This window comes from Macaca nemestrina, chromosome 10 (assembly GCF_043159975.1).
Source record: "Macaca nemestrina isolate mMacNem1 chromosome 10, mMacNem.hap1, whole genome shotgun sequence".
Lineage (NCBI taxonomy): Eukaryota > Metazoa > Chordata > Mammalia > Primates > Cercopithecidae > Macaca > Macaca nemestrina.
The window spans coordinates 129199105-129441940 of record NC_092134.1 but is presented as its reverse complement, the minus strand read 5'-3'; the positions used below and the strand labels follow the sequence as shown (position 1 = coordinate 129441940).

Here is a 242836-nt window from a genome sequence, read left to right as displayed (position 1 = left end):
TCACCTGAGGTCGGGGGTTCGAGACCAGCCTAACCAACATAGAGAAACCCTGCTTCCACTAAAAACTACAAAAAAGTAACTGGGCGTGGTGGCGCATGCCTGTAATCCCAGCTACTCGGGAGGCTGAGACAGGAGAATTGCTTGAACCCGGGAGACAGAAGTTGCAGTGAGCCGAGATCGTGCCATTACACTCCAGCCTGGGCAACAAGAGTGAAACTCCATCTCAAAAAACAAACAAACAAAAATTAGTCAGGTGGGGAGGCACATGCTTGTAGTCCCAGCTACTCAGGAGGCTGAGGCAGGAGGATCACTTGAGCCCAGGAAGTCAAGGCGGCAGTGAGCTGTGATTGTGCCACTGCACTCCAGGCTGGGCAACACAGTGAAACCCCGTCTAAAATATCAAAGGATTTGAACTTTTTTCAAGGCAAGCAATGGAGGAGCCATTGAAAAATTTTTAAACAGGAAAGATCAGATTCACACTTTTCCATATAAAGAATGGTTAGGTGGGGCAGGCATAAAGCAAGACAGGAAACAATTATATGAGTTAGAGAACCAAATGGAAATGAGAAGACAGATACAAGATGTTGAAAAGCTAGAATCAAAAGGACCTTGCAAACAATTAGACATGAGCTGTTAAGGGGAAAAGCAGTGTCAAGGGTAACTCCCAGATTTCTGAGCAAATGAGCAGATGGTGGTGCTGCTTAGTTTGCAGAGAGAAAAGGTAAGAAGTTGAATTTTAAGCATGTCAAGTTCAAGGGGTCTATGGAACCTCAAGAGGAGTAAGCTATTGCATTTATCAATGTCCAAAGGTCAGAGACAGTGTCTGGGCAAGAAACAAGGATTTTGGATTCATTCACCATATTTAATTGTAGTTATGAATGGTTGATGTGACCACAGGAAAGTGAGGCAAAATAATGTTGGCAATCAAGGGAACTGTGAGGTTTAAAGAAACTCATAGGCTGGGCGCGGTGGCTCATCCCTGTAATCCCAGCACTTTGGGAGACCAAAGCGAGTGGATCATCTGAGGTCAGGAGTTCGAGACCAGCCTGGCCAACATGGTAAAACCCTGTCTCTACTAAAAATACAAAAATTAGCTGGGCATGGTGGCGCATGCCTGTAATCCCAGCTACTCAGAAAGCTGAGGCAGGAGAATCACTTGAACCCAGGAGGCGGAGGCTGCAATGAGCCGAGACTGCACCATTGCACTACAGCCTGGGCAAAAAGAGCAAAACTCCGTCTAAAAAAAAGAAAGAAAGGCTCATAGGGAGACTGAGGAGAAACTAGAGAAGTAGAAAGGAAAGCAGTGAAAATGGCTGTTACAGAAAGAGAGCCAAGAAAGAGTTTCAAGCAGGGCAAGAGTGTGTTTCTGGTGGGTTAATACCTCAGGGAAGTCCCGTAAGATAAAGATGAAAATGTATTTCTTTGATTTAGCAATAAATTGACTGGGGAGAGAGTGGTTTTGCTGAAGGCAGTCTTGCAAAGGCAAGATTGCAATGAGCCGAAAAAGGAGTCAGAAGGAATAAAATGGAAACTGTGAAATATAAACCACTCTTTCAAGAAGATTGTTCAGAGAAGGAGAAAAGTCAGATAATCTTGTTAGAGGCAGATGTAGAATATTTAAACCCTACAAAAATCCTAATGACCTGCCAAGCAGTCTAAGGTTTTGTTTTGTTTTAATAAAACAATTCATAACAAATAGGGATTAGACAAATGAGAAATGAGAATTTCTTAGTTGTAATCTCAGGAGAGATTTTTGCTACTTACAGCCCAAACTTTATTTTCAATATTAGATGGAACACACATTTACAGCTCTTCTTAGGGTATTTTGACAAGTCTTTTAATAACTGTGAAGTAAAATATTAATAATAATACAATTGTCATTTCTAACCTCAGGTGTATTTATCTTTTAAAAGGCTGAAAAGGGCCGGGCGCGGTGGCTCAAGCCTGTAATCCCAGCACTTTGGGAGGCCGAGACAGGCGGATCACGAGGTCAGGAGATGGAGACCATCCTGGCTAACACGGTGAAACCCTGTCTCTACTAAAATATACAAAAAACTAGCCCGGCGAGGTGGTGGGCGCCTGTAGTCCCAGCTACTCGGGAGGCTGAGGCAGGAGAATGGCGTAAACCCAGGAGGCGGAGCTTGCAGTGAGCTGAGATTGCGCCACTGCACTCTAGCCTGGGCGACAGAGCGAGACTCCGTCTCAAAAAAAAAAAAAAAAAGGCTGAAAAGTACTTTCATAATTTAAAAAAAATGGTGGTAGTAGGGAAAAAGTAAATAAAAGGCTAAAAATATTTATTGGCAGTTGCTTATAATTTTTCTCAATTGTTGATTCACAACTCACCAAAAATTTAAATTTAAGTGACAAATACCTTTTTTTATTCTTGAGTCTCACTCTGTCACCCAGCCTAGAGTGCAATGGGGCCATCTTGGCTTACTGCAACGTCCACCTGCCAGGCCCAAGCAATCTTGCCGCCTCAGCCTCCCAAGTAGTTAGAACTACAGGCATGCGCCACCACACCTGGCTACTTTTTGTATTTTTAGTAGAGACTGGGTTTCGCCATGTTGCCCAGGCTGGTCTCAAACTCCTGGGCTCAAGTGATCCGCCCACCTCCGCCTCCCAAAGTGCTGGGATGGCAGGTTTGAGCCACCATGCCTGTTCCCGTCTAATATTTTATTCTGCCTCAACAATTATCCTAAGGATTATGTCCAACTCTCACAAACTACAGAATGAAATTAAATCTAATTCAATTTAGCAAGTAAAAGTCTTACAGCACCTTTACTAGAAAGTCTATGCAGAAAGGCCAGATGTGATGGCACATGTGTGTAGGCCTACCTACTCAGAAGGCTGAGGCAGGAGGACCACTTGAGGCCTGGAGTTCAAGACCAGGCTGGGCAACATAGTGAGACCGTCTCTCTACCAAAAAAAATTGTTTTTTTAATTAGCTAGGCATGGTGGCATGCACCTATAGACCCGGCTACTGAGGAGGCTGAAACAAGAGGATTGCTTGAGCCCAGTGGTTCCAGATTACAGTGAGCTAAGATTGTGCCATAGATTGTGCACTGTAGCCTGGGTGACAGAGAGAAACCCCATCTTTAAATAAATAAATAAATAAATCTGTGCAGGAATGGAAAAATTGAAGTATAGTAATAAAGATGCTGTAAAAGTCAAACAATTATGAACAATTTCTTTCTTTCTTCCTTTTTTTTTTTTTTTTTTGAGATGGAGTCTCACTCTGTTGCCCAGGCTGGAGTGCAATGGTGTGATCTCAGCTCACTGCAACCTCTGCCTCCCAGATTCAAGTGATTCTCCTCCCGAGTAGCTGGGATTACAGGCATGTGCCACCACACCCAGCTAATTTTTGTATTTTTAGTAGAGACAGGGTTTCACCATGTTGGCCAAGCTGGTCTCGAACTCCTGACCTCAGGCAATCTACCCGGCTCAGCCTCCCAAAGTGCTGGGATTACAGGCATGAGCCCCTGCACCTGGCCGTATGAACTATTTCTTTAGGTGAGTTTTGCTTCTTTTTATCTGACCCTGAAGAAAATAATTGGAATGAATACAGTAATTCCCTTCCCCTTCCCCTTTCCCTTTCTTTTCGACAGAGTCTCACTCTGTCACCCAGGTGGGAACGCAGTGGCACATTCATGGCTCACTGCAGCCTCAACCTTCTGGACTCAAGTGGTCCTCCTGCCTCAGCCTCCTGAGTAGCTGGGACTACAGGCATGTGCCACCACGCCCAGCTAAATTTTTTCTTTTTTTTTTTGTAGAGGCAGAGTGTTGCTTTGTTGCCCAGGCTGGTCTCGAACTCCTGGACTCAAGCAATCCTCCTGCCTCGGCCTCCCAAAGTATTGAGACTACAGGCATGAGCCACTGTGCTTGGCCTCCTTTTTTTCTGATATAAATAATCTGTTTTTAAAAATTGCTGTTTTTGCAGGCCAGAGATTTTTTTTATGTTTTTTTTTTCATTTTCTGAGTAAACATATGTCTCAGTGTACTAAGTTTTTAAATTCACAGTGGCTTTCTGGACTAATAGTAACAACATTCAGTCACAATATTCATGTTTATAAATGTAAACATTTACCTTCGGAACAGTCTTTAACCAGTAACTGAACCTCTTGTTCAATGTTGGTTAAACAGCAAGATGGGATATTCTGACCAAAAAGCAAAAAAACAATTTTAATTAAAAATACTTCTGGCCAGGCGCGGTGGCTCAAGCCTGTAATCCCAGCACTTTGGGAGGCCGAGACGGGCGGATCACGAGGTCAGGAGTTCGAGACCATCCTGGCTAACACGGTGAAACCCCGTCTCTACTAAAAAATACAAAAAACTAGCCCGGCGAGGTGGCGGGCGCCTGTAGTCCCGGCTACTCGGGAGGCTGAGGCAGGAGAATGGCGTAAAAACCCGGGAGGCAGAGCTTGCAGTGAGCTGAGATCCGGCCACTGCACTCCAGCCTGGGCGACACAGCGAGACTCCGTCTCAAAAAAAAAAAACAAAAAACAAAAAAAACTTTTAAAGTGTATGTAGTCAATTTTCTATTGTCTTGACACAAAAGATCTATTCCTCTAGTTTAGGTAACTGAGTTTTAAGAATATTGCAGCTGGGCACAGTGACTCACGCCTGTAATCCCAGCACTCTGGGAGGCCGAGGCGGGCAGATCACGAGGTCAGGAGTTTGAGACTAGCCCGGCCAACATGGTGAAACACCATCTCTACTAAAAATACAAAAATTAACCGGGCGTAGTGGCAGATGCCTGTAATCCCAGCTACTCAAGAGGCTGAGGCAGGATAACTGCTTGAACCCGGGAAGCGGAGGTTGCAGATAGCCAAGATCGCATCACTGTACTCCGGCCTGGGTGACAGAGCAAGGCTCTGTCTCGGAAAAAAAAAAAAAAAAAAATCTCAAACCACTATAGTGGTTAACTATATTTCTAGTTACTATAAAGAAACTAGAAATGTAATGGATTTGAAATCCGATAAACTATCACCACATCAAATCAAATACACAACAGGCAGCTCTTTTGTACAAGGAATATTCTGGGCTTTTAACTCTCACAACCCCCAAGAGTTAGGTATTATTATTTTGTATTTTATAGTGGAGGAAACTGAGGCTGAGAAAAGTTAAAGAGTTTGCTCAAAGACAAATAACTACTAGCAAGTTAGGACTCGAACCCAAGTTTTCCCAAAAGGAGCTTTTGTTGAGAAGATAAACAAAAATACGAATATAAGTTACCACAAATAAAAATTACCACAAACTTAGTTAAAAATAATATTATAAGAAATGCCACTATCTTAGAATGCACTTCTGTGATTACTGGTAAAACTTATCATTCAGATATGAGCTACAAAAGTTAGAAGAAAGGAGAACCTGCTGACCTGGGGCAGAAGATTCAGCCGGTGACAAATTCCAGCTCCACCATACACTGGCTGTGTGGCTTGAGGGAAACATAGTCTCCTCATCTGCAAAATGAAGATAACATCAACCTTCCAGCATTACTGTGAGGGTTAGATGAAATACCAAGTAAAGCTCCAAGTAGAGGGCCTAGCACACATAGTAAATACTGCATACTGACTCCTTCTTTCTTAGGAAAGGCTTTCCATGGGTCTAAGACCTTGAACAATAGATTGAGTTGGGATATTAAATTGGGAAGCTCATTTCAGGAAGAAAAAAGCAGCACAAGACAGAGATACAGCAGGAAAAATTGTGTTGAAAATAGTTTACCTGATGCAGAACATTTAAATTTAATAGTATATAATAAGCCTGGAAAGCAGTTTGGGCCAAATTACATCAGGCCTCAGTCAAAGAATTTAGACTTTATGTTATAAGTAGCAGGGAATGATGGAGAGCTTGGTTCCTTTGTGTACATTATGCTTTATTGACCTAATGTTTTATTATAAAGCAATACATGTTCCTTGTAGAAAGTCTGTAAATTGGCCAGGCGCAGTGGCTCATGCCTGTAATCCCAGCACTTTGGGAGGCTGAGGTGGGCGGATCACGAGGTCAGGAGATCAAGACCATCCTGGCTAACATAGTGGAAACCCGTGTCTATTAAAAATACAAAAACTAAGCCAGGCGTGGTGGCGGGCGCCTGTAGTCCCAGCTACTCTGGAGGCTGAGGCAGGAGAATGGGAGGCGGAGCTTGCAGTGAGCCGAGATGGCGCCACTGCACTCCAGCCTGGGCGACATAGCGAGACTCCGTGTCAAAAAAAGTAAATAAACAAAAATAAAAATAAATAAATAAATAAATAAATAAAAATTTAGCTGGGAGTGGTGGCGCAGGCCAAGATTGTGCCACTGCACTCCAGCCTGGGCAACAGAGCAAGAGACTCTGTTTCAAAAAAAAAAACAAAAACAAAGGAAAAGTCTGTAAATTACAGAGAAGTAGAGATGTGTAAAGAAAAATATACAAAACACCTTATTCAACAGTTACCTTGAGAGATAAATATTTTTATTGTTTTATCCTTTGGTGGAATTTTTTTTCTTTTTTCAGTAGCTTTACTGAGGCATAATTGATAGATAGAAGGTATACGATACGAATTCTAATTCAAGGTATACTATACGAACATTTGATATACATATACATTGTGAAATGATTACCACAATCAAATTAATTAACACATCCTTCCCCACCCATAGCTACTATTTTCCTTTGGTACTATTTTGATTGAGTTGTTTTTTTTCCCACATACACTTGTTATTTTAATACTAATAATAAAATGTATAAGTACATGGAAAACATTAAACACATTTACATAACTATTCTTTTTATGAGAAGATTTGCCTCTTAAAAAAGGATTTGCATATTTCAGATGGTCAGATGGCCAGTGAGAGTTCCCCAAAGCTAGAACCACACATTTTATAAGGTACAATGGTTGCTAATCTTTATATGCATCTTGTCCTATCATTTCAACATATAGTTGTAACACATTTTTCTTTTGCTTTTAATATAGCTAAGTTATTTAATTTCTTTAAAAAATATTGCTACCATAACACTCTCCAGAGATTACCTCTGGGGACATTTGGGTGTATCTTTTCCAGTTTAAAGGTTTGAACTTGAAGATAGATGGAATAAAAGTGGGACTTTGGGTGGCTTACTCTGAGCAAAGCAAATTAGAAAGATGCAAGGAAGATTATAGAACAAGGAAGACCATATTGGGCTGTGGTAGCAATTCAGGTGTAGGTCAAAAACGAGCAAGACTGGTACAGTCACAATGGACATGGAAAGAAAGCAACAAACACAAGGAACAATACAGAGGGAGAACTGACAGCACTTGGCGACTCACGAGCTATGGAAGGTGAAGGAGATGAGTAATGAAAGATGATGCTATGGTGTCACCTTTGGCAATTTACATAAACTTCAATTTCCTCATCTATAAAATGGGGTTAATAATTGTACCTTCCTCATAGGGTTGTTGGGAGGATTAAATGGATGACATCTAAAATGCTTAGCACAAGAACAGGAATGCATTCTTAACCAATAGTAGCTGTCATAGTTTTTATAGATGTTGAATCTACCGTGGCTGGGTTTAAGAATAATGAAATTCTTAAAAGAAACAGGAAAGTCAGGAGAAAGGTCTGATTGAGGTAGAGAGGTAGAGTGGAGCTATATTTTAGACATGTCAAAGTTAGGCTTATGGTGGACAGTCGATTGAAAATGTTCAGCAAGAAGCCACCACTGGCAGTGATGTTTGACAGTGGATACATTTTAGGAAGGCTTCATGTTCATGAGAAGCAGACACCTGGAGGGTGGATACCACTGCACCATGTCCACATGTCTGCCCGTAACCTCCACTTAACGAGCAGAAATTACCTGATCTAACAAGCAATCTCTACATATCGTTGACGTCCTGGCTGAGTGGCTCTGTCCAGGTAGGACAGACACCCAAGTAATGAAGCACTTAAGTTTTGGAACCAGACAGATCTGTTTGAATCCCAACTCTCCCACTTACTGTTGTCTAATTGCAGGAAAAATAATTTTCTTTTTTTTTTTTTTTTTTTTTTGAGACGGAGTCTCGCTCTGTCGCCCAGGCTGGAGTGCAGTGGCCAGATCTCAGCTCACTGCAAGCTCCGCCTCCCGGGTTCACGCCATTCTCCTGCCTCAGCCTCCCGAGTAGCTGGGACCACAGGCGCCGCCACCTCGCCCGGCTAATTTTTTGTGTTTTTAGTAGAGACGGGGTTTCACCGTGTTAGCCAGGATGGTCTTGATCTCCTGACCTTGTGATCCGCCCGTCTTGGCCTCCCAAAGTGCTGGGATTACAGGCTTGAGCCACCGCGCCCGGCCCAGGAAAAATAATTTTCTTAACTTCACATTTTCTTGTTTACAAAACGGAGTAATAAAAATTTCTGCCTCATAGCATTAATGGGAGAATTAAATGAGACTATGTAAAATAAGGCCGGGCGTGGTGGCTCATGCCTGTAATCCCAGCACTTTGGGAGGCCAAGGCGGGTGGATCCCTTCAGGTCAAGAGTTCACGACCAGCCTGGCCAACATAGTGAAACCCTGTCTCTACTAAAACTACAAAAAAAATTAGCCAAGTGTAGTGGCGGTCACCTGTAACCCCAGCTACTTGGGAGGCTGAAGCAGGAGAATCGCTTGAACCCCAAAGACAGAGGTTGCAGTGAGCCGAGATCATGCCATTGCACTCTAGCCTGCGGAACAGAGCAAGACTCACACAGAGTGAGACTCCATCTCAAAAATAAAATAAACCTTTAATAAAACATAAGATGTGGGCCAGGCACAGTGGCTCATACCTGTAATCCCAGCACTTTGGGAGGCTGAGACAGGCGGATCACCTGAGGTCAGGAGTTCAAGACCAGCCTGGCCAACATGGTGAAACCTCGTCTCTACTAAAAATACAAAAAAAAATTGCCAGGCGTGGTAGTGGGTGCCTGTAATCCCTGCTGCTCAGAAGGCTGAGGCAGGAGAATCGCTTGAACCCAAGAGGCGGAGGTTGCAGTAAGCAGAGAATGCACCATTGCACTCCAGCCTGGGCGACAAGAATGAAACTCCATCTCAAAAAAAATAAAATAAAATAAAAATTAAACCTAAGATGTGATATAAATACCAAGTTATTTTGTTTTGTTTGTTTTAAACAGGGTCTCACTCTGTTTCCCAGGCTGGAATGCAGTGGCACTATCACGGTTCACTGCAGCCTCAACCTCTCCCAGGCTCTCCTCCACCTCAGCCTCCTGAAGTAGCTGGGACCACAAGCGCTTACCACTAAAAAATTGTTAATTGTTGTACTTTTTGTAGAGATGGGGTTTTTGTCATATTGCCCAGGCTAGTCTCGAACTCCTGGGCTCAATGAGTCTGCCCGCCTCAGTCTCCCAAAGTGCTCAGCCACTGCACCTGGCCATAAATACCAAGTATTGCTATTAATCATGTCTCTTCTTGAGGCTAATAGTTCATTTCTATTTCCTCTCCATTCTTTATGGTGTCAAACACGAGAGGCACTCTCTGCTAACTGCTGGTCACTGTGCCTCCACAACTCTGGTTTTCAGCCTCTCCCCATGGCTCAGTCCCTTTTGGAACTTTGTAACCCATGGTTGTGTGAAATTCCAGAAGGCCAAACAGCATCTTTGGAGGAAGATGGTCTGTCAGTCTTTGTTTGGAGAGACCTTCTGTATTAGTTTTCTATCACTGCCTAAACAAATTACCCCAAACTTAGTGACTGAAAACAACACAAATGTATTGTCTCACAGTTCCGTAATTCAGAAGTCAAAAATGGTCTCCCTAATAAAATCAAGGTGTCAGCAGGGCTGCATTCTTTTCTGGAGGCTCTAGGGGATAATCCGTTCCCTCGTCCTTTTAAGTTTCTAGAGGCCATTTGCATTCCTTGGCTCATGGCCTTCTTCCTCCATCTTCAAAACCTGCAACCGCGGCTTGAGTTCTTTTCACCTTATCAACCATCTCTCTGGTTGACTTCTGCCTCCTGCACCTTCTATTAAGGACCCTTGTGATTACACTGGGTCCACCTGGATAGCCCAGAATGCTCTCCCTGTGTTAAGATCTGCAAACTAGCAACCTTAATTCCCTTTGCAACTTTATCTCACTTGCCATGTAACATAACAGAGGACAGGTTTTGAGGATTATGATGTGAACATTTTGGGGGACCATCATTTTGCCTACCATACCCTCCACAAAGAAAACTCCAGGGAGCTTTGCCCCTGCTTTGTCTCTCTGTCTTGCAGGACCTAACTGATCCTCTAAATCATGAACCGTCTATCACAATATGATAATTGTAATAATCACAATCGGGAGGCCTTTCATGATAATATTTTTCTTCTGGTCTAAATCTGATTCTGTTCCGTGCTTAAAGATTTATTTGTAGCTAAATACAATGACTGTTAACTAAAAATTCTTAAAGAAATAATGATCTTGGCCGGGTATGCTGGCTCACGCCTATAATCCTAGTACTTTGGGAGGCCGAGGTGGGTGGATCATGAGTTCAGGAGTTTAAGACCAGCCTGGCCAACATGGTGAAACTCTCTTTCTACTAAAAATACAAAAATTAGCCGGGTGTGGTGGCAGTCACCTGTAATCCCAGCTACTTGGGAGGCTGAGGCAGAGAAAAAAAGAAATAATGATCCCAGGAAATCCTTTCCAGTATGGGGGAAAAGAAGGTTTATCATCAACCATTCACTTTTATAAATGATATGAATGTCCATTTCTTTTTTTCTTCAAGTCAGAGTCTCACTCTTCTGTCACCCAGGCTAGAGTGCAGTGGCCCAAGCACAGCTCACAGTAGCCTCAATGTCCCATGCTCTAGCAATCCTCCTACTTTAGCCTCCCCAGTAGCTGGGACTACAGGCATATACCACCATGTCCAGCTAATTTTCTTATTTATTTATTATTTTTTTTTTTTTAAAGAGAGGGTCTTACTATGTTGCCCAGGCTAGTCTCAAACTTCTGGGCTCAAGTGATCCTCCTGCCTCAGCCTCCCAAAGTGCCAGGATTACAGGCATGAGCCACCACACCTGACTGAATGTGTATTTTATTTCTGAAACGAAACCACACCACATGATTGTTACCAATATGTTTCTGTGTTTTTTAGCTGGGTATACCTGTAATACCTGTAGTCCCAGCTATTCAGGAGGCTGAGATGGGAGGATCACTTGAGCCCAGGAGTTTGAGGCTGCAACGAGCGATGATTGTGCCACTGACTGCATGACAGAGTGAGACCCTGTCTAAAAGAAAAAAAAAAAAGTTTCTACTTTTTTTAACAGAACCCCAACAGTGGTGTTTTCATTTTAGATCCGATTGATGATTAATGGACAGCAGAGCATGTCTTAAGAAAGACAGGTGAAAAATATCAGGTTGCAAAGCAAAGCATGTAAATATACCAAAGCCAGAATTTTTTTATTTTTTTAAGGGGTAAAAGGCCATGAGTACTATTTTAGGAGTACCAAAAGTTCAAACGTTGTAGTTGGAAATGGATAAAACCTCAATGCCTTTGAATTTTACACTGAAATTTAGTATTTCTATCTTTTAAGTTCTTTTATCTCAAGGTATATAAATGTGCTGAAAATAAATATGTCAAAATCTTGAGTTGTGTTGTTGTTTTTTTTTTTTTTTTGAGACAGAGTTTCACTCTTGTTGCCCAGGCTGGAGTGCAATGGCATGATCTCGGCTCACCACAACCTCCACCCTCCGGGTTCAAGCAATTCTCCTGCCTCAGCCTCCTAAATAGCTGGGATTACAGGTGCCCGCCACCACGCCTGGCTAATTTTGTATTTTTAGTAGAGACAGGGTTTCTCCGTGTTGGTCAGGCTAGTCTCCAACTGCCAACCTCAAGTGATCTGCCCACCTTGGCCTCCCAAAGTGCTAGGATTACAGGCATGAGCCACCGTGTCCGGCAAGCATTAAAAATTTTGTTAAAAATTTCAGCATTAAAAAATTTGTTAATGGTTGAGCCTAATTTTCTAGTGGGTAGGTGGCTAGCTTTAGTACCTGATTGAAAGAAAACAGCTTGAAAAACAGGAGAGGCTAGCACTATATTGTTTTATGACTTTGGGCAGGAGACTCAAGAGAAGGAAAGTAGAGAGCTGAACAGGTATTGAGCATCTATTATTGCCAAGCACTGTGTTTGCATACATTATTTCACTGAGTTTTTACAACATTTCCTGTGGATCGCCATTGTTACACTTTAAAGATGAGGAAATTGAAGCTCTGAGATGTTAACAGACTCTCCCACAATCGCACAGCTAAAGGGTAACGGCACTGGGATTAGAGTCCAGTACTGCCTAACTGCAAAACCCATGCATAGGCCCTCCACCCCCCTCAGCTGCTCTTGCCTTGAGGGAGTTCAGTCAGATAATCTCTGATGCCCCTCAAGTTCTACCTGCATGGCCTTTGTGGTTGGGAGGAGAAAGGGGAATCAGGGCAGGGTCTCCGGCACTATGCTAGGCGGTCTTCTCCTGAGTGGGAAAGCACTGAAACCATGTGTCCTGTCGGAGCTGTACTGACTCCCCGTCCCCTGAAAGGAGGCTGCTGCTACTGGCAACACCGCAACAGACGATGGGACTCCCAGGCCCACAGCCCTCAAAAGGAAGTGAGTCTTCTCATTCTCTTTTGCAGGGCCACTTTTTATACATTTGATTTCCAAAATCAAATCCATCAACATTTACTGTTGAGAATTTTATTGTGCCCAACACTGAGTTAAATGGTATTGTGAGGCTCTATACACGACAGCAAGGAAGTATAAGATATGGTCTGTATTCTCAGCAACTTACAACTAGCTGGGAGACCACAACACACAAAGCAATTTTTAAAGGACACTATAATGCAGGACTGAATTGTGTAGTCCAGATAATATGTACTACCGGAGTGCAGAGAAATGGGAGTTCAGTGGAGGCTACAGTACCCGTGAGAACTGGAGCAGGGACAGTGTTATTCACCTTGCATTCTTGACTAGTCTTTCTTGGCCTTCTCTGTAATTGTGAAATCCTGGTATGACTCTTTTGCATAGTTCAAACATTCTCTGCTTTGCAGGCTGCAGTGATGTCCTTCATATCACGTCATCTGAATGCCACTTCATCTTTATTGGCATGTATTGCATGGGAGGAATAAAACCCCAATGGTATGCAAACACCGTCATGGAGACTTGCTTCAAGCCATGGGAAGTTTCATGCAAAACCAGTTTCTCTGTAGGGCAAATGTTGTGTAAAAGTGCAAGAAGTTTGAGAAACCAGTTAAAGACAAAGCCTGTCACAGCAAGAATGAGATTTGAATGGGGACACTTTCCTGTCTGTGTCAGGGATGGTCTGATGGCCTACTTCCAGCCCCTCACCTCTGCAGCCCCTGTGCTTAAGCACTTCTCTGACAACATGGCCCAGAGACCAAAGGATCTCGTCCAAGGTAGCAGGAACTTCTTATTCCCAAACCCTCTGCCCACTCTCATAGGCCACTCTTTTAATAAGAGGCTGCAGACCCAAAAAATTATTGTAGAATGTTGGATCTAATAGATTTAATAGTCACTACATATTTACTGCATGTTCTGAAACAAGGCTGGATTGAGGAATGTTTTCATTTTAGTTGAAGACACAAAATGAATATACAGGAAACAGCAGCTAAGTGTACCTGACAGATTAATGGCATCAAGTGCTAAGCCAAGGGTAATTGGTTCAGAAAAATGAGACATTGATAAGTACAGAAGTAATGAGGGAAAGTGTCACCAAGCCAAGGTTTAGGAGATACCTTAAAGAATGGAAAGAATCTGGATTGGCAGGAAAGAGAAATTATGACATTCTAGAAATTATATAGCACCTAATATTTCCTGTGATGAATTATAAATTATAGTAGGAAACCATTATCAAAGGCAGGAAAAGTGGAAGATATATTCATGGAAAACCAAAGCAGTCAGCCTGTCTGGAGGAAGGGTGGCATAAGAATGTACATAGCAAAAATTAGTGGGAAGTAAGATCATCCGAATAAGATGAATTCATCAACATACTTAGGCTGGGCGTGGTGGCTCACACCTATAATCCCAGCCCTTCGGGAGGCTGAGGTGGGCGGATCGCTTGAGCCCAAAAATTCAAGACCAGCCTGAGAAACATGGTGAGACCCTTTCTCTACAAAAAAAGACAAAAAAAAAAAATGGCCGGGCGCGGTGGTTCAAGCCTGTAATCCCAGCACTTTGGGAGGCCAAGACGGGTAGATCACGAGGTCAGGAGATCGAGACCAGCCTGGCTAACACTGGGCAACCCCATCTCTACTAAAAATACAAAAAATTAGCCGGGGCGTGTTGACCGGCACCTGTCGTCCCAGCTGCTAGAGAGGCTGAGACAGGCAGGAGAATGGCGTGAACCCAGGAGGCAGAGCTTGCAGTGAGCCGAGATGGCACCACTGCACTCCAGCCTGGGCAACAGAGCCAGACTCTGTCTCAAAAAAAGAAAAAAAGAAACAAACAAAAACATTTAGCGGGGTGTGGAGATGTGTGCCTGTAGTCCCAGCTACTTGGGAGGCTGAGGTGGAAGGATAGCTTGAGCCTGGGAGGTCGAGGCTGCAGTGAGCTATGATCCCTGCACACTGGTGTTGGTGTCAGAGTGAGACGCTGTCTCACAGAAACAAACTTACCAAACATATATCAAGTGCTGATTATACTCGGTCTCTTGCTGCGTAATTATAATAGTTTAAACCTATTAAAGCTTACAATGTGCCTTGCACTGTGTTAAAGTGCTTTACATATATTATCTCATTTAATTGTCACTACAGACTTATGAGGTATATGCTACCTCATAGGTAGTGTATCCATTTTACAGATGAAAGTGATGAAACCCAGAGAGACTAAGGAACTTGCTTCAGGTCACATAGTTACTGGGTGAGAAAGCCTGGTATTGAACCAAGTAAGTCAGCCCAAACATAGGTTCTCAGCACAATGCTAAACTGCCTCCACACATATTACTACAATCTCATAAACTTCCCTATGACATAGGTATTACGACCCCAGTTTTGCAAGCCGGGATTCAAGGTTTCAAGAGTCAGTGAATTGCCCAAGGTCATTCTGCTGAGTACAGGGCTAGGATTTGAAAGCAGATCCACTAACTCCAAGTCCATTAAACTTCCCATTACAATATAGCCACCTGGCAGAAATATTTCCTCTAATATGGGATCAGATTAGAGGAAATTTTGACAACAAAGAAGAACAAGAAGTCTGTATGAATAGAGAAGAACTTCAGGGTTTTGAATAGACATGATTTGATTAATGAAGGTACTCTAGGTCTGGCCTCAGTCTTTCACAGGGAATTGAATCAGGGAAAGGCTAGACATGAACACTAGATGATATTAGAGGAAGTAAGGACCTAGAAATGGGCATAGGAGAGAAGGAAGGACAGAAACAAGATCAATATTTGAAGGAAAGCCTGATTGTTCTAGGGGCTGAACAGCTGAGAGTGATGAAAGAGGAGATCAAATCAAAGAGGAATTTGCTTCTCTATATCTAAATAACTTCATGGACTATTGACAGGGACTGACAGTTTATATGAGCTGCGGGTTTGTGGCAAAAAAAAAAAAAAAAGAAGGTTGTTTTTGGACATGTTGCAATCTGCTTGGCAGAACAATGACCTGCACATTCCAGAGCAAATGGCCAGTAGGCAGTCAGGTACATGGGACTGGAGCTCAGGTAGAGAGCAGAAGCTGTCAATCATATCTGACAAATAAGTTCTGCAAGGACCACTGAAGGGGCAGACAAGTCACATCCCAAGAAAATAGGGTTTTTTTAATAGTCACAATGAGCCAGGAGTCAGCAGAGAACCAAAATACACTATAATGAAAGAGATCAGGCCCAAGGGCAAGCCACAGGTCAAGATGAGTAGTTAGGGACAACGCAGAGATAAAAATTAAAGGAACACAGCAGCAAATCTGATCTCATCAATATCAAGGATAAATGACCACAGAATAATCTTCTGTCCTGTATTTTGGGGTATTCCCCTATTGCAGGAGCTAAATCCACTTAACTGGATGAAGCCCTCAGAATGACCCTGCAGAACAACCAGGAATCTTCCTAGCAGGGAGTACACAGTCTACATTAGCACAGGGAGAGAACAGAAGTTATCAAAAAGGGCCTCTCCACTGAATTGTACATGTAAAAATGGCTAAAATGGTAAATGACATTTATGTAGATTTTACCAAAATTTAAAAGGGAGTGTATCTCTTGAAAAGATAAACATCTATGGATTCCCCCAAAATCTCCAAAAGTTTACCTAATGACCATCTCCTGGACTTCCCCTGTTTGTCAAAGATATTGATTTCCTTGCTCAAGTTGGTGGCTATGGTGCTAAATGGATGAAGGTACTTATGAAACCATGGAGGCTGCAGCTACCTGGTGCCCTTGTCCCTTCCAGTCTAGGAAGAGAATGGGATAGTCAGTTGTGGTCAGTTTGCTGTGGAAACCCCTCTTCTGGCCTTTCTGCTCCCTCTGTCCTTTTTTCAGAACTTTGAGAACATGATACATTGGCCAAAGCCCCACCCTCTGTGACCTCTTCTGCTTGACACAATTAAGAAAATGAGCCATAGAACAACTCAGCCAACACCTGGAAGGGACTTACCTGAGACAGGAACCTGGAAGTCCTGTAACTTCAGTCCTTGCTCACTGCCATGTGCATATGCCCTTAGAATCCTAGGATCCTCCTTCTGACTTTACAGAGATCACCTCCAAACCTATACCCAATTCCTTTCCTGATCAATACATAACATGTTCTTAGTTCAGGGGGCCCTCACAAACCAGGGCAACCCAAAGGTGCTCAGCTCCTACACTCTTGGAAGTAGCAAGGTGGGGCTCCTCTTCATCTTGTAAGTGAGGAAACGGGGGCCCAGGATTGGTTCAATGGCTTGCTCATGGGCATATACCTGGCTAAATGCAGAAGGGGAAGGAGATGCAGGCCTTCTGATCCAGTCTCCAAACCTCTGTTAGCTAGACAAAGAGATCCCAGCTGAAATATTTGAAATGCTATTTTTACTGAAGCTTTGCTTTTCCCCAGATTTAGTCTCTTTTACTGCCTTTTTCTCAAAACATGTTTAAAATGCTTGGAAATACCAATTAGGGGTCTAAAATAGAATGATAACTGCACTGATCAATTGGGGAAGCTCACTGGTTACCCACAAAACCATCACAGACCGCCTATTATGCTGTGGCTAAAACTTGGACCCACGCCTTCCCGCGGCGTCGTACAGCAGAGCACTCTAGTCCCTCCTATCATTGCCCCATGTTGGCCTTGATGTCTGCCTCTGAAATCCTTGATTACCAATGTCAACAGGCAGTTGGCCAACTTAGGAGGGGCCCTCCAAGGCTATACCAAGATAGAAGAATGACAGTACAGCTCATCATAAACATATTTATCAGGCAAACTTCGGGAAAAACTGGTTTCTCAGGCTTGCCACCTGAAGCAAAATAGTTCCGTGTGAAGCTTGACATGGTGTATATCTGTGGGTCAGGTCAACACATACACAGAAAAAGCATCTTTTTTGTTTTCTCTTTGGAGATTATCCAAGCTATAAAGTTAACCAGAGAAATGAATGACCTGTTTTCATCAAGCCTATGTTTCTTTCCCATGGTCATTTTCTGGAAAGGCAAGAATTCAAGTTTAGAACTTCTAAGTCACAGACTCATATACTCATAAAATAGTAGCACTGTGTGGGACCTGGAAATTATCTAATCTAGAGTTTAATTTTGCAGATAAGAAAGCTGAAGTTTCCCGTTACTAAATGAATATTGTACTTCAATGCAGGCAGAGATTGCACTCATTTCTTTACAAGCTAAAATTACACTGTTGGCTCCCATGGCACTGGCAGTTAGCCTAAATAAAACCCATAATATTTTTCATATAAACTGCTCAGCTAGATTTTCCACATTCCAGGTTTATACAATCAACTTCTTAAAATTTTGTTCAGGAGTTTACATTTTCCCTTTCTAATTTTACTAGTTTAAACTCTATATGCCAGTCTATGATTTGAATGCTGGCCCTGTCTTAAGCTTTATAAGTATTTGAGAAAGGGAAAGATCATTTGCTAGTGTACACTTTACAGTGTACCTGTCATCTCTTATTTATTTATTTATTTATTATGTTTTGAGACAAGGTCTCACTGTCACCCAGGCTGGAGTGCAGTGGCACCATCACAGCTCGCCGTAGCTTCGACCTCCTGGGCTCAAACCATTCTCTTGTCTCACCCTCCCGAGCAGCTGGGACCACAGGCACATGCCACCATGCATGTAGAAAAATTTTAAACATTTCTAAAATGTTGCCCAGGCTGGTCTGAAACTCCTGGGCTCAGGTGATCCTCCCACCTCAGCCTCCCAAAGTGCTGGCATAACAGGCATGAGCCACAGGCTCCCCTGCAACTTCACTTCTTGCTCACTGCCCTGTGCATATGGCCTTAGAGTCCCAGGATCCTCCTTCTGACTTTATAGAGATCACTTCCAAGTCTATATCTAGTTCCTTACCTGATCAATATATAACATGTTCTTAGGTCAGGGGGCTTCCACAACGCAGGACAACCCAAAGGTGCTCCTGCACTTAGCTATTAGGACAATAGCTAAGTTGTCCTAAATAAAATGCTATTTATGAAAAGCATTAACTTAGGATTCCCCCACCTAGTTTTGTCCTGATTTAATTCCTCAAGGAGGTTTGGTAACTTTTCCTCCCTTCTTACATGAAAGAGCTCTAAAGGGGCCTTTCCTCTCTAAGGGAGAAGAAACTTCTCATAGCTTGTCTCCTACCAGAAGTAGGAGTGACTGGGGTAATGTGGTAAAAGGCTACTATCTAAACTCCAGAGTCAGAAGAATCCTTTCTTTTTTGCTTTTCTTTTTTCTTTTTTTCTTTTCTTTTTTTTTTTTTTTTTTTTTTTTTTTTTGAGACAGTCTTGCTGTGAGACCCAGGCTGGAATGCAAATGATGCTATCTCGGCACTCACTGCAACCTCGGCCTCCCAGGTTCAAGCAATTCTCCTGCCCCAAGCTCCTGAGTAGCTGGGACTACAGGCACACACCACCACGCCCAGCTAATTTTTGTGTATTTTTAGTAGAGACGGGGTTTCACCATATTGGCCAGGCTGGTCTCGAACTCACGACCTCAAGTGATGTGCCTGCCTCGACTTTCCAAAGTGCTGGGATTACAGGCGTGATCCACCATGCCCCGCCAAGAATCCTTTCTTATGTCCATGTTGATGAATAGGTTAGTAGTTTATCTTTCATCAGCTATGAAAATTGCAGGAGTCAAGAAATTTAGGAGTAGGGAGGAAAGAAAAGAAAGATTTCCTAATCTCTTCGTACTCAAAAGGATATCTGCTATATGAAAAAGGAGAGTTGAGTGAAATATCTGTGATTACTTTATATATTGTAAGTAGCCTAGAAACCTAAGAATTATCCCTGACTTCTTCCTTCCCTTCACCCCCCATATCTAATAATAAGAATAACTAACACTTATCAAGTACTTACTGTATGCCAGGTACTGTGCTGAGCATTTTATAAGCCTGATTAATAGAATCCGAAAAACAATTATGATTTTAAGATGAGAAGATTGGCACTTTTAAGAGATTACATTACTTGCTTGATTTCATATATCAAGGATGGATGGAGTCAGATTACCACCTAAATTATTGTGACTCCAGAGCCCAAAAGCTTACTCACAATAAATATTAGTCCAGGTCCTCTAGGAGAGCCATCAGACCGTGATATAGCTGTGTCCCTTATGAGACACAGAAGGAAGAATGAAAGGAAAAACAAAAGGGAGAAAGATGTTGGGTAGAAGGAAGGACAAAAGAAGGTTGGTGGGTTGTGGGGAAGGAAGGTTAAGTAGAAAGTTGGTGGGTTGTGTGGAAGGAAGGTTAGGTGGAGGGTTGTTGGGTTGTACAGAAGGAAGGTTAGGTGGAGGGTTGGTGGGTTGTGCAGAAGGAAGGTTAGGTGGAGGTTGGTGGGTTGTGCTGAAGAGAGGTTAGGAGGAGGGTTGCTGGGTTGTGTGGAAGGAAGGTTAGGTGGAGGGTTGGTGGGTTGTGTGGAAGGTTGGTGGGTTGTGTGGAAGGAAGGTTAGGAGGAAGATTGGTGGGTTGTGTGGAAGGAAGGTTAGGTGGAGGGTTGGTGGGTTGTGTGGAAGATTGGTGGGTTGTGTGGAAGGTTGGTGGGTTGTGTGGAAGGAAGGTTAGGTGGAGGGTTGGTGGGTTGTGTGAAAGGTTGGTGGGTTGTGTGGAAGGAAGGTTAGGTGGAGGGTTGGTGGGTTGTGTGGAAGGTTGGTGGGTTGTGTGGAAGGAAGGTTAGGTGGAAGGTTGGTGGGTTGTGTGGAAGGAAGGTTAAGTGGAAGGTTGGTGGGTTGTGTGGAAGGAAAGTTAAATGCAAGATTGGTGGGTTAGGTGGAAGGTTGGTGGGTTGTGTGAAAGGAAGGTTAGGTGGAAGTTTGGTGGGTTGTGTGGAAGGAAGGTTAGGTGGAAGTTTGGTGGGTTGTGTGGAAGGAAGGTTAGGTGGAAGTTTGGTGGGTTGTGTGGAAGGAAGGTTGGGAGGAAGTTTAGTGGGTTGTGTGGAAGATTGGTAGGTTGTGTGGAAGATTGGTGGGTTGTGTGGAAGGTTGGTGGGTTGTGTGGAAGGAAGGTTGGGAGGAAGTTTAGTGGGTTGTGTGGAAGGAAAGTTAAGTGGAAGGTTGGTGGGTTGTGTGGAAGATTGGTAGGTTGTGTGGAAGATTGGTGGGTTGTGTGGAAGGTTGGTGGGTTGTGTGGAAGGTTGGTGGGTTGTGTGGAAGGAAGTTTGGGTGGAGGAATCTTAGACTGCAGTGCAGTATTAAGAAAGTTCAGCAAGGACAATGTAACATCTTGGAACTAAAGTTGCCCATCAGAGGGGTCCCACATTCCCCAGAAATGGGCCTGCCTGAATATTCCTGTTGCACTCAGTCATGAAGTAGCCTTCAAGAAGCATGATCTGAGCAAGAAGCCTTGATGGATTTCAGAATGCAGAATTTGGGGCTATAAGTCAATTATGACTCTCTGTGAGGTGCACTTTCTTTGGTACCATCTTACATCAAACTGTCTCTTCAAGCAAATCTGCTAGCTTTGTCTTCAGCAAATGTCTCCATCTACTGCCCTAGTTCAAGCCTCTGTCACCATTCACCTAGACAATTCCAAAAAATGTTTTGTTTCCCTACTTCCAGTCCTAATACCCTTAAAATGATTTCCCACAATGCTACAAGGATGAATTTTATGATACATAAATGCAACTTTGTCATAACTCAGTTTAAGAATCTAGGTGGAGGCCAGGCAGGGTGGCTCATGCCTGTAATCCCAGCACTTTGGGAGGCTGAGGTGGGCGGACTGCCTGAGATCAGGAGTTCGAGACAGCCTGGCTAACCCCATGGTGAAACCCTGTCTCTAGTAAAAATACAAAAATTAGCCGGGCATGGTGGCACACGCCTGTAGTCCCAGCTACTCAGGAGGCTGAGGCAGGAGAATCGCTTCAATCTGGGAGGCGGAGTTTGCAATGCGCCAAGATTGCGCCACTGCACTCCAGCCTGGGTGACAGAGTGAAACTCCATCTCGAAAAAAAAGAAGAAGCTAGGTGGAGATGTCTTTTTGTCAATCTGATAACAGGTACGATGATCCTTTAGCATATGTATGACAAGAATCTTACCAGCTTTCATTAACAAAGCTAATTTCAAAATTGCCTCATATTCTTATTGGTAAGGTCATCATTATGATATTTATATAAGCAGCTATCCCAGTTACCATGTGTCATTTATCTGCTTAAAAGCCTACAAATATTTACTAGGATAACACCTAAGCTTTTGATCACAATAAACTAGGACTCCCAGCACCCAGCCACTTTCTACTTCTCCAGTATTATCCCTGCTGCTCCTTTCCTGGCATTTAGTACTCCAAAAACACAGTACCGAACTGTCTGTAGCTTCTGCTATGTTGTACACATCGTCTTCACGTCTTTGTTTATACTCTTCCCTCTACTGGGAATGCCATTGTCTATTTTCCTCCTCCCCTCCTTTCTGTGCCTATTTGAATCTCGTTTTAGACTCAGCTCAGCTACCAGCAGCCTTCCAAGACTCCAATATACCAATTCAAAGATCATTTAGTCCAAGCTCTGTCCCAATTCAGGAATCCTATGTAAAGCATTCAGGCAGAAGGTAATCCAAGGAAGAGCTCACAGTATCACAAGGCAACCAGCTATATCTTTGGACTGTGCTCATGGTCACATAAACCAATGACAGCCACTTCCCATTGTGTTTTATCAGGGAGTCTATCAGTTCCTGTTTCTCCATCTTTTCCGGGTGCAGTGGTTAGAATAATACTCACCTGCAGCTTTAAGATGACTGGAGAGTTAGAAGTTGGGAGGCTGACTGAGAAATTCTCTTAGCAAATCCTATAGAGGTGGACCAAGTGTGGTGGCTCATACCTGTAATCCCAGCACTTTGGGAGGCTGAGGCAGGTAGATCGCATGAGGTCAGGAGTTCAACACCAGCCTGGCCAAAAATGGTGAAACCTCGTCTCTACTAAAAAAAAAAAATACAAAAATTAGCTGGGTATGGTGGTGCATGCCTGTAATCCCAGCTACTTGGGAGGCTGAGGCACAAGAATCACTTGAAACTGGGAGATGGAGGTTGCAGTGAGTGGAGATTGCACCACTGCACTCCAGCCTAGGCAACAGAGCAAGACTGTCTCAAAAACAAACAAACAAAAAAATCCTATAGAGATGATCTCCTGCTTTGAACCTTCAGATCTTGGGTGGGAACAGAAGTGGGGAAGGTGAGGATGAGGAAGGATAGAGCTTGTCAACAAGCAATTGGTCAGGTCCTTCTGGTTGTAATGTCTGAACGTTCTAGCTTTTCATTTCTAAATTCCCTGCCTATGACTCACAGATGTTTCAAGGGACCTTTAGAATGCCTGTGGACTTTAATATGTGAGAGGCATGGTCAGAGGGAAGGTGTAGTAGATGATAAATCATGAAAGGGTGAAAGAGATAAATCACTAAAGAGACGGAATCTCCCCCTGTCGCCCAGGCTGGAGTGCAGTGGCGCGACCTCGGCTCACTGCAAGCTCCGCCTCCCGGGTACACACCATTCTCCTGCCTCAGCCTACCGAGTAGCTGGGACTACAGGTGCCCGCCACCATGCCCGGCTAAGTTTTTGTATTTTTAGTAGAGACGGGGTTTCACCATGTTAGCCAAGATGGTCTTAATCTCCTGACCTCATGATCCGCCCACCTCGGCCTCCCAAAGTGCTGGGATTATAGGCGTGAGCCACTGCGCCCAGCCGGAGAAGGCTTTTTCTAAGTATGAAAACTTGGCGGCCGGGCGCGGAGGCTCACGCCTGTAATCCCAGTACTTTGGGAGGCCGAGGCGGGCGGATCACAAGGTCAGCAGATCGAGACCACGGTGAAACCCCGTCTCTACTAAAAATACAAAAAATTAGCCGGGCGCGGTTGTGGGCGCCTGTAGTCCCAGCTACTCAGGAGGCTGAGGCAGGAGAATGGCGTGAACCCGGGAGGCGGAGCTTGCAGTGAGCCGAGATCGCGACACTGCACTCCAGCCTGGGCGACAGAGCGAGACTCCGTCTCAAAAAAAAAAAAAAGAAAGAAAACTTGGCAATATTTGTCTATAAAATCCGGAAGTTGTCATAAAGATTAATAAATATGACTATTTAAAAATGAGAACTTCTGAATTAAAAAATACAACTAACAGGCCGGGCGCGGTGGCTCAAGCCTGTAATCCCAGCACTTTGGGAGGCCGAGACGGGCGGATCACGAGGTCAGGAGATCGAGACCATCCTGGCTAACACGGTGAAACCCCGTCTCTACTAAAAAATACAAAAAACTAGCCGGGCGCGGTGGCGGGCGCCTGTAGTCCCAACTACTCGGGAGGCTGAGGCAGGAGAATGGCGTGAACCCGGGAGGCGGAGCTTGCAGTGAGCTGAGATCCGGCCACTGCACTCCAGCCTGGGCGACAGAGCGAGACTCCGTCTCAAAAAAAAAAAAAAAAAAAAAAAAAAAAAAAAAAAAATACAACTAACAAAGTCAAAGACAATTGACAATCTGGGAGAAAAGTGGGCAACACATACTATCTATATATGTTCTCATTCCTTTAGTATAGATGAAGCCTTCAGAAATCTGTAAGGTAGGCTGAGTGCAGTGGGTCATGCCTGTAATTCCAGCACTTAGGGAGGCCAAGGCGGGCGAATCAACTTGAGGGAGGCCGAGGCCGGTGAATCAACTTGAGGTCCGGAATTCAAGACCAGCCTGGCAAACATGGTGAAACCTGGTCTCTATTAAAAATACAAAAAGTAGTCAGGCGTGGTGATGGCGCACACCTGTAATCCCAGCTACCCTGGTGGCCAAGGCAGGAAAATCACTTGAGCCTGGGAGGCAGAGGTTGCAGTGAGCCAAGATCATGCCACTGCACTCCTGCCTGGGCCACAGAGCTAGACTCTGTCTGAAAAAAAAAGAAAGAAATATGTAAGGTAAAGCCAACTACCCATAAAAGAATAAGCAAAGGAGACCGGAAGCGGTGGCTCACACCTCTAATCCCAGCACTTTGGGAGGCCAAGGCAGGTGGATCATCTGAGTCAAGAGTTCAAGACCAGTCTGGTCAACATGGAGAAATCTTGTCTCTAGTAAAAACACAAAATTAGCCAGGCGTGGTGGTGCATACCTGTAATCCCAGCTACTCAGGAGACTGAGGCAGAAGAATCACCTGAACCCGGGAGGCAGAGGTTGCGGTGAGCTGAGGTTGTGCCATTGCACTCCAGCTTGGGCCACAAGAGCTGGACACTCCGTTTCAAAAAAAAAAAAAAAAAAGAATGAGCAGAGGACATGAACTGGTACTTCTCAAAAAAAGAAATATGAATGCACCCAATGCACACATAAAAAGAAAACTCAATTTCACTGCTAATTCAAATAATGCAAATTAAGATAGCAATAAGATGCAATTTTTAACCAAATTGGCAAAGCTTTAAAAGTTTAATAACAAAACATGTTGATTGGCAAGCAGGGAAACACACTACCAGTGGAGGTATACATATTTATAATACTTTTGGAGGAAAATTTGGCAATATTTCTTTTAAAAAAATCCTTTTGGCCGGGCGCAGTGGCTCAAGCCTGTAATCCCAGCACTTTGGGAGGCCGAGACGGGCGGATCACGAGGTCAGGAGATCGAGACCATCCCGGCCTACACGGTGAAACCCCGTCTCTACTAAAAAATACAAAAAAAAAAAAACTAGCCGGGCGAGGTGGCAGGCGCCTGTAGTCCCAGCTACTCGGGAGGCTGAGGCAGGAGAATGGCGTAAACCCAGGAGGCGGAGCTTGCAGTGAGCTGAGATCCGGTCACTGCACTCCAGCCTGGGCGACAGAGCGAGACTCCATCTCAAAAAAAAAAAAAAAAAAAAAATTCCTTTTAATTCTCAAAAAGGCAAGGTACTTCTATATAGAAGGGTACGCCCTTACAGATGGAAAAATGGTGAACCCACATTTGGACAAGGGAGGGGAGGGGTTCTTATCCCTAAGGCACTTGGCCCCTGCTGCTGTATCATTCCCCTATCGGCTAGGGTTAGACCGCACAGGCTAAACTAATTCTGATTGGCTAATTTAAACAGCATGACAGGGTGAGTGCTTTGGCGGGAGTCAGGGCAGAGCAGGTAGCAGGTAATCGGCATGAGTTAGGGTGGAGCAGGTGATCGGAATGAGTTAGGGTGGAGCAGGTGATCGGAATGAGTTAGGGTAGCGCAGGAGATTAGAATGATTTAGGGTGGAGTAGGTAATCGAAAAAGGTTGCTTTACAAGGAAGTTTAGTTTAAAATAGAAGGCAAAGAACTAAACAGCGCCTTTTTGTCTCTGTCTCTTCCTCTCTCTGCCTCTCTTTGATTCCCTCTTTTTCTGTCTCTTCCTTTCCCTCTTTGCCTCTCTGCCTCTCCTCTCTCTCCTTTAGGGTAGGGACCTGTGGGAGTGGAGCTACTCTCTCTTCCACTGAGAAGAAAGGAAAGGGGTTGTTTGTGTCAGGTTCAACCCTTGAAATTAGTGGAAGGCCCAACCCCTCAACACTAGGGATGTCTCACCTTGAAATTTGGTAATATTTCTAAAAAATGCAAGTGCAATATATACACTATGGAATATTATGCAGCCATAAAAAAGGATGAGTTCATGTCCTTTGTAGGGACATGGATGAAGCTGGAAACCATCATTCTGAGCAAACTGTCGCAAGGACAGAAAACCAAACACAGCATGTTCTCACTCATAGGTGGGAACTGAACAATGAGAACACTTGGACACAGGGTGGGAAGCATCACACACCGGGGCCTGTTGTGGGGTGGGGGGAAGGGGAAGGGATAGGATTAACAGATATACCTAATGTAAATGACGAGTTAATGGGTGCAGCACACCAACATGGCACATGTATACATATGTAACAAATCTGCATGTTGTGTACATGTACCCTAGAACTTAAAGTATAATAATAATAAAAAAAATTCAAGTGTAAATACTTTTAATCTAGAGGTTCCTCCTCTAGGAATCTGTTCTACAGATAAATTCACACAAGAACAGAAAGATGTATAATAAAGGTTGTATATTTCTGCATTAACTAGTAAAAATAAAAAGTAAAACAAAGTAAATTATGAAAGAAAGGAAAGAAAAGCAACAATGAAGGATGAAAATAGTGCTCTATACTGTGATATGGAATAATATCCAACATATAGTTAATTGAAAAAATGTAGAACAGTATGCATGATATAATACTATTTATATAAAAATGAAAGGGAGATACCTATACTCCTTGTAGTGCATAGAAAATTTTTAGACGGATATACAGTGGTTAACTCTGGAGAATGCATCAGAGAGATGGGGAAAATGTTTTTATTTTTTACCTTATGGCCTTTTTTTATTGTTTGGATGTTTTACTGCGGCCATGTATTACTTTTGAAACAAGCTACATTTTTAAAGCTACATTTTTAACTTTCACAAATGAAAAGATAATTCCATCTGGTTCAGGAAAGTGTCTATAGAGAACGTGGAAGGTGTTTTTCTCATTTTGCCACTTTTTTCTTTTTTTTTTTTTTTTTGAGAGCCTCTTACTCTGTCACCCAGGCTGGAGTGCAGTGGTGCTGTCATAGCTCACTGCAGCCTTGAACCCCTAAGCTCAAGTGATTCTCCCACCTCGGCCTCCCGAGTAGCTAGGACTACAGGCATACTCTACCACAGATGGCTAATTTTTAAGTTATTTTTTAAGAGACAGGGTTGCTATGTTGCCCAGACTGGTCTCGAAATCCTAGGCTCAAGCAACCCTCTTGTTTTGGCCTCTCAAAGTGTAGGGATTACAGGCTTGAACCACTGTGGCCAGCCCACCTTTCTTTACTTTACTTTTCTTTTTTTGTTTTGAGACAGAGTCTCACTCGGTTGCCCAGGCTGGAGTGCAGTGGCACAATCTCAACTCACTGTAATCTCTGCTTCCCAGGTTCAAGCCATTCTCCTGGCTCAGCCTCCCAAGTAGCTGGGATTACAGGCGTGCACTAGCACGCTGGCCTATATATATATATATATATATATATATATATATATATATATATATATATATATATATATATTTTTTTTTTTTTTTTTTTGCGACAGAGTCTCACTCTGTTACCCAGCCTGGAGTGCAGTGGCACGATCTTGGCTCACTGCAAGCTCCACCTCCCGGGTTCACACCATTCTCCTGTCAATCTCCCAAGTAGCTGGCACTACAGGCACACGCTGCCATGCCCAGCTAATTTTTTGTATGTTTTTTAGTGATCCGCCCACCTCAGCCTCCCAAAGGCCTGGCTAATTTTTAAATTTTTTTTTTTAATATTTAGTAGAGACAGGGTTTCACCATGTTGGCCAGGTTGGTCTCGAACTCCTGACCTCAAGTGATCCACGCTGCTCAGCCTCCCAAAGGGATGGGATTACAGGCACGAGCCACCACGCCCAAAGCCCACCTTTCTCAAATAATATTTATTCAACTCTTCAAATAAGTGATAGGAGTCTAAATTCAATCTCACTATCATTCTATTTGCCCACCCATCAGTTCTTGGTAATATGTGTTAATAGGCATGGCCTGGGAAAACAAAGTGCACTGATAATTTTTAGTCTAACTGCTGTGTATCCATTACAGGTATCGCTCATCTTGCAAAATGGATATCGTTCGGCAAGATTGAAAATAAAAGACTTCTGACTGGGAGCGGTGGCTCACACCTGTAATCCCAGCACTTTGGGAGCCGAGGCGGGCGATCACGAGGTCAGAAGATCTAGACCATCCTGGCTAACACGGTGAAACCCCATCTCTACTAAAATACAAAAAAATTAGCCGGGCGTGGTGGCAGGAGCCGGTAGTCCCAGCTACTCGGGAGGCTGAGGCAGGAGAATGGCATGAACCCGGGAGGCGGAGCTTGCAGTGAGCCGAGATCGCGCCACTGCACTCCAGTCTGGGCAACAGAGCGAGACTGCGTCTCAAAAAAAAAAAAAAAAAAAAAGACTTCTCTAGAGTAAAATCTATGTCCTACTAACATTTCAGAAGTTAATGTTCTTTCCCAGATACAATAGATTGGATTAAAATTTTGATTGAAGAAGGGATTAAGATAATTTCTGGAACATATATTGGGCATTGCCATGTAGCTGCACTACGTATTTATGGGGACTTACCAACAGTTCTTTTGTCACTTGTTGCATGTATGTGACAGAAAGAACCTGGAGGGCAATGAAGTCAGGACACTTGACCTGTGGTCCTCCAGTCCCACCTCCATCTGACCAAGGGTGAGACACTTCTAAAGAGTTTTTGTTCAGTCATCAGATATCGGGAAGGGTTACTATATGGCAGGCCCTTACACTCAGTTATATTCAGTTCTGTATACCATACCACCATATAGCATATATTATGAGTGTGGTATAATCTAGTGTAATAAAATGTTAAAAAATAAAATAAACAAAATAATAAAATAAGAGGTATACAGAGCTGCCAACTGCATGTGAACAAGCCAGGTTCTCTCAGATTTGTCACTCTCCTGCTTAAACCTTCAGTAGCTCCCCAGTACCTTCAAATTAAGTCCACATCCTAAGCTTGGCATTCAAGGTGCTTCATCATCTATCACCTGTCCACTTCTTTGGCTTCAGCTCTTGACACTGCTCTCATCTCTTGAGATGCCTACATTACTCTCAAATCTAATTATTTGCAGTTCCCCCCACCCCCCCACCCCACCCTGTGTTGTTTCACTGAACTATGACTTTGCAAATGTTTCTTTTGCTGCCTGCTTAGAAAAACGTGTAGTCAGTGTTTGAGACCTGGCTCAGAAATCAGCCTTTCCGTAAAGGCTTGCCCTGGTTCCTCTCTATATTTTCTGAATACCTTTATTATCACACTTAATACACTATATTGAAGTTACTCGTTTACATTCTTAAGGAAGTATGGAAATGAAACGTAAAATAAATCCCCATTAGTGTGTAAGCTCCTTGAGGGCAGAGGCCCTATCTAGTTAATCTTTGCATTTCTAGTATATAGCACAGTGCCTGCTCAACACATTTTGTAAATGATAAAAGAATGAATTTGTTATACTATAGCTTGTATATAGTAGTATAACTACTATGTCTTTGTAGTTTGACATTTCTTAATATAGTGACAAATCCAGTAAAACCTGCATCTCTCCTAGATTCTATGTTATCTGTACCTCTGTCCTACAGGCACTACTCATAGCATTATAGTGAAGTTCCTGTAACAATTCGTTGATTTTAAAACATACTAAATCACCAAGCATATATCATTTATATCTTGACAGTGTACTTTAAAGCAGATGTTTCAGTTTTATTTCCTTCACATAGCTAGCATCTCTCCAGACAAGCTTAGATAGCAACCTGTTTTCTTTGGCAAATTGATTAATGGGGACATTACTCATATGCCTGGTTGTATGACATTTCCAATAACATTGTCATTTTGTTTATGGAGTGGTAGGTAAAAATATCCAGGAATTTACTACCAGTGGAGGAACCACCTGTTTGCTGGAAACATTAAAGAGGAAAAACTGGAGAGGCAGCTCTCTTGGAGAATGCTAAAAAGATCTAATTCCGTCACAAGCCTGCCTCACAGCAAACCAGCTCCCGGCGGCACCTGTGGAAACAGGAGAACAGCCTTGCCGTGCACCTTAGCACTTTGGCTGGGGACTGAGCTGCCCGGCGGGGACCTGCGAAACTGCAGAGGTAGCTCTTCTCATGCCTAAAGGGTAGCAGAGTAAAGGGGGTTGGGAAGAGCTGCCTAGCACCGTGTCAGTGGCAACGAGTGGATTTAGGAGTAGGAACAAGGGAGAAAAGCATGAATGAGTGGAGGGCTGGGAAGGGGCAGGACGTGGTGGAGGCACACTGGGGAGTGGGCAGGGACCCAACTGTATGGCAGCAAATTGGGCAGGTGTAATCAGCCTACACCTTCCACCTCACCTCAGAGACCTTACAGCATAGGGAGAGGAGGCGGTGACCATGAAGAGAAGGTATGATCTTGTCCTCTGGAAGCCATGGGCAGGAAGGTTACAAGCACGTATTTGGGCCTCACCTGCAGCAGCAAGAACAGAGCAGGTGAACGGGCACGTTCCATGCTGAGTGGGAGAGGAGGCTATCTAAGGGAAACACACTAAAGGCTTGAAGTTTTCCAAGACAAAACAAAGCCAACCGCGGAAACCTTTAAGGATTAGGGAAAAGGATGCTCCCCCCATCCGAGAATTTTCTGTCTTAAAAAACAAAACAACAGAAATAACAGAACACAACACAAGAACCACGTGCTAAAAGGGGAAGGGGGAAGCTGTGGCGGAGGAGCTAAGTCCAGGCTGATGACCCGGGTGCTGAACACCGCGGGAAAAGATCAAGGTTTCTTGTGCAATCCTTCCCTGCATTTGTGTCAGCCAGCACAAGGCCATCTTGAACTGGCAGCAGTCAATTCAAGAAGCTTATGTGAAAGGCAGCATTACTTAAGGCAAAATGACTTTCTCTCCTACTTCCAGAGAAATATCTAGAGGCCAGGGCTTCCATGTAAAGCAAATCTATAAAATTCACAATGATATGTATGTTCTTCTGGTAAAATGTGGAAGGAGGGTGTCGCTACTTTCGTGTTTTAAATCTCATTATTGCGAGGGCAGTGGGAGTGTCAGGAGAGGCCATAGCTCTAAACTCTCAGGACTTTAAAATTCCTATGCTATACTATAAAATAATCCCAGTAACAGAATAGTTGTATAAACTCCCAGTTCTAATAATACTATTTTATTGGGGAAACAAGGTGTTTGTCTAAAGATCTAATTTTTGAAAATTAAAGGAACGAAGAGCTTAGTCATTTGTGTGAAAAATATGTACATGCCTTCACCAAGTTCCTATATATCAGTGTGGTTATGTGTCCAAAAGCTTCCAGCAGAAGGCCCCAGAAAATATTGGGCGGCACCAAGTCCAAAACAGGAATGAAAACAGAATATTTATTTTGCTCAGATTAAAAACAAGCCCCACACAGGCTGGGCACAGTGGCTCATGCCTATAATCCTAGCACTTTGGTAGGTTGAGGTGGGTGGATCATCAGGTGAGGAGTTCGAGACCAGCCTGGCCAATATGGTGAAACTCCATCTCCAAAAATACAAAAATTAGCCAGGCAGGGTGGTGTGTGCCTGCAATCCCAGCTACTTGGAAGGCTGAGGCAGGAGAATCGCTTGAACTCAGAAGGCAGAGGTTACAGTGAATTGAGATCGCGCCACTGCACTCCAGCCTGCGTGACAGAGCGACACTCCATCTCCAAAACAACAACAACAACAAAAAAAAAACAAGCAAACAAATAAGCAAAAAACTATCATTCACACACAAACGGAAGAGCTTGCTGAGGCACCTTTGGTGACTGTCTCTTGAAAGGGGCGATGATGTCAGGAACTGTTCAGAAAAGGCCAGTTGGAACACTTTATGGGGGCTAGGTGTGGGGAAACATCTTTTTGAAACAGTGCCTTTCATCTCGAATAGGTAAAAGTTGAGAAATAGCATGATGTGAGTCTAGAAAAACCATAAACAGTAGATATAGAATCAACATGGGCTTGCTTATGAAATAAGGATGAAAGAATACTCTGAAACTTTTTCGAAATAAGCTTAGAATACATTTTTAAAGGACTATTTCATGGAGCAAGCAAAAAAAAAATCTTTTCTTTTTTTGATAATTTTATTCTTTCTATTTTTAAAAACCTTATAGCCTTCAGTTTCATCTCCAAAAAAAATTTTTTTTTTTTTTTTTTTTTGAGACAGAGTCTTACTCTGTCACCCAGGCTGGAGTGCAGTGGCATAATCTCGACTTACTAAAACCTCTGCCTTTCAGGCTCAAGCGATCCTCCCACCTCAGCCTCCAGAGTAGCTGGGACTATAGGAACATGCCACCAGGACTGGTTAATTTTTCCTATTAGAAAAAAATCTTGTTCAGGTGCAGTGGCTCACACCTGTAATCCCAGCACTTTGGGAGGTCGAGGCTGGTGGATCATGAGGTCAGGAGTTTGAGACCAGCCTGGCCAAGATGGTGAAACCCTGTCTCTACTAAAAATACAAAAAAATTAGCCAAGTGTAGTGGTGGGCACCTGTAATCCCAGCTACTTGGGAGGCTGAGGCAGGAGAATTGCTTGAACCCCGGATGCGGAGGTTGCAGTGAGCAGACACCACGCCACTTGAACTCCAGCCTGGGCGACAGAGCGAGACTCCACCTCAAAAAAAAAAAAAAAAAAAAAAGAAAGAGTCTTTACTGGGAGCCTGAGGTGAGAGGATCACTTGAGGCCAGGAGGTGGAGACCAGCCTGGGCAACATAGTGAAATTCCATTACCCAACCCCCACCTCCTCTACAACTTTTTTTCTTTTTTTTTTAAATGCTAGGCATATTAGCCCAGCTACTTGTGAGACTGAGGCAGGAGGATCACTGAGGATCACTGAAGCCCAAGAGTTTGAGGTTACAGTAAACTATGATTGTGCCACTGCACTCCAGCCTAAACACATCTAGACACATCACAGAGCCAAAAGTGGCTACTAAGCAAAATTACGCTATCAGACTTTTAGGGATGGCCGAGCGCAGTGGCTCATGCCTGTAATCCTAGCACTTTGGGAGGCCAAGGCGGGTGGATCACCTGCGGTCGGGAGTTCAAGACCAGCCTGACCAACATGGAGAAATCCCCGTCTCTACTAAAAATACAAAATTAGCCGGACATGGTGACGAATGCCTGTAATCCTAGCTACTCGGGAGGCTGAGGCAGGAGAATTGCTTGAACCTGGGAGGTGGAGGTTGCATTGAGCCGAGATGCCCCATTGCACTCCAGCCTGGGCAACAAAAGCAAAACTCTGGCCGAGCAAGGTGGCCACGCCTGTAATCCCAGCACTTTGGGAGTCCGAGGCGGGCGGATCACGAGGTCAGGAGATTGAGACCATCCTGGTTAACATGGTGAAACCCCGTCTCTACTAAAAATACAAAAAATTAGCCAGGCGTGGCGGTGGGCACCTGTAGTCCCAGCTACTCGGGAGGCTGAGGCAGGAGAATGGCGTGAACCTGGAAGGCGGAGCTTGCGTGAGCCGGGATCGCATCACTGCACTCCAGCCTGGGCCACAAAACAAGACTCCGTCTCAAAAAAAAAAAAAAAGCGAAACTCCGTCTCAAAAAAAATGTGTATATATATATATACACACAAAACATTAGCTACCACAACTATGCCCTCTAACAAAGAACTGTTGTTGGTGACAGAAATAGCATGTTAGACAGGTTAGATTCCAAGTGACAATACCTTCATTCCTACAAGAGATAATATTCACACAAACATTTTTGGAAACCATTAAGTGGTACTATTACTAAAAATTTTATAATTTATCGCAAAGTATTAGGTGTTATGTTGTTCATGTAACATTGAATTAACCAAAGAATGACATTAACTACCTTCAGATTTATACAAATGTTTTGAAGAACAATTCTTTGTACAAGCAGAAAGATTTAAAGATGCAGCCTATGATGGAAATCTTTTTATACAGATGAAGGAAGCCTTTGAAAGTTAAAGGAGGCTGGGCGTGGTGGCTCATGCCTGTAATCCCAACATTTTGGGAGGCCGAGGGGGGCAGATCACCTAAGGTCAAGAGTTCGAGACCAGTCTGGCCAACATGGCGAAACCCTGTTTCTATTAAAAATACAAAAATTAGCTGGGCATGGTGGTGGGCACCTGTAATCCCTGCTACTCGGGAGGCTGAGGCAGGAGAATCGTTTGAACCCGGGAGGTGGGGGGTTGCAGTGAGCTGAGATCACACCACTGTACTCCAGCCTGGGCAACAGAGTGAGACTCTGTCTCAAAAAAAAAAAAAAAAAAGTTAAAGGAATTGAAAATATGCCTTAAAATATGTAGATTATATAAATTAATCAAAAAATGAATAAAGATATGTGCCTACTATATGATCCCAAACAGAAAAATCAGAATATCCATAGTATTATAAAGCAAGCCAAAAGAAAAAGATATTTACGTCTAGCAATAGACAGTATGTAACTTAGAGTCAAGAAATATTGGGCCGGGTGTGGTGGCTCACACCTGTAATCCCAGCACTTTGGGAGGCCGAGGTGGGTGAATCACCTGAGGTCAGGAGTTCAAGAACAACCTGGTTGGCCAACATGGTGAAACCCTGTCTCTACTAAAAATACAAAAATTCGCCAGGTGTGGTGGCACACACCGGTAATCCCAGCTACTCAGGAGGCTGAGGCAGGAGAATTGCTTGAACCTGGGTGGCAGAGGTTGCAGTGAGCTGAGACCGTGCCACTGCACTCTAGCCTGGGGGACAGAGCAAGACTCTGTATCAAAAAAAAAAAAAAAAAAGAAAGAAAGAAAGAAAAAAAGAAAAAAGAAAATAAAAGAAATGTTGTTAGCACTTAAATCCCCATAAATATTTGTGGCTTTTTGAAAATATCTTTATGGTCATAAGTAGGTTTGATAGCATTTCAATAGTAAATTTGCTTGTATTTTTTTCTTAGAAATGGGGAAGATTGAAGCAAAAAATGGAACAGTTAAGGCTACTTATGAGGTAAGAAATGGTTCCCCTGCTACTCTTGTGAAGTTTCCAGGTACCAAAAGCATACCTCCTCCTAATGACCCAGGGTTCCAATCTTTTCTCCCTTAAAAATACAAGATTCAGAAAAGGAGCCATGTCGGATTTCCATTCAACAAAAATGCTGGGTTTACCAACTTTACACTGGAAACAACAAGCTCAAAAGTGGACTCTGAAACCTGCTTTTTTAAAAAAGGGTTTCAAGCGATAAGTGTTAACATGTGCCACAGCAAGTTTAGACATCTGCAAGTCTGATGCAGACATCTCCTGAGGGTTTACCCAACAGACACACACAGGGCCAGGCACCTTTTCTTCTTCAGCAGCAGAAGAAAAATGTGCTCTTTATTGCCAAAAATAAACACTTTTTAAAAGACTACTTCTGTTTATCAATAAATATCCCTTCCTTTCTGAAGTGGATCTCTGGTTTTCTCCAGGCTGCCTGATTAACTGCTGTGGGTATGTTCCTAACTGGAGACAGTGCCGAGGGGTCAGGGCCAGAGCCTTCATTAAGGAGTAATGAAATACTCCTCCTGTGTACGTGGGAGGTGCCCTTGTTCCTGCCGGCCGCTGCCACCACAACCGCCACCGCCACCACCACCGCCACCACCACCACCACCACCACCAAACTAAAGATCAGGCTCTTGGTGGTGAAGGGGTTCATAACTGCTGGGTAGAGAAAGGAATATTGTCTTAATTGGCGAGGAGGGGACAGCCAGAGTCTCATGCTATTCCCAGGTTACTTCTCAAATTAGGGACACCTGGGAATTTGAAGTGCTAGTGACCCTGGGGAAAGGACTGGAAGGATTTATAAGCCCCTTGAATGAATGCTGTGTCACTCAATCCTAACACCAGAAATCTAAGGTACAACTGAAAAGTACTCCTTTTGGACAGAAAGGAACAGAAGAGAGAATTCGTTTTGTTTTTTCAGGTTTTTTTGTTTCTTTGTTTGTTTTTTGTTTTTTTGAGATGGAGGCTCGCTCTGTCACCCAGGCTGGAGTGCAGTGGTGCAGTCTCGGCTCACTGCAAGCTCCGCCTCCCAGGTTCATGCCATTCTCCTGCCTCAGCCTCCTGAGTAGCTGGGACTACAGGCACCCGCCACCTCGCCCAGCTAATTTTTGTATTTTTAGTAGAGACAGGGTTTCACCGTGTTAGCCAGGATGCTCTTGATCTCCTGACCTCATGATCTGCCCACCTCGGCCTCCCAAAGTGCTGGGATTACAGGCGTGAACCACCGTGCCCGACCAAGAATTGTTAAAGAAGGTACCTGACTGTACTTTCTTCAGCTCTCTGCTACCTCCCCGACCCTAACCCCCACAGGTATCCAGTGTCTACTTGCTGCTCTTCAAATATTGAAAGCCCAACCACAGCAATCAGATCTACCCAGATCTTCCCTGTCTTATAATGTCTATCCTCCAAAACCATATATTCCTCTTTTCTCCCCCTCGTAAACCCTGTGTTAAATTAATATTTAGGGAGCAGGTAAGAGAAAAAAAAGCATATCCATACTAAAGTGTAAAAGACTAATAGGGATGCTTGGAAAGCCCTCTCTTACAAAGGGTTGCTCAGTTTTAAACAGTTGCTTATTGGCCAAATAAATACATTTTCTATTATTTCTTCAAATAAGGGCACATTTTATTCTTTCTCACTGGGTGAGGGATGTATATGGCTTAGAAACAGCAACAGTAGGCCAGGCACGGTGGCCTATAATTTCAGCGTTCAGAGGCCAAGGTGGGTGGATCACCTGAGGTTGGGAGTTCGCGACCAGGCTGGCCAACGTGGTGAAAGCCCGTCTCTACTAAAAATACAAAAATTAGCTGGGTGTGGTGATGCACATCTGTAATCCCAGCTACTCAGGAGGCTAAGGCAGGAGAATCGCTTGAACCTCGGAGGCGGAGGTTGCAGTGAGTCGAGATCACGCCACTGCACTCCGGCCTGGGCTGCAGAGTGAAGACTCTGTCTCAAAAAAAAAAAAGCAACAATATTTTAAGTAAAAAAGAGTGGATAGTACAGTATCAAGAACTACTGTTGTTGCGTTTGAAGGGAAGCTTTTAGTATGCTGGTGAAGGGGAAGAGGTGAAGGAAAGTTTGAGCTTAGAAGGTTTTAGTTCCTTGAGCTTCATTTTCTCTTCCTTATTTTTATGCTGATTGGGTCTTTTTTTTCCTTCTCTGTCAACAGACTGCTTCAGTACTTCTTGGCTTTATTTATTTATTTTGCTCCCGCTAACAAGCTGGAGGCTGAGTTATGTGCTCAGTCTGAAAATGTTCCTTTTGACTGTTGCCTCTGAACTTTCTAACCAATACAGAGAGTAAATAGGTACTGTGCTGTATGCAAATGTAGGCATATTTGTCTGTGTAGGCCAAAGGAGGGGAGGCATGTTGCAAAATGCCTTTAGAACAAAAACAAACTTTTCCAATAGAATATTTTATAGCCTTTTGAAAATAAGCTAAACTTTCAGAAAACGAAAAGTACAGAGGAATACTTATCTATAAAATAAATTGGAAAAAAAACACACACAAAACAAAACATGACTAATACTTCGACAGTGAGTTCACCTCAAGCATTTCATGAATTTCACATGACCCACCCACTTTTTCTCTGTACCTCTGAGGATTACCATATTAGCAGCAATAATACTCTGTTGTTCAAGTGCCAGATTTACATATCAACGTAGCCATGGCATTCCTGAATGTAGAATATTGTACTGCTCGCCTCGTTTGTGGTTTCTATAATAAGGTTAATTTTTGTTCCCTTACCCTCCTCACTTAATCTCATGCCACCCCCTACCTTTCTTCAATTAGTGGTTTGTTTTTCACTTCGAATAGTTTTTCTCCTTTCCTTTCTCAGTCTCTGTGTCAGGACTTGAACTATCCTCAAATTCACTGTAAAACCATGCTGCATTTAAAACTTCTTATCACTCAGCCACGGATGATCAATTCTTTGAAAAGACAAGCCAAGGACAGAGAAGTTAGGAATGGGCATTTCTAGGATGGCTCTAGGATAACTTCTTCCCCAAGTTTAGGATGTGTGGTAAGATGGGTTAGAAGTTATCACGGTAGATTTCATGGCCATCTTTGTCTTTTTTTTTTTTTTTTGAGACGGAGTCTCCCTCTGTCGCCCAGGCTGGAGTGCAGTGGTGCAATCTCGGCTCACTGCAAGTTCTGCCTCCCAGGTTCACGCCATTCTCCTGCCTCAGCCTCCCGAGTAGCTGGGACTACAGGCACCTGCCACCATGCCCGGCTAATTTTTTGTATTTTTAGTAGAGACGGGGTTTCACCGTGTTAGCCAGGATGGTCTTGATCTCCTGACTTCGTGATCCGCCTGCCTCAGCCTCCCAAAGTGCTGGGATTTCAGGCGTGAGCCACCACACCTGGCTCATCTTTGTCTTTTTCTTGGTAGGCTTTTTTAAAAAAAGTATTGCTATTTCTAGATTTTATTGGAGATGGGTCTAGCAAAAATTTCCAGAATTGCATCAGACATTTTTCATTTCCAATGGATGTTTGGAAAGGGTTGGGCAGTTTTAAAGTTTTCAGACTCAAACGTGTCAAACTGGCCAGGTGCAGTGGCTCATGCCTGTAATCCCAACATTTTGGGAGGCCGAGGTGGACAGATCACCTGAGGTCAGGAGATTGAGACCATCCTGGCCAACATGGTAAAACCCTGTCTCTACTAAAAATATAAAAATCACCTGGGCATGGTGGCACATGCCTGTAATCCCAGCTACTTGGGAGGCTGAGGTAGGAGGATTGCTTGAACCCGGGAGCTGGAGGTTGCAGTGAGCCAAGATCGTGCCACTGCACTTCAGCCTGGCAACAGAGCTAGATTCCATCTGAAAAAAAAAAAAAAAAAAAAAAGTGTCAAACAAAATGGAAAGTCAGCTGGAGCCTAACAAGCTATTTTAATGAGCATTCTTTCTCTGCGATGTTCCCCAGGGGATATGAGCCCAAGCAGACCCATGTGGCCCAGGGAGTAACACGATCATCTTGGCTCTGTTTAGACACCTGTGCCCAGCGGTAAGGGGACCAGGAGGGAGACAGATTGATGAAAGCATAGAGGCATGCAGACCCATTAGGAGTGGGTGTGCGCCATGCTACTTAGAAAGTTACTACAAGAAACTCCATAGCAGTGACAGAGGCTTGATGCAACATGGGCCAACAGTGCCTCTATGTGGGGTGTCTGAGAGTATATGAAATGTGTTTGTGAGTGTTGGGGAGGGAGTGAAGAGAAGAGAAATACATGTGTTTTTTAAAGGAATTGCATGCCTTGGAGGTTCCTTTTGAGAAGATGGTATAGGAAAAAAAGATTGAGAACCACGCATATAGAACACACCCAGGACGCTGAGAGCACATTCTTCCCCTAACCACTTAAAAAACACTTTGCTGTGTTTGCTCTTCTAATCAGTCTGATGCACAGCTTTCCCTGCCCACCATAAGTTTTGTACCCTCTTACCTTCGACTTATCAGCATATAGATATTAAACTTGATCTGTATTATTTGTCACCAGATGCTTTGTTTAGTAAATGATCTAAGTTTTCTGTATATCACCTCCTGGATTATAAAGTCCTTGAGGATTTACACTGTACTTTTAGAAGTTAATACACCTTCCGGGCGCAGTGGCTCACACCTGTAATCCCAGCACTTTGGGAGGCCAAGGCAGGCGGATCACGAGGTCAGGAGATAGAGACCATCCTGGCTAACACGGTGAAACCCAGTCTCTACTAAAAATACAAAAATTAGCTGGGTGTGGTGGCAGGCGCCTGTAGTCCCAGCTACTCGGGAGGCTGAGGCACGAGAATGGCATGAACCCAGGAGGCAGAGGCTATAGTGAGCCGAGATTGCACCACTGCACTCCAGCCTGGGTGACAGCGAGACTTTGTCTCAAAAAAAAAAAAAAAAAAAAAACAGTTACATGGGACATACTTTCCTAAAAGGGTATTTGCGGTTTATCTGAAATTCGAATGTCATTGGGTATTCTGTGTCTATATTGCTAAATCTGGGAACTCTACCTCAGTTGGATTTTGCAAGAGTTAACAAAGCACTTTATGAGTCTTTGAAAAGGTGTGAGCCAAAGGGCTCTTCAGGAGCAGCACTGACAAATATGCAATCTTTGTCAAGTTCTCAAGGGCCCTAGGTAAGCCAAAACAAAAACAACAGTAAAAACAAGCTCACTGCCGGGCACGGTGGCTCACGCCTGTAATCCCAGCACTTTGGGAGGCCGAGGCAGGCGGATCACAAGGTCAGAAGATCGAGACCACGGTGAAACCCCGTCTCTACTAAAACTATAAAAAATTAGCCAGGCGCGGTGGCAGATGCCTGTAGTCCCAGCTACTCAAGAGGCTGAGGGAGGAGAATGGCGTGAACCCGGGAGGCGGAGCTTGCAGTGAGCCGAGATCACGCCACTGCATTCCAGCCTGGGGGACAGAGTGAGACTCTGTCTCAAAAAAAAAAAAAAATACAAGCTCACTAACTTTATCAAATGAGGACACAGCCAGTTATTTTAAAAATAATTTTAATGAGATATAATCCACTCATTTAAAGTGGTTTAACTAAGGCCGGGCGCGGTGGCTCAAGCCTGTAATCCCAGCACTTTGGGAGGCCGAGACGGGTGGATCACTAGGTCAGGAGATCGAGACCATCCTGGCTAACACGGTGAAACCCCGTCTCTACTAAAAAATACAAAAAACTAGCCGGGTGAGGTGGCGGGCGCCTGTAGTCCCAGCTACTCAGGAGGCTGAGACAGGAGAATGGCCCGAACCCGGGAGGCGGAGCTTGCAGTGAGCTGAGATCCGGCCACTGCACTCCAGCCTGGGCGACAGAGCGAGACTCCGTCTCAAAAAAAAAAAAAAAAAAAAAAAAAAAAAGTGGTTTAACTACAGTTAAACTACAATTTAGTGGTTTTTTAATAATTCACAGGGTGTGCAACCATCACCAAAATCGATTTTAGATCATTTTTTTCTCTTTTTTTTTTTTTGAGTCAGAGTTTCACTCTTGTTGCTCAGGCTGGAGTGCAATGGCATGGTCACAGCTCACTGCAACCTCCACCTCCCGGGTTCAAGTGATTTGCCTTCCTCAGCGTCCAGAGTAGCTGGGATTACAGGTATGCACCACCAGGCTGGCCAGCTTTGTATTTTTAGTAGAGATGGGTTTCTCCTTGTTGGTCAGGCTGGTCTTGAACTCCTGACCTCAGGTGATCCGCCCACCTCGGCCTCCCAAAGTGCTGGAATTACAGGCATGAGCCACTGTGCCACGCTGAATTTTACATCATTTTCAGCACCTCAAAAAGAAACCCAGTACTCCTTAACTATCACTCTCCTTTCCAGGATCCCTCCATCCCTGCCATTCTTCAACCCTAGCCCTTGGCAACCACTAATGGATGTTTTGGTCTATTTAGATGTGCCTGTTCCAGACACTTCATTATAAATAGAATCATAACAATATGTGGCCTTTTGTGTCTGGCTTCTTTCACTTCACATAATGTTTTCAAGGTTCAGACACATTGTAGTGTGCATATGCTTTCATTCTTTTTCATTGCTGAATAATATTTCTTTCCTTTTTTTGAGACAGAGTCCTGCTCTGTTGCCCAGGCTGGAGTGCAATGATCACAGCTCACTTCAGCCTCCAACTCCAGGGCTCAAACTGTCCTCCCACCTGGGCCTCCTGAGTGGCTGGGACTACAAGCACCACCACCACACCCAACTAATTTAAAAAATTTTTTGTAACACACCCAACTAATTTTTAAATTTTTTTTGTTGAGACGAATCTTACTACATGGGTCTTCTTCTTCCTTCTTCTTTCTTCTTCCTCTTCCTTCCTTCTTTCTTTTTCTTCCTTCTTTCTTGTTCTTTCTTCTTCCTTGTTCTTCTCCTTCTCCTTCTTCCTTCTCCTCCTTTGTTCTTCTTCCTTCTTTCTTCATTCTTCTTCCTTCTTTCTTCTTCTTCTTCTTTTTTTTTTTTTTTTTGTCTGTGTCTGGTTGTATCGCCCAGGCTGGAGTGCAGTGGCACAATCTCCGCTCATTGCAGCCTCTGCCTCCCAGGCCCAAGTGATCCTCTCATGTCAGTCTTCCCAGTAACTGGGATTACAGGCATGTGCTACCACATCCGACTAATTTTTGTATTTTTTGGTAGAGACAGGTTTTGCTATGTTGCCCAGGCTGGTCTCGAACTCTTGGGTTAAAGCAGTCCTCCCGCCTTGGCCTCCCAAAGTGCTGGGATTACAGGCGTGACCCACCGCCCCTGGGCCAGTATTTCTTTATTTGTATAGTCCACACTGGTTTATCCATTCATTCAGTAATAGACATCTGCATTGTTTCCACTTTTTGACTATTATGAATAATGCTGCTAGGAAAGAACATTTATGTAGAAGTTTTTGTGTAGTCATTCGTTTTAATTTCCCTTGGGTATGGGCGTGGCCAATATTCTGAGGAACTGCCAAATTTCTTCCCAAAGTAGCTGCACTATTTTACATTCTTAGTTTTTCTTTTTCGTTTTTTTAAAATAAAGAATCTTTACGGTTTCCTCAGCGTCCCAGAGGAGGGCCTGCTTCCGGCACCCCACCTTCCGGGCTGCCTCCGCAGAGCTCCAAACTCGCCTCCCTGCCATTCCAGGCCCTGGCACTAAGGAGCCAAAACATCAGGTCAGGCGCACTTTGGGCCTCCAGCCCGGCCCCGCCTCCTCAGCGTTAGCTAGTAGGCAAAAGGAAAACAGCTGCCCATGAATGAGGCTATGTGGACATTGTAGTTTTTTTTCCAGTCAGCAGCGCAGAGACTGTGATAAGAAAAACCACAATTCCCAGAATGCCGCGGTGCTACGGCAGCCGAAGGGGCCATTCCGCGTGTGGCGCTCCCGCCCACTCTCCGGTCTCGGCGGCTCTCCAGAGCGTCTGTAAACACCCAGAGACTGTCATGGAGGGGGAGGAGGAGGCGGCGGCGGCGAAGGGAGGCGTTTGGGGCCGCCTCCAGGGTCCGCTCTGCCATTCCTGAACTGGGCCCTAGTCCCCGTGACTGTGGCATCAGGGAAGCGAACTGTTAGGCGAGAGGAGGAGGCAGCCAGAACCATATCCCCTTCTTCCTCGGGGCGGGGGCCGGGCCAGGCCGGCTGAGCCGGGGGAGGGCTCCGGGAGGGAGTGCCCGGTCAGGCCAGCCTGTCTGCCGAGATGGATGACAGTAAGGTAAGTCTTGTGGTTTGCACGCGCCGCCGCCTGCTTGTCGCTCAATGCTAGTCCCGCGGCTGAACCTCTGCTATGTAGTCCACGCCAACACCCAAGAGACACCTGCCTAAAACATACCTGCGCCTCTCCAGTCACTGCCCGATGGTACCCAGCCAGGAAATGAGGGAACACCGGGGCTGCTTTTTTCCAGGAAGGGCCCTCTCTGGAAATTTTTCACTCCCAGGGCAACCCTGTTTGCTAGCTTTCCAGGTAGTGCAACCCCTAGTCCTTAACTTGCCTGTCGAGATAAGTGAAGAAACGACTGTACTTTTTCTTCTTGCACTCTTTTGCTGCCTCCTACCTTCTCTCCAGTTTGGAGACTTTAGTGCACTCTGAACCAGTCTTATTCCCCTTGACGATTCCCCTTTCTTCTCTCAGGCTCCCTTACTCAATGCACCATTCATATAATCAGTTCACTCCCCCTCTGAGCTATTTTCCTGCGGTTGGTTGGAACACTGCTAAACTCCTGTTGCTATTTGGCCAGTCTGGAGTTTAACCTCGTCTAGAAAGCCTTCTCTAAAAAATAGTGATTTTTCTTTTGTTAACCTTAGTATCCCATCACCATCCAGTTTCCCTGTCCAAATCACTTACTTTATGATTGTAAGATAATAGATAACGTTCATTATTGGTTAATCCAAATAGTTTATGTATAGCCTTTCTGTCTTTATTTATTGAGACGGAGTTTTGCTCTGGTTGCCCAGGCTGGAGTGAAATGGCGCGATCTCGGCCCACCACAACCTCCGCCTCCGGAGCTCAAGCTTTTCTCCTGCCTCCCGGGTTCAAATGATTCTCCTGCCTCAGCCTCCCGAGTAGCTGGGATTACAGGCATGCACCACCACACCCGGCTAATTTTGTATTTTTAGTAGAGACAGAGTTTCTTCATGTTGGTCGGGCTGGTCTCGAACTCCCAACCTCAGGTGATCCGCCCGCCTTGGCCTCCCAAAGTGCTGGGATTACAGGCGTGAGCCACCGCGCCTGGCCACCTTTCTGTCTTTACCTCTACCCACATTAGTGTTGTTCAGTTTTATTTCCTGAAGATAGGGATGCTCAGGGATTTGCTTATTGATGTTTCAGGTTGCTTTGGAATTGGACTTTCTTATTTTAAGGAATCAGACTTCTAAAATCTGCCAGTTTTTAAAGTAAAAGCCATCCTTTGTGCTTCTCAGCGTCTTCTGTTTCACAGTCTCTGGCATACTCTTTATGATAGCTTGTCCTTTGGGTGTGTTTTTTTGCTGCTGCTGCAGTTTGTGTTTCACATATCCTCAGAGAGATTCAAAAAATTTCCAACTTCTCTGTGTTCCTTGTTTTATTCTTTCTTTCTTGTTTTCTCTTCCTCTTCATGTAGAAGGCTGTGAGGAAGTGACAGATGGAAGGGAAAACCCAGTGCAGTACTCTGGAATTGGGACTCACCTAGAGGAACGGATTGCTTGTGAAGTAGTAAATCCCACTTAATAGGAAGTGGTATTTCCAAGACAGAAGTGGGGCACGTTTCAGGAAGCTATCGGCTCTTACAGTGCTTAGTATGCTCAGTACACACATTAATTCCCTTGACAAGAATCTTGCCCTTGTTCGTTTACAACAGTGCCAACAGAATGCGGGATAACATTGTAGACTCTTCCAGTTTTGCCATAGTAACATTCGTGGGGTATGATATTGGGGAAGTGGTATTTCCAAGACAGAAGGGGAGCGTTCTGAAAGTTTTCCAGAAAAATCAGCAAGTAATTTTTTTTTTTTTTTTTTTGCTTTGAGTATTTCTTTGGGGAGGGGACATCACACTTCTTTTTTTTTGAGACAGAGTCTCGCTCTGTGGCCCAGGCTGGAGTGCAGTGACACGCTCTCAGCTCACTGCATCCTCCGCCTCCTGAGTTCAAGCAAATCTCCTGCCTCAGCCTCCTGAGTAGCTGGGACTGCAGGCGTGTGCCACCACACCCAGCTAAATTTTTATTTTTAGTAGAGACAGGGTTTCACCATGTTGGTAAGGCTGGTCTCAAACTCCTGAGGGACCTCATGTGATCCACCCACCTTGGCCTCCCGAAGTGCCAGGAATACAGGTATAAGCCACTGCGCCCGGCCAGGACATCACACTTCTACTCAATGAAGAGAAATGTTTTTATACCTTTCGTCTTTTTTACCCCTATTATGCCATGAATTCATAGGGAATAAGTTCCAGTAGCTCAGGCTCTTTTTCACTGGTGGAGCAGACTGGTGCTTCAATTGAACTCAGGTACCTTTCTTTTTTAGTTTACTTTTTTTTTTTTGAGATAGGGTTTTGCACTGTTGCCCAGGCTAGAGTGCGTTGCTGTGATCACAGCTCACTGCAGCCTTGAACTCCTGGGCTCAAAGCAGTCCTCCACCTCAGCCTCCCAAGTGACTGGGACTACAGGAATTCACATCCACGCCCAGCTAATTTTTTGCAGAGATGAGGGTCTCACTGGCTTCTTTTTCTGATCATTTTCCTTCACATGTTTCTGGAAGCTGTCAGCTCTTAAGAGTACTTAATATGCTCAATACACACATTAATTCTCTTGGCAAGAATCTTTTCTTTTTTTGTTTACAACAGTGCCAACAGAATGCTGGGTAACATTGTAGACTCTTCCAGTTTTGCCATAGTAAGATTTGTAGGGCATTCCTTTTTTTTTTTTTTTTTTTTTTGAGATGGAGTCTCTGTTCCCAGGCTGGAGTGCAGTGGCATGATCTTAGCTCACTGCAATCTCTGCCTCCTGGGTTCAAGCTATTCTCCTGCCCTAGCCTCGCTAGTAGGTGTGACTACAGGCATGGGCCACCATGCCCGGCTAATTTTTTTTTTGAGACAGGGTCTTGCTCTGTTGCCCAGGCTTGATGCAGTAGTGCAATCTTGGCTCACTGTAAACTCTGCCTCCAGGGTTCAAGTGATTCTCCTGCCTCAGCCTCCTGAGTAGCTGGGATTACAGGTGCATGCCACCACAACTGATTAATTTTTGTATTTTTATTAGAGACAGGGTTTTGCCATGTTGGCCAGGCTGGTCTCGAACTTGTGGCCTCAAGTGATCCACCCACCTTGGCCTCCCAAAGTGCTGAGATTACAGGCGTGAGCCATTGCACCTGGCCAACTTTTTGCATGTTGTAGCAGAGACGGGGTTTCATCATGTTGGCCAGGCTGGTCTGGAACTCCTCACTTCAGGTGATCTGTGTAGGCCATTCCTTATTAAACAGTGCCCATTCCATTGATGTCTACAATATCACCCTTCTTTTTTTTTTTTTTTTCTTTGAGACACAGTCTCGCTCTGTCACCAGGCTGGAGTGCAGTGGTACAATCTTGGCTCACTGCAACCTCTGACTCCCTGTTTCAAGCAATTCTCCTGCCTCAGCCTGCCGAGTAGCTGGGATTACAGGCATGTGCCACTATGCCCAGCTAATTTTTGTATTTTTAGTAGAGCTGGGACTTCACTATGTTGGCCAGGATGGTCTTGATCTCCTGACCTCGTGATCTACCCGTGTCGGCCTCCCAAAGTACTGGGATTACAGGTGTGAGCCACTGCGCCCGGCTACAATATCACCTTTCTTGTAGGTTTCCATGTATGTGGCCAAAGGAACAACTCCATGTGTTCTAAAAGGCCTGGAGAACATCTGTTGGTGCCTTTTCTCTTTCCCTTTGTGTTCATCATTTTGGTGAATTACTGGAAGATGGCAGTTCCAGCCAAAAGGCAGAAATAATATATCATAAAAGTCTTTGCTAGCTTGATCTTTCAGTGTTAATTTTGAAATTAAATCTTAATGCTGTGTCCATTATCTTGTCCAGAAAATAATACTAATGTTATGGGTGTTTAAGGATGGTAGAAGAATGTATTGTTCTTTATTTTTCCTAACTTGAGATTCAGAATGTATTCTTTCTGGTTTTCAGTTTTTTCCTTTTCAGACCTTTGCAACATTTAACAGCTTACTGAAGGTCTTCAATAATTTCAAATAAGTCCAAGAAAAATACATAGGATTCTGGGCTATTTTACTTAGCTGTAAGATCACATAAAGGTTATTTCTAAAACCAGCAATCTGGTGGGGTGAAGGAAGGTTCACAATGTTATTGTTTAGCCTAAGAGAGTGAAGTTAAAATTTGAGGGTAAGCTATCCGTGAATTACTTCCTAAAGGATACACAGGTAAGCACAATGAATTCGATTCTCACTCTTTATTAATTCATTGTTTTTATAAGTACTTAGAAACTAGCAGCTTTAAAAACTTTAGTGAGTATCAAAAAGAAAATTCATTTAAAATGTCTCTGGATGGAGAGTGCCTCTGGAGTACTCTACTTGCACTTCGAATTCATGTTGTAGTTGTAGATGAGTAATATTTACATGTCATGTACAATACTGGACTCTCCTTCAACAGTCAGGCACTGTGAAACTGTCCTTATGTAAGGCTTTGGCAGCTCCCAGCCCTGCCTTTTCTGTGCCCTAGTTATAATCCCACAAAATTGTACTGTCCTCCTAGTATATACAGACATACACACAAAACATACTTTTCCCTCACATTCTGTATGAGTCACAGTCTCTGGTTCCATTTTCCTCAGTGTAAGGGAAGATGAGGATTGGGGTTTGGAAGTGTGGTGGCTGTGCCAGTGAGAGCATAAAGGATGACAAACTGGCTGACAGCAAGACCAGGGCAACAGGAAGAGGACAGAGTAGGCAGGAACAGCAGTTATAGAGAGGTAGTATTTGACTGAGTAGGTCAGGAAACATGATGATGATGATGATGATGATGTGAGGACCTCCCTTTATAAAGATTTTGTATTCTGAGTTGTTTTTACCAGTGGTGATAAATGAATTTGCTGAGAGTTCTCCACACTCTGCCATCTAGCCGGCTGGAGTGAGAGCAGGACAAATTTGAATGGGGAACAGCTTTGCCTCCCAAGTTTCTAGCAGTGTGCCTAATACAGCATAAAGTACTCATTAATAGAGATTGAATTGAATTGGATCAGGGTGACATGAAGGAGATTGCCCTGATGTACTCAGGCTTTATTAATCAGTGTGCTCCAGCTGAGCAAACCAGCCAGCACGTCCTTACCATGGCAAATGAGAGAAATAAAGCAAGAGATAGATGGGGCATCTCAAAGTGGGGTTTAGGAAAGTGTGAAGTAGCAGAGCTCAATTGCTAACTGAGTAGATCTCCTACTAGGCTTGTTGGGAAGGAAAAAATCTTGGCTAATTTATTTACTTTTTTGAGCTTCCATATCCTTATCTGTTAAATGTGGCCAATAGGTGAGGTTTTGGTGAGGATTAGGGATGATACATTTAAAGCTCTAGTACAGACTCTAAAACATAGTAGGCTCTCAAAACACGTTACCATTATTATATTACCTAACAGTGATTCCTTGGGCCTTTGCACAGTGCAGTAGGTCCCTGAGATGCTCATTTTAGTAATTCCTAAGTATATGCTGTTGTATAAGATTTGTAGCACCTATACTACCCTTTGCTCCAGGCTGTGCCCCAGATGGGACAGGGGCAGTGGGGTGGGACATAAAATGAACTTAAGCTCTGTCATTAACTGTTAGATAGTGTGAGAAAGGCAGTCTCCTGAGGCCACCTCCATGTTTACCACTAGGAAAAAGTACTTGTTTTTATGAAAATCTCTTCTCCTTGGCCAGGTGCGGTGGCTCATGCCTGTAATTCCAGCACTTTGAGAGACTGAGGTGGGTGAATTGAGTTCAGGAGTTCAAGATCAGCATGGGCAACATGGTGAAACCCCATCTCTTCAAAAAATACAAAAATTATCCAGGTGTGGTATGCAGCTGTAATCCCAGCTACTCAGGAGGGAGGCTGAGGCACGAGAATTGCATAAACCCAGGAGGTGGAGGTTGCTGTGAGCCAAGATTGTGCCACTGCACTCCAGCCTGGGCAATAGAGCTGGACTCTGTCTCAAAAAAAAAAAAAAGAAAGTTTGTTCTCCCTTGACCTGCTACATTCAATTAGAAAATAGAAATGTGTTATTTTCAGAGGCTTTGATCATAGATAGAAAGTTCTCATTTTTATTTTATGTTGGACTTTATGTTTATTGAATGAACACAAGAATAAATTGAAATATCCTAAGGTGTCAAGATCCAGTTGAGGGACTGATGCAGGAGTGGGCTGGCTGATGGCTGCAGCGTGCCAATACGGGTTGCCATTTCCCTCCACACTTCTTTTCTACTTTGTGTTCTACGTGATTATCTGGAAATGAGGTTTCTTGCACTTTCCTTACCCTTTTAACCCCCTTCCTCTGCCAAAGTCTTCTGATTCTTTTCAGTTCTGAGTAGTGCTGGTTCTCAAAACAATTTTTAATTTGGCAAAAAAATCTCCTCGACATTCTCACATATATTCTTTGGCTCCTTAACCATCCTCCGGTGCAGTTGGAGCTACCTTCCTTGGGCCGTGCCTTATAGCCCAGACATTTTCTGCTTTTCCTGTCCTCTTACTCACATCAACACTTTCTAGAAGACCAAGACAAAAGAGCCATGTCATCTATTAAACAAATCTCTGACAGTAGACATTAATGTGCTTATGTGCTTTCTTTCTTTTCTTTTCTTTTTTTTTTTTGAAACGGTCTCACTCTGTCGCCCGGGATGGGCACAGTGGTGCAATCATGGTTCACCGCAGCCTCCACCTCCCTGGCTCAAGTGATCCTCCCACTTCAGCCTCTGGAATAGCTGGGACCACAGGCGCCTGCCACCACTCTTGATTAATTTAAAAAAATTTTTGGTAGAGACAGCCTGTGTTGTCCAGGCTGGTTTCAAACTCCCGAGCTCAAGCAATCTGCCCATCTCGTCCTCCCAAAGTGCTGAGATTACAGACGTGAGCCACCAGGCCCGGCTGCCTTTCTTTGTCTAGGTTACATGCACATTTCAACTTGAGTACCTCTACAGATAATTCAGAAACCAAGGAGTAATTTAAATACCACAGAAACTAGTTGAAATCTAAGTTTAAATAACCTTAATCTAAATTTAATCTAAGTTTAAATAACCTTATTTAGAATGTTTTATCCTCTAAGATTTTCAGGAAAGTTTATTTATTAATTCATCCAACATTTGTTGGACACCTAATATGTATGAGGCATTGTGCTAGGCATTGGAGTTGCAAAGATGATTAAGAGTTTGTAACTGTTCTCAGGGAACATTTTATTGGGTGAGGCAGACAGAAAAGTAATTACGATATGGTGAGGTAGAAAATGAGGGCAACAGAGGCAAAGTTCTTTTGGGGCACTAAGAGTGGATGCTTAACTGTCGAAGTATGTCAGACATGGGTTTACAGAGTAGGAATGAATCTTTAAAGAACTGGAGTCCCCTCCAAAACAGGAAAGATGGAATATCGTGTACTAAAGCATCTTGCACAGTACAGTAAGTATTTTGGTACAGCTAGAGAAGGATCGACAGGCTTTCTGTAAAGGGCCGTGCACACCATATGGTCTCTGTTGGAATTATTTCACTCTGCCATTGTATCATGAAAGCAACCATAAGCAGAATATAATGAATGGGCGTGGCTGTGTTCCAGTAAAACTTTATTTTCAAAAACTGGGCCGGGCACAGTGGCTCATGTACAGGCGTGAGCCAGCATTTGGGGAGGCCAAGGTGGGCAGATCACCAGAGGTCAGGAGTTCGAGACCAGCCTGACCAACATGGAGAAACCCCGTCTCTACTAAAACTGTAAAATTAGCCGGACGTGGTGGTGCATGCCTGTAATCCCAGCCACTCGGGAGGCTGAGGCAGGAGAATTGCTTGAACCCAGAAGGCGGAGGCTGCAGTGAGTCGAGATCGCACCATTGCACTCTAGCCTGGGCAACAAAAGCAAAACTCTGTCTCAAAAAAAAAGAAAAAAAAAACTGGCAGTAGGCTGTATTTGGGTTGCCAGCAGGGTGGTAATTTATTAACCCTGAACTACAGCATAAAGCACAAGTAGAGGTGTGGTCAGAGATGAGGATGAAAGATAAGCAGGGACCAAATTACAATATGCCTGGTAAACAAGGCTGAGAAATTTGGGTCAGTATTTTTCAGAGTTGAAGAGACCTGGTGAATCAGATTCTTTTGGGATAGGGTCTGGGAATTTTGTGAGTGGCTTCCCAGTTGAGTGGCTCTTATGTGTAATGAGGTTTGAAAACCAAGGCCATAGATGTTGGGGAGCCATTGAAGGGTTTTAAAGCAGAAGTGACAAAATCAGATTTGTGTTTTTGAAGAAAAATGCCAATGCCTATATGGAGAACAGATTAGGGTGAAAATGTAGGAACTGGGACAAGACCAGAGGCAGATGGTCCAATTATGAAAGAACATGGGTTTTAGCATATGACTTGAGTTCAAATCTCATTTTCACCCTTTCAAACTGTTGTGATTTTGGACAGATTATTTAATCTCTTCAGATACTACTTTCTTCAGATACAGATTGGGTGTGTTAACAAGGACCTTATTGAGTTATTGTGAGAATTAAATGTAGTATATGTATGATCCCATACCAAAAGAACTTAATACATACTGAGTTCAATAAATCCTGGTCTTTTTTGAATTCTCATCGGTCTGGTTAGATTGTGCAGAAGAAAGGCCTGAAGACCATATTAGAGACTTTACAGTGTAAGTTGCAGTTGATGCGGCGTGCTTAAAATTCCGAAAGGATAAAGAGTGGAGAGAATAGAGAGCTAAAGAGAGCCCTGGAAAACTCTAAAGTGATCAGAAGATTCCTGAAGAATAGGACTCAGCAAAATAAACTGAAAAGAGAGGTCAGTGACGTAAGAGAACCAGAAGACAGGGCTGTTGTGCCATCTAAGAGTGGAGAGACTTTTAAAAAGAGGACTTACCAGTTGCAGGGGATGGGGGAAGGGATGGGGTTGGGAGAGGAGAGGCAGAAGTTAACTCTCAGGCTAGAGATGCCTACTTGATCTTTCTCCTGTCGACTAGAAAAACTGGCAGAAAGGTAACAGCAGGAAGATGTGAGTAGACTTTGCTGCTTTCTGTAGATCTGGCAAATAAAAAAAGAGAAGAAGCCTAACCCACAGCTGTGGAGGAAGTTATGGGAGCCTTAACATCAAATGAAAATGCCACTGCTTGTTTTGTTTTTTCTTTAAAGTGGTAAAGAGCAGTGGCTAGCCACATTCATATTTATCTTATTTTTCTTTAATCCGTGGGAGATAACTTTTCTCTTTATGTTTTTAAGAGAAAGACAAAACAGGCCCTCCTGTTTTCCTTTTTGGCTGAGGCTCCTGGTACTTCTTCATCCAGATACAGTAGTTCTCTTAACTTTAACAACTGGAAACTTTTAGTAGTCGCCTTAATTAGAGCATCAGGATGTAAATAAGTGTAAAAAGGGTGATAAAAGAAGAGTTCTTAATTGGTTTTCAGATTTCACATCCCTGAGAGTGGGAAACTGGCATTTCCTTTTAACAGCTTTAAAGTTGTTGGTGGTAGTTGTATCAATTTGAAGCACTTTCAAAATATCGCTGATTTTTCTTTTTCATTTATTCATTAAATTATCAATCTTTTAATAAAAATATCTCTTAAATGCCTGGCTCTGTGCTGGACACTGTGGGATTGCAAAAGAGTAGAAAACATAGCTTCTGTGCTTGAGGAGCTCAGACTACTTGGGGAGATAGAAAAATGTGTGAGTCCACTAAAAAAACAATATAACAAAGCATATAAATTCAGTGTGATATTAACTCTGTGTTCCAGGACTTTGAAGAAAAATGACTTATGGATTGAGGGTGGTGGTCAGTGAGAGCTTCAGAGAAAGAGGGCTAGAGCTGATCTTAACAAAACAAGATTTGGCCTTTTGGATGGTGGGAGGATAGAGGGAAAATAGAAATGTAGGTATAGTTAGAAGTGCAGGGGATGGAGTTCAGGCTAGTGGTCTCTAGGGAGACTGGCTTGAGTTGATACAGAGGGTGCCTGCTAGAGAACTGGCTTTGTGCAGGAATCCTGGATGCAGTGGGCTGAATGGTGGCCCCTAAAACAGTATGTCCGTGTCTGAATCCCTGGAACCTGTGGTTATCACCTTATATGGTAAAACAGTGAATATTACCTTGGATGGCAAAAGATGTGATTAAGGATTTTGAGAGGAGGAGCTTATCCTCCATTATCTAGATGGGCCCTAAATCCAGTGACAAGTGTCCTTTTAAGACTTGAGGCAGAGGGAGCTTTGATGAACAGATGAGGAAGCAGTGTGACCACTGAGGCAGATTGGAGTGATGTGGCCACAAGTCAAGGAATGCTGGCAGCCACCAGAAGCTGGAGAGGCAAAGAATAGATTCTCCCCCATGGCCTGCAGAGGGAATGCAGCTCTGCCAGACTGCCCCAGTCTGGACTTCCAGAGCCAGAGAATAAATTTCTGGGTTTAAGCCACCACATTTGTGGTAATTTGTTACAGCAGCCCCAAGAAATGAGTATAATGGATATGATGACTTAGTAAGTAGTGCTGAGCCAGAGGTCTCTTCTTTTTTTTTTTTTTTTTTTTTTTTTTGAGACGGAGTCTCGCTCTGTCGCCCAGGCTGGAGTGCAGTGGCCAGATCTCAGCTCACTGCAAGCTCCGCCTCCCGGGTTCCCGCCATTCTCCTGCCTCAGCCTCCCGAGTAGCTGGGACCACAGGCGCCGCCACCTCGCCCGGCTAATTTTTTGTGTTTTTAGTAGAGACGGGGTTTCGCCGTGTTAGCCAGGATGGTCTCGATCTCCTGACCTTGTGATCCGCCCGTCTCGGCCTCCCAGAGTGCTGGGATTACAGGCTTGAGCCACCGCGCCCGGCCCAGAGGTCTCTTCTTGAACTTGAGGGTGACATGGCCAGGGCCATTAGAGAAAATTTGTTATTTCTATAATGATCAGGTATTACTTTTTTACAGTGAAGAAAAACACCCTTGAAAAGAAAGGTTAATCTGGCAGCTCTTGCAAAATGGATTGACTAGGGAAGTGGGGTGGAAAAGGGGAGATGGTGGGGAGATGCACTGGGCACCTATTGTAACAACCTGTGAGTAGTGCCCTGACTGGTGTTGGGGTGTCAGTGAAGCAGGATATTTCCTGGACCCTTTCGCAGGACTCACTACAGGAGTGCCTCATATACTCAACCCACCACTCTCAGCTCCTTGCAGTAGGGAGCATGTGAGCAAACGTGTGAGGGAACTGGCGTGAATGAGCACTGGAATCGGCCAGCTGCTTTGGTGCTGGCAGGAGTGAACTTTCTGCAGACCCAAAGACAGCATCCAGGTAGGGGTGCCTGAGACTTCTGAAGCCCCAGAGGGAGTGTTACAGTGCTCTTTGAGCTCTGCCATCCGTGGATGGCTCAACCATTAATAGCTCAGTGGACCCTTTGCCTTTTCTTGTGAGGCAACTGCCCTCCACCAGCAAGGGCAAAGGGCCAGTGTGACAGCCTTTTGTTTCTACACTTGTGGCTCCCAAACTCTTATCCATCGTCCAGGTAAATGAGGTCACACAAATGAATTGAAGGATGGTGAATGCGGGGGATTTTATTGCTGATGAAAGTGGTTCTCAGCAGGAGGGGGAACTGAAAAGGGGATGGGACTGGTAAGTAATCTTCCCTTGAAGTCCAGCTGTCTCCAGCCAGACTCTTCTCTGAAGTTACGCCATCAAGCCATTCCTCTGAAGTCAGGCTGCTGCTCTCTGACATCTAGTTGTAGTCTCGTCTACCGGCTGAGTTTGGGGGTTTTATAGGCACAGGATGGGGTGTGGCAGGGCCATGGGTGGCTTAGGAAAAGGCAACATTTGAGTGGGAAAACAGGGATGTAAGTTCTCATTTTGGGCCGTCATTTCAGGCTTTTCGGCTTGAGGATGGGTTTTGTTGGGGACCCACCCTTTTCTGTCTAGAATTTTCTGTCTCCTGTCCCTATCAGTAGGAATGGTGAAGAAGAGAGAAATCAGAGGTTTATAAAGGAATACAATGGCATCACTTTAGTGGGTGGGCATGGAGAATCACAGTAGTAGAGGGAAACTTCAATGAGGTGTAACATGAAAAAGTTTGTTAGTTAACCTCCTCAGCACACCCCTTAACTGAGTGCCTAATATCAAAGTGAGTTGCATTAAATGAATAACCATATATCATAAATACAACAGTGTATTTAATGCACCTGTCAGTGTTAGAGCTTTTTCAAGGAATTATATGATCAGGTGAATGCGTCCTGTCTGGGATGTGGATGGGAATAGGCATGTGTGATTACCTTCTGACAGGCTGCCATGATACAAATCTGGGGACTTGGGTTCTAGTCCCTGCTCTGATGGAAGTCTCTGGACTAAAATCTTGTCATCTATGAAATGAAGAGATCACATATCCATGTCTGTGTATACACATCCCTCCACCACCAGCATTCTTGTCTACATTGATATTCTGCTGTCTGCAGTGTTACTGTTTGTTTCATATCTGCTGCTTTTCACCAGTCTAAATGCATGAAGGTTAAGGGTCCTATTGCTTTATATTTATCCCTAAAGTTTTACAGTGTTTGGGACAAAGTGAGTATTTAATAAAGGTCATTGAATAAAGGAATTAATGTGCCCCTCTTTACCTGAAAAAGATGAGGGTAATACTGCTTACCTCATCTGAGGTAGTGTGAAATAACATGAGGTAGCGTGTAGGCCTCATTCAAGGCCTTGTTCATAATGAGCGCTTTATGACCACACACCCTGATTTAGCCCCGAATTTATGTTTTTATTCTGTTTGTCCTGAAAAATGGGAAGTAAATGGTCCAAGAATCTTTGGAATAGGATTAAATGTGGGTACTAGAGACTTCTTCATTTTAAGAAGCCCCAGTTAACTCCTAAAGAGCATGCAACCATAATTATGTATTCTGTTTCTGTGGAAGTTAAACTTGTTGACTGTGAATCCTAGGCCATCCATAATTTCCTCAGGCCTTTGCAGACTAGTTTCTATTTTGTCTTTTGCTGTAATGGTTAATTTTAGAATTATCAGCAATGATTAAATCCAGTTTTATCTTAATTCTCAACCTTAAAACTCATGAGTTAGAACCTTATGCTTGACCACTCCCCTCCAGAATACTCATTCTCCTCATAAGCTTCTGTATCTGTGCTACCTTGATTCTTCCCTTGCAGCTATTCTTTTTGCTTTTTCAGGTTCACTAGGCAACCATGTCTTTTTAAAAAATAATAGCTTTGTTGAAAGGTAATTCACAAACCATAAAATTCACCTTTTAATTTGTTCATCCTGTGATTTGTAGTATATTCACAGAGTTGTGCAATGATCATCACTATCTAATTCCAGAACAGTTCCATCACTCCAAGAAGAGACTCTTATAACAAACTGTGGTACATCCCTCCAGTGGAATACTATTTAGCAGTAAAAAGAAATGAGTTGCTAGGTGCACGTGTAGTTCCAGCTACTTGGGAGGCTGAGGCAGGAAGATAGCTTGAAAACAAGAGTCTGAGACCAGCCTGGGCAACATAGCAAGGCCCTGTTTCTTAGAAAAAAATAAAAATAAAGAAAAAAAGGAACAAGCTATCAAGCCACGAGAAGTCATGGAAGAGCCTTAAATGCATGTTGCTAAGTGAAAGGAGCCATTTTGGAAAAGGCAAAACTATAGAGATAGTAAAAAGTTCAGTGATTGTCAGGGTTTCAGGAGACGGAGGAAGAAGGAGGAATAGATGGAACACAGGAGATTTTCAGGGCAGTGAGACTATTCTGTATGATACTGCTTATCAAAATATATAGAATATACCACACCGAGAGTGAACCGTAATGTAAACTGTGGACTTCATTAATAGTACAATATGTGGCCTTTTGTATTTGTCTTCTTTCACCTAGCATAATGTTTTCAAGGCTATCATTGTTGTACCATGTGTCTGTACTTCATTCCATTTTATAGCTGAATAATGTTCCATTGTATGGATATACTACATTTTGTTATCTATTCATCAGTTGATGGACATTTGGGTTGTTTCTGCTTTTTAGGTATCATGAATAATGGTGCTGTGAACATTGATATACAAGTTCTAATGTGGACATATGTTTTCATTTCTTTTTGGAATATACCTAGGACTGGAATTGCTAGATTATAAACTTTATGTTTAACTTTTTGAGGAGCTGCCAGAATGTTTTCCAATGTGGCTGCACCATTTTACATTCCCACCAGCAGTGTATGAGGATTTCACTTTCTCCACATCTGCACCAGTACTTGTTATTGGTTGTCTTTTTTTTTTTTTTTTGAGACAGATTCTCACTTTGTTGCCAGGGTGTGGTGCAGTGGCGCAATCTCGGCTCACTGCAACCTCCGACTCCCGGGTTCAAGTGATTCTCCTGCCTCAGCCTCCCGAGTACCTGGGCCTACAGGTGTGCGCCACCATGCCCAGCTAATTGTTTTTTATTTTTAGTAGAGATGGGGTTTCACCATGTTGGCCAGGATACTCTCAATCTCTGGACATTGTGATCCACCCACCTCAGCCTCCCAAAGTGCTGGGATTACAGGTATGAACCACTGCACTCGGCTTGTTCAATTTTTCATTTTTGTATATGGTACAAGGTAGGGATCCAACTTAATTATTTTGCAAGTGGCTATCCACCTGTCCCAGCACCCTTTATTGAAGAGACTGTTCTTTCCCCCATTGAATTGCTTTGGCACCTTGTCAAAAATCAATTGACCATAAATGTAAGGATTTATTTCTGGATTCTCTGTGCTTTTCCATTGGTCTGTATGTCTGTCCTTGTGCCAGTATTGCACTGTCTTGATTACTGTAGCTTTCTAATAAATTCTGAAATCAGAAAGTGTGAGCCCTCCAGTTTATGTCTTTTTCAAGATTGTTTTGGTTGGGCCGGGCGCGGTGGCTCAAGCCTGTAATCCCAGCACTTTGGGAGGCCGAGACGGGCGGATCACAAGGTCAGGAGATCGAGACCATCCTGGCTAACACGGTGAAACCCCGTCTCTACTAAAAAATACAAAAAACTAGCCGGGCGAGGTGGCGGGCACCTGTAGTCCCAGCTACTCGGGAGGCTGAGGCAGGACAATGGCGTAAACCCGGGACACGGAGCTTGCAGTGAGCTGTGATCTGGCCACTGCACTCCAGCCTGGGCGACAGAGCGAGACTCTGTCTCAAAAAAAAAAAAAAAAAAAAAAGATTGTTTTGGTTATTCTGGGTCCCTTATATTTCCATGTGAATTTTAGGACTAGCCTGCCAATTTCAGCAAAAGGGTAGCTGAGATTTTGATAGGAATTTTGTTGAAACTGTAGATCAATTTGAAGAGTATTACTCTCTTAATAATAATAAATCTTCCAGCCCACTAACATGGGCTGCCTTTCCATTTATCAGATGTTTAATTTCTTTTAATGATATTTTGTGGTTTTTAGTGCACAGATTTTGCACGCTTTATGCTAAATTGATTCCTAAATATTGTATTCTTTTTAGGCTACTATAAGTGGAGGCATTTTCTTAATTTCATTTTCAGATTGTTCATTGATAGTGTGTAGAAACACAACTGATTTTTGTATAGTGATCATGTATCCTGGACCCTTGCTCTACTCATGTAGTAGCTCTAAAAGGTTTTTTCAGCGGGGCAAGAATTCTTTTGGATTAGATTTTCCATATTTAAAATCATGTCATCTTCAAGGACATAGTTTTACTTTTTCCTTTCCTTTCCTTTCCCTGAATGCTTTCTGTTTCTTTTTCTCAGTAGTACAGTGTTAAATAGAAGTGACACTGTCTTGAGAGAAGACAAGATTGTTGGCCGTATTCATGATCTTTGGGGGAAAGCATTCAGTGTTCCACCATTAGTAAGATGTTAGCTGTGGGTTTTTTGTAGATATCCATTATCAAATTGGGGAAATTCCCTCCTATTTCTAGGTTATTGAGTGTTTTTATCATGTGAAGGTGTTGAATTTCTGTCAAGTTCTTTTCTTTTCCTTTTTTTTGTCTATTGAGATAAACATGCAAGTTTTGTCCTTTTTTTCCTGTTGATACAGTGTATTATAGTAATTGATTTTTCAGATGTCAAACCAACCTTTATTCTTGAGATAAATCCCTTTTAGTCATGGTGTATAATCTTCTTTATATGTTGCTAGATTCAACCTTCTAGTATTTTATTGAGGTTTTTTTGCATATAAATTCACAAGGCCATAGTGTTCTGTAGTTTTCTTCTGATATCTTTGTTTGGTTTTGGTTTCAAGCACATATTATTGGCCTCATGGAATAAGTTGGAATAAGCTTTCTCCTATTCCACTTTTTGGAAGAGTTTGTGAGTGTTGATTATTTAAATATTTGGTAGAATTCATCAGTGAAGTCATGTGAACCTGGGCTTTTCTTTGATTACTAATCAAAGAAAATTTTTTATTACTAATTGTATCTTGTTATTTGCTATAGGTCTAATTCAGATTTTCTATTTCTTCTTGAGTCTGTTTTGCTGCTTTGTGTCTTTCTAGGAATTTGTCCATTTCATCTAGGTTATCTAGTTTTTTGGCATGCAATTTTTCCTAGTATCCTTTGTATCCCTTTTATTTCTGTAATGTTGGTAATGGTGTCTCTTTCGGTCCTCATTTTAGTATTTTTGAGTTTTCTCTTTCTCTAATGGTCAGTCTAGCTAAAGATTGGTAAATTTTGTTGATCCTTTTGAGGAACCATCTTTTGGTTTCATTGATTTTTCTCTGTTGTATTTCCATTCTCTATTTTATTCCGCTCTGCCTACTATTTATTATTACATTCCATCTACTTGCTTTATGTTTAATTTGCTCTTCTTTTGCTAGTTTCTTAAGGTGGAAGATTGTATTACTGATTTGAAACCTTTCTTCTTTAAAAAAAAAAAAAAAAAAAAGGTATGTTCAGCTCCCTCTGAGGAATGCTCCAGTTGTACCCCTTAAGTTTTAGTATGTTGTATTTCCTTTTTTTCATCTCAAAGTATTTTTCTAATTTCCCTTGTAATCACAATTGCCATCTATTTTCCTTAAAGTATTTTTCTAATTTCTCTCGTAATCACAATCCTCTTTGACACATTGGTTACTTAGGAATGTCTTTTGTTTTTTAACTGTCATTTATTAAATACTGATTACCAGGTACTAAGAATTATATGACACAGTTCCAGGTGCTTACTTTGAAAAAGTCATGACCTTTAGTTTTAGCTTGTCTTAAAAGAGAAAGTGTTTAAAACAGGGAGTTGGAAAATTGGGACCTTCAGTCTTGCTTGTAATCGGTAGACTTTAACACTTTTGACATATAATGAAGACAGACTTAGTATTTCAAAAACCTTACTGATGTCTAACATCTTTAATAGCCCACCTTTGTGAAAGAAGCTCTGTGTGAAGGGTAAGAAAAAATCACTGGCTAGCAGGTTTCTTTTCTAAGTGGTTGGAGGTCGGGAGACAGGTATTGTTTCCCCTCGGGCTCACTGTCTGCATCTCACAAATGTGCTCTAGGGTGGAAAAAGACATAAAATGGATAGTGGGTAAAGAGGTATACTGTTTTAAAGCCAGCTGTTTAAATTTGCACCTGACTCTATGTAAATAGAAATAAAATTAGAACAGGAAAAAAAAGCTGGATGTGTGGGGTTATTTTCATAGTTTTCTTTGGAGTTTATGTTGGTACATGAAAGTCAGTACTTTTGTTTGTGCATATTAATATGTTTCCTCACAGAAGTATCACAAAAGAGCAAGGGAACAATGTGGTTATCCTTGAGTTTTTGAAAACGTTATGAATTGTGAAGAATGGTCTTTTGGCCCAGGAATTAATTTAAGGAATTAGTGGGCTTGATTTCAGTTTTAGCTGCTGGTTCTTGGTTTCTAATTAACTTCCCCTATCTGTTCCTCAGTCTTTATGGCTTATGATATATATAAAGTTCAGTTGTTAAGGCAACTAGTACTAACCTACATTTGTATGATACTTTTTTCTCTTTTATTTTTTTATCTCCTCAAATTCCTTTTACCAAATAATTTTTTTCTTTACAAAGTAGTCTCATATACATTGTTATAGCTAAGATTTATAATAATCCTGTGATACACTTGACTCTCTTGGAACTTTAGGCATTAGCTGTTACAAAAAGCCAAAACATTCGGCTTATTAATGAGGAAAAGTTAAGCTAGAGAAGTGGTGATTATATGTTTTATTTATTTATTTATTTATTTATTTTTTTTTTTTTTTTTTTTTTTGAGACGGAGTCTGGCTCTGTCACCCAGGCTGGAGTGCAGTGGCGCGATCTCAGCTCACTGCAAGCTCCGCCTCCCGGGTTTACGCCATTCTCCTGCCTCAGCCTCCCGAGTAGCTGGGACTACAGGCGCCCGCCACCTCGCCCGGCTAGTTTTTTGTATTTTTTAGTAGGGACGGGGTTTCACCGTGTTAGCCAGGATGGTCTCGATCTCCTGACCTTGTGATCCGCCCGTCTCGGCCTCCCAAAGTGCTGGGATTACAGGCTTGAGCCACCGCGCCCGGCCGATTATATGTTTTAAATGTGACTTTATAGTAGATGACATAAAATACAGAAACCTTAGATTCATTTACTATGCCTTTCTAATAAAAAAAAATGGAAGAACACAGATCCAATTAAAATATTTTGCTACCATGAAAACTAAACAAAGGATTATAGCTTTTATTTTATATTTTTATGATTGGTAGATTTGTTTCAAAAATCAGTGAAGTCCATGAAGTACACTGTGTTCTCTTTCTGGCTTCTCAAAATCAGCTACTCCTGAATTAATTAAAAACAGCAATATATGAAGTATTGGATTATAGTGTTGTGTGATTAATGACTCATTTTACTACATAAAGAATAGATGTCATTATTCATTTATTTCACTGTAGACATGAGTTCTCGATGTAGTACATATAAGCTTTTCAAAAAGTGTATTCAGTAGTAAATACACTTTATTTTAACGCAGGGTGATTTCAAAATATTTTATTAAAATTATGCAATTGATGAGATATAAGGATAATTTTAAATTTAGTCCATTGTAATATTTGGATGCACTAGGTCATCCTGCAGTTGCTTTCAAATATTTGGCTCTGAAGAAAGTTTCATAGATAGATAGATAGATAGGTTTTTTGTTGTTGTTGTTGTTTTGAGACAGTCTCGCTCTGTCCCCCAGGCTGGAGTGCAGTGGCGAGATCTCCTCTCACTGCAAGCTCTGCCTCCCGGGTTTACGCCATTCTCCTGCCTCAGCCTCCCGAGTTGCTGGGACTATAGGTGCCCGCCACCACACCCGGCTAATTTTTTGTATTTTTAGTAGAGACGGGGTTTCACCATGTTAGCCAGGATGGTCTCGATCTCCTGACCTTGTGATCTGCCCGCCTCGGCCTGCCAAAGTGCTGGGATTACAGGCGTGAGCCACCGTGCCTGGCTGGTTTTTTTTTTTTTTTGAGTTGGGGTCTTGCTGTTGTCATCTAGCCTGGAGTGCAGTGGCCCAATCTTGGCCCACTGCCACCTCAGCCTCCCAGGTTCAAGCGATTCTTCTGCCTCAGCCTCCTCCCAAGTAACTGGGATTACAGGTGCCCACCACTATGCCCGGTTAAGTTTTATATTTTTAGTAGAGATGGGATTTCACCATACTGGCCAGGCTGGTCTCGAACTCCTGACCTCAGGTGATCCACCTGCCTCGTCCTCCCAAAGTGCTGGGATTACAGGTGTGAGTCACCATGCCCAGATAGATGTATATTGTTATAATGTAATAAAAACATGACGATTGGGCCAGGCCCGGTGGATCACCTGAGGTGGGCACCTGTAATCCCAGCTACTCAGGAGGCTGAGGCAGGAGAATTGCTTGAACCTGGGAGGAGGAGGTTGCAGTGAGCTGAGATGGCGCCATTGCACTCCAGCCTGGGCGACAAGAGCAAGACTCCATCTCAAAACAAACAAATAAAAAACATGACGATGATGCAGAAGAGAAAAGTTTTAAAAGACCAGATTTTGAAAACTTGAAACTAACTTGGAAGTAGTACTGAGGCACCTGGCTTTTTTTGTTTGTTTGTTTTTGTTTTTTGTTTTTTTTTTTTTTTTTGAGACGGAGTCTCGCTCTGTAGCCCAGGCTGGAGTGCAGTGGCCGGATCTCAGCTCACTGCAAGCTCCGCCTCCCGGGTTTACGCCATTCTCCTGCCTCAGCCTCCCGAGTAGCTGGGACTACAGGCGCCCGCCACCTCGCCCGGCTAGTTTTTTGTATTTTTAGTAGAGACGGGGTTTCACCATGTTAGCCAGGATGGTCTCGATCTCCTGACCTTGTGATCCGCCCGTCTTGGCCTCCCAAAGTGCTGGGATTACAGGCTTGAGCCACCGCGCCCGGCTTCTGCACCTGGCTTTTAAGATGGTGGTGGAAAGGACATATTTTGTTTTTCCCCAGAGCCTTGGAGTAATCTGCCTCATTTCAGAGCCACCCCACAAAATGCTAGATACAATGGTTGGCCATCATGATATGACAGAGTTTGGTAAATGTGGCTGATTCACATTTAAAGCTTGGTTTTCTTGACCTAACAGACTTAGTAATTATCTGATCTTTTTAGGGTGCTTAGCTTTGTGAATGTGATACTAATAGTATTTCAAACAAATCCAAGTTTTTGTATCCAAACAGATATTGACCCTTTGAGTTTTGCTACCTGGGAAGGCATCTACATTTATTCTAATAATTTGCCAGTGTTTGATTTTTGCATCTTCTCTTTTAGAATTGCCTTTAAAGCCTTAGCAATATTCCTGTCAGGACACTAAATGTGTAAAATTTTTATTCTTTGAGGGCAATTTTCAGAAAGAGCTAGACATCAGTCATTCAGAACCTTGTCAGATAAAGAAAGTGGATAATCAGATTGGGAATTTAAAGAATAGTGTATAGCTCTAACATATTGTTATGCCTTATAAAACTTATAAAAACTGGCTCCAATACTACTTTCCAAAAAATCTTTGAATTGTGGCATTATTGGAAAAAATGTACCCCCTTTCAAGGTGACTGCATTGAAGAACACTTAGTTGATGAAATGTACCCCCTTTCAATGTGACTGCATTGAAGAACACTTACTTGATGTGTAAGTTCAGGTTCAAGTGTTTAATAAGTCATCATCTTTACCACATAGTTGCATCTTGCATAAAAACTGGGGAATGTTTCAAAGCTAAACAACAAAGAAGATTAAATTACTTTGCCAGTCACCTAATAATTGTGCCTAGGCAGGTAACTGAGTAACAGGGATATTGAGAGGTTGCTTTATGACATCAGTGGGAGCAGGTAGAAATCTACTGAGACAGTTGAGACTTCTGTGTGTTCCTTTGGGCTCAACAAAGTTGAAGGAATTTATAGCCAAATTCCTTAGGATACATATTTATTTATATATATATAATTTTATACACATATTTTATATTTTATTATCTAATTTGAAAATCATAAAAATATAGGAAAAGCTATTTATAATTACACCTATCAGAGAAGTCTTCATTGACCTTGTTTACGTCCTTCTATGTATTGTTTTATAATGTTGAGATCATAATGAACTTACAGTTTCGAATGTTGAGTTCTTTAAATGTATTTTGTTGGAATTATTTTCTCAAGGCAATAAAAACTTCTTAATGAGTCCAGGCACAGTGGCTCACACCTGTAATCCCAGCACTTTGAGAGGCTGAGGCAGGAGGATCGCTTGAGGCCAGGAGTTTGAGACCAGCCTGGTCAACATAGCAAGACCCCAGCTCTACAAAACAATTTTTTTTTTTTTTAATTAGCCAGGCATTTAAAAAAACCTAGACCCAGCTACTAGGGAGGCTGAGGCAGAAGATCACTTGAGCTCAGGAATTCAAGACTGCAGTGAGCTATGATGGTGCCACTGTGCTCCAGCCTGGGTAACAGAGTGAGCGAGAACCTGTCTCAAAAAAACAAAAAACAAAAAAAGAGGGTGCCTGGACCATGGCTTACTCCTAGCACTTTGGGAGGCCAAGGCAAATAGATCACTTAAGCCCAGGAGTTGGAGACCAGCCTGGGCAACATGGGTGGAACCCCATCTCTAAAAACAACAACAAAAATACAAAAATTAGCTAGGCATGGTGGCTCACGCCTATAGTTATAGTGACCGGGGAGGCTGAGGTGGGAGGATCACCTGAGCCCTGGAGGTCGAGGCTGCAGTTAGCTGTGATTGTGCCACTGAACTCCAGGCTGAGTGACAGAGTGAGACCCTGTCTGGGGAAAAAAAAAAAAAAAAAAAAATTCATGAACAAAATATTTACTAGATATTTTTTAGTTTTTTATTATCCATCTCCGTATGGTTTATAAAGTTTACTGGTGAGCTATTTAAACTTCATTATCAAATAAATAATAAAAATGTACATTATTTCTTCTTTCACGTTCATGGTTTCAAAAGTGTCAGAAAATAAATTATGAGGCAAAGACCCAGAAGGCATTTGATGGGATTATGCTTTCTTAGTTCCATAGGCTTCACTCAAGTTTTGTTTGTAAATGTTCTCTTTGCTAATATGCAGCCATAGTCACTTTTCTGTACACAGAACTAAGGGAAAAATTATTTCTTCTCTCGCTTGCTGAAGGTGGTTGGAGGCAAAGTAAAGAAGCCCGGTAAACGTGGTCGGAAGCCAGCCAAAATTGACTTGAAAGCGAAACTTGAGAGGAGCCGCCAGAGTGCGAGAGAATGCCGAGCCCGAAAAAAGCTGAGATATCAGTATTTGGAAGAGTTGGTATCCAGTCGAGAAAGAGCTATATGTGCCCTCAGAGAGGAACTGGAAATGGTAAGAAATTGTCAATAAACACATGAAAAAATCACCCTAACAAATAAATAACACATTAAAATACGAAGATACCAGTTATCACCTGTCCAGTTGGCAAACATTGGAGAGACTATTAACCTGTTAGCCAGGATGGGGGCAAATAGGCATCTTCATACACTGCTGGTGGGAGCGGAGTGTACATGACTGTCACACTGAGGAACTGTTTATGAGAGAAGAAAATGGAAAATAACCCAGATGGACAACAATAAAGGACTGGTTAAATAAATGTTACTACATTCATATATTGGACTGCTTCGTAGCCAGTAAAAATCACAATGCACATCTATTTACTGATGTAGAAAGATACTCACAATATATTGGCAAGTGGACAAAGCAATATAACAATGTGTAACTGTGCATGGCATAACCATTCGTGTTTAAGTGACTTTATTTATTATTTTTTAAATTTTTATAGTTTACTTTTTTGAGACAGAGTCTCGCTCTGTTGCCCAGCCTGGGGTGCAGTGGCGCGATCTCGGCTCACCACAAGCTCCGCCTCCCAGGTTCACGTCATTCTCCTGCGTCAGCCTCCCAAGCAGCTGGGACTACAGGCGCCTGCCACCACGCCCAGCTAATTTTTTTTGTATTTTTAGTAGAGACGGGGTTTCACTGTGTTAGCCAGGATGGTCTCGATCTCCTGACCTCGTGATCCACCTGCGTTGGCCTCCCAAAGTGCTGGGATTACAGGCGTGAGTCACCGCACCTGGCCAAGTGACTTTATTTATTTTACATGTTTTATTCACTCATCCATTCAGATGTTGGACAGTGGCTGTAAAAATGTGAAAGAGAGTAGATAAAACAGAATTGAAACTCCATTATTGTGAGTTGAGGAAGGAAGTGACAGAAGAGAGAGATGATATTACCGTGATCATTATACAACTGAGACAGGCTTCCATAGGTTTTTAGAAAGTAAGACAACAAGGTTGGAACATGAAGAGAGGGACATGAACAGTGTTGTATATATTGTCCAGATATATACTATTCAGTAGATTTTTTTGATATGTTGAATATGTGACATGCTATCAATTATTTCTTACTTTCTGCAGTGTAAGCCACTTGAGGGCAGGATCTTTGGTCAGCTTTGTCTTTGTATACCCCCAAAGTCCCTAGCATGCACTCTGGTAGATAGTAGACGTTTAATGATTACTTGTTAAAGAGAGAAAGAAAATTACTGACATTTCTTTGTTTTGGGAGTAGAAATAATACTGTGACAAGTGTATATATATATAAAAGATGAATTCTAACTAGTGGCCCACTGTGGGGAGATGTCCTTTTAACCACAGGGGCCTTTTAAATCTGAGCAACACTCCAATACATCAAAGACGATTCAGCAGCTGTTTTTCCACCTCTTCTGAAAGATGGCAGATCTCATACATGTCTTAAGTTTATAAATAGGTAATACCATGGAAAGTGGGTTTCCCAGCAGCGAACATGACTTCTAGCCATGGGAGTTCTTATGTCTAGGATTTCTACCAGTGGTTCCTGAACTCTGAGGAGTAAAGGTTTATTTAAATATGTTTTACATATTTCAGTACAAGCAGTGGTGCATGGCAATGGACCAAGGAAAAATCCCTTCTGAAATAAAGGCCTTACTCACTGGAGAAGAGCAGAACAAATCTCAGCAGAACTCAAGCAGGCATACCAAGGCTGGGAAGACAGACGCTAATAGCAATTCCTGTAAGTACAATCAATGGGAGAGTTTATATTTAAGAGGGTATCTTGGCTGCACACAGTGGCTCATGCTTATAATCCTAGCACTTTGGGAGGCTGAGGTGGGCAGATCACTTGAGCCCAGGAGTTCAAGACCAGCCAGGGCAACATGGCAAAACGCCATCTCTACAAAAAAATACAAAAATTCACTGGACATGGTGGTGCACACCTGTAATCCCAGGTATTCGAGAGGCTGAGGTGGGAGGATCACCTGAGCCCAGGGAGGTTGAGACTGCGGTGAGCCATGATTGTGAGACCCTGTCTCAAAAGGAGGAAAAAAAGGGGTATCTCAAGGTAGGGTTTCTGTTGACCACTTTTCTTAGTATGTCTTTAAATAAAATGTTGATGCCATTTTTAATACACTAATAAGCAAGTGAAAGGGCATTAGATTCTGGCCAGGTGTGGTGACTTCTGCCTGTAGTCCCAGCACTTTGGGAGGCGGAGGCAGGCAGATCACTTGAGGCCAGGAGTTTGAGACCACCCTGGCCAGCATGGTGAACCCTATTTCTATTAAAAATACAAAACTTAAGCGTAGTGGTGTGTGCTTGTAATCGCAGCTACTCAGGAGTCTGAGGCACAAGAATTGCTTTAACCTGGGAAGTGGAGGTTGCAGTAAGCTAAGATCATGCCATTGTATTCCAGCCTGGGCAACAGAGCAAGACTTCGTCTCAAAAAAAAAAAAAAAAAAAAAAGAAATGGCATCAGATTCTAAATATTAAAATGCGTTTTACATGGAGTCTATAAAGAGCAACTGATAAATTTATCAAAATTTTATTATTAATAGACTTAGTCCATAAATGGGAGTGGCACTAATCTAGCTTTTTGTTAATAATACTACCTTTATTTGTATTTCGATTTACAGTTTACAAAGTACTTTCATTTATATTTATCTTAAATATTCCCTACAATGATTGTGTTAAGGAATTATACTTATTTTATAGATGAAAAAAATAGCAAAAGGCTGGGTAAGGTGCCCAAGGTCACACAGCTTTAATGGTAGAACCCGTCCTCACCTAGTCCAGGCTCCCTAGTGCAGTAGCCCATCACTGTAAGGATTGTTTTAATTGAAGTAAAATTCACTTAACATAAAAATTGAGAGCCATTTAGTACATTCACAATGTTGTACAACCATCCCGTCTATGTAGTTACAAAACATTTGATCACCTCAAAAGATAATCCTGAACCCATTAACCAGTTAATTCCCATTGCCCACTTCCGCCAAGCCCTTGCAACCATGAATCTGCTTTCTGTCTCTATGGATTTACCTATTCTATATATTAATATTTTATATACATGGAATCTATACAGTATGTGACTTTTTGTGTCTGGCTTCTGTCACCTAGTATAATGTTTTCTTTTTTTTTTTTTTTTTGAGACGGAGTCTCGCTCTGTCGCCCAGGCTGGAGTGCAGTGGCCGGATCTCAGCTCACTGCAAGCTCCGCCTCCCAGGTTTACGCCATTCTCCTGCCTCAGCCTCCCGAGTAGCTGGGACTGCAGGCGCCCGCCACCTCGCCCGGCTAGTTTTTTTATATTTTTTAGTAGAGACGGGGTTTCACGGGGTTAGCCAGGATGGTCTCGATCTCCTGACCTCATGATCCGCCCGTCTCGGCCTCCCAAAGTGCTGGGATTACAGGCTTGAGCCACCGCGCCCGGCCTAATGTTTTCAAGGTTCATTCACATTGTAGCGTGTATCACCAGTATTTAATTCCTGTTTATGGTCAAATAATCATATATATACAGTTGTTTATCCATTGATGGACATATGTTTTTACTTCTCGGATATTGTGAATAGTACTGCTCTGAACATGTGTGTACAGTATTTGTTTGCATACCTGTTTTGAATTCATTTGTATATACAACTAGGAGTCAAATTGCTGGGTCATATGGCAATTCTATGTTTAATTTTTTGAGGAATAGTCAAACTGTTTTCCATAGTACCTGAAACATTTTACATTCCCACCAGCAATGTATGTCTGTTCCAATTTGTCCACATCTCATCAATACTTATTTTCCATTTTTTAAAACTATAGCCATCCTAATGGGTATGGAGTGATATCTCATTGTGTTTTATTTGCATTTCCCTAATGTCTAATGATGTTGAACATATTTTCATGTGCTTGTTGGCCATTTGTATGTATTCTTTGGAGAAATGTCCAAGTCCCTTGCTAATCTTTAATTAGGTTTTGTCGTTGAGTGGTAACAGTTCTTTACTGTGGTTGCAAAACCTTTATCAGTTACATGATTTGCAGATATTTTTTCCCCTTCTCTAGGCTTCTTTTCACTTTGTTGATAGTGTTCTTTGATGCACAAAATATTTTAATTTTGTTGAAGTCCAATTTATCGATTTTTATTCTTTTGTTACTCATGCTTTTGGTGTCATATCTAAGACTCCATTGCCAAATCCACAGTTATGAAGATTTACCTGCCTCATGTTTTCTAAGAATTTTATGGTTTTTACTCTTTTATTTGGGTGGTTGATCCATTGTGAATTAATTCTTCTATATGGTGTAAGGTGGGAGTCCATGTGTTGCATGTGAGTATCTAGTTGTCCAAGCAACATTTGTTGAAGGAACTGGAGACTTTAAAATGAATATGTCCTATGTTGATTTCTTCATTATTGTTATTACTCTGGGAGCACTTTAAATAGCTATAAGGAAATGTTGCAAACCTTTTTTTTTAATTAATTTTTTTTTTTTTAGGTCAACCTCTGGGAGCACAGAACAACTTTTTTTTTTTTTTTGAGACGAAGTCTCGCTCTGTCACCCAGGCTGGAGTGCAGTGGCGCAATCTCGGCTTACTGAAACCTGTGCCTCCTGGGTTCAAGCGATTCTCCTGCCTCAGCCTCCCGAGTAGCTGGGGTTACAGGTACATGCCACTGCACCCAGCTAATTTTTTGTATTTTTAGTAGAGACGGGGTTTCACCGTGTTGGCCAGGCTGGTCTTGAACTCCTGACCTCAGGTAATTCACCTGCCTCGGCCTCCCAAAGGGCTAGGATTACAGGTGTAAGCCACCGCACCCGGCCAGAACAAACTTTTTATGTTTTAAATATTTTTTACAAAATTGAAGAAATTGGCTTTTTGATAACTTTTATTAGATGAGATAACATTTGTCTTCATGTAGGTTGACAACTGCACTAAAATCTCAGACTCCACCACTATACACTTTGCCCATAACCAAAAACCACTTCTACCCCAAAAGCTACTGAAATGTTTAAAAATTAGAAAAACAAAACATTTGCCTTCATCTAAATTAAATTAATGGAAAAAAGCCAAATCAGCTTTTTTTTAGTCTGTGTTTTTTAAAATTAACCTTACTGAAAATAAAATTTTGTGCATCTTAAAACAGATTAATTAAACTTTATTGACTTTTAAAGCATTCTTACATTGGTAACTTTTATTTTTCAGGGTGAAGATTATATAAAGATGAGTCAGTGATTGAAGCCAATATTCTGATTCCAATGGAAGATGGATGGGCAAGAGTGTACTTCTTGGCTCCATTTACTACCTACTGCTCAGTAGTCATCTCTGTAAATCTGCAGTTTCTACCAAAATGTGTGATCATAGATCTCAAAGGATCTGGCTTTAACTTTCAATACTTAGCAAATCTACAAACATTCAGACCTGTCTGGTCGGTGTTGCCACCCACGACATTTAACATGTTGTGATGCTTGAAAACACAGGAGTAGAGAAAACGGATGAAGATTGTATTTTTGCACCTTAACTCCACATTGCTTTATTGGTTAATTTATATTCTTTCCATGTAATTCATGTAATTGTATGTCTGTGTGTGTTTATATCACCACCTTTCATGTTTTTGATTGCCCTACAAAGAGAAACCAAATGAGCTGATTACTGACTGTAAGTTCTCAGCCTTTATGGACCTAATCTTATTTTTATTTACTTGAGTAATGTTTATTCTCTGCATGAACCATGACTTCTCCTGTGAGCCATTCCAGCATAAGCTGTGAATATGTATTAACAAATATATACATTTCTATTTTTATAATCCATAAGGATATGCCTGTTTTAAATAAAATACATACTAACAAAATCTATCAGGAAAACCCTGAAGACAGCTTCTAGTTAAAACCTTTGTTGCTGTCCTCTCAAACTATATTTATAAAAATTTGCTAGGGCCAAATCCATACTTGCAGAATAATTCATCAAATTTTATTTTTAAGTGAAAAGTAACCTTTCAGGCATTTCAGCAGCATACATTGACAACCTAGGGTATATATGTATGTATGTTTCTTATTGTATGTCTATATATGTATGTGGGGAGGACAGGAGTGAATGTTCACACACATTTTCTTGCGTACTCAACTGAATCAGAGAATGTTTCTGAAGAAAGTAGGATGAAATTAGCTGCTGAGATTGAGTTTCTGCCTTAAAATCTGTAACAAAAAAGGGGACAAATTGCTGGTAGATCTATTGACCATAGCCATCATCAGAACACTTAGTTTCTTCCCAGACATGAATTTCCTGACAGGCTCTGAGCCAGAAACACACTGTGGGCATGCATCTGGTTCAGCCCTGGCTATGCCTCCACTGTGGAGGGAAGCATTGGAACTGGAGTTGTGCACAGCATTGCAGCTAGTGGGCCTGGCTGGGGGTGCAGAAGAGCAGGGTAATTCTTTCCAGTTCCCCTTGCAGCTACACATCCTTTCTTCCTGACTACCAAATGGAGTGACGGTTGAAGAATCAAGCTCATAATATAATAAACCCAGACAGACCCAGAAATCTTTTAATTTCCCCAGCGAGATACTTTATCACTCTCTCTTCTCTTTCCCATGGTTAAAACAGGAGTTGTGTTCTCTGTCGCTGCTAAATTATTCTTCACTCGAGTGAAGCAAATACTTAGCTTCCAAATAAAATACGTTGTGTTCTGAACTGGCAGTTTAAGAGGAGATACTGTAGTCTAGATTGTCTTTGAGGTAGAACATGCGATGGACCACATAGTTTAAGATTACAAGGTACTTTCCCTCTTCTCTCAGGCCATGCATTTGAATAAAGTGCCTCCCTTTAGCCTGAGCTCCTAAAGACCTCTTGTACTTGGGTTGCAAACTCAGATCTCTAGTCTAGTCTAGTCTAGTCATGTGTGACTATGTACTGAGATACCACTAGCCCAGTTTGCTGGGTCTCTCTTATTTTTTGGAAGTTGGGGGTTTAATAATATTTAATGTCTTTTTAGGATCATAAACATAAATAGATTTGTTGATATTCAGGCCTTCAGAATGTAAGGGTTTTAAATTTAGCATTCAGATTGTAATTGGTATGTTTTTGCCATCTGGTCTACTCAATTGTATATGTTTATTCTGCAGAACAACCCAAGATTTACTTTATGTTGCTTTGTTCAGTACCTTTTGAATTCCTCCAGAAGAGTTGTTTTCAAAACAAACATTCCAAAATGAATGTGGCTCTTCAATGGAACGTCTCTATTGTGCTTGAAGTATTTCTTCTCTGGTTGTAATTCTAAATTACAGAGTCATTTGAGCTTCCTCCCCTCCCGCTAGTATCTTTACAGGAGCAGGGAAGAGCAGTGACTTTATCCTCAGGTAGAGGATGTGTAATTTTGGGTGAAGTTAAATTACAATTTATTTGAGGTTATTCCTAAACCTATTTATTTGGTATTTTGGAGGAGATCACACTAAGAGAACGTTGATTGCCTCGGCTATTGTGCTGGCTGGACACTTTGGTCACTTTTGAAGCATGTTAATAAATGTCACTGATTAAAACAGCTGGAGCATTTCCTTCCCATTCCAGTGAAGGAGCAGCAGAGTGAAATCCTGGCACCCCTCGCCTTCTTGTGATGACAAGAAGGCTGACAGTCACAGAGTCCAGGAGAAGGTGCTGCTCTCCTTGCTTTCTGAGTAAACAGAGTAATGTTTTCTTTTTCTTATTTTCCCAAGGAAAGAAAGGGGGAAAATATATTTGTATGTTTAGACCAGTCAAATTCTGTCATTATTTTATCTTCAACCTGCTGTATATTAGAGCAGCTGAATATAATATGGAATAAGCTTGACCAGGTCAAGTTTTAGGATATAGTTGAATTTCTTTAAAAAGTTTTCTATTTTATCTAAAATCTTTCTATTATATCTAAATCAGAATGATCGTCCTGCAGCAAATTCACATTACTGTTTGCTGGCTAATCGACAGTATTTATCAGCATCACTGTGTAGCATTCTATTTTAGCATCTTTGAATTATGATCATTTGATTTGGCTAATTACAAAAAGTACAGGTTTAAACTGGACTTACCTTGAGTTAAAGGCAAAGAAAATCTAAAAACATAAATGTTACGTTTCATAAGAAATCAGTTGCATATTATCCATTACATACTTAGTTTTTAAAAGAAGAGTCACCTTGAATTATTTTTTGAGTCACCTTGAATTATTTGATCTCTCAACCTGCTTTCTCATCTGTAAAAAAGGGGGGAGGATAACTTTCACAGGGTAATTGGTAGCCTAAATAGGAGTTACAGAAAACTGTTTGTTAAATAGGAAAGAACTACATTAAATTTAAATATTCACATTATGCCTGTGTTTGACTATTGTTAGGATTTAAATCACTAAAGATCAATATATTTAGTGAGTTGGACTCTATGTAGTACTGTAGATATCACATTTCCCAAGTCATCTTAGCTATATCATGTCTGTCCTTGGAATGGTATAGTTGGAGGCCCTTTTTAGCAATAATAGCCTTCTTTTGATTAGACTAACATTAAGAACAACTAATATTCCATCTGGCAATATCATCCTATAATTGTCCGCATAAAGCAGGCTTTCAGACTGCTTGGTAACTTGGCTCTCTTCTATTCCATCCATTTCACTTAACTACGAGGTGGTCATGAATCAGTGACTGGACTGCCTTGTAAGGTTGAGCTGATTTTGCACTGCACAAAAGTATGCAGTTAAGGAGGCGAATGGACCTAAAAATCTAGTTCACATTCCCCTCAACGAGCTATGTGTGGAGGAAGGGGCTCCTGCCTTCTCACTAAGGTGTACATGTGGCACAGGTCTCCCCAGAAGAGATGTCTTTTTCTAATTTGCCCAAAGGGGATACCTGTCTTAATTTATCCACCAGGGGGTGCCTTTTTAAAAATGTGCAGAGCCGTGGTGTGTTGCGGCTGGCTTTTGCTGGCTCCCCAGAGGAGAACCAATTGTGTGCATCTCTTCCCAACTTGATGTGCAGTGACATCAGGTTGGTAGCTTTTAATGGACAATGGTAGGAATATTTATATCGTAGAAATTAGAAATTGCTGCAGATTGTGGATCCCCCACCCCCTCAGTCAGTTTCTAACACACCACTGAAAAAGGCCCAATGTAGGCTAGCATTGCATTTCCCAGAGCAGGCACACTGGAGTTCCAAAATGTGTATGATTAAAGGACACATAGAGCTAGAAGAACTCTATATAAAGTTTTAGGCAGCTTGGAGATGTCCGTATCAAATTCAGATTGGTTCACAGACACATGGTCGTTCTGACTCAGAAACTGTTATGGGTCACAAAAGAATATGCAGTCCAACTCTAGAAATGACTAGGAAGTGAATCAGCTGAATTATTTTTGAGATGGAGTCTTGCTCTGTCACCCAGGCTGGAGTGCAGTGGTGCCATCTCAGCTTACTGTAGCCTCCACCTCCTGGGTTCAAATGATTCTCCTGCCTCAGCCTCCTGGGTAGCTGGGATTACAGGCATGTGCCCCCACGCCCAGCTAATTTTTTTGTCTTTTTAGTGGAGATGGAGTTTCACCATGCTGGACAGGCTGGTCTTGAACTCCTCACATCAGGCGATCCGCCTGCCTTGGCCTCCCAAAGTGTTGGGATTACAGGTGTGAGCCAACACGCCCAGCCGAATCAGCTGAAATCTTAAGCCTTAGGGTAAAAGCAGGCACAACCAATTCACCTACTGTGTTGTGATACAGTTCACCAGACACTCCTGGATTGAGGAGGGCTAGAGCTGGACAGTGAACTCTGGCTTACAGGCCATTTTGACTTTGCAGTAAGATAAATATTTGGGCAGGAAAATTTTCCCATGATCCAACAGAACCCAATCCAATCTTACCATGCCTCAGCAACCCTTTCCTGAGAAGGAAAGCAGTGCTTGGCAAGCACATTATAAACCTGAGCCCAGGTTTATCCTCTTGTGTAATCAAGTCTATGGGGTGGATGTGACAACACCTGTGCCTAAGCTAGGTGGGCTTGAATAGTCCAGAACGAAATAGGCCAAAGGCTGTCCCAAGCCAACTCTGAGTTTCAGATGTTACCACTTAAGTGGAACAGAGACCATGCTTGTCAGCATCACAAGAAAAGTTTCTACAAGACTTATGGCAATAAATAAATACCTCTAAACCTGCTCCTTCTCAAGCAAGGACAGGCCTCATCTGCCACAAAGGAAGAGAAAGAATATCAAAAAAGTAAGGAAGAAAGAAAACAAAAAGATAGCCAAGCCTTTTTTCAGAAGGAGGAAGATAGTTCATATAGGGGCTGTATTAGTCCATTCTCTCATTGCTATAAAGAAATACTTGAGACTGGGTAATTTATAAAGAAAAGAGGTTTGATTGGCTCACGTGGTTCTGCAGGCTGTACAGGAAGCATGACTGGGGAGGCCTCAGGAAACTTACAGTCATGATGGAAGACAAAGCAAGAGCAGGCATCTTGCATGGCAGGAGTGGGACCAGGGATGAGGGGGTACCACACAATTTTAAACAACCAGATCTTGTGAGCATTCACTATACAGTACCAAAGGGGGATGGTACTAAACCATTCATGGGAACTCCACCCTCATGATCCAGTCACTTCCCACCAGTCCCCACCTCCCAACACTGGGGATTACATTTTGATATGAGATTTGGTGGGGACCAGTTCCAAGCCATATCATTCTGCCCCTGGCCCCTGCAAATCTTATGTCCTTCTCACATTGCAAAGTACAATCATCCCCCTCTCAGTAGCCCCCCAAAGTCTCAAATAATTCCAGCATTAACTCAAAAGTCCACAGTCCAAAGTCTCATCTGAGACAACACAAGTCCCTTCCACTTATGAGCCTGTACGATCAAAAACAAGTTACTTCCAAGATACAAAAGAGGTACACGTATTGGGTAAATATTCCCACTCCAAAAGTGAGAAATCAACCAAAAGAAAGGGGCTACAGGCCCTATGCAAGTCTGAAACCCAGCAGGGCAGTCATTAACTCTTAAAGCTCCAAAATCACCTTTGACTCCATGTCTCACATCCAGGGCACACTGTTGCAAGGGGTGGGCTCCCAAAGCCTTGGGCAGCTCTGCCCCTGTGGTTCAGCCCCCATTGATGCCCTCATGGACTGGTGTTAAGTGCTAGTGGCTTTTCTAGGTGTATGGTGCAAGCTGTTGGTGGCTCTACCATTCCAGGGTATGGAGGATGGTGTCTCTCTTCTCACAGTTCCACCAGGCAGTGCCTCAGTGGGGACTCCCTGTGGGGGCTCCAGTCCCACACTTTGCCTCCTCAGTACCCTAGCAGGTTATCCATGAGGGCTCTGCCCCTGCAGCAGGCTTCTGCCTGCACATCCAGGCTTTGCCATACATCTTCTGAAATCTAGGCAGAGGCTCCCAAGTCTCAACTCTTGCACCCTGTGCACCTGCAGGCTTAACACCATGTGGAAGCTGCCAAGGCTTATGGCTTGCACCCTCTGAAGCACCAGCTTGAGCTGTATCCAGACACCTTTGAGCCACGGCTGGAGGTGGAGTGGCTGGGATGTAGGGAGCAGAGTCCTGAGGCTATTCAGGGCAACAGGGCCCTGGACCTGGCCCACGGAACCATTCAATCCTCCTAGGCCTCTGGGCCTGTGATGGGAGAGGCTGTCTATTAGATCTCTGAAATGTCTTGAGGGCTTAACCTGATTGTCTTGACTATCAGCAATTGGCTGCTTTTTACTAAGTAAATTTCCGCAGCGAGCTTGAATTTCTGCCCTGAAAATGGGCTTTGCTTTTCTGCTACATGGCCAGGCTACAAATTTTCCAAACTTTTATGCTTTGCTTCCCTTTTAAATATAAGTTCCAGTTTTATGTCATTTCTTTGCTCATGCACATGAGCATATGCTGTTAGAAGCAGCAAGGCTAAATCTTGAATGCTTTGCTGCTTAGGAATTTCTTCCACCAGAAGGCTGAGCATGGTGGCTCACGCCTGTAATCCCAGCACTTTTGGAGGCTGAGGTGGGCAGATCACGAGGTCAAGAGATTGAGACCATCCTGGCTAACATGGTGAAACCCCATCTCTAAAAAATAGAATAAATTGGCGGGCGCCTGTAGTTCCAGCTACTTGGGAGGCTGAGGCAGGAGAATGGCATGAATCCGGAAGGTGGAGCTTGCAGTGAGCCGATATCGTGCCACTGCACTCCAGCCTGGGTGACAGAGCGAGACTCTGTCTCAAAAAAAAAAAAAAAAAAAGCATTTTCTTCCACCAGATACCCTAAATCATCATCATCAAATTCAAAGTTCCACATATACCTAAGGCAGGGGCACAATGCCTCCGAATTCATTGCTAAAGCATAGGAAAAATGATCTTTGCTCCAGTTCTCAGTTAAGTTCCTCATCTCTGTCTGAGACGTCATCAGCCTGGCCATCTCTGTTCCATATCACTATCAGCATTTTGGTCACAACCATTTAACGAGTCTCTAGGAAGTTCTAAATCTTCTAATCTTTCTGTCTTCTTCTGAGCCCTCCACACTCTTCCAACATCTGCCTATTACCCAGTTTCAAAGCCGCTTCCGCATTTTCAGGTATCTTTATAGAAATACCCCACTTCTGGTACCAATTTTCTGTATTAGTCTGTTCTCACATTCCTATAAATAAATACCTGAGACTGGATAATTTATAAAGAAAAGAGGTGTAATTGGCTCTTGGTTCCATAGGCTGTATGGGAAGCATGGCAGCATCTGCTTTTGGGGAGGCCCCAGGAAAAAGTGGGAGCAGGCATCTTACATGGCAGGAGCAGGACCAAAGGGGTGGGGGAGATGCCACACACATTTTTAATAACCAGATCTTGTAAGAACTCACACTATACAGTACCAAAGGGCGGATGGTGCAACTCTGCCCTCATGATCCAGTCACCTCCCACCAGACACCATCTCCAACACTGGGGATTACAATTTCACATGAGATTTGGTGGGGACACAGATCCAAATCATATCAGGGGCCAAACCAAAGATGAAAGTCGGCAATGCCTGTTCCCTTGTTGGAGTAACCTCACCTTTTTACCACTCCAGATAAAAAAAGAAAAATCCATGTGCCCATGAGCCTTTTGAACCAGGCAGAGTAAGAAATCTACCTAGCAATAACCAATAAAATGTCTTTAAAGCTGACTGTAGTAGCAACAGTCCTCTTCCTGGAATAGTGGGGAGAAGGGAGTCTTTAGCACAAACCAGAAGAACCCAGACTAGTATAAGAAACAAACTGTAATAAATCTGGGCTCAGGAGATGATGACTCATTTTAGATGATAGAGGGGTACCCAGCTAGATACATTTGAAGTAGGAAATTGGGGAAGATGATTCCAAATACATGGGACTCATCACAGAGTTCCTTTATTTTTATTACTATTTTTGAGACAAGGTTTTGCTCTGTCACTCAGGCTGGAGTGCAGTGGCATGATCTCAGCTCACCACAACCTCTGCTTCCTGGGCTCAGGTGATTCTCCAACCTCTGCCTTCCAAGTAGCTGGGACTACAGGTGTGTGCCACCACACACCTAGCTAATTTTTTCTTTTTAATTTCTATTATGGATATGCTGGGAATAACTGGCTGATTTTTAAAAAAATTTTATAGAGATATTTTGCTATGTTGCCCAGGCTGGTCTTGAACTCCTGGCCTCAAGCAATCCTCCTGCCTCAGCCTCCCAAAGTGCTGGGATCACAGGTGTGAGCTACCATGCCCAACTTCCTTTAAATGATCAGTCTTAGTGAAATTAATACTTTCAGATCATTAGGCATATCATTATGTGACGACACAAAACATCAAGCTAAAATGTACTCATCCATTTGTTTTTTGTGTTTTTTTTTGTTTTTTTTTTGAGACAGAGTCTCGCTCTGTCGCCCAGGCTGGAGTGCTGTGGCCGGATCTCAGCTCACTGCAAGCTCCGCCTCCCGGGTTTACGCCATTCTCCTGCCTCAGCCTCCGAGTAGCTGGGATTACAGGCGCCCGCCACCTCGCCCGGCTAGTTTTTTGTATTTTTTAGTAGAGACGGGGTTTCACCGGGTTAGCCAGGATGGTCTCGATCTCCTGACCTTGTGATCCACCCGTCTCGGCCTCCCAAAGTGCTGGGATTACAGGCTTGAGCCACCGCGCCCGGCCCCTCATCCATTTGTTATTAGGTAAGATGAAAATAGAAGGCTCTACAAGTCTGATATGTGCCAATATCATTTTAAGTAAACATGACATTTTAGGAGCTTTTTTTTTTTTTTTTTTAGTAAAAAACGTAACCAGTTGTGTACTGATAGATGTTTAACAACTGACTCCTGGTTGGGGGGAGGCCTAATTTGTAGTATTTGCCAATTTCTGGGGTGGAAATATTCCCACCAGAGTTGGTTTCAAGCTACTGTGTTCTTAACCAGCTCTCAAAGGTTTCGAAAATTCAGGATGGCTCTTGCAAGTGTGTATGAGCCAATTGTACATCATGGGATAACCGACATGGTATAAGGATGGGATATCAGTTAGGAAGCTTTCAGCTGCAAGTAAAGAATCCACAACTAAAATTGACATAAATAATAAAGACCTATCTCACATAATAAGTCTGAGGACTACAGTGGCTCAACAATGTCATTAAACAGTTTACAAATGTCATGGCAAAGTCAGGAAGTTACCCTATATGGTCTAAAAAGGGGAGACATGAATGATCCACCCCTTGTTCAGCATATAATCAAGAAAAAACCCACAAAAATGGGCAACCAGCAGCCCTTGGGCTGCTCTGTCTATGGAGTAGCCATTCTTTTATTCTTTTTTTTTTTTTTTTTCCTGAGACAGAGTCTCACTCTGTTGCCCAGGCTGGAGTGCAGTGGCACAACCTCAGCTCACTGCAACCTCTGCCTCCTGGGTTCAAGTGATTCTCATGCCTCGGCCTCCCAAGTAGCTGGGATTACAAGTGCCCACCACCATGCCCAGTTAATTTTTGTATTTTTAGTAGAGCTGGGGTTTTACCATGTTGGCCAGGTTGGTCTTGAAATCCTGACCTCAAGGGATCCGCCCGCCTTGACCTCCCAAAGTGCTGGGATTATAGGCGTGAGCCTCTGTGCCCGGCTCATTCTTTTATTCTTTACTTTCCTAAATAAACTTGCTTTCACTTAAAAAAAAAAAAGTCATTAAAAACCCAGAATCGGCCGGCCGCGGTGGCTCATGCCTGTCATCCCAGCACTTTGGGAGGCCGAGGCAGGTGGATCACGAGGTCAGGAAATCGAGACCATCCTGGCTAACATGTGGAAACCCCGTCTCTACTAAAAATACAAAAAATTAGCCGGGCGTGGTGGTGCGGTGGTGCGTGCCTGTAGTCCCAGCTACTCAGGAGGCTGAGGCAGGAGAATCGCTTGAACCTGGGAGGCAGAGGTTGCAGTGAGCTGAGATCGCGCCCCTGCACTCCAGCCTGGGTGACAGAGCAAGATTCCATCTCAAAACAAAACAAAACAAAACAAAACAAACCCAGAATCTTTCCTTCCTTGTCCACCATCCTCTGCAGATTGGCTTTCACCCTCAGCTTACCCGCTCATGGTGGTAAGACGACTGCTCCAGGCATCACTCTCCAGGCATCACTCTCACAGCCATGGTCTAAGGAGGAAAAGGAGTTCTTTCTTGCTACTGTTAACGGTGGAGGGTCTCCAAGTTCTTGACGTTTTGAACAAAGAATTGGACAAAATGCACAAACAAAACAAGGAAGGAATGAAGGGTTTTACTGAACATGAAAGTACACTCCACAGTGTGGGAGCCAGCCTGTGCATAGGGGCTCAAAGACCCTGTTACCGAGTTTGTGTGAGTTTACAAAGTCATTTACTCAGTGTATGCCCTATGGAGAGGATATTTCCTGTCATAGCTGAAGTGTGAATCAGCCTTATGTTCCCTGCCTCCAGACCCTATTTTTCTGCCTCACTACTTCATCTTATCAGGGAGAAAAACCTTTCCCAGATGCCCTCTTAACAGACTTATCTTTACATCTCATTGGTCAGAAGTTTGGGCTATATGAGCACCAGTAAGCCAATCACTGATAAGAGGGAAAGGAATTGCCATGATTGGCTTAAACACAGTTAATCCCTTAAAACCATCACTTCATTGCTACTTCACACCTGAACAAAATTAGTGCTGTTAGTAAGGAAAGAGGTAGAGTGGCTGTTAGGAAGTACAACTAACAATGTCTACCACAACAAATGAATGCCGTTAACTATGGAATAAACCAGAGATCATCAGTAAATGACTGAGCTTTGGGAGAACTTCCTAAATTCCAATCAAGGTGACTTTGGTAGAATCTCAAGAAAGCACACCTAAATGTGATATAATTTATTAAGTACAAGCCAATTCTGCCCTTTTATGAGAATATATGACTAGATGGAGGATGATCAGAACAAATAAAATGGAAATCAAAAGAGTCAGAAGGTGATAGAGTTTATTCAGCATTCTTCAGAAAGAGACTATGAATATGGCATACAAAAGTCTAGTTGTCAAAGAGGTACATGCAAATATTGGGCTGGGATGGTTCGTTAGGTCCTTTCATGGCCTGAATGAAATAAATATATTTCAAAATACTTCAGTGCTATAGAGGCTGATTCTTCTTTTTTTTTCCTTTTGAGACAGGGTCTGGTCTGTTGCCTAGGCTGGAGTGCGGTGACATGATCTCAGCTCACTGCAACCTTTGCCTCCCAGGCTCAAGCGATCCTCCCACCCCAGCCTCCCAAGTAGCTGGGACTACAGGCATACTCCACCATACCCAACTAATTTTTTTGTATTTTTTGTAGAGATGGGGTCTTGCCATGTTGTCCAGGCTGGTCTCAAACTCCTGGGCTCAAGTGATCTGCCTGCTTTGGCTTCCCAAGGTGCTGGGATTACAGGTGTGATCCACAGTGAGCCACTGTACCTGGCCAGTTCTCACCACACCCGGCCAGGGTTTATGCTTTTTAAAAACTCAATAAACAAGTCTGGCATGGTGGCTCATGCCTATAATTCCAACACTTTGGGAGGCCGAGGCAGGTAGATCATGAGGTCAAGAGATCAAGACCATCCTGGCCAACATGGTGAAACTGTCTGTACTAAAAATACAAAAATTAGCAAGGCGTGGTGGCGGGTGCCTGTAGTCCCAGCTACTTGGGAGGCTGAAGAGGAGAATCGCTTGAACCAGGGAGGCGGAGGTTGCAGTGAGCTGAGATAGCCCCACTGCACTCCAGTCTGGGCGACAAAGCGAGAGTCCATCTCAAAAAACAACAACAAAAACTCAATAAACTTTACCTCTAGAGAGAGGTACTGGGAGAAAAGTCTAGGGTAAGAGACAGATTTAGTTTCCACCACATGTCATTTTGTAGTGGTAGACAGTCTCTAAAATGTCCCCCCGTGTACCTGCCTCTGATATTCATACCCTTGTTTGGCCCCTCCCCTTAAGTGTGGGCAAGAGCTGTTAACTTGCTTCTGACCAACAGAACACGGGAAAGGTGATGGAATGTCATTTCCATGCTTAGGCTACATAAGATAGCAACTTCTGTCTTGATAGCAGCCCCTCTCCTTTGATGCTTTATGAAGCAAGCTGCCATACTGGAGAGGGCCATGTGCAAGGAGTTGAGGGCCAACAACCAGCAAGGATTTGAGGCCCTTGATGAATTGAATTCTGATAACAACCACACGAGCTTGAAAGCAGATCCTATCTCAATTGAGCCTTCAGATGAGACCCCACCCTGGTTGACACCTTGATTGCAGCCTTGTGAATCAGAAGGTTCACTGTTAAGCAGTTAAGCTGTGTCCAGATTTCTCACCCACTGAAACTATGAGATAATATAGGTGTGTGGTTTTAAGCTGCCAAAAAAAAAAAAAAAAAGGCCCCAAAACAAAACAAGACAAATTAGCTGGGCATGGTGGTGTGCAACTGTAGTCCCAGCTATTATATTTCGAGGGCAGAGGCAGGAGGATCATTTGAACATGGGAGGTTGAGACTGCAGGGAGCCGAGATTGTGTCACTGCCCTCCAGCCAGTCTAGGTGACAAAGTGAGACCCTGTCTCCAAAAAATAAACAAACAAACAAACAAACAAAGGCTGCAGCATCAAATCTTGCCTGCTGGCCTGCACTACAGATTTCAACCTTGCCAGCAGCACCCATAAATTGCATGAACCAGTTCCTAAAAGTAACTGTCCATCCATCCATCATCTATGCATATTTCCTATTGGTTCCATTTCTCTGGAGAACCCTAATATGGGTAAGTACTGTTATTTCCTCCATTTTAATCATGGAGAAGGCGGGGTCTGAGAACAATTTCCTTAAAGAGCTGGTAAGCAGAACCTGGACTTGGACCCAGAAAGTTTGACTCCAGAGCCCTTGAAAATAACCATTATACTATTCTGTAACTAAGGACAACTGTGCTGGTTGGCTATCTCACTGGAGTTTTGTACCTATTTTTTTTTTTTTCTGATTTGTAAAGGGTCATTCAAGTGCAGTGCATCCGCCTAGAGAACCAGATAGCATGGAAGTGAAATGACCCTTGACTGATGGGCAGAGACCCATCCGTTCCTCTCAGCTGTTGTGCTGCCATCCTCCCCACCACGCAACTCTTCACAGCTACTATTTTGTTGTCCAGCAGTCTGTGCTATGGTCTTATTGTCCTTCCCGAGCAAGCATAGTCAGGGTCCTACTGGCCAAATGTACAGTAGTCTCTTAAAGGAGACTGTTCTTTGGAAGATACTGCAGGGAAGCAGAATAGAGAGGATGCATTCGGAATTCCCCTCAAGGAGTTTGAATCTCCTATATCTAGGGGTTGTGGGTAAACAACTGGAAATGCCTTCCTGACTGCCTGCTGGGAATCAGCCTATGTTTCAAGACCTCCAGACCTGCATCATAATCCTCAAACCAGATACATGTGAACTCCTCACTGCAGAGCCCAGCATTTGTTGGAGATCTTTCTTCTGTGGAACTAAACTCATACATTCTTCAAATTATTGGTGAATCCAAATTGCATAACCCTACATATAGAACTTAATTAGGGTGCACAGAGAGTCTGTAAAGCAATTCTTTTAAAGAGGCTTCTTCTGGCCAGGCCAGTGGCTCACACCTGTAATCTCAGCACTTTGGGAGGCCAAAGCAGGAGGATCATTGAGGCCAGGAGTTCAAGACTACCCTGGGTGGCAAAGCGAAATTCCATCTCTACTAAAAAATAAAAAATATATATATATAAAAGAGGCTTCTTCTGAGAAAGAAAATATAGAGCTCTTGAAGCATTCAATTGTGCAAAAAAGTTCAGAATGGCCCAGATTGTAGGGGCTGACTTTAAAATAAATTGAACTGCCTACTTACCAGCAGCATATGAACATTCACTTGTAGGGAAACTCTAGATACACTGCTATGAAAAAGTCCATGAATTCTCTGAGTCAGTGATGAAAAGAGCGGAAAAGGAAAAGACAGGGCCTGGCCAAGTGTGGGTGGCACTAATGCCAGCTTGGTGGTCTGATGGAGTTTTTTTGAAAATGATCACATTTGTAAAATGGGTTTAAAACAATATTTTGACTAGTGATTTCATGTCTGAAAAGGGTATTATTTTGGCATTTCCTCCAGTGTTTAAATGCTTTGTGTTTTGAACACACTGATTGATTACTTAATCTACAGCTGCTTCTGGGTGCTCAGCAATTTTCCCTGTCTTGTTGCTATGAGACGAGGACTTCCCTGAATTCGCCCGTGTGACAGGCATTGTGAAGAGGTAGTGGGCTCTGCCCACAAGTCACAGTGCCATCAAGCGGCCATTCTGGAAAACTGTTAGAGGAAGTCGGTTTGTTTCCAATGTTCTCTAATTACGGCACTCTAAGGTCATCATTTTCACAGATGAATTAGCAGGTTAAATGAACAGTGAAGGCTTATGTATTCCTTTCATACTCTCCTGCACACAGTTCGGATTTTAAAAATCGAATACATCCAGCCTGGCCAACATGGTGAAATCCCGTCTCTACTAAAAATACAAAAAAATTTGCAGGGCGTGGTAGCACGGGGCCTGTTAACCCAGCTACTCAGGAGGCTGAGGCAGGAGAATTGCTTGAACCTGGGAGATGGAGGTTGCAGTGAGCCAAGATGAGTGCAGTGGCAGATCTCAGCTGCAACCTTAGCCTCCTGGGTAGCTGGGACTACAGGCACGCGCACCACACGCGGCTAATCGTAGAGATGAGGGGTCTCATTATGTTGCCCAGGCTGGTCTCAAATTCCTGGGCTCAAGCGATCTGCCTCGCTGGCCTCCCAAAGTGCTGAGGAATAAATAAAACTAATGTATTAAAAAATAAATGAATCCGGCCGGGCATGGTGGCTGACGCCTGTAATCCCAGCACTTTGGGAGGCCAAGGAGTGTGGATCACGAGGTCAGGAATTCGAGACCAGCCTGGCCAATATGGTGAAACCCCGTCTCTATTAAAAATACAAAAATTAGCTGGGCGTGGTGACGCATGCCTGTAGTCCCAGCTGCTTGGGAGGCTGAGGCAGAAGAATTGCTTGAACCCAGGAGGTGGTGGTTGCAGTGAGCCAAGATTGCACCACTGCACTCCAGCCTGGGTGACAGAGTGAGACTCCGTCTCAAATAATCAATCAATCAATCAATCAATCAATCATGCCACAGCAAGCCAAACGGCAAAATTGAAAGAAAGTTGAACTAGTGGGTAGGAGACATTGTAGGTTAGCCCTAACTTCACCTCTCTTGGTCTCAATTTCCGCTTCTAACTAATGAAGGACTTGGGTTAGGTCTCCCAACGTCCCTTCTGCTCTAAAAGTGTCTAATCCCTTGCTTCTTTTACATATGGTTTTTAGAGGAGCACAACCTGGAAGCGGATCCTGATCAGGTCTTCCCAGCTGAGCTTGGTTATGTGGCTTTAAAGCGAGCTTGTGCAAATGGCAGCAAGGACGGAAGGGCAGAAGAGGGTCTGTGCCCACGGGGAGAGGTGAAATTGCCAGCAGTCTCTGGCAAACGACTCCACTCCCCACACGCTTGGTGGAGATGGGCCTCCACCGAGGATAAAATTGTCATTTCTGAGGGAGAAGTCTGGCCCAGGGTATCAGCTCCGGGCATGGGGGCTAATCCTGTGAAGAAAGGCTCACAGGCAAGTGCATCTGGGCAGGATGTGCTTATTGACTCAGCAGTAGGCTGGACGTTAATGTATTCAATGAAGATGAGAAGAAAGAGAGAATTCACATTCCACTCTAAGGATGCATCCCTGTCCCTTCCCTCCCCACCCACAGTTTATGAGACCCTGGAGCCAGGTAGGAGAACTGCCTCTACTCTGAAGCCTGCTTCCCACTGTTGCCTTGCATGGACTCCTGTTTGGAGGCCACATGAATCTGGGTCTGTGGTGCACCTCATTGTCTCCCTGTGGCTTAATTCTAGTTCTTGTGGAGTAAATGTGAGGTGTAGTGAAGGCTGTTCTTGTGTTGCGGGACTTACGCAAATTTTTATCAGTCTGTGCATTATGTGAAGCCTCCTCCAAATTCAGGATCAAGAGAGACACCAGGAATGCTGAGTATTAAGCTAAACAAAAATACGGTGAATTACCAACACCCTGAGAGACCATAGCTGAATTAATACAGGTCATGCGACTTTGGGGCTCTCTTGAATGTGACTTAATACTCTTAATTTGTCATTATTTGGGGGATTAAAAAATACCTTCTGGCCGGGACGGTGGCTCATGCTTGTAATCCCAGCACTTTGGGATGCTGAGGCGGGTGGAACACTTGAGGCCAGGAGTTTGAGACCAGCCTGGCCAACATGGGAAAACGCTATATCTACTAAAAATACAAAAATTAGCCGGGTGTGGTAGCTGTAGTCCCAGCTGCTTGGGAGGCTGAGGCATGAGAATCGCTTGAACCTGGGAGACAGAGGTTGCAGTGAGCTGAGATTGTGCCACTGCACCCCAGCCTGGGTAATGGAACGAGACTCTGTTTTAAATAGAAAAAAAAAAAAAAAAACTCTTTACAAAAGAGCTTGTATGACATTGTCTCACTGAACATCCATCTACTGTAGTAAACTCCCAGAACATTAGACACAATAGAGCTTAGAAATCACCTAGTGTCATTCTTTTCCATTTAAACTGAGACCTACAAATACATAAAAATAAAATGGAAACAAATTAAACTTTTCACACTGTAACTCTAAAACATAATATTTCACATAAAAAGACAAACAGCACAACTACGGCAGGGGTCTCCTATATTTTAACAAGTCTGAACCATGAAATTCAAGGGCTAAGTGAGGTAAATATCTGGCACATTTTGTTGTTTTAGAGCCATTTGATGATGGGATAAGAATGTGAGGGGGAGGGGAAAAGGGAGAAAGAAAAATATGATATATTATTTCTTTTCTTTTTTTTTTTTTTTTTTGAGACGGAGTCTTGCTCTGTCGCCCAGGCTGGAGTGCAGTGGCTGGATCTCAGCTCACTGCAAGCTCCGCCTCCCAGGTTCACGCCATTCTCCTGCCTCAGCCTCCCCAAGTAGCTGGGACTACAGGCGTCCGCCACCTCGCCCGGCTAGTTTTTTGTACTTTTTAGTAGAGACGGGGTTTCACTGTGTTAGCCAGGACGGTCTCGATCTCCTGACCTCGTGATCCACCCGCCTCGGCCTCCCAAAGTGCTGGGATTACAGGCTTGAGCCACCGCGCCCGGCCATGATATATTATTTCTATCTTTGGAATTTGTGATTGAACAAAGCCTCTCAACTTAAAAACATCAGCTCTGTAAATGTTTTGTAGATTAAATATTTTGTTATTCTTTGTCCCAAACATCAAAACGTAATCTTGTCTCATTCCCTTGTGTCCGGGAGGTAGGAAGGTACAGGTTTCCCTCCTTATCGCAAACATTCCGCAGCACAAGTCCAAGAACCTATCTACAGCCAAGGAACCGGCTCATTACATTTCAACTAGACCCTTTTTAAGAATCACCAATGAATCTTAAATTCAGCTGATTTTTTAAAATTGTAGATAAAAAAGAGGCCAGGCGCGGTGGCTCAGGCCTGCAATCCCAGCACTTTGGGAAGCCGAGGCAGGCAGATCTCCTAAGGTCAGGAGTTTGAGACCAGCCTGGCCAACATGGTGAAACCCCGTCTCTATTAAAAATACAAAAATTAGCTGGGTGTGGTGGCAGGTGCCTGTAATCCCAGCTACTTGGGAGGCTGAGGCGGGAGAATCACTTGAACTTGGGAGACAGAGGTTGCAGTGAGCCAAGATCACGCCATTGCACTCCAGCCTGGACAACAGAGTGAGACTCCGTCTCAAAAAATAAAAAATAAAAATAAAAAGAACAGCTAAATTCTCTTAGACCTTTGACTTCTACCAAGGCAGTGGTCAGGAAGCCCTTCAAGGCCTGAATGGGTTTGGCCCCTCGTGTTCTCTAGGGAGACATCCGAAATGTCAAGGAAAGAGCGACAGACAGACATGCGGTTAGAGGCCTGAGTTTGAATACCAGCTCTGTCACATTCCAACTTGGGCAGGTCACATAACTTTTGAGTTCCAGTTTGCTCGTCTATAAAAGGGATGATAATAAATATATCAGAGAATTGTTGAGAGGATAAAGGAGATAATGCATGTAAAATTGCTGAACAACTGGAGTTATTATTTGCAGCTCTTGTTAACTAGGGCGTGAAAATGCATACTAGTCTTGTCTCTAAACCCTTTATTGTTTAAATAAAAACATTTTTTAAATGTGCTGGCTGGTCCTCGATTTGAAATAATGGAGATCTGGGAACCAGAGGAAACACATTCCCTAGTTATCACAGGCAAAGAAGAGTTTGAGTTTGGCCAGGGTATGGTGCTGTGCCCTGGAGAGAGATGAGGGAGACCAGGCTCTGGCTAGAGAAATGGCCTCAAGTTTCTAGGAGAATGAGGAAGGCAGTCCTTGCCCTTGCTGTCCTGGTGTATAGGGGTAGGGCTGGGCAGCTGAAAGTCTCGGCCTGAATGGCAGAGCCTGTACAGAGAAATGCCATCTGTCATGTCTGTCTTTGGCATTTTTTAGATATGCTAGCAACAGCACCTGCGCATTTACTTGTATATAACTCAAAAATGGGAAGTAAATGTCCTAGACACAGCCTAGATGGGGCACAGATGTCAGGAAAACATTGCATTGACTTTGCATTTTTCAAGGCTTCATCAGCTGCTTAGAAGGATAAAAACAAGAGAAAGAGCAAGAGAAATTAGGCAACTCTATGCTTTTCCCCCCTAAGAATCTTGATTAAAATCCAACCACAGAAGACTTCCCAGCAAGTTCCAATATATGACGTGCTTTCCATAGCAGATCTGGCTAGTGGTTACTTGCAGGAAGGTAACGTGACAACCTATACACTATTAACTCATCATAAATGTTGCCTAGTGAAAGAAATATAAATCTGATAGGTGACATGAGGATTTCATTTGGAACTGAAGCCCATAGTTATAAAACTTCAGTAAGGAGGAGAAAAACAAAACAAAATAAAACTAGATTGAATCATTAATCAAAGACTGTGTGTATGGCTTAGGTTTATGTTTTTGAACCAACAGTAAATAAGTGTTAAGAAAGCATTTCTTTTTTATGCATGTAACTAATATATTAATAGTAAAAGGACCGTTGGCTGTAGCTCAAAGTGAATGCTTTCCCTAAAACATAAAAAGCAAGTAAAATAAAACCCACAAAAACTACAATAAACAAATGAACGCATTTTACAAAATAAAACATTTCCCTTGGAAAGTTGAGGGAAAACAAATATGTAAATAGCTTCTGTTTTTATAATTAAAGCTTTTTAATCTCTGGTGCATAACAATTGAAAGAATGAGAAATTAAACAAAAGTATTTGGTGGATTTGAGTTAATGGGCCAAGCAAGCTTTTTTTCCTTGGCTTCTCTGTCAAATGAGTCATAGATTGAGTCTTTGGTAATAGTTTTGGCCATGGAAGGGATTTCTGAAATGCCAACATAGTTTTTTTTGGCCATCCTTGAACTCGTTGTGATAGTATAGGCATTGCTTCGGTAACATTTCATAGAGGACATGCAAAAAGTCTCTTTCATCCCTCTCCGAAAATTGGCATTATAAATTGAATACAGAGTAGGTTTAGAGGCTGAAGAACTAAAGGATATCCATGTGATAGCTGTGAAAACAAGGGAACTTTTCTTATAGTCTTGTTCATGTGGGTGCCATAGCTGAGCTACATGAAAAGGCAGCCAGGAGAGCAAAAACAACAGATTTAAAATGAGGAACATCTTGATGGTTTTCACTTTTGTCCGAGGGACAATGTTCATTGTCCTCCTCACTGTTCGGCCATCTGTGCCTATTCTCCAAATATATTTTATGACCTTTTGGTAAAATAAAATTATGAGGGCAGATGGAATCACAAAGCCCACCAAGAAGTGGATGACAGTATAGGCAGTGCCTTCCCAAGAGGAAGGGAGGAAATAGTTACAATGACTGTCCCAGTTGGAGCCATAGAAAAAGAGCACAGGGGTCACAAAGGCTGCATCAAAGATCCACGATGCTGCGATCATTTTCTTGGCTTTTTCTCTGGACACCTTGAAGCTCAGAGGATAGACGATGGTGTAGAACCGGTCTATGCAGATGGAGAGGAGAACATAGATCTGGACACCTGGAGTGAGATACTGAAAATATCGCACAACCTTGCACATTGCACTACCAAGTGTCCACCTTCCAGTGGTGAACTGGAGCAGGACGAAAGGCGTGCTGGCAACGCTAATGAGAAGGTCAGCACATGCCATGGAGACCACAAAGTAGTTGGTGGTAGACTGAGTCCTCCTACTCCTGTGGATGACCAAACAAACCAGGGAATTGCCGAAGATAGAAAACAACCACAGAGTCCCAAAGAAGATGCTGGCTGTGGCCACTTCCCCGGGGTTCAGTCCATAGTGCAGATGTGTTTGGTTGCTCATCCAGCTGTGCTCCTCACCTAATTCCATCAGGTACTGGCTTGGCAGAGGTGTGGCTGCTGCAGTGCAGCTGCGGTTTTGGAGTGGTACCAGAAGTGTAGGAATAATCAACTGTGGCTTGCTGTTATCCATTCTGTGAGCAAAAACCATATTCACTTTTTTCCTCTTAATTCTGGATGGGGAAAAGAAGAATGAGGCCTCCTGTTAAAAAGGTGTCATACAGGTTGGTTATGATTATGAAGGTGAATGATCTTATTTGACATTTAGATTGGTTGTCATTTGTCTATGAGTAGGACTTGTGCATTGGCAGGAAAACATAACTACTATCCAGAAAAAGCTTGGCCCCCATTTTGTTTTCATTTTAGGAGCTGTTTCAGCAGATCCCAGCTCAGGCTCTCTCTGGCCTCACCTTCTCTTGAGCCTTAGTCATAATACCAAGCCCCACTCCTACACATATCCTTTTCCCTGTACTCATCAGAGATCACAGAGGATTAGGGAATCTCAAATCTGGCTCATACTAAGGGTGTTACCACCAACTGAAGATCTGCTGGCATTCTGGGCAAGTATGTGAGAAGTTCCTAATTGTCATGAGGTTGCAAGAGAGGAAAGTTTGGACAGATGAAAACACACAGATTTTGACTATGGAAGTAGCTAACAGCAGTCTGTGAATAGAGACTGGCTAGCTACTGGGAAGGGTGCTGTCCTTACTTAATGTAGATTTTCCATCATAGAAGGATCATGGTAACACATGGAGCAATCAACACTGCTACATGAGCCAGAAATAGCTCCTAATTTAATGACATGTGAAAATAGGCTGCTTTTTCTAGAAGACACAGTTCATGCACTAATAGCTTGCCACCTACTAGTGACATATATTTTGATGCTATTCTGTTGTTGTTGTTTCACAAAATATTGACTGAAGAACATACAAGATGTCCTCTAAGAAATGGAACCAGGTTACGGGAGACCTTGTGGCAGTCAGGTGATTAAAAACAACAACAAAAAAAAATGTAACTGTTAGCTAAGCATAGTGGCGAACACCTATAGTCCCAGCTACTCAGAAGGCTGAGGCAGGAGGATCACTTGGGCCCAGAAGTTTGAATCCAGCCTGGGCAACATAGCAAGACCCTATCTCAAAAAAAAAAAAGTAACTTAAAATTACTAAGCACTTTTTAAAAGCTTACAAAGCTTATAGTTCTTAGATATAAAAGAATATTTTAAAGTTTAGCCTTTATTTTATACTTTTTGTATTATTCAGTGAGAAAAAAAGTCACACTTTTTAAACAGGCAAAAAAGATTAACTAGTTGTGGGCCATTCAATTAAAACTGAAGTGATTTTGCTCACAGATTTTAAAGGTTCAATTTGGTCTGAATCCAGGAAACGAAAAGAGAAACAGTAGCAATGTAATCCATAATAACCATAACAATTATGGTGATTAACATAAGAGATAAGGATAAACATTAATATTTTCAAGAATGTGTCCACTAAAAGTAAAAGCCCATGTGGGGTTACAGCCACCATTTTGCTGAGATTCCATCTGGCCTGTGGCACAGGGGATGTGGCTCCAGCAACAGGCTTTTCTAGTGGTCACTAGTTTCTTTCTTGGTGGGCTCCTGTGTCTGCACCTCACAAAGAAACATTTCTCAAGTGACAGCCAGGATTAAATAATAGTTCATAACGAAACGACGATTCTTAATGACTAATTTTTTCTTTTTTTTTTCTTTTTTTTTTTTTTTGAGACAGAGTCTCACTCTGTCCCCTGGGCTGGTGTGCAGTGGCATGATCTCTGCTCAATGCAACCTCCACCTCCCAGGTTCGAGAGATTCTTGTGTCTCAGCCTCTCAAGTAGTTGGGACTACAGGTGTGCGCCACCATGCCTGGCTAATTTTTGTATTTTTAGTAGAGACCGGGTTTCCCCATGTTGGCCAGGCTGGTCTTGAACTTCTGACTTCAAGTGATTCGCCCGCCTCGGCCTCCCAAAGTGCTGGGATTACTGGTGTAGCAACTGCACCCGGCCCTTGTTTTTTCTTTTTCTTTTTTTTTTTTTTTTTTGAGGCGGAGTCTCGCTCTGTCGCCCAGGCTGGAGTGCAGTGGCGCCATCTCGGCTCACTGCAAGCTCGGCCTCCCGGGTTCCCGCCATTCTCCTGCCTCAGCCTCCCGAGTAGCTGGGACTACAGGCGCCGCCACCACGCCCGGCTAATTTTTTGTATTTTTAGTAGAGACGGGGTTTCACCGGGTTAGCCAGGATGGTCTCGATCTCCTGACCTCGTGATCCGCCCGTCTCGGCCTCCCAAAGTGCTGGGATTACAGGCTTGAGCCACCGCGGTTGTATTAATTTGTGATAGAGAAAGAAGTGTTACTACATATCATCTTCACCAAAAAGCCACATTCAATACAAGTCTGGTGCTCCAGGCAATATACTCAATGCTGTTCTGTTATCTTTAGGCTTTTTTGTCCATGAGGCAACCTTACTTAAGCAAGCTTAAGTAAGATAATTAAAATTTAAAAAAATTTTTTTAAATGTGTTTTTGCCACACAGAAAGCCAAAATAATTAAACATTCTGATTACTAAAAGATCTTTAAGAATGCTGGGAAAATGATAGCCAATGGTAAGAACAGCAACCATACTTTCCACATAAGAAATCAAGGCCAGGTGTGGTGGCTCTCGCCTGTAATCCCAGCACTTTGGGAGGCTGAGGTGGGCGGATCACAAGGTCAGAAGATCGAGACCAACCTGGCTAACACGTGAAACCCCATCTCTACTAAAAATACAAAAAATTAGCCAGGCGTGGTGGCAGGTGCCTGTAGTCCCAGCTACTCAGGAGGCTGAGGCAGGAGAATCGCTTGAACCCAGGAGATGGAGGTTGCAGTGAGCCAGGATCGCGCCATTGTACTCCAGGCTGGGCAATGGGGTGAGAGGCCATCCCCAAAAAAAAAAAAAAAAAAAAAATCAGGACATAAGATCTAAAATTAGCATTGTCCTAGAAAATCTGGACTGCATGACCCTTATATATATAAGATTGTAATCATCTTTTCGCCTTCATATGTGTAAAACCTATGAAACTTAAAAAAAAAAAATCTTTTAAGATTTAAAGTTTAAAAATAAACTAAAACAGACAAACAATTTCCCCAGACAGAACACTGTTCTAACTTTTCTGGGATGCCTGTGGCCTGAATAAAACAGGAGTCCACAGGCACTTTTCCTTAATGCTCACACTTGAAAACCTGTGACCTTCCTTCTGTTTCTTTCTTCCTCTAACAACAAAACTCTGTAAATGAAACTCAAGCTCACCGCTTTAACTAAAGCCTGGGGGCGGGAGGCCCATCCATCATTTGCTGCAGCTGCTTTACACCCATGAGTATGTCTGCCCATTTCCCCGGCCCGACCACTGGGAAGCAGAGGATCTCGATGCTCAGAAACAGGACGAGGGAGCCCGAGGAATTTGAGTCTAGGTTTCCTCTGCTGGTGGCATGAGTTCTCACTGCACCTAAAATTGCTGCCGTTCTGAATATTCATTCAACAAACCGAGAAACTGGGCTAGGTATAAAGAAAAGAAAGATACGTAGGGCCCATAAAACAAGCAGTGTGCCAAATTATAACTCAATTTGATAATAATTATAATTAACTGCTAAGAACAGAACTATGTACAAGGAGCTAAGTAAGATAAAAACAGGGATGCCTGGGTAAGGGGAAGAAAAGGAAAGGCTTCATAGAAGAGGTGAAGTTTGAGCTGGGAGCTTAGAGGATGAATAGGACTTCTTCAGGAAGACAAGTGAATAAAACATTCCAGGGGAGAGAGAGAGCATGTGGATTTCATTTTGGGGTCATTCTTCTGGGTTGATCTTTTTTGGAGCCCTTTTCCCCTCAGAAACATAGTTTCCTTCAGACCATGCCTCTCAGAGTACATAGTTTCTAAATGCCCTACAATCAAACTGACCTAAATTTTTCCTCTGGTTACAATGAGAGGTTATATTTTCTGCATTCATGGGCAGAAATGCGGTCAGACAGTGGGTAAGAACATTAGCATATCCAGAATGGTTGTGGTACCCTTGTTCATACAGCATCTTGTTAGTCCTTTACTGCAGCATTTTCCGTTTGTTTTGCTCTAACTTAGCCATACAGTACTTTGGAGTCTCCCAGGGAGCTTTAAAACATATTGATGCCTGGGTCCCAGCTTGAGGGATTTTAATTTAATTGCTCTGGAGTACAGCCTGTGTGTTGGATGTTTCAAAGTTCCCCAGGTGATCCTGATGTGTAGCCAAGATTAAGAATATCTGCTTTAGAAATACCTCGATGTTTCTGTCTTCTCCAATAAACTATGGACTCCAGTAGGGAGATGGGGATGCTATTCTTTTTCTCCGTGCTCTACAGCTTCCGCTGAAGTTCTTTACATTAATAATTGCTTATTAGATGTTTACTAAATTGGATCTGTAAGGACAGAGAGCTAAAATAAATGACTCTTACTCTATGTGCCTCTGCTAGGAGAATTAAATGCAGATAGAAAATCATTATATATTGTCAGGGAGCTGAAACAGTGGGGACCATGGTGATAGCGGAAAACATGACTCCTGATAAAAGCAGGGCAGGTGAAACTGAAGCTACCAGGTCAACTGCTGTATGAAACAGATATCTCATCTCAGGGAAAGCGAAGGCAATTTAGGTGTCCTCAGACAGGTTCTTGCGCTTTCCTCCCAGAAAAAAGGTCCATATTATAACTAAATTCTAGGGTCTCAAAGTTTCAAAAAGGCCTCCCCTGCTCCATTAATTTGGATAAAAATATATCTTCAAGGGGGTGTTTCTGAAATATAAGATCTGGTTAATTAGTAATTCTCTTCAGAGCTATCCATGTGAAGTAATTTTAGGACAAGAAAGCCTTCTTCACCTCTTTCCTGTTCAACCTATCCCTTCCCAGCCGGGTCTGAGACTACCATTTGGCATACTCCCTTGGCTGAGGTACTGAAGGCCCTTATTTATCTCTATCTGTATATGATCTAAAAGAGGAATCATTCATTTATCCTATTATCTACTTCTCATCCACGCAGGCTTCAAGATTAATACACGAGTGGGGAAAAAGGTAGATGGGTTGTCATAGTACAGAACTGGGGGCCAGGCATGGTGGCTCACACCTGTAACCCGGGTGGCCGAGGCAGGCGGATCACCTGAGGTCAGGAGTTCAAGACCAGCTTGGCCAACATGGCAAAACCCTGTCTACTAAAAATACATAAATTAGCCAGGCGTGGTAGCACGTGCCTGTAGTCCCAGCTACATGGGAGGCCGAGGCAGGAGAATTGCTTGAACCTGGGAGGCAGAGGTTGCAATGAGCCGAGACCATGCCACTGCACTCCAGCCTGGGCGAGAGTAAGACTCTGCATCTCAATTAAAAAAAAAAAAAAAAAAGAACTGGGGACTGGTTGGGTGGACCCCTGTAATGATGGGATCCTGGGGCGCCTGGGAGGAGAATGTACCCTATCACTTTGCTTTGTAATTTTTATTTTGCATGTTTGTCTCCCCCATTAGGTTATGAGTTCCTTGAGGATCGGGACTATGTCTTTACTTCTATATCCCTGGGGCACATAGCTATTAAAAAAAAGGTTTAATGAATATATGAATGGGTGGATATGTTAGTAAAAATTATCCAATACTTGAAAATAAGGCAAAAAAGGACATATTGTTTTAAGGTCATACAGGGACATTATTAAATGGACCTCTCCAAGGATTATTTAATTCTCTGGGAGAATGTACCTGTGCTTGACTTTGCTATTTAATATTTAACTAGAGCTCAGACACTGTGAAAATATTTATATGTTAACTTGTAGATTTCTTTCTAGCAGAAAAAAATAACCCCAATGGTTGTGGACTTACTGCCCTCTAGGACATTAGCCAGTTTAGTGTTTACCTAGCAATTTTATGCTGAAATTCTTTTTTAAAAATGCCTATAAAGATGCATTCTTCAAATGCTCTTGGAACCAGCTTTATTATCTCATTGGTTCCTTCGGTATTATGTTAATAAATCTTTAACATATGTTCATCCCATATTTGTATAAGTCATGATTCTAACTTTTTGAAAATCATACTTTGTTGGATGGAATGGATGGATGAATGACTGGAAGCTAAAAAGAGGGAGTGGAGGACCACAGAGAGGAATGGGGCATAGTCGACAAACTTTGCCTCACAATTCTGCATTAACTGTTGGATAGGTTTTTCAGTTAGTTGTTGGGGTATTTCTAGACTTAAAAATACCCTAACAACTAACTTTTTCTCCTCTTGTGATTACAAAGATTCACAAATATTCTCACAAGGTAGAAAGACCATTTTTATTTCTTGAGGTTTGTTTAAAAATTTAATGTCAAACAAGAATTTTTATAATGTTGATGTTTTACATGACTTGGTTGAAAAAAAAACACAATAGAAACATTTTTTGTAGAATGCTAAGTATCTGCTGGACCTATATGGATACATATGGCTATTTACTAATGAGCAGTAAGATTACAGTCATGACAGTAGTTATAGCATTCATACAACCAATAATTAATACTTGTTTTTGTGCTTACTATGTGCGGCACTTTATATGTGTAACCCTTCAAAGTAGGTAAAATTACTGGCCTTGTTTTACAAATGAAAAAAAAACTGAAGTTCTTCTCCAAAGTCATACAGCTGGAAAGTGGCCACTCCAAAGCCCTTGCTCTTAACTACCACCAGGGTTTCCTGATCAGTGAGACCACGGAGGGCTGAATTCAGAGAGTCAAACTGGATGTACATTGGTAAGTCTTTCTTGACTCTTCATTCAAACAGAGGAATACAAAGTTATTCCCTAGAGCCTATCCACAGATGCATCTGTTGAATATGCTAGCTCAGAAATATGTGACATAGTGAACAGTTTTAAAAAATGATCACTTCCACAATGTACCGCACAGAAGCTTAGCATCAAAAGTGCAGCAGACATGCTGGCCTGGAGAAATAACCTTTCTTCAGAAAAAAGAATGTGAGAGTATTGGAATTTCAACATGATGTATAATTAACTGTTGCCTTTTAAACAGAATGAAAGCAGAATTCTAGACTTCAATTTCAGTCGAAGTGAGGAAAAAATTTGATCAATTGTATTATCCCACTAGGAAATTATCTTATAAATTTTCGTTGTTTAAATTCAGGAAATACCATGGTACGGAGATTTTATCTTAAACCTTTCATTGTTGTCCAGGCTTGATTTGCTTACATGTGAAAATGGGAAATGCCTGTAACACTAGTGGGCTGGGACTGGCTTACATAGGGAGCCCTGAGCCAACTGTATATACATTTCTTCCCCACTTCAGGCTCAAAGACATCATGTTGATATCATGAATCAGCCATGGTAGGAGTATGGCAAACACCAAAAATTGAAGTTTTGTTTTCTTTTCCCCCCTCTGCAGAGCCAGTTGTTAAACATTTACCCGCACACCACTTCCAGTAGGGCAGGGCTTTCAGGGCAGCCTGTTCTAAGTCCTGAACTTACACACATTGCTGAACTTAAAAATGGCTCAGGAGGCCACACAAGCTCTTCTGAAGCTTCCTAAGTGGCTCTCTTGCTGTGTGGCCTTGAGATAAGACTCTGGTGTATGTGTGCTTGTGTGTGTTTTATAGAGATGAGGTCTTGCTATGTTGCCCAGGCTGGTCTTGAACTCCTGGGCTCAAGCAGTCCTCCTGCCTTGGCCTCCCAAAGCGCTGAGATTATGGGTGTGAACCACCATGCCCAGCTGAGATAAGACTCTGACATGAACAGTAAGTGGCTTATAAAACTACATAAGGCTAGGTAGCCACCAGCATGACTGTGGTGGGGTAACAGGAAAACCAGAGAGGGTGAGACATGTTCTTACAATGTCGACTCAGATGAGGTTGCTAGATAAAATACAGGATGCCCAGGTAAATGTGAATTTCAGATAAATAACAAATAATTTTTTAGTAAAAGTATGTCCCATGCAATATCTCATGCAACATTTTGCTGATGTCCTATATTTTTATTTGTTAAATCTGGCAAACCTACACCCAGAATGTAATCTTCTGCTAAAAAATCTATGTTTTAAATCTCACACAGTAGGCATACTGCAAAGCAGATATGTATGTAGGCTTTGAAGTCAGTTGCATCCTATTCCTGTCACTCATTCCCTAGCTGGGTGACCTTGGCCAAGTTACCTAACCCTCTTGAGCTCCAATTTTCTTATCTGTAAAATAAGGATAGTCAGTTCCTATCTCATTTGATTATTATAATTAGATGAGAGAATATACACAGAACTTAGATGAGTTAAAACATGTACATATGAGGCCGGGCGCGGTGGCTCAAGCCTGTAATCCCAGCACTTTGGGAGGCCGAGACGGGTGGATCACGAGGTCAGGAGATCGAGACCATCCTGGCTAACACGGTGAAACCCCGCCTCTACTAAAAAATACAAAAAACTAGCCGGGCGAGGTGGCGGGCGCCTGTAGTCCCAGCTACTCCGGAGGCTGAGGCAGGAGAATGGCGTGAACCTGGGAGGCGGAGCTTGCAGTGAGCTGAGATCTGGCCACTGCACTCCAGCCTGGGCGACAGAGCGAGACTCCGTCTCAAAAAAACAAAAAACAAAAAACAAAAAACAAAAAAAAAACATGTACATATGCCTGATATGAGGAAAACAACAGGTGTTATTTTTAGATATAGTTCTACAAAACACCTAGTTCTGTGTCTGGCATATAGCAACTGCTTCAAAAATTAATCTTTCAAACCATATGACAAACAAATTTTAGTAACCATATTACACATCACATACTATAGTAATAATACTAACATTGGTCACATAATCAAGGGTAAATTACTTTTGTGAAGGGGCCTGGGTACCTAATCATCAATTACAAGGGGAATTTTTAAGGGGAAAATCGTTGAGGCCCAAATAAATAAACACATTTTCTCCAAGTTGGGGATGATTTTATGTGACACGTTGGCCAGATCAAACTTTTTAAGATTTCCTACATCAAAATACATAATACAACTGGACTGAATATGCCTTTTCCAAAAGCCCATAGAATCCATTCTGCTTAAATTATTTCCATTAGAGGCTGGGCATAGTGGCTCACGCCTATAATGTCAGCACTTTGGGAGGCCAAGGAGGGCAGATCACCTGAGGTCAGGTGTTCAAGACCAGACAGGCTAACATGGTGAAACCCCATCTCTACTAAAAATACACACAAAAAAAAGCAATTAGCTGGGTGTGGCAGCTGGCGCCTGTAATCCCAGCTACTAGGGAGACTGAGGCAGGAGAATTGCTTGAACCTGGGAGGCAGAGGTTGCAGTGAGCTGAGATCGCACCACTGCACTCCAACCCAGACAAGAGTGAGACTCCACCTCAAAAAAAAAAAAATTATTTCCATTAGATATTTTGAATAACTGCAAAAGAACCTCACACTGCCAATGAAAACAGAGCTTCCACCACCTGAGACTCCTGGTGCCACAAGCTTATAGGCCTGGAATTTTCTCTACTGGTCTTTTTCCTTTCCTCCTCTTATACAATATATATATAAGTATTCCTCCATAATAATCCAGCTCTGTACCTTTCGAACTGTTTCCTAACTGGGATCAAGCAGTTTCTCAAGCTCAGACTGGGTGTATTTTCTTTTTGTTTGGAAACTGGATATGCTTTCATGGTGACATGATTTTTTTTTAAACAGAGCTGTTTTCAAAACAGCTTCTTCTAACTTCATAAAATAGCTTAAAACAACCATGAACATTCCTGGCTCAGAAATTCTGCCTATCTAGATTTAAGGGACTATTACTCTCCTATCACATTTGCCTCTTTCTTTATCCTTCACATGAATTCAAAAATATCACCCTCTCTCACAATTACAGCATCATCCTTTTTAAAGTCAAGATCCCTATTAAAATATAAATGTTTCTTAAAGACTGGTTGTACTTTTTTTTTTCGGTTTTACATTTTATCAGTAGAGTAGTGATCTCTGAGACCCATTCATTCTATCTCTGAAATCTACGATTAGTGAAAATGAGAACAGGGCCGGGCGCGGTGGCTCAAGCCTGTAATCCCAGCACTTTGGGAGGCCGAGACGGGCGGATCACGAGGTCAGGAGATCGAGACCATCTTGGCTAACACGGTGAAACCCCGTCTCTACTAAAAAATACAAAAAATTAGCTGGGCGAGGTGGCAGGCGCCTGTAGTCCCAGCTACTCGGGAGGCTGAGGCAGGAGAATGGCGTAAACCCGGGAGGCGGAGCTTGTAGTGAGCCAAGATCCGGCCACTGCACTCCAGCCTGGGCGACAGAGCAAGACTCCGTCTCAAAAAAAAAAAAAAAAAAGAAAAGAAAATGAGAACAGAAGAGATGCCAAAAGCAAAAGCCATGAGGACCATCAGTAACTGAGAGAATTAAGATGGGGTGTCATTATGAGAAGGGCTGGGTGAAGGGTGAAAAGTGAAGTTGAAGAAGATAAACTTCACCTCCTTGACAGTTTTGTGAAGGAATGGATAACCGCTGGGTAGATACCCTACCCAAATGAATATAACAGAAAGGAGCCTGAGTTTTACCCCACATGTTGTCCATAGGCTGCAGTCCTCCCCTAATTCTTTGCAAATAATGTTGCATGAAAAAAATGTTAGGTCATGTTGGCCTCTCTTTGGGGGTGATCACCCCCATGGATGTATAAAGAATACTATCTAATATTTCTCTTCCCAACTGCTGCTTAGTAGAATTCCTTGTATACAGCATACAGCTGCAGGTTTAATACTGAATTTCCCCACCTCCCTACATTCACACAAAATCTGTAAGGTAAGATAAAATGTAAAAGAAACAAGTGCAAAAAAATTTCGCCCTGGCCGGGTGTGGTAACTCATGCCTATAATCCCAGCACTTTGGGAGGCCAAGGTGGGTGAATCACTTGAGGTTAGGAGTTTGAGACCAGCCTGACCAACATGGTGAAACCCCACCTCTACTAAAAATACACAAATTAGCCAGACGTGGTGGTGGGTGCCTACAATCCCAATTATTTGGGTGGCTGAGGCAGGAGAATTGCTTGAACCCCGGAGGTAGAGGTTGCAGTGAGCCAAGATTACACTACTGCACTCCAGCCTGGGTAACAGAAAAGATTCCATCTCAAAAAAAAAAAAAAAAAAAAATTCACCCTAAGAAGTGACCATTTTGTTATGATGGCATATTCAATCATAACATCTATCCATTTTTTTAAAAAATCACTTAGTATGGCCAGAGTTGTGTTCATTGCTGGGGACACAGATGTTATAATAACCAGACAGACCAGATCCCTGTTTTTATGGAGCTTACTTTTAACATGGGAAACAAATAATAAACAGCTAAACAAATAAAAATGTCAGTAATTCAGAAATGATTAGTGCTATGTAGAAAAAGAAAGCAGAATGGGTGACCAAGAATTGGTGGGAAATGGAATGGCAGATGGCTGGTTAGCTGGTTACCCAATGACCATTCCCAACTCCTCCCTCTCCTGCCTTACTTACGAGGCTAAAAAGGTAAGATAATAATTTCCCCACCATCCCTTTCAGCTAGGTGTGGTCACATCAATATAATCGTCTTCTGGCCAGAGACAAGAGAAAGTCTCCCAGCAGGGGGTTGGGAGGTTCTCGGAAAAATGTTTCTTCCTTGAAAAAAGGAAAGAGGTGTGTGGTGAGTATTCTCATGGGCCTGGCTGCCTCTCTGCTTCTTACCACTGTAAACTGCCATATGAAGATGTCAGGGCACTGGGTGGTATCTTCTGAGGTCAGTGGAAGTCCTGAGACTCACCGAGACACAGTGCCCTGACACTGTGGTGCTGCTAGGACACTCACCTCCAGATTTACTAAATACAATCAATGTCTTTATGGCTTAAGCCACTTTGAGTTTTGTTACTCACCTCTGAAAGCACCCTGACTGAAACAGGGTCTGGTTTTAGATGGAGCGGTTAGAGAAAGGTTCTCTAAAGAATCTGCCCCTCATTGGGGCATCTGAAACCCCAATGACAGGAAGCCCGCCATGACATTCAAGCAGAAGAAGTGATGAATGCAAAGACCCTGGTGTAGGAATGAGCTTGTTAGGTGGCTGTAGCATATCAATGCCGAAGAAAATGATACCTGATATAACCGGAAAGGTGGGCAAGGGTAGGATTACACAGGGCATTGTAGGGCATGGTTTTATTATATTGAAAGAAAATCCATCGCAGGTTTCAGGCAAAGGAGTAAAATGAGTATGACATTTTTTTAACCCCCTCACTCAGATTTATGTTTTAAAAATACAACTTTAGTTGCTGTGTAGGTGGCCAAGAGTAGAAGCAGGGAGAATAGTTAACAGGCTATTTATTACACCCAGCACTTTGGGAGGCCGAGGCAGGTGGATCACTTGAGGTCAGGAGTTTGAGACCAGCCTGGGCAACATGGCAAAATCCTGTCTCTACTAAATATATAAAACTTAGCCCGACATGGTGGTGGGCACCTGTAATCCCAGTTACTTGAAAGGCTGAGGCAGGAGAATTGCTTGAACCCAGGAGGTGGAGGTTGCAGTGAGCTGAGATCGTACCTCTGCACTCCAGCCTCGGCGACAGCTAGACTTTGTCTCAAAAAAAAAAAAAAAAAAAAAAAAAAAAAAGTCTATTACAGCCTGGGAAACATAGTCAGACCCTATCTCTACCAAAACCAAAATAAATAAATAAATAAATAAAAATTAGCTGGATATGGTGGGAGGCTCCCAGCTACTTGGGAGGCTGAGGCAGGAGAACTGCCTGAGCCTAGGAGGTTGAGGCTGCAGTAAGCGAGGATCACACCACTGCACTCCAGCCTGGGTGACAGAGCGAGACTCTGTCTCTAAATAAATAAGATGCTATTACAATAATCTAAGTAAGTGATGATGGTGGCTTAGACCAGGGTGGTGGCAGTGTAGGTGGAGAAAAGTAGATGAACATTGAAAGTATTATGGAGACAGAAACAAGATTAGTTGATGTGTGATGGGGTTAGGGGATGGGGATGACTTCTAGTTTTGAGAGCCTGAGAGCAAGAGAGAAAAAGTTTAGGGAGCTTGAAATCAATAATACCGTTTTAGATAAGTTAAATTCCCACTAGATATCCATGTAGAGATATCAGCTGGCTACTGAATATGTACGTTTGGAAAAATGTCTTTTGAAAATCTGTGCCCATTTGAATCAATTCATTCATCACTCCATAAATATACACTAAGATCATACTATGCTCCAGAATGTGCTGTGTTAATAATTAGATACACAATGGTAAACAAAACTGTATCCCTACCTTCATGAAGACCACAGTGTAATTAGTTGTAGAGGGGTGGAGAGTAGTAAACAGCTAAGAAGAAATGAATGTATTAAGTTGTAGTAAGTCCAATGAAAGAGTAGGCTCCTATAAGAGAGCATGGTAAGGACCCTCCCCTGGGCTGGGGTCGGGGAGGCAATGGAAGCAGCAGCAGAGATGATGAAGAATGGCTCATCTAAGGTAGACTCGCCAGGACCCCTGCTGCTGACAGATGACAAGAGAGTCTAGCCAACTGCCGCCTTGGGTCCCAGTCACCTTCCAGGTCCTTAACAATGTTCTAGGCTCCTTGAGGCCTGGACTTAGGACTGTTGTGATAGTGTGTTGTCCTGGACGCAATTCAGAGGTTTTTTTGTAGACAAAAACACCTAAATTATCACATGGGGAGCAGGTTAGAGAGAAAGAGGGATAAGTAGAGCCGAGAGGAACAAAGCATCCCCATAGATTTTGTTCTGTGTAAGAACCAAAGGACCTAGGAAGAGGAAGAGAGAGTCTCAGTAATGTTTGCCACTGATGTTCCCATCAGCCTGGTAGGATAGAGCCTTGCCATTATTTAAAGGAAATAATACGAGTAGTAGGCAGAATGGTCCCCCAAAGATATCCATGCCCTAATCCCTGGAACCTGTGAATTTGTTATGTTATACAGCAAAAGGAATTCTGCGTAATAATTAAGGTTATGAACCTTAAAGTGGGGAGATTATCCTGGATTATCCAGGTAGGCCCAACATGAGCCCTTAAATACAGAGAACTTTCTCTGGCAGCAGCAGGAGAAGTCAGAGAGAGACTCCAAGCATGAGAAAGAATTGACATGCTATTGCAGGCTCTGAGATGCAGGGGCCCACATAGAGGGACCAGGATGAGGCGTCTAGGAGGTATGATGGCTCCCACCTGACAGCCATCAAGGAAATAGGATCTTGATGAAGCCGCTAGGTGGTATGATGGCTCCTACCTGATAGCCATCAAGGAAATAGGATCTTAGTCTTACAACCACAAGGCACTGGATTCTACCAACAACCCAACTCAGCCTGGGAGGGCAGTCAACCTCAGAGCCTCTAAAAAGGATCACAGTCCTGCTAAGATTTTGATTTTAGCCCTGGGAGACTCTAAGCAGAGAACTCAGCCAAACCCACCCAGACTTCTGACCTACAGAATCGTGAGATAATAAACAGTGTTATCTTAAGCCACTAAATTTGTGTTAACTTGTTACAGCAGCAATAAAAACTAATTCAATATAGCATTTCTTACATAATTGAATGTGAGTATTAAAATTCATACCATTCTATCACCTTCTACCCTACTAGCATCTGAAATATTAGAAAACCAAAAATCTTAAAGTGCTTTCTACCTCACCTTACACCGGTCTTATTTTTATTTCAGCATAAGGACCTTAAGTACATCAATCTCCCTGAACCTCTGTTTCCATATCTACAATATGCATGAGTTGGCCTAGTGATTTCTAAGGTCATTTCAGCTCGATGAGCAAAAAGTGACAGGTGGACATTGTTATCTGAGATGAGCTCATTTAATTTATAACCGACCACTTTCATCTGGCAGAGAGCTTGTACTGAGAGTGCATTTTGATGGGAGGAGAGGGAAGTTGTTTAGGGCTGCCGGGGCCCAGCACTGAGAGTTTTTTATATCAAAGATCAGTAGCATGGGTCTCCAAAGGAAAGACGAATTTTCCCTAGGGTCCAGCCCAGCCTTCACAGTAACTATCCTAGATGTGTCAACAACTTCTTACTGAAGATTCCTTGCAAGAAGTGGTCTGGTCAAAGAGGACCTGCCACCTGTGTTTGCTTTCCATTCTATCTAATACCAAGCCTCTCAGGGAAAGGAAACATTTCTAGAACCCCTGAGAGTCCTCGGTCAGTTTTCTACACCTTTCTTCCCAGTATGAGGTCTTTCAAATTCTGAAGAAAACAATTTGACCAAGGAATTTGCACCTCACTAAATTCAATTTATTACAATAAACATGTTTTGAACACCTGCTGTGTGCTCGTTGAGTTAGAGGGAACCAGTTGTTTTGGAGGTGAATGTTTGGTTTCATTTCTAAGTTCTGACTTCAGTATCAAGAGGCAAAGACTAGACTTATTAAAGTCAAAGCAAAGAACAATGAAGTAGTTGAGATTTACAGTTATTTGAAAAGGTGAAGGACTTGTTAAGAAGCGAGTATCAGCACTGAGCAGGAAGTTACTAAGCATTGTTTCTCAGGAGCATTCACCTTCTGTCTCACATCTTATTCATATCAACATTCCGGGTAAATTTTGATCTGTACCACTGTCCTCAGTCAGGGTTTTCTAGAAAGCAACCTTCAAGTTTATAAAGCAGATGTTTTTGTGTTTTTGTTTTTTTTTTTGAGACAGAGTCTCATTCTATCTCCCAGGCTGGAGTGCAGTAGTGCGATCTTGGCTCACTGCAACCTCTGCCTCCTGGGTTGAAGCGATTCTCATGCCTCAGTCTCCCGAATAACTGGGATTACAGGCATGTGCACCACGTGCAGCTAATTTTTGTATTTTTAGTAGACATGGAAAATGAAAAATGAAAGTCTTCCACTTATATTTGTATATTTGCTCTATTATTTGAGAATTTTCAATTCTGCGTTGCACCATGTTGGCCAGGTTGGTCTTGAACTCCTGGCCTCAAGAGATCCACCCACCTTGGCCACCCAAAGTGCTGGGATTACAGGCGTAAACCACTGCGCCTGGCTGCAGATGTTAAATTTAATATCGCATTAACGTGTATTTTTTCATGGACAAATTATGTGACTATATGAAAACATGGCTGAACATGTATTTTCATATATTTCACATGGATAATATATACAGTGCCATCTGTTTTTAGACAGTTTATAAATGGTCATTTCTCAGTGCTTCTTAATTCAATTCTCTCTGCATATCAGTAATGGTTGATTCAAATCACCTATGCTGGCTAGGCGGGGTGGCTTACACCTGTAATCCCAGCACTTTGGGAGGCCGAGGCAAGTGGATCACCTGAGGTCAGGAATTCGAGACCAGCCTGACCAACATGGTGAACCCTGTCTCTACTAAAAATACAAAAATTAGCTGGGCGTGGTGGTGGGCGCCTGTAATCCTAACTACTTAGGAGGCTGAGGCAGGAGAATTGCTTGAAGCTGGGAGGTGGAGGTTGCAGTGAGCCAAGATCGCACCAATGCACTTCACCCTGGGTGACAAAGCGAGACTCCATCTCAAAAAAAAAAAAAAAAAAAATCACTTATGAAGCAATTTTCAATCTTTCTTCTTCAGAGGCACATGACAAATGTGTTCATATGTGTGATATACCCCCATATATCCAGAATTATGTGCAATTCTAGGAGCTCGACCTGTAATTCCAACCCTTTAATCTCCATCTAAGAAATCATACTGAAAAAAACATTGTTATGTATATATCCTGAAATTTATTGGAATTAATTTAAAAAATAAACCAATGATTATTTATTAGTAAGCAGTTATTTGCAACATGCTCTGTTTGAGACACAGCAATATATTTTGACACCTTTGTTGACATACACTGTCCTGATAGGCCACAAGTGTACACATGAAATCTAAATTCTTGAAGGCTAAGGTGCTTGGCACAGAGAACCAGAGAGAAAAGTGCAGTTATTCTCTTTCCTGGGCAACTGTGAGCTTATAACTAGTTCTCTGAGTCTACTAATAAGCATTTAATAAGAATCTACTAATCTACTACTTTTCTTGATCCATAAAGCCACTGACATTCCAGCAAAGTTTCATGGCCTGCACCCAAATTTGAAGATTTATTTCTCTCTTTGGATATAGAACAAAATGACTTTATGTGCATTTTATTTCACTTTATTGGGTTGGTGCAAAAATAATTGCAGTTTTTCTAATGAAAAGTAATGGCAAAAACTGCAATTACTTTTACACCAACCTAATATTTTATTTTGAGACAGAGTTGCACCCTGTTACCCAGGCTGGAGTGCAGTGGTGTCATCTCAACTCACTATAGCCCCTGCCACCTGGGTTGGAGAGATTCTTGTGCATCAGCCTCCTGAGTAACTGGAATTACAGGCGCATGCCACCATGCCCAGCTAACTTTTGTATTTTTTGTAGAGATGGGGTTTCACCATGTTGCCCTGGCTGCTCTCAAACTCCTGACCTGGAGTGATCTGCCCACCTCGGCCTCCCAAACTACTGGGATTATAGGCAGAAGCCACCGCGTCTGGCTCTTTATGTGCATTTTAAATATGAAGAGGCTATACAGTATAGTGGCTGAGAGCACAGGTTCTAGACTAGTGGTTCTCCATCAGAGATAATTCTGCCTCATAGTGAACATTTGGAAATGTCTAGAGACATTTTTGGTTGTCATATCTGGGAGAGGGAAGTGTTACTGACACCCGGTAGGTAGAAGCCACGGATGCTGCTAAACATTCTACAATGGGTTGGGCACAGTGGCTCATGCTTGTAATCCCAGCACTTTGGGATTTTGGGAGGCTGGGGTGGGAGGATCACTTGAGGCCAGAAGTTTCAGACAAGCCTGGGCAACATAGTGAGTCCCTGTCTCTATCAAAAAAAAAAAAAAAATAGCTGGGCATAGTGGTGCATGCTTACAGTTCCAGCTCCGTGGAAGGTTGAGGTGGGACCATCATAGACCTAAAGGGAAAAAACTAACACGCAGAAGACAGGGCATGTTGGGCCCTAGGAGTTTGAGCCTAGGAGCTTTAGGCTGCAGTGAGCCACGATTGTATCACTGCACTCAAGACTGGGTGACAGAGTGAAACCTTGTCTCTGGAAAACAAACAAACCCAAAACACTACAATGACAAGGACAGTCCCCGACCCCCACCATGACAAAGAATTATCTGGCCCCAAATGCCAACAGTGCTAAGGTTGAGAAAGCCTGGTCTAGAGTCAGCCTGCCTGGGGTTCAAGTCACTTATAATCTGTATAGCTGTTGGTAAATTATTTTACATGTTTGTGCTTATTGAGTGTCTTCAACAATAAAATTAGAATAAATAAGGCCGGACATGGTGGCTCACGCCTGTAATCCCAGCACTTTGGGAGGCCAAGGCAGGTGGATCACAAGGTCAGGAGATCGAGACCATCCTGGATAACACAGTAAAACCCCATCTCTACTAAAAATACAAAAAATTAGCTGGGCGTGGTGGCGGGCACCTGAAGTCCCAGCTACTTGGGAGGCTGAGGCAGGAGAATGGTGTGAACCTGGGAGGCAGAGCTTGCAGTGAGCTGAGATAGTGCCACTGCACTCCAGCCTGGGCGACAGAACATGACTCTGTCTCCAAAAAAATAATAATAAATAAAAAAATAAAATTAGAATAAATAATAACAATATTCATTTTATTGATTTTTTATGATAATAAAATAAATTAACAAGAAAGGAGCTAAGGACAATGTCTGGAACAAAGCAAGTGCTCAACAAATGTTTGCTTTTGTTATCATTATATGCATTGAAAAAAAATTGAGAATACACCAAAATTTTAACAGTGATTGTTTCTAGGTGGCAAGATCATGACTGATTTTTATTGTCATTATCTTTTTATACTGCTTTATATTTTCCAAATTTTCTAGAATGATATTTGTATTAATCTAATATCCAAAAACATGTTTTAAAAGAATGCAGACAAAAGAACTTTACTTGCGATATAGTAAAAAAAGCACAGAATTTAAAAAGACCTAGATTCAGATCCTGACTCTACCTGCCGTCTGTGGACATTGAACAGGTAAGTTAATCTCTTTGAGCTTCAGTTTCCTCAGCGAAAATTGGGGCTAATAATGCATATCATAGAGAGTTGCTATGAGAATTAAACATGACAGACATGCAGTGTCTGGAAGAGTATACTGAATGAAAGGCTCCAGGAGATGACTGCTTTAAAGGTTTGGTCAAGGGAAAATGACTCTACAAACAGGGAAATATATTAATGATGGTAACTCCCCTTTTGCCTTTTATTTTTTGGTTTTTGAGATAGGGTCTTGCTTTGTCACCCAGGTTGGAGTGCAGTGGAGCGATCACCGCTCACTGCACCCTCAACCTCCCAGGCCCATGCAATCTTCCCACCTCAGCTTCCTGAGGAGCTGGGACCACAGGTGCGTGCCACCACACCCAGCTATTTTTGTAGATCTCCCTGTTTTTTTGTTTTGTTTTGTTTTGTTTTTGTTTTTGAGACGGAGTCTTGCTCTGTCACCCAGGCTGGAGTGCAGTGGCACAATCTCAGCTCACTGCAACCTCCACCTCCCGGGTTCAAGCAATTCTCCTGCCTCAGCCTCCCGAGTAGCTGGGATTACAGGCACCTGCCACCATGCCCAGCTAATTTTTGTATTTTTAGTAGAGATGGGGTTTCAGCATGTTGGCCAGGATGGCCTAGAACTCCTGACCTTAAGTGTTCTGCCTGCCTCGGCCTCCCAAACTGCTGGTATTACAGGCATGAGCAACCATGTCTGGCCTAAGGTCTCCCTATGTTTAGGCTGGTCTCAAATTCCTGGGCTCAAGCAATCCTCCCGCCTTAGCCTCCCAAAGTACTGGGATTACAGGCATGAGTCATGGCACTCAGCCTCCCTTTTCCTTTTTAAACCATCCTCTCAGAGATCACAACTCCCATGTCATCCAATTTTTTGCCTTGGCTGATAGAGAAGAAACTGTGTCCACACTCTGGTCCTTCGCTCTCCTCTCCCCTCCCTATATACACCCTAGGAACGGATTTGATCATTCCCCTGGCAGGCCCTGACTCATTTGGCAGGGTTTACTTGCAGGCAAGCTGTTGTGTCTGAAAGGCAGGACTCAGGTATCACTTTCTCATATTCTTCACCCATGCTCATTGTCCCTCTTCTTATTTCTGCTTTCACCCTTCACCTCTAGGTTGAAATCATACTTGGCAAGGCCTCTCCTCTAGGGGAAGCCTCTCCACTTTCTCTCCCTCTGTTCTATCCTCCCATTTAGCTGGTTGAGTAGGTTGCCCCCTTTTAGATTCCAGAAGGATGCGTAGGAAGCGCAGCTAGGCTTCCAGATCCATGCCTCATGTGTGTGCTAGCCCTGCTTATCTGAGAAGCCCTGCATGTGTGGGGGCATGTAGCACTTGCCAGCTGGTTTGTGCTTCCATCAGGGCTGTTGTCTCTTTTGTGCAGCTTGCTCAGCAGGTAATGCTTGAGGTGAGCAGCATGAGCTGTAGAATTCAAGGACCCACACCTTATCCATAACCCCTTAATGATTTAATTAGATGGAAAAATCATGGGTTATATTTGTGTATATTATCAGGAGGGTGACTATTTTAAGCCTTACTATCTTGCTAACTTGAATTTAAATCCTGACCAAGCTTTCAAAATGCCCCAGGACAATCTTCTTCATTCAGAACAATCTTCTTCAGTCATGCCATGGTTTGGGAAAGGCAGTCTGATCCTAACCCACACTGACCCTCAAGATCCCAGAGTTCCCTAGGAAAGAGTCCTGCAGTCCTGTGAGCTTTCTATACAGAGTTCTAAGCACTGGGAGCCAGACTGAATTAGGAGAGAATTGCCTGGGGCAGGAGTTGACTTCTCAAGACATTCACTCTCAAACTGAGTTGAACTGTTTCAACACTTGGAGATGGGACCACGCAAAGCATCAGAGGAAAATAAGACTGTTGGGGTGCTTCCATCTAGATATGAATAAAAATATCAGCAGAACTTCATTCTAAATGTAAATAAAAATGTCAGGGGGAATGGTGATCTCCAGGAAATAATTTATGTATACTTTCTAAACTCTAATTTGCTGCTGCTCTAGGGCCAGTCTAACTATATAAACTTCAGGCATAATTTTGACTGTTACCAAGTTCTTACTACACATGTGTCTCCTCACTGTCCTCCCTATAAATACATGCAAAATGAAACAGGCATGGACTCCCAAATTGGCACCAGCAGAATACTGTCATTGTTTTGAGTCTTCTCAGACTTCATTCACAAGAGTATATTGAGAGCTCACCATAAATCAGGCCTAGTGATAAGTGCTAGAAATCCAAAGAGGAAAGGATACCGTCCCTCAAGAAGCTCACTCATGTGACTATAATAGCATAAAAGTGTTACTGGTCCCAGGGAAACGTAGATTTCAGCAGGGATCAAAGGCTTAAGCTAAAAGACTAAAGTTCAATATTGTGGAGGACACAATTACTTTTTAAAGTACTGCGCAATGAAACCCTGAAGGGAACTAGTAACTTTGTAGTTTTTCCATAGCTTATAGGAATCAGATCAGTCATCTTTTATTATCAAAGGCCAGAAGGAAATCCACACAGATCAAAAACGGAAATCTTTATATCTCAGAAATTTCTAGCAGTTAAAAAAAGTTATTAGCAAACCCCTCTTTTACCCTTAAAAACCTAAAATAATTTGCAAAAGAAACCTATTCCCTTATTTTAAGGTATAATATCATTGTAAAACAATAAATCTAGTCAGTTTGATATTACAGTTTATATACATAGTTTTAGAAGTTTTTAATCTATTTATTTTATTTTGAGAACTAGGTAGGTGCTTTTAAAGACAACATGCTTAGGTTGGCCTTGCTGGGTTCTGAGGATGGAAGAGTGTTTCTAGGTTCGATTTTTTAAAAAACCCATGACATAATTCTAGATTTCTTTTTCTTTAGACATCAATTGGTCACCATAGTAACATAGCATTTTACTACAGAGATCTATACAGCACAAGGGAAACAGAACAGCAATTACTTACTGGGTTACTTGGGGGTACAGAATGTGACCACAGGGATAATTTAAGATTAAATATAGATTTCTCTGGGGATCTGTTTTAGCAAAGCAAGCTGATTCAATCTTCTAGTAGCATCAGTTGAACGAAATTTGAAGCCAAATTGACTGCTGACATCGTTTGAAATAATATGAGGAGGCAAGCAGCATAGCTCAGTGGTTAAGAGCATGGGCTTTGGGGTCAAGCTTCATAGGTCCAAGTTCTATTTCTACTATTTGCTAGCTGTGTGACCTTGGGAAAGTTCCCTAACTTCTCTGTGCCTCTGTTTCTTCATCTCTAAAATGTGGGTAATAAAACCTTCCTCAAAGGGTTTTTATAAGGATTCAATGACTGTTTGTGCTTAGAAGAGTGCCTTGCACATCAGCAAGAACTTTCTTAAGTATTTGTTAAATAAAGACATACTAAAATTTAAAGGGGCTCATCTCTTTGTGCTGAAAATAGTCAAAGACATGAAAATTTGAGTTCATGGCTGATTATTTTAGCCTGTAACTTTGATAGATTCCTTTGAGAACTTCCCCAGGGTCTTGTGGCTAGCAATTCTACAAGATGTGAAATTCTGTGGCAGTCTACTGTCCTAAATCAGAGCTGGGAACAATCACAAGCAGCCCTGGTACCAGGAACATCAGAAGGAAGATGATCGCACAGCACAAAGGAACAGCATGCCTGCCCACTTTGGCTCCCCAAGCCACTGCCAATAACCTCTGGGCAAAGCATAAGCAGCTGAAAAGGGATGAAACACGCTTTTATTGCAGTGATGCTGAAACCTAGTTGGTTTTGGTAATTTTTTCCCCCTCTTTCCAGGATTCAAGGGGAAAAAATCCTTTTCATCAATGAGTGCTTTGTTTCATTAATTATCACCATACACAATTTCCATTCAATTTTTCAACAGGCACATACTCTGACAAATTTTCATTTTACAGAACTACCTAGGCATCTTTTCTGGACTGGTAACAAACCTAAAGCCTCTAACCAGCATCTAAGGCAGGACAAAATCTCCAAATTGCCTGGAAAAAAATAAGGCATTATGTCCTCTGAGCCAAATTTCAGTCGCAATACCAAGGGATTCCTATCACATACCTTCATCCGGACTTGATTTCAGAGACGTTCTCCTTAGATCTTCTTGGTCAGGAATAGCCCTTGCATACGAGTTTGGAGAAAGGCATAAACCACCAGGAAAGCCTGGAAACACATTCATTTCTGTCCTCTGCCTTCCCCTTGGCTCACAGCCTGCTTCCTGTTAGGGAGACAAGATGACGCTGTGCAGGGTAGACTGTTAAACCATCTTCCCGCCCCCAGCCCCACTCTCTTGTTGCCCCTCCTTTCTCCTTTCCAAGGCTCTGGAATGTGTCACATGGGAAATGGATCATGTGGCTGAAGGGGAGAATGTGGCCATCTTCTCCCTCCCTTCCCCCACTTTTCCTTTCAGGAGCAAAGCAGCAGAAATCTCTGCCCTGATTGGCTCAGACCAAAAATCTCCATATGAAAAGGGGAAGATTCAATCACCCAAACCTCCTTCCTTCTCTATTTTCTTTTTTTTCTATCTGAAGATTTTATCCTGACCATTCAGAGTTGCTCAGTATGGAAGATAAATGATGCTTTCTTAACCTCAACCCCTCTCTTTCTTTCTTACAGTCAGTACCCTGACCTGGCAAGGTGTTCCTTAACCTGCCCTCTGGATCCCCCTTAGCACACATCTGGGACAATGGAGTGTTCAGCACCACGGACAGCATTACACCCCCTTCAGTGCTTGTTAAAGCCGTTTGTCTATTTCACTCTCAAGTAAATAACAATATTTTAAAAAATTTCCCTGACGTCCTGTGCCTAAATATAAACCACATCATATGTTTAGGGCTCTGACTTCCCCTACTATCGGTTTACTGTTACCTTATAAACACAAACATAATTTTTATATTTCCTTAAACCCAAAAGACTATCCCATACTTACCTCCCTGTCCCCATCCCATCACCCATCCTCACCCTTTAAAAATGATCTATGTTTTATTTGTGTGTGTGGGGGGGGAGGGAGATTTCTGTAACATAGTTTACTGTATGCCCAAGTATCTGTGCTTATGGGGAAAACCACAGAAACACACAGGAATTCTGGGGTATACAAGTCTAGATGTTGTTAGCCCCATCCCTAGGTCTCAGGCAAGGCTGAAGTGGACAGGCAGGGAGGGAGCCTGGTTGGAGCTGTTTTGTGCAGGGTCTATCCTGCTTTGCTGACGTCCTCGTTGCCATGGTGCTAGGTAACTGCTGAAGAGGATGATTTCTTTTAAAACCGGTCACCATGGGACCCTGCTGACTAAAGAAAGGAAGAGGGAAAAGGGCTGAATTGCTGAGGAGGGATTTCAGCTAGCATTCTCAGAGCCAAATTGGATTCCTCTTGGTCCTCAATCTTGAAAGGAATCTAGGAATTAGTATGGACACTGCAATAGTTACTCTCCCCATCCTCCACCGCTTCTTTCCTTCAAAATCTAGTTAGGGGCAACTGAATGAGAATTCCAGCTTCACAGATTGACCCTGAAGTACCATCACAGGGTGGTGGAAAGAACTCAAGAAATCTGTTTCTCCTCAGGTTAAAACATCTGACATTTGGGAAGCCATTATCTAAGTCCTAACAGCCTTAATTGGGAGATACTTTATAACCACACCTGATTGTCCATACTAGGAACAATGTATGGATTCTTTATAACACTATGGGAGAAAAGACAATTTTTAAAATGTGAGTTGCTGAATTATTTTAAATAAATACAAATTTTATTAATACTTGGATAGCATTTGGACTACTCCAAGTCAGAAATATAAACTGGCTATACATTTGTCTCATAATACTGGCATATAACTTATTGTTTCTAATTCAGAATACTAACCAAGGCAGTTCAGAATATTTATTTTTTGAAAGAGGAATGCTGACTTGCAATGTGCAAAAATGAAAACTTTGTTAGCAAAGAGGTGGCACAGGGAAGCTGGAGTATAATTTTCAAGAAACTGAAGGTTCTTCCTGGATCAACATCCTCATCGTATTTTCTACTTTTATTTTAGGAGGAGTGAGGTTAATTCTAGTTTTCCTATGTAAGACTCAGAGAAATTCAACTGTTAATTTTAACACTTGACATTTTAAGAAAATTCATTTATCAAGAAAGTTAGATATTGAAGAAATTCTTTGAGTCAGCAGGCTGGTGACTTGGATATCATCTCCTCTCTTAGTCAAGAATAATTACAACAACAATAAAAACAACTAATATTTAACATGTGCCAGGTATTTACATACATTATGTCATTTAATCCTATCAACCCAACAAGACGAGTACTATTACTGGCATTTCTGTTTTACAGATGAAGAAATGGAGGCTTGGGGGGATAAGTAATGTGCCCAAAGTTGCATAGTGTGGGAGCTAGGATTTGGAACCACTGACTCAGCCTCCAGAGCAGGCATAGTGTACTATTCTGCATCATGAATAGACTAGACTAAAATAACTGGCCAATTTAATGTGCTGTGACTTACTACTATGGCTCCTTGACATGAGAAATCACAAAGATTGTTTTAAATTATTTGAGACCAAAAAAATGACCAATGTATTTATTCCTTCCAGGATGACTGCATGTATATATTATGGCTTAGTGATATTTAAAATCATTTTGTAAGGAGCCATAACCCAAAATTTTATTAAGGATGGTCATAAAACACGTTACATAATATACTAATTCTGCTTAAAAGATATTGCCAAAGTTATAATCACCAAACTTACTCCTGACATTGGAAGAAGATAAGGAAACAGTTGTCTTCCATCCAAATGCACAAAATTCCACAATACTTGTGCACCTGGGGTAATATTCTGAACATGAGTAATGTGATCTTTTTCTCATCTGCCTGGGGAATCCATTTGCCCTGGAGAATCCATTTGCCCTGGAGATAGGATTTTGGCACTGTTTAGATGTTACAAAAGGAATGGAAAAAAAGAAATTAATATTTGGCTTCTGAAATTCAAAATAGCAACAAGACAAAAGGCTTGAAATCCAGGCTATTGTTTTGAAAGCCAGTCTCTAAATTCCTTTATTTCTGCCCTTAGCTTGTCATCAACGAAACCTGGAAGACTTTGCTCAGTATTCTGTACTATAGACCTCTGGCTTCACGCAAAAACTTTCCAAGAAGTCCCAAAGCATGCAGAGTTTTATGGGAACTAATTTCTAGATCCTCAACTTCTACAAGTATGCATTCTAAAACAGCTTTTCTGAGAACTGGTGCAGTCGAGATGCCATGCTGGTTCTTGGTTTCCACTTAGCTTTTCTTCCATCTTACCATAGATTGCCGAACCTCTCTTCCACCTTTACTTCAAATCCTGCATTGCCTGAATTAAAAAACCTCCTGGGGACCAAACATAAGAATAACTGAAAATACTGGGGATAGTATTGAGAAAGTGAATAGCTCCAATAACTGGGTAACAAATCCTTTTAAAAATCAGGAGCTTTCCAAGTGCTTTCAACAAAATTGGAAACAAACCACTACCCAGTGGTCCACTGAGAAATTCATTAAAATAGTTTTCTTAAAAGAGTGCTCTTACCGGGCACAGTGGCATGTGCCTGTGTTCCCAGCAACACAGAAGGCTGAGGTGGGAGGATCGCTTGCACCCAGGAGGCTGAGGCTTCCGTGAGCTCTGATGATGCCACTGCACTCTAGCCTGGGAGACAAAGCTAGACTCCGTCTCTTAAAAAAAGAAAGTTCTTCTTTACAGAAAAATGCTAGTTAATAAATACAGACTACTACAGTTAGAACACCATTTCTGCAACCCCCAGTGAAATAACTGACTCAGGAAAAGATCACAAAAGGTGTTCAAAGCATAAGATGAAAAGTTGTTGAACAGGTTCTTTGTAGCTTACAAAGTGCAAAGGGATGTGTGTCCTTTTTCAATGGAGTGATTGGGGGGGTCATCATCTCACCAAGTGACCAAATTTCACGTTACTAATAGTGAGATAAGCTGAAATTATGTGCCTAACATGAAATGATGTAACCTACTCAATGTTACTGAAGTATTCTTTCTAAAAATGTTTAACCTGAATATAATCAAATCTGTACATATAATGTCGAGGTTTTGTTTTGTTTTTTAATAAAAAGGCAAGGGTTGGAGAAACAAGTTATAAGATATTATGAGGAAATAATCAGCCAAATCGAGAATGCAGAATAGTCTACAAGACAACTAGCTTAGACTCATCAAAAAGTCAAATCATGAGATAAAAGGCTGCCTACCACAGTAAGTTACCTCCATGTTGAGAGCAGTGCTCAGGGTAAGGGACTTCTGCCTTGACTCCCTTTTTGAGACAACTGCCCAAGTCCCTCATACCCCATTCCTTGCATTTCTATGGCTGTTCAGGCCAAGTCCACAATAGCATGGTCAGACAGAGATATGATAATCAATGATTCCAAGCCTTTCTGTTCCCTTGAAGGATGCTGAACTAACAGCCAGTAGGCCTCCCACAACCAAGGCAAGGTAACCCCACAGCAGGGGCCAGGGGTGCTGAGTCTGCCAGGGGAGGTGGCCAATACTCCCTGGGAGATTTTTCTGAATCCAAAGATGGGCCATGAGTTCACCAGCTATAGTCTTCAGCATCACAGGACAGCATGTTCCCCAGGGATCAGGCAGACAAGGGGTATGTATTAGGTTGTTCTTGCATTGCTATGAAGAAATACCTGAAATTGGGTAATTTGTAAAGAGGTTTAATTGTACACTTTTGCAGACTGTATAGGAGGCATGGTGCCCACATCAGCTCAGTGTCTGGGGAGGACTCAGGGAGCTTTTACTTATGGCAGAAGGTAAAACAGAAGCTTGCATGTCACATGGCGAAAGCAGGATCAAGAGAGAGAGTTGGGGGTGGTGCCACACACTTACACAGCAGATCTGGAGAGAATTCACTCACTATAGTGAGAATAGCACCAAGACATGGGGGATCTGCCCCATGACCCTAACACCTCTCACTAGGCCCCACTTCCAATACTGGGGATTACAATTCAACATGATATTTGGCAGGGACATATATTCAAACTACATCAGGGTGTCATCCTGGAAACCTGAAAGTACCTCAGTGCATACATACTCTAGGTCCAGAGTGAAGCCAGGAGGTACCCTCTCTCTCATCAGTCCCACAAAGATACGTAATTATATCCCCATTTCCCCCCAAACAAATGAACGTCATCTTCAGAAAAAAATGACAGGACCTCTTTGGGAGGTATTATGAAAGATGAAACATTTCATCCATAGGAGACTAATACTGTCTAAGGGAACTGAATGAAATTGAACTATATTTGAAACAGGATTAGACACTTTGGGTTTGTTTTTTTTCTGTAACCTAACAGGTTGTGGTGGTTTTAAAATACATCCACAAATTCTTTGATATGCCTTCAAAGAATGCATCTAAGGTCTGGCTGCCACATTAGCTTTTAGATGTGAAACCTAATCCACCTCCCCTTGAATGTGGGCTAGACTTAGTTACTTCTTTCTAATAAATAGAATGTGACAGAAGTGATTCTGTGACAGTTTCTACCTGGCTCTCACCTTCCTGGATTACTTATTCTGGGCAAGCCAGCTACCACGTCATAAGGAAACTAAGCTGCCTTGTGAAGAGGCCCACACGTAGCAAACCAAGGCTTCTCACCAACCAGCACCAACTAGCCAACCTTGTGAGTGAGCTGCCTTGGAAGGATATTCTCCAGCCCTAGTCAAGTGACTGTACCCCTAGCCAATATCTCAACTACAGCTTTGTGAGAGACCTGAAGCCAGATGGCCTAGTTAAGCTGCTCCTAAATTCCTGATCCACAGAAACTATGACATAATGTTTTTGTTCGCTTGCTTTCTTTTTTAAGCTCTGTTGAATTTGATATTATTCTTTCAATATACTAAACTGTGGGGAATTTATGCAGTAATGGATTAAACTCTAGACAAAATAAAGAATCTACATTTTCATGAGATATCTGTAGTGAGTTAAATAAGTGTCTTTGCTCTACATGTGTATCCCTAATGTGGAAGATATATGGTTTTATTATGACATAGAACATTAAGAAGGGGAGAACATAATTAGGCACATAACACTGTTGTCTAAGAAGAAAAAGAAATCCCCTTAGGTTGAGATGGATTTATTACGACTCAGAGGAAGTGCAGGGAACTCAAGAACCAAAAGTGGCAGCCAGACTTTAGACTGGACTGAAACAAGGGTCCTGAAAGTGGTAAGACCCAAGTAGTTAGTGACTCTTTTTCTCTAGGAGACCACATGGCCTACTGCCTCCAGTTCTCTCTGTCTCTTCATTAGCTGCATTCACCAGCTTCTCTTGAGATCAACTAGTTCTGCTTGTCCCTTATTGTATTACTGGCCCCAAAATGGCTGCCCCTAAATGGTGGCCTTGGATCTGAAATTCACATGTCCTTATAAATTCAATGCTCCTATCAGAGTGACCCAGTCTCTCAATGTTCTGACTCTAAATTCTTAGGAGGCAGAGTCTGTTTGACCCAGCCTAACTCAGATACAGAGCCAGATCCAACCAGCTGGGAGAACGGGATGGAGAAGAGTTCCCATACTACCTTCTCAGCACTCTCTAAAAAGGCCTGTTGGTCAATTTTATAAAAGGCAAGGGCAAACAGAGGGAAGAATGACTGATAGATGAAATGACTGGTATCTTGGTGTATCTGTTTCTAAAATTTCATTAACTTTCCAGAATGAGTCTGCCAATAGCTCTGGTCTAAACTCCCCAACCCCTATGACCTCCATTTATCTTCCATTTGAATCACCTGCTGAACAAGCATGCCCTTCACACTGCGTGTACTGCCTCTGTGGCTTAGACTTGTCACAGTTTCTCTGCCTTGTCCTCCTTGTGAACATCTACTCCTCTTTTCAAACCCTGCTGGGTTTTAGCTTATCTATAGTTCTATTTCTCTACCACTCTGTATCCTTCCAAAATAAGTTACTTACATTTTCCTTTTTGCTATAGTACTTTAATTTTCACATATACTACTTATATGATTGCATATATCATATTGCATTGACTTTCATAGATTCCTGTAGGGCGGATGTCATCCAATTCATCTTTATACCTCTAGGATCTAAAACAGCAAAATAGGTGCTCAGCAACAGTGTACCAGCACACTGAATAAGCATGACTTTTGAGATTAACCTAAAACCACTTAATTTGTATTTTCCACTGTCCCTTTGAAAACACCCTTCAAGGGTGTTTGGTTGCAAGGTTGGTTCTTCTCTTATCCCTGAATTAAAACTTGGGTGGTCCCATTACTTTTTCTGGTCCCTTTTAGTTAAGAGATGTTAATAACTAAAATATCCAGTCCTGTATAACAGTCAAAAGTTGGCACCTGACTTAGTTTAGGCATTTCTCCTTTCTCTCAGTTTGTACCTTCTGTAGATAGGGAAGCCTAGATTTAGCAAAAGAGTGTGGCCACTTCTCTTTTTTCCTGACTTGTTTCCTTAGATCTTACCCCTCCTAGTTTCTGATCCCTCCAGTGTTTGAGAGGAGGATGAGCAATACATCTTACTTTGTTGGTACTATTGTAAGCTGCCATCAGTTTCCCTGTACCTCACAGGTATTAAAAACTGATTCCTTATATCATGAGAACTTATGTGGGTTTGGGGGGACAAAACTCTACTTCTATGAACTTTTCAACTATATCTCCTTTGACTAGCTGGCCACTTACCTAACTCCAGAAAGACCTTTAGCTTTTCCCTGCTGAAGTCTACTCCTCTCTTTGGGTGGTCATCTTGGTCAGGTCCAGTGATGACTTGCTGCTGGCTTCTCTTGTGTTTTTTTTTTTTTTTTTTTTTTTTCAGTAACATTAGCCAGGTTAATGGTGGGGTTTCGCCATGTTGCCCAGAATGGTCTGGTCTTGAACTCCTGAGCTCAAGCGATCCTCCTGCTTTGATCTTCCAAAGTGCTGGGATTACAGGCGTGAGCTACTGCACCTGACACAAATTTAATTTCTTGCATCCCAAAAACAGGCAGAAAGAAAGATGGACTGGATACCCTCATTTATAGAACTGGAACCCCATACTGGTACAACATGAAAGTTTCTGAACAAGGTCCAACAGGTATTTGATATCCACAAAGCACAGAAGACCTAACTATACATATTTTTTTCCAACTGGACTTAGCCCCTTTCTCCTTTGCTTTCTGAGCAAAAATACTACTGGCCTCTAGAAGCTGAAATAACCCTTAAGAAACTGACGCATTACTTGTCTTTGGCTCTAGTCCTGGCTCACTCTAACTCATAGAAACCTTTAAAGACAGAGATCAATCGGTCCAGCATTCCTATCTGTCCCAGGAAGACTCTCGGTCACTCATGTGTGCCTGCTTTTCAAGAAAAGGAATCCAATTAAAGACAGGTAACTTCACATGGCAAAAGATATTCTTGGCCATTATCACTACCTTTTTTGTCTTATATTCAATAACTAAAGTAGTACGGTGATTTCAACTTCTGAATTATTTATAAACCTAGAAACCAGAATTGCCCTACTAGCAAGTAACTTGTCTCTTAGAAGCTGAAATTCCTGACCATGCCACTTCTCCTATTCCAAGTGATTCTCTGTTCCCTGAAAGGCTACAAAAACAGGCTTGAACCTCACCTTTCTCACCTGTTACTAATAACAAAACCACTTGTGTGGTCAGAGCAGCCACATCAACCCTGATAGGCTACAGGAAAAAGCTTCATTATCAATGCCCTGCTGCACATGCATTCCCATGTATAGCAGCCTCATTGGAAAAGAACACCCACATTTCAATCATGCCTTGATGCCCTCCCCAACCAATGAGGATTGCAGGTTGTAAAGGTCCGCCCCAACCCACTACTGCCATTGGCCCTGCTGATGGCCCAAGATTCACTGTGTGTAATGCAATAAAGACATCATTATCTGTGTTGCCTGTGCTGGATCAAAAGACCAGCTTGGGAGACTGAAACTTTTCTATCTCTACAGCTAATCCTGTGTATCTCTGGCAATTATACTAATGGTTTTATCAATGACCTTTCCCAAATTAGTATGTCAACCCCATTCTTATCACAGTGGCCTCCCTCCTGAATAGAGCTCATGATGCCCTACTTATCTGCCTGTCTCAAGTTCTAAACTTTATTCCTCCAGAAATTGTTCAAATATACAACCATCCAGATCAAGAGATCTTAAGCCACAGTTTTAATATATTTTCTCCTTCTAGAGGGAACTGTTTTTTTGTTTGTTTGTTTTCCAAAACGGAGTCTTGCTCTATCGCCTAGGCTGGAGTGCAGTGGCACCATCTCAGCTGACTGCAACCTCCGCCTCCTGGGTTTAAGCAATTCTCCTGCCTCAGCCTCCTGAGTAGCTGGGATGACAGGCGCGTGCCACCACGCCCAGCTAATTTTTGTACTTTTAGTAGAGACAGGGTTTCACCATGTTGGCCAGGCTAGTCTCGAACTCCTGACCTCATGATTCGCCCGCCTCGGCCTCCCAAAGTGCTGGGATTACAGGCGTAAGCCACCGTGCCTGCCCCTAGAGGGTACTCTTAAAGCAGTGGCTCTCAACCTTAGTTGCAAAATGGAGGGCTTTAAGAAAATACTGATGTCTGGGCTCCACTCACAGAGATTCTGATTTAATTGGTCTAGGGTAAAGCCAGGGCATTAGGATTTTTTTTAAGCTCCCAAGGTGATTTCAATGTGTGGGCGTGGTACAGTACCTGTCTTAAAAGTTCCCTAAATACAGATGGACCTAGATAGAGCATCCACAATTCAACTGGTAGGTGGCATGTACTATATACTAAGTCCTATGCTACCTTGTTTTGTCATTACAATAATTCTATGGCACAGGCACTATTATCCTTAGTTTACAAATAAACTGAGACTCAGACAGGTCACACAAAGTGACTGGCAGACCCTAAAGTCAAAGCCCAGGTCTGATTCCCAATTGTACACACTTTATATGATGTCATATCGAGATGTCATGCTTCTCAGAGCTGGATGATCCCACTCCCTAAAACAAGACACCCAGGCTTCAACCCTGAAATCCTATTCCATTGCCTCCATGGGTTTTTCCTGCAGCATCTTCCTATGCACTTCACACATACAGTTGCCAGGATATACTGTAGGCTGCCAAAATGAAATGAAGTCACTTTCTTGGCAAGTAACTACCATGCCTGGCTCTTTACTGAAGTACTTCCATTCTATATATTCACACCGGGATCCTTCTCCATCACTGCTAGCTTCAATCCTGTGGCTTTCCATATTTAGCTTTTCTTACAGATGAAGTGATATTGTTTACCTATCAGCCATTCCTTTGTTGGAGTAAAATTACGTATTCCATCAGCATTCCTCTGCCTTGTACTCCAGATAGTATACAAAGAACCAAAATATACCAGCTAAGTGGCATAGAATTGCGGCCAATATCAAGATGGACTCTAATATCTAGTGAACTGGGAGGCTAGAGGCTAGAAGTATGCACTTTTGTAAGGTGTCAGTGACACATCTGAGTAATGTGGTAGCTAAATCCCACCATTTCATTCCATGAAATCCACATTTCATTCCGGCTAAAGGGTAAAGCTGGTGAGAGGTGGGAAGGGCCAGGAGGCTCCATCGGAAGGAGGCAGACGCTTCAGGTGTTGGGTGGTAACTTTAAGATGTTGCGGGGCCAAATCCAATGCCTGTGCAGGTGTCCCATATATCCTGAGAGACAAAAAGAAGTCAGATTAGTCAGATCCCTCGAGACAGTTCCCAAATCGCTGACTTCTGTTACCGCGACTGTTCTTCCCAATTCTACCTCGGCCTGTGTTCAGGACTGTGGCTTTTAGAATCTTCCTCATTCCATTCCATTAGGGGCGTCCCAATTTCCACCTTATATACACCATGTACTAAATGCATGCCACTTCTGCCTGTTTATAAACATGCACAAGTTCACACTCTTTTAAGACAAATGTCCTCTACTGTCAACTTCTTTCGTCTGGCCTCCCAGGTAAGCTATAGAGCTACTGCCTTCATTTACCTCTCAAATCTTCCCATCTTTTCCTTCCCACGGTATTACCTTAGCTCACACTCATATCCTCTTGGTCACCAGCCAAAAAATAAATAAAACCTTTGGCCCTTCAGATTTCTGTCTTATTCTACAACCTCATTGATCGGCTCTCTCGCTCCCACTCCTTTACTACTTGATTCGCTGAAACCTCCCCTCACAGAGTTCACGGCCAATATAAAAACGGAAAGTAGGGACGACCACACAAGCTTGTGGACTTTTGCCAGGAAAATCTCACAGAATGTGGCGTTGTGTACTCGAATCCATCAGATCAACGCGACGGATACTCCCCAAGGGCCAAATCGCGCCGCCTCCCACTAGACGGAAAGTTTTGAAACTTTTGCGCGCTAAAAATGATGAGCCAGACGCATGCGCAAACATGCCCTCCCGAGGTCGCGCTTCTCCTCAGGCAGATCTCGCGTGGTTTGGGGAAGGCCGGCCAGTAGAAAGGTTTTCAGTGGCGTTGAGATTCCCCCCACCCCCCCGCCGCTTTTTTTTTCCTTCTTGCTGCACCAGTGGATTAGGGTTAGTGCTGCAGTGAAATGAAAAAGGTCAAGATAAAAAATTAAACTAATATAACTAGCCGACAGGCTAGCGGCATTTCTCTGGGGCCGAGGAATTCCATGAAGATCTCTGCGAGGCCCGGGGGAGGCCGCACAACTAGTTCTTCGGAAACAATTTTTTTTTTTTAAAGTAAAAATAAAGAAAGTCAGCCAGTTTATCACCTTGGAACCAGCGTTTTGTTTGGCTTTTCCGCTTTTCACTCTTCAAAAAAGCCCATTGGCAGCTACCCAAGTTACCGTCCTGTTGCAATTGCGCCTGCGCGGCGGTTTGTTTACCAGCCCGGGCGAAGCGCTGTGTCCCGGTTCTCGCCGCCCCGAGCGCCTTGGTTTGGTCCCTTGACGTGTAATTCATAATGAAAGTCATGTTTTCATTTGGGAACACGGATCGGAGGTTTAAAACTGGACAGTTTAAGTGTCAACTTGAGACCAAGGAAAATAATGGTAGTGGAATCGGTGCCTTGTCAGAGCCGTCACCGAAGATGTTGATAATGAACCTGAGGAAGACAATAGCACCACCCTGACCAGAACTAAAATGTGGCATTTAGCCACAGTTAATCAAACTCATAGGTGGTATTTAGTTACTTTTTTAGAATGTAGGCCCAGTTATGGTAAAATGCAAGTAAGACCAAACCTAAGTTCATCTTGCTGGAGCAAACCTCGAGCAGTACCTACATGATTTAAGACTGACTTGAAGCAAAGTTTAAAAAAAAAAAAAGGCAGCCATGCAAATTTTGAAACTTAGGGACGACTCCAGAAGCATTAACCCAAGAAAGCACAAACCAACAAACAAATTTTTGAAATGGTTTGAAAATATCTTCAAAGGCAGTTTCAGGTGGCTTAGAAGAGGATGTTGCTTATAAAGTGAAATCTGATGGAAACTTGTTTTACAGATATGACTGGATTCGTTTGAAAACAAAAAGAGGCAGGCAAACTGACTTTTTAAAAAGCATTTTTATGGAAGGATTTCTAATGATACATTTTAATGTGCTCAAAAACCAACCTTAAATAACTGGTAGATTTAGCCAAACCTGGATCATTATTATCTTAGAGTTGGATAAAAGCATAAATGTTAACAATTTGTCAATTTTATCGGACTCTGTTATGTTTTTGAATGGTGAATTTGAAGTCTTCAACTTGTAACAAGAAATTTTCTACAAGGAAAGTGGGATTTTCAAGAGATATGAAATTAAGCAGTGAATAGGTATGGACATGTGAGCAGATGGAGCCAAATTTTGAAGGCTTTCGATGTGCCCAGCATCGGTCACAGAAAATCCTTTTATCTCAGGAAGCTAACCTCTGGATTTTCTCATGTTCAATATGATAAAATTCAGTAAATCCAGCTGTTTGAATACCTTTTAACACAAATTTGTACCAAAGTGGGAAGTAACTTTAAAATTCCGCTCCATTATCTAGGGGTACTCTGACTTGGTTAAGGTAAGGTGAAAATCGGTTTTCCAAGCCAATATTGAACTGGCATTTTCATCATGAAGAAAATATGCAGATAAAGTGAATGGGTATCTTGTTCACTTTAATGATTAAGACTAACTCAGCAAGCTGGCTTACTTTGTCAAGGCAAACAACCAGTATTAAACAAACTGAATACTCTCATTGCACATAATGAGAAGGCTTGAATGAAAATTAAGTATGTGAGTGGAAGAGCTGATAAAGAACAGTGACTTCTTTGAGACTCCTAGTTCATTTACATGTGATGAAAATTATAGTGTAAGAATAGTAAGTTGTCAAATAAAACATTTTTCTTCACTGAATAAAAATCTTTGGTGAGTAATAGAAACTGACTGATGGATTGGTAATTTAGTCTGCCCTATGACTCAGAAAATATACTTACCAAAATTTCCATTATCGGTAGCTGAAAAAGTTAATCATGCCATTTCTTTAGCCAGTATTCTGGGCATGCTCCCCTGTGATTACCCTGATACTGTAAAGTAGTGAAAAAACTGATGCCATCTGTATCCACGTATTTATGTGAATCTGAGTTCTCGAATTATTGTGACCCCAGGACAAACAAAAGAAATTGCCAAATAACGAATCTGATATGCATCCCTAATTACTCAAACTTGGTTGAAACAACACAATGTAACCTTACTTATTAACTGAATGATAGGACATTTTTTTCATGATAGATAACTTAAAGCATTTTTTTTTTTTTCTCGAGACAGTCTTGCTTTGTCACCCAGTCTAGAGTGCCATGGCTCGATCTTGGCTCACTGTGACTTCTGCTTCCTGGGTTCAAGCGATTCTCTTGCCTCAGCCTCCCAAGTAGCTGGGATTACAGGCGCACGCCACCACGCCCAGCTAATTTTTTGTATTTTTAGTTGAGACGGGGTTTCACCATGTTGGCCGGGCTAGTCTCGAACTCCTGACCTCGTGATCTGCCCACTTTGGCCTCCCCAAGTGTTGGGATTACAGGCATGAACGACTGTGCCCAGCCCAATTTATGTAGCATTCTACAGTCACTCCTAACTAATGCATAGAGAAGAGTCTGGGAGATAGGGAATAGGGAAGGTGAAGAATTTGGCTTATCATAGTCAGTATGAGCACTGAAATTAACTTAATCCCCAGGGAAGAGAAAGAATGAACTTGGCCAGGCGCAGTGGCTCACACCTGTAATCTCAGCACTTTGGGAGGCCAAGGTGGGTGGATCACGAGGTCAGGAGTTTGAGACCAGCCTGGCCAACATGGTGAAACCCCATCTCTACTAAAAATACAAAAAATTAGCTGGGCATGGTGGTGCGCACCTGTAATCCCAGCTACTTGGGAGGCTAAGGCAGGAGAATCACTTAAACCCAGGAGGTGGAGGTTGCAGTGAGCCGAGATCATGCCATAGCACTTCAGCCTGGGTGACAGAGCAAGACTCTGTCTCAAGAAAAAAAAAAAAAAATTGAAACATACATATTAGGGCCAAATTGCAGGGTTTGTGCATGAATCCCTAATGATAAGCCAAATAAATTTTGCTTACTTTTAGCTCTGCACTCAGGTCTTAAGTATTGGGGCTAATTCAGTACTCTTGTCATACCTAAAGAAAGTATGTTTCTGCTGGCACAATTCCACGCCTATAGTCCCAGCTACCCAGGAGGCTGAGGCAGGAATATCCCTTGAGCCCAGGAGTTCAAGTCCAGCCTGGACAATATAGCAAGACCCCATCACTAAAAAAAAATGTTTCAATCAGAGGGAAGAGAATCATTAGCATGAGAGGGGAAAAGGGAGAAAGAAGGGCAAATTTGGTTTGTGACTAGTCAAATAATGCCCATTGAGGACATCTCTGCAGATGCACTGTACTTCCTGCGAGGGAACTCTGCCCTTGCCTCCATCTACTGGCATGTTTGCATGGCTGACTTCATTCCATTTACATCTCTGATAAGGAACGATACCTTTATGGTCTGTTAGCTTCAATGTATTAAAGAGACTATTATCATAGTCACAAGATAGCTGCCACAGTTCCAAACATCATGTTCTCATATGAAATGTTTCAAATAGAAAAGAGAGTACAAGCCAAAAAAGCTTTTTTTTTTTTTTCCTTTTTTTTTTTTTTTTGTAAAGATGGGGTCTCATTATGTTGCTCCTGCTGGTCTTGAACGCCTGGCCTCAAGCAATCCTCCCACATCGGCTTCCCAAAGTGCCAAAGTGCTGAGATTACAGATATGAGCCACTGCACCTGGCCAAAAGCTTTCTTTCTTTTTTTTTTTTTTTTTTTTTTTTTTTTTTTGAGACGGAGTCTCGCTCCGTCGCCCAGGCTGGAGTGCAGTGGCCGGATCTCAGCTCACTGCAAGCTCCGCCTCCCGGGTTTACGCCATTCTCCTGCCTCAGCCTCCCGAGTAGCTGGGACTACAGGCGCCCACCAGCTTGCCCAGCTAGTTTTTTGTATTTTTTTAGTAGAGACGGGGTTTCACTGTGTTCGCCAGGATGGTCTCAATCTCCTGACCTCGTGATCCGCCAGCATCGGCCTCCCAAAGTGCTGGGATTACAGGCTTGAGCCACCGCGCCCGGCCTACAGTGGCATGATTATGGCTCAGTGCAGCCTTGACTTCTTTGGCCCAAGTGATGCTCCCACCTCAGCCTCCCAAGAAGCTGGAACCACAGGCACACGCCACCACACCTGGCTATTGGTTATTGTTTTGTTAGACTTTCTCATAAGGGCAAAAATGTTTCCCATATGATATTACAGACTTCCATTTATTTCTTATTGCCCAGAACTATGTCATATGACTACCTTTAGCTTCAAGGGAGGCTTAGGGAAGTATGTACAGAGAAAACAAGCATGTTTTTTTAAATGGTGCACTAAAAATAACAGGACTTGTGGGAAATATAGGGTTAGAAGCAGATCACTCAAAAGTCTTGCAACTTTGTTAGTTGAGGGCTATAATAATTACTATGCTAATAAAAAACTAACACAATTAAATTCCCTCTGACACTTGTACTCAATATCACAGTCATCCTTTAGGGCCATGCTGTCCAATACAGTAGTAACTAGTCATGTGTGGTTATTGAACACTTAGATGTGATAATCCAAATTGAGATGTGCTGTAAGTATAAAATATACACATAAGATTTTAAGAGTTTAGTATAAAAATAATGTAAAACTCTCAAAGTTTATATTGATTACATGTTAAAGTGTCACTTCAGCATTTCTTTTTACTTTTACTTTTTAAAAATGTGGCTACTAGAGGCCAGGCATGGTGGTTCATGGCTGTAATCCCAGTAGTTTGGGAGGCTGAGGTGGGTGGATCACAAGGTCAGGAGATCGAGACCATCCTGGCTAACACGGTGAAACCCCATCTCTACTAAAAATACAAAAATTAACTGGGCGTGGTGGCAGACGCCTGTACTGCCAGCTACTCGGGAGGCTGAGGCAGGAGAATGGCATAAACCCGGGAGGCGGAGGCTGCAGTGAGCCGAGATTGCACCACTGCATTCCAGCCTGGGTGACAGAGCGAGACGCCATCTCAGAAATAAATAAATAAATAAATGTGGCTACTAGAAAACGTAAATTGTCTTATGTTTCTGTTGGACAGTGCTGCTTTAGTTTCTTGAATCCTGGGGCACATGATTCTTCCTTGGATGTATACGCCCTTGAGGGTAGTAATTCCAATTAAGAGCAGTTTCATCAAAATTAAAAATCTGATCGAGAATTTTGCCTTTTTTATCAATAAGTTTTCCCCCAATAGGGCAAAATGGTTTTGCACCTTCATTTAGACTTTGCAGTTTTACCACAGAACTTAATGTTGTAAAAACTATTGAAGCCACCAAACAAGCCTCTATTTGCACCAAAGGAAGGCATTCTTACAGAATTTGCTGCTTTTTTTCTTAACATCTTTATATGTTGCTAAGGTTTTCTCTTTAATTGTGAGAAGCTTGTCCCTGCTTGCCCCAAAATGTTAGTGTGCTGGGAAAAATAATGAATGAAGCAATGTAATTTCTGAATTATATTGACATTATCTCTCCATTTGTTGGTTGCCCATTAGCTGATAATGACTATATCTGGCATATAAAGCTTTTATTGTGGGAGATAGGACTGCCAGTAGACAAAAGGGAGAGAAAATCCTAATCCTATAATTTCAAAGAGTTGGTACCCAATTATGGGATATTTTGGACAGTGTCCTTTCTATTCACCAAGTTAACATTTAGTTAATCGCCCCATTTGATTTACTCAATTACCCCTTTCTCTCAGCTAAAATCTATTGAGTTCTAAAGACCCATTTCAAAGGCCAGGCCAGGTGGCTTATGCCTGTAATTCCAGCACTGTGGGAGGCCAAGGCAGGAGGATCGTTTGACTCCAAGAGTTAGAAAGCAGCCTGAGCAACATGGCAAAAACCCCACCTCTACAAAATACGAAAACTTTAGCTGGGTGTGGTGGTACGTGCCTGTAGTCCTAGCTACTTAGGAGCCTGAGATGGCAGGATTGCTTGAGCCTGAAGAAGTCATGGCATAATCATGGCACTGCACTCCAGCCTGGTGACAGAGTGAGACCCTGTGTCCAAAAAAAAAAAAAAATAGACAAAGGCTATCTCTTCAGTAAATCTTTTCCTGATCTCTCCTATAGAACCTTCATAGCATTTTACTTGTATCATCTTTTTATAGAACACATATTTGGCATTATGTTTATGTTATTGTCTGATTTTTATATGTAGAATAATATTTTTAATTTGCATATGTAGAATAAAGTTCCTCCCACTGAAGACAGTGATTGTATTTTATTCACTTTTCAAAATTCCTCTGATGAGCAGCCTTATGGTTTGTACAAATTAGACACACCTAAATATTTGTTGAATTTAATTGTGCTGTATCCTAAAATAATAGAATATTAATAGACTAGAATAAATAATATATTTCTAAAATATTAATAGAATAATAGAACCTTATTCTGTTAGCAATAGAATAACTAGATAGAATATTTCTAAAATTCTAAATACAAATTGGTATTTGACTCACATCTCTAGTGCTTAAAGTGCAACAGAATATAAAATAGTGTTATAAAGTCAGGCTAAACATGTTAGAGTATGTACTGGGGTTTTTTTTTTAAATTATGTTAAGTAATTATGATTACATCCATGGTAAATATGGACCTGTGATAAATCTAGATCCATATAGTGATGACTCACTTTAAAAGACCCTGGTTTTCTGGATCTCCCTTCTCCTTTTACTCATTGCCTTCTCCTTTTCTTCCTCTGTTTCAAACTATGTTTTCATTATTTCTCTGCCTTGATAATCACTCAAAACAAATCAGTAAGGGATATTTAACTTTTAAATCTAAAACGTCATAGTCACATTTAAAGTCCTGAGAACACAGCATTCCTGTCAAATAATGGTTATAATGAACTTAGTAATTATTAACCCTGGCCCTCTAATTACACTATTCTATACCCCAGTGATAAAGGTGTCAAAAAATGATGATTTAATTTTGTTCTGGTCTTTTCACTTGGATGTACAGTATACTGACATGAATCTCATTACGACTGATAAACTGAGCTTGGATAGAAGAGCTGTTAGGATGACTTAGGTGCAAAAGAGAATCTACTGTTTAGGCAATCAGTATACAGTTTCCTTAACTTTTCTTTTTTTTTTTTTGAGACGGAGTCTTGCTCTGTTGCCGTGGCTGGAGTGCAGTGGCGCTTTCGGCTCACTGCAACCTCCGCCTCCCAGGTTCAAGCAATTCTCCTGCCTCAGCCTCCCAAGTAGCTGGGATTACAGGTGCCTACCACTACACCCGACTAATTTTTGCATTTTTAGTAGAGACGGGGTTTCACCATGTTGGCCAAGCTGGTCTCAAACACCTGACCTCAGGTGATCCACCCGCTTCGGCCTCCCAAAGTGCTGGGATTACAGGCGGGAGCCACCGCGCCCAGCCTCCTTAAATTTTCTATAATTTATTTCCGTTTTTTGTATGATGTTCCTATGCTTTTCCCACAGAGCTAGGAGCCCCACAAAAATACAGACTTTGTCTTATTTGCTTCTGGTGCTTGCTTGTTTCTATAACTCCAGCACTCAGCACAATGCCTGACACATTGTAGGTAATAAAGGATACATACTGAATAAATGGAGTACACCTGGGATCAAGTATCACATGTTCCAAATGAGCTTGATTGAGGTTAGATTACACTTATATTGGACATGGAAAGGATCTAGTACCTAATTTGAACTTGCCTCTATGTCTGCGGCATTGGTGGTTGGGTAAGGTCTATTGGTTGTGAGGCACAGTCTCACTTGTTACCACAACTAATATATGGAGTATGCGTGAGTGCATGTTCATGTGTGTAAGAGGAATCTTAGCTGTATTGCGAAGTCCTAAGGACATGAAAAGCCAAACTATGGGACCTTGAAAGGTTCACAGGTAAATGGTAATCAAAGATTCCCAAGGTCTGTGAATTCTAGACATCTTTGCCATAGAAGGCTATGGCCCCTCGCTCCAGCATATAGTGATTCTGCTGGTCCCTCCATGTCTTCTCAATGCACCTGTCTGTTTTCTTCTTACTGTACTTCCTACTTCTTACTGTACTTCCTAGTTCTAATTCTTGGCTTAGCTAATAACCATTTTCTTTCTTTTGGGTAGAGCAGTGTGTACCAGGCCCCATCATAAACCATAGTGCTGAGTCAGGAGCCCAAGCTAGTGGCTTGGAGGTGGAGTACTTTCTCTCGGAAGGGGCTATAGACTTTGTAAGTTCCGTGACTGCCATGTCTAGGATTCCTAATACCGTGCACTGGGAGCCATCTCTGGGATCTTCACTAGAACCAGCTGTACTTGCCAATCATATCTACTGGGTGCTAATTACCTACTTTGCAGTTATTTTGTTTAGAGCATTAGAATTAGCCTCATTGGAGGATCCAAAAAAGATTAAAGACTATATAGATTTATATCTAAAGTCAAGGTGATTAAGTCATAGAGACAGTGTATGCGTTGATGTGTATGTGGCGGGGGAAGCACTTTCTTTTTTTTTTTTTTTTTTTGAGACGGAGTCTCGCTCTGTCGCCCAGGCTGGAGTGCAGTGGCGCGATCTCGGCTCACTGCAAGCTCCACCTCCCGGGTTCACGCCATTCTCCTGCCTCAGCCTCCCGAGTAGCTGGGACTACAGGCGCCCACAACCGCGCCCGGCTAATTTTTTGTATTTTTAGTAGAGACGGGGTTTCACCGTGGTCTCGATCTCCTGACCTTGTGATCCGCCCGCCTCGGCCTCCCAAAGTGCTGGGATTACAGGCGTGAGCCACCGCGCCCGGCAGCACTTTCTGAAAGAGCTATGTTTAGTGGGAAAGGATCAAGTTTAGGTTATTATCTTGACTTTGCAACCAATCGTGTGTGACTATAGAGAAGTCACCTTTGATCTTTTGTTCTACTTCACTTGTTAAGGGTTGTAATGCTTACCTTGACTGTATAGACAACTGTTAAAACACTATCATAAAGCCAGGTGTGGTGGCTCACGCCTGTAATCCCAGCACTTTAGGAGGCTGAGTTGGGCGGATCATTGGTGGTCAGGAGCTTGAGGCCAGCCTGGCCAACATCATGAAACCCTGCCTCTACTAAAAATACAAAACCTAGCTGGGCGTGGTAGTAAAGGCCTGTAATCCCAGCTACTCGGGAGGCTGAGGCGAGAGAATCGCTTGAGGCAGAGGTTACAATGAGCCAAGATCGTGCCACTGCACTCCAGCCTCGGCAACAGAGCGAGACTCCATCTCAGAAAAACAAAAACACAAAAAATACTATCATAAAATAATTGTTAAATTCAGATTATTGTGTAAGGTATGAAAATGATACAAAAATGTTTAATAGGTAAAAATCTATGCAAATTTAGAGTTCAATTAAATTTGGTGGGGATTAAAACTCTTGTGTATGCATTTGGAAAAGTAATAAATACGGTTGTGGTTTGGAATAGCTGTAGGATTGGGGCTGACAGTTCTGGCCTTGTGCTGCCCTCCTGTGCTGTTTAAATAGCACAGCAGGTCAATTACATTCCTGCTTCATGAATGTTCCGAATTGGGGGAGGGTAGTCGATCTCATTACTAACCCTCTTCTGTCCTCCTGTGGCCACAGAGCGGCTAACTATTTGGATGTTTCTGATTCTTCAGTAAAGGAAGTGAAGGAAAACTACTTGGAAACATTCTAGGTCAGACAATCTAATCCTGAGTTATGGAAAAAGGCAACTCATTGCAAATTGAATTTGACATTGGAGATATAATTGATACACAATCTAGAAGATCCTGAGCAGATTATCGAGGTTTGGTGTTTTTCTCCATTATTACAGCATTGGGAAAGGCTCTTTGTCAAGAATAAATAGAAATGCATTTTTTTTTTTTTTTTTTTTTTTTGAGATGGAGTCTCGCTCTCTCACCCAGGCTGGAGTGCAGTGGCGCGATCTTGGCACGTGCCTGTAATCCCAGCTACTTGGGAGGTTGAGGCAGGGGAATCGCTTGAACTTGGGAGGCAGAGGTTGCAGTGAGCCGAGATCATGCCATTGCACTCTAGCCTGGGCAACAAGAGCGAAACTCGGTCTCAAGGAAAAAAAAAAATTGCTGAGAATTTACAATAAAGCCTTACACTGTTTATTTGGTTAATAAGATAGTCTATTATGGTGGGAACAGAAGATGCTGTTCTACAGTGATTGATTTTCTAAGAACACTCGGCAGTTGAAATGTGGGACTCACAAGTAAAGCTAATTCTTTGCTAATTCTCTTAGCATATCCTGCAAAAGTGGTTACTTTCGAAGATAAGGTCATTTGTCAGCATGGCAATTTTTTTTTTTTTTTTTTTTTTGAGACAGGATCTTGCTTTGTCGCCTAGGCTGAAGTGCAGTGGCATGTTTACAGCTCACTGCAGCCTTGAACTCCTGGGTTCAAGAGATCCTCTCACCTCAGCCTCCCCAGTAGCTGGGACTACAGGCACACACCACCACATACCCAGCTAATTTTTGTGTTTTTGTAGACACGGGGTTTCACCATGTCTACAAGACCCGGGCTGGTCTTGAACTCCTGGGTTCAAGTGATTCTTCAGCCTCCACCTCCCAAACTGCTGGGATTAGAAACATGCGCCACCAATCCTGGCCAGTGTGACAATTTTTTGATGACAGTTAAGAAAAGATATTGAAAGAAACAGTGTAAAAGCAGACAATGAAAGAGTGGAGAAAGACAGTCAATCTGTGGCACCTTTTTAATGTGCTTGCTTCCCCATCAGCCAGCCCTCACCTCGGCCCCAGCCTGGCCTGTTGCCAGACTGGTTTCCTGATGGGAACCCATCTACCCTCTGCTTAGACTAGGAGTGTGTGTGCATAATTTATTCATGTGGGTTTACAGCATGCATACACATGACTTTCTCTTTTTAACCCATCCCAGTCGGGCTTTCACATCTTTACCAAGACTCCTCTTATCAAGTCATCAATGACCTCGATGGCCAAATGCAATGGTCAGTTTTCAGTGTTTATCTTACTTGACCTGTCAGCAGCGTTTGAATCATTTGATCATGCTCTCCTTCTTGGAACACTCTCTTCACTTGATCCCTGGGTCACCTCTCTCTTGGCTCTCCTCCACTCTACTGGGGGCTCCTTCCCTATCTCCTTTATCTAGATACTTCTCATCTGGATTTCTAAAAGTTGTAGTACCCTAAGGCTAACTGCCTAGGTATTTTCTATGTCTGAACCCACTCCCTTGGTGATCTTATCTAGTCTCATAGCTTTAATATCATCTAAATGCCAAATATTTCCAAATGTGTATCTCCAGCACAGACCTTTCTACCCTGAATTCCAGACTCATATATCCATCTGCTTACTCAACATCTCCATTTGGATGTCTATGGACATCTCAAACTTAACATGACCAAAACAAAATATGTTCATCTCTCAATCAACCCCATCTCAGCAACTGGTCATACCTTTCTTCAGTTGCTTGGAGTCATCATGAACTCTTTCTCACACACACAGACCATTTCCAAATCGTCAGCAAATCCCATTGGCTGTATTTAAAAAAAAAAACACTATCAACTCTCTATCCTTCTTTTCATGTACACTGCTGTCACCCTAGTCTGAGGCCCATGACCTCTTATCTGGATTACTGTATAGGCTGCTATGATACATAGTCTCCCTACTTCTCTCTTGCTTCTTTGAAATACTTCTTACTCAGCAAAGTGACAAAAGTTACCCGAAGTCAGATAACAAAACTCTCTGCTCAAGGATGACGTACTTCAATTGGCATAAAATCAGTCTTTACCATGGCTTATAAAGTTTACATGATTGGGGTCTCTACTTCCTTCCTCTCTGACTTCATCTCCTACTCCCCAGCCCCCACTCACCATGTTTCCAGCTTACTAGTTCCCTTATAGTCCCTCAACTATCCCAGGCACATTCCTACCTCAGAGCCTCTGGATTTGCTATTTGCTATTTGACCATGTAATTTTGTGCCTGCAACACAAAATTACATGGTCCATGCTCTCATTCCATTCAGGATTGTACTCAAATATCACTTTATTGAAAAGTTCTTCCTTGTTCATACAGCATCTGCCTTCGTTACCCTCTGTACTCTTAACTAGTTGATTTGTCATATTAGCACTTACAGCAACATGACATATTATGCTTATTTATTTGTGCATTGTCTGTCTTCCACACTTGAGTGTAAGTTCCGTTTCATGACAGCAGAGACTTTGGCTATCTTTGTTCTCTGCTGTGTCCTCAGAGAGTCTGGCATCTGGTGAGGGCTCATTAAGAATGTAATGAATGAAGAAATGAACAAATATTGATGTGGATAATTATTCCGAGAGTTGGTCAAGAACAGCAAGTGGGTAGTTTCCAGTTTTGTTTTACATGGAAGCTTGTATAAACGGAACACTAAGATCACAATCAGGGAAAATGTTCTCCTTTATGTCTTCTCAATGTAAAAAATAGAACCTAGTTGAATATGGTGGATTGGTAATAAATATGTTTATTGTTCCAAATTCCATATTTTATTTATTTATTTTTTTAGGGACAGGGTCTCACTCTGCTGCCCAGGCTGGAGTGCAGTGGTGCCATCATAGTTCACTGCAGGGTCAAACTCCTGACCTCAAGCGATCCTCCCACTTTGGCCTCTCAAAGTGCTGGCATTACAGGCATGAGTCACTGCACCGAGCCCAAATTCCGTAGTTTAGTCATACAAGTTGTCCACTTATGTTTTAATCATGGAAATTAGATTATGTGTGTGATCATGAATCCAAGTTTTGCTATTTATTTATTTATTTATTTATTTATTTATTTATTTATTTTTTGAGGTATGGCCTTGCTCTGTCGCCCAGGCTGGAGTGCAGTGGTGCAATCATAGCTCACTACAGCCTCAACCTCCCTGGCTCAAGCGATCCTCCCACCTCAGCCTCCTGAGTAGCTGAGACTCCAAGCATGTGCCGCCATGCCCAGCTAATTTTTAAATTTTTTGTAGAGATGGGGTCTCGCTATTTGCCCAGGCTGATCTCAAACTTCTGGGTTCAAACCATCCTCCCACCGTGGCCTATTTCCTATTCTTATGATGCTGGCAATGCTGGTAAGCTTGCATTAGTTCATTACATTTTACTTGGAAATGAAAGTTTTCATCTAAGTAAAATGCCTGATGTATTTTTTTCTTTAAATTCTGATCCCACTAGATTAGTTTTAAACCCTTCCTGAATCTAATTTTTTCAAGGATGCCATTTTTCCAGGCATTTGAATTCCATTTTCTCTAGAGCCTTTGTTTTGTGAATAGTGCATTCTAAGTAAATTAAACCAATGAAGCCTTAGTGATATAACTGCAAACCCATCAAGTAACTGCATCTTCTACAATGGATTCTGGACTCAGCTTAAGAAGGATTAATAGGTACACTAGTTCTAGTGCCTTCTCTGCTCTCTTTTGTGGCATTGGAACACTCACTTCTCTATCGCAGGGCTTCATCTGCAAGAGAGGATAATAGCATTTGCCTCACAACTGTGGTCTTATGAGGATCAAATGTGATGACACCAAGGAACCTGCTTTAAAGTATTTAAAGTGGCCAGGTGCGGTGGCTCACGCCTGTAATCCCAGCACTTTGGGAAGCCGAGGCTGGTGGATCACGATGTCAGGAGTTCAAGACCAGCCTGGCCAAGATGGTGAAACCCCATCTCTACTAAAAATACAAAAATTAGCTGGGTGTGGTGGCGCACACCTGTAATCCCAGCTACTTGGGAGACTGAGGCAGAGAACTGCTTGAACCCAGGAGGCAGAAGTTGCAGTGAGCTGACATCACGCCACTGCACTCCAGACTGGGTGACAGAGCAAGACTCCGTCTAAAAAAATAAATAAATAAAAATAAAGTATTTATTCTTCACCTTCCCTATTCCCTATCTCCCAAACTGTTCCATATGCATTAGTTAGGACTGACTGTAAAATGCTATAAAAAATTAGCCGGGTATGGTAGCTCATGCCTGTAATCCCAGCATTTTGGGAGGCTAAGGCAGACAGATCACGAGGTCAGGAGATTGAGACCATCCTGGCAAACATGGTGAAACCTCGTCTCTACTGAAAATACAAAAATCAGCTGTGTGTGGTGGCACGTACCTGCAATCCCAGCTACTCAGGAGGCTGAGGCAGGAGAATTACTTGAACCTACCTGGGAGGTGGAGGTTGCAGTGAGCTGAGATCGCGCCACTGCACTCCAGCCTGGCGACAGAATGAGACTCCATCTCAAAAAAAAAAAAAAGACCCAAAATGTAATGGTTCAACAAAATAAAGACTTATTTTTTCTCCCAAATCAGGTCAGGGACCCAAGTTGAAGGTGGCTCTGTCATCTTCAACATGTGGCTTCCAAGGTTGCTCTAGTATTCACCTTTCCAGCCCATGAGAAAGGGGAAAGAAAATGGTGGATTCTGAGGGGGGTCACATGACAGGTTTCATGCACGAGGCCTGGAAGACACATACCACCTTTGCTTACATTCTATTGGAAAATATTTCATCATAAAGCCACGCCTAATTGCAAAGGAGACTGGGGAATTTCATGTTGCTGGGCAGTTGTGTGCTCAGTTATAATTCTGCTACTGGGAAAGAAGGCAACAATGGATTTTGATGGACTGGATCCATCAGTACCTTGAGAGACTGAGGTAGGAGGATAACTTGACTCCAAGAGTTCAAGGTTATAGTCTCTCCTACATTCTCCTTCTCTGTTACCTCAGTTAATGGCATTATTCTCTCAAATACCCAAGCTTGAGTCCTTAAATTTGTCCTCCCTTTCTCCATCTCTCTCAATCCTCTTATCTGTTCCAACTACCTAAGTAACCCTGCATTTGTTCCTTGCTTTCCATTTCCTCTATAGCATGACTTAAATCCATTGTATCTGTTTGAATAACTCATCATCCTCCAGAATTACCTCCCTGTGTCAGTCTCTCCAGGCTCATCACAGCCATCCTTTACTCTGCCGTCAGACACTACTTCCAAACACAAAGATCTGCTTGTCCAAGACAGCCTGGGCCTCTTAACAGGCACCTCCCGACTCACAGTCAAGGCTGGAAGCACCATATAAAAAGCATCTGCAGCTACACCTTTGCGGCTCAGGAGATTATGGCAGACTGCCTCCTGCCTTCTCTGCCAAGCCGTGTCCTCCTGGGCTCAGGGTTCTCCGTCTCACACTTGAACTCTGCCCATCTCCCCACATCCCTCTGGATGAACACCACAGTGGGACTGTCTGCCCAGCTTTTCATTTAGCCCTGTCCCTAGACACTGTCTTTCATATCACCCACAGCCCCATCTTCAGCAGGTCACCCCATCTCACAAATCCAAACTCCAGAGCTCCAACCCAGGCCCAGGGCCCAGGCTTGCTTTTGTTCAGGAGGCAAGTTTGGACACTGATCATTCTCTTCACTAAAAGCTCCATAAGTTCGCAGTACTTACTGAGCAACAGATTTTTTAGCATGCCATCCATGGCCAACCACTGTCTGATCCCATCCCCACTTATCACCCCATCCTTATAATCATCTTGACATTTTCTTATTCTTCAAGATCTGACTCATATATCACTCCTTCCACGAGGCCTTCCTCTTTCTCCTTGCTTTGTACTTCATAGCATCATGTTTTTCTATGTATTGCTTTCTACCTCTAGTTTATTTGAGACAATGTCTTGCTCTATCACCCAGGCTGGAGTGCAATGGCATGATCATAGCTCACTGCAGCCTCAACCTGGGCTCAAGTGATCCTCCCACCTCTGCTTTCTGAGTTGCTGGGGCTACAGGTGCAGGCCACCATACCTGATTCCTACCTCTGGTTTTTGTGCACATGGTATGTACTCCGCACAGGCTAGGACTGTGACAAACATTTCTTCACTTCCCACATTGCTGAGAATAATGCCTTGGACAATACCTTACACATGGTATTGATCACTGTTTAAAATCTACTAATGCCCCAATGGCTTTCCATCTCACCAGGTCAATAATAAAAGCCCTACCTATGCCTACCTAGTCCTATCTGATCTGATGTGGTTTTTTTTTTTTTAAAGACAGAGTCTCGCTCTGTCTCTCCCAGACTGGAGTGCAATGGCACGATCTTGGCTCACTATAACCTCCACCTCCCAGGTTCAAGCAATTCTCCTGCCTCAGCCTCCCAACTAGCTGGGATTACAGGCATGTGCCATCATGCCCAGCTAATTTTTGTATTATTAGAAGAGACAGGGTTTCGCCATGTTGGCCAGGCTGGTCTTGAACTCCTGACCTCAAGTGATCCACCCGCCTTGGCCTTCCAAAGTGCTGGGATGATAGGAGTGAGCCACTGCGCCCGGCCCTGATGCTCCTGTTACCACTCCCGACTTGCTCTGCCCTATCCTCTGTGGGCCTCTCTGCTGTTGCTTGAACACATTAGGCAAGATCCCACCTCAGAGACACTTGGTTTGCCCTTCCCTTTACTGGGATGCTCTTTCCCCAGTATGGCTGCTCTCTCATGTCTTCAGGGCTTCTCTCAAAGGTCGTCCTTTTTTAAAAAAAAAATTAATTTTTTTAAATTAATTTTTTAAATTAATTAATTAATTAATTTTTGTGAGATGGAGTCTCACTCTGTCGTCCAGACTGGTGTGCAGTGGCAAGATCTTGGTTCACTGCAACCTCCGCCTCCCGGGTTCATGTCATTATCCTGCCTCAGCCTCCTGAGTAGCTGGGATTACAGGCCTGCACTACCATGCCCAGCTAATTTTTCTATTTGTAGTAGAGATGAGTTTCACCATGTTGGCCAGACTGGTCTTGAACTCCTGACATCAAGTGATCTGCCTGCCTCTGCCTCCCCAAGTGGTGGGATTACAGATGTGAACCACCGCGCCTGGCTTGAAAGGCCACTTTCTCCATGAGGCCTTCCCTGACCACTTATTCACATGGTGATCCTTGAAACACTCCCTTTTCCTCCCCGCTGCCTATTGTTTCTCCATAGCATTTTTCACCTCCTTTCACAGTATATATTTCTTTCATGTGCTGTGTTCATTTTCTCTCTCCCCTCCCCCTTTTGGAATGTCAGCATCATTCTAGTTTAAATCTGTTTACTTCTGTGTTCCCAGAACCTAAGGATAATGTCTGGCATAGGGGAGGCACTCAACAAATATTTGTTGAAAGAAAGAAGGAATAAGCAAATTAATAGAAGGTGCTCCGTAAATATTTGTGAAATTGAATTAAAAGTGTCAGAAAGAGATGGCTGTGAAATTCCCAAAGTCTAAAAGTATGTGAGCTTAGAAGAATGGTGGAGTTGAGTGCTGCCTCATTATAAACATCCTCGAGGAAGGACTGAAACTGTGTGCTTGCAGTGGGAGGGGCAGCTGGGCAAGGAACCGTGAACCTTCGCGAAACATTTGGGGCTCCAGTGAGAGCGCTGCATCTGGGAGCTGGCGATGCCGGCGGCTTGTTCATCCACCCAATCCGAACACTTGTCTATGACACAGGTGTTTTAAGTTATTTTGGTCTTTGCCTCTCTCCTCAGCTTGTGAAGGTTACAGAAATCTGGGATGGCTTATGGGCTGCTTCTCAGCCCTAAGTAGGAAAACAGCAGTGAAAATGGCAACCAAAACATCACGCAGGACTGGGGGTCTTGGGGAAACAGCTCACTTTAGAGCAGTGCAGTGTAGAGCTTTCCGTCTTCTACCAGGGTCCACCTTTTAACACTTTATCTGAAAATTTTCCCCCTGGCTTACTCGCTTGCAGCTGCCCACTTTGCAGGAGGATGGTGCTCTGATCTCTACGCTCCCTGTTCCTTCGGGGACTCCATAGTATTTTTTTTCACGCTTCTACAGCAGACGCCTGCCTTCTCATTATTTGCTGTACAGATCTCCGGTGCCTTGACTGTAAACAAAACACTTTAGATCATTGTGAGGTGGATGTAAGCACAGCCTTTCTGCTGGCAGCCAGACTTCTTAAGGTGGCGTGACTGTGACTTGCTTACTTTTCGAGATTAACAACAACAAAAAAGCGACAAAATAGTTCTCCTACATATTAGTTGAAAGATTCAGCATGTAAAGGGGATCGAAGTGTTAATTTTCTACTTTCATATAAGACATGAATTCCATGAGTAAAATCAAACTTCTGTGGCAAGGTGAAATACTCTAGAATGTCTCCATTTACATATGTGTGGTAGTTTGGGTGTTTATGCATGTGGATAGATGCACATATATAGAGTTCCTGTGTTGTCTAGCAATTGTTTTAAAATTTGGACAATTATCTAATTTCGGGAGTAAGGTATAAATTATGGTAGGGAGCCCTACCCTAATTTTCCTGTCCCTTCTCCCTTAATCTTCAGTCCAATAAATTGACAGCCTTAAAAGTAGCAAAAATAAAGAGGATGAGACCTCTTGCTTGATCCTAGGTGAATTCTTTTCTGTCAGTTAGGTAGGAAGTCCTGACTTGAAAACTAGTTCTGGGCACTGCCTCCTTTACTCTCCCTGGATATCACCCCTGTCCTTCTAGAGCCTATATTTTAGTTGAACTAGTGGATGGTGATACCAAAGGCTCATGACAGCTGCATTTAAATATCAGTGACCACAGGCCACATCAAGGAAACATCTGCAGGCAACCCAGGGCCTGGGAAGGAGCCATTTTGAGTCACTTGTAAGACAGCAGGACCTGCAGACTATAGCACAATCAAACCCAGATAAAACCCTGAACCAGTGAGAACCATTAGGAAGGAAAGGAACAGAAAATGAACCAACTTGAGTGTTACGAGACCTGCATCTAGTCCTGACTCTGGTACCAACCGAATGTATGTCCCTGGACAGGAAACCTCTCTGAGTCTCAATGTCCTCCGTGGTAAAGAGGAGAGGGTTAAACCACAGGGTCCCGAAGGTCCCTTCCAGCTGTCACATTCTGGAGTGTATGAGATGAGGTAGGCACACAAAGTGGACAAACAAGATGTGGCTAAGAAAACAAGCAACACATGAAGTTCATCTGTAGCATAGGTGCATAAGAAAACTTTGCTGCTGTTTAAGGTTAGAAAGGAAGGTTGGTTTCCAGTAAAATGCATTAACTTTGGCTCAAACCAAGATGATGGGTAGTGGGCATGGGGGTGGGGAGGCAGTTGAAGATCCACTGAGCTCTTGGGGCAGCCCTGCTCATCGTCCTACTTTACCTTCCACCACGGTGCTCAAGCCCACACTGAGAGAGAAATTTCCAGTTGCAAAAGGGAGAAGAGAAACGCTGGAATACTAGCATCGGACGTTAGGACATAGATGTGGTGGTTTTAAAAATCATTTCATCATCTGGAGTTTGACCCCGAGGGGAGTCTTTTCACTCTTCAGCCCTCTGAAAGCATTCACTAGCATCTGAATATTGTTCTGAGTTTGTTGGAGCAGTGAAATCTGGTGAGAGAGAAGGGTGGAGGAAGGAAGGAGCTGTTGTATTTGGCGGCTGGAGTCAGGTAGAGGAAACTGCTACAATCCCGGGAAAGAACAGAAAAGTAGAAAGAGACGAGTTCCCACACGCAGCCAATGTCCATGGCCTTAACTGTGCTTGGGAAACAAGATCCTGGGCCAGGGGTGTACCCTCGTTTTTCAAAACTAAATGTGTCTGAGACAGCTACAAAGTGTATTAAGGGACTTGAGAGACTACTTGAGTTTTTTTTTAATCTTGAGTTCCTTTCTTATTTTCATTGAGGGAGAGCTTGAGTTCATGATAAGTGCCGCGTCTACTCCTGGCTAATTTCTGAAAGAAAGACGTTCGCCTTGGCTTCTTTCCTAGGCCCCCAGCCTCCCCAGGGATGGCAGAAACTTCTGGGTTAAGGCTGAGCGAACCATTGCCCACCGCCTCCACCCACCCCCAGCTAAGGCACGCCGGCAGTGGGGGCGCCCAGCCCCCCAGCAAACGCTCCGCGGCCTCCCCCGCAGACCGCGAGGTGGGGGCCATCGGGGAGGGCCGAGCTGGGGGCAGCTCGCCACCCCGGCTCCAAGCGAGCTGCCGGAGATCTTCGCGGTCCTCTGGTCCAGGCCCCGGCTTCCCCCGCGAGGAGCGGGAGGGAGGTCGGGGCTTAGGCGCCTTTGCGCACCCGCCAGTGCAGCGCCGGGCCCCGAACCCCAGGCCCCGCCCCAGGTTCCCGGCCGTTTGGCTAGTTTGTTTGTCTTAAATTTAATTTCTCCGAGGCCAGCCAGAGCAGGTTTGTTGGCAGCACTACCCCTCCAGCAGTCACGCGACCAGCCAATCTCCCGGCGGCGCTCGGGGAGGCGGCGCGCTCGGGAACGCGGGGAGGCGGCGGAACCGAGCCGGGGCCACCTTAAGGCCGCGCTCGCCAGCCTCGGCGGGGCGGCTCCCGGCGCCGCAACCAATGGATCTCCTCCTCTGTTTAAATAGACTCGCCGTGTCAATCATTTTCTTCTTCGTCAGCCTCCCTTCCACCGCCATATTGGGCCACTAAAAAAAGGGGGCTCGTCTTTTCGGGGTGTTTTTCTCCCCCTCCCCTGTCCCCGCTTGCTCACGGTTCCGCGACTCCGACGCCGGCAAGGTTTGGAGAGCGGCTGGGTTTGCGGGACCTGCGGGCTTGTACCCGCCCGGACTCGGACGGGCTTTGCCACCCTCTCCGCTTGCCTGGACCCCTCCCCTCCCCGCCCTCCCGCTCGCCGGTCCATTTGATCAGCGGAGATTCTCGGCGGCCGTGCCGGGGCTTCCCCGCAGCCCCTGCGCGCTCCTAGAGTTCGGGCCGTGGCTTGTCCGGATCTGTGTCTTTTGGCTCCGAGGCCAGTCGCTGGGCTTCCGAGAGGGGTTCGGGCTGCGTAGGGGCGTTTTGTTTTGTTCGGTTTTGTTTTGTTTTGTTTTTTTGAGAGTGCGAGAGAGGCGGTCGTGCAGACCCGGGAGAAAGATGTCAAACGTGCGAGTGTCTAACGGGAGCCCTAGCCTAGAGCGGATGGACGCCAGGCAGGCGGAGCACCCCAAGCCCTCGGCCTGCAGGAACCTCTTCGGCCCGGTGGACCACGAAGAGTTAACCCGGGACTTGGAGAAGCACTGCAGAGACATGGAAGAGGCGAGCCAGCGCAAGTGGAATTTCGATTTTCAGAATCACAGACCCCTAGAGGGCAAGTACGAGTGGCAAGAGGTGGAGAAGGGCAGCTTGCCTGAGTTCTACTATAGACCCCCGCGGGCCCCCAAAGGCGCCTGCAAGGTGCCGGCGCAGGAGAGCCAGGATGTCAGCGGGAGCCGCCCGGCGGCGCCTTTAATTGGGGCTCCGGCTAACCCTGAGGACACGCATTTGGTAGACCCAAAGACGGATCCGTCGGACAGCCAGACGGGGTTAGCGGAGCAGTGCGCAGGAATAAGGAAGCGACCTGCAACCGACGGTAATGACCCCTTCCCAACCGACGGTAATGACCCCTTCCCAACCACAGAAAGTCTGTGTCTGGGGCCCCGCTTTGCCTGCTGGAGGGTGCTAACCTTAGCTTGCTTTTCGGCGTATTCTGATTTAGCTTTGGGAGAGCGAACTTTATTGGTCTTAGGTGTTCAGTGCTACCTGGCCCACTGCTTGTCTGTGACAATTTTAAGTCAGAAACTGGAAATGGTAAGATCCGATAATTTCCCTAACTTAAGACATCGCCGTCCCTCCCACTAGCAACCCCTAGGTATGTGACAAAGTTGGGATGTTTATCAACGGTCCGCCTCCTGGCTAGGGAGAGAGCTCTGGGGCGGAGAATGCACTTTCTTCTTTTTGAAAACAACCTCATTTTGTGTCCTTAAAGGCTACTGAGGATGACGGATCCTGGATTGTGGGTGGAGGGAGTGGGTTTTTCGTCCCGCGACTATTGGGCCAACTTCTGCCAGCCATTGTTTTTTCTAATAAAGATTGTGTGTTCTTTTTAAAAATTTCCTCTGCTCTTAGATTCTTCCACTCAAAACAAAAGAGCCAACAGAACAGAAGAAAATGTTTCAGACGGTTCCCCAAATGCCGGTTCTGTGGAGCAGACGCCCAAGAAGCCTGGCCTCAGAAGACGTCAAACGTAAACAGCTAGGTGGGTTGATCACTAAAGGAGCACGTACTGAAACCCGGGGCCATCAGACCTCACGATACCTGATCTTGCTGGTTGCTGGCAGATTACAATCTTTTGGGGTTTTGTTTTGTTTATACTTTCGTGAGGTCAAAAAAGTAGCAATGGGAAGGTTGGGGATACTGTAATTCTTCTATGCCTAGAGATACTTTCTCTTGAAACAGTAGACCAGAGCAACTACTTGTAACCAAGGCCCCATCGGGTAAGAAGGTCATTTCCCTGTGAGTCCCACTAAAACATGTTGGGAACAATAGGTTCTTCGCCCATCCGAACAAGAACTGGGGTACTCCCTCAGTCCCACTTCATGAGAATTCATTTCCCAGAGGTTCAGCTTGAGTCAGTAACAGATTTTGAGCCATACATGGAAAAATGGCAAGTACATTATTAAGTTTCAATTTTAAGGGGGAATGTTTGGTAGAAATTGCTCACCTTTGGTTATGCAAGGGATTAGAGATGTCAGTGGGTGGTATGTTGTGTTCTTTGACATTTTCATAAACTGTCACTTTCCTTTTTGCTCCTAAGTTTGGAGAGAGAAGGAACCAGTATTTGCAAAAACCAAAATGGAAAGATAAAAAACATTACTAAAGTTTCTACAGAATTTCTGGTAACACTGAAGTTGCAAAGCAGAAGTTAAATTAACTCTCGTCAGTAAGCAATCCAGGAACACGTCAGCCAGTGTATGCTAATTGTGCCGTAACAGGGTGATTTGGATATTTGTAGGGGAAATGGGTAGTAAATATCAAGACTGGTGACCGCAGGTCAGCCCAGCACAAAGGAAGTGGAGATTTTTCCATGCACAAGAATCTGATCACTGTAAATAGCTAATTTGAATAATTCAGTCCCCAAATGTACATGGATTGGCTATTCATAATGATCGAACTACATATATTAATAGTTTGTTAGCTTCTTATAGACCAAGACTGACCTCTTTATTTTCTAAAGCACACACGTAGCTTAGCATATGAGGCGATCTTAATATTGATGTTAACTTTTTAAATCCTCATTTATAAAAAATTTTAAAACAACAGGGATTACGGTGGGATTCAGGTGTGTTGTGTCTTTAAATTGTATATGTGACTTTACATATCTTATATTTTTCAGAGCTTATACAAAACGGCACTATAGAACCTCTATTTTATAGCACCATGTGAAGTGGGAAAATCAGGTGAAAATTTCCCTGAAGCAACCTTAACACACGCAGCCCTTGTTGGTTTGTGACTTGTGGCCCAGCTTATCAGATGAGCCACGAGAATCGGACCTGGATTTTGATCTGGCCCCCGTTTTGACATGCAGAGAGGCATTTATAGCATTTAGTAATATTGCTAGTTCAAAGAATACTAGAAATATTAGTAAGAACCTATTCAAAAGTATTCATGAGTATTTTCTGCATATGAATAAGAAATTAGAATATTTTGAAAATGATGTTAATAAAATTTTCTTCTGGAAGGCCCTTATGATTTTTATTTCTAATCATTTTTCAAATTTAGAAAATTTAATCTGTCACAGGAGTAGAGAAAAAAATTCTAAATTTTTAAAAAATTTAGAAAATTTTTACTCTTAAGTATTACAGTTTCCTAATTTTCCTATTTATTTCCCACTTGTCTTTGACCTAGATTCTTTAGGGTTTCTCAACCTCTGCACTACTGACATTTTGGGCCGAATAATTCTTTGTTGTAGGAGGCTGTCCTGTGTGTTGTAGATTGTTTGGCATTATCCCTGGTCTTTCCCACTAGATGCCAGCAGCATCCTCCTCCCACAGTGTGACAACCTAAAATGTCTCCAGACATTGCCAAATGTTCCCTGGGGAGCGGGGGCAACATTGCCTACTGTTAAGAACCACTACTCTAGACAAAAGAACACAGCACAGAAGAGAGGAAAAAAATCCAGTTAAGAGAATGTTAGGTGGAGATGACTGTAGTCATCAAACTTTTTTCCTCATCAAGTATTTCCAAGCTAACATAGTGACAAAATAATTCCTCTACTCTATTGGTAACGTTACTCTAATGCTTTTCCTTTAATTTTTCCGTTTTGTTTTCTTTTGCAGAATTAAGAATATGTTTCCTTGTTTATCAGATACATCTTGATCTTGATGAAGCAAGGAAGATATACATGAAAATTTTAAAAATACATATCGTTGACTTCATGGAATGGACATCCTGTATAAGCACTGAAAAGCAACAATAACACTAAAATTTTAGGCACTCTTAAATGATCTGCCTCTAAAAGCGTTGGATGTAGCATTATGCAATTAGGTTTTTCCTTATTTGCTTCATTGTACTACCTGTGTATATAGTTTTACCTTTTATGTAGCACATAAACTTTGGGGAAGGGAGGGCAGGGTGGGGCTGAGTAACTGACATGGAGGGGGATATGAAGAGCTTGCTTTGATTTGCAGCAAGTAGATAAATATTTGACTTTCATGAAGAGAAGCAATTTTGGGAAAGGTTTTGAATTGTTTTCTTTAAAGATGTAATGTCCCTTTCAGTGACGGCTGATACTTCATTTAAAAAATCACAAAAATTTGAACACTGGCTAAAGATAATTGCTATTGTTTATTCTCATTTGGGAGATCTGGTGATCTCCCAAGTTTGTTAAATAGCTGCATATGGCTTTTTTAAAAAAGCAACAAAAACCTATCCTCAGTGCCCTCCCCAATCTCTCTTAAAGTTGGAATTTACCAGTTAATCAGCAGAATGGTAATCACTCCAGGTAGTTTGGGGCAAAAATCCGAAGTGCTTGGGAGTTTTCAATGTTAAGAATTGACCATCTGCTTTTATTAAATTTGTTGACAAAATTTCTTCATTTTCTTTTCACTTTGGGCTGTGTAAACACAGTCCAAATAATTCTAAATCCATCGATATTTTTAAAGATCTGTAAGTAACTTCACATTAAAAAATGAAATATTTTTAATTTAAAGCTTCTTTGTCCATTTATCCAAAGGAAGGTGTTATTTTTAAAGGAAGGTTCATGTAGAGAAAAGCACACTTGTAGGATAAGTGAAATGGATACTACATCTTTAAACAGTATTTCATTGCCTGTGTATGGAAAACCTTTTGAAGTGTACCTGTGTACATAACTCTGTAAAAACACTGAAAAATTATACTAACTTATTTATGTTAAAAGATTTTTTTTAATCTAGACAATATACAAGCCAAAGTGGCATGTTTTGTGCATTTGTAAATGCTGTATTGGGTAGAATAGGTTTTTCCCCTCTTTTGTTAAATAATATGGCTATGCTTAAAAGATTGCATACTGAGCCAAGTATAATTTTTTGTAATGTGTGAAAAAGATGCCAATTATTGTTATACATTAAGCAGTCAATAAAGAAAACTTCCATAGCTATTCATTGAGTCAAATTGTAATGTGCTTTACCAAACGAGGTATTTGACTTGGCATTCTAGTCATGTTTAAACAAATGTAAATGTGAAATGGCAAATATCTAGGTAATTCAGGCCCACAACTCAGATGGTGTTTTATGTAGTCTGAATGTAGTTAGCAGTTAGTATTTTCCACCTAGCTCTGTGTGGGTGGACAAAACTTTAGAAGGTGAAAATGGAAAAGCTACATTTTCATATGAATAAGGTTGTCAAAGTCTGCATTAGTAAAAATATTTATGTCTTCTAGGATATGAATGTGTCAGAACCAAAAAATCCTTACATAAGTGTAGACTGACACACATGCAGGATTGAAAATGAAAGTAACATGGTGACTTCTCTAAATTCTTTACACATGAGAAGTGTGAGGAATTAAAGCAGTTGTTTGGACCATCTAATGTATAAATCTTGTTTAAAATATTCAAACATGGGCCCTCAAGAAATTGGTGTGCACTCTAGGTAGCTATTTTTGAAATTTAACTGGTCATATAAAAATTATTTTAATTTCCAAATACCCTTGTTATAATCTACACAACCAAAAACTGGCTAATGTAAGTAACCAAATCTGAGAGTTTTGAGTCTCCATAGCCATACAGCAGATATATATTTTTTACCTAAGGAAAAAAGTGTAAGACGATATTTTAAAGTCAGATAACTAAAATGATTCCTGTAATTCCACATTCTCAAAAGAAAATGTGTTTAAGGTGTAATAGTAAATTATTCTAGGACTTACTCTAGTAAGTGGGTAAATCGTAAAAATCTAAATTTGGGTTAAATTGTTTCGCTCAAATATCTACATTTCCATTATCGTACCCCAAAAGGAGCTCTCAAAGAATAGTTTGAACAGTTTTTGACCCGAAGATTTTTTTTTTTTTTTTTTTTTTTTTGAGCAGGTTGGACTCTTCGGCTCCCTGGAAGGGAAAAATAGGTCCTTTAGTGGCTGGGCTACGTCTTTCAAGTAGGTATTATTTTAATGAAAGACTAGAGGTGTTTTGTCATTTTGTTGGAAACTCCATCCAAGAGTGTTTTTCGAAAACAGACTGAGGGAGCAAGAAAAACAATTCGAAATAGGGAGGAAGGAGTGGAGGGTCAGAAAATAATGAAATTAAAGTTCCTCTGAGTAAAAGAAGATAATTCAGAAAGTGTCTCTAACAGAGGAAAAAATATCGCCTGGATTGCTGCAGGCACCCCAGTCTCCTTTCCTAAAGAGGTCTCTTTAAAGATAATTTTGAGCGATTGCGTTTTAGTTGTGCGGGCCAGGGAGAAGTGGATGCTCGCCGCGCCAGGCACGTCCACAGGAACGCAGCCCCGAGTCACCGTGTCCTTCGTCCTTTACCCGCCTGTGTCAAGCAAGCCTCCAAAAGTGACCCGCAGTTCAGCTCGTCCTTCTCCGCGAACGTCCCTTTGCGGGGATGCGGCCGCCGGTGCCCGCCACCCCTGGCCCCGCTACCAAGCCACTGCGCCGTCGTCTCCCCAAACTGCCCCGCAGTTCCGTGCCCGCCCGCCACGGCAGTTGCGGGGTCAGGCTGGCTGGTGCCTTGGGACGAAAAGGCCATCAAGTCTTGCTCCCCCATCTGTAACGTGCAGCCCCCGCACTGTCCCCGTCGTCGCGCGCAGTTCCCGCGCCCGGGCGGCCGCGCCTCCGCCGCGCAGCCGGGCTGGGCGGTTTCTCAGAAACTTTCCTCCCTCATCCTCTCCTCTGCGCTGAGAACGCGGCGAAAGCCCCCACTCCTCTCCGCAGACAGACTCTCCACCTGAGTTACTGGCTGCCTGCGCGGCTGTGGGGATATTGGAGCTAAGGAGAGAGCCTTCCCGAGTTCGCGGACCCTCCGGCGCTGCAGCCCGCTCCCACCCCTACACTGGGCTCCAATGATCCGCAGCCCCGCGCATTTCGAAAGCCCGCCCGGCTCGCCGGCGCCCGGGCAGGGTCACAGAGGCGCGCGGCCCGGGCCCAACGCCACGGCCGCCCGCGTGGGTCCCCTCCGCCCTCACCCCAGCTCGGCAACGTCCCCCCATCGCATCCCCGGCCGCCTGGCGCGGGGGCCTGGGACAGGGAAGAACTGGGAAATGTGGGTTTGGGGGCGTGTTTGGGGGACTCCGGGAGCGTGGGCTTCACAAGCGGGGAGCGGGGCGAGAGGCCTCTCAGGCCGGGGTGCTCCGGCCTCAGGGAGCGACTTTCCCGGAGGCCGGGGGACTCTGCCTTCGCCATTTCATTATCATCACAGCGCCCACACTTGCTCTTCTCTCAAGCTCTTTGCACCGAAAAAGTAATTCTAAATCTCCTCTAGGATCTTCTGTCTGGTGTTCAGAGTATGAATTTCTTTTTAAAACTTGCTGTGTCTTTCACCTGGGCCACACCCTACGTCCACCCACCCCCTCTCCGCCAAAAGGGAGGTAAAAAATCCTGCGGGCCCAGCTGGGGGTGGGGAAGGGGCCCACAGTCCCGTTGGAAAACCTCAGCAGCCACCTCCGGGATCGGGGCTGGCCTGGGGGCTGGGGTGGGGTCCGCCGCAGGCCGACCCCGCAGAACCGAAAGTGCAGAGTTGACACGTATGCCCCAGCCCCTCTGCGGCCGCCCGCGCGCCCGGCCTGTCACGCGTGGGGACACACAGAGCGGCAGGCATCGGAGCAAGCAGTACAAAAAGAAATCAAGGCGTTGGGCGCGAAACCTCGACGCGCCTCTAAAGGAACGTTGAGAAAAGGCAGGGAGCAGGGCGCGCGGCCGGGGTATTGCATCATTGCGGCTCCCCCTCCAGAAAACGGGCTCCGAACCACGGCGACCATCATGGCGCTGGCGCCGGGCTGCGCTCCCCGCGCGCCTTCCCCGCGCTCCAGCCGCGGCTCGGGAGCCTCGGACGCGCATTTCGCAAACATTCTCGCCCTCTCCCGAGCGCCTGCCCCCACCCCCTCCTTCTTTCTGTGTGTGTGTGTGCGTACGTGTGTGCCTGTGTGCGCGCGCGTATTTGTGTGTAGGGAGAACTTGCAGATGATTTTTTTTCCCTCCCGTGCTGCTGGTTGTAAACTTGATTGGCATTGGCTGCGCCCACTGACCCCGACGCCGAGTCCGCTGAAGATTTAAGGTGGATCCAAGAGGCTGCAGCTTCAGGCTGAGTCTCGCGCTCTAGTTGGTTTGGGAGGAGGGAAAAAAAAAAAAAAAAAGCCCCGAACTGGTCGCCCGCCGCGTTTGCCGAATCCCCCCCCCGGGTCCCATTCCCCGCGCCCGCCCGGGGCCCCCTCCCCGCCTCGCGCGCCGCGCGCGGCCTCCGCCCACCTCCCACTTCTTCCCCATTGGCCGGCGCGTGCAGTTTGAATTTTTTTTTTTTTTTTTTTTTGATGCTTGTTTTCTTGTAAAAAATACAGTTCCCCAGATCGTGTGACGAAACCTGCTTCGGCGGCCCGAGGTGGGGATTTTGAATCGGTTCGTGGAGGCAGAGGGAGGAGGATGGGCGGAGCTTCTGTTCCAAAATTTTCCCCTAAGTGCGGTTGACAGTGTGCAGGCAGGCGGGGGTGCGCGGGGCGGTCAGCGATCTGCAGCTTCGCAGGGACAGAGATGTAACCGAACTCGTTCATGGATGTTCCGCGCGCAGTGTCACCGGCTGCGGGCCAGGGGTGCTCGGAAGGCACGGGCAGGAGCCTGGCGAGGATGCACCTTCCCCAGCCTTGGAAAGGTAGAACTGGGGAGTGCGGGAGGGTGAAGGTGGCCCGGAAAAGAACACCTCTTCGCAACCAAAAAAAAAAAAAAAAAAAAAAAAAAAAAATGAGAGAGAGGAAATAGAGGAAAAATGTGTTATTTCAACCGCCACTCAGAACCCATCATAAATTCAGCCAGTCGGTGTCATTTTTATTGAATTAAATTTTTAAAAAGTTTTCTTTGATTTCCAGAGCGTTTTTGCGGGAGGAATATGTTAAAACAAACTCAAGACAGGAAATGAGACTTTTGAAGTGCCTTTGATTTCTGGGTCCGGAAATTCTTTTGATAAAGCATGTGTACGTTAAGATTTAGGATGACTTTTTTTTTTTTTTTTTTGTAATACGAGTCTAATGGAAATGACTTTCTTTATGAATTAGAACCCAATTATGTTTTACTCTGTGAACATTTTTAAAGTTTATAATAAGTCAAATGATTCTCCCAATCACTATGTCCATATTAGTGAAATTCTATCTCCATATTAGCGAAATTTGCATAGATACACACCTTTTTCTTTTTCTCTTTTAGTCTTGCTGTAGTGTACCGGACGATGTTAACCAGATATCCAGCACTAGCCTTCTAACAGTTCCTAACTCAGTGGTGACATTTTTTAGTTCTTAACTCCCCCAATCCTTCTTAGCCTAACAAACCTCTTAATTAAGGTCCATGAAAGACCATAAACCAACCTGATAATGCCTTTAGCAAGGGTGTGTTCACTTAATCTCTAATCCCACATCATAAAGGTCTGCTAGTCACTCCTGACCTCCAAGAACCCACCTAACCAGGGTGGACACTGTAAGAAAACATACGTGCCTTAATGGAATGAGAACTTTTTTGAGTTGAAGACACTCTAGCCTCAGGAAACAGTGAGCTCACCATCCCTGGAGTGTGAGTCAAGGACTAGTCTTGGATGGCTCCGTGATAGGAACGTTGTGGACAAGATGCAAATATCAAATAGTATTTGGACTAGTGATTTCAAAGTCTGTTCCAGACCCCTGAGAAACTATTTCCAACCTTGGCATTTCTGGATTTCCACTAAATTAAGCTACTTTCCTTGCTCATTAGCATCTTGTAGAGCTGCTTGGGTATTTGAGCACTTGAATGTAGCTAGTCCAAATTGAGATGTGCTATATGACATAAACACCATGTTTCCAAGAATTAGTATGAAAAGAAAATGTTAAATATTTCATTAATAATTTTAATATTGATTACCTATTGAAATAATATTTTGTTATATTGGGCTAAATAAAATATTAAAATGAATTTCATCTGTTCCATTTTGCTTTTTTAGTGGAGTTACTAGACAATTGACAGATGTGGCTCAAATTATATTTCTATTGGACATTACTCTTCAAGACTAACACCTGTGGTAACTTGAGGCCCCATCTGTGGTGGGGTGACTATTTTTAAGAGTGGTGACTATTAATACTGAGGAGTAGGTGGTCACTTCCAGCTGCCATCCTAACTTCTCTTTTTTTTTTTTTTTTTTGAGACAGAGTCTTGCTCTGTCGCCCAGGCTGGAGTGCAGTGGCCGGATCTCAGCTCACTGCAAGCTCCGCCTCCCGGGTTTAGACCATTCTCCTGCCTCAGCCTCCCGAGTAGCTGGGACTACAGGCGCCCGCCACCTCGCCCGGCTAGTTTTTTTTTTTTTGTATTTTTTAGTAGAGACGGGGTTTCACCGTGTTAGCCAGGATGGTCTCGATCTCCTGACCTTGTGATCCGCCCGTCTCGGCCTCCCAAAGTGCTGGGATTACAGGCTTGAGCCACCGCGCCCGGCCCTAACTTCTCAAATTAAAGTGAGACCCTAACTCAGCCTCTGAAAGCTTTATTATTTATTTATTTATTATTCTTATTATTTTTTTAAAAAGATGGAGTCTCCCTGTCATCCAGGCTGGAGTGCAGTGGTGTGGTCATGTCTCACTGCAACCTCCAAATCCTGGGCTCATGCATTCCTCCCACCTCGGCCTCCAGAATCACTGCAATTACATGTGTGCTCTGAAACCTTTTTTTTTTTTTTTTAACTTTGTAGAAAGAGTCTTGCTATGTTGCCCAGGCTGGTCTCGAACTCCTGGCCTCAAATGATTCTCCTGCCTTGGCCTCCCAAAGTGCTGAGATGACAGGCATGAGCCACCACACCTAGCATCTCTGAAACCTTTCAATAGAATTCTGCCAACATCTAACACCTACTGTTTAATCTTTAATTAATTAATTAATTTATTTATTTATTTTTCTTTTAAAGATGGGTCTCACTCTGTCACCCAGGCTGGAGTGCAGTGGGCATGAGCATGGCTCACTGCAGCCTCAAGCTCCTGGGCTCAGGAAATCCTCTACTTCAGCCTCCCATGTAGCTGGGACTACAGATGTGTGCCACCACCTCTAGCAGTTTTTTTACTTTTGTAGAGGTGAGGTCTTGCTATGTTGACCAGGCTGGTATTGAATGCCTGACTTCAAGCGATCCTCACACCTTACCTCCCAAAGTGGTGGGATTACAGGTGTGAGCCACTGAGCCCAGCCTGTTTAATCTTTAACACTTAATGTAGGGTTCGAGCCCAGACTATGGGAATATAGTATAGATATGTCTGATGAACTCAGACTTGGTCACCACAGCTTTTCACTTTATGGCAATAGGAATACTGGAGGCCGGACACATTGGCTTACGCCTGTAATCCGCACACTTTGGGAGGCTGAGGTGGGCAGATCGCTTGAACTCAGGAGTTCCAGACCAGCCTGGGAAACATGGTGAAACCCCGTTTCTACAAAAAACAAAAAAAAACTTAACCGGGTGTGGTGGTGCTGCCTGTAGTCCCAGCTACTCGGGAGGCTGAAGTGGGAGGATTGCTTGAGCCTGGAAGGCTGAGGTTGCAGTGAGCAGAGATCACGCCACTGCATGCGGGCCTGGGCAACAGTGAGACCGTCTCAAAAAAAAAAAAAAAAAAGAGAGAGAGACAGAAAAGAAAGAAAGAAAGAGAAAGATTGGAAAGTCCAATATGTTAGTTATGACTCTGGAAAAAACAATTTAGACCCCGCAAAAAACCTGCACAGGCAGAGCCTCACTGCTACTCTTCAGGAGACAGGAAGCTGGTGGGGAGATGGACAGGTGTGCTCATTCTAAGACTGGGTCTCTAGCAGAGGCCTGCACAAATGCAAATGTATACTATATTCTTGGATGGAAACACCCAACATGACAAAGATGGCAGTCCCCCCTAATTCATCTGCACCTCTTTACACTAAATTCTGATAACAGGTTCTGATCATCCTGTTTCGTTCCTTTGTTCTAGCAGTCTGTCCACTCAGGACCATATTATAATTACTGTAAATTTGGAATATGTTTTAATTGCTTGTGGGATGAGTCCTCCACATCTCGATGGGTCCCTTTTACTCTTTTTTTTTTTTTTTTCCTGTTTTCTTTTGCTTGCCATTTTTCCCATGCGGATTTAAAATGAATTTGCCTAGTTTTAAATATAAATCTGTCGGCATTAAAAATAAACAAAGTGGGATTCTTATCTCACACATCAGGATAAATTCCTGAAGAATTAAAGAGGATGAAGTAGAAAGAAATGAAACCATAGACATGCAAGGAGAAACCTCAAAGGATTTTAAAAAATAAAATCTTAGAGTTGGGGAAGGTCTTTCTAAGTACAACAATAAACATAGAATTCAGAAGATGTAATTTTTTTTTTCTTTTTGGTAGAGACAGGATCTCCCTATGTTGCCCAGGCTGGTCGTGAACCTCAAGTGATCCTCCTGCCTTGGTCTCCAAAAGTGTTGAGATTACAGGTGTGAGCCACTGTGCTCAGCTGGGAGGATCTCTTGAGGCCAGGATTTTAAGACCAGCTCGGACAACATAGCGAGACCCGTTTCTAATAAAAATAAAAATAAAATTTTAAATAAAAATAAATAGTTAAGCTATTCTGGAGGCCGAGGCAAGGGGATTGCTCTAGCCCAGGAGTTCGGGGCTGTAGCTCAGGCTACGATGAGCTATGATTTTACTACTGCACTCCAGCTTGGCAGCTCTAAAAAATAACAATAAAAATAAAGCAGTTATTTTTATAAAATTATTTTATTTTATTATGTATTATTTATATATATGAATATACATTTATATATAATAAATATTTATTATATATATTAATATATAATATATAAAATTATTATATATTATTTAAAAAATAAAAATAAAATAAAACCATTTAAACCTAAATGGTAAGTTGTATCTTACTTGTATTTAACCATAATAAAATAATATACAACTACTGGAACTTTTTTTTTTTTTGAGACCAAGTCTCACTCTGTTACCTAGGCTGGAGTGCAATGACTCACTGCAGCCTCGACCTCCTGGGCTCAAGTGATCCTCCTGTCTTAGCCTCCCAAGTAGCTAGGATTGCAGGTGCACACCACCATGCCCGACTAACTTTGTGTGTGTGTGTGTGAGAGTGAGAGAGAGAGAGAGACAGGTTCTTGCTATGTTGTCCAGGCTGATATTGAACTCCTAGCCTCAAGTGATCCTCCCGCCTTAGCCTCCCAAAGTGCTGAAATTACAGGCATGAACCATCATGCCTGGCCCACTGGAAAAATTTAAAGTTCATTCATGTTATGTCTAAAAGAATCTCACACAGTGTACCAGGTTATATTATTTGTGAGGTACTGTAGTGGTTCAATTTCAGGCTCTGGAATCCTACTGCCTGGGTTTGAGTCCAGTTACTGAATTGCCATTTGCAAGTTCCTTCACTTTTTCAAGTTTTTATTTCCGCTGGGCATGGTGGCCCACACCTGTAATCCCAGCACTTTGGGAGGCTGAGGCGGGCAGATCACTTGAGGTCAGGAGTTTGAGACCAGTCTGGACAACATGGTGAAACCCCATCTCTACTAAAAATACAAAAATTAGCCGGGCGTGGTGGCAGGCACCTGTAATCCCAGCTACTTGGGAGGCTGAGGCAGCAGAATCACTTGAACCTGGGAGGCAGAGGTTGCAGTGAGCCGAGATTGTGCCATTGCGCTCCAGCCTGGGGGACAAGAGCGAGACTTCCTCTAAAAAAAGAAAAAAAAAAGAAAAAAAAAGTTTTTATTTCTTTGTCTATATAATGAGGATGCTTATAACTCTCATAGGGTTATTAAAAGTATTCAATGGAATAATGTATGTGTTATATTTAGCCCAATACATGGTATATAATAATGACCATTACATATTTGTAAACAATCAGATTAATGGGGATATCCAGTTTTTATTTTGTCTTCTCCCAGTAACCACAGCCAGTACTATGTTAACCTTGTCAATATGTCTTATTATTTTTAATTACTGCTGTTATTACCATTAAGAAAAACAAATATTTTAAATTGGCATTTAGTAAAGAGAATTAGATATGCAAAAACAGTTAAAATGGTAAATTTTATGTATTTTTACCACAATAAAATTTTTTTGAGGCACTTGTTGAATTTAGTGTCACATCTAATGATTTATGAAAGGACTTGGTATAGATTTATTTGCGGTAATAAGTCAATAGCACATACACCCACATACATATGCAATGACAAAGAGGGAAAAATGTTTGCAACCCACATATCACAGGGTTAATTTCCCCAATAAATAAAGGGTTTCTACAAATCAATGAAGAAAACACAAACCAGTATAAAAATAAGCAAAGGATATGAACACAGTTACTGGAAAAGGAAATATGAAAGGCTTTTAATAAATGAAAACATGCTCAATTGTAGACTATTGGGATATAAACCATATACAGAATATATAAATATAGGTAAATTGAGGCACTCAGATACAAAGATGGCCATTATTCTTTCTTGACAGTTTAATCTTTGCTTCCCTCCTTTCTATCTGAGGGTGAGTGATATTTTTCCAGCCTCATTGGTGGCCAGAGAAGCAAAGAGTTTGCATGCGTGGAAGCCACGACCATCTTCAGGTTCAGTGTAAAATCCCTCTCATCCAAATAATCTCATCTTTAGCTTAGTGGCATCTCCTTACTTTGTACATAGAAATCCCCCAAATCAGCCTCTTAGAGCCAGCACCACTATAAGTATGTAAGAGGTTGATTCTGTCAACACATCCCCATCCATTCCTGCTTTTAATTTTTTTTTTTTTTTTTTTGAGACGGAGTCTTGCTCTGTAGCCCGGGCTGGAGTGCAGTGGCCGGATCTCAGCTCACTGCAAGCTCCGCCTCCCGGGTTTACGCCATTCTCCTGCCTCAGCCTCCGGAGTAGCTGGGACTACAGGCGCCCGCCACCTCGCCCGGCTAGTTTTTTGTATTTTTGGTAGAGACGGGGTTTCACGGTGTTAGCCAGGATGGTCTCGATCTCCTGACCTCGTGATCCGCCCGTCTCGGCCTCCCAAAGTGCTGGGATTACAGGCTTGAGCCACCGCGCCCGGCCCCTGCTTTTAATTTTAATACCTGTACGTTGCTGGTAATACCAGTCTCTCCAAAACCATCACCTTATTCTGGCTTTTCCTTCAAGCTCTCTATTCTCTTTTAAAAGCCTGACGAAGAATTGATAACATGATAAACATAAATTGTCTAATTAGTAGAGAGAAACTATGCTATGCAATAAATAGTGTTAGGTTACAGCTAACCGTTTGGAGAAAAATATTAAATCCCCCTTACATACACATACATATTATATACTGTGCATTTAAAATGTATGTACTTTCCAGCTGGGCATTGTGACTGTTATTTACTGCCGTTATTACCGTTAAGAAAAACAAATATTTTAAATTGGCGTTTAATAAAGAGAATTAGATATGCAAAAACAGTTAAAATGGTTTGGTCTTAATGTGTTATGGAAACTTTGCACCTGTAATCCCAGCACTTTGGGAGGCTGAAGCAAGAGGATCACTTGAGGTCAGGAGTTCGAAACCAGCCTGCGAAACCCCGTCTCTACTAAAAGTACAAAAATTAGCCGGGTGTGGTGGTGCATGCCTGGGATCCCAGCTACTTGAGAGGCTGAGGCAGGAGAATCGCTTAAATCTGGGAGGCGGAGGTTGCAGTGAGCAGAGATTATGCTACTGCACTCTACTCCAGCCTGGGCAACAGAGCAAGACTGTCTCACAAAAAAAAAAAAAAAAAAGAAAAGAAAAGAAAAAGAAAAAGTATGTACTTTACTACGAATTTAATTTTGAGAAATAATCAGACGTATGACTAAAGATATATTTACCAAAGTAATCACTGTAATGTTAAATATTAGATTTTAAAAAGAACAAAAGAGTAAACAACCAAAGAAAAACCCTTTAGATGTAGGGTTACAGAATTGATTATTTGATTGATCCAACTATGGTATATGCAAGAAAGGTACAAATTATAGCCATTAAAACACCCTGGGTAGCTTTATATGTATTAATAGTTATATGTCTTGGCTGGGCAGGGTGGCTCATGCCTGTAATCCCAGCACTTTTGGAGGCTGAGAGAGGCGGATGGATTAAGTCCAGGAGTGTGAGACCAACCTGGGCAACATGGTGAAACTCCATCTCTACAAAGACACCAAAAAAAAAAAAAAAAAAAAAAAATTAGCTGGATGTGGTGGCACAGGCCTGTAGTCCCAGCTACTCAGAAGGCTGAGGTAGGAGGATCACCTAAGACAAGAGGAGGTCTAGGCTGCAGTGAGCCATGATCACGCCACTGCACTGCAGCCTGGGTGGCAGAACAAGACAGTGTCTCAAAAAAAAAAAAAAAGTTATACAGCTTAATATTAAAGTTTCTGTAACACATTAAGATGAAAAGCAGGCACAGAACAGTATCTATGGTATGAATGTATTTTTGTGAAAAATTTAAAAATTCACATGTATATAGGCATACAATTGTCATGGAAGGTTACCCACCACATTGACATCTGTAGTTCCTATTTCTGAGGTCAGGATTATGAAGAGACTTTCCCTTAAACATTTATGTACTGTTTGCATTTTTAACAGTAGACTTTAACAAGGAAAAAACCATGAAGGTATTTCAATTTTTTTTTTTTTGGAGACAGAGTCTCACCCTGTTGCCCAGGCTAGAGTGCAGTGGCCTGATCTCAGCTCACTGCAACCTCTGCTTCCAGGGTTCAAGCAATTCTCCTGCCTCAGCCTCCTGAGTAGCTGAGATTACAAATGCGTGCCACCACGCCCAGATACTTTTTTTGTATTTTTAGTAGAGACAGGGTTTCACCATGTTGGCCAGGCTGGTCTCAAACTCCTGACCTCAAGTGATCTGCCCTCCTCAGTCTCCCAAAGTGTTGGGATTACAGGCGTGAGCCACTGCGCCCAGCTGGTATTTTAAATTTGAAAAAGAATTATCATTACAATTTCTTGAGCGTGGAATCAGAGTTTCTGTTTATGTCTCACATACAGTCTCGTTCTTCTCAGACATTAGCAGAGCACAAGGCATTTCTATAATAATTTTTCCTCCATTTTTCTATCTAACTTCAGATGCCATTAAATCTGTACATGAGTTAGGAGTGTGCGTATGCGTGTTTGTGTACATGGTTTGGCTTCTGGGGCACATAAATGAGGTATAAATATCATCCCCATTAACTCAAAGATACCTTAACAAACTATGGAAAATTGAGGTTATTCCATCTTTTTGCCATATGGGATTTTACTGATAACATGATCCCAAAACTCACATTCCTTAATCTTTGGCACTTGGCACACTCAGGGAATCTGCCTGGGAATTCAACAGATCCACTCCCTGCCTTAGATTAGTTACTTAGGACATAGTGCTGGGAAAATGGTTTCACATTTCAAGTTAACCGATTAATCTTTGGCTGTCCCTCTCCATGTGACTGACCTGGGGCAAATCTTAGAATCTCAGACTATTGGCTATGGGAGATCACTGTATCCGGTCTTTCCATTTTACAGATGAGACTATTCTAATTCTTGATTTCCTGTAAAGTGGGGAAGTTAAACGAAGATGATTTATAGATTCCTTCTGGCTTACAGCTCTGTGATTCCTGTTTCCTAGTCAAGATCACACATTCCATCCCTGTGGATCAGGTTCTATTTTTCAGGGAAGCTAGAGTCCTGATTTTTGGCCACAAACCACATACTCAAAATCAAAAGAAGATGATCGTATAATAGCGTAGGCTGAACAATGAACGTTTATAATCTCACTAGAAAAAAAGCACGTGAATGTGTAACCTCAACCAGTAGTGCCAGATACTGCTGCACACTGTCGCGTGCACTCTCAGGGAGCCTTTACTAAGGCCAGGCTCTGTGGGCTTCAAGGTCACAAACCGGAGTCCTGGCTTCCTGGAGCTCCACAGGGCATCACAGCTGTAATTATTCCACGGAATTTAGGTGAATGTTGTGAAGGATGAGTGCCATGCAGGGACCTCAGAGCTTCTGTTCATGCTCCATGCTCTAGCAGTTTGGATCCCAGACAAGGTGACTAACTGAGGAAGCAAGCAGGGGCTAAAATCGAAACTCTTTCCCCAAGCCAGCCTGTGTTTACTGAAAAGAAAAGGGCCTTTAAAATCCACCCAACACTCCCTTCAGCCGGGCAGCCACTTAGAGTCTCAGCTACTCAGGATGTTGAGGTGGAAGATCCCTTGAGCCCAGGAGTTCAAGTCCACCTGAGCAACAGAGCAAGACCCCATCTCTAAAACAAACAAACAAACAAAAATGCCATTCCATCCCCCTCACCAGCAGTGCCTTCCCCTATGTTCCAGTGGCTGCCTGTAGGATGCAGTAAGAGTTTGAAACAGGGGCCCTGACCTACAGCAGGGGCTACAGAATCCCTCCTAAAGAAATTACTTTCAAGCTGAGACCTGGAAGCTGAGTGTGAGTTAACCAGTTGAAAGGAGGAGAGGAAGGAGAGTGAGCCAGGCAGAACACAGTCCAAGGCTGCAAGTCAGAGAAGAGCTTTGAAAGAAAGTGCTTGTGGCTGGGAGGCAGTGAGCCAACGGCAGAAGGAATGAGTGATGTGGCTGGAGTGATGGGCTTTTTAAGCCACATTAGGAATTTTGGACTTCAACTGCAATGGGAAGCCACTGGATAGTTTCAAGGTGACTTGGCAGGCACAGTGGCTGATGCCTGCAATCTCAGTGCTTTGGGAGGCCAAGGTGGATTGCTTGGGAGGCTGAAGAGGATCATTTGAGGTTAGGCATTCAAGACCTGCCTGGGCAATGTGAGACCTCATTTCTACAATAAATAAACAAATAAATAAGCCAGGCATGGTGGCGAGCACCTGTAGTCATAGCTACTTGGGAAGCTGAAGCAGGAGGATCGCTTGGGCCCACGAATTCCTGAAAAGAAAAAGGCCTTTCCTGAAAAGAAAAGGTTTTAGTGAACTATATAATCTACCACTGCCACTCAGGCCTGGGTGACAGAGTGAGATCTTGTCTGTAAACTAACATAAAATAAGCTCATGCCTGTAATCTCAGCACTTTGGGAAGCTGAGGCAGGTGGATCACTTGAACCCAGCCTGGGTATCATAGCAAAACCCCATCTCTACTAAAAATACAAAAAACTAGGCCGGGAGCAGTGGCTCATGCCTGTAATCCCAGCACTTTAGGAGGCTGAGGTAGGAGGATCACTCAGGAGGTCAAGACTAGCCTGGCCAGCCTGATGAAACCCGTCTCTACTAAAAATACAAAAAATTAGCTGGGCGTGGTGGTGCACGCCTGTAATCCCAGCTACTCGGGAGGCTGAGGTAGGAGAACTGCTTGAACCCAGGAGGTGGAGGTTGCGGTGAGCCAAGATGGTGCCATTGCACTGTAGTCTGGGCAGTAAGAGTGAGATTCTGTCTCAAAAAAAAAAATAAAATAAAAAAATAACACTAGCTGGGCATGGTGGTGTGCAGCTATAGTCCCAGCTACTCGGGAGGCTGAGGTGGGAGAACGACCTGAGCCTGGGAGGTCAAGGCTATAGTGAGCCATGATCATGCCACTGCACTCCAGCCTGGGTGACAGACTGAGACCCTGTCTCAAAAGAATAAATAATAAAATAAAATAAAATAAAATAAGAGAGTGACTTGAGCAGCTTCAATTAAATTTTATTGTTTCCTCACTTTATCTAATATTAGTTGAAATCCTTAGTCTTATGTTGGGGCTATCCCAATAGGACATGGGAAAGAAAGTTCAAGCTTTCGCCTTGATAGTTCTCCATGATGCTGCTTACCCTACACAATCGAATTTTCAAAAACCAAAACTCCCGATTTCATTAAGTAAGGAGGGTGTAATGAGTAGTGCTTGGACCATTAGAGGGGATGAGGGGATGAGGGGATGTGGTCGCAAGTGGTGTATTTCAGGCTTTTGAAGGAGCACATTCAAGGAAGAGCCCTGCCTAGTGTCAGCTACTGAACCAGAGATCCAAAGTAGTGGACCTCGCCAGCCTCCTGCTCCACCCAGCTACCAGTCTTAGCTGGAGCTCCCTTTTCATTGTCATCCTCAGCCAGTTGCTCATGCTATTTTAGAGTCTGGCCCATGTTTTGCTCTTTGGTTGTGCGATTGGTGTGAATCTTCTAAGCGAATGAATAGCTTAGAGGTAAATACTGAATCTTTTGCTTCAAGTAGCTCAACATTTTTGTCTTTCATTTTTACTAAGTGACTAGATTCAATATTCGAAGATGCTTTGGCCAAATGATTCATTATTTATTTGGCTTTAGAAAGAGACTTCAAAAGGATCATAGAAATAAACAACCCAGAGGATTTTTTTTCCTCTTTTTTAAAATTGAAGATTAATAAAAGAGAGACCTCTGCTGGCTACCGTGGTGTAACAACCTAGAGTTGGCCAGTGACTCCACAGGAAGCTATAATGGCTGTGATCCGCCCCATACGCTTTTACAGTTGTCAGCAAATCGATCACTATTTGTTCATTTCCTCAGCGATCAACTCAGGTTCTTTGGGAGCTCATCTAAGTGAGGTGTAATTCCCAGTCCAATCACAAGTGTTTCTGTTTCCATCTTTAGGAAAAGTATTAGTCTTTTATATTTCTCGAACATAACAGCTTTACACATGAGCCCCTGCCAAAACTGAGACCTGAAATAATTCCTGCGTCTTATCTTCTTTGTTTCCTTTCCCCCGTTTTGCCTCCACCTCTCCTCCTCCCCTTCTCCAGTAAAACAAAATAAAACAAATCTACACTAAAGAGAGAGTACCGCTGATGGAAAGTGAGAAGTGGGGAGCTGGGCGCTTATCTTGGGCATATCCTCAACTGAGGATCCAGGCTGGGGTGGGGGCCAGGGTTGGTGTTATCTACCTGAGTAGAGCCGCAGTTCCTATTGATGTCTTCCGACGGATTTGTTCCACCGTGGGAATGTGGCTGCACGACAGTGGAGCGAGGCTCAGCGAATGCTTGAGAATGTGGAGGGTCGTTATCTAGCGGGAGGAAGGGGACCGAATGTTCTCTGGAGACCTTTTGTTGGTAACAAGCATAATGAGTGCCTACCATGCGCCAGGCCCTGGACTAAGTACCCTACATACCTTAATTCTGGTTCCTGCTTTTCCTCTCTCTTCACAGTCTTAAGAATGTCTTTCTATGAGAAAAACATTGAATATATGTAAAGAGCTGACAACAAAGCTTGCATAAAGTTGTAACGATGTGTGTGTTCACTATTTTATTATTACGTTTTTACTCTGGAATATGCTGCCACTGCTACACATGAGGGGAGGCTCTCCCCTTCCTCACCAGAGTAAGCAAGTCCTTTTTTTTTTTTTTTTTTTTTAAGACACATGGAGTCTCGCTCTATTGCCCAGGCTGGAGTGCAGAGGCATGATCATGGCTCACGGCAGCCTCGACCTCTTAGGCTCAAGCAGTCCTCCTGCCTCAGCCTCCTGAGTAGCTGGGACTGCAGGTGCATGCCACCACACGTGGCTAATTTTAAATATTTTTAGAGATGGGGGTCTCACTATGTTGCCCTGCTGGTCTTGAACTCCTTTGCTCAAGCAGTCCTCCCAATTTAGCCTCCCAAATCACTGGGATGACAAGCATGAATCCCAATGTGCCTGGTTAATTATGGAGATGTTTACATATCTACATATCTTAAAAGGGTGTCATTTTAATAATTTCAAATGATACTTTATAGTTTCTAACGTGGTGCCTTGGGTATACTGTTGATATTTACTATAAAGTTTTGTGAGTGATAAATTTCCCTACCTCAGTAGTGCCACAGAATTAATTGATTCTTGGATCTGAAATTTAATGAGTGCTTATGAAGTATGCTGGACTGTGTTAGGTTCTGACGGCATTTGAAAAGAAGTTTGACATCTGCCTGTCTGTCCCCTTTGGGCTGCCTATGAGGTGTGTGAGATGGCTGCAATTTGAGGAGGCATCCTTTGTGCCTGAGGATAGAAGGTGCATTGTGGAGCAGAAAGATACAGGAACTATAGGCGCTGCCACACCAACTTTGTGCCACTTATCTCCAGAATTCCTGTACAGAAAAGAAAAGTACACTTTTATCTTGTTTAAGCCGCTATTATTTCTGGGCTCTGTTACTAACTGCCAAAGGCAAATCTTAACTGATACAGAAGTCCTTGAGGAGTTTTGAGCAAGGAACTGACTGTAAAATTGGTGGCTCTGTTGGCCGGGCGCGGTGGCTCAAGCCTGTAATCCCAGCACTTTGGGAGGCCGAGACGGGCGGATCACGAGGCCAGGAGATCGAGACCATCCTGGCTAACACAGTGAAACCCCGTCTCTACTAAAAAAATACAAAAAACTAGCCGGGCGAGGTGGCGGGCGCCTATAGTCCCAGCTACTCGGGAGGCTGAGGCAGGAGAATGACGTAAACCCGGGAGGCGGAGCTTGCAGTGAGCTGAGATCCGGCCACTGTACTCCAGCCCGGGCGACAGAGTGAGACTCCGTCTCAAAAAAAAAAAAAAAAAAAAAAAAAAAAAAAAGTTGGTGGCTCTGCAAGGGACAGATTTGGGGAGAGGGGTGTTCTGGAGAATACTAAGAGATAAAGTTGGCTTGGCAGGTGGGGACAGATAATAGGGGGAGACTGAATGGAGAGGATACACATCTTGCACAGGTCACTGATTTTGTTTTTTTCCCAGGACACCTCTGCTAAACTCCTATTTTTACTGTGGTGATTTAAATATGTGGTTATTGAGGCATTTGTATTCTGCTATCGTCAAGTGGCCCGAAAGCCAGGGAGATGGAGAAGGTGTGTGTTCTTTGTGCCTTAAAAAGAAGCAAGCAAAAGCTGGAGCGGAAAAAGACTATCAGTGCTACAGTAGAGTGAAGTTACTATGTTTTCTGAACTCCTGCAAGCATTTTCAAGGAAAGGAACTTTTGTTACAGGTGACTGTCTAATCAAGATACATTTGAAATGTATCCTTTACTGGATAGCAACTGCAAACACTATTTAAAAAATATATCTCAGAGGGACGTGCAAAGATAATTTCATATGCTAAAGTTTCTAAAAGGAGAAAAACCTTTTTTATTAACCTTAATATTCATATAATCACACTGAGTAAGGGCTATTTTTTCTTTTTTTTCTTTTTTTTTTTTTTTTCGAGATGGAGTCTTGTTCTATCACCCAGGCTGGAGTGCAGTGGCACAATCTCGGCTCACTGCAAGCTCCGCCGCCTCCCGGGTTCACACCATTCTCCTGCCTCAGCCTCCCAAGTAGCTGGGACTACAGGCGCCTGCCACCATGCCCGGCTAATTTTTTTTGCATTTTTAGTAGAGATGGGGTTTCACCGTGTTAGCCAGGATGGTCTCGATCTCCTGACCTCGTGATCCGCCTGCCTCGGCCTCCCAAAGTGCTGGGATTACAGGCGTGAGCCACCGTGTCCGGCCTATTTTTTTCTTAGTGAACTTTTCATTTTAGGTTGGGCAGGTAATTTTATACCTTTGATTATATGGGTTTTAAAAATATCCTATAGCCATAACTGAATATTATAAGCTTACGTACTTTATGTTTCATCTTTCGTTAAGGAGTATATCTCTCAGATCCTACCAGATCCTACTTTTTTTTTTTTTTTTTTTTGAGACAGAGTCTTACTCTATCGCCCAGGCTGGAGTGCAGTGTTGCTGTCTTGGCTTACTGTAACCTCTGCCTCCCAGGTTCAAGCAGTTCTCCAGCCTCAGCCTCCCGTGTAGCTGGGACTACAGGTGTGCGCTGGCACGTCCGGCTAATTTTTTTTTTTTTTTGGAGACAGAGTCTCACTCTGTTGCCCAGGTGGCAGTGCAGTGGTGTGATCTCATGTCACTGCAACCTCCACCTCCTGGGTTCAAGCGATTCTTCTGCCTCAGTCTCCTGAGTAGCTGGGACTACAGGCACGTGCCACCACGCCCAGCTAATTTTTTGTATTTTTAGTAGAGATGGGGTTTCACTGTGTTAGCCAGGATGGTCTTGATCTGCTGACCTCGTGATCCACCTGCCTCAGTCTCTCAAAGTGCTGGAATTACAGGCGTGAGTCACTACACCTGGCGTAATTTTTGCGTTTTTAGCAGAGACAGGGTTTCACCATGTTGGCCAGGCTGGTCTTGAACTCCTGACCTCAGGTGATCTGCCGGCCTTGGCCTCCCAAAGTGCTGGGATTACAGGCATGAGCCACTGCACCCAGCCCTCAGATCTTACTTTCTATGGACACCCTACCTTGCTTCAGCCCTGAGATCCTAGCTGCTCCATTCAACATTTTTACCTTCCTTTTCTGCATTGTCCTAACCTTTAGAAAATCTGGGCTGGGTGCGGTGGTTCAAGCCTGTAATCCCAGCACTTTGGGAGCCCGAGACTGGCAGATCACAAGGTCAGGAGATCGAGACCATCCTGGCTAAGGTGGTGAAACCCCATCTCTACTAAAAAATACAAAAAACTAGCCGGGCGAGGTGGCAGGCGCCTGTAGTCCCAGCTGCTCGGGAGGTTGAGACAGGAGAATGGCGTGAACCCGGGAGGCAGAGCTTGCAGTGAGCAGAGATTGTACCACTGCACTCCAGCCTGGGCAACAGAGCGAGACTCCGTCTCAAAAAAAAAAAAAAAAAAAAGAAAGAAAGAAAATCTGAACCCCAGTAGTTGACTGTCCTCTGAACTAGGTGAACCTAATATCCCAATCTCTCTGTTTCCCTAAAAATGGGTTGGCAATTCTAAAGTTCCTTTCAAACCTGGTTGGACAGATAATTATAAGTCTTAACGCAATGACAAATTTCAAGGTCCCTCCAGACAGTGACTTTCAGCCTTCCCTCTACACATGGAAAGGGATGTGCCCAGTGTTACCTGAAAATTCTTACTAGGTTTTGCCTCAAAACATAATATTTGGAATCATTTTTTTATAATTTTCCCACTACAAACTGGAGACAATCCATATATTACTATTAAAATTGAGTTGGGGCTGGGCATGGTGGCTCACGCCTGTAATTCCAGCACTTTGGGAGGCTGAGGCAGGAGGCTATTCAGTATTACCTGGAAATTCAGGCCACTTGACAATAGCAGAATGCAAATTACTCAATAACCACGTATTTAAATAGCCACAATGAAACAGGAATTTAGCAGAGGTTACCTGGGAAAAAAACAAACCCATTAATTATGTCTCTCAAAGTCCTTGTACCTTTTTGCAACTTTTTGGTACCTCTTACCAAGAAAAAAAAAAAATTGTATCTCCCTACCTTTCCCTCCGCCATTTGGAAAAAGTACCCTACAATGCAAGAGACTGAACATCAGGTTGTAACCTGGACTATCTGTTGCAAACTTTCATACTTTTTCTACCAACTTAACTTAAAAAAAGAAACATTTTGGGCCCGGCGCGGTGGCTCACGCCTGTAATCCCAGTACTTTGGGAGGCCGAGGCGGGCGGATCACAAGGTCAGGAGATCGAGATCATCCTGGCTAACGCAGTGAAACCCTGTCTCTACTAAAAATACAAAAAAATTAGCCGGGCGTAGTGGTGGGCGCCTGTAGTCCCAGCTACTCGGGAGGCTGAGGCAGGAGAATGGCGTGAACCCGGGAAGTGGAGCTTGCAGTGAGCCGAGATCGCGCCACTGCACTCCAGCCTGAGCGGCGGGTCGAGACTCCGTCTCAAAAAAAAAAAAAAAAAAGAAAAAGAAACATTTTAGAGACAGAGTCTTGCTCTGTCCCCCTGGCTGGAGGACAGTGGCACCATCATAGAGTCACTACCATCTTAAACTCCTGGGCTCAAGTGATCCTCCCATTTCAGCCTCCTGAGTAGCTGAGGCTACAGGCATGTGCCACCACACTCAGCTAATTTAGAACATTTTTCTTTTTTTGTAGAGACAAGGTATTGTTGTGTTGTCCAGGCTGGTCTTGAACTCCTGACCTCAAGCAGTACTCCTGCCTCAGCCCTCCCAAAGTACTGAATTACAGGAATGAGCCACTGTGCCCGGCCCCAACCCAGTTTTTATTGTAACATGTGGATTGTCTACAGTTTCTAGTGGGAAAAAGTATAAAAAATGATTCCCAATTTTAGGTTTTGAGTTATAGCTCCCTGAAGTTCCTGGTTTGCATTTTGCTACAGTCTGCACACAAGAAAAACAAAACAAGACACACAGTCTGATAAGCAGAGAGATGTTCTCTCTGTACAGTTAAAGACATAATAACAATAGCTACCATTTGTGGAGCGCTCAGTGTCTGCTAAGCCACTCATCTACATTATTTCCTTTAATCCTGACGCAAATTCTGAGAAGTAGCTGTAATGATAAGGAAACTGAGCCTTGGAGCTGTAGTTCAACGTACATGAGGCCGCTGAGTCTGGGCTCAAATTCAGGTCTTGGGGCTGTCCTGTCATTCTTATAAATAATCTCAACAGGAAGAAGGCCAGCTGGCTCAGTGTGACACTCAATCCTAAATTATTCCCTTTTACTTTCTGCCTGATTAAAAGACCATATGGTAATTAAATATTTCTGGCCAGCAATGTCTTACCATTTATTGAAAAATAATACCACAATATCTTTAATAATTGTTTCTTTAAAAACAAGAACAAAGGCCCAGCTATGTCCGGAATGGCTCTAAGAACATCTTTTTACTTCTCTGCACCTTAGTCTCTCCTGAGGCAAGCTGGAAAGAACAAAATTACGAGGTTGCTTTGGCAAAAAAAGAAACAATGGATACTACTTTATTAGGACTAGGAGCCACTTTTTATGGCAGGTTACAACTATCAAAGGACATTTTAGGGTCGGGAAGCCCCTTTGCAAAGGACAAAGGATGTTCATGATAAGAAAAGCATGGAAGGCCCAAGGGAGAAGTTTTAAATGAACTTGCCTCTAAGCCTCCTTTGCTGCTAACCTCCATATAGATTCAGGCATTTCTCAAAGGCCACCTTCTTCCAAGGTAGATAAGAAGGCCCTGGTCAGCCGGGCATGGTGGCTCACGCCTGTAATCCCAGCACTTTGGGAGGCTGAGGCGGGTGGATCACGAGGTCAGGAGTTCAAGACCAGCCTGGCCAAGATGGTGAAACCCCCATCTCTACTAAAAATACAAAAATTAGCCGGGCGTGGTGGCAGGTGCCTGTAATCCCAGCTACTCAGGAGGCTGACGCAGAGAATTGCTTGAACCTGGGAGGCAGAGGTTCCAGTGAGCTGAGACTGTGCCTCTGCACTCCAGAGCAAGACTCCATCTCAAAAAAAAAAAAAAAGAAGGCCCTGGTCAGGGTCTCACTCTGTCACCCAGGCTGGAGTGCAGTGGTATGATCTCGGCTCACTGCAGCCTTGACATCCAGGGCTCAGATGATCCTCTCACCTCAGCCTCCTGAGTAGCTGGGACTACAGGCATGTGACACCACAGCTGCTAATTTTTTGTATTTTTTGTAGAGATGAGGTTTGGCATGTTGCCCTGGTCTCGAACTCTTGGGCTCAAGTGATCCTCCCGCCTTGGCCTCCCAAAGTACTAGGATTACAGGCATGAACCACCGCGCCCGGCCATGGTCAAAACTTTATGTTTGTTGATCTTGGTTAAGCTGGTTTCCCACTTCCTATATCATTTGCCTGAAAGGGGAGACCCAGCTTACTTTGGAGGTAGGTGTAGGTAGGTAAGAGCCAAGTGTTGCTTGCTAATTTTACTGAGTGAGGGATCTCATTAAAAGGTCATTTTCTTTGTGCAATCAAAGAACTCCTATGGAGCCCAGTATAGTGTCACACACCTGTATTCCTAGCTACTGATGAGGCTGAGATGCAGAATCTCCTGAGCCCAATCACTGATGCCAGCCTGGGCAACATAGTGAGACCCCATCTTTTTTAAAAAAAACAAACCTCCTATGGACGTTTTCTCATTTATATGTTTTTCGGTTCCTATTTTCTTTTTTTTGTTTGTTTTTTTTTTTGTTTTTTTTTTTTTGTTTGAGACGGAGTCTCGCTCTGTCGCCCAGGCTGGAGTGCAGTGGCCGGATCTCAGCTCACTGCAAGCTCCGCCTCCTGGGTTTACGCCATTCTCCTGCCTCAGCCTCCTGAGTAGCTGGGAGTACAGGCACCCACCACCGCACCCGGCTAGTTTTTTGTATGTTTTAGTAGAGACAGCGTTTCACCCTGTTAGCCAGGATGGTCTCGATCTCCTGACCTCCTGATCCGCCCGTCTCGGCCTCCCAAAGTGCTGGGATTACAGGCTTGAGCCACCGTGCCTGGCCTCGGTTCCTATTTTCTAATTAATTCTGTGAAAAATAGTGAAATCCTAGGTCTTCTTCTCAGCCTCTCTTTTTTTTTTTTTTTTTTGGGGGGGGGGACAGAGTCTTGCTTTGTCACCCAGGCTAGAGTGCAGTGGCCGGATCTCAGCTCACTGCAAGCTCTGCCTCCCGGGTTCACGCCATTCTCCTGCCTCAGCCTCCCGCGTAGCTGGGACTACAGGTGCCCGCCACCTCGCCCGGCTAGTTTTTTGTATGTTTTAGTAGAGACAGCGTTTCACCCTGTTAGCCAGGATGGTCTCGATCTCCTGACCTCGTGATCCGCCTGTCTCGGCCTCCCAAAGTGCTGAGATTACAGGCTTGAGCCACCGCGCCCGGCCAGCCTCTCTTTTAAGCCTCACTGTACAGGCACAGAAGAGGCCGTTTGCTTTTCTGATGAAAATATACTCCCGGATGGAGGTGGGCACGGGTGTGGATCTGATTGACTGAAATCTAAGGCAGTCTTCCTCTGTGGGACACCTCCATTGGCTAGGCCAGGAGCAACTTATAGGCTGGGTCATTATTTCTGTGCCTAACCTCTCTAAGCTTATAAAGAAAACAACCTCGGCCGGGCGCGGTGGCTCACGCCTGTAATCCCAGCACTTTGGGAGGCCGAGGCGGGCGGATCACAAGGTCAGGAGATCGAGACCACGGTGAAACCCCGTCTCTACTAAAAATACAAAAAATTAGCTGGGCGCGGTTGTGGGCGCCTGTAGTCCCAGCTACTCGGGAGGCTGAGGCAGGAGAATGGCGTGAACCCTGGAGGCGGAGCTTGCAGTGAGCCGAGATCGCGCCACTGCACTCCAGCCTGGGTGACAGAGCGAGACTCCGTCTCAAAAAAAAAAAGAAAACAACCTCACAAAGGTGTTGTCATGATTGACTGAAATAATGTATCTGGAAGCGCTTTACAAATTTATTATTATAATATGTGAAAATGATGACTAATGGAAGTGCTACAAAATGTTAACTCTTATTTAATAGCAGTGCAAGTCAATATTATGCCTAATGGAGGAAGCTGGTTTATGTACACAGGTGGTGACTTTTCAACATGTATCTTTTCCCTGCCCCATCTCTTTTACGTTTTTGTTTGTTGTGTTTTTGTTGTTGTTACTGTTTTGAGACAAGGTCTCTCTCTGTTGCCAAGGCTGGAGTGCTGTGGTATAATCATGGTCCACTGCAGCCTCGACCTCCTGGGCTCAAGTGACCTCCCACTTTAGCCTCCTGTGTAGCTGCAACCACAGATGTGCACCACCACACCTGGCTAATTTTTTTTTTTTTTTTTTTTTTTTTTTTTTTTTGAGACGGAGTCTCACGCTGTTGCCCAGGCTGGAGTGCAGTGGCGCGATCTCGGCTCACTGCAAGCTCCGCCTCCCAGGTTCCCGCCATTCTCCTGCCTCAGCCTCCTGAGTAGCTGGGACTACAGGCGCCCGCCACCGCGCCCGGCTAATTTTTTGTATTTTTAGTAGAGACGGGGTTTCACTGTGGTCTCGATCTCCTGACCTTGTGATCCGCCCGCCTCGGCCTCCCAAAGTGCTGGGATTACAGGCTTGAGCCACCGCGCCCGGCCTTTTTTTTTTTTTTTAAAGATGGGATCTCACTATGTTGCTCAGGCTTGTCTTGAACTCCTTGAGTTCAAGTGATCCTCTCGCCTTGGCCTCCCAAAGTGCTGGGATTACAGGCGTGAGCCACCCTTCCAGCTTTAATATCCTCTTTTTATAGTGGAGAAAACTGAGGTTAAGAGAGGTTATGTAACTTGCTTAAGATGACACATCTTGACTGATGGAGCTTTTGGGTGAATGAAATAGAGTTATCTACTCATCGAAGCTACAGTAATCAAGAGAGTATTATTTATTGCAAGGATAGACACATATATCAGTGGAACAGAATACAGAGTCCAAAAACAGACCCAACCATGTATTGTCAACTGATTTTTGACAAAAGCACAAAACCAACTCAATGTAGGAAGGATAGTCTTTTCAATAAATGGTGTTGGAACAGATGGCAACCATATGCAAAAAATTGTTAAAAAGAACCTCAACAGGTACCTTGCACATTTCACAAAAATCACCTCAAAATGACTCATACACCTATTTGTGGCCTTGGATGAGGGAAAGAGTTCTTGGATATGGTGTCAAAAGCATTATCCATAAAATAAAAAAACTCATAAATTAGATGTCATAAAAATTTAAAGATTTTCCTTTGTGAAAGACACTGTGTTTTTGACACAGGGTCTTGCTTTGCCACCCAGGCTGGAGTGCAGTTGTACGATCACAGCTTACTGTAGTCCTGACCTCCCGGGCACAAGTGATCTTCCCACCTCAGCCTCCTGAGTAGCTGGGACTACAGGCACATGCCACCATGCCCCGTTAACTTTTAATTTTTCATAGAGACAGGGTTTTGCCATGTTGCCCAGGCTGATCTGGAACTCCGAGCTCAAGTGATCTGCTCGCCTCAGCTTCCTAAAGTACTGAGATTACAGGCGTGAGCCACCGCACCTGATTGTGAAAGACACTGTTAAACTGGGGATGGTGGTGCACACCTGTAGTCCCAGAAACGCGAGAGGCTGAGGCAAGAGAATTGCTCAAATCCAGGAGTTTGAGTCCAGCCTGGGTGACACAGAGAAACCATGACTCTAAAATAAAATAAAATAAAATAAAATAAAATTTAAAATGTTTAGGCTGGTCCGAAGGTAATAAGTTATCAATAGACTGTTCACAGTTATTGAACTCCCAGCCGGATGTGCACACTTGTAATCCCAGCACTTTGGGAGGCTGAAGCGGGCAGATGGCCTGCGCTCAGGAGTTTGAGACCAGCCTGGGCAACATAGTGAAACCCCATCTCTACAAAAAAAAGAAAAAAATTAGCTGTGCGTGATGGTGGTTGGCTGTAGTCCTAGCTGCTTGTAGAGCTGAGATGGGAGGATCACTTGAACCCGGGATGTTGAGGCTGCAGTGAGCCAAGATGGGACCACTGCACTCCAGCCTGGGTGACAGAGCAAGATCCTGTCTTCAAAACAAACAAATAAACAAATAAAACCCCACAGTTATTAAACTCCTTGTTCTACTGTTTCCCTCTTTCTCACTACTGCACTTGACTAGTCTTTCAAAAAGTTTGAAAAAAAGAATGGAAAGACAAAACACAAACTAGGAGAAAATATTTGCAAATCACCTATCTGATAAAGAATATATATATAAAATATATATATATAAGAACTTTCCAAACTCAACAGTAAGAAAATAAACAACCCGGTACCAAGCGTAGTGGCTCATGCCTGTAATGTCGTCACTTTGGGAGGCTGAAGCAGGCAGATCACTTGAGGTCAGGAGTTCGAGACCAGCCTGGCCAACATGGTAAAACCCCATTTCTACTAAAAATACAAAAATTAGCTGGGCATGGTGGCAGGTGCCTGTAATCCCAGCTACTTGGGAGGCTGAGGCATGAGAATTGATTGAACCTGGGAGGCAGAGGTTGCAGTGAGCCAAGATCATGCCATTGCACTCCAGCCTGGAAAAACAACCCAATTTAAATTGGACAAATGATTCTGAACAAACGTTCCATGAGAGAAGATACATGAATGGCAAATAAGCACGTGCAAATATGCTCAATGTCATTAGTAATTAGGGCATTGCAAATTAAGACCACAATGAGGTAATACCATACATCTATCAGAATGGCTAAAAACCCAAACCAAACCAAAACAAAACAAAAAACTGACAACACCAAATGTTAGCAAGGATGTGGAACAATTGGAATTTTCATAACATTGATGGTTGGAATGCAAAATGATACAGCCATTTAGGAAAACGGTTTGGCAGCTTTTTATAAAAATAAATATACACTTGCCATATGACCTGGTAATATTAGGTATTTACCCAAGGCAAATGAAAACTTAAGTTTACCCACCTGCACACGAATGTTTATTGCAGCTTTATTCCTAATCACCAAAAACTAAAAACCAGGGCTGGGTGCGGTGGCTCATACCTGTATCCCAGCACTTTGGGAGGCTGAGGCAGGCAAATCGTTTGACCATAGGAGTTTGAGACCAGCCTGGGAAACATGGTGAAACCCTGTCTCTACAAAAAATACAAAAAGTAGCTGGGTGTGGTGGCATGCACCTGTAGTCCCAGTTACTTGGTGGAGGCCGAGGCAGGAGGATCACTTGAGCCTAGGAATTTGAGGCTGTAGAGAGCCATGATTGTGCAACTGTGCTCCAGCCTGGGTAACAGAGCAAGACCCTGTCTCAAAAAAAAAAAAAAAAAAAAAAGTCCAAACCAAAACCAAAGTGAAAAAACCCTGGAAACTCAAATGTCCTTCAATAATTGAATGGATAAATAAACTATGGGATATCCATACAATGGAGTACTACTTAGCAATGAAAAATTAAGAATTATTGATACATCCAACAATGTGAATGCATCTCAAAGGCATTTTTCTGCACAAAAGAAGCCAGATCCAAAAGGCTGCATGCCGTATAATTCCATCGATATGCCTTTCTCAGAAAGGCAAAAGTAAAGGCATGGAAACCAGATCAGTAGTGGCCAGGGGCCTGGAGTTAGGAGAGGGTTTTGATTACAAAGAGGCAGCACAGGGAATGACTTGGGCTGATGTAACTCTTGTGTCTTGACGGTGGTGATGGCAGCATATTGCTGCTTCACGTCCAAGTCAAGAGAAAAGATGCACACATTTTACTGTCTAAGAAGCTAATAGTGAGAAATCTTGTGCTTTCTGACTGAATTGAAATATGTCCAGCAGCTGAGTTTTCGACACAAGCTTTTGACAGAGCACCAGTTGGAAATTTCAGAGTCAGTGACAAGCCTAGATGCCTAGAACATTCCATCATGTATAAGGCGTGGCAGGCAGAATGACAGTCCCCTTCAAGATGTCCATATGCTAATCCCTAAAACCTGTGACTATGTTACCTTAAATGGCGTAAGGGTCTTTGCAGGTGTGATTAATATTAAGCACCTTGAGATGAGGAGAGTGGCTTGGATTATCCAGGTGAGCCCAATCTAACAAAATAAATCCTTAAAAGCAAAAGCAGAGAGCCTTTCCATCTGTGATCAGAGGAATGGATGACTATGGAAGAGTGGTCACTCCCTTTCCCTTGTCCCTGCTTTGTTTTCTCCACAGCACTAGTCACTCTGTGGGAGGCACAAAAATGCCCCTCTCCAAAGAGATACACATCCTAATCCCCAGAGCCTATTAATATGGTATGTTATATGGCAAAGGGAGATTAAGGTTGCAAATGGAATTGTTTGCTGATTTGCTGACTATAAGATTGGGAGAGTGGCTTGGATTATCCAGGTGAACCCAACGTAATCACAAGGGTCCTGAATCTTGGAAGAGGAAAGCAGAAGAGGGGTTCAGAGTGATGTGATGTGAGGGCTCCGCCTGCCGTTGCTGGCTTTGAGGGTGGAGGAAAGGGGCTAGGAGCACAGGAATGCAGCAACCTCCAGAAGCTGGAAGAGGCAAGGAAAAAGATTCTCCCCCAGAGCCTCCAGAAACAAATGCAGCCTTGCTGACACCTTGCTTTAGCTGAGACCCACATTAGACTTCTAGCACACAATACTGCAAGATATTAAATTGATGATGGCTGGGCATGGTAGCTCATGCCTGTAATCCCAACACTTTGGGAGGCTGAGGCTGGTGGATCATTTGAGGTCAGGAGTTTGAGACCAGCCTGGGGAACACAGCAAGACCGCATTTCTACTAATAAGAAATTAGCAAGGAACAGAGTGTGCACCTGTAGTCCCGGCTGCTCAGGAGGCTGAGGCAGGAGGATCACTTGAGCCTAGGAGGTCAAAGCTGCAGTGAGCTATGGTGGCATCACCGTACTCCAACCTGGGCAACAGAGGGAGACCCTGTCCCCCCCAAAAAAGAAATTAAATTAATTGTATGATGTTTCTAGCCACTGAGTTGGTAGTAATTTGTTGCAGCAGCAGTAGGAAACTAACACATATGGAGAGTGTATTCTTAAGTGTGAAAGGAAAATATTAAGAGTAGGGAACTGGCTGGGCACAGTGGCTCATGCCTGTAATCCCAGCACTTGGAGAGGCTGAGGTGGGTGGATTGCTTGAGCTTACAAGTTTGAGACCAGTCTGGGCAACATGGTGAAACCCTGTCTCTACAAAAAATATAAAAATTAGCGGGATGTGGTGGTGCACACCTGTAGTCCCAGCTACTCAGGAGGCTAAGGTGAGAGGATTGCTTGAGCCTGGAAGGTGAAGGTTGCAGAGAGCCGAGATTGTGCCACTGTACTCCAGCCTGGGCAATAGAGCCAGACCCTGTTTCAAAAAAAAAAAAATGGTTGGGTGTGGTGGTTCAGGCCTGTAATCCCAGCCCTATGGGAGGCTGAGGTGGGCAGATCACTGAGGTCAGGAGTTCGAGACCAGCCTGGCCAACATGGTGAAACCCCATCTGTACTAAAATTACAAAAATTAACTGGGTGTGGTGGTACACACCTGTAATCCCAGCTACTCAGGAAGCTGAGGCAGGAGAATTGTTTGAACCTGGGAGGTGGAGGTTGCAGTGCTCAGAGATCGCACCACTGCACTCCAGTCTGGGTGACAGAATGAAACTCCATCTCAAAAAACGAACAAACAAAGAACTGCTTGGTTCCTGATTTCTCAGCTCTCGACTCTAGGCAGGTCGGTTTGTCTGTCCACTTAAGAGATGGGAATTGGACGCTGCCACTGGGATCGGTTCTGATCCTGGCTGTAAATTTCCGGGGTGCCCTGCCTTAGAACTTGGTTTATTACCTATTAAGCTGCTTTCCTCTTGCCTGTGCTCAGTGTCTGTCTAGCTCCTGGCCTCCTCTTGCCAGGTGATTTGGCCTCATTCTGAACTGATTTATGTAGCGTGACTGTCTGCCCAACTTCACGGGGCAGATCAGAGAACAAGATCCATGTGCCGTGATCTGCTTTCCCTTCACCAAATATCACTATGAACTTGTGCCTACCTGGACCCCATACTTCCTTCACCCTGACAAAGCTTTTTCTTCCCTCTACTTCTGGCCTGCTTGGAATTTATTGTTTTATGCCTGTGTGTCAGAGGGAAAAATGTATTAAAATGATGTACTGGCAATACCTGACTTCCCGTCTAAAAAAAAGTAAATTCTTTGTGTACTCATCTCCCTAGTGGGCCTTTGTTGAATTAAGCAGGGTGATTGGCTGTGAGGAGAATTAAAAGGCAGAGAGAAGACCAAATTGCTCTACCCAACCTAAAATGAGGAGATATTTGAAAGATAATTTTACAAGGAGGAGACCGAAGAGGGCCGGGCTAGGTGGCTAACGCCTGTAATCCCAGCACTTTGGGAGATTACTTTGGGAGGTCGAGGTGGGCAGATCATCTGAGATCAGGAGCTCGAGGCCAGCCTGACCAACATGGTGAAAGCCTGTCTCTACTAAAAATACAAAAATTAGCTGGGCATGTTGGCAGATGCTTGTAATCTCAGCTACTCTGGAGGCTGAGGCAGGAGAATCGGTTGAATCAGGGAGGTAGAAGTTGCTGTAAGCCGAGATCGTGTCACCGCACTCCAGCCTGGGCAACAGAGCTAGACTCTGTCTTAAAAAAAAAAAAAAAAAAGAAAAGGAACAGAAAAAAGAAAAAAAAAGAGACTGAAGAGAAAATGAAGGAGAGAGGAGTGAGCTGTACAATTTTTGAGGAAAGAACCCCAAAGAATATTTTAATGGAAAGCTTCCTATATTGCATGTAGTTTAACATTCTCTTTGCCTCTCTAAGTATACAGTACACGTTGAATTTGTGGTAGACTGGGTGTATTAAGTGCTGAGATTGGCCTCCAGGCAAGGGCAGGATGTCTCAAAATAGCACAAATGTTTGAGGTGGGAAGGGGGAGGGAGAAGGAAAGCAAAAGGCAAGGAAAATGCAAAGCGGTCTTGCCCACAGCAGGTCTTTCAGCCGGCATGCTTGCTCCGTACTCAGGATTCTCTAGAAAGGTTGCAAGAAGAAGCTGCACTCCAGAGTACTCTGAGAAAGGGATCAAGAAGAGGGCATTTATCTGCCAGCTCCCTCCTGTCTCCATTTGCTGTGGCTGGGGTTCATACTACTTAGCAGAGCTAAATCCCCTGAATGCCATGTGGTGTCATATGGCAGCTCCGTGATCGATCACTCAGGAAATTAATTTTACACCTTGCTGTGTGGCTGTTTCATCCGAGTCTGGTAGTGAGGCGTGACCAAGAGAGAACAAAAGGAAGGGTGGTGGGAATCCAAGAAGGCTTAAAACGTGTGTCTCTGTAGTTGAGAAAAGGTTTTATTTAAATCCTGTTCCAGGCCGGGTGCAGTGGCTCACGCCTGTAATCCCAGCACTTTGGGAAGCCAAGGTGGGTGGGTCACCTGAGGTCAGGAGTTTGAGACCAACCTGGCCAACATGGTGAAACCCCGCCTCTAAGAAAAATACAAAAATTAGCTGGGTGTAGTGGCAGATGCCTGTAATCCCAGCTACTCAGGAGGCTGAGGCAGGAGAATTGCTTGAACCCAGGAGACAGAGGTTGCAGTGAGCTGAGATCGTGCTACTGCACTCCAGCCTGGGCAACAAGAGTGAAACTCCATCTCAAATAAATAAATACATAAATATTGCTCCAAATGGTGAACATGTGCATGACTAAGTGTATGAACTCTCATGTCTTCATAAAGACATTTTAAAAAACTATTGGAGAACATAGGAAAACATCCTCTAATTTTTTTTAAATTTCAGATTCAGGGGGGTACATGCACAGGTTTCTACGTGGGCATGATGCTGAGGCTTGGGTTTCTGGATGATCCTGTTGCCCGAATAGGTGAACATAGTGCCTGATAGGTAGCTTTTCAACCCTCCTCCCTTCCTCTTCCCCTCCCCTCCTTTTGGAGTCCCCAATGCCTATTGTTCTCATTTTTATGTCTGTGTGTACCCAGTGTTTAGCTCTCGCTTGTAAGTGAGAATACGCGGCATTTGGTTTTCTGTTCCTGCTTTAATTTGCTGAGGTTTATGGCTCCCAGCTACACCAATGTTGCTGCAAATGACATGATTTCATTCTTTTTTATGGCAGCATATTCTCTAATGTGAATTGATAATGCCAGATACATCTTATCTTTAGACTTCTAGATTATAACCACAGAACCAGGTAGCAGCTTCCACCTTGCTTTTTAAGTTATTTAATTACCCATGTAATAATACATATATATTTTTTTCTAGAGACAGTCTCGCTTTGTCACCCAGGCTGGAGTGCAGTGGTGCCATTCTAGCTCACTGCAGCTTCGCATTCTTGGACTCAAACAATCCTCCCACATGGGCCTCCTAAAGCACTGGGATGACAGGTGTGAGCTACTGTGTCTAGCCCACGTCTCTTACTAGTTAAAAAACAAAAAGCAAAACCTGTCATTCCAGGTGAAGGGAGTTGCTTTAGTGTAACCCCTGGCTTTTCTCTGCCCTTTCCTAACTCTGCTCCTGAGCTGTGATTTAATTGGCAAATTTGGGGAAAATAAAATGGGCATATGCTCAGCTTATCCTGTCCACTTTCCCCTTGGGAATCCAGCCAGCATGGCCTGCGGTAGGGGCAGGCTGACACTCTGGTCCCCAGTGAGGCAAGTCTACTTCGGACCAGAACGGCTACATCTCACTCTGCAGCTTGGTGTTGGGAAGCTCCTCTGACTCAGATTAAACTGCATCCTGCAACCCAGTCCTATCAGGCATGAACTAATAATTTGGTCTTCTCCCTCCATTCCTTTATTTCTGAGTTGGCTGTGAAATTTAAAAAGGAGGAGGGGTGCTTTTCATTGGGCCCTTCTTCCAACATTTGGTTCATTGGCTAAAAAATTGAAATGTAAGAAAAAAGGAAGGAGCACAATTAGGGGGAAGCAAGTGAACACACATGGAGGGATCGAGGCTTCTGGAGTGGTGAGGGACTGGCCTTGGGCCTGGGTCTTGTTCTTAGTATGTGTGCTGGACATGTTGATCTTGGCAGTTTGTAAAGGCTTATATTGGGCTAGGTACGGTTTTATGATGGCAGTGCAGTTAGCATTTAACAGCCATGGCCTGGGGAAAACGTTGGAAAAGCCACTCAGAGGCTGTAGCAGGGCCTTGACAAGGGCATGGGGCTATCAGAGGGCCTAAGTGGGGACTGGTAGGCTGAAGAACATTAATAAGCAGTCACAGCTGATGCAACGATTCAATTAAAGGAGGGAAGAAACAGTCTTTTCATATACTATCCTTTTAGTTATTAAGAGAGTGAAAAAAATATTTGCTGTTTTTAAACCATGGAGCAGCTGGGTTCTCTATGGACCATGGAGCATTAGTGAGGGATTGGTTTCCAATGTGTTAGCACGAGGTAACGTAAACAGTCCGAGTTTCAATTCCTTTTTTATGTTGTTTTGCACTATCCTTAAGGGCAAGAGAGGGCAAGGGCTAAGTTTGACTTCATGTGGCTGAAGAATCAGTCCCTCAACTTGTTCTCAAGGTTGCTAGAAACTGGTTGCTTAGACTTTCTCTTTCTTTTCTTTTCCGTTTTTCTTTCTCTTTCTTTTTTCTTTCTCTCTCTCTTTCTTTCTTAGCATGGTAAAGTATCACACAATCTTTTTTTGTGAATTTTTAAAACCGATGCATAATGCTTGTGGATATTTCTGGGATGCATGTGATATTTTGATACATGCATACCATGTGTGATGGTCAGCACCACCTCAAACACCATTTCTTTGAGAACATTCCAAATCTTTCTTCTAACTATTTTAAAATATATAATTATGGGTTTTTTTTTTAAATAGGCCTAAGGAAGTCCACAGAAAAAGATAATGGGAAAAGCCATGTGGCATAGGAAAGAAATATTTACTTGGTATTGTGGGAGCCCTCTTACTAGGCAGAAGTTCACTTCCATTGCGGCACTGCAGTGCAGGCACCTAAAGTTCAAAGGGGACATGGAAATGTAAAGGTCTTGAATATCTGGGTGAGAAAGAACAACCCCAGCTCCTCTCAAATAAGATGTGATGACTGAAGATACGGCCATTTCGTATTTCTAAACTTTACAAGAAGGCAGCATCCTCTCAAATACTCTGAAACAGGAGAAAGTACTCAGAGGGGGATCTTCCCAGATATGGTAAGAGGTGCCACAATGCTGAAATTAACCTGTGGCCAGGAGATTTCTACTAACTGGGTGTAAATTCACAGGCTATAGAGTCTGTACTCTTGGCATTGATCAACTGGCATTTTGGTGAGGCTGCAGTCTCTGCAACAGTCTTTGGGCACCCAAAGCACTGATTCTGGGTATGCAATTCTGCTTGAACTACCTGCTAGGGATGGACTTGTTTTATGGAGATGGTTGGGATAGAGCCACTGCTATGATCATTTTACAGGTTTTGTTAAATCTATAGACTCGCCGGGCGCGGTGGCTCAAGCCTGTAATCCCAGCACTTTGGGAGGCCGAGACGGGCGGATCACGAGGTCAGGAGATCGAGACCATCCTGGCTAACACGGTGAAACCCCGTCTCTACTACAAAATACAAAAAAACTAACCGGGCGAGGTGGCGGGCGCCTGTAGTCCCAGCTACTCGGGAGGCTGAGGCAGGAGAATGGCGTGAACCCGGGAGGCGGAGCTTGCAGTGAGCTGAGATCCGGCCACTGCACTCCAGCCTGGGCGACAGAGCGAGACTCCGTCTCAAAAAAAAAAAAAAAAAAAAAAAAAAAAAAAAATCTATAGACTCTTTAGAAAAAAGTACATCCCAGACTAGGGTGATATTGAGGCAGGAGAATAGAGTCTGGAAACAGGGAACCTAAGGCCATTTCACACTAACTTCCTAGAACTAAATTTAAAGGAAAACCCTAACATTCCACACCTAAGTAACAAAAGGACCAGGGGCTACTCCCTTTGCAAACCCCCACCTTTTCTGCCCAGCAGATGGGCATGTGGCTGTCAGCAACCAATCAGACTGATTGCAGGCAGAGTCTTAGTTTCCACAGAAGTGCAACTTTGTGACTTCACCTTAGCCTCTGATTGGTTGCTTTTTGCAGCCAATTAGATGTTTGCACAGGAGTGTGACCTTGGTAACTTCACTTCAGCCTCTAATTGGTGGCTTTCCGCAACCAATCAGACCAGCTGCGGACCACCACTTCATTTACATGAGGTGACGACCAGGTGGCCCATGGGAAACCTGTAGGGGGTATTTGGACCCAAGAAAATTCTGTATCCGGGATTTTTGAGCCGCTGCCTGGGCCGCTCCCACACTGTGGAGTGTACTTTCGTTTTCAATAAATCCCTGCTTTCATTCTTTCGTTGCTTCATTCTTTGTTTTGCTGGGCATTTTGTCCAATTATTTGTTCAAAACGCCAAGAACTTGAACAACTTGCAGTCAAGACCCTCTACCAGTAACAATATTATCATTATTTTTTGACTTGGAGGCCCTGAAGGAAATGCCCCCATTCCAGTGAAATACAGCTTAAGCTGTACCTGCCAAAATATCCCTGACTCTACCCCTACATTGAAATCCCTTCCAGTAGAGACACAGCATAATAAGAAATTGGAGAAGATGGCCGGGCACAGTGGCTCACGCCTGTAATCCCAGCACTTTGGGAGACTGAGGCTGGCGGATCACCTGAGATTGGGAGTTCGAGACTGGCCTGACCAACATGGAGAAACCCTGTCTCTATTAAAAATACAAAATTAGCTGGGTGTGGTGGCACATGCCTGTAATCCCAGCTACTCGGGAGGCTGAGGCAGGAGAATCGCTTGAACCCGGGAGGCAGAGGTTGCAGTGAGCCGAGAGAGGGCCATTGCACTCCAGCCTGGGCAACAAGAGGAAGACTCTGTCTCAAAAAAAAAAAAAAGAAAAGAAAAGAAATTGGGGAAGATATATTTTTGGACTTCTTTGAATATTAACCCACACATGCAAGATAATTTTATTTTGAACTTCACTTTCTTTTATCTTTAATGTCTCATGATTTTGACTTATAAGGAGATGGATTTCATTTCTTGGACATTAATTTCTCCCTAGAAACTTGATAAAGGGAGGAGATTTATGTTAAAATGTATTTTTTTCTTAATATTATTGGCATTTTCTTATTGAGGTTTTTCTGTGAATGTTGTTAGAGTAGTATAATTTTGTCATTTAATCTCATTGTTGATCCTCTGATATGTGGACAATATAGATAAACACAATAAAAATTAGTAATAGAAAAAATGAATGGAGTTAAGCCTTGGATACAGAATGTAACTGAACTTTTTATTTTTTTGAGACAGAGTCTTACTCTGTCACCCAGGCTGGAGTGCAATGGCATGATCATGGCTCACTGCAGCTTTGACCTCCTGGGCTCAAGTGATCCTCCCACCTCAGCCTCGCAAGTAGCTGGGACTACACGCATGTGCCACTGCACCTGGCTAATTTTTTTTTTTTTTTTTTTGGTCGTCTTTTGGTAGAGATGGGATTTCACCGTGTTGCCCTGGCTGTTCTTGAATTCCTGGGCTCAAGCAATCCACTTGCCTTAGCCTCCCAAATTGTTGGGATTACAGGTGTGAGCCACCACGCCTGGACCCTGAAATATTAATGTGTTATAGTGAACTATTTTGGAATCTTATGTGAGCAAAATCGCCATTGCCTACCAGGATTCCTGGAAAGGTACAAAGTAGGGTGGTATGAGAGGGAAGGGTAATGTCATGAAGGTGGGGCAAGGACGGTCCTCACAGGCTGTCAAGATGCTGTCTGGAGGATGTCAGCCACACCTCTGGCTGGCATAGGCTGAATGGTTAAACCAATGTCTTAAGAGAACAAACATCAAGAGAATATTAGTGGGAAATGATTCTTTTCTGTTTTGAGACAGGGTCTTGCTCTGTTGCCCAGGCTAGAGTGCAGTGGTATAAATGTGGCTCACTACAGCTTCTACCTCCCGAGCTCAAGGGATCCTCTTGCCTTAGCCTCCCAAATAGCTGGGACTACAGGGGCGCTCAACCATGCCCCACTAATTGTTAAATTTTCAGAAGAGACAAGGCCTTCTATGCTACCCAGGCTGGTCTGAAACTCCTGGCCTTGGATAATCCACCCACCTCGGCCTACCAAAGTGCTGGGATTATAGGCGTGAGCCACCACGCCCACCCAGGAGTGATTCTTAAGCGACCTTGATAGTACCTTCTGTGATAGACTGAATAATGGGCCCCCAAGTATGTTCACATCCTAATTCTCAGAATCCATGAGTATGTTATATGGCAAAAGGAACTGTGCAGATGTGATTAAGTTGAGGATCTTGAGATGGGGAGGTTACCTTGTATGTCCAATATAATCCAATGATCTCGATAAGAAGGACAGAGGAAGAGTCAGTAAAATAAGGTGATGTGCCGGCCGGGCACGGTGGCTCACGCCTGTAATCCCAGCACTTTGGGAGGCTGAGACAGGTGGATCACGAGGTCAGGAGATTGAGACCATCCTGGCTAACACGGTGAAACCCCGTCTCTACTAAAAAAATACAAAAATTAGCTGGGCGCGGTGGCGGGCGCCTGTAGTCCCAGCTATACCGGAGGCTGAGGGAGGAGAATGGCTTGAACCTGGGAGGCGGAGCTTGTAGTGAGTGGAGATTGCGCCACTGCACTCCAGCCTGGGCGACAGAGCCAGACTCCGTCTCAAAAAAAATAAAAATAAAAAAATAAAATAAAATAAGGTGATGTGACAGCAGAAGCAGGTTGGAGTGATGAGCTTTGGAGATGGAGGAAGAAGCCACAAGTCAAGGAATACAGGCCACTAGAAACTGAAAAAGGCAAGAAAACATTCTCCCCTCAGAGGCTTCAGAAGGAACCAGTCCCTCTGACACCTTGACTTTACCCCTAATGAAGTGGATTTTGGACTTCTGACCTCAAGAACTATTGAGAATAAATTTGTTTTCTAAGCATCTATATTTGTGGTAATTTGTTACAGTGGCAAGAGGAGACCTTCTATAAGAAGGAACTTGATTTTGTTTATCTCCTGTGTTTTTGGACAGGGTAATTTAATCTGACTGGTAAATTCTAGAATAATAAACTGAGCATGATTGGCTTAGTTTCCTTCTCTTTGTTCTTTGGGAGCCAGTCAAGCCCAAGAAAGCATAAGCTCTACTTGTTGCAGGGCAGGGTGCTACCCATGTGATGAGATGTGCCCCACTCAGTGTTGCTGGACTTGGACCTGGGTGGCTAATTAACTTCATGTAACTCTGTGGTTCAGTATTAGCATTTGGCTTTCATGTTAAGCTATATTCTCCATAGTTTTAATCAGAATATGGTGATATTTTGACCTCCACAGACCACTTCTTTGACTTCTCTTTGTTCATCACTCAGGCATGGCAAAAGGGTGAGTTTGAGGATAATGGATTGGACAAAAATGGTACAATCTCTTCTAGCTCCCAATTTCTGTAAGTAGTGGAGACGATTTAAAAAAAATCACAACTGCATCGGAAACAAGAAATTGCCAGGAACCAGAAACTACGACAAATCCCTGAATGACATAGGATCAGGTGAAGGAGGTAAACCACAGTTAAAACTAGAACAGTAGACTATTGCTGCAAAATATAGCAGGACACTAAGAATACTCCTTGCCCCAGAGTGGTGGATAGCAGTGACAGGAAGTTCAAAGGTAACTAATAGATTGACTAATTCAGGTACCACAGTAGGACTATCTAGATGGTTTGATTGCTGGTTGCTTTCCCTTCTCTATCTGTTTAACCAGGTAATAGTGATGGGTGGTATCTATCTCCACTCAAGAAAAATGGGTAGGAGAGTGATGGTAAGATATGGCAGTGCCCAACCCCCAGTGTCTGGCAATACCTGGGAGGAGGGGGGTGCACTCACATTGGAACACTAGCCACCAAGGTATGACCAGTGCTACATCCCATCCTGCCTCACAATAGGCTAAACAAATAGATATGATATACATCTAAAAGGACATTGCCTCTGTAAAGATGAGTAACAAATCACTGGCCGGGCACGGTGGCTCACGCTTATAATCCCAGCACTTTGGGAGGCCGAGGCGGGCAGATCATGAGGTCAGGAGATCGAGATCATCCTGGCTAACACGGTGAAACCCCATCTCTACTAAAAATACAAAAAATTAGCCAGGCCTGGTGGCAGGTGCCTGTAGTCCCAGCTACTTGGGAGGCTGAGGCAGGAGAATGGCATGAACCCAGGAGGTGGAGTTTTAAGAGAGCCCAGATTGTGCCACTGCACTCCAGCCTGGGCAACAGAGTGAGACTGCATCTCAAAAAAAAAAAAAAAAAAAAAAAAAAAAAAAAAAAGCCAGGTGCGGTGGCTCAAGCCTGTAATCCCAGCACTTTGGAAGGCCGAGACGGGCAGATCACGAGGTCAGGAGATCGAGACTATCCTGGCTAACATGGTGAAACCTGTCTCTACTAAAAAAAAAAAAAATACAAAAAACTAGCCGGGTGCGGTGGCGGGCGCCTGTAGTCCCAGCTACTCGGGAGGCTGAGGCAGGAGAATGGCGTAAACCCAGGAGGCGGGGCTTGCAGTGAGCTGAGATCCGGCCACTGCACTCCAGCCTGGGCGACAGAGAGAGACTCCGTCTCAAAAAAAAAAAAAAAAAAAAGATGAGTAACAAATCAAGAATGGCCAAACTTTAAAGAAGGCTAACATGAAAGAGAGACAAAAAACTCAACAGATGATAAACCTTCTGTCTGAGAAAATAGAATTAACACAGCAAGAAGATTAGGGCTTTTCAATAAGTATGACTTGTATCATTAAAGAAATGTGAAAGGGTAATATACATATATATAAGAATAAATTAGATTTTGTGGAAATTCAATTGATTGTTGAAATAATTTAATAGAAGGTGGCTGGGTGTGATGGATCATGCCCGTAATCCCAACACTTTTCGAGGTCAAGGAAGGAGGATAGCTTGAGGCTAGGAGCTCAAGACCAGCCTGGGCAACACGGCGAGACCACATCACTACAAAAAAATAATTAAAAAAAAATTAAGCCAGGCATGGTGGTGTGTGCCTATAATCCCAGCTACTCTAGAGGTTGAGGTGGGAGGATTGCTTGGGCCCAGGAGGTCTAGGTGGTTACAGTGAGCCATGGATCACACCACTGCACTCCAGCTGGGGCTACAGAGTGAAACCATGTCTCAAAAAAGCTCCAGAAAGAAAGAAATATGAGTAGGGAAGAGAGGCAGTGCATTTAAATAATTCGAAGAAGTCTTAGTTCCTGAGAGGGACAGAACCTACAAAGTCCCTACAAATAGCACGAAATTTGTGAATAGAAAAGATAAAGAGAAAAGGCTTAAAATCTTCCAGAGGAAAAAACAGAATGCCTACAAAGGAAAGAGAATCAGATTGAAATCAGACTTCCTATCAGTAATATTGTATTAAAAAATATCAGCGTGAGTCGGGTATGGTGGCTCACGCCTGTAATCCCAGCACTTTGGGAGGCTGAGGTAGGTGGATCACCTGAGGTCAGGAGTTCGACACCAGCCTGGCCAACATGGTGAAATTCTGTCTCTACTAAATATACAAAAATTAGCTGGTGCCTGTAATCCCAGCTACTTGGGAGGCTGAGGCAGGAGGATCACTTGAACCCGGGAAGTGGAGGCTAAAGTAAGCCAAGATTATACTACTGCACTCCAGCCTGGGCGACAGAGTGAGACTATGTCAAAAAAAAAAAAATCAGTGCGATGAAATGTTTGTAGTTTTGATAGACAATAACTCAGCCCCCTAAAGTGCTGGGATTACAAACATGAGCCACTGCGCCTGGCCGGCAATAACTTTTCATTTAGGATTCTGTTAGACCCAATCAAATATAAGAAAAAGATAGAGAAGGGCCTTTCCTATCAGACATCTACCTTTATTTTTATTTATTTATTTATTTAGAGACGGAGTCTCGCTCTGTCACCCAGGCTGGAGTGTAGTGGCACAATCTTGACTCACTGCAACCTCTGCCTCCTGGGCTCAAGCAATTCTCCTGCCTCAGCCTCTGAGTAGCTGCGACTACCTGGCTAATTTTTGTATTTTTAGTAGAGACAGGTTTTGCCATGCTGGCCAGGCTGGTCTTGAACTCCTGACCTCCAGTGATCTGCCCACCTGAGCACCCCAAAGTGTTGGGATTACAGGCGTGAGTCACCATGCCTGGCCAAAATCTATCTTTAATATGAAGTTATTGGCTGGACATGGTGGCTCACACCTGTAATCCCAGGACTTTGAGAGGCTGAGGTGAGAACATCGCTTGAGGCCAGCAGTTTGAGACCAGCCTGGGAAACATAGGGAGACCTTTATCTCTCAAAAAAGAAAAACAAAAAAAACCAAATTAGCCAAGCATGGTGGCACACACCTGTGGACCCATCTACTCGGGAGGCTGAGGTGGGAGGATTGTTTGAGCCCAGGAGTTCAAGGCTGCAGTGAGCCATGATCAGCCACTACACGCCAGCCTGGGCAACAGAGTGAGGCCCTGTCTCAAAAAACCAAAAAATGAAGTTATTGTTTTTAAAACAGTGTGATATGAGTGCAAGGATAGATAATTAGACCTTTGGAACAGAATAGGGAGCTTCAGAAACACACTCACCCATATATGAAAACTTGATTTGTATAAAATCAACCGTCCATACATGTAGGAAAAAGATATGTTAGTCTATCAATAGTGCTGGGACGATTTGTTATATATAATGAGATCTGTAGCTCACTTCATATACCAAAAACAAATTTCATAGAAGTATTCAAAATGAACAGCAATTTTTAGAAAAAAAAGAATAATATTTTTATGGTCTTGTGTGGGGTGAAAGGAAGCCCTATACCCAAACCATAAAGGAAAAGGTTGATAATTTCAGTTATATTAAGATGAGAAAATGTCTGCTTATTAAAAGGTATCATAAAAGTGAGAAGTTACAATCTGAAAGATCATACTGGTAACAAATATAACCCACAAGAATTAGTATCCAGATTATATGAAGAATTCAAAACTGCAACATCAGCTGGGTGTGGTGGCTCACCCCTGTAATCCTAGCACTTTGGGAGGCCAAGGCAGGTGGATCGCTTAAGCTCAGGAGTTTAAGACCAGCCTGGACAGCATGGAGTAACCTCACCTCTACCAAAAATACAAAAAATTAGCTGGATGTGATGGCACATGCCTGTGTCTCAGCTACTCCAGAAGCTGAGATGGGAGGATCGCTGGAGGCCAAGAGGTGGAGCTTGCAGTGAGCCAAGATAGTGCCACTGCACCCCAGTCAGGGCAAACGAGCACGACTGTGTCTCAAAACAAACAAACAAAAAACCTAAAACCCAAAAAACTGCAACATCAATCCTTCCCTGAGTTTCTAGCCTGCCAACCTGCTCTAGAAATTTCTGACTTGGCTCCTGGCACAATTGTGTCAGCCAATTCGTTAAACTAAACCTTTCTCTCTATATATACGTCTATATCCTATTGGTTCTGTTTCTATGGAGAACCCTGACTAATCCAAGTCAGAAAAACGAAGTCTGGGAGCAACTGGGAGACTCTGAGTGGAGAGGAGTGAAAAGATCCACTGTCAGATGAAGGCGGACCCTTGAGTGAAGAATCAGATTGAAGAATCCTCTGCTAGATGAAAAAGCCCATGTGACTGCATGGATTTTGGTTTATATTGTTGTGTTTTTAACCTTCTGTTAATGCCAGCAATTGATTTTTCCAGATTTCTCTTCTTTGATTTCTTTTTCTACGATAGCTGCTTTACCGTAGAATACAAAATTAGATCCATTCAGGTTTTCATCAGCAGCCTTCAGATCTGCTGCTCCCCACGCCTCTTTATGAAGGCTGGCACCTTTTAAGGATAATTCTAGGCCATCTTAATCGCTTTTAATTTGGTTAATCTTTTCAAGAATTTTTGCATTTTCCTTCAATTAGTTTGGTAAATTGTATGGTGAATTCCCTTTCCTTCCTCTATGGATTTTTTGTATTTTAAAAAATTGCGGTACACATAACATAAATTTATTGTTTTACTATTTTAACCACTTTTAAGCAATGTATCATTGTTGTGTAATCATCACCACTATCCATTTCTAGAACTTTAAAAAAATCATCCCAAACAGAAGCTTGCACCCATTGAACACTAAGTTCCTATTCTCTTCTCCCCTGTCCCCTGGTAACCTCTGTTCTACTTTCTGTCTCTATGAAGTTGTCTAGTCTAGGTACCTCATATAAGTGGAACCATATAATATTTTTTCTTTTTCTTTTTCTTTTTTTTTAGATGGAGTCTCGCTCTATTGCCCAGGCTGGAGTGCAATGGCGCAATCTCAGCTCACTGCAACCTCTGCCTTCTGGGTTCAAGCAATTCTTCTGCCTCAGCCTCCAGAGTAGCTAGGATTATAGGCGGCTGCCACCACACCCGGCTAATTTTTGTATTTTTAGTAGAGATAGGGTTTCGCCATTTTGGCCAGGCTAGTCTCGAACTCCTGACCTCAGGTGATCCACCCGCCTCAACTTCCCAAATTGCTGGGATTACAGGTGTGAGCCACCGTGCCTCGCCTACAGCTGCTTTTCAATCAAAGAAAAACCTCCAAAACAAGAACTATAAAAAATATCTGATAACTTTTGCCCATACCATCATCTCCAAACAGATTTGAAGAGATTGGACTCAGGCTCATGTTTTCAGGCAACAAGGCCATAGTCTTGCAAGTGTCTCCAGGAGAAGCCTGAAGCTCAGTTCTGAGGCAGTCACAATGCTTTTGGTGAGCCCAAGTTCACCACAGACCTGCCTCTGCATCTGGGGGTATTGGCCCACTAAACCACAGCAGACCACTCATATCATTCCACAGTGTTCAGCCAACCCTGCATGACAGCTGGGACAGCAGGCTCAGGGCTCAGAGGGACACATTGAAGAACCAGCCCAGGGCAGCCCCTTCTCACCCATGCTTTAAAAAGTAATAACTCGGCCGGGTGCGGTGGCTCAAGCCTGTAATCCCAGCACTTTGGGGGCCGAGACGGGCGGATCACGAGGTCAGGAGATCGAGACCATCTTGGCTAACCCGGTGAAACCCCGTCTCTACTAAAAAATACAAAAAACTAGCCGGGCGAGGTGGCGGGCGCCTGTAGTCCCAGCTACTCAGGAGGCTGAGGCCGGAGAATGGCGTAAACCCGGGAGGCGGAGCTTGCAGTGAGCCGAGATCCGGCCACTGCACTCCAGCCTGGGCAACAGAGCGAGACTCCGTCTCAAAAAAAAAAAAAAAAAAAAAAAGTAATAACTCATTTTACTTAACTTTTTATGCTGAAACATAAAACACAGATTCATAAAACTATGAGACAAATTATTATAAAGAGAACATCTTTGTAACTCCCAATCAGGTCAAAACATAGAACCTTGTCAGTCGCCCCCCAAAACCCCTCTATGTGTCCCATCCAATCTCAACCCTCTTCCAGCTCCCAAAAGTAAGCGCTTTCTTGCCTGTTTTTTAATTAAAAAAAAAAAATCATTTTATTGAAAGATAATTCACATAACATACAATTCACTTATTTAAGGGGTACAATTCAATGGTTTTGGCGTATTTACAGAGTTGTGCAACCCTCTCCTGAGTTTTATAGCATTTCTTTGTATCCACTGGTATCTGTAGTTTCAGGCATCCACTGAAGGTCTTGGAACATATGCCCCAGAGATAAGGGGGAACTGCTGTAACTCGTCACTTTTGAAGGATGGAAAGCAACTAATTCGATATCTTTTTTTTTTTTTTTTTGAGACGGAGTCTCGCCCTATTACCAAGGCTGGAGTACAGTGGCATGATCTTGGCTCACTGCAACCTCTGACTCCGGGGTTCAGGTGGTTCTCCTGCCTCAGCCTCCTGAGTAACTGGGACTACAGGAGCCTGCCACCTCGCCTGGCTAATTTTTTTTTTTGTATTTTAGTAGAGATGGGGTTTCACCATGTTAGCCAGGATATTCGCCATCTCCTGACCTCGTGATCTGCCCGCATTGGCCTCTCAAAGTGCTGGGATTACAGGCGTGACTCACCACGCCCGAACTAATTCAATATCTTAAAAACTGGTAAGCTGCCAGGCGCAGTGGCTCACGCCTGTAATCCCAGCATTTTGGGAGCCCAAGGCAGGTGGATCAGGAGGTCAAGAGTTCGAGACCAGCCTGGTCAACATGGTGAAACCTTGTCTATACTAAAAATACAAAAATTAGCTGGGCCTGGTGGTGCATCCCTATAATCCCAGCTATTAAGGAGTCTGAGGCAAGATAATTGCTTGAACCCAGGAGGCGGAGGTTGCAGTGAGCCGAGATTGCACCACTGCACTCCAGCCTGGGCGACAGAGCAAGACTCTCAGAAACAAAACAAAACAAAACAAAAGCCTGGTAAACAAAGGGACAGAGCCAGCATTTTTCCTGCCTTTCCTATTGAATGAACAGAAACATTCAATTTATCCATCCATAAATGTGATGTCTTTTCCACTTCAACTAAGCACTTATGTATTGTGGCCTCAACTTTTGCAGTTTGAGATGCAACAGCAAAACTAGCGCAATTTCTTTTTCTTTCTTCACAGTGTCAACAATCGAGTCATTCTTAACCACAGATCTTAGCAATCTCAGCGTATGATTTCTTTTCTTTCCTTATTAAGTTGAGAACCTTCACTTTTTCATTTAAATGGAGCACTTTACAGCTTCTCTTTGGCATATGTGAATTGCCAGCATCACTATTCTTGCACTTTGGGGCCATTAGGAAGTAAAATAGGGTGACTTGAACACAAGCACTGCGATATCGTCACAGCCAATCTGATAACCCAGAAGGTTACTAAGTGACTAATGGGCAGGGAGCGCCTACAGTGTGGTTCAGCTGGACAAAGGGAGGATTCACATCCTGTGCGGGAGGGAGTAGGATGGCATGAGATTTCATCACCCTACTCAGAATGTCATGCAATTTAAAACTTGTGAATTGTTTATTTCTAGAATTGTCCATTTAATATTTTCAGACCGTGGTTGACCAAACGTAACTGAAACCACGAAAAGGGAAACCATAGAGAAGGGGGAGCTGCTATAGTTGTTTGTTTTTAAACCATTATGAACACATGGATTTAAATATCTTTGAAGGGTTTCATTCCATTGTAATTATTATCCTTAATGAAGCTCAAGTTGTCCCATCTTGGCCAAAATTGCCTCTTGTGTCCCCTTGGCAGGACTGTAGTTACCTTTGTTAGCTTCCTTGCTATCTTGTATGACAAGAGGCTATAAAGTATATCACTGACTTTTGGTGATTTAAATGACGTGATATTGACTTAGGAATAGACAAATATGTTAATGGAAGTAAGGAATGGGATAATTCATAAGGTTATGCAGTAGATATCTGTTTTTGTTCTTGTTGTTGTCGTTGTTGCTGCTGCCAGCATTTATTGTACTTTCTACAAGGACAGTTTCACAAAATTTATTTGGGATATTACTCTTCATTCATTTAGCCTTATTAAAGTGTGTTGAAGGGACTGACCCCATCTGCAGCTCGGGCTCCCTTGACGTCAGTATATCCAGTTACCCTGTTGGGAGTGACTAGTTTACAATGGGCATGGCCAGAGTCAAGGGGAGATGAGAAGACATTCACTGGGACTTCTAGGAAAGACATTAGGATAATTGGCCTTCCATTTGGAGGAAGATGCTAAATTTCTACTTCTTACCATTTGCGAATATTAATAGAAGTGAAATTAAAAACCTAGAAGAGTCTGATTATTAAAAGATGCAGAAAGGCAAAAAGCCATATTGATAGATTGATAATTTGATTACATGATGTCGGAACTGTACAACACCATGAAAAAAATTAAGACAAGCAACTGAATAGAAGTAAACTTGTTATATACATAACAAAAAATTTGTGTCCAGGCCAGGTGCTGTGGCTCACGCCTGTAATCCCAGCACTTTCGGAGGCCGAGGCAGGCGGATCACTTGAGCCTAGGAGTTCGAGACCAGCCTGGGCAACATGACGAAACCCCATCTTTACAAACAATACAAAAATTAACCACCATGCCCACAGTCCCAGTTACTCAGGAGGCTGAGATGGGAGGATCACTTGAGCCTGGGATGCAGAGGCTGCAGTGAGCCATGATTGTGCTACTGTACTCCAGCCTGGGTGACACAGTCAGACCCTGTCTCAAAACAAACAAACAAACAAAAACCTTGGCCGGGCGCGGTGGCTCACACCTTTAATCCCAGCACTTTGGGAGGCTGAGGTGGGCGGATCACCTGAGGGTAGGAGTTCGAGACCAGCCCGCCCAACATGGCAAAACCCCGTCTTTACTAAAAATACAAAAAATTAGCCAGGCGTGGTGGTGGGCACCTATAATCCCAACTACTTGGGAGGCTGAGGCAGGAGAATCGCTTGAACCCGGGAGGTGGAGGTTGCGGTGAGCCGAAATAGTGCCACTGCACTCCAGCCTGGGTGACAAAAGTGAAACTCTGTCTCAAAAAACCCAAAAAACAAAAAACAAAAAAACCCCCCCAAAACCCCAAAACAACAACAACAACCTTATGTCCATACCACACAGTAAATCTTCTACACGTGGATAAGAAAAAAAGGCAAATCAATAGAAATATGTGCAAAATATATGAATAGATCATTTACATATGAGGATCTGAAAGGGCAACCCCCTCCCCCAACATATGAAAGGTAGTCTACCTCTCTAATAGTCAGTAAAGCACATTTTAAAACTTGGTACATAGTAGGACATACCAAGTTTAGCCATTCCCCTACTGGTGGAAAGTTAGATCATTTAAAACTTATTATTACATACAATACTCATTGAAGATGTGTCTTGCCTCTTTGGAACATATTCGTGCTTTTGAGATATGAAACCTTATAACCTAAGCCTAGAATGTGATAGCAACCATCTTGGTGTCTGCGTCCCAACTAGAAGTTATATATTACGTGAACATACACTAAAATTTAGCATCAGAATGTTCTTTGAATTGTATTTTTAATCATGTGCTTAATCTAATACACTTGGAAACTACTGGAACTTTTTCTGGTCAGATTAGTTCAAACAGTTAGAAATTGTTCTCTTTCCTTGAAATAAAGCTGATTGAAGGATTATGTTGTCTGAATAGCTGTAGGATTCAGAAACTCCTTTATAAAGACTTGCTTTATTTTTAGGTTTAAAAATATCCATGATTTCTTTTGGATTAATGGTCTAAGCATGCATATTTGACTAAAGCCTTACTTTTTTATTTATCATGGCTATAGCTTGTTTGTTGTTCATTAGTCGTAATATGTTCCAGGGAGAGGAAATTGTTAATCTCTACTCAGTAGGGAAAGAAAATATTTATCAAATTCAAAATATGTAGGCCTTTTGTTCAAGCAATTTCAATTTGAGGAGTCTTCCCTACAGAAATACTCATAAGCGTATACACACACACATACTCACACACAAGGATGTTCACTGCACCATTGTTTCTAATATATAATTCAGTTGAAAATATGGTAAATGTCTATCAACAAAGGAATGAACTAGTAAATCATGACTTGTCCCTAAAATGAGTGACAGCCACATGTATCACCTTGGAAAAATGTCAATATATGAGAGGGTGCTGGAAGGTAACAGAATTCACCCCCAAATGGTTTGAATGAACATATATATACACACATATATACACACACACATATATATACACACACATATATACACACACATATATATACACACACATATATATATATGCCGGATATATGTGTGTGTGTGTGTGTGTGTGTGTGTATATATATGGAGGGAGAGAGAGTCTTACTCTGTCACCCAGGCCTAAGTGCGGTGGTGTGATCATAGCTCACTGCAACCTCCAACTCCTGAGCTTAAGCAATCCTATTGCCCCAGCCTCCCAAATAGCTGGGACTGCAGGTGTGCACCACCACCATGCCTGGCTAATTTTTTGAATTTCTTTTTGTAGAGATGGGATCTTGCTATGTTGCCCAGAATACAAATGAAGCTATTTTTAAGGAAGAGTTTACTTACAGAGGTTGGGTGGTGCCAAGCAAACAGACAAAGGATGGTGAAGTGCCTAGAGACTAGCAATGGTGGAAAGTGATTCCCATTCCTAGGGCCTCAGGTACAAAGGAGAGGGCATAGCATAATAGGAGCCCAGTGAAATTTGGAACCATGGAGGCAGGGCCACCCAGAGGAGCTATAGCTAAAGATGGAGACAGCTACTGCAAAAGACAGAGCTGATGCAGGTAGGAAACAAGGAAGGAATACTCTGACTTTTTAAAATTAATTAATTAATTTTATTTTTTATTTTTTCCCAGATGGAGTCTTGCTCCGCCGCCCAGAGCTGGAATGCAATGGCACGATCTCGGCTCACTGCAACCTCTGCCTCCCGGGTTCAAGCAATTCTCCTGCCTCAGCCTCCCGAGGAGCTGGGCAACATAGTTAGAACCTGTCTGTAAAAGAAAAATTTAAAAATTCGGGTGTAGTAGTCCCAGCTACTCCAGAGGCTGAGATGGGAGGATTGCTTGAGCCTGAGAGGCAGAGGTTGCAGTGAGTCATGATTGCACTCTAGTCTGGGTAACACAGCAAGACCCTGTCTCAAGAAAAAAAATTTTTTTTAATTGACAATAAAAGTCGTGCATACTTATTGTGCACAGCATGATGTTTAGATATATGTGTGCATTGTGAGATGGCTAAATCAAGCTAATTAACATATTCATTACCTCACTTTTTTTTTTGTATGCGGTGAGAACATTTAAAAGTTACCCTCTTGACAATTCCTAAGTACAATTATCCCGCCATATCCAAGAAAAATTGGTTCCGGGACCCCCTGTGAATTCCAAACTTTGGGGAATGTTCAAGTACCTTAGAAAAAATAATGTAGCATTTGCACATAACCTATGCACATCTTCCAATATATAGCTGGCTTTTGTATTGGTGGGTTCCTCATCTGTGGATTCAACCAACCAGAAATTGAAAATATTGTGTGTGGGGGGGAACAATATAACAATTAAAAAAATACAAATAGAAAAGCAATAAAGTATAATAACTATATAGCATTTACATTGTATCAGGTATCATAAGTAATCTGGAGATGATTTAAAGAATAGGGAGGATGTACATAGGTTATACGCAAACGCTATACCATCTTATATGGGACTTCAGCATCCTCAGATTTCTGTATCTACAGGGGGTTCTGGAACCAATCCCCCACTTATATGCAGGGGATGTCTATACTTTAAATCATCTCTAGATTACTTATAATACCTTATATAATGTAAGTGTTATATAAATAATTGTTATACTGTCTTTTTAAGTTTGTGTTATTTTTAAGTATTTTTTCCCAAGTATTTTTGATCTAAGATTGGTAGAATCATGGATGGAAAACCTGAGGATCCAGAGGACTGACTATATATAGCACATTATTTTTATTTATTTATTTATTTATTTATTTATTTATTTATTTATCTATTTATTTATTTATTGAGATGGAGTTTCGCTCTGTCGCCCAGGCTGGAGTGCAGTGGCGTGATCTTGGCTCACTACAACCTCCGCCTCCCAGGTTCACACAATTCTCATGCCTCAGCCTCCCAAGTAGCTGGGATTACAGGTGTCTGCCACCATGCCTGGGTAATTTTTGTATTTTTAGTAGAGTCAGGGTTTCGCCATGTTGACCAGGGTGGTCTTGAACTGCTGGCCTCAGGTGATCCACCCATTTCCGCCTCCCAAAGTGCTGGGATTACAGGCATCAGCCACCGCGCCTGACTACAGTACCTTATTAACTATAGTCACCATGTTGTACAAAAGATCTGTTGAATTTAACTGAAATTTTATATGCTTTGACCAATATCTCCCCAATTCTCCCCAATAATGTTTATGTTATGTTTTTTAAGTGGAAAAAAAGTTGCATAGCAATATATAACAGCTATTTTTGTAAAAGAAAACCACAACCACGTATTTGAAATGCACACGGTTGTATAATCATCAGCATTATGTAAGAACACATCACAAACTATAAACCTCAGTATTACCTCTAGAGGGTAAAAACAGATAGAGAAGGATTTTATTTCTAACTTTCTATATTTTAATTTTTATTATATATTTTTTATTTCTACTAAGTGTGGGCTTTATTGGTTGATTTCTTGGTGAGTACATTTCCAAGTGTGAAGGTGCCCTTCCAGCAGTGTCTTAGATACAGTACGGTAGGAACGCTCCTTATTCTCCAGTCACTCATACACTTTTATGTGTATCTCACATGGTGTTCTTCCCCAGGTGGATGTGATTCTTCATGCCAGCAAAGAGTAAGTAAGACCACAGCACGGTATGGGGATAGAATAAACTCTGCTGGGCTAACAAATAAACCCTGAACTCTCAATGGCTTAATGCAATAAAGATTTGTTTCTTATTCATGCTGATGTTCCTGGCCTGAGAGTTCACCAGAGCAGCTCTTCTCTAAGCAGCAAATTCAGGGATCAGGGCTTCTCCCATCCTGTGCCTCTGCCATCTTGGAACCTTCATTTCCAGCCATGCAAAGGAAGAGAGAAGGAGCCTGAGAGACAGGGAGAGGCTGAGGCAGGAGAATGGCGTGAACCCGGGAGGCGGAGCCTGCAGTGAGCGGAGATCGTGCCACTGCACTCCAGTCTGGGAGACAGAGCGAGACACAGTCTAAAAAAAAAAAAAAAAAAAAAGAGGCATAGACCAGCATCTGCTTCTGATGAAGGGCCCAGGAAGCCTCCAATTTTGATGGAAGGTGAAGGGGAACCAGAGATGAAGGAATGAAAGTTTCATTTTAAAAATTAGAGATGAGGTCTTGCTATGTTGCCCAGGCTGGACTTGAACTCTCGGGGTCAAGTGATCCTCCCACCCCAGCCTCCTGAGTAGCTGGAACTACAGTCTCATGTCACCACACCTGGCTCAATGTATTTTTATGTTAAATAAATTTGTTATAAGAATTATGCATCTTTTGTGATTAAATGAATAACGATAAACTATCTTTTGCATGAAAAGAAAGCACTGTTACACTTCAGGTGAAGACAAAGGTAAGACAAACCCCTAAATGGTTATTAAACATTTAATTCACTTAAGGGCACTGCAAAGAGGAAACACTTTTAGAAATCTATGTTAACTCTGCAAACATTAAGGCCAAAGTGTAGGCTGGGCATGGTGGCTCATGCCTGTAATCCCAGCACTTTGGGAGGCTGAGGTGGCAGGATTGCTTGAGCCCAGGAATTCAAGACCAGCCTGGGCAACATGGTGAAACCCCATCTCTATAAAAAATCAAAAATTAGCTGGGTGTGGTGGCACGGACCTATAGTCCCAGCTTCTCAGGAGGCTGAGGTATTAGGATCTCTTGAGCCTGGGAGGTTGAGGCTGCAGTGAACCGTGATTGTACCACTATTGTCCAGTCTGAGCAACAGAGTGAGATGCTGTCTCAAAAACACCCAAACAACAACAACAACAAAAAAAATGTCAAAGTCAAAGAGTAGATCTTCTGCGCTCTAGTGTTGGTTAGGGTCCTCCGTTGCAAAGATCAGAAATCAAATCACTCAAGGAATAAAAGGGGAAGTTGAAAAAATGGGAATATATGAATGGTTCATAAAATGGAAGGATGGCAAGAACTAAAAGTTAAGACTCTCTGTTTGTCTCTCAGGTCCTTATCTCTTAATTTTCTGCAGTAAACAAAACAAACTTTCTCTGCTCTTGGGGGAACATAATGGGAAAAATATGGTTGCTCCACAGATCCTGAGTTCCATATTTCAGTTCCAGTCGTTGAGAAGACTGCCTCAACTCTCTTTAGGTCCAAATTCCAAAATCTTGAAAGAATTTGATTGGCCAAATATGGTTTGGATGTCCACCTTTGGTCCAATTGGCTATAGTCACTGTGCAGGATCATGTAATGTAGTACCAAGATACTGGAATCTTTTAAATGGAGATAAAGAGATGTTGTCAGGTTAAGGTGGGGGCCATAAGTTCCCAAGCTGCCTACTACAGTTGCACAAAGGACAGAGAATATTATAAATTGATGAGATAAAAATCACTTTTGCATTGCCCCACAGCTAAAAAATTTTAAAAGATATTTCTCAGAGAGTCATAAAAAGGCAATAGTAAAACACTGATATAAAATCAACTGGGGCCAGACATGGTGACTCACGCCTGTAATCTGAGAAGCTGAGGTTATCTGCCCGGATTACCTAAGGTCAGGAGTTCGAGACCAGCCTGGCCAATATGGCAAAACCCTGTCCCTACTAAAAATACAAAAATTAGCTGGGTGTGGTGGCACGCGCCTGTAATCCCAATCACTCAGGAGGCTGAGGCAGGAGAATCTCTTGAACCTGGGAGGCGGAGGTTGCAGTGAGCCAAGATCATACTCCAGCCTGGGTGACAGAGTGAAACTATGTCTCAAAAACGAAAAACAACAAAACAAAACAAACAAAAACAACAAAACAAATAAACAGAAACAGAAAAAAAGAATTAGCTGGTAAATCAGCTGGTATATACTATCAGAATAATAAATAAGAGTTGGCCCCCTGGGCTGGGTGCAGTTGCTCATGCCTATAATCTCAGCAGTTTGGGAGGCCAAGGTGGGTGGATCACCTGAGGTCAGGAGTTTGAGACCAGCCTAACCAATATGGTGAAACCCCATCTCTATTAAAAATACAAAAATTAGCCGGGCGTGGTGGCACATGCCTATAGTTCCAGCTACTCAGGAGGCTGAGGCAGGAGAATTGCTTGAATTCGGGAGGTGGAGGTTGCAGTGTGCAGAGACCATGCCACTGCACTCCAGCTTGGGCGACAGAGCAAGATTCCGTCTCAAAAAAAGAAATAAGAGTTGGCCCTCTGTATTTGTGAGTTCTGCATTTGTGAATTAAACCAACCACTGATTGGAGGTATTCAGAAAAATTAAAAACAACAGTACAATAACAAAAATAATACACATAAAAAAACTGGTCATGTGTGGTGGCTCACACCTGTAATCCCAGCACTTTGGAAGGCTGAGGTGGATGGATCACTTGAGGTCAAGAGTTTGAAAGTAGACTGGCCAAGAGGGCGAAACCCGTCTCTACTAAAAATAGAAAAATTAGACGGATGTGGCAGCCTGCACCTGTAATTTCAGCTACTCGGGAGGCTGAAGCATGAGAATTGATTGAACCCGGGAGGCAGAGGTTGCAGTGAGATTGTGCCACTGCATTCCAGCCTGGGGTACAGAGGGAGACTATGTCTCAAAACAAAAACAAAAACAAAACTAGTGTAACAACTACTTACATAGCACTTACATTGTATTAGGTATTGTATGTAACTATAGATGATTTAAAGTTTATGAAAGGAGGTGAGTAGGTTATATGCAAATACTATGCCTTTTTTTTCTTTTTTGAGACAGAGTCTCACTCTGTCACTCAGGCTGGAGTGCAGTGATGAGATATCAGTTCACTGCAAACTCCACCTCCTGAGTTCATGATTCTTCTGCCTCAGCCTCCCGAGTAGCCGGGACTACAGGCACGCGCCACCATGCCTGGCTAATTTTTGTATTTTTAGTAGAGACGGGGTTTCATCATATTGGCCAGGCTGGTTTCGAACTCCTGACCTCGGGATCCGCCTGCCTCAGCCTCCCAAAGTGCTGGGATTACAGGTGTGAGCCACCGTGCCCGGCCTACTATGCCATTTTATATAAGGATCTTGAACATCTGTGGATTTTGATATCTATGGGGAGTCCTCAAACCAATCTCCCATGGATGCTGAGGGACAACTGTACAAATATCGAACAATTGAAAAGGCCACAGATAACTAGAAGTAAAAAATAGTTACTGGCTTGAAAAAAGGTAAGAATACCTTATAATTGCACCACATTTTGTAGGTCTCACAGGTTTCCACATTCCCTTTCCAATATAATAAATAAAACCTTATAAAAGCAATTGAGGCTGAGTGCAGTGGCTCACACCTGTAATCCCAGCACTTTGGGAGGCTGAGGCAGAAGGATCATTTGAGTCCAGGAGTTTGAGACCAGCCTGGGAAAGATAGGGAGTCCTTGTCTCTACAGAAAATTAAAAAAAAAAAAAAAAAAAATACAACCAGTGTCATGCACCTGTAGTCCCAGCTACTCAGGAGGTTGAGTTGGAAAGATTGCTTGAGACCAGGAATTTGAGGTGACAGTAAGCGAATCATGTCACTGCACTGCAGCCTGGGCAACTCAGCGAGACCCCATCTCTTAAATTAAAAAAAAAAAAAAAAGCAATTGAATCTCAATAGGTCAAGTCACTTGCTCAAAGTCACACACAAACCACAGACTTAGGACTCAAACTCCTCGTTTTCACTTTATGTGCAGAGGCCTAACTTACAGAATCTGCCTCCCACCTTTTTCAAAGGTCGTTTACACTTTTTTTTTTTTTTTTTTTTAAAGCATTGAAAGTAAAGGCAGAAATGACTTTTAAAGTGCTACATTTTCAGGGAAAAAAAGTGGATTAGGAACTTTAGTTTCCATTCTGGCATGTAAGGAGTTTAGAAGTCACCACTCCTGGCTGGGCACCATAGCTCATGCCTGCAATCCCAGCACTTTGGGAGGCTGAGGCAAAAGGATTACTTGAGCCCAGGAGTTCAAGACCAGCTGGAGCAACATGGCAAAACCCCACCTTTACCAAATATACAAAAATTAGCCAGACATGGTGGCACGTGCTTGTAGTCCCAACTACTCGGGAGGCTGAGGTGGAAGGATCACTTGAGCCTAGGAGTTAAGGCTGCAGTGAGCCATGATTATACCACTGCATTATAGCCTGGGCAACAGAGCAAGACCTCCATCTCAAAAAAAAAAAAAAAATCACCACTCCATCTTAACAAGTAAAAGAGCTGAGTCAACTGAAAAATCAACAGCTCTTCTTAGATCCAGAAGAGATGGGAGGTCATAGATCAAATACCAAATTGGAAACACAGGTGAATGTAGATAATCACCTCTTACTTACTGGCGCAGAAACCTTCATGGGAATCAGTGCTGGAGTGGGAAAACCTGAACTGTAATTGATAAATTCCTGGAGGCTTGGTGTGGACAAGTCTGCAAGATAAAAACTTTATTGGGAGGCTCCCACACTTTCGTAGTTTTACCTCCAGAGGCTCCACTAGGTTCTCACAGTGAATTCTGGAGAAAGATCCTCTCGTGCTTCCATCAAGGGGAGAGGAAAAGGAACCATCTTGAAATACCCCAGAGCATTCTGTTCTTGTGAACAAGGTCTTCCCTCAGAAGAAATTACTTAACTGGAGCCTAACCTGGTGGGGTTTTATGACAGCCTAACTGATCTGGGGGAAGGGAAATACCCAGTTCCAGCCTAATCTAGCTGTGTTGTCCCACCTAAGGAGAGGGGGAGACTGAGAAGCACCTGTGAAGTTCACAGTCCAGAGACATAGGCTCACTAAAAGACTGAGACCTAATTATTGGACTGTAGAATGCTTCCTTTCCCTCCACACCTTGCCACCACATTACTAAAATCTTATTTACAGTAGTTCCTTTAGCCCAATACATCATGCCTAGCTGTCAAGAAAAAATTACAAGGTATACTAAAAGGCAAAAAACATAGTTTGAAGAGACAAAGCATGCATCAGAACCAGATGCTCTGGATAAAGTAGACAGCATGCAAGAACAGGTAGGCAATGTAAGCAGAGAAATGGAAATTATAAAAAGAACCAAAAGAAGTGTTAGAGAGGCTAGGCGGTGGCTCACATCTGTAATCCCAGCACTTTGGGAGGCCGAGGTGGGCCGATCATGAGGTCAGTTCAAGACCAGCCTGACTAGCATAGTGAAACCTCATCTCTAATAAAAATACAAAAATTAGCCAGGCATGGTGGCACATGCCTGTAATCCCAGCTACTCAGGAGACTGAGGCAAGAGAATCCCTTGAATCCGGGAGGCAGAAGTTGCAGTGAGCCGAGATCGTGCCATTGCACTCTAGCCTGGGTGACAGAGCAAGACTCCGTCTCAAAAAAAACAAACAAACAAACAAAAAAAATAATGTTAGAGATCAAAAACAGTGCAATAGAAATGAAAAATGTCTTTGATGTGCTTATTAGTATACTAAACGTGCTGAGGAAAACATTTCTGTGTTTGAGGATATCTCAAGAGAAACCTCCCAAACTGAAAAACAAAGAGAAAAAAAGACTGAAAAAAACAACAGAAAAGAATATCTAGGAACTGTAGGACAATTACAAAAGGTGTAAATGTGTAATGAGAATACCAGAAGAAGAAAGATAATACGGAAAAAATATTTGAAACAATAATGATTGAGAATTTCCCCGAAACAGTGTCAGACACCAAATCACAGATCCAGAAAGCTCAGAAAACACCGATAAGAATACATGTTTTTAAAAAAAAAAACCCTACACCTAGGTATACCATATTTAAACTACAGAAAATTTAAGATAAAGAAACAATCCCTGTAGAAACCAGAGGTAAAAAAAAATCTAATAGAGAAGAAAATAATTACTTCCAATTTCTCCTCAGACAGTATGCAAGCAAGAAGAGAGTGGAGTAAAATATTTAATGTGTTGAGAGAAAAAAAATCCCACCAACCTAGAATTCTGTATACTGTTAAATCATCCTTCAAAAGTGGAAGAGAAATAAAGGTCTTCTCCGACAAACAAAAATTGGGGGAATTTGTTGCCAGTAGACCTGCCTTGCAAGAAATAGTAAAAGAATTTCCTTAGAAAAAAGAGAGAGCATATAGGTCAGAAACTCAGATATACATTAAGAAGGAAAGAACGTCGGAGTAAGTGAAGGTAAAATTTAAAAACTTTGCTTTTCTTATTTTTAATTGCTCTAACAGATAACATTTTTTTGGAGCTTTGGGAGAATTTATTGGAGCAGATTTTGTGTACGAAAAAGGTGCTGGGCAGGTGTCATGCCTGGTGGCCCCTTTATGGCCATCAGTTGGTTGGCCAGACTGCAATGGCTACAGTAGCCATAAGCAGCAACTAAATCACCATTATTATCCGACAAGAGGTTGACTTTCTATCCACCATGTTCAAATGCCTGGTTTCAGAGCAAAGTTTTTCATCTGTGTTCTCCAGCAAATTGGCAAAGCTGTTAATTATCTCATTTTGTCCATCCAATTCATTCCCAATTTCCTGCCCCATTTGTTTTTGGCAACTTACGATGGAGGAAATGGCATCAAAGCCTGTGTCCTGTTCTTTGGTAATTTTCTGCTTGCTATTGTCAGTGTTCATTAAAACCCAAGCCTCTTTTCTCCTCTGGCTCCTCAAAGAGCCAAGGGTTGGGCACTTCCTAACAGATAACAGTTTGTTCAAAATAACAATAGCAATAATGTTCTTGATTACATATTGCATATATATATTTATATTTATGTATGTTTATGTATAAGTGAAACAAATGACAGCAATGATACAAGAGATGTGGGAGGGAAATTAGGATTATTTTGTTATTATAAGGTACTCACACGACCTGTGAAGTCGTATGGCATATTCAAAAGTGACTCAGATTAGTTGTAAATGTATATTGCAAACTCTAGGGCGATCATTTTAAAAGGTTAGAAAAAAAGAAGTATAACTGATATGCTAAGAAATGAGAAAAAATTAATTTATATGAAATGCTCAATTGTAATGACAAAAGGCAAAAGAAAAAAAAGGGTGGAAGATAAAAATAAGAACAAAGAACAAGGAGAACAAATAGAAAACAGTAAAAAATGTAGTAGATGTTAATCAAACTGTATTAATAATCACTTTGAATGTCAATGGTCTAAATTCACCAGTTAAAAGCAAGAGATTGTCAGAGTGGATCAAAAAACAAGACCCAACTATATGTTGTATACAAGAAACCCACTTTAAATATAAAGACACATATAAATGGATAAAGATACACCTTGACAATACTAATCAAAAGAAAGCAGAATTAGCTATGCTTATGTCAGACAGAACAGATTTCAGAGCAAGGAAACTGATTGGGAAGAAAGAGGAACATTACATAATGATAAAGGGGTCAATTCTCCAAGAAGACATAACAATCCTTTACCCAATGTATGTACCTAACACAGAGTGTCAAAATATGTGAAGCAAAAACTGACAGAACTGGAAGGATAAATAAATGAATCCACTATTATAACTGGAGACTTCAACACGCCTCTCTCAGGAATGGACAGATCCAGCAGGCAGAAAATCAGTAGGGCACAGTTGAACTCAATACCACCATCAATCAACTGGATGTAATTGACATCTATAGATGACTTTATTAAACAGTAGCAGGTTACATATTCTTCTCAAAGTCACGTAAAACATTTACCCAGATAGACCACGTTCTGGGCCATAAAATATACCTTAACAAAATTTTTAAAAATGAAAATAATGTAGTGTCTGCTCTCAGACCACAATGAAATTAAACTAGATATTAATAACAGCAAGGTAGTTGGAAAATCCCAATATACTTGGAGATTGAACAATACACTTTTATATGTTTATTCTTTTCAAGAGAAAATTAAAATATTTTAAACTAAATGAAAATGAAAGCCAGGCATGGTGGTGCACTCCTGTCGTCCTAGCTACTCAAGAGGGTGAGGTGGGAGGATCACTTGAGCCCAGGAGTTTGAGGTTACAGTAAGCTATGATCGCACCACTGCACTCCAGCCTGGGCATCGGAGTGATATCCTGTCTCTAAAAAAGAAAAAACATTATATGAAAAATACAACTTACCAAATTTATGGGATGCAGTAAAAGCAGTGCTTAGAGGGAAATTTTTATAGCATTGAATGCATATATTTGAAAAGAAGAAAGATCTAAAAATCAATATTCTAAGCTTCCACCTTAGGAAACTAGAAAAAGAAGAAGAAATTAAGTCTGAACTAAGTAGAAGTAGCCAGTCATAGTGTCTCACACCTGGAATCCCAGCACTTTGGGAGGATTGCTTGGGGCCAGGAGTTCAAGATCAGGGTGGGCAACATAGTGAGACTTACTCTCTACAAATAAATTAAAACAATTAGCCAGGCGTGATGGTGTGTGCCTGTAGTCCAGATACCTAGGAGGCTGAAGTGGGAGAATCACTTGAACCCAAGAGTTTGAGGTTACAGTGAGCTATGATTGCATCACTGTACTCCAGCCTAGGTGACAGACCCTGTCTATTAAGTAAATAAATGAAAAGTAGAAGAAAAGATTATAAAAATTAGAGGTGAAATCAATGAAACTAAAAATAGGAAATCAAAATCTGGTTCTTTGAAAAGATTAATAAAATCAATGAACTTCTTCCCGACTTAATACTTCCTATAAAGCTACAATTATCAAGACAGTATGGTATTGGTGAAAGACTAGAAAAACAGACCAATAGAATAGAATAGAGAGCCCAAAGTGAACCCACATAAATATAGTCAATTGACCGTTGACAAAGGAGCAAAAGCAGGACAATGGTACAAAGACAGTCCTTCAATAACTGGTGCTAGAAACCTGACATCCACATGCAGAAAAAAATGAATCTAGACACAGATCTTATACTCTTCACAAAAATTAACCTAAAATGGGTCACAGACCTAAGAGTAAAACATAAAACTATAGTAACTCCTACAAGATAACAGGAAAAAATCTAGATGACCTTGGACTTGGTTATTACTTTTCAGATACAACATCAAAGGCACAATCCATGAAAGAAAGAATTGGTAAACTGGACTTTATTAAAATTAAAAAAGGTTACTCTGCAAAAGACCCTGTGAATTGAATGAAAAGGCAAGCCACAGACTGGAAGAAAATATTTGCAAAAGACATATTTGATAAAGGACTGTTATCCAAAATATACAAAGAGCTCTTAAAACTCAACAATAAGAAGAAAAAGAACCTGGCCAGGTGTGGTAGCTCACACCTGTAATCCTAGCACTTTGGGAGTTCGAGGCAGGCAAATCACTTTGGGTCAGGAGTTTGAGACCAGCCTGGCCCACATGATGAAACCTCGTCTCTACCAAAAACTACAAAAATTAGCCGAGTATGGTGGTGTGTGCTTGTAATCCCAGCTACTCAGCAGGCTGAGGCAGGAGAGAATGGCTTGAACCCAGGAGGCAGAGGTTGCAGTGAGCTAACATTATACCACTGCACTCTGGCCTGGATGACAGAGTGAGACTCTGTCTCCTCCCGCCCCCCCGCCCCAAAAAAAAAGAAAGAAAGAAAGAAAAGAAAAAAGAAAAGATAACAAAGAACCTGACCAAAAAATGGGCCAATGACCTTAACAGGCACCTCACCAAAGAAGATATTGGTGGTAAATAAGTATATGAAAAGATATCCCACATCATATGTCAGGGAATATCAGGGAATATCATATCAGGGAATGCAAATCACAACAGCAATGAAGTACCATTACATATTGATTAGAATGGCCAAAATCTAGAACTGACAACAATGAATTCCCTGAGGAGGATGTGGAGCAGCAGGAACTCTCCTTCAATTTCTGGTGGGAATTCAGAATGGTACAATGAGTTTGGAAGACAGTTTGGCAGTTTCTTACAAAACTAAACATACTCTTGTCATAAGATTCGGCAGTCATGCTCCTTGATATTTACCCAAAGGAACTGAAAACTTATGTCCACACAAAAACCTGCACACAGATGCTTACCACAGCTTTATTTGTGATTGTCAAAAATCAGAAGCAACCAAGATGTTCTTCAGTAGCTGAGTGAATAAATGGTGGCACATCCAGAAAATGGGACATTATTCAGCGCTAAAGAGAGATGAGCTCTCAAGCCACGAAAAGACGTGGAAGAAATTTAAGTGCATATCTGTAAGTGAAAGAAGCCAATCTGAAAAGGCTACGTACTGTGATTCCAACTACACGACATTCTGGAAAAGGTAAAACTATGAAGACAGTGATCAAAGATCAGTGGTTACCAGGAGTTAGGAGGGAGGGAGGGATGAACAGGTGAAGTGCAGAGGATTTCCAGGGCAGGTAAACCACTCTGTATGAGACGATAATGGTGGATACATGTCATTAAACATTTTTCAAACCCACAGAATGTACAACACCAAATAGGAACCCTAGCGTAAACTGCAGACTTTGGGCCAATGTAGGTTCATGGATTGTAACGTAGGTACTGCTCTGCGGGCGTTGGTAATAATGGGTGAGGTTATGCATGTGTGAGGGCGGGGAGCGTGGGGTGTCTCTGTATGTTCCACTCAATTTTGCTGCAAATCTAAAACTGCTCTGAAGATAGTCTAACAAAGCAAGATTGGAGAGGAAAATAGATTACATCAAATCATTTTCTCATCTAATTCGAAAGCAAATAGAGTTGAAAGCTCAGCATAGAAACTATATTTTTTAAAAACCGGTTGGGTACAATGGCTTATTCCTGTAATCCCAGCACTTTTGGAGGCCAAGGTGAGAGGATTGCTTGAGGCCAGGAGTTCATGACCAGCAACATAGTGAGACTTCATTACTACATGATTTTTTTTTCTTTAATTAGCTGGGTGTGGTGGTGTGCACCTGCAGTTCCAGCTACCCAGGAGGCTGACGTGAGAAGATTGCTTGAGCCCAGGAATTCAAAGTTACAGTGAGCTATGATCATGCCCCTGCACTCCAGCTGGGGTGACAGGGTGAGACCCAGTCTCCAAAAAAAAAAAAGAAAGAAAGAAAGAAAGAAAGAAATACACACACACATAAAAACAAGCAAACAAAAAAACCAATAAAAGCAAATAACTAGAATAATAATGACCAACTTTCAGGGTGTTAGAAGATGCACCCCTTGCTTCATCATATTGCTTAATGTGAACTGACTGAATTCTACTAAAAACAGACTTTAAACAAAGTTAGAAAAGAAAACCAATATCCAACATTCTCTCTCCTATAAGAGGCATATTACAAATTAAACCATTCAAATAGTCTCAAAGCTAAGGGAAAGCTTAAGATTTATGACGCCTCTGTAGCTACAAAACAAGCAGGTGTTATAATCCAGGCTGCAATACTGTTGTAGATGTCTGAGAACTCGGAAGATAATGACTAAACCTGAGAAAGGGCCAGACAAAGGTAATTGTTTCCCAGTATCCTGGAAGATAAGAGAATCTTTATGGCTACTGGAGGGATGTGGACTCAGCTGCAGTCTTTCTGGCACCAGAGGAAAAGGCATGTGGTAAACTAGATATTCTGTAATAGGGCCCATGGGGCAAACGATTCTATATTAATGATAGAGTGTAGGCTTCACCCACAGGATCCCAGGTGTTCTGTGCAGGTGTGCACACCTGTGGAGGAGGAAGCAGAGCAAACTTTAAACTGCCTTCTGTGGAACACATAAGAAGCCTGGGACAATTAAAGAGTTCCCAGCATCAGCTATGTCCAAAAGAAAAAGCAAGTAAGATTAGCAAAGATACATGTTTTTTCCCTCAGCAAAAAGCGATGAAAGTAGAGTCTCCCTTTAAAAATAAAAATTGGATTATGAAGCAGTAACATTCAAAATCATATTATATTGAATTAACAACAGGTAAACTGTTCAGTGGACTAGATTTCCTAGAAGTAGATGTTAACAATGGTAACAAATCAGTATAAGACTAACCAGCAATAACACATCTATAGAAAAGCATGTTTTTTTATATAAAATGATCAAAATTAAATTCATCTGAAGAAGAATTAGCACCTGCTATGCACTAGATATAATAAATTCCAGGTGGGTCAAATTAGGCTAAAATGTTTATTGTGGATATTTTCTTTTTACCTAACCATCAGTTTCCCTTTCCCTGACATAGCAATCCCACTGTAATTTTCTAGTGTGAAACGTCTTCTCCCTGAGTATATATGTAATGTTGGTGGGAAGGTTAAGTTCTTTTACCATCTCCCACTTGAAAGCTGAAGGCAATTCACCCCTTTTCTCCCTGCCCAGTGCAGATGGTAGATGGGCACTTGACCTAAGCTCAGCCAACCCAGTGATCACTCCTGGAACTTTGATTCTTAAACTGATACAAGGACAAAAGGAAACAGTGGTTTGTCAGTTTCATCACACAGGCTGTTCCAATTACAAAACGACCGATGTCCTTTCAGTTTCTTGGTTCTTTAGAGCTCCATGGTCCTTTCCCATGCTCAAGTATGTTCCCTCAGTCTCATAGCAATAATTCGCTTATATTAGCCAGAGCGAGATTTTTACTACAAGTTGAGTATTCCTTATCCAAAAGGTTTGGGACTAGAAGTGATTTGGATTTCAATTTTGGTGGGATTTTAGAATATTTGCATTATATGCTTACCAATTGAGCATGCTTAATTAAAAAATCTGAAATCTGTAATTCTCCAGTGAGCATTTCCTTTGAGCATCACTCTAAAACCTGAAACTTACTGAGCCCCAGTGTGACGCCCAAAGGAAATGCCCACTGCAGCATTTCGGATTTCAGATTTTTGGACTGGGAAACTCAACCGCTCAACCTGTATATCCAGGTGGAGACTGCAATTCCAAAGAACAAGCTGAAGAGGAAGAGGGTATAGGAGGTGGATGATGGTGTCACAGTTCACCCGGAAATATCTTCTCCACAAGGAAAGGTGTTTTTTGTTTTTCTTTGTTTGTTTGTTTGTTTGAGACAGGGTCTCACTCTATCACCCAGGCTGGAATGCAGTGGTGCAGTCTCGGCTCAATACAACCTCTGCCTCCTGGGCTCAAGCGATCCTCCCACCTCAGCCTCCCAAATAGCTGGGACCACAGGGGTGCTCCACCACACCTGGCTTTTTTTTGTGTGTGTATGGAGACAAGATTTTGCCATGTTCCCCAGGCTGGTCTTAAACTCCTGAGCTCAAGCATCCGCCAGCCTTGGCCTCCCAAAGTGCTGGGATTACAGGTGTGAGCCACTGTGCTTGGCCAGGAAAGCATCCTGACAATGATCTGATGGTTTATATTTCTTCTGCTTGCTTCTCCCCGTGGGAGGCGTATACCTCTCTATCCCTTTGTTTATTTTATTTTACATTTTTGAGACAGGGTCTTGCTCTAATGCCCAGGCTGGAGCAATAGAGCAATAGCCCATGACTCACTGCAGCCTTGCCCTCCCAGGCTCAAGCAGTCCTCCCACCTCAGCCTCCCAAGTAGCTGAAACTACAGGTGCACACCTCCTTGTGTGGCTAATTTTTAATTTTTAATTTTTTTTGTAGAGATGGGTTCTCACTGTATTGCCTAGGCTGGTCTCAAACTCCTGGGCTCAAGCAATCCTCCTGCCTCGGGCCCCCATAGTGCTGGGATTACAGGAGCCAGCCATGGTGCCTAGCTACTACCCTTTAATGTTGGGTTGGCCACAACTTGATTGACCGGTAGAATGTGAATGGATGTCATGGTTACCCTGTCTGAGCAGCCTTAGGGATGATTAGCCAATTTTGCTTCCAAAACATATTCTGTACTTTATCTACTCCATTCCATCCTACCAACACTAGCCAAATCTGAGATAATTTCTGTCAACTACTTCAATAACCTTCTAACTGTCTCCTGGCTTTAGCTGTGTACCTCTGAGAACCATCTTTCACACAACTGTCACACAACAATGTCAAATTAACCCTGTAAGGCCACAGATGAAAGCCTTCAATGGCTCCCTCTTTCCCATATGGCACAGGAAAGCTGTCATAACTTGACTTCTACCTACCCCTTAAGCCTCATCCTTTGACCTTCCCTGCTTCCCACTTTACGTTGAGCAACACTAAACACCCTGGACACTCCTCCATTCCTTTGTAGTTCTGTTCCTTTGACCAGCCTGCCCTCCTCTCTCTCCTAATTTTTGTCCAAATAACTTCTGTTTAACTCTCAGATTCAGCTCAATGTCAGGGCTTCCAGAAAGTCTTCCCGAGTACTTCCTGGGCATGCACTTGCCCTGTGGTTTCTTGGTACCAGCACACACCCCTGGCACTTCCCCACATTAAATTTAAATGATATATTCTGTCTTTTTCTCTTCTAATAGATTTGCCATCTTCTGGAGGGCAGGGACTATATCTTATTCAGCTTTTGGTCCCCAGACTCTAGCATGATCTCTAGCACATAATAGGTGTTCAATACACATTAGTGGAGCTGAAATCAAACAAATTAAACATTAATATAAGAAAATTCTGGCCGGGCGCGGTGGCTCATGCCTGTAATCCCAGCACTTTGGGAGGCCGAGGCGGGCGGATCACAAGGTCAGGAGATCGAGACAACGGTGAAACCCCGTCTCTACTAAAAATACAAAAAATTAGCCGCGCGAGGTGGCGGGCGCCTGTAGTCCCAGCTACTCGGGAGGCTGAGGCAGGAGAATGGCGTGAACCCCGGAGGCGGAGCTTGCAGTGAGCTGAGATCCGGCCACTGCACTCCAGCCTGGGCGACAGAGCGAGACTCTGTCTCAAAAAAAAAAAAAAAAAAAAAAGAAAGAAAGAAAATTCTGAAAGCCTTCTGCCTCTATTCTTACAAAAGCTGGTGGCATTATAAATGGGTTCTTCTGGAAAGCAATATAGCGATATATAACAAAAACGATGAAGATGATCATTCTCCTTGAGTTGGTATTTTCCCGTGTGTGAATACTCCTCAAAGAAATAATCCAAAGGAAAAAAAATGTACACAGATGTCCTGGCAACTCTAGTTATAACAGTGAAAAACCTGGAAGCAATCCAAGTGTCTAACAGGGAAACTACTAAGCAAACAATAGGATTATTACATAGCTATTAAAAAATGACAGAGGTGAGGACTATGTCAACATAGACAAGTGTGTATCTATCTGCAGGAACGTCAAGTAGAAAACAGAACACAGGCTAGTGTTTAAACACTAGTGATTAAGGATGTGTGTGTACATTAACAAAGATTGGAGGCCGATTTGGAGAAATGAAAATGGCCGGACTATAGTACTTGTTGTGCAGTTCCACGAATTTTTGACAATAATACTTGAGATTCCATGCAATATAGATATCCTAGAAGTCTTCTGCAGAATAAGTATTCTAAGTTATACCAAGGTGTATAGTCCAAGACAAAATTTTATGTTAAATTCTCATAAAATTGTTATAAAATAATGATATTTCTTTAAGTGAACAAAGTCTCGCTCTGTCGCCCAGGCTGGAGGGCAGTGACCGGATCTCAGCTCACTGCAAGCTCCGCCTCCCGGGTTCACGCCATTCTCCTGCCTCAGCCTCCCGAGTAGCTGGGACTACAGGCGCCCGCCACCTCGCCCGGCTAGTTTTTTGTATTTTTTAGTAGAGACGGGATTTCACCGGGTTAGCCAGGATGGTCTTGATCTCCTGACCTCCTGATCCTCCCATCTCGGCCTCCCAAAGTTGCTAGGATTACAGGCTTGAGCCACCGCGCCCGGCCTGCATTTTTCTTTAGTTAAATTCAACAAGCAACTATGAGAGCTTGACTATGTTCTAGAGCACTTACATTCTGGGGAAATTCACAAAATCATGGGCAAAAATCCTCAGGTGAATATGTGTTATTATTTTAATTTCCTTTTTTTTTTTTTTTTTTTTTTGAGACAAGGTCTGGCTCTATTGCCCAGGCTGGAGTGCAGTGGTGTGATCTCGGCTCACTGCAGCCTCACCTCCCAGGCTCAAAACCATCCTCCCACCTTAGCCTCCCAAGTAGCTGGGACTACAGGCACACACCACTGAGGCGCCTGCCTCAGCCTCCCAAAGTGTTGGGATTACAGACATGAGCCACTGCACCTGTCCGAATTTATTTTTATTTTGGTGAATGTACATATTAGAACAGATGACAAAGGAAAGTCTGCAAGACCTTTGGACAAAATCTCACATTCACAAGTTGTCTCAATTTTATTTTTTATTTTAATTTTATTTATTTATTTATTTTGAGACAGAGTCTGGCTCTGCCACCCAGGCTGGAGTGCAGTGGAGCAATCTTGGCTCACTGCAACCTCTGTCTCCGGGGCTCAAGCCATCCTCCCACCTCAGCCTTCCCAGTAGCTGGGACTGCAGACGCAGGCCACCATGCCCAGCTAATTTTGTATTTTTTGTAGAGATGGGGTTTTGCCATGTTGCCCAGGCTGGTATCGTACTCCTGGACTCAAGTGAGTCTTCCACCTCAGCCTCCCAAAGTGCTGGAATCGCAGGGTGAGCCACCATGCCCAGCCTCAATTTTATATTTTTGATGTCTCCAAAAGAGGTCCTATATTTAGTCACTGAGATATACAGTTAAGGATTAAAAGGAAAAAGCCATCATCATGTAACTTTAATCTTGTGCCACTTTTCCACAATATTAATAAAATGTATTAGTATTTTATAAATCCTGTGACTATGTTGTGAATAGCAAAATATTGACATTATAAGATATATTACATTGCAATTAAAAGAAATAAGCCACAATTTTTTATATTCCATTATAGAATTTCTTCATTTTAAAAAATCAACTGAGAGGCAAGGTGTTGTGGCTCACGCCTATAATCCTGGCACTTTGGGAGGCCGAGGCGGGTGGATCACCTGAGGTAAGGAGTTCGAGACCAGCCTGGCCAACATGATGAAACCCCATCTCTACTAAAAATACAAAAGATTAGCCAGGTGTGGTGGCAGGCACTTGTAATCCCAGCTACTTGGGTGGCTGAGGCAGGAGAATTGTTTGAACCCGGGAGGCGGAGGTTGCAGTGAGCCAAAATCGCGCCATTGCCTGGGCAACAAGAGCAAAACTCCGTCTCAAAAAAATAAAAAATAAAATAACTGAGAGCCTCAAAAAATGGAAGTGGCCCAGGCCTTTGAAAGGCCTTGAGCATAATTATCACTTTATCTTTTTTCTTTTCTTTGTTTTTTTTTTTTGAGATGGAGTCTCACTCTGTCACCCAGGCTGGAGTGCAGTGGCATGATCTCAGCTCACTGCAACCTCCACCTCCCGGGTTCAAGCGATTCTCTGCCTCAGTCTCCCGAGTAGCTGGGATTACAGGCGCCCGCCACCTCGCCCAGCTAATTTTTTTGGTATTTTTAGTAGAGACAGGGTTTCACCATCTTGGCCAGGCTGGTCTTGAACTCCTGACCTTGTGATCCACCCGCCTCAGCCTCCCAAAGTGCTGGGATTACGGGCGTGAGCCACGGCGCCCAGCCCACTTAATCTTTAAAATGTGATAGTTTTAAGTAGGGGCCTAAAGCAAATGGGTTGTTGATAACTATAAAAACGCCTAGCTAACACACTCCTTTCCACTAGACTTACTATTTCTTTTCTTTTTTTTTTTTTTTTTTTTGAGACGGAGTCTCGCTCTGTCGCCCAGGCTGGAGTGCAGTGGCCAGATCTCAGCTCACTGCAAGCTCCGCCTCCCGGGTTTACGCCATCAGCCTCCTGAGTAGCTGGGACTACAGGCGCCCCCCACCTCGCCCGGCTAGTTTTTCGTATTTTTTAGTAGAGACGGGGTTTCACCGGGTTAGCCAAGATGGTCTCGATCTCCTGACCTCGTGATCCGCCCGTCTCGGCCTCCCAAAGTGCTGGGATTACAGGCTTGAGCCACCGCACCCGGCCTAGACTTACTATTTCTGCTGCCATGTAACAGGTGGTCAGAAAACTACCAGTTCTGACTGGGCGTGGTGGCTCATGCCTGTAATCCTAGCACTTTGGGAGGCCGACGCGGGCAGATCACCTGAGGTCAGGAGTTTGAGACCTGCTTGGCCAACAATGTGAAACCCCATCTATACTAAAGATACAAAAATTAGCTGGGCATGATGGTGAGTGCCTGTAATCCCAGCTACTTGGGAGGCTGAGGCAGGAGAATTGTTTGAATCTGGGAGGCAGAGATTGCAGTGAGCTGAGATCGCACCACTGCACTCCAGCCTGGGCAACAGAGCGAGACTCTGTCTCAACAAAACAAAACAAAATGAAACAAAACTACCAGTTCCTAGAGCAGTGGTTCACAAACCCGGCTGCAGGTAGGAATTACCTGTATTTTCCCAGATCCCACTTCAGACCACTTGAATTAGACTGTCTAGGGCTGGGGCCTGAAGATTCCTATGCTTAAAAAGCTCTCTATCTCTCTTCCTTCCTACACTGAATTTCCTTATGGTTCGAGGACTCAGAATTCAAGCTAGTATAGCTAATGCCACAGTTCAGCTGCTTCAAGAGTTCAACACAGTGAGAACTTGTCTCTACAAAAAGTCAAAAAATGAGGCGGGAGGATTGCTTGAGCTCAGGAGGTCGAGGCTGTAGTGAGGCGTGATCGTGCCATTACGCCTGAGTGACAGAGCGAGACCCTGACTCAAAAAAAAAAAAAAAAAAAAAAAAAAAGAAGAGATCTGAAGGCTGCTTTGAGGGCCAACCACCATTTTCAATGTAGTCTCTCTAGGGTGATGTGTTGGAAGTGCCCAGAAAACAATTTTAAAAAGAAGTTTGAGGATGTGGTCCACATACTTTTTTGGGGAAACTGACCACACAGAACTTTTGATCAAAATGCCTTCATTTGTTCCTAAAATTTCTTATTGTGTCTTTACTATATGAAATTAATGCTGGCTGGGCATGGTGGCTCATGCCTGTAATACCAGCAGTTAGGAGGGCGAGGCAGGCAGATCACCTGAGGTCAGGAGTTCGAGACCAGCCTGTCCAACATGGAGAAACCCTGTCTCTACTAAAAATACAAAAATTAAGCAGATGTAGTGGTGCGCACCTGTAGTCCCAGTTTCTTGGGAGGCTGAGGCAGCAGGATCGCTTGAACCCGGGAGGCGGAGATTGCAGTGAGCTGAGATCATGCCACTGCACTCTAGCCTGGGTGACAGACTGAGACTCTGTCTCAAAAATAAATAAATAAATAAATAAATAAATAAATGTAAACAAATGCTGAATTGAAATTGTTAAGTTCAAGTGTTAGTTCTTACAAACAAGGTGAAGTACCAGTTGGGTTTTTTTTTTTTTTTTTTTTTTGAGACAGAGTCTTACTCTGTTACCCAGGCTGGAGTGCAGTGGTGTGATCCTGGCTCACTACAACCTCTGCCTCCCAGGTTGAAGTGATCTTCCTGCCTCAGCCTCCTGAGTAGCTGATACTACAGGTGCGTGCCACCACACACAGCTAATTTTTTTGCATTTTTAGTAGGGATGGGGTTTCACCATGTTGGTCAGGCTGGTCTCGAACTCCTGACTTCAGGTGATCCACCAGCCTCAGCCTCCCAAAGTGCTGGGATTACAGTGGTGAGCCACCACACTCGGCCCCAGTTGTTTTTTGTTTTTGTTTTGTTTTGTTTTGTTTGAGACAAGGTTTCACTCTATCACCCAGGCTGCATTGCAGTGGTACCATTATAGCTCACTGCAGCCTTGACCTCCGGGGTGCAAGTGATCCTCCTGCCTCAGCCTCCTGAATAGCTAGGACTACAGGTGTGAATCACTATGCCCAGCCAATTTTTAAATTTCTTGTAAAGATGGGGTCTCATTATGTCGGCCAGGCTGGTCTTGAACTCCTGACTTCAAGTGACCCTCCCTCCTCTGCCTCCCAAAGTGCTGGGATTATAGGCATGGGCTACTATAGTGGCCAAAGTACCAGGTTTTTATGGGCAGTAAAACTTTAGCCCAAACTGTCAATGAACTCAATTTTTTTTGCCTCCATAAAGAGGCAAATATGAAGAAAATGGGGTTTCAACACAGAGAAAAACAAATTCCAAGAGATGGGCTGGGGTCAGTATACATGCTGTCTATACTCCTCTACCTTCTGGTTCTTCATCCTACCTCTGTACTATGATATTGATGCTCTGAAGAAGACCCTGTATCCCAGCAATATTCCTCATCTATAAAATATTTAATTGTGTTCCTCTAAACCCAAAACACGCAAGATGATGTCCAGGGAAGTTAGAGGAACATAAGTCAGCTGAAGAATTAGGGGTATGTTCCCTCCTGTCTACCTCCCCAGTTCACCCTGGCCCGCATCCGGTTTGGAGTGACCATGTCTATGGAGACAAAGGAGGATGTTCTTCCACTTCTAACCTCAAAAGGACACACTGGAGGCATCTAGATTGAGGTTACAGTTATCCTTTGAGGAGCTGTAAGAAGAATATTTGGAAGTAGATCAAATCTAGAATAATCAAGTGTGAAAGGACTATGGTTGTGAGTAGTAGCAAATAGTACTGTTGCTACTGCTGCTACTGTTGCTATACTGTGTTGATAAATACAAAGTATAGTCATAAAGGTGGGGGATTGAATCATGATCCAGAATGATATGGCTGTTAAGGCTTTCCAGGTCAGCCAGACAGTTGAGATAATCCTTATTCCAGTGAGAAACGAATTTGGCCCTCCTTATCTGGAGGAGAGGGTTGGAAGGATGATGGATGGATTTGGGGCCATATAGTAGGACTGAATTCCTAGGCTGAGCTCCAACGACCTCCGAATGCCCCAGAGATATCTGTGTTCCATCTGATCTGGTCTGCAGCAAGTCCACAGAAGCTACACTCACTTTTTCCTGCTGAATTGTCAAAATAATTGCCCTTCAGCCCATGCCTCGCTACCCTGTAGACAGAATCCACTCATTTCCCTGTCACATGGGCTACAATTGCTACTTCAAATGAAAACCTGGGAAGCCAGTTCCCTGCTGCGGTTGAAAGTGTATAATTAGCTCCTCGTGCAACCTGACCCCACTGATTTTTCTGATGCATGTGGCCTAGAGTGTGCCCTTTCTGAGACCTCCAATGTCTTCTCCACAGCTGGGGGTGCCCAAAACTGCATGCAGCACTTCCTGCGGGTGTGGCCTTGCATTCTTAGGGCTGCAGGGTACCCGCCGCATGCAAAATGGATCACAGGCTCCAGCCACTCACAGATTCACAATGCTTTTAAAAATACAGCAGTGGAGTATGAGTGGCTATATCAGATATGAGGGTTTTCCACCCCCTCCCTTTTCTTTTAAAATATGATTTTGTAATGGTGGCCTCAAGAAACACTATAATTGGTCAGCCTGGGGTGCGTTTGAAGGCCTTCCCTATGGCGTCATTAGCTATTCTCAGGAAAGGCAGGGTATCCCCCTGGGAGAATGACAACACACTTGTTTCAAGTTAGGGAAGAGCCTGTGGTTCTCTTCCTGCGTTCAGGGGAAAGCGAACACACAATGTTCGTTTCCTAAATACGGGATGTGCTGTGCTGGCAGGTCATTTTCCACCATGTCACGTCCTTCTGGATGAAGGCAGCAGGGGTCAGGACAGGAAATGGCAAATTCTCAGAATGAGACAAGGCTTTCCCAGGGCAGCCATTGGTTCTCTGGGACTATAAAGCACACTCATCCAGAAACAGCCTCAGATTTTACTTTCCTGGAGGCAGACAGAAGTGAATGGTAAGTGGGGAACCCCGAGGCATATATTCGGGATGACTTTTTCTCATTTTCTCTTTTTACCTGGAAAATTACCCCTGGTGGGTTGGATTATGGAAGTATGGAAGTAAAATTAAGTCCTATGAGTAAGGAGATCAGGATTCTAGACTGGGCTCTGTGAAGAATCAGCTGCTTCTAGAATCTGATGTCTGATGCAGGCAGTTCTTCCAGACGAGAATGATTTCTGCCCTGATAGCTCAGTTTTGAAATGCTCTATTTCTATGGCTCATTTGCCACTTCTAAGAAGTTCCTAATAATGACGACTACAGTGGACATGAAGGTGGGAATCTTGGCAACGAGGATGAATGTACTTTTCCCCCAAGATGTACAACTTGTTAGTATCTTTGTCAGTCATCTTCAGTTGGCTTCGACGTGGTACAAGTTGTTGAACAGAAATTTTGGCCGCTTTATTTTATTCAACCATTACTCAATTTTAAAAGAAAACGTTCATAACAAAGAGACATAATGGTATTAATTTAATGTGACCGAGTTTAAATTAAGCACCCAGCAAAGATTGATGTTTCTGAAGATCTAAGGAGCCCTAGTTAGAATAAACAACGCAAACCTCACTTTAGGTTTCATTCTAAGAAAAGAGCCTGGAAGAATCACAAGCAGAAGAGTTGCTTCAGGGAAGCATCTAACTTAGATTAGTTTCTTCTGCTTGGTAGAAAATATGATTTTTGAGATTTTGTGGACGTCTTTTTCATACATTAGAGAGAGAGAAAAGTGTGTTGCAAAACTCCTAGGATCCAATTTTCATAAGATGAAAGGGCTTTGTAAACTGTACAACCCACCACTTACAAGGTGTTATCTTAAATAGAGCAAAGGCCTCAGTATTGGAGAAGTCTTCTAATACCACGCCCCTCCCAGTTTAAATCTTATTTAACACATAGCTGATGAAACCCATCCTTAGCGTTCCCTGGGAGAGAAGCAGAAGATAGCATTATTCCTATTTCCATATGCAGAGATAAGGTCCTGAGAACTTGTGTGGCTCCCCTCAAGAGAACTTGATTCATGATCCACTGGAAATAGACCCGTTCCCCTAGCGGGGCAGTGGCTGCTCCGCTGAACTCGTGCCAACTTCCCGCTGGCGTCCAGGCAGCAGGGAGGGAGCGGCGGCTGGCACGGAGACTCCAGGCTGACCGCGTGTCTGTGTCCCCGCAGGGAATGGAGAGGCCGGCAGCCCGGGAGCCGCATGGGCCGGACGCACTGAGGCGCTTCCAGGGGCTGCTGCTGGACCGCCGAGGCCGGCTGCACGGCCAGGTGCTGCGCCTGCGCGAGGTGGCCCGGCGCCTGGAGCGCCTGCGCAGGCGCTCCCTGGTGGCCAACGTGGCTGGCAGCTCGCTGAGCGCAACAGGTGCCCTCGCAGCCATCGTGGGGCTCTCGCTCAGCCCGGTCACCCTGGGGGCCTCGCTGCTGGCGTCGGCCGTGGGGCTGGGGGTGGCCACAGCCGGAGGGGCTGTCACCATCACGTCCGACCTCTCGCTGATCTTCTGCAACTCCCAGGAGCTGCGGAGGGTGCAGGAGATCGCGGCCACCTGCCAGGACCAGGTGCGGGAGATCCTGAGCTGCCTGGAGTTCTTCTGCCGCTGGCAGGGGGCAGCAGGGGACCGCCAGCTGCTGCAGTGCGGCAGGAACGCCTCCATCGCCCTGTACAATTCTGTCTACTTCATCGTCTTCTTCGGCTCACGTGGCTTCCTCATCCCCAGGCGGGCGGAGGGGGACACCAAGGTTAGCCAGGCCGTGCTGAAGGCCAAAGTTCAGAAACTGGCCGAGAGCCTGGAGTCCTGCACGGGGGCTCTGGACGAACTCAGCGAACAGCTGGAGTCTCGGGTCCAGCTCTGCACCAAGTACAGCCGTGGCCACGACCTCAAGATCTCTGCTGACCAGCGTGCAGGGCTGTTTTTCTGAGAACATCCTTTCCCCCTAATGACCGAGGCCAGCAAATCATCCCCATGGGATGCTCCAGATTTTGTAGCTCCCTTAGGAAAACACCACGCTGGGTTAGGAGCCGAAGGCAAAGGATGAGAAAAACTGGTTTTGAAGTGGGTGGGTCCCCAGAGCCCTTCTTTTCCCATCACTGTGACATCTGCCTGGGCTTGAGTGCTACGGACTTTTCAGTTGTGTGATCCTAGTGGAAGAATGTGACCCCAAAACTCTTTTTCCTTTATCAAAACCTTTCTGTCTAAACACAGCTGGGCAGGCACTACTGTTTGAAAGTTACTTCGGGGTCCCTGACCCTGCCCTGGTGGCCTGACCTGAGACTGGAGAGAGTGCCGCCCTCTGGGTCCTCTCCAAGTCCTACTAGTCTTTGAAGTCCTCAAAATGCCCATGAGAGAAGGCATTTGCCTCTCTTCCAGAATGTCTGATACAAAGAACTGCAGAATTCAGAGCAAATCAGCCCTTCTCTAAACGTTGTAGGACGGTTCAGAACTCAGAGAGGGCCCTGGTGTTGACATGTCCTCCTCTTCCCTTTCCCTTCAGCTTACCCACTCCCAGATGCAGCCTGAGTATGCAGTAGGCCTTTCCTGAGTGGCTCCCAATCCAGTCCTCCAAGTACTCAGAGGGGAAGCCGGTTAAACCATCATCTAAGTCCTGCTCCCTCACATGAAGAAGCTGAGGGCCCGATAGATGGAGCGACTGCCAACTTCATTTCCCGACATCATTGTGTTCAGAAGAGAGTGATGGGTTGAGTTAGACAATCCTGGGCTTGAGACAGGCTTTGTCACTACTGTGTGAGTGTAGCCACCTAATCTGTCTTTGACTGTGTAAAACAAAGATGATAAAACCTCATCCGGTTGTGAGATATTAAATGAGCCAAAGTGCCTAGCATAGTGCTGGCTCATATAGTGTGGTCCCTGGAATGGCAGATTAACACCACCCGGGAACTTGTTAGAAAGGCAAATTCTTGGACATAACCCCCCTGACTTAATGGAATCAGAAACCCTGGATGTGGAGCCCAGCAACCTGAGTTTAAACAATTTCTCTCCGTGGTTCTGCGGCACACTAAGGTTTGAAAACCACTGCAACAAATGCTAACTTCTAATCCCCTTGATGAGCTTTCACGAAGTTTCACAGCTTCTCTAGGGACTCCACGGTCTTCAGAGTCGTTCACAGATGACCAAGGACAGACTGTGTCCCAGAAGCCAAAATGAGAGAGAGAGAGCGCGCGAGCACCCGTACGTGCATCCTGAGGCAGTGTCTCACCGTATGAACTAAGGGATGTAACACTGTCAGTCCATTAGAGGGCAGTGTTTCCCATCTATTGTAGAAACTGGTACAGAAAGGAACGTGAAGTTCCCGAAACTGACCTTTCTCTATTATTACCTTCTCTGAAAAGCGCCAGTCCATGTATTTTTTATTTATTTTAAGTTTGTAATTTAATTATTGTTTATTGTTTGCATTTAATTTTATTTAACCACCACGTTTAGAAAATAATAAGAGCAAGTTTCTAAATGGGAGACTGCTGAGGCTCTTTGCAAGAGATGAGATTAAGTTTGAGTTTCTAAGGCAGGGCATGGGCTGGAAATAGCATTGCTTTCCTTGAATGTCTCTCTCCTTCAGGGAGACTTTTATTCTCTAGTGTTGTAAGTGATCCTTTTAAGTAAGTGCGGAGAGTCTTAAAGAGCAAGACCAGGAGCTGAGTTTAAGCTTGTAATGGAGGCTTGCATTGTGGGATTTATAACTGAGGAAGCATATTTATCCTGAAAGTATTTTACCAGAAGATAACACTTGACCTGGAAAAGGAACCTATTTAGTTCAGGAAAGATAAAAAGTTTAGAGGTATGTGAAGGAAGCACTTAGACCTTGCAAGCCTGATGTCCTATCAAGTTACGTCTTATGGGTGACAGACAAAATAACCCGTCTTATGGTGGTGATGTGTTGCATTTTCACTTCGGGGTCTGTAAGAAACCGTCAGCGAAAACGTATACAATTCCTTCAGTTTCCATTCTTAACAACTGTAATGTTGAAAAATAAGTTGAAAAGTCTTTGGGACCATACACGCAAAAACTGTGCCTCTGTTATTTAATTATTTAAAATTCTGTAAATGTACCCAATCTGCCCCCACCCTTCCCAATGATGGCAGCATGTCTGAGGAAGTATAATTTCAGTGCCGGGGTTGCGGAGAGGAGGTGATGCTTCTGTATTTTTTTTTTTTTTTTTTTTGAGACGGAGTCTCACGCTGTTGCCCAGGCTGGAGTGCAGTGGCGCGATCTCGGCTCACTGCAAGCTCCGCCTCCCGGGTTCCCGCCATTCTCCTCCTGAGTAGCTAGGACTACAGGCGCCCGCCACCGCGCCCGGCTAATTTTTTGTATTTTTAGTAGAGACGGGGTTTCACTGTGGTCTCGATTTCCTGACCTTGTGATCCGCCCGCCTCGGCCTCCCAAAGTGCTGGGATTACAGGCTTGAGCCACCGCGCCCGGCCTCTTCTGTATTTTTATTTTTCCTATAAATCGCAATTGGTCTGTATTGGTCTGGTTTATTTTGAAATTTATCTTGGTTGGCCGGGCGCGGTGGCTCAAGCCTGTAATCCCAGCACTTTGGGAGGCCGAGACGGGCGGATCACGAGGTCAGGAGATCGAGACCATCCTGGCTAACACAATGAAACCCCGTCTCCACTAAAAATACAAAAAAATTAGCCAGGCGTGGTGGCGGCGCCTGTAGTCCCAGCTACTCGGGAGGCTGAGGCAGGAGAATGGCGGGAACCCGGGAGGCGGAGCTTGCAGTGAGCCGAGATCGCGCCACTGCACTCCAGCCTGGGCGACAGAGCGAGACTCCGCCTCAAAAAAAAAAAAAAAAGAAATTTATCTTGGTTTATTTTCAAGCTGGTGTCATCTCCTAGACTGCTTCACCCAGATACTAGCTTTTTGTTTTTTTGTTTTTTTTTTGAGACACTCTGTCACCTAGGCTGGAGTATAGTGGTTTGATCTCGGCTCACCACAACCTCCGACTCCTGGGTTCCAGCGATTCTCCTGCCTCAGCCTCCTGAGTAGCTGGGATTACAGACGTGCAGCGGCACATGCGGCTAATTTTTTGCATTTTTAGTAGAGACACAGTTTCGCTATGTTGGCCAGGCTGGTCTTGAACTCCTGGCCTTATGTGATCCACCCACCTTGGCCTTCCAAAGTACTGGGATTACAGGCATGAGCCACCTCGCCTGGCCAGATGCTAGCATTTTAGATCACCGGAATGTACTTCACATTGTTAGTTGTGTTATGGCATAAAGGTACAACCATTCCCTAACTCCATGTTTTATTAATGCTTAAGTTTAAGTTATATTCTTCCAATGCCTGAGCTATTCCCTAGAAATAAACTGGGCAATTCTGGAAGCAGAAGCCCTAACAGCAGCAGCAAACTTTCCTGTCATTAGAATATTGTGGGTGTGTCAAAAGTTCTATACTTTTGAAGTTATGATTTCAGTGACCCACTTTATTTCTAAGGAAGAGTGTCTATTTTGGAACAATGCTTTGCACATAGTAGGAACTCAAGAAATGCATTTGAATAATTTAATTAACTGTTTAGCTATGTTAATGAGAATTTGTTGATAACAAAAGATCATCCATCCCCTTATGTGTGAGTAAGATTGGAGCCTCTATCAAGATTTAGTCAAGTTCAGTTAGACTGATTCTAGAAACAAATATGTATTTATTTCTTTTACAGGAATGTGAATAAGGCTTTTCCTCAAGGCCTTCATTCTATAAACAAACAGGTTGAAATCGTATGTTGTAAAGAGAAGAAGGGAGAGGGATATTTAGATGTGAAGTGTACTTCACAAAAATGTCAAAGTTTGAAAAATAAGTATGTTTGTTCTAAATGTTTAAGTGCTTCTCTGTTAGGTTCCTGGGTTTGCAATCATTTGAATTGTTTTGTTTCACAATAAAGGAGATTCATTGGGTTCTGCGTTTTAAGGATTCAATAAAACTGCTCCATTAAAAAAGTAATCCTTAGCAAACATTCAGATCCTAACTGCTTTGATGCACTTGCCCTCCGGCACCTGTCATTTCCAATATGGTAAGTGTCAAAGTCAAAAGTATTTACTGGGAGAAAAAGGAGAGGAGTGGCTGTAGAAGTCTCCCTAAATCAGATATGTCAAGCAATCAGCCAACATGGTATATTTCTCATTCAATATTTTCGTGTGAATTGAGACACTGAGATAAAGACATTGTGCAGAGATAAATGGGGATACAGTTAAACGTAGCAACTCTTGAGTTCATTTTTTTCCCACTGTAGCAAAATTAATGCTTTCTCTTTATTGAAATAAATTGCTCATTTCTCAAACTTTTTTATCTTTCTGTAATTAATTTCTTAGTTCTATGTTTCCTTGTGTATGAATCAGTAACTTTGAAAAAGGGCAGATGTTTAATCATTTTCACTTAGAATATTCAGATAAAATGATATGAATCAATTTTTTAAAGTAATCAACGCATACACAAGAATTCCCTTATTGCCTGGAAATCAGACTTCCAGCAGTCTCAAAATGTTTGAACAATTCAAAACATTCGAATAATTACAACCTGGAAAGGAATTGAAAGGAAACCTAGGATCAGCCAAATTAGCCTTCACAAAATCCAAACACTAAAGAGAGGTAGGCAGAGAGGGTGAAGGGCAGCATGTATACCAGGAAAGCAAAACTTTCCCGTAAATCTCTGGGGGACTTCACCTTGCAAGCCACCAATCTTGACCATGCAAGGCAGGCTGGGAAATGTAGTATTTTTAGCTGAGAACAACGCTGCCCCTAATATACCTCAGATTCTGTTGGTAAGAAAGAAAAGGAGGGTGATCACTGAGTAGGGGGTCCAGCAGTTTAAACAAAAAGCCTGTTGTGGTTGCAGCAGCCAGTTGGGAACAACCGCTCTGGAGATGACCTCACTATCTGAGTGCCAGCTGCACCTTGGAAACATTCCTGGGTCTGGAGGCTGCACTGTTAATGACTGTACAACCAAAAAAGGCTGTGTTGGCAGGCCCCTGACTGTTTGCAGAGGCCAGCCGCAAGCTGGGATCCTATCTTTGCTGAAGCATATGGTATTCCTGTAGTAACAAGTGTCCTTTTAGTTAATTGCAATAAATCTCTTGTTGAGTTGACAGGAGGTTGGGATGTTACTTTTTGCTCCTGGCAAACTCATAAGAGGGAAAGTAAACCCTGCTGTGGTCTGGAATAGGACAAAGAGTGAGCCCTTAGATCTGAAAACAATCTCTTAGCAACCAGAGAGCTGTTAGGAGAGGGGAAATCGTGCTGATGAAGCAAGACCCATCTAGGGTCCAGGAATGCACATTAGGGGTCCTCGGCACCCCCAAACCTGACTAGCATTAGCACCGGGTTGTGGAGAGAAGGCCCTCCAATGTGGTCTTTGCCTGCATGCATACAGATTGTCTATATGAAGCTATATCTGCAGAAAATGATGTTTAATCCAATTTTGTATTTACGCTATAACCCCAGAGGCAGAACGGCAGGCAGGCCTGTGACCTGATTTGCCCTGAGCTTTAGCTATGGTTCACAACCAAGGCCTCTGCCTCCCTTACACACAGGAGCAGGCGGATCCTGGCCTCCTCCAGCATTTGTGTGAATACGGTTGCCAAATTCACCAAAATAATTATAATTGGGAGAAGCTTTTTGTGTAGATACAGCTTGGGGTAGGGGTGATGTCTGAAGTCTTTCTTTTAGGCGAAACTTCTTTCTCTAGGCTCCCTGATTGATAAGCAGACATTTCTTTCTGCCCTCACTTCTTATTAAAACTGCACTGTCAAAATATCATTTAAAAACAATATTTTTTTCAGTGCTTAAATAAAATGACATTTCAATAATATCGAACATACATGTGGAATATTTAGCAATAATAATAGTTAACGTTTATTGAGAACTCACTAGATACTGTTCTAAGTCCAATTTGACCTATATCATTTCATTTACCTTACAAAAATCTTATGGTGTGTGCACTACAATTACCCTATATTGTTAGGTAAAGTAAGGAATTTGAGAGGTTGCATTGCCAGCATGAGGTGCCCCAGAATTTGAATTCTGGCAGCCTGACTCCAGAGTTATGCTCTTTTCTTTTCTTTCTTTTTCTTTTTTCTTTCTTTCTTTTCTTTTTTTTTTTTTGAGATGCAGTCTTGCTATGTCACCCAGGCTGCAGTGCAGTGGCGCAATCTCAGCTCACTGCAACCTCCGCCTCCTGGGTTCAAGCAATTCTCCTGCTTCAGCCTCCTGAGTAGCTGGGATTACAGGCATGCACTACCATGCCCAGCTAATTTTTTTGTACTTTTAGTAGAGATGGGGTTTCACCATGTTGGCCAGGCTGGTCTTGAACTCCCGACCTCAAGTGATCCACTCACTTTGGCCTCCCAAAGTGCTGGGATTACAGGCATGAACCACTGTGCCCATCCAGTGCTCTTGACTTTTCTGATTTTTTTTTTTTTTTTGAGACGGAGTTTTGTTCTTGTCGCCCAGGCTGGAGTGCAGTGGCATGATCTCAGCTCACTGCAACCGCTGCCTCTCGGGTTCAGGCGATTCTCCCACCTCAGCCTCCCGCGTGGCTAGGATTACAGGCGCCCGCCACCATGCCTGGCTAATTTTTGTATTTTTAGTAGAGACGGGGTTTTGCCATGTTGGCCAGGGTGGTTTTGAACTCCTGGCCTCAGGTGATTCACCCACCTCAGCCTCCCAAAGTTCTGGGATTACAGGCGTGAGCCACTGCGCCCGGCCAATCCCAGCACCTTGGGAGGCTGAGGCGGGTGGGTTGCTTAAATCCAGGAGTTAGAGACCAACCTGAGCAATATGGTGAGACCTCATCTATACAAAAAATTTTAAAATGATCTGAGCATGGTGTTGCACACCTGTAGTCCCAGCTACTTGGGAGGCTGAGGTGGGAGGATCACTTAAGTCCAGGAGGTCGAGGTTGCCCTGAACCGTGATTGTGCCACTATCTATACTCCAACCAGCCTGGGGAACAGAGTGAGAACCTGTCTCAAAAAAAAAAAAAAAAAAAAAAAAGTCTCCTGACGGTAACAGTTTCATCCAGGATGAGTAATTTTTTTTTTTTTTTGAGACGGAGTCTTGCTCTGTGCCCCAGGCTGGAGTGCAGTGGCGCGATCTCGGCTCACTGCAAGCTCCGCCTCCCCGGGTTCATGCCATTCTCCTGCCTCAGCCTCCCGAGTAGCTGGGACTACAGGCGCCCGCCACCTCGCCCAGCTAATTTTCTTGTATTTTTAGTAGAGATGGGGTTTCACCGTGTTAGCCAGGATGGTCTCGATCTCCTGACCTCGTGATCCGCCCGTCTCGGCCTCCCAAAGTGCTGGGATTACAGGCTTGAGTCACCGCGCCCGGCCCAGGATGAGTAATCTTATGCCAGTAGGCTAGTCAATAAGAAAAAAATAAAATATAGCTTTGCAAGTCACTAGTATTTATAATAAACAATGTGGGTGTGATTTGAAAGTTATAAAACTTCTGCTCTGATCATAAAAACCTATGTACAGGCTGAGCACGGTGGCTCACACCTGTAATCCCAGCACTTTGGGAGGCTGAGGTGGGAGGATCAACTGAGGTCAGGAGTTCAAGACAAGCCTGGCCAATATGGTGAAACTCTGTCTCTACTAAAAATACAAAAATTAGCTGGGTGTGGTGGCGGGCACCTGTAATCTCAGCAACTCGGGAGACTGAGGCAGGAGAATCACTTGAACTTAGGAGAAAGAGGCTGCAGCGAGCTGAGATCGCGCCACTCCACTCCAGCCTGGGTGACAGAGTGAAACTCTGTCTCAAACAAAACAAAAGAAAATAAAACAGAAGCCTATGTACAAAACAATATTTTGTGATGTTCCCCCAAATCCCCAAACATGGCAAGATTCTTGTGAACAAAACCCCTGAAGTAGAAGGACATGATTTATAAGAACTTTTTGCTAACTGTAGATGCACTGGAACTGAAGATGTCAGTAGAGACGACACAGACATGAATGAAGAAATTACTGGTCAAACAGGCCTATCCAGACCTGATTTTAAAACCTCAAAAAATGAAACTTCTTGGGGTCATTCCTTCGAAACGACTACTGACCCTGCTTGTCAAATTTCTTCCTGTTAGGGGTGTGTACTCAATTGCAGCCTAGTAGTTATGGACTAAAAGTGTTGGAGGCATGTGGGTGAGTAGATAGGTATGAGTAGGAGTAAGGAATGAGTTGGGTATCATAAATTATTCAAAATCATAATGCTTTGTGGTTGATTTGATTTTAACATTGTCCCCTGAGGTTTTGCATGGTAAACACTGTTATTTAATTTTAATTCTTTCTAACTTCTCTGTAGCATTTGACTTTGCTGAATACCCAATTCTTTTTCTTTCTTTCTTTTTTTTTTTTTTTTTTTTTTTGAGATGGAGTCTCACTCTGTCGCCAGGCTGGAGAGCAGTGGTGCGATCTCAGTTCACTGCAACCCCCACCTCCCAGGTTCAAGCGATTCTCCTGCCTCAGCCTCCCGAGTAGCTGGGATTACAGGCATGAACCACCATGCCCAGCTAATTTTGTATTTTTAGTAGAGACGGGGTTTCACCATGTTGTTCAGGATGGTCTTGATCTCTTGACCTTGTGATCCGCCCGCCTTGGCCTCCCAAAGTGCTGGGATTACAGGTGTGAGCCACTACGTCCAGCCAAATACTCAATTCTTAAAACACCCATTCTCTTGAATTCTGTGACATCAGTATTTCTTATTTAGTTTCCTTGACAGCTTTTTCATTCTCCTTCAGTCTTAAGGTTCAAGTTTCCCTGAACCTCAGACCCAGGCTGCCATTCCCCTGAACTTGTCACACAGCCCCTCACTGAGCATGTTCTTTTCCAGGGTCTCACCAGTCCTGCATGTTGGTATGGATGAAACCAGCTCTAAAGGATTATTTGGGGTCAAGTTGAATTTGGTGGGTACTACGTAAAATGAAAACAAATGAAATCATTGACTGAATGAAAAAGGTTGCAGGAAGAGTGCACCGAAACAAAAGCCCTCGCTGCGTTCCTACCATGCCATTCCTCCCATTGAAGTGCTATTCCTGACTCCAGCCAGATGCAGTCTTGCTCTAATCTGAATGTCTCAGAGCAATCTGTGTGTCTCTTATGCAGACTTATCACTTGATACATTTTATTAAATATATATGTGCCTACCCCAAGGCTCTTAAGGACAGAAACCGCATCACAGATATTGTTGAATCTCCCAGTGTCTCTCCAGCTCCCACCACAGATGCCCAATAGCATTTATTGACTGAACAAGCACTGTTTATCCTTATGGATACGCTGGCATTGCTTCTGAGAACATCTGAAGCTAAATTTCTCTGTAAAACTGGCCCAGTTTCACAACTCTTCTACTTCTACCAAAGGCAACATCAGTCTCCCAGTTGTCTACCTGGAAATATCATCATCATCTTCAACTCTTCCCCTTTCTTACTTCTCTGATATACTTTTCTTCTTTTTTTTTTTTTTTTTGAGACAGGGTCTCCCTCTTTCACATGGGCTGGAGTTCAGTGGTGCGACCACGGCTCACTATAGTCTCAGCCTCCCACCGTGATCCTCCCACCTCAGCCTCCTGAGTAGCTGGGACCATAAGTGCTCGCCACCATGCCCGGCTAGTTTTTGTATTTTTAGTAGAGATGGGGTTTTCCCATGTTGCCCAGGCTGGTCTCGATCTCCTGGGCTCAAGCAATTCGCCTGCCTTGGCCTCCCAAAGTGCTGGGATTACAGGCGTGAACTACACCTCCTGGCCACTCTAATATACTTTTGCCAAAGTATTTCCTTCCCATTAAATGTCTCTCCCATCCATTTTGATCCATTCCACTGCTACCACACCCATCTAGGCTTTTTTATCTCCTAATACCTACAGTGACCTTCAGGCTGTTTCTTCCTGATTCCAACTTCTTTCTGCTCAGATTCACTCTACACTTCAATCCTTGATTCATTTACATAACTCCCAGATTTCTTTATATTCCAGTCAAGTGGAACATAGCCTTATCTAAACCTTGACTCTGAATTTGAGTACACGCCCCAGAGAAGTGCTGAGTTCCTGTGGTGTTTGCTGTGATGGATGATACCACGAAGGGCTAAGAGGAACTCATTTCTGTGGTTATTTATTCATTTATTTATTTTTATTATATTTATATGATTATATTTATTTTTTGTTTTTATTATTTATTTTTGAGATGGAGTCTCGTTCTCCCAGGCTGGAGTGCAGTGGCATGAGCTCAGCTCACTGCAACCTTTGCCTCCCAGGTTCAAGCAATTTTCCTGCCTCAGCTTCCTAAGTAACTGGGATTATAGCCACTTGCCACCATGCCCAGCTAATTTTTGTATTTTTAGTAGAGACAGGGTTTCACCATGTTGGCCAGGCTGGTCTTGAGCATCTGACCTCAAGTGATCCACTCGCCTTGGCCTCCCAAAGTGTTGGATTACAGTCATGAGCTATTGCACCCGGCCTAATTCTGTGGTTTTAATGAGAAAATGATGTTGTAGTCTAGTGACTTTCAAAACAGGCTGAGTCAGGAAGTAAAGGTCCCAGGGTGGTAGTGCAGGGAAGCCTCAGGAGGGGAGGAATGGGGAAAAGAGAGAGAGAAGCAGGAGTCGGCAGGTCACATCATCCCTAGGAGAATTTCCTCCATGAAATTGAAGGCTTGGTGCTTCTGATTGACTTGGAGAGAGGACTTGGACCACCACACACCACCAATGCAAACTTGCTGTACGGCCTTTAATGATGGGAAACAAGAGCAGAGAAAGGCAATTGCATGTTGAACCTGATGTCTTGACTCCAAAGGCTCTTCAACGTGTGCAGTTGTCATAGAAACCCAAGCCCCGTCCTAGGCTGACCCTAACTCCCTTGCTAATACTGTAGGGTGTGTAGTTGAGTTGACAATGAACTTCCTGACCTTAGAAGAGCTTTCCTCACCAGAATGACCTCCTTTATAAGGGATGTTATCTAAAGAGGGGAAGACTTCAGAGTTATCTGGGGCACCGCGTTCCACCTCCCCAGCATGGCCAGTTCTGTAAGCTTTCTTTTTTTTCTTTTTTCTTTTTTTTGAGGCGGGGTCTCATTCTGTCGCCCAGGCTGCAGGCTGGAGTGCAGTGGCGCGATCTCTGCTCACTGCAAGCTCCGCCTCCCGGGTTCAGGCCATTCTCCTGCCTCAGCCTCCCGACTCCGGAATAGCTGGGACTACAGGCACCAGCTACCACGCCCGGCTAATTTTTTGTATTTTCAGTAGAGACGGGGTTTCACCGTGTTAACCAGGATGATCGCAATCTCCTGACCTTGTGATCCACCCGCCTCGGCCTCCCAAAGTGCTGGGATTACGGCTTGAGCCACTGTGCCGGGCCTTCTGTAAGCTTTCTAATCAAGTTGGTAATCCACATTGACCTCTCAGAAGAGGACGGGCTGGAAACGGTGCCTCGCACCTGTAATCCCAGCACTTTGGGAGGCCAAGGGAGGAGAATCACTTGAGCCCAGGAGTTTGAGAACAGCCTGGGAAACATAGCAAGACAAAAATAGACTCTACAAGACTACAAAAAAAAAAAAAAAGAAAAAAAGTTAGCCAGGTGTGGTGGTCCGCACCCATGGTTCCGGCTACTTGGGAGACTGAGGCAAGAGGATTGATTCAGCCCAGGATGTTGAGGCTGCAGTGAGCTGTGATTGTGCCCCTGTACTCTAGTCTGGGCAACAGAAGGAGACCCTGTCTCAAAAATAAATAAGAAGAGGATTGGACTGGAAGACACCATTTCCTGTGGTGTGAAGGAGATATTAAGGGAGACATTTTTTGTTTGGTGATTTACAGTTAGGTCAACTTGGACCTTGTCCTCACATCCCTGCTTTATACATAGAAAGTTGTTGTGTCTCTTCTCTTTCCCAAGAATGAGCAATCTTGGCCCAGAGTAATAACCTGTCTCTAGAAGCTCAATTTAGTGTCCTACTTCTTTTACACACAGACATATGATCTTTCTACATCACAACTGTGGCCTCATCTCTCCTTTTCTTCATCCCTTCCCAACACGCACCCACAGGCACACAGATATTCATTCATTCAACAAAAGATTTATTGAGCACTTACTATATGCTAGGTATTTTTCTAGGCACCTAGCATGGAGTAGTAAACAAAACAGTCAAATATCTCTGCTATCAGGGAGTTCGTATCTATTGATGGTACAGAATGCAGACCAAAAAAATGAAGAAGTAAATATCAGCCAAGCATGATGGCGCATACCTGTAATCCCAGCACTTTGGGAGGTAGAGGTGGAAGGATTGCTTGAGGCCAGGAGTTCAAGACCAGCCTGGGCAACATAGTGAGACCACATCTCTAAAAGATAGATAAATTAATAAATAAATAAATAAAACAAAGAGAAGAAGCAGAAGAAGTAGACATCTAGTTTGTGAGATGGTATATATTTTTTTCCTATAACGAAGATTTTAGTAGTTTGAAACAACACAAATAATTTATTATCTCACAGTCAGAAGTCTGATGCAATTGTAGCTCAATGAGTTAAAATCCAGCGGTCAGCAGGGCTATGCTCTTTCCTAGAGGCGATAAGGGAGAGCCTGTTTTCTTGCCTTTTCCACCTTCTAGAGGCTCCTGCATTCCCCGGCTTGTGGCCCCTTCCTCCATCTTCAAAGCCTGCAATGATGGGTTGAGTCTTCCCACATTGCATCACTCTGACATCTTCTTCTGTCTTTTCTTCCACTTTGAAGACCCTTTTGACTACATTGGGCCCAGCCAGACAATTCAAAATAATCTCCTTATTTTAAGGTCAGATGATTAGCAACCTTAATTCTATCTGCAACCTAATTCCCCATTGCCATGTAAGATAACATGTTCACAGATTCCAGGGATTGGGATGTGTGCATCCTTGGGGGCCATTGTTATTCTGTTTCCCACATGTTGATAAGTGCCATGGAGAAAATCAAAGCAGGGACAAGGGAGAGGGAGTGCTGCGGGGGAGAGGGGCTGGATGTTTGAGTGAAGAGCTGAAGTTGGTGTGGGAGAGAGCCACGAGAGTATCTGAGTGTTCCAGGCAGAGGAAACAGAGAGTGCAAAGGCTCTGAGGGAGAAGCATGCCTGCTATGTTTTTTTGGTGTTTTTTTTTTAGATAGAGTCGCCCAGGCTGAAGTGCAGTGGCGCCATCTTGGCTCACTGCAACCTCCAGCTCCTGGGTTCAAGCGATTCTCCTGCCTCAGGCTCCCGAGTAGCTAGGATTATAGGTGCACGCCACCATGCCTGGCTAATTTTTTGTATTTTTAGTAGAAACGGAGTTTCACCATGTTAGCCAGGCTGGTCTCAAACTCCTGACCTCAGGTGATCCACCTGCCTCCCAAAGTGCTGGGATTACAGGCATGAGCCACTGTGCCCAGCCATTTTTTGTATTTTTAGTAGAGATGGAGTTTTGCCATGTTGGCCAGGCTGGTCTTGAACTCCTGGCCTCAACTCCTGGCCTCAAGTTATCCGCCTGTCTCAGCCTCCCGAAGTGCTAGGATTATAGGTGTGAACCACTGTGCCTAGCTGACTTATGTTTTCTGCTATGTTGAGAATTGACTGTTGAGAGGTAAGAATCGAGGCAAGAAGACTAGTTAGGAGGCTAGTGCCATGACCCAGGTCAGGAATGTTGGTAGCTGAGAGTGGAGCCGATTCCAGATATATGATGAAAGTAGACCCGCAGCATTTGTTGACAGGTTGGGTGTGGGAGGTGTAAGAGAGGAATTTTGGCTTGAGTAATTTAGAAAGATGACATGGCTATTTCCTGATGTGGGGAAGACTGTGGGAGAAACACACTGGGGAGGAGTGGAGTCAGGAGTTGAGTTTTAGAGGTATTAAGTTTGAGATTCCTAACATATCCCAGTAGGCAGCTGAATATATGGGTCTGGAACCCAAGGAAGGACTTAGAAGGGAGATATCAATTGCTGAATCCTGAGCAAGTAGGTAGTATTAAAAATCATAAGACTGGATGTGGCCACTAAGAGATGAGTGAAAATAGGGAATATAGAGAATAGGTCCAAGGATTCAGCCCTGGGTACTCTGACATTTAGGGTGGGGAGTGGGTGGGAATGAGGAAGTACTAGCTAGGAAGACTGAGAAGGAGCAGCCAGTGAGACAGGAGAAAAACCAGGAGTCTCCAGTGTATTGAAACCCAAGTTGGCCGGGCGCGGTGGCTCATGACTGTAATTCTAGCACTTTGGGAGGCCGAGGCAGGCGGATCACCAGGTCAAGAGATCGAGACCTTGGGAGGTGGAGACAGGTGGATCACAAGGTCAGGAGTTCAAGACCAGACTGGCCAAGATGGTGAAACCCCATTTCTACTAGAAATACAAAAATTAGCCAGACGTGGTGGCGTGTGCCTGTAATCCCAGCTACTCGGGAAGCCAAGGCAGAGAATTGCTTGAACCCAGGAGACGGAGTTTGCAGTGAGCCGAGATGGCGCCACTGCACTGCAGCCTGGGCAACAGAGTGAGACTCCATCTCAAAAGAGAGAGAGAGAGAGAGAGAGAGAGGTCGAAACCAGCCTGGATGGTGAAACCCCATCTCTACTAAAAATATAAAAGTTATCTGGGCGTGATGGTGCGTGCCTGTAGTCTCAGCTACTCAGGAGGCTAAAGCAGGAGAATTGCTTGAACCCAGGACGCAGAGGTTGCAGTGAGCCAAGTTTGTGCCACTGCACTCCAGCCTGGCGACAGAGTGAGATCCCGTTTAAAAAAGGAAAAGAAAGGAAGAAAGAAAGGAAGGAAGGAAGGAAGGGAAAGAAAGAAACCCAAGTCAAAAGGATTTTTCAAGGAAGAGGCAGTTGGATGCTGCTAAGGAATCAAGTAAGATGAAGAATGAGAATTGACCATTGGATTTAGCACATGGGGGTCTTAAAGGAAAATTTCTATGGAAATAGTATGAGCAAAAGCCTTACTCAAGTGGATTCAAGAGATGGGAACTGGAGGCAGCCTACATGGACAACTCATACGAAGATTTTTGCTGTCAAGGAAACAGAGAAGTGGGTAGTAGCTCTAGGGAGATATGGGGTCATCAGAATTTTTTTTTTTTTTTTTTTTTGAGATGGAGTCTTGCTCTGTCACCAGGCTGGAGTGCAATGGCGTGATCTTGGCTCACTGCAACCTCTGCCTCCCCGGTCAAGCAATTCTCCTGCCTCAGCCTCCTGAGTAGCTGGGACTACAGGCTTATGCCACCATGCGCAGCTAATTTTTGTATTTTTAGTAGAGACGGGGTTTCACCATATTGTCCAGGATGGTCTCGATCTCTTGACCTCATGATCCACCCACCTCAGCCTCCCAAAGTGCTGGGATTACAGGCATCAGTCACCACACCCGGCCCCATCAGAAATATTTTTTTAAGATGGAAAGAAATAATAGCATGTAGAGATGCTGTGGGACTAATCCAGTGGAGAGAGAAACATTCATGGGGCAGGAGAGAACATAGAGACTTCAGAGGAATGTCCTTGAGAAAGTAAGAAGGAGTGAGATTTAGCCCAGGTGCCCAAGTGGAGGGTTGGCTGCATTTGGCAGAGGCGTTGACAGGACATCTTCAAGAACAAGAGGGAAGGCAGATAGGTAATAAGATGGGCAGTGGAAACTTGTGGAAGTTTTTTTTATTTTTTCACTGAAATAGGAAGCAAGGCCATAGGCTGAGAGTGACAGTGGGAGAGGGTGCCCTGGAAGGCTGAGCGGAGTTGTTTGGGCAAGTGGGAGAAAGATGCAGTAAGGAAACGCACAGGCTTACCAGGCAGCACGAAGGAAGGGCCACCAAAGAGGGACAGTTTGGTGAGTAGGTTTTCATAACATGTGATTGGGAGGCTGAAGTGGGAAGATCGATTAAGCCCAGGAGTTTGAGATCAACCTGGGCAACGCAGTGAGAGCTCATCTCAAAAGAAAAAAAAAAAAAAGAAAGAAAAAAAAAGATAAGGCCGGACCGCAGTGGCTCACACCTGTAATTCCAGCACTTTGGGAGGCCGAGACGGGTGGATCACCTGAGGTCAGGAGTTTGAGACCAGCCTGGCCAACATGGGGAAACCCCGTCTCTATTAAAAATACATAGATTCA

General features: G+C 43.3%; 4 protein-coding genes and 1 long non-coding RNA gene across 20 annotated transcripts; 4 read left to right on the top strand and 1 right to left on the bottom strand.

Annotated features, from left to right (window-relative positions):
- Nucleotides 1-29589: 29589 nt before the first annotated feature.
- On the bottom strand, nt 29590-126448 carry LOC105482129 (G protein-coupled receptor 19). 15 transcript variants are annotated; one of them, XR_003018166.2, is made up of 6 exons: nt 125673-125985; nt 125148-125317; nt 117392-117569; nt 114720-114876; nt 81299-81421; nt 65833-66037 (listed from the first exon to the last, which is right to left on the bottom strand). XR_003018166.2 is itself a non-coding variant. In XM_011742110.3 (5 exons), the coding sequence occupies exons 4-5, from the start codon at nt 114723-114725 to the stop codon at nt 90550-90552; spliced, it is 1305 nt and encodes a 434-aa protein (XP_011740412.2). In that variant the 5' UTR covers nt 114726-114876; nt 117392-117569; nt 125148-125317; nt 126386-126448; the 3' UTR covers nt 88883-90549. The 15 variants fall into 15 exon arrangements, 11 of the variants coding, with proteins under 11 accessions (XP_011740412.2, XP_070928288.1, XP_011740402.2 ...); XR_011609335.1 differs by having other exon boundaries at nt 81299-81364; XR_011609337.1 differs by lacking the exons at nt 65833-66037; nt 81299-81421 and adding an exon at nt 29590-30514 and having other exon boundaries at nt 125673-125984.
- On the top strand, nt 42882-74120 carry LOC105482123 (cAMP responsive element binding protein like 2). Its single transcript, XM_011742073.2, has 4 exons — nt 42882-43194; nt 65641-65838; nt 67410-67554; nt 70993-74120. The coding sequence occupies exons 1-4, from the start codon at nt 43180-43182 to the stop codon at nt 70995-70997; spliced, it is 363 nt and encodes a 120-aa protein (XP_011740375.1). The 5' UTR covers nt 42882-43179; the 3' UTR covers nt 70998-74120.
- Nucleotides 126449-146471: 20023 nt separating the features above from the next.
- On the top strand, nt 146472-151511 carry LOC105482108 (cyclin dependent kinase inhibitor 1B). Of its 2 annotated transcripts, none has more exons than XM_011742057.3 (3): nt 146472-147491; nt 148004-148133; nt 150214-150349. In XM_011742057.3, the coding sequence occupies exons 1-2, from the start codon at nt 146993-146995 to the stop codon at nt 148123-148125; spliced, it is 621 nt and encodes a 206-aa protein (XP_011740359.1). In that variant the 5' UTR covers nt 146472-146992; the 3' UTR covers nt 148126-148133; nt 150214-150349. The 2 variants fall into 2 exon arrangements, with proteins under 2 accessions (XP_011740359.1, XP_011740363.1); XM_011742061.3 differs by having other exon boundaries at nt 146483-147467; nt 150214-151511.
- A 3377-nt stretch (nt 151512-154888) lies between these two features.
- On the top strand, nt 154889-155930 carry LOC105482102 (uncharacterized). Its single transcript, XR_987386.2, has 2 exons — nt 154889-155211; nt 155760-155930. It is a non-coding gene; the product is annotated as an uncharacterized lncRNA (long non-coding RNA).
- Nucleotides 155931-224503: 68573 nt separating this feature from the next.
- LOC105482097 (apolipoprotein L domain containing 1) lies at nt 224504-229050 on the top strand. Its single transcript, XM_011742045.3, has 2 exons — nt 224504-224769; nt 225970-229050. The coding sequence occupies exons 1-2, from the start codon at nt 224767-224769 to the stop codon at nt 226714-226716; spliced, it is 750 nt and encodes a 249-aa protein (XP_011740347.2). The 5' UTR covers nt 224504-224766; the 3' UTR covers nt 226717-229050.
- Nucleotides 229051-242836: the final 13786 nt, after the last annotated feature.

What these genes read in the sequence shown, in the direction of transcription:
- LOC105482108 (XM_011742057.3), top strand. Translation starts at nt 146,993, where the DNA reads ATGTCAAACGTGCGAGTGTCTAACGGGAGCCCTAGCCTAGAGCGGATG. An exon ending in TGACCCCTTCCCAACCGACG is followed by an intron (nt 147,492 to 148,003) that starts GTAATGACCCCT and finishes CTCTGCTCTTAG; the next exon opens with ATTCTTCCACTCAAAACAAA.
- LOC105482123 (XM_011742073.2), top strand. An exon ending in TCAGAGAGGAACTGGAAATG is followed by an intron (nt 65,839 to 67,409) that starts GTAAGAAATTGT and finishes TACATATTTCAG; the next exon opens with TACAAGCAGTGGTGCATGGC.